The sequence below is a fragment of the Macaca mulatta genome, chromosome 12 (assembly GCF_049350105.2).
Source record: "Macaca mulatta isolate MMU2019108-1 chromosome 12, T2T-MMU8v2.0, whole genome shotgun sequence".
NCBI classification, from domain to species: domain Eukaryota; kingdom Metazoa; phylum Chordata; class Mammalia; order Primates; family Cercopithecidae; genus Macaca; species Macaca mulatta.
Window position 1 is genome coordinate 42,646,006 of NC_133417.1, and position 288,358 is coordinate 42,934,363.

General features: G+C 38.4%; 1 protein-coding gene and 2 long non-coding RNA genes across 3 annotated transcripts; 1 reads left to right on the top strand and 2 right to left on the bottom strand.

The window, feature by feature from the left end:
- Positions 1 to 30,441: 30,441 nt before the first annotated feature.
- On the bottom strand, positions 30,442 to 38,040 carry LOC114671321 (uncharacterized). The gene is made up of 2 exons (XR_003721239.2): positions 37,932 to 38,040; positions 30,442 to 32,282 (listed from the first exon to the last, which is right to left on the bottom strand). It is a non-coding gene; the product is annotated as an uncharacterized LOC114671321 (long non-coding RNA).
- Positions 38,041 to 63,188: 25,148 nt separating this feature from the next.
- On the bottom strand, positions 63,189 to 176,726 carry LOC114671322 (uncharacterized). Its single transcript, XR_013401849.1, has 2 exons — positions 176,195 to 176,726; positions 63,189 to 65,858 (listed from the first exon to the last, which is right to left on the bottom strand). It is a non-coding gene; the product is annotated as an uncharacterized LOC114671322 (long non-coding RNA).
- A 318-nt stretch (positions 176,727 to 177,044) lies between these two features.
- On the top strand, positions 177,045 to 226,596 carry LOC703857 (histamine N-methyltransferase-like). The gene is made up of 6 exons (XM_028830671.2): positions 177,045 to 177,221; positions 184,087 to 184,139; positions 213,501 to 213,608; positions 214,643 to 214,773; positions 217,431 to 217,524; positions 225,941 to 226,596. Exons 1-6 carry the CDS (start codon positions 177,085 to 177,087, stop codon positions 226,294 to 226,296), a joined length of 879 nt encoding a protein of 292 aa, XP_028686504.2. The 5' UTR covers positions 177,045 to 177,084; the 3' UTR covers positions 226,297 to 226,596.
- The last annotated feature ends 61,762 nt before the right edge of the window (positions 226,597 to 288,358 follow it).

Sequence of the window (288,358 nt, forward strand, 5' to 3'; positions counted from 1 at the left end):
ATTGAAGGACTGACAGCGATGACTATAAGTCCTGGGTGTCGGGACAAGGTGAGCTGGCTTTCAGGTTTCCTATTAGGGTACACAGATGGGGTGTAGGTAGCAAACTGTCCTTCTCCTCTACTGAAAGAAATGTGTTTTCCTCTTAAGATACATACTGCCTTAGGAATCCTAACCTTACATGAATAGGTTGTTCAAACTCAATGGAAAACTCTTTTTCTAGTTTTAGCTACAGAGGCAACTCTATTGCTCTCTGATTTTTGGTATACGTAGATTTGCTTAAATTTAAAAAGATCAATTGACTTAGTATTCATATAGACAGTTTTAAATTTATTCAGATTATTACTCTACAACCCTCCGTACCTTCCCTGCCTAATGATTCTGAGCCTTGGTTTTGCCAGGGTTTTGCCATTCTTTCCAGGGTTTTGCCAGGAAGCTCAGCATCTACTTTTTTTTTTTTTTTTTTTTTTTTTTTTTTTGAGACTGGTCATCCAGGCTGGAGTGGAGTGTGTGATCTCAGCTCACTGCAGCCTCAACCTCCCAGGCTCAATGGATCCTCCCACCTCAGCCTCCCAAGTAGCTGGGACTACAGACACATGCCACCATGCCCAGGTAATTTCTTGCATTTTTTTGTAGAGACAGGGTTTCATCATGTTGCCCAGACTCATACAGTTCCAGGGCTCAAGCAATCTGCCCACCTCAGCCTCCCGAAATGTAGCTTCAATGTAGCCTTCTTTGGGGTTTTTCTTTCTATTATGACTTGCATGTTAATGTGGTTCCATTCACTTTCCAAAATGTCCTGTTTCCTGAGATGCTTGGCCTATCCTTAGTATTATTAAGGATATATTTCATTTTGTACCTTCTTACTAGAATCTCAAACATATTTTGGCATGTATGTGTCTCAATCTCCCATCATGAACAGGAAGCTACCAAATTTATTTTCCCAAACATTGGGGAAAGCTATGCATTTATACATTACTAGATGAAAAATTAAATTGTACTAAGAAATTTATGCAAAAATGATATAGAAAAGGGAGGAAGGAAGACTAACATTTGCTGATGACATTCTGATAGCAAAGAATTGAATAAGAGACTTTCTTTTTTGCTTTCATTATCTAATTTGATCTACACAATAACCCTAAGTGGTGTCATTATCCAGTTTTTAAATGTATGTCAGGAAATTCAAATAAAACCAGGGAGCTCAAAGAGTTTAAATAAATTGTCCAGGTCGAGTCATAGGACTAATAAATTGTAGAACTGATCCTGGGCGTGTCTAGCTCTAAATCATCTGCTAGTTGCTTCACAGCATGCTAAATGACTTTGAGTGGTTTAGACTCACTGCTCGAACATTGTTAGTTGTTTCTAAGTTATTACTGTTGTTGTTGTTTTTAAACAGGAGAATAACACGTGAAATATTAGATTTTATTTGCAATCTTCAAACTCAGAGAAATTCTATATAAAGGGAAAATATATTATATTATTTTATTTTATTTTATTTTGAAACGGAGTCTCACTCTTTCGCCCAGGCTGGAGTGCAGTGGCCGGATCTCAGCTCACTGCAAGCTCCGCCTCCCGGGTTCACGCCATTCTCCTGCCTCAGCCTCCTGAGTAACTGGGACTACAGGTGCCCGCCACCTCGCCCGGCCAGTTTTTTGTATTTTTTAGTAGAGACGGGGTTTCACCATGTTAGCCAGGATGGTCTCGATCTCCTGACCTCGTGATCCACCCGTCTCGGCCTCCCAAAGTGCTGGGATTACAGGCTTGAGCCACCGCGCCTGGCCGGGAAAATGTATTTTAAAGTACATTTTCAGACTACCATAAACAGTAGACTATACTGCATCCCTTTCACTGAAATTCAACCAGTGACACATATTTTTCCTCCCCGTAATTGGATTACGCATAGATAGTAACAAACATGTAAATGTTAGTGTTCTTTAATGACAAATCAAGGCTAAAGCAAGAGATGTTGTGATCTGGTGCTCATAGACTATGAGACAAAGACAGTAAAGTGGGTAAATGTAGTTCAGTCTTCCCCCAAAATAGTCTACATGACAAAACAAGGTGACAAAGGCTAGCTCAAGTGTCATGGTCTTCATTCAGTCAAGAAATGCTGTGTTTCTTTCTTCCCCAGTGAATTAGGTATATATGACATTCTCAGTATATGTGGATCTATCAGTCTATCTTCATCCTATATGATTCTTCCCATAAGCAATGGGAGCTGAAAAATTGCAATCAGCAGTAGAAACACAGAAACAAACAAACCCTTTCTGTTAGATGGTTTGTGAGGCAGAATAACATTAGATTTTTCATAGAAAAAAATATACTGACCACATTACTGGTCAACTTATTATTAAAGACTTCTCACAAACAAAAACAAATCTTTGCTATTTTGATATGGCTGAGTTAAAACTTACCGTATTGCAGGGTCTTTTTCATTTATTCAATATCTTCTTGCTTAATTTTCACCATTTATTTGAAGAATACATGTTTATTCTAGTTTATCTCCTTTATTGACTTATTAGTTATGCACCTCTGTTTTGTTGTTAGTGGTTGCTTTATTTTTTGTCCAATAAAACTTTATATGATTATGAAAATGTTCTATTATCTGCATCGTCCAACCCTATTCTCTGGTTACATATGACTATTGTGTCTTTGAAAAGTATATTTAAATTTAATATCAAATAGATACATACAGCTATCAAATGCTATACCATGAAGCTTAAGGGATTACTATGTATAGTTTTAACTTATCCAGGTTTACCTTCAAATAATATTACTTTACCTACCTGGTGATGTGTGCCTGTAGTTCCAGCTACTTGGGGGTATTCTAATTCCAGCTGAGGCAGGAGGATTGCCTGAGTGCAAGAATTTGAGACTGCAGTGAGCTATGATCACACCACTGTGCTCCAGTATTGATGGCAAAGTGATACCCTGTCTCTAATAAGAAAGAAAATAAATTACTTTACCTAGACTATAAGAATCTTTTATCTATGCTGTAAGTTTAAGACTAGACTAGTCTAGTTCAATTGTCATTATGCATTTTATGTCATAAGCCCTATTGTCATAAGCCCCCATTATACATTGCTATCATTTTTGGTTTAAGCAATCATATTTTAAAAACACTTTTAAGTAAAAAGAAGTATCTTATATGTTCCCACATATTTAACTTTTTAAGTGTTCTTCATTCTTTTGTAAATTTCTACCCATCTAAAGGTCTTCTTTCTTTCTTTCTTTTTTTAGTGAAGATCTGCAGATAATGAATTGCCTCCGCTTTGTATGTCTTAAAAAGTATTTATTCCACTTTTGTTTTAAAAGTTGCTTTGGCCGGACACGGTGGCTCAGGCTCTACCTGTAATCCCAGCACTTTGGGAGGCCGAGATGAGGTCACAAGGTCAGGAAATCTAGACCATCCTGGCTAACAAGAGAAACCCCATCTCTGCTGAAAATGCAAAAAATTAACCAGGCGTGGTGGTGGGTGCCTGTAGTCCCAGCTACTCGGGTGGCTGAGGCAGGAGAATGGCATGAACCCAGGAGGTGGAGCTGGCAGTGAGCCAAGATTGCACCACTGCACTCCAGCCTGGGAGACAGAGCAAGACTCCATCTCAAAATAAAAATAAAATAAAATAAAATAAAAAAGTCTTTCTACTGTGTATAGAATTCTAGGTTGACACTTTTCATTCAACATTTTAAAGATGTTGCTCTACTCTTTTCTGGTTTGCATTATTTCTGACAAAATGCCTGCTGTCACTTACCTTTGTTCATTTGTACAAATGGTCTTTTTTTCCTGACTGCTTTTAAGATTTTCTCTTTATCACTGAGATTCAGCAATTTGATTACAATGTGCCTTGCTGTGTCTTTCTTCAGTTTCTTGTGTTGAGGTTGGTTGAGCTGTTCACATTTGTAGGGTTATAGTTTTCATTAAATTTTTAAAAATTGAACAGTATTTCTTCAAATATCTTTCTGTCTCTACCCTATTATTGTTTGTCTCCTTCAGGGATTCTAATTATAGATCTATTAGGCTACTTGATATTGTATTGTCCCACAGCATGTTCACTTTAGAAAAAACTTTTGTTCCCTGCATGTTTAATAAGTTTATCAATTATTTTTAGGCAGGGTCTAAAATGTTGCTAATATGATACAGTGTTTCTTTTTTTTTTTGTCTTAGCTGCTACATTTTTCATCCCTAGAAGTTAAATTTTTGTCTTTCTTTTATAAATTATATTTCTCTCTTCGACATATTTATGCTTTCCTTCATGTTAATTAGCATACAGAAGACATTTTTTGTCTAGAGAAAGGGATATCCAGATGGCTGTTAAACATTATGTATTACGTATTATGTATTGGACCATTCTCATGCTGCTAACAAAGACATACCTGAGGCTGGGTAATTTATACAGGAAAGAGATTTAATTGACTCAGTTCAGCATGGCTGGGGAGGCCTCAGGAAACTTAACAATCTTGGCAGAAAGGGAAACAAACATGTCCTTATTCACATGGCAATAGGAAGTAAAGAATGAGAGCCGAGTGAAGGGGGAAGCCCCTCATAAGACCATCAGATCTTGTGAGAACTTATTCACTATCATGAGAATAGTATGGGGGAGCCACCCCATGATTCAATTACCTCCCACTGGGTCCCTCCTACCTCACCTGGGAATAATGGGAACTGCAATTTAAGATGAGATTTATGTGGAAACAGAGAAAACCATATCACATTATTTCTGGGTGTGTCTGAGAAGTTGTTTCCAGAAGACATTAGCATTTGAATTGGTCAACTGAGTAAAGATCACCCTTACTAACATGGATCAACATCTTTCAATCCATTGAGAGCCCAACACAGCAAAAAGGTGGAGGAGAGCAGATTCACTCTCTCTTCTTGAGCTGGGACATCAATCTTGTCCTGACCTTAGATATCAGAGATCCTGGTTCTTAGGTCTTTAGCCTCCTATAACAACTCTTTAGACTTTATATCATCCCTTTAGATTATGACATCAAGATCCCCCTGATTACTAGGTCTCCAAATTTGGATTGTTTCCCAGCTTGCTGATGGCAGATGATGGAACTTCTCTGCCTCCATAATTACATGAGCCAATTTCCATAGTAAATTAAACCAATCATCTTCTCTCCCCATCCCCATCTGCCTGTTCCTCTTCTCACCCTTTTCTCTTTTATATATAGATAGATATAGGCATAAATATCTTTTACCAGTTCTGTTCCTTTGGAGAACCCTGGCTAATATACCTTTACTACCATTTTGCCTAATATCCTCTCCAGTCAATACCTCTCCAGTCAATAGGCTGTGGATGTCATTGGTCTCATCTTGCTTATTTTTGTTCTCTCAGTTGTCACTATTCCTTACTCTCTGCTGTACAATGTCTGAAAACCATTGCTTCACAAATTTTGTCTTGTTTCTTAGTTCAAGAAGGGGGATAAATTCAGTTCCTGTTATTCTTTTTTTTTTTTTAATTGTACTTTAAGTTCTAGGGTACATGTGCACAATGTGCAGGTTTGTTACGTAGGTATACATGTGCCATGTTGGTGTGCTGCACCTATTAACTCGTCATTTACATTAGGTATTTCTCCTAATGCTATCCCTCTCCCTGACCTCCACTCCATGACTGAGTGAAAATAGTCATGACTATTTTCATGACTGTGATTTTTTACTTACCTCATGCCTGCTTGCATTTGGTAAAAAACAAACAAAAAACAATCCTAGCTGTTAGAATATGTGTGTGGTTGGAATTCTTACACAAGAGCCGGGACCACGTCTTGTAGCCTTTCTGTCCAAACAATTTTACCTTACTGTTTTAGCCTAACCCTCATGTCTGCGTGCGGTTGCTGCTGCTGTTTTAATACTTTTAGAGGCGCTCAAAATCACAAACTATGCTCAACTCACTCTCTGCAGTTCTCATAACTTCCAAAATCTATTTTCTTCCTCCCACCTGACTCATGTACTTTCTGCTCCGCGGTTCCTTCAGCTATACTCACTCTTTGTTAAGTCTCCCACAATTACCATTGTTCCTGGCCCGGACTTCAATCCAGCCTCCCACATTATTCCTGATACCACATCTGAACCCCATGACTGTATTTCTCTGATCCACCAGACATTCACTCCATTTCCCCATATTTCCTTCTTTCCTGTTTCTCACCTTGAACACACTTGGTTTATTGATGGCAGTTCCACCAGGCCTAATCGCCACTCACCAGCAAAGGCAGACTATGCTATAATATCTTCCATACCTATCATTGACGCTACCACTCTGCCCCCTCCCCTACCTCTCAACAAACCAAACTCATTGCCTTAACTTGAGCTATCACTCTTGCAAAAGGACTACGCATCAATATTTATACTGACTCCTTTTTCAGACTCAGCCCGCCTACACCCAGGTGAAATAAACAGCCTTGTTGCTCACATAAAGCCTGATTGGTGGTCTCTTCACGCAGACACGTGAGACAGTATGGATATAGGCAGCTTTTCTTTTTAACGTTTCTAGTTTAGTCCACAATAAATCAATCCAATAATCATAAATTTTAAAATGAGATTATTTTAAAGGTACCATGCATCTTGGGAGAGCAAAAGGGTAAACCTTGGAGGATATATGGCTTATGTCTAATATCTACATTGTTTTGATGTTACATCCAGAACTTTACACCTATTGCGATAGCCTTATTTTACATAAGATGAAGGACATTTTATCAGGAAGACTTCTTCTAAATTAGTCACTCATATTTGAGATATATTTGAATACAAAAGACAGTAAAGCAGTGAAAGAGGGGCAGTGGTCCACATACAAGACTAAGTTGGTGTTTTTTATAAGCAGGCTGGCTAGGAAATGAGGCCCTCCGTGCAGCAAAAATTGCTTGAGAGTAATTTAATAACCAAATATGATCAATAAAAATATCAGGGCTATTTATAATGTGTCGCTAAGAAAGATCACAAACAAAAACTCATTTCAGAGTACTTGCCAGCCATTCATAGTGGGAAGACACATCTCCAATGAGTCAGAATGGCAAAAAATGCTGTAGTTGTCACTGGCATTCAGCAAATCATTGGCTTTTGCAGTCTTTAAGAACTAAGAAAAGCTTTGTGTTCACTTTTAAAGCCCCAAGCATTTAAATGGACCGTCTTTTTCTTTATATATGCTATGAAACATAAGTTCTATGTTATCACACATTTATCGACCACTTCAAGCTTAGTAGTGTGTGCTGACTATTTGGATGTATAATGATGGGTAACAGCAGTTTTATCCCTGAATAATTTTATAATAAAAAGGGGTTAAGAATTTATGTCCAAATATTCACAATCCAAGTCATGATATGCTAAGAGCCATAAGGATAGTCTGAGGAAGGATGTCCAGGGGCAGAGATCTCACCTGAATTGTCTCTAATGGATGCTTTCTTGGAGGAGGTAGTTTTAGAGTAGATGACAGAAGGTGGGCAGGATTTTCACAGGAAGACGTAGGAGTGGATGGTAACTTATTAAGAGCAGAGGCAACAAATTACCAGTTAGTGATTTAAAGGAATAAGTACATAGAAGGCTAAGGGAAGAGGGACTCACGGAAGAAGACACTGGAGAGAAAAGTTGGGCATAGGATTATAAAGAGCATTATATGGCAGGCTGAAAGGTTTTTGTGCAAGATAGGTAGGTCCCTTCTGAGTTCCCATGACAGTGCATTACAGAGCTAGGATTTGTTACTAGATTTACAGCTTTACATAGTATGGATTTAAAAAACAAAAACAACAAACAAAAAACAGGTTTTTGGAGAAACTTAAGTTCATATACAAGGAAAAAGATGTCATGTGAGTCCTGATGTTCCTTTCACCCCAAAGAGAGATGTATGGAGGCCAAGGCAATGCTGAGCCTGCAGCAGATCCAAGTGGTACCACTTTACCTTGTTACTCTCACTTTTTCCAGGAAAAGTATGATAAATTAGCCTATCAGTGGACGAATTCACAGATTAATTAGTCACGTGGTGTCTGAATTCATAGAAAGTGTCTGGAGAAGCCAGATAGCTGGAACTTAAAGACGGTGGGTCCCCTGGATGTTACTGTGTGACCCCGAGGATGCCACATGGGAAGCTGAATTTGGACCCAGCAACTCTCATTGCGACATAGTGGTCCTAAGTTCCAGCTAACTTTCAGGGTCACTTTTTGGACCATTATGCTCATTATACCATCAAAGGATTGGAATTAATAAGGTTAATGGAGGTTGCAAATTCAAAAAAATTTCTAAAGCCAAACAGAATTTTAAAGAAAAAGAAGGGCAGGGCTTACGGCATATTGAAAAGATTAACAACATTCAAAGTTAAATGTAGCAAGAACTTGCATAACAAAGGTCAAGATTATCCTGACCCATCTATTGTTCAGATGAGGAGTGAAAAGGATAATAGAGTCAGGATGACTCGGTCATGAAAACAGGTAACTAAAAATATGCCAATACCATCAGCAGTGCTAAGAAATTTAGAAGAGCTAGTTTGGGTGGAAAGAAGGCAGTAAGTCTGTATTTTAGATATTTTGGATTGGAGAGGTCAAGTAGAATCGCTAAACACATTTTGTGCTGTTTTTTTGCCTCAGGTGCACTTCTTTTCTTTTCTTTTCTTTTCTTTTCCTTTCTTTTCTTCTTTTCTTCTTTTCTTTTCTTTTCTTTTCTTTTCTTTTCTTTTCTTTTCTTTTCTTTTCTTTTCTGAGACAGACTCTCACTCTGTCACCCAGGCTGGAGTGCAGTGGCACGATCACAGCTCCCTGCAGCCTCCAACTCCTGGGCTCAAGCTATCTTCCTGCTACACCTTTCCAAGTAGATGGCACTACAGGCATGCACCACTCCCAGAGAATTTCTTTTGATTTTCTTTAGAGATGGAGTCTCACCGTGTTACCCAGGCTGGTCTCCAACTCCTGTACTCAAGCAATTTTTCTGCCTCGACCTCCCAAAGTGCTGGAATTACATGCATGAGCCATCGCACTCGGCCCATTTAAGTCTTACAATTACTCTTTGAAGTGGAAACTATTATTATTATCCCCATTTTACTGGGAGAACAACTAAGACTTAGAGATATTAAAAATGGCTAATTATACCATTCAGCTAGTAAGTGGCAAAATCCAAATGAAGACAGTCTTCTGATGCAAAACTGATCAACCACTGAGTCAGAGAGCAAATTCCAACCACAAAGTCTATCTGAGAGCAGCCAGAGGCTTTGGTTTATCCACCTAGTCATGGCAGAAGGAGCTACAGGAAGAAGACAAAATTGTTCAAAGGGAAATAGAGATATGAAAAGAAAGACAACCCTGAAGAAAATGTTGGGACAGACCAATTTGAGTGAGTAGTGGGAAACAGGAAGGAGTAAGAATATGGAGAATGTGAGAAATTAGAGAAGACAGGATGTGTGTTATGAAAAACAAGAAACAAAGTTTGGAGAAAAATCCATAATCCACAATGTAAACTGCTGCCAAAGGGGATAACAACTAGAAGGTTATGGGGAACTTTAGTATAATAATGACAAACAAGTAAAACACGCTTATTACATGTTGGGAACTGTTTTAAGTACTTTACACGTATTAATCCTATGGTCATCACAGCAAGTTTATTACCCCATTTCACAGATGGAAGCTGATACACAGAGAAGCAATGCCTTGCTAAAATAATTAAATGGGAGGAACTTTGACTGAGATGTCTCTGACACCCTGGGTTCTGGAGTAAGCAAGCCAAAACCCAATACAGAACTTAAAAGAAAACAAAACTTAACCTCAGCCAATCACAGGCACCCTCCTGGACATTAGGTAATGTTATCTTGAACTTTCTGTCAAGATATTCTAAATAAGGCATTGGCTCACACTTTAGCCAATCAAATAATTTATTTTATTTGCTCTTACATTCACTTTATAAAAGCTTCCCCTCATGTCCCTTTTTAGTGCTATGAACCATTTCTAGTTTTAAGCTGTCTGATTCATGAATTACTATCTGCTCAAATAAACTCTATCTTTTAAAAGCCAAAAGTCACTCAGCTCGTAAGTAGCAGAGATGTGATGCAACCCAGTGAGTCCAATCCAAGTATGTATGTCCTTCATTGTGCCACAGTTTCAGGAGAATGGCACCTGCACTGACCAGATGGTAGCATGTTAACAAATGACTAAATGATATTATTTTCCATCTTGCTATCCCGTGGTTAATGGGATAACCTGGCTTAGGGATCTTCCTTTCTTGACAACTCACTTTTTAAAAAGCCCAAGAGCTGGAGTCCAGCAAGGGTCAGTGTAGCTGTGCTGCAATGACCACACTGCAGCTTCTCTGGCTCTGGGGACTCCTGGACTCTTTTGACAAGTAAACCAAAGCCTTAAAGGCCAGAATCAGTATTTCTTTGGGAGTTGCTTAACTCCCTCGCCCCTTTTTTCCCGATGTATTTTCCTTCAAAATAGCAGAGAAGCCAAGTAGACCCACATATTTGGTAAGAAGTAGAAAAGAGGATGCTGGTGAAGAACAGGGGTCTGAGTCAGTGCTAAACAAAAGGAGGTCCCAGTATCAAACACAAGGGCCTTTTTCATTATGAGTCAGGCCTTTGCTACTTGATTTGAGGCACAGTACATAGAGGTTTAGGGTTAACCTTACCTAACCACAGAGAGGCAGCTGCTGGCACCAATGAAAAGGAATGACTGCAAACAACACTCACCAATTCTTTGTCTCCACAAGAAGACCCTCTTAGTCATTCCTTACTGTTCCTATTCATTAATTCCTTTGACAAGGGCCATTGATTGTGAGTTTTGGTTGAAAAGCTCAGCATTTTTCCTGAGAGGAATTCTACATTATCCCATTAGCTGGAGCAAAGTGGGAGTGAGGCCATTCTGCAGGCCCCAAAGGGGTCTGGTTCTGGGGAGGAACTGATCATGATTTGTATAACTTACCAGCTCAACCCCAAAGCCTCAAATTTCTCATCGCTTATGTTGCTGAATTTATGGCTTCTGCAGCCTCCCCAACTTGCTCTCTCTTTAAGAGCCCAATTTTTTTCTGCCTTCACCTTCTTATTGAAGAGCTGTTTGTCAAGATTCCCAATGACGGAGTCCAGGTACCAAGGGGAGGATGGAAGACCAGGCAGGGGAGCCTTGGTTACTGCCCTCCTTTTGTGGGGAGTGGAGTGTGTGTGGAGAGACACTGGTCCTACAAATAAAAGTTGGAAGAATTGAAAGCAACTTTTTCTGTATCAGTGGTTCCCAAACTTTGCTGCATATTGAAATCAACTGGGGACCTTTAAAAAATATGGCTGCCTCATTTCCACTCCCAGACATTCTGATTAAACTAGGATGGGATGGGCATTGGAAGTTTGGAAAGCTGTCCAGCTGATTCTAATATGCAGCAAAGTCTGGGAACCACCAGTCTACACTGCACTTGCCTCCCCTGTTCTAGATTCTTGAAGAATATCTTTGAATGTGTGGTCTTGAGTTGGCTTAAGGAAGTCTGGATCCAACAAACATATTTATTCAAGCTGGCCTGGTGGGCTTTTTCCGTTTGGATCTGGTATGGTGTCATACTTGTTGGAAGGGCCTTTCTGACACCTCAATCTCTTTGCAAAAGTGTACAACAGTTAGGCTTGGTCAGCTGGGAAGGGAGCTTAAAGGAGAGGCAGCAGGTGGCAGAGTCCAAATCTTTAAGTTCTAAAGGCTGACAGAAATCCCTGGAGGCAGGTGGTGAAGAATACCAGAAGAATGGAGGAGGCAGATAATATCTGTTAATCCGGCAAGTTTTGGTGAATGATAAATAGCAGCTTTGATAGGGATACAGCTTGATTCTAGAACAAAGAATGTTCAGGTGGAAGGGTAATCACAACCATTTGAACTGGCCTGGAAGCAGGAGGAGGGAATCTGGTAGCCATGGGAGATGCATTGACACCAATTTTCTGGTCTTCGTTGTACTCATTTTGTGTGAATGTGAGTAATCTGTGTACAGAGATAACAAAACTCTAATGAATATTATTATACAACAACATTGGAAATACGTATTTGGGTGGTGTCATCTACTGGGTGATACATAAGCACCTAGCACAGCTGGGAAGACTTTGCAAAAGAAGCTTGTTGTAGTGTTGTGTAAGCGAATGAACTCCCCAGTGAGACAGACCTGGGAGAACATGGCCTGAACACTTCTAGTTGTGTGATATTGGCCAAGTTACTAAGCTTTCTGAGCCTCATTTTCTTTATCTGTAAAGTGAGAATATGGTTTGCTCTCATAATTTTTTTTGTTGGATTAAGTAAGATAATGGCATAAACATCTTGTACATTTCTTGGCATATAACACGAGTTCAACAAATACCAGTTGCCTAGCCTTTGAAGGAAGCCAAAATAGTCCTCTCCAGAATACTGAGGATTGTTGAGCTGAAGAATGCATGGGGTATCCTGCCCCTCCCTCTGCCTGCATGATGTCAGGACAGCAATTTATAAAGACAAAAGTCGACCTTCCCTCCTCCGCCTTTCCCACCTAAAGATGGGCTGCTTTCCAATGCTTGCTTATCAGCTCAGAGACAGCAACACCAGAGCATCTAGGAGCAGACTTTACTCTTCCCATAAATTTACATTCCAAAGTTTTCCCGCCTTTAGGAAGCCTGAAGATATTCTCTTCTTTATCGTGTTACTATAGAGGATTTATGGCTCTTTGACAAAATACTATATAAGTAAATCCCCCAAGCCACTACCTTGAGAGAGAAATAATTTGAACTGAGGCCTCTTCTGTATGATGGGTACTGTACGCATTACTAAACTTCTCTTGGCTTTTCTCTTGTTAATCTGACTTTTGTTTTCAGGAAAATGTCTCAATTAAGAGCCTATGAGGGAAAGATAAGAAATAATATTCTCTCCTTTACACTTTTCTCTGTCATCTTGTTCTTTTATCTCTAGGATAGAAACATATTAAAACATTTTTATAATATGCAGCAGGTTTAGTGAAAGGACACAAAGATAGATGTGTACCCGCCCCCCACCCGCTACACCCTTGTTCTGCTCTCTAATCTTTGCACGTACCAGAGGTTTCGTAAGTTCTGTAAGTACATGTTTTTCTTTCTGAGGCCAGGTCACAAGGAATGTTTAAGTAAGATAGCCAGGTCACAAGGTGTGTTTAAGCAAGATAGCCATAAACTGGTCGTGCAACCTGATGCAATATAATTAACTGCCTTTGTGTAAAACTGCTCTTCCGCCTCAAGGGTTGTACTGAAATATCAGAAATGGCGGGAACCAATCATAGTTTGCCAAATCGCTTTGTTCAAACTCCAGCCAATCATACCTCTAATTTGTATAATGATTCTATGCCTACTTTCCTTAGACTATATAACATTGTTCGGAGCTCAGTAGGGGAGCTCTCCTGCCCGTCTCGTTTCACGAGCAAGTGAGAGCTCCAGGTTCGAACCTGTAATAAAGATCCTTGCTGCTTAGCTTTGACTCTGGACTCTGGTGGTCTTCTACGGGGAATAAACGGTCTGGGCATAACAAATGGGGGCTCATCTGGGATTTCCCCCAAGCCCACCAGACCCCCAAGTCAACGGATCTTAATCTGTAGGTAAGCCGGCTTTGTCACTGTCTCTGTTTTTGTCTCTGTCTGTCTCACTGAAATTTCGCGAAATCCGTAATCTGTAATCTGTATTGGTCTGTTCTGTAAGTGGCACGGTCTTGGCGGACGCGCTAGAAGACAGCCACTCGGGACTGGTGGGAGACGTTCCCCAGTGCCCATCTGGGGGCCTCCATCCTTGGTTGCCCCGTCTGACTCAGGTCGGAAGTCCGACACGCGCTCGCGAATGCTCATCGTTATTACTGTCTGTCCGTTATTGTTAAGTGTTAAGTGTAAGCCCAAAACGAAACATAAAACCTTTTCTTCCCCTTCCAGGACCGGACCTGTCGGATACTCCCCTCTGCTTCACACTCATTTTCGTCCCCCCTTCTCTTTGTAGGAGCAGTCCAAAGATGGGCAACAACCAGAGCACGCCGCTCTCACTCCTTGTTACCAATTTTAAGGATGTGAAGGCTCGGGGGCGTAACTTAAGCGTAGAACTAAAGAAGGGAAAGCTAGTTACTTTCTGCCATTCGGAGTGGCCCTCTTTCGGCGGAGGGTGGCCCTCCGAAGGAACTTTCTGTCTCTCTATTATTACTAAGGTAAAAACTAAGATTTTCCTGCCAGGGCAGTCAGGACATCCTGATCAAATTCCTTATATTCTAGTGTGGCAGGATCTTGTGGAAAACCCACCACCCTGGATAACTCCATTCATCCCTGAGCCCTGCAAAGTCCTAGTAATGCGACCTACAAGACAAAAGACTCCCTCTGCTCCCTCGGCCCCTGTGCTGCCGGACAGCCAGGACCCCCTAACGTTAGAACCCACATTTCCCCCACCATATCCGCACCTTATCCCGCAGGACCCAGTCCCCCAGGGTGGAGCTTCCGTAGAGGGAAACCGAGAAGCGGAAGCAGCCCAGAGCGAAAGTAACCTGGGGGGGCCGGCCGGCCGAACACGAGGCCGCGTACAGCGGGACCAAGCTTCCTGACTCCCTGACTCCACTGTAGCCCTGCCTCTCAGAGAAATAGGATCGCTCGATGATACCGGGCTCTCCCGTCTCATGTATTGGCCTTTTTCCACCAGTGATTTATACAATTGGAAGTCCCAAAATGCTTGGTTCTCAGATAATCCCAAAGATCTAACCTCGTTGTTAGACAGTGTCATGTTTACTCACCAGCCGAACTGGGATGACTGTCAACAGCTCCTCCGAATCCTGCTCACAACGGAGGAGCGGGAAAGAATCCAAGTTGAGGCCAGAAAACTGGTTCCAGGAGATGACGGCCAGCCAACTGCAAATCCTGACCTCATTAATGCAGCTTTCCCTTTGACCCGGCCCAGATGGGACTACAACACAGCAGAAGGTAGGGGACGACTGCTCATTTATCGCCAGACTCTAATGGCGGGTCTCCGGGCTGCAGCTCGCAAGCCCACCAATTTGGCTAAAGTATATTCTGTGTTACAAGGTAAGACAGAAAGCCCCGCTGTGTATTTAGAGAGATTAATGGAAGCCTTCAGACAGTTTACCCCTATGGACCCGGAAGCACCGGAAAATCAGGCAGCGGTAGTAATGTCCTTTGTAAACCAGGCAACACCAGATATTAAAAGAAAACTCCAGAAATTAGAAGGTTTAGAGGGAAAGCAGATTCAGGACCTCCTTCAGATGGCCCAGCGAGTTTATAATAATAGGGATACTCCAGAAGAAAAACAGTTCAAGGCAACCAAAGAAATGACCAAAGTCTTAGTAGCAGCTTTCCCCCAGGCAGGAAATGGCCAAAACAGAAAGCAGAAAAAGCAAGGCCCTAGGCAAGGATTAGAAAAAGATCAGTGTGCTTATTGCAAGGAACATGGCCACTGGATTAAAGACTGCCCAAAGAAACGGAGACCAGCTAACCCTACCTCCGTACTCGTTACCCAGGACTCTGACTAGGGAGGACGGGGTTCGGACCCCCTCCCCGAACCCAGGGTAACTTTGCAAGTGGAGGGGTCCCCAGTTCGCTTCTTGGTCGATACTGGGGCGGAACGCTCAGTCCTAACCAAACCAATTGGAAAAATGTCTAAGAAAACATCCTGAAAACAGGCCTCAAAAAATACCCCTGGACAACCCAGAGGACTGTAGACTTAGGAACGGGAAAAGTCTCCCATTCCTTCCTAGTCATCCCAGAGAGCCCCTGCCCTCTACTAGGGAGGGACTTGCTGACAAAGATGGGGGCCCAAATCCACTTTGAGCCAGAAGGGCCCAAGATAACTGATTCCCAAAACAGGCCAATATCTATCCTGACTGTCACCTTAGAAGATGAGTACCGACTCCATCAAGAGCAAAAGCCCCCCGATCAGGGAATTGACTCTTGGCTCCAGCGTTTCCCTGAAGCGTGGGCAGAAACTGGGGGCTTGGGGCTAGCTAAACATCGACCTGCCATATTTGTGGAAGTTAAGCCAGGGACGGACCCGGTTCGGGTTCGGCAATATCCTATGCCCCTGGAGGCAAGAGAAGGAATTACGCCCCATATCCGCCGACTCCTAGACCAGGGAGTCCTACGGGCTTGCCACTCATCCTGGAATACTCCACTGTTACCTGTTCGTAAACCCAACAGTATGGACTACAGGCCAGTACAGGATTTAAGAGAAGTTAATAAAAGGGTCAGGGACATACATCCCACTGTGCCCAATCCATACACCCTTCTGAGTGCCTTACATCCCAAAAAACAGTGGTATACCGTTCTTGATCTAAAAGACGCTTTCTTCAGCCTTCCTCTGGCTCCCCAAAGTCAAGAACTCTTTGCATTTCAATGGACGGATCCTGAGAGGGGCATCAACGGTCAGCTAACATGGACCAGACTGCCACAAGGGTTCAAGAACTTGCCAACCCTATTCGATGAAGCCCTTCATGAAGATCTGGGTGAGTACCAACGGCAACACCCTGAAATAACTCTTTTGCAATATGTTGATGATCTCTTAATAGCGGCCAGGTCCCCGGAAACTTGTGTTCGAGGGACTGAGGACCTCCTGAAGACTCTGGGGGAGCTAGGCTACCGAGCCTCAGCAACAAAGGCTCAGATCTGCAAGTCGGAGGTAACTTATCTGGGGTACCTATTAAAAGGGGGGCAACGCTGGCTAACCAAAGCCCGAAAGGAAACAGTCCTACGCATCCCTAGACCCCAGTCAACATGGCAAGTGAGAGAATTCCTGGGGTCGGCAGGGTTCTGTAGGTTGTGGATACCCGGATTTGCTGAGTTAGCCAAGTCCCTATACCAGGCAACAAAGGAACGGCAGCCCTTCAATTGGACGGAAGAGGCTGAGCTGGCCTTTCAGCAAATCAAAACTGCCTTGTTATCAGCCCCCGCGCTGGGGCTCCCTGATGTCTCCAAGCCCTTCCACTTATACGTAGATGAAAGTAAGGGTGTTGCAAAAGCCGTGTTAACACAGTACCTAGGCCCCTGGCAGAGGCCAGTTGCCTATTTGTCAAAAAAATTAGATTCAGTGGCTGCTGGCTGGCCACCCTGCCTCCGGATAATCGCGGCGACCGCCCTAATGGTCCGAGACGCTGATAAACTTATCATGGGGCAAGAGTTGCGCGTTATAACCCCGCATGCCATTGAAGGCGTCCTCCGGCAGCCGCCGGACCGATGGATGAGTAACGCCCGGCTCACCCACTATCAAGGACTGCTGTTAAACCCCCTCAGAATAACTTTTCTGCCCCCAACCTCTTTAAACCCTGCTTCACTGCTGCCAAATCCAGACTTGGACGCCCCGTCCCATGAGTGCACTGAGATACTGGCTCAGGTGCATGGGGTGCGGGAGGACCTGCAAGATCGTCCACTCCCCGACACAGAACTCACCTGGTTCACTGATGGCAGCAGCTATGTCCACCAAGGCCAGCGGTATGCAGGAGCAGCTGTAACGTCAGAGACTGAGGTAATCTGGGCGGAACCCTTGCCTCCAGGGACATCGGCCCAAAGAGCCGAACTGATAGCCCTCACACAGGCCCTCACCCTAGGGGCAGAGAAAAAACTAACAGTATACACGGATAGCCGCTATGCTTTCGCTACTGCGCACATACATGGGGCCATCTACAGAGAAAGGGGACTATTAACAGCTGAAGGCAAAGAAATAAAAAACAAGCAAGAGATCCTAGCTCTATTAACTGCTTTGTGGAAACCAAAGAAATTGGCTATTGTACATTGCCCTGGGCATCAGAAACCAACTACGCCAATTGCTTGAGGCAACTTCTTAGCTGACCAAACCGCAAGGAGCATAGCAAAAGCTCCCAGTCAGCTCCTTGCGCTCCAGCTCCCCGATCCTGGCCCGCGAAATTTGCCATGTTTTCCCGACTATACCGAACAGGATCGCGAATGGATGAACACGCTTCCCCTAAAACAGGTTAAAAATGGGTGGTGGACTGATATAAATGACCAAACCATCCTACCAGAAAAATTAGGACAGCAGGTGTTGGAACACATCCACCGGACAACCCACCTGGGTGCCCGGCGAATGATGGACTTAATCAGGCACGCCAAGTTTAGAATCAGGCGCATAGCTGAACTGGCCAGCGATGTCACAACAAATTGCAAAGCCTGCCAACTAAACAACGCTTGCCCCCAAACCCAGACCACCGCAGGAATTAGGTGTAGAGAAACTAGGCCTGGTATCTATTGGGAAATAGACTTTACTGAGATAAAGCCTGGAAAATATGGGTATCAGTACTTACTTGTCTTTGTAGATACTTTTTCAGGATGGACAGAAGCGTTCCCAACTAAGAGAGAAACTGCTCAGGTTGTAGCAAAGAAAATTTTGGAAGAAATCCTCCCCAGGTATGGCTTTCCCGTCCAAATAGGGTCAGACAATGGACCAGCCTTCGTTGCTAAGGTAAGTCAGGATTTGGCTTCCATTCTGGGGGCAAATTGGAAATTACATTGTGCTTATAGGCCCCAAAGCTCAGGACAGGTAGAAAGGATGAATCGGACTCTGAAGGAGACGTTAACTAAATTGACCATGGAGACTGGCACTAATTGGGTAGTACTTCTCCCCTACGCTCTGTTCCGGGCCCGAAATACCCCTTACAGACTGGGCCTCACACCATATGAAATCATGTATGGCAGACCCCCACCCCTGGTCCCCAGTCTAAAAGATGACTTACTCAAACCTGAAACTGAAAATGTCTCTGAGCTCCTGTTCTCCTTACAAGCCTTACAGAAAATTCACCAGGAAATTTGGCCCAGACTACGAGAACTGTACGAGGCAGGACCTCCGCCGACGCCTCATCCGTTCCAGCCGAGAGACTGGGTCCTAGTCAAGCGCCACCGGCAAGAAACTCTTCAACCCAGGTGGAAAGGACCACTGCAAGTACTCCTGACTACTCCCACCGCTCTCAAAGTAGAAGGCATCGCTTCGTGGATCCACTACACACACGTCAAATCAGTGGACCCAACATCCGACCTTCTCGAGCCATCTGGAGCACCGGTTACATGGACTGTAGACAAAGCTAAGAACAATCCCTTAAAGCTAACCCTGCGCCGTCATCCCCATAGCCGTAACCATGTCTAGCTTACCTATGCTTTTATGCCTTATGCATCTGACTCTCCTCACTGCTGCGCCGTCTAATCCCTATGTCTGGAGTTTCTGGCTCTATGAGAACAAAACTCACCCCGGGGAACCCCCCCAAGCAGGTAAACTGCTAGCTAGTGCAGACTGCCCCCCCCTCAGGGTGTAATACTATAGTTTACCTCAATTTCACTAGGTTCCAGATTGCCCAACCAGCAATACCCATGATCTGTTTTGAATATGATCAAACTAAATATAATTGTAAAAATTATTGGTGGCACCAGAGTGCAGGTTGCCCATATAGCTACTGTAAGACGCACTCTGTCTGATACTGGAGAGAACGACAAGGGTGGTATTTTTACAAAACTGAGTCTCCCGTCACTTACACTTGGATAATTAGAGACCCATGGGACTCTCGGTGGACAACCCCACAACATGGGGGAGTATATTACTCATCAACTAGTACCTGGCCCAGTAGCCATTTATATCTGTGGAGAAGTCTAGTCCAGATTCAACCCTTAATCCACACACAAATCCACAGGACCCATACCAAGAGAAATACCCCTATTGTTATTCGGCATTTAGCAACAGCCTCTGCAACCAATCGGCTACATACCCTAATAGTCCCATATATGCTCCCCCTGGTGTGTTCTTCTGGTGTAATATGACTCTGTTAAAAACTCTGTCCAAAAGCATCTCTGACGGACAGTTGTGTATCCCTGTTACCCTAGTTCCCCGACTGACACTGCTAACCCCGGCAGAGTTCATAGGCTGGGCAGGGACCACCCCAACTAAAACTGCGCGACATAGACGAGCAGTTTTTCTACCACTAATTGCCGGAATATCCTTAACCACCTCTGTCGTCGCAGCGGGGTTAGCAGGAGGGGCCCTACAACACTCCATGATAGAAAACGACAAGCTGTTACAACAATTCTCTGTTGCTATGGAAGACTCCGCCTATTCCCTAGCCTCCCTTCAGTGGCAGCTCACCTCCCTAGCACAGGTCACCCTTCAAAACCGCAGAGCCTTAGACTTACTCACGGCTGAGAAAGGAGGTACCTGTATGTTCCTCAAAGAAGAATGCTGTTTCTATATAAATGAGTCAGGGTTAGTTGAGGAAAGAGTCCAACGCCTACACGAACTAAGCTTAGAAATGAAAAAGCAACAATTCACTACAGCCGCTAACAATTGGTGGAGCTCTTCAATGTTTTCCCTTCTGGCACCCCTTTTAGGCCCCCTAATGTCTTTACTACTTCTATTCACTATAGGCCCCTGTGTGGTAAATAAAATTTTACAATTTGTCAGAGAAAGGTTTGATACCATCCAACTAATGGTCCTCCGTAGCCATCACCAGCCTCTCCTGCACCCAGAAAGTGAGGCTATATTATAAGACTCTGGAAATCCAAGATTGGACATCCAGTTACTTATGAGAAGGGAGAAATGAAAGGACACAAAGATAGATGTGTACCCGCCCCCCACCCGCTACACCCTTGTTCTGCTCTCTAATCTTTGCACGTACCAGAGGTTTCGTAAGTTCTGTAAGTACATGTTTTTCTTTCTGAGGCCAGGTCACAAGGAATGTTTAAGTAAGATAGCCAGGTCACAAGGTGTGTTTAAGCAAGATAGCCATAAACTGGTCGTGCAACCTGATGCAATATAATTAACTGCCTTTGTGTAAAACTGCTCTTCCGCCTCAAGGGTTGTACTGAAATATCAGAAATGGCGGGAACCAATCATAGTTTGCCAAATCGCTTTGTTCAAACTCCAGCCAATCATACCTCTAATTTGTATAATGATTCTATGCCTACTTTCCTTAGACTATATAACATTGTTCGGAGCTCAGTAGGGGAGCTCTCCTGCCCGTCTCGTTTCACGAGCAAGTGAGAGCTCCAGGTTCGAACCTGTATTAAAGATCCTTGCTGCTTAGCTTTGACTCTGGACTCTGGTGGTCTTCTACGGGGAATAAACGGTCTGGGCATAACATTAGTATCACTTAAATTTAAAAATATTATAGGTGATTAAATATAATAACATACATAAAAGTGTTTTGAAAATTATAAAGTAGTAAGTGACTCTAAGGTATCATTTTAATTACATAATTACACAGGAGCAGCTCCTATCTCATTGTTCTGCCTATTACCGCCTGCTGCTGACTCTCGAATCTGTATTTCTAGGACAAATCCCTGACGGCTTCTTCTCCTCAGGGGCATTCACAAGTCTCCACTTTGCATTTCCGTAAATGGACTCATTACCTTCCTTCCTATGTGTTTTCTTCTATTAGTTGGTGCGAAAGTAATTGCGGTTTTGTCCATTGCTTTTAATGACAATTAAATGGTGCAATTACTTTTCCATCAACCTGACACTTCCATTGGCACTTTGGATGAAGTGATCCTGTCTGTATTTGTGTGAAGAAGGATCTGTCTGTGAATTCAGCTTAGAGTGGTGGAGTGAGCCGAGGAGGATGACTGAATTAGACAGTCGTAATTTGAAATCTTGGAGGGGCAGAACAGTATATGGTGAAATAATATATTCTCGAACCTAATTACCTTGGTTCAAATCCCAGCCTCACCTCCTTCCTATAAGCTGTGTGACCTCAGACAAGCTTCCAGATTTCCCTGTGCCTCAGTTGCCTCAGCTGTGGAATGGAGACAATAATAACAACACTTACCTTACAGGGCTACAGTGATAATTAAATGGCCTAACACAGTTAATCTACTTACAGTACGTTCATTATTTATTTGCTTGGTGCTGCCTTTATAGCCACATAGTCTCTGCAAAAGTAGCTCAACTTGGAGCCTATTAGCTTGTCCATGAAGTAGAATAAAAATGCTTGCCTGTTAGAGACTGTGATGATTAAGTGAGAAAGTAAATTTGCTGCCAAAGAGTTGGAGTCATTCTCTAGTTTAGTTGACATCAAGGAAGATCGTGCCTGTTGCCCACTGAAGACAGAAAATATAGATGGGCACCCCCTTCCTGCTTCTCCTTTCTGCATCTAGACTGGTCATCTTACCTGGGATTGGCCAGTTACATTGAATTTGGAAGCCATTACCTTGGATTGGCCAGTTACCCTGGATTTAGCTTCTATTACCTGGGTTTGGCCAGTTCCCCCTGAAACTGTGCATCTCACATGGGAGCCAGTGAATCTAGTGTCCAGGTACCTGGGCAGGCTGGTTTGGCAGAGACACTGTGGACAACACTTTCTCACTTGCTGTCTGGCTACTTCCATTCCCCCATCATGGAGATTCAGAATTAGACTTAAGGAAAGGGCTTCTCACCTGAGCAAAATGAGTGCTGTACATGGTAGGCCTCAGATTACTACAGGACTTGCAGAGAACCCCCACAATAATCAAGAATAATTTCCCTTCTATTTGATATGACTGTATTTACCTAAAACCTGATCTGGGTTAACTTGGGTATCCCTAGACTCTGGCTATCTTGTTGCCATAGGAGGATCTCGATCTGTTTGTGTTTTCTGTCATAAGCACTGGGATTGGTATTCATTCTATTTCCACTTGTGATGTGGTCAGTCATGCTGGAAAGGGGCATTTTCCTCCTCCCTACCTGTTTGATGTGCTTACCTCCTGAAGTCCATGGCCAATATGATTTGTACACACTTTCTTCCAGACAGTAGCTGTTTTCTTGCCAAAGCCTCTGCTGTATATTCTCTCGGTCACATGAGCTCCACATCCCTGTGAATTTGGGCTGCTTCTTCTCTGTCATTGTCCATATTGTGTTGGTCATCTAATATGTGGTGATACTCCCTCCAATGGCTCTCTCTTCTATGGTGTTTAAATAGTGGTCTCTCCACATTCATTGGGTTTCTAGCCATTGCAAAACTAGATTCCATCTCCTTAAAGCAATAGTTCTGATGCCTCACTGCAATGATTCTCCCATCGTCCATGTGCAGAAGTGGATTTGCCATGAAGCTAATGAGGCATAAGGTTGAGGGCACCCACTGGCAGGGCCCCTGGCATTATGTTTGTATGGTCATATGTCATTGTAAAATAAATAAAAGTAAGACATTTAACCTAAATAATTTCATACCTCCATGCCTTTCTGCTTTGGTTCGCCCTTTGTACACACCCCCTCGTGTCAGAAGGTGATGTCATAGTGTGGATATTTTAGATTCGTGTAACAGGAATTTCAGCTGAGCGTATATTACAATCCAGTTTGGTGCCATATATCCTTTTTTGATTCACAGCCACATTGTGCCATTATGCTATTTTCCTGAATTTTGTGATGTTTTTGAAATCTGTCAGCTGTGAAAAAAAAAACTAGAGCATGTTGTGGCTTATTTCCTTACATAAAATAATGTGTTTATTTTTATTTTATTTTTATTTTTTGAGATGGAATTTTGCTTCTGTTGCCCAGGCTGGAGTGCAATGATGCCATCTTGGCTCACCGCAACCTCTACTTCCCAGGTTCAAATGATTCTCCCGCCTCAGTCTCCTGAGTAGCTGGGATTACAGGTACCTGCCATCATGCTCAGCTAATTTAGAGATAGGGTTTCCCCATGTTGGCTAGGCTAGTCTCAAACTCCTGACCTCAAGTGATCTACCCACCTCAGCCTCCCAAAGTGCTAAGATTACAGGCATGAACTACTGTGCCTTGCCCATGATGTTTATTTTTGTACCTAATTTTGTAACAGAAGTTTTATGATGGTGCCCCAAATTATACAAGCTGCAAGCTTGCAACAACAACAAGAAAGATTCACTGTTGCTCATATTTTTTAAAGAACACACTAGCTTGGGATTCTCATCTCACCCTTCTGGGCTGCTCATGTATTTTCCAAATTTTCCCAACCTCTACCACTGTCAGTGAGGAACTTCTACTCCTGCTATTTACTCCTTTTCCCCTCAACATGTCGTACATGGATTTCAAGTCCTGTGTGTCTCTAAATTCCACCCATCACTTTAGGCCCTTACCACATTGCATACCAAGGATAAACATGACAAAGTCACAGTTACTGACTATTTCCTATAGGACAGGTGGTCTGTATACTTTATCTTTAGTTCTTACAGCCACCTGGAGAGGGAGGCATCATTAGGATCATTCTGTAGTTGAAGAAAGATAATCTGCAGTTATTTTTCCCACTGTCATGGCACACAAAGGCCAAGAGCCAGCATTTGCTATTGCCTTGAAGCAGCAACTCTTTAGAATGAGAACTCACCTCCCACCATCAGTTCAGAGTTATCTGTGATCCCTAAAGTATGATGGTGCCTATCTTGTAAATGACCAATCAGAATCTTAACTGTTTCGTAGACACACTTAATTCCTCCTTCTTCCTCCACCCCAACTAGAGCACAATAACCTGGAAAACTTGGACAAAATTTATGCTTCCATTATATCTCCTGTAGGGCCCACGGCATGCAGACAGGTTAGGGTTTATTAAATCAAGGTACAAATGAAACACTTTATTAGAAAACTAAAATAAAAGCAGTTGGAGGAAGTGCTCAATTTTAATTTATAAGAGTTAGGAAACTTGAGAATAAGAGTCTCTGTTCTAACATTTTAATCCCAAAATAGAAGACAGAAGTTAAATGATGCACAGCAGCAGAAATATATTTGAATCCACAATGTCAAGAAATATTAACTAAAAATGTTTTTGGCACAAAAAGTAATTCACTTGTGTCTGGAGACTGACACTTCAGTGTAGGTGATTAGACTGAGAGGAATCCGTAATTTTTAGAATATAGCTGAAAAATTACGTAGAAAATTTGAAATCAACTTCTGTTCTTCTACCTGAAAATGCATATTTTCAAACCCCTATCAAATACAATGATAATGAAGATTAACAAATAAGTTGCATATCAGAAAGATGATAATGCCATTATGGTTTTCTTTTTTTTTCTCTCTCTCTCTCTTTTTTTTTAACCTAATTGTCCATAAGTTGTTTCATGGAATAGTTGGAGTGAAATATACAAGCTTCAAGTTTTCATTTTCTCTCTCTTTCTCTCTCTCTCTCTCTCTCTCTCTTACTCACTACTCTTCCCTGCCTCCTCTCTTACTCCTATTACATTTCCTTCCTCTCTATCCTTCTCTCTTTCAAAGCATTAATGTATTAAATTAAATGGAACATTTTTTTTCCATACACAAGCTATAGGTATCTGTCTCCAAAGACCATGCTGGGAAAATTTCTTGATAACCTGCTGTTGCTCAGTCATTGGATCACAGAATCTCAGGTTTATTCTTATAGTGTCTAATATCTTAGATATTACATAGCTCAAAGCATTTCATCAAATTAATAAACATAGTTTAGAATGTCAAGCACCATATTAAATACAATACAAATTTTATTTTTGTAAAGGAAATCCATAAGGCACATATTATCTTTACTGTAGAGGAAACATAGGTTGAGATAGTTGAATAATAATTAACATTTGACTGGGCATGGTGGCTCACGCCTGTAATTCCAATACTTTGGGAGACTGAGTTGGGCGGATCACCTGAGGTCAGGAGTTCGAGACCAGCCTGACCAACATGGTGAAACCTCATCTCTACTAAAAATACACAAATTAGCTGGACATGGTGGCATATGCCTGTAATTTCAGCTACTTAGGAGGCTGAGGCAGGAGAATCACTTCAACCCAGGAGGCGGAGGTTTCAGTGAGCTGAGATTACACCACTCCAGCCGGGGTAACAGGGCTGAACTCTGTCTCAAAAACAAATAAACAAATTTGTTAACGTTATTTAGGTGCTTACTATATGCCAGGTAATGTTCTGAGTTTTATGTTTGCTAACTTGTCTGATCCTCACACAATGCTCGTAATAGTACTTACAAGACAGAATGTATTGCTGTCCACATTTTGTAGATGAGGTCATTGAGGCCAGGAGACATTCAATGCCATGCCAAGGTCACACAGCTGGTAAGTGCAGACTAGATTGAAAACCAGGCTATCCAGCTTCAGAAACCACAACTCAGCTCAAAATAATGTATCTATTTAGAGAAAGTCTTTGAACTTGTCTTTTTTTCCCAAAGCCCATTTTCTTAGTTACATTGTTTCAATCTTCTTTCCAATTACCTTACAAAAGGTTATTAAGCCTTGTCTACAACCCCTGAATGGCTGGGGGAGATAGGCAGCTTCTGCTTCTGAAGAAAATTCATTCTATTTTCCGACAGCTCTGTTAGAAAATTCTTCCTTATACTGAGCTAAAATGTTCCTCCCCATTACCTGTGTGAAGGGAGCAGGTTAGCAGAAAATGTCACTAGATGTGAGGCTGGACAGGAAGGTAAAGGCTGGAGTGTGCAGTGCCTTGAGGCCATTCCAGCCTCTGAAGCTGCTGCGGGGAGTGATCCCTGAAATAAGTCCAGTGTTAGCACACATCTTCCCGTGCTGCACCTGGACAGCAGGTTTCCACCTTTGCAGAAGGAATCTACTTTCATCTATGCTCCATTTAACAGTGTTGGCTTCTGCTTATCATTCCAAGGTAAAGATGTTTTGTCTCCCAACTCTGACTTTCAGTATTTTACCTACCCTTTTCAGCTTTCTACATTCATCAGTACTTTTTTCAAGCTATTGATAAGCTTGAGAGCAAGCTTGATACCAAGAAAGATGTTACTGGATACTGCCTGAAAAAAATAGACTTGAATTTCTCAGTCACCATTAAGTTATAGTATTCTTGCCTTGTAATATATTGCCAGAGATTCTCTTCTCTTTTTCTCACCAGGCAGTGTCCTGGGTGCTTCACCAGCTAAGAGATCACTGGGTGAGAAATAGTAAAAATCATAAAACTTGGACCTCTGTAGCCAAGGAGGATGTTTAATGGTGTTACACAGGAAATAAAATGGTATTTATGCTTCTGCTTAATGGAGAATCAATATTTAGCTGTGACCTAATTGGAAACTTCTTTGAATGACAAAGGGGGAAAAAGGTATGGATCATAAAAGTCTACTCACTGCCACAGCTTTGAGAAGAACAAAAAGTTGACTGGGCAGAACACAGAGCAAGTACATGAGGCCAAGGCAAGACAAGGGTACTGACCCAAGAAAGCAGAGCCAGGTGCCTTTCCGGATCCATTCGTAACTCATAGCCAGCAGGCTGGGTGCTCGCAGGCTGCAGGTGAAAAAAAGCCCCTTCTTAGAAATACCTGGTAAGGACTTTATTAATTAACGTCTAAACTCTCAGTGGCTATAGCTATAGAGAGGGTAAATTCTCTGTAATTACAATGAAGATCATGATACCAGGAAGCAATCTTCCCAGCCACCTGGGAAGGGTCCAGAGAGGTATCTATCTCATAAGGAAATTAACAAGTTCTGTTCAGAGGAATAAATAAGACATTCTGAGTTAAAGAAAAACAAGACCATTCCCAACTGGCCAAGATATTAGTAAAGGTAGAATGAAATGTAACACAGAGTGGGCCATTTAGATCTTTCATTTTATTATGCAGTCATTCTCACATTGCTTTTTTAATAATCTGCATATAATTTTCATTTTGAAAAGGTTCATATGTTTTCTCGAAGTACTCTATTATGAAAAATTAATAGTAATAACTCTCCATGTACCATATTAGAGAGATGTCTGATTTGAGCAAACCCAAACTAAAAATCACATGTAAGACTCACATTTACAACTCTGGAGCTAATGGCAGAATCCTCTCTGTCACAAATCTCCCTATGCCTTTCTAAGGACACTGGCCATTGGATTTAGATCTCAATGGATAATACAGGATGAGCTCATCTCAGGATTCTTAACTTCATAACATCTTGAAAGACCTTTTTTTTTTTTTTTTCCTCCAAATAAGGTCACATTCATAGGTTCTATGTGGACATATTTTGGTAGGGCTTCCATTAACTCACTATGAAATTCTCACGCATTCACAAACTAAAGGCAGATGTAGGAAGAGGGAAATGGCGAGCACCGGCGTCCATACTGTGACCTCCTGCCTGTGCAAAGGCTGTGAACGTTAGTCCAACATTGCAGACCTCTCAAAAGTTGGCAATGCTCCTCACAGGAGAGGAACTTCATGTGTCAAGGAGAGATGGTAAGGGGAGCAACTGCATTTGAGAACGTGAAGAAAAGGTTATTGTGACACTTTGTGGGGAAGTTTTAGCCACATTGAAGCAGAGTAAAGAGTAAATCTTCTCTCTTTACTTTTCAAGACCCACAATTTCCTCACAACCATACCTGGAGATTAGATTAGTTTAGGACCTAAAATCTAAATTCTATTATTTTTTCCCTACCCAAAGGAGACACAGAGCTATTAATAATTGACTGCTTATTAAATCTTACATGTTTTAATAATATTACTCCGTTTTACTTCATTTTTCTTTCCCTTGTAAGAAAGATAACATTCCCACCCATTATATAAATGCGAACACTGAGGTCTTGTGATGTTAAGCAACTTGCCAGGATCTCATAGCTAAGAATTACAGGAGCTGAGACGCACAGAGTCCATGCTCTTTCTAGCCGTGGAGTCAATCTAGAAGAGCCCTGGCCCTCTAAGTTGACTGCCTTAACGTGACTGAATTTCCTCCTTTTCTCCTGAAACAGCGACAAAACATCCTTTACCAACAGCCAGAGAAGCTTGGGGCTGAGGGAATAGGTTTTTTCTTTTTGCTTACACTATACTGCCATCTAGTGGATATATAATTAATTACAAATAATACTCTTTCTGGTGTCTTCATTCTTCTGGGGGGGCGGGGGAGAGGGTATTGGTAATTAACTGATATTTAAATATTGCTTTTAAGCATTGTGATTCTATAAAATCTACATCAACTTCATGCCTTCGCTTCCATATATGCACGCAGGGCTTCTCCTGTACACCTGTCCTACATCTGTGTACCCCACTTGGTTATATTTTGTGTAGCAGAGAAGTGAGTTAGGCCTACCTTCGGTACTCAGAATATGACTTGAAACATCCAGAAATTAAAATCGGATGCAAACACACCACATGCTCCCCCTCCTCCCTCCTCATGGAACTGTGCTCCTTCGGCATGATCTAAATAAAGCTTGTCCAACCTGTGGCCTGCAGGACACATGGTGCTCAGGACAGTTTTGAATGTGGCCAAATTCATAAAGTTTCTTAAAATATTATAAGTATTTTTGCAATTTTTTTAAAGCTCATAAGCTATCGTTAGTGTTCATATATTTTATGTGTGGCCCAAGCCAATTCTTCCAATGTGACCCAGGGAAGTCAAAAGATTGGATACCCCTGGTAAATTGACAGAAATGTTAGGAATAGTTTAGATGAAAATGACCTATAGACTTGCTTTTGATTACCTTTTTAGATCTGAATACATGATTTTTGTCCTACCAAAAATGACATCTGCACTAAGCCGTGGCAGAACTGCCTCTGGTACTGACTGCCCAGCGCACATGCCGGAGTGAGATCACCCATTCAGGGATATGTGCTGAGTGTCTCTGTGTACATGTGGAGTGGAAGGAGGTCTCACCGCCCTGTTACAAAATATACATTCTGAGGCTGCAAGACACCAACTAGTGCTAGTATTAATCTCCTACTGTAGCTGTTGTAAAAAATTACCACAAATTTAGTGGCTTAAAACAATGCATTTTTATTATCTTACTCTTCTGGAGATCAGAAATTTAAAATAGGTTTCATGGGCCAAAAACCAAGGAGTAGGTGTTCTGGTGTCTTCTGGAGGCTTTAGGGGAGCATCTGTTCCCTGACCTCTTCCGACCTCTGGGGGTTGTCTGCATTCTTTGGCTTAGGGCCCCTTACTTCTGTCTTCAAAACCAGCAACATAGCTCCAGTCCTACTCACATTGCTCTCTTTCTGGTTTGCTCTCTTTTGTCGTCCTCTTCTCCACCGAAAAATCCTTGCTGGTTATATTGAGACCACTACAATAATCCAGGATAATGGCCTATCTCCCTATTTTATGGGTAGCTGATTAACCACCTTAATTCCATCTGCGACCTTAATTCCCCTTTGCCATGGAACATAACATATTCACAGGTGCCAGGGATTGAGGCTTGGACATCTTTGGTGGTGTGGGTGGGGCATTATTGTGCTTACTCAATGCTCAATAGAAGGGAAATCTGTACTGAAGTGTTTCTTGCTGGGCCATGGTAGCGACGGGAGAGGCAGGTTCCACTCAGAGATCATTATTTCCCTTCTCGCTGCCTGTCCATCTTCACAGACTGCAGAGAGGCTTGTAAGCATGAGGACACACCCACCCTTAGATTCTGCCCACACTGTTTTGGAAGCCACACTTGATAGTAGATGGGAGCATAGATTTAGACAGATTTCAATTTAAATCCCAGATTTATTCCTAGATGTAAGAACTTGAGCATATTACTAAGCTCAGTTTCTTCATTATTAAAATGGGTGTAATACCTTCCTCCTAGTATTGTTGTAAGGCTTAAGTAAAAGATGTTGGGATCCATGCTGGGGGTGGTGGAGAATGAAAGAACACACAAAAGACAAAGACACACAGAGAATATGGCGGCCGCGCTCAGAGCCTCCGCCTCACTTTATTTATACCTCATAAACCCCACGTCAGCAGAAAGAATGTAATGCAAAACAAACTTTTTTTTTCCAGATGTAACCTTCTACTCAGTTCTTTGTTTCTATGCTCTTCCTTATCTGTCCGCCTTCTTGGCGCCTACGGGAGTTCATTAAAAGTTCAATTGGAGATACTGTCCTTGAGCCCTATCTATTCTCAGCATACTGTTTTCAAAGGCCCCTGCATTTCCCCCTTTTTGTTTTTGTTTTGCCTCAATCCTAAAAAGGTAGCCCATATTTGTTCCTGTGTTTTCTTTTGTTTTTGGAGGCGACAGAGGGAGCATCGAATTACCAAAAGAAGTAGACCCAATCCAAGTGCCCAAAGTAATATACTTCCAGAGATTGTAGAAATCCATGTTTTTATTTGGGTCCATGGGTTAAAGGCAGCAAGGCGCTGACCCAGCTTCTGCAGGGTTACGGTTCCAGACAACACATGTAATTGTTGTCGAAATGCTTCGGAAATGTTTTGAGTGAGTTCTTGGATGTCCAAACTAATATTTTTATGGCCTACTAATAATTTTCAGATTACGGTCCAATTTTGAGAGATGTTAAAAGGCACAGGCGTTACACAAAATTGAGTGGAGTTCCAATCACATTGTAATGTTATCCAAGTACTGAGTACAGTGAGCTGATTTCCAAGCCATGTCAATGTTTGCTCCATGTTGTCCAATCTTTTAGCAAGTTGAGAGTCAATGTTTTGTTGTTGAAGTCATAACCAGTGAGATTGTTTGTGTCATTGTTGCACAAATTCAGCATTTTGTATACTTTGATGTAGAGTGAGCCGTAGTGGAGATGATGGTGACAAGGCTCATCACCGAGGCAATTATAAGTCCAAGGGCACGGCGGGTTTGCTGGAGAGAAGTTCAAGTATAAGTTTTAAGAGGTGATGCCCCCCACGGTCGTGTAAGGTTAACAGGTAGCCAAATTTCTTTATGAGCCCTGAGGATATAAATATCCCCAGTAAAGTTGTGACACCAAGAATGATTGAGGCAAGACAAAAATGTACCCATATCTGTACAATTAACAATTCCCGTATTATTATCACATGTCAAATTTCCCGCTAATAATAGGTAGGGCTTACGGACACAAGCAATAATATATCGGGAGGTATTCCGATATAACTGAATATGAAAGGAGTTATTTGGGTTAGAAAGATTAAGGGACATATTCCCCACAAAAATGTTAATGGCATCGCCTGTAGCTAACAACTTCCAAAGATGACTCTGTACTTTAGGCCTCCTTCACGCCATACCAAGGTTTCATTACTGTTAGCGGCAATACTTTTATTTACCCAGTGTTATTTCAAAGGTATGTGACTAAATTTTATTTGAAAATCACCGTGCACACTCCAATCAGTTATTTACATTTTATTGTATTTTAAAAAATCCAGGGTTTAGTTCCCCGACATTGTTGTCACTCCAGCACCTCAATATTAGGAGAAACCTCTAGAATAGGACAAAAAAGTAAAGAACTATGAATAGTTTCATTACTATATACAGTATGATTATATTAAAAGCTTTTAGTTACAATAATAACAATTTTAGCAGCCACATGACTATGATTATAGTGAACAGCCCAGGCTTCATGCGATTTTCGGAGACAATGAGGACTATTTCCCATACATATTGGAAGTCCTTCCACTCCAAACTGATATGTGCTGATTATAATTCCTGTTTTCCGTTTTATGTTGTCTTTGTCCATATAGGGGGACGGCATCCAAGTAATGTCATTGGTGAAAACCTTAATTTCCACCTCCTCCCAGGCGACTCCCTGATACAAGGGCGGAAAGGGAATATAAGTCCAATATTCATACAAAGCCTCACTAAGAGAAATAAGTCCCCTGTCGAGGCACATCTAACAAAGGAAGAAATGCATGCTGAATCCAGTTTTTTTTTTTCAACAGGATTTCAATTATCTTGTAGGAAACCACTTAGGTCCGCTCCCTGTAAGGACAAGAGCATAGCCCCGTCCCTGTTTTAGAACTTGCCCTTGAACATACTTACCTTCTTCATTAGGATACCAAACCTTTAAATTGTCAGCAGGGACTATCACCGAGGGAGGTGAGGAAAGATGGGTTACGGCAGCGGAATCTTGCAATTGTCTCCATTGATTTAAAAAAATTAAGGTAAAAAGAACCTTCAAAATCTGGTTTCTGGGGGGCTCATTTTCCCCTTTTTGTTTTAGTAGTTGAGTTTTTAAAGTTAAATTTGTGCGCTTAATGATGGCTTGACCTTGACTGTTGCCCGGGATACCGGTGATATGTTGAATATTGTATTGTTGTAAGAAAACTTGTAATTTATGAGAGACATGGGCAGGGGCATTATTAGTTTTAAGTATAAGAGGAATGCCCATGATGGCGAATCAAACCAAGAGATGTGTAATAACAGAATTAGCTTTTATAGATGGTAACGGAGTGGCCCATTGAAAATGAGAAAAGGTATTAATGGTATGATGAACATACTTTAATTGTCTAAAGAAGGGACATCTCATGGATTAACCCCAGGATGGAAGGATGGAATGCTCAAAGGAGTATAGGATAGACAAGCTCGAATAAGAGAACGAGCTTGTTTTTTTTTTTTTTTTGTAGTATGTAGGTGGCCGATTAAAAGTGAATTAATCTGAGTATTACCATGAACTAATGGTCCAGGAAATTGAGAATGAGAACGAAGATGAGTGGTGAATAAAGGAGCTCGACGTTGGCTTAAAGTAGAAGATAACAAGGAAAAGAGTTTTTGAAGAGAAGAAGTAGTACAAAGAGGTAAAGTGGCCTGAGAAATATAAGAAGTAACATAAATGGCGTATTGAGAATTACTAACAATGTTACAACCAGTAGTAGGGAAATTAAGTAAGACCATGAGAATAGTAAACAGTTTTTCCTGTTGTACCGAGGGATAAGGATAAACTGTAACTTGAGATTGATGAACACTTCAATATTTAGCCTTACCATTGTTATTAGCATTAGTAAAAAAGGTAGGACCTTGAATAGGAAATACAGAAATTGGTGGGAAAGGCAACACAGAATGTTACCTAAAAAATGAAAAGATTGGAGACTTAGGATATTGGGTAGAAAATTGTCCAACAAAAGAAGCGCAAGTAACTTGTTAAGAATTAGAAGTTGTAAGAAGATAAGTGATTTGATTATGAGTGAATTGAGGAATAATTAAGGAAGGATCTTTTCTCCAAAGTTGTCGACAGTGATGCCGTCCTTTGATGATTAGTTTAGCTAAATGATTGATATAAGTAGTCAAGCGTTTAGATATTTTATTGGACAAAAAGATCCATTTTAGTGGTTGACTAGTTTGATGAATCATTTTTGTGGGAGAAGGCAAAGTATGAAATAAACAAAAGGAAGGGCCTTTTGAAGTTGTTTTTCAACAAGTTGGAGTTCCTGTAAAGCCAAAGGAGTTAAATGGCGTGAGTTGTCTAAGTGACTGTCTCTTTTTAGAATAGAAAAAAGATGTTATAACTGATATGTTGGTATTTCTAAAGCAGGACGCATTCAATTAATGTTTTCTAGAAGTTTTTGAAAATCATTTAATGTTTTTAAATGATCACGTCAAATTTGAATTTTTGGGGGTCGAATATGTTTTTAAGGTATAACCTAAATATTGAATAGGAAAATTTAGTTAAATTTTTTTTGTGGCAATATTAAGGGAGTAGAAAGAAAGCTGAGTTTGTAATGATACAAAAGCATCTTGCTGCTTTTTTTTTGGTGGGTGTAGCAAGAAGAATGTCATCCATATAATGATATAAAAAAATAGAAGGATGACGCTTTTGAACAGGATCTAAGGCCCTATGGACAAATTTTTGACACAAGGTAGGGCTATTTAACGTAACTTGAGGTAAAACTTTCTATTGATATCGAGAAAGTGGCTGAAAATTATTAAAAACAGGGACAGAGAAGATCCATACAATGATAAATTAACACAGTTAGAAACTGATTGTTTACAGGATTTAAAGTTCTATGTACGAATTTTTGACATATAGTAGGGCTATTAAGTATACCCTGGGGAAGAAGTTTTTGTTGATATTTTTGAATAGGTTGTCTATTATTATATTTAGGAATAATAAAGGCAAACTTTTTACAATTTTGAGGTTGTAATGGAATAGAGAAAAAACAATTTTTGAGATCTATGACCATTAATTTTTAACTCTGTGGGATAAGGGCAGGATTAGGAAGACCGGGCTGTAAACTTTTCCTAGGTTGAATGTAAACACTTATAGTTTTAAGAACAAGACAAAGACGGGAATTTTATGCAGAAGTACGTGGCTTTAGATTTCTCTTGGCCATTTGTTTTTTGACTTACTTTTTTAAAATCCTAAGTATTTTTTTAGATAATGGCCACTGTTTTACCTAAAGAGGAGTGGTCGTTTTACACTTTAATTATAAAACTTGAGGCTGGTGAACAGTGGCTATGAGTTTAAAGGATTGTAGCCCATTTTGAACATTATATTTTTGACAGTTGAGGAAATATGAAGAATGTTTAAAAAAGCACCAAATTGTTATGAAAGATTTTGTCCCCAAAGATTAATATTGATAGGAATAATATAAAAAAACACTTGACCTTGTTGACCTTTAGGACCGACACAGGTTAAAGGTTTTACGTTTTGATAAACCACAGAAGTAGCACCCAAGTCAGTGAGTATAACTGAAACTTATCTTTTTTTCTATTGTATAGGCCACTAATTTAAACAAATAATAGACATATTTACCCCCATATCAATTAACCTTTTAAAAACTATTTTATTAATATGTAATGAACATAAGGGCTTTTGATTAGAAACTAAAGTTTTCCAAAAAACAGTTTTTTCTGTGTTACCAAACCCTTCCTATTGAGAATACATTCCCCGGCCTCTAGGCATATAAATTGTGAACTTATACCATAATAAGAATTTTATTAGTAACATCAAGATCAACGATTTTTGAAATCATCATTAACTTCCATATAGTACTGTTGTTTTGACCTAACAAAAGTCCTACATGTCCTTTTGGCAAAGGGCCACACACTCTAATAGTTAATTTATATACTTTTTTATTAGGAGACAAAGTATAAGGCTGAGTAATAGCTAAGTCAGCAGCGGCGCTCTGCTTAGTTGCCGCATAAAGCTGAGAAACTGGGGTAAGGTTTGGGATCCTTAAGGAGGACTTGAATTTATTTCTTAATGTTGTAGGCCATTGCTCACTGAATATTGTAGTAGACTTGTATTGTAATTGTTGGGGCCTTAAACCTGTGGGCCCTGACTCTCATTTTCCAGGAAAGGAGATAGTAAATTTCCACTTTTATCAGTTTTGGAATGACATTTATTTGTCCAATGTCGACCTTTATTACAACATTTGTACACCTCTGAAGGTAGCTTTTTGCCTTGAGGGATAAAAGTGTTCAATTTTTATGACATTTTTTTTTTTAAATGTCTAGGTTTACCACACTGAAAACAAATACCTTGTTTGTTATTTTCTTTTAAGGCTTTAGACAAAGCTCCAGCAAATAATTGAGCATTATAAATAGCCCCTCTAACACTAACACAAGTTTTATTATTTTTATCTAAATTGGCCCCATTGGCCTTTAACGATTTTAACAATTTTTGACAGTCAGTATAAGTATTTTTAAAAGACAATGTTTGCAACAAAATTTTTGAAGTAAAGCCAGCACTCAAAATTTTTAAGACAGTATCCTGAAGACGGGCTACGAAATTTGGATAGGGTTTATTTGTGCCCTGTAAAATCTTCACAGAGGAAAGGGAAGATTTTCCTGTTATCTTTACCTTATTTTAGGCCCTTAAAAACAAAGTTTTGATTTGAGTAAAGACAACATCATCTAGACCAGTCTAAGCATTAAGAGTAGCATATTGGCCCGTGCCTGTGAGTTGTTCCTCAGTGGGTCCTGGGGGATCACACATAACATTTTTTTTAGTCTGTACATGTGCCTTGTCCATTTACCAGCTGTGTAATTATAACCACTGAGAACGATCAAGAAAAGCCTTCCCCAAAGTCTTCCAGTCTATAGGAATCATTAAATTTTCTGATGAAAAAATATCAAGAAGACCAAGGATAGGGGTCCATAGTTAGAAATGGCAGCTTTTATTTTTTAAAAAAATTTAATTTGTAAGGCATTAAATTGGACATTATTGCCACCATTTGAAAACTGAGTATTAGGCGCAAAAGAAGCACAAATAATTAGAAACAGATCCAGCTCCTTAAATTTTTTTTTAATTAAAAGTATATATAATATATAATAATACTCATATCCCCAAATATAAAGAATCCCAACATATTAATAAGAAAAGGCAAATAACCCAACCAAAAGTAGTAGAACAAAGAAATGACAATAAACCTATATGTCTAACATCATTACTCACTAGGAAATATGTATATCAATACCAAATTGAGAATCATTATATACACAATACAATGGTTAAAATTTAAAAACACAGAAAATATCAAGAGGTAGTTAATGTGTTAAGCAACTCGAATACTCAACTTTTGTTTGGAGTGTAAATTGGTGGAACCTATGCACCCCTATAACATAACAATTCCCTAGCTGGGGTTATTAATACTATATTAATATTAATAGTTAATATTAATGTGCTTATTTATTGACTATTGAAATACTCATAATATTTTAACAAACAATAAGATATACATATACACTGGTTTTGACATATTAAACAGGTGTTTAGTATAAATTTAAAGTATGTCTGATGTGAACAGGGCTTCAACTTTGCCAAACAAAGGTAAAGATAAGGAAGCCGGGGGGTTGGAGGCTCTGGAAAATCCTTTTTTAACAGGGCAGAAGGAAAAGAAACAGGGAAAGCTCGCAAAGGTGAATTAGAAGAATATATCTGTAATATTTGTTGAAGCATTTCCATAATACACTGTATGTCAGAATTTCCCTTAGAAGAAGGAAAAGCTGGCTTTTTTTCTTCTCCCCCTTTTGCTACCCCCCCAACCTCTGTTATCCTGGCACAAATGGGCTCCATTTCAGATTTATTTTTTTCCCAAATCCTTAGATACCTTTTCTCCTGTGGCTACATTACCACACTCTGAATCAGTCTCAAGTAACTCTAATGTCTGAGTGATAGAGTTACACAAGGTCCACAATTTTAGAGGCATAATATACCCTAACTGGAGAGCTCTAAGCAGAGCTTTTACTACCTGTAACCATTCTCTGTGATTCAGCTGCACTTTAGTCTGATACTGAAACCAGTAACAATGTTGTTCAACATGGGCAAACAATCACTTCAAAGTCTTTTTCTTTCACTTCTACTCCTATAGACAGCAACAGTCCTTGAAACAGGCGTAAATATTCTGAGGCCAGAGAGATGGAATTCCCATAATGAAAGCTTAAGAAGGTTCCCCTTAACAATATCCAGGGCTTACCCGCCCCTAGGGGGTTCCCCTTCTTGTTCTCCCCTACTCACCCCTGCTGACCCTGCTCGCTGCGCCACTTGTTGGGGTCTGTGCCGGGGGTGGTGGAGAATGAAAGAACACACAAAAGACAAAGACACACAGAGAATATGGCGGCCGCGCTCAGAGCCTCTGCCTCACTTTATTTATACCTCATAAACCCCACGTCAGCAGAAAGAATGTAATGCAAAACAAACTTTTTTTTTCCAGATGTAACATTCTACTCAGTTCTTTGTTCCTATGCTCTTCCTTATCTGTCCGCCTTCTTGGCGCCTACGGGAGTTCATTAAAAGTTCAATTGGAGATACTGTCCTTGAGCCCTATCTATTCTCAGCATACTGTTTTCAAAGGCCCCTGCAAAAAGAGTCTCCAAAGAGCACACAGCAGAGCACATGGCATATATTAGGACTTCATAAAGAACAGTTTCTGCAAATGAAGGTTTTTCTATTCAATATTTAAGGAGAGATTAACTAAACACCCAACTAAACACTTTGCTGGTGCTTGGGGAACAAGGAAAGGACAGTGTATATCCTCACTGAATTAACTGCTAGTGGATGAAAAAAGATTTCATGTGTGAAATTAGAGACCAAGTTATAGCCTATGATAGGTATAGAACTTGCCCAATCATATACCTTTAGGTGCAGGTGCATTTGTAGAGAACATTGAAGAGAAAGACATAGCCATTAAAAGGAATGAAACAATGACATTTGCAGCAACCTAGATGGAGTTGGAGGCTATTATTATAAGTAAAGTAACTCAGGAATAGAAAACTAAATATTGTATATTCTCACTTATAAGTAGGAGCTAAGCTATGAGGATGCAAAGGCATAAGAATGATAATTTGAACTATGGGGTCTTGGGGGCAAAGGTGGGAGGGGGTGTACACTGCTCGGTGACAGGTGCACCCCATGATCACCACTAAATCACCACTAAATAACTTATCCATGTAATCAAAACCACCTGTTCCCCAAAAGCGATTGAAATAAAATTACAAAAGGAGGAAGATAATCTTTCCTTAATTCGTTCTATTCTTCATTTTCTAGAACATGCATACCAATGTACCCACCTGGGTGGCTATTTCCATACTGTATAAGAATACACATGGAAATATGGTCATTTTGACCTGTTTCCTAATGGTGTTTAGATACATATACATGTATTGCTACCACACACAAGCGCGCACACACACACACACTCATGCACACGCCATTAAGTTATATCAAGACCTGGGGCGGAGCAAGATGGGCGAATAGGAGCAGCTCCAGTCTCCAACTCCCAGCGCGAGCGACACAGAAGACCGGTGATTTCTGCATTTTCAACTGAGGTACTGGGTTCATCTCACTGGGGAGTGCCGGACGATCGGTGCTGGTCAGCTGCTGCAGCCCGACCAGCGAGAGCTGAAGCAGGGTGAGGCATTGCCTCACCTGGGAAGCGCAAGGGGGAAGGGAGTCCCTTTTCCTAGCCAGGGGAACTGAGACACACAACACCTGGAAAATCGGGTAACTCCCACCCCAATACTGCGCTTTAAGCAAACAGGCACACCAGGAGATCATATCCCACACCTGGCCGGGAGGGTCCCACACCCACGGAGCCTCCCTCATTGCTAGTGCAGCAGTCTGTGATCTACCGGCAAGGCAGCAGCGAGGCTGGGGGAGGGGCGCCCGCCATTGCTGAGGCTTAAGTAGATAAACAAAGCTGCTGGGAAGCTCGAACTGGGTGGAGCTCACAGCAGCTCAAGGAAACCTGCCTGTCTCTGTAGACTCCACCTCTGGGGACAGGGCACAGTAAACTAAACAAACGCAGCAGACACCTCTGCAGACGCAAACGACTCTGTCTGACAGCTTTGAAGAGAGCAGTGGATCTCCCAACACGGAGGTTGAGATCTGAGAAGGGACAGACTCCCTGCCGCAAGTGGGTCCCTGACCCCTGAGTAGCCTAACTGGGAGACATCCCCCACTAGGGGCAGTCTGACACCCCACACCTCACAGGGAGGAGTACACCCCTGAGAGGAAGCTTCCAAAGCAAGAATCAGACAGGTACACTCGCTGTTCAGAAATATTCTATCTTCTGCAGCCTCTGCTGCTGATACCCATGCAAACAGGGTCTGGAGTGGACCTCAAGCAATCTCCAACAGACCTACAGCTGAGGGTCCTGACTGTTAGAAGGAAAACTATCAAACAGGAAGGACACCTACACCAAAACCCCATCAGTACATCACCATCATCAAAGACCAGAGGCAGATAAAACCACAAAGATGGGGAAAAAGCAGGGCAGAAAAGCTGGAAATTCAAAAAATAAGAGCGCATCTCCCCCGGCAAAGGAGCGCAGCTCATCTCCAGCAACGGATCAAAGCTGGACGGAGAATGACTTTGACGAGATGAGAGAAGAAGGCTTCAGTCCATCAAATTTCTCGGAGCTAAAGGAGGAATTACGTACCCAACACAAAGAAACTAAAAATCTTGAAAAAAAAGTGGAAGAATTGATGGCTAGAGTAATTAATGCAGAGAAGGTCCTAAACGAAATGAAAGAGATGAAAACCATGACACGAGAAATACGTGACAAATGCACAAGCTTCAGTAACCGACTCGATCAACTGCAAGAAAGAGTATCAGTGATTGAGGATCAAATGAATGAAATGAAGCGAGAAGAGAAACCAAAAGAAAAAAGAAGAAAAAGAAATGAACAAAGCCTGCAAGAAGTATGGGATTATGTAAAAAGACCAAATCTACGTCTGATTGGGGTGCCTGAAAGTGAGGGGGAAAATGGAACCAAGTTGGAAAACACTCTTCAGGATATCATCCAGGAGAACTTCCCCAACCTAGTAGGGCAGGCCAACATTCAAATCCAGGAAATACAGAGAACGCCACAAAGATACTCCTCGAGAAGAGCAACTCCAAGACACATAATTGCCAGATTCACCAAAGTTGAAATGAAGGAAAAAATCTTAAGGGCAGCCAGAGAGAAAGGTCGGGTGACCCACAAAGGGAAGCCCATCAGACTAACAGCAGATCTCTCAGCAGAAAGTCTCCAAGCCAGAAGAGAGTGGGGGCCAATATTCAACATTCTTAAAGAAAAGAATTTTCAACCCAGAATTTCATATCCAGCCAAACTAAGTTTCATAAGTGAAGGAGAAATAAAATCATTTACAGATAAGCAAATGCTTAGAGATTTTGTCACCACTAGGCCTGCCTTACAAGGGAACCTGAAGGAAGCACTAAACATGGAAAGGGACAACCGGTACCAGCCATTGCAAAAACATGCCAAAATGTAAAGACCATTGAGGCTAGGAAGAAACTGCATCAACTAACGAGCAAAATAACCAGTTAATATCATAATGGCAGGATCAAGTTCACACATAACAATATTAATCTTAAATGTAAATGGACTAAATGCTCCAATTAAAAGACACAGACTGGCAAACTGGATAAAGAGTCAAGACCCATCAGTCTGCTGTATTCAGGAGACCCATCTCACATGCAGAGACATACATAGGCTCAAAATAAAGGCATGGAGGAAGATTTACCAAGCAAATGGAGAACAAAAAAAAAGCAGGGGTTGCAATACTAGTCTCTGATAAAACAGACTTTAAACCATCAAAGATCAAAAGAGACAAAGAAGGCCATTACATAATGGTAAAGGGATCAATTCAACAGGAAGAGCTAACTATCCTAAATATATATGCACCCAATACAGGAGCACCCAGATTCATCAAGCAAGTTCTTAGAGACTTACAAAGAGACTTAGACTCCCATACAATAATAATGGGAGACTTCAACACTCCACTGTCAACATTAGACAGATCAACGAGACAGAAAGTTAACAAGGATATCCAGGAATTGAACTCATCTCTGCAGCAAGCAGACCTAATAGACATCTATAGAACTCTCCACCCCAAATCAACAGAATATACATTCTTCTCAGCACCACATCGTACTTACTCCAAAATCGACCACGTAATTGGAAGTAAAGCACTCCTCAGCAAATGTACAAGAACAGAAATTATAACAAACTGTCTCTCAGACCACAGTGCAATCAAACTAGAACTCAGGACTAAGAAACTCAATCAAAACCGCTCAACTACATGGAAACTGAACAACCTGCTCCTGAATGACTACTGGGTACATAACGAAATGAAGGCAGAAATAAAGATGTTCTTTGAAACCAGTGAGAACAAAGATACAACATACCAGAATCTCTGGGACACATTTAAAGCAGTGTGTAGAGGGAAATTTATAGCACTAAATGCCCACAAGAGAAAACAGGAAAGATCTAAAACTGACACTCTAACATCGCAATTAAAAGAACGAGAGAAGCAAGAGCAAACATATTCGAAAGCTAGCAGAAGGCAAGAAATAACTAAGATCAGAGCAGAACTGAAGGAGATAGAGACACAAAAAACCCTCCAAAAAATCAATGAATCCAGGAGTTGGTTTTTTGAAAAGATCAAAAAAATTGACAGATCACTAGCAAGACTAATAAAGAAGAAAAGAGAGAAGAATCAAATCGACGCAATTAAAAATGATAAAGGGGATATCACCACCGACCCCACAGAAATACAAACTACCATCAGAGAATACTATAAACACCTCTACGCAAATAAACTGGAAAATCTAGAAGAAATGGATAATTTCCTGGACACTTACACTCTTCCAAGACTAAACCAGGAAGAAGTTGAATCCCTGAATAGACCAATAGCAGGCTCTGAAATTGAGGCAACAACTAATAGCCTACCAACCAAAAAAAGTCCAGGACCAGATGGATTCACAGCTGAATTCTACCAGAGGTACAAGGAGGAGTTGGTACCATTCCTTCTGAAACTATTCCAGTCAATAGAAAAAGAGGGAATCCTCCCTAACTCATTTTATGAGGTCAACATCATCCTGATACCAAAGCCTGGCAGAGACACAACAAAAAAAGAGAATTTTAGACCAATATCCCTGATGAACATCGATGCAAAAATCCTCAATAAAATACTGGCAAACCAGATTCAGCAACACATCAAAAAGCTTATCCACCATGATCAAGTGGGCTTCATCCCTGGGATGCAAGGCTGGTTCAACATTCGCAAATCAATAAACATAATCCAGTATATAAACAGAACCAAAGACAAGAACCACATGATTATCTCAATTGATGCAGAAAAGGCTTTTGACAAAATTCAACAGCCCTTCATGCTAAAAACCCTCAATAAATTCGGTATTGATGGAACGTACCTCAAAATAATAAGAGCTATTTATGACAAACCCACAGCCAATATCATACTGAATGGGCAAAAACTGGAAAAATTCCCTTTGAAAACTGGCACAAGACAGGGATGCCCTCTCTCACCACTCCTATTCAACATAGTGTTGGAAGTTCTGGCTAGGGCAATCAGGCAAGAGAAAGAAATCAAGGGTATTCAGTTAGGAAAAGAAGAAGTCAAATTGTCCCTCTTTGCAGATGACATGATTGTATATTTAGAAAACCCCATTGTCTCAGCCCAAAATCTCCTTAAGCTGATAAGCAACTTCAGCAAAGTCTCAGGATACAAAATTAATGTGAAAAATCACAAGCATTCTTATACACCAGTAACAGACAAACAGAGAGCCAAATCAGGAATGAACTTCCATTCACAATTGCTTCAAAGAGAATAAAATACCTAGGAATCCAACTTCCAAGGGATGTAAAGGACCTCTTCAAGGAGAACTACAAACCACTGCTCAGTGAAATCAAAGAGGACACAAACAAATGGAAGAACATACCATGCTCATGGATAGGAAGAATCAATATCGTGAAAATGGCCATACTGCCCAAGGTAATTTATAGATTCAATGCCATCCCCATCAAGCTACCAATGAGTTTCTTCACAGAATTGGAAAAAACTGCTTTAAAGTTCATATGGAACCAAAAAAGAGCCTGCATCTCCAAGACAATCCTAAGTCAAAAGAACAAAGCTGGAGGCATCACGCTACCTGACTTCAAACTATACTACAAGGCTACAGTAACCAAAACAGCATGGTACTGGTACCAAAACAGAGATATAGACCAATGGAACAGAACAGAGTCCTCAGAAATAATACCACACATCTACAGCCATTTGATCTTTGACAAACCTGAGAGAAACAAGAAATGGGGAAAAGATTCTCTATTTAATAAATGGTGCTGGGAAAATTGGCTAGCCATAAGTAGAAAGCTGAAACTGGATCCTTTCCTTACTCCTTATATGAAAATTAATTCAAGATGGATTAGAGACTTAAATGTTAGACCTAATACCATAAAAATCCTAGAGGAAAACCTAGGTAGTACCATTCAGGACATAGGCATGGGCAAAGACTTCATGTCTAAAACACCAAAAGCAACGGCAGCAAAAGCCAAAATTGACAAATGGGATCTCATTAAACTAAAGAGCTTCTGCACAGCAAAAGAAACTGCCATCAGAGTGAACAGGCAACCTACAGAATGGGAGAAAATTTTTGCAGTCTACTCATCTGACAAAGGGCTAATATCCAGAACCTACAAAGAACTCAAACAAATTTACAAGAAAAAAAAAACAACCCCATCAAAAAGTGGGCAAAGGATATGAACAGACATTTCTCAAAAGAAGACATTCATACAGCCAACAGACACATGAAAAAATGCTCATCATCACTGGCCATCAGAGAAATGCAAATCAAAACCACAATGAGATACCATCTCACACCAGTTAGAGTGGCGATCATTAAAAAGTCAGGAAACAACAGGTGCTGGAGAGGATGTGGAGAAATAGGAACACTTTTACACTGTTGGTGGGATTGTAAACTAGTTCAACCATTATGGAAAACAGTATGGCGATTCCTCAAGGATCTAGAACTAGATGTACCATATGACCCAGCCATCCCATTACTGGGTATACACCCAAAGGATTATAAATTATGCTGCTATAAAGACACATGCACACGTATATTTATTGCAGCACTATTCACAATAGCAAAGACTTGGAATCAACCCAAATGTCCATCAGTGACAGATTGGATTAAGAAAATGTGGCACATATACACCATGGAATACTATGCAGCCATAAAAAAGGATGAGTTTGAGTCCTTTGTAGGGACTTGGATGCAGCTGGAATCCATCATTCTTAGCAAACTATCACAAGAACAGAAAACCAAACACCGCATGTTCTCACTCATAGGTGGGAACTGAACAATGAGATCACTCGGACTCAGGAAGGGGAACATCACACACCGGGGCCTATCATGAGGAGGGGTGAGGGGGGAGGGATTGCACTGGGAGTTATACCTGATGTAAATGATGAGTTGATGGGTGCAGCACAGCAACATGGCACAAGTATACATATGTAACAAACCTGCACGTTATGCATATGTACCCTACAACTTAATGTATAATGATAATAAATAAACTAAAAAAATAATAAAATAAAAAATAAAAATAAAAAAAAAATTATATCAAGACCTATTTTATCCCTAAAAAGAAGTAAACATTTGGCGATAAAAATAAAAATGTCTTTAAAACCATTTTTTTTATACTAAAGATTATTGTCTGTGGAAGTCCTGAAATAATGAGTTTAAAAGTTCATTGGTTATGAGCTACCCCAAAACAATTTACTTAAATTATTTTTTTAAAATCTGTGCTTTTAGGTAGGCTAAATCTATGTGTTCCCTATAGTCTTGTTTCAATAACTTTATTTATGCATATGTTTCTTAGAGAAGGTAATTTTTACAACTATTGTAAAATTTTTTGAATTTGTGACATCTAATGATATGGTTTGGCTGTGTCCCCACCCAAATCTCATCTTGAGTTCCCACGTGTTGTGGGAGGGACCTGCTGGGAGGTAATTGAATCACGGGAGCAAGTCTTTCTCCTGCTGTTCTCATGATTGTGAATAAGTCTGATGAGATCTGATGGTTTTAAAAAGAGGCATTCCCCTGCACAAGCTCATTTTCTGTCTGCTGCCATCTACACAAGATGTGACTTGCTCCTCCTTGCCTTCCGCCATAGTTGTGAGGCTTCCCCAGCCACATGGAACTGTAAGTCCAATTAAACCTCTTTCCTTTGTAAATTGCTCTGTATTGGGTATGTCTTTATCAGTGAAAGTGGACTAATACATCTAATACGTTTGAAGATATAGTTCATTTTAGAATTTTATGTAACATTCATGGTTATAATGCATTAATTCCTTGAATATAGAAACTAAACAGTAAAATGCTATTTTGCACATTACAAATATTAAAAAGACATCAAATACAAAGTTTTACTTTGGCCCTGATGGTCTTTTTAATTGCCTCAATAGAATCAGAAAATAGAACCCTGTTTCCCAGGTCTATCAGACCTTCCTGGAACAAACAGAGAACATTTGGCCATGACCAGTTCTGCTTGGATCCGTGCCAACTCTCTCACTTAGATGGCAGCATTGAGAAAGGTCACCAGGTTTTTATTGTGGCCTCAGTTCCACTCCTGCTCGCTGGAAACCTTAGGACTTGGAGGACTAGATGAGGACTGGAAAACCTAGTACCAACAACAAGATCACAGTTCTCAGATTTGCATGAGCTTGACATTCATTACATACCACGGACTTTGGCATGAGGACATTAAAAGTAGATGGACAAACCCAATCTCCATTCTGAGTTACATAGCTGAGGCTGAAACTGATGTGGTAGGGAGGTGGTCATAGCTTGGGTAATGAGGCCTTTGCAGACTGCATGTGCAACTGTACTTTGAGGCACTGTTGTGAATACACCCAGTACCTCCTCAGAGAAAGCCATGGAGTTTTATCTTTGAGAATTGTTCAACGCTAAGCTCAGTGTGCATGCCAAGTCCAGCATGCTAATTCAGTGTGACAAGACTGTCAACCTGGTCCACTTAAGCAGTGGCTAACGCCACATTCCAGCATAACCTGAGTCAACCCTGCCAGAGGAAGACTGGAAAGGATACACTCAAGAATCCATCATATGTTGTTCCTCTGTGCCTCATTGGAATGTCTTAAAACTGCAGCTGTCCTGAATTTAGTTTTTAGAAAGTAATGGCTAGTTCTTTTCAGTATTTGATAGATAAATTGGACTAGTTGGTAACATTTATTTAGTACTTAATATATGGCAAGCACTTGACTAAGAAACATATGTGCATTATTTATGTAAAGTAGTCAACCACACTGTTAAGTGAGTAGAATTAGTGATTGATGAATTTGAGGCCTGAAGAAGTCAAATGACTTCCCCAAGTTCGCATAGGGATTAAAGAATTGTATTAATGTTCCCCTCACAGCTCTAACCCCTTTGAGTTCTACTGTTACTTAAGAACACAGAAGTTAAATATAAATAAATAAATAAATAAATAAATAAATAAATAAATAAATAAATAAATCTTAATCAAATTTCACTAGCCTTTCTATTTTTTATTCAACGGATTAGTTTTTCTCAGACATAGTCTATCTTTGTCCACTTCCCTACCAAATCAGTTTCCGTCTCAATCATGTAAACTCGGGATAGAGGTTGGGTTTGTCCATCTGCTTTTAATGTCCTCATGCCAAAGATAGACTATGTCTGGCACCTCCGTATCCTTCATGCTAGAATGTGTAGTATTGTGACTCTGAGAGGGGCCACATTTGACTACTTCATGGGATAGATTTTCATTAAGAGCATTCATTTTTTAAAAAAGAGTATTTACAATGGGTCAGGAACTATCATTTGTCCTTTGTTCTGGATTAGGTCATCCAGGAAATAACAGGTTTATTAAATAAAATAAGAAATGGGTAGATGAGGCAATGAGGGCAATAATTGTTAGAAAGAATGAATGGAAGAGATAGGGGGTCATTAGACTCTTTTATCCCATCCATGAGATCATGGAAGGGCAATGGTGTGATCATTTCTATTATATGTTATGTATCAATATAAACTTCTTAGTTTCCTCCATCAACTCACTGAATTAAAATTCTTTCTACTCCAATGACTGGCACATACTAGCCAACAAATCATTATTGTTATTGTTATCACTGTTCTTTTTGCTACGACCATCAATAGAACTCAAAATTTTGGCCAAAAAAACAAATTTCTTTCTACTCTATGATTATTTATTTCTACAATCAACAGAAAGGAATAAAGGAGTCTTTCTGTCAAGCCTCTGAGAATATGTTCAGTAAATGAAAAAGATTGTTTTGAAGTGGATTCTTAATGTTTTCTCCTTCATTGGCCTAGATTGGAGGTGAAACTCAATTGTCCATTAAGATGAACTTCTCTCTTCAATAATGAGGAGGTGATGATTAGGAGAAATACATTAGCACATAAGAAGGTCAAATATGTACCATAAAATATTAGCTAATGTTTTCCCTTTCCTGGTAATAGAGTTTGGGAGCGTTTCTCATCTATTTAAGAAATGGGCTACATTAGTCTTCAGGTTATGTGACTCAACGTTCTATCATTCTCATAGATCCAGTCCTAAGCTAAGGGGCTTGTTGCTGCCAAAGCTATTACATTTTTTGGATGATTAAAAACAAGAGCTAAGGATTAACAATAATTAAATGCCTCTTCAAAAAGGTCAGTGGTACAAAGAAATGGTTAATTACTGTGAGAGAATAATAAGGAAGTTGAAGAGGATGTATTTTTTTCACAACAAAATTGAGTAAAAGCTATCCAAGCAATGAGATTCACTAATTCATAGCAACTAAGTAGCTAATTAGAAGTCTGTAATTATCTTTGCCACTTAATTAAGAACTCTGTACAGATTTCTCAATATAACTTATTGGAAACTCTACTTATCTTGGTTATTGGGATTTCATGAGGAAACTGCTTTCAGTGTGTTAGATTGTCTCATTAAAACTTTGCTCAGCCATCCGTGGAAGCATGAGTTGATTCCTAAGAGTTTAATAGTTCAGGGTTTGCTGGTTAAGTGTGACTGAAAGGGCATAAGACAGCACAAATAAATTTTTAATGCTCAATCACTAAGGTGGATATTAACCCACTATGCACAACTATGGCATTATTACTTACTTATGTTGGCATTGATTCTTATTGACTGTAGGCATCCATTCTTACCGTTTACTGCCCAGGCTGTATTAGATCATTGTAAAGCTCACCTATTCTACAAACGGGTGACTACCTGGATGGAAAAACAGAACCTACAAGATACTGACTTCAGATTAGCTAATTTGACAATTACAAGAGAGCTCAAACTTATTTCCATCTATAATAGCCAAAACTCATAAAAACAAGTCTCCAGGAAAGAAATCAAAATGCAAAATTGTGGTAGCATCATTCGTGACTCTATTTTTCTGTATTTTTTTAATAGACAGATCCTGTGATTATTATCAACATTGTCAATAATCCTTCTTAGAGAACTTGCAAATGTAGTGGCTACAGTGCTGTAAACAGATGAATAATAAAATAGTAGAAATTCCATTGTCATCAGGTAATATAGAAAGAATGAAGTTAATGAATATGTGTAGCCTCTTAGCCCAACTCTGGAATAAAGTACTTTCTCAGTAAATAGTAAGAAATATAAGAAGAAGCATTTCTCCATGTTTTTAAGACTGATTACTACCTAATTTTTAATAACATATATTTCTTCACCAATTGAATGCATTGCGATTTTTTAACCACCTTATTATAGTTGGACGTTTAGGTCATTTCAAAATTTTTGTGACTGAAAACAGTAACAATCTCTTCATGGACATCTGTATGTATCATGAACATTGTTTTTGCATTTTGAATTATTTCTTATTCTATTCCAAGTGGATTGGCTGGGTCTAGTGTGCGAATTTGTTAAAGAGTCCATTGCAATTGGTCCTACTCTCCTTATTTATTGTCTACTTACTGATAATGGTGAACTGCATATGGTACCTAACTAAGTTTAAAGATTTGTCATGTTTGTAATAAAGATTAATAAAAATACAAAATAGTATGTCATAAATGTGGTAGAAAACAATGAAGTAGAAACTAAGGGCCACTGATTTTTAGACTTTAAGTAGAGATTGAAGCTGGAATTAAGAATTCAAGGAGAAATTTTTATCATTTCATCAGTAAAATGATAGGGACAGGATATATAACAGTGGACTCACAGACAATAAGAAGATGAATTTTGCTGACATGGTTTATTCATACACAGAAATAATAGGGCATCAATGGAGAATCAGGAGTAGGTAGAGGCCAGATAGGAAAGCACTTTCAACATAATTTAAGGCATTTATACTTAATTATTCAGTCAATTGGAAGAAATATGATTTCTCATTATGAGGTTGATACTCAAAAAGGCATTATAGGAATCTATACTTTTTAGGGGTGTGAATTGCAAGTGGTTAAAAGTAGAGAAAAATTTTTTTTCATATACTTGTTAGCTATTTGTATGTCTTCTTTCGAGAAAAGTCTATTTAACTCCTTTGCCCATTTTCAAAATCGAGTTACTTGTTTTCTTGCTATTGAGTTGAATTCCTTATGTATTTTGGACATGAATCCCTTATATGATGTATGGTTTGCAAAATTTTTTCTCTCAATCTGTAGGTTGTCTCTTCACTCTGTTAGCATTGTTTCCCTTGCTGTCCAGAAGCTTTTAGTGTGAAGAAATCTCATTTGTTTATTTTTTCTTTTATTGACTAAGCTTTTGGGATCAAATCTAAAATATCATTGCCCAGACAACTGGTGCAGAGCTTTTCCCTTATGTTTTATTCCAGTGGTATTACAGTTTCCATTATTATGTCTAGGTCTTTTAGCTATTTTGAGTTTATTTCTGTATGTGCTGTAAGATAAAGGTCTAAATTTATTCTTCTGCATGAGGATATCCAGTTTTCCCAGCACCACTTATTGAATTGAAGAGACCAAACTTTTCCATTGTGTGTTCTTGCCATCTTTGATAAAAATCAATTGATTGTAAATATGTAGGTTTATTTCGGGTTTTTCTATCCTGTTTTATTGTGGTATGTTTTTATGCCAATACTACACTGTTTTAATTACTATGACTTTGCAACATATTTTAAAATCAGGTAGTTTGATGCCTCCGGTTTTGTTCTCAAAATTGCCTTGGCTATTCAGGATAATTTCCAGTTCCATATGAATTTTAGAATTTTTTTTTCTATTTCTGTGAAAAAGGACTTGGAATTTTGATAGGGATTGATTGAGTCTATAGATTTTGGAAGGCGGTCTGGAGATTTTTAACAAAATTATTCCCAGCTATGAACACAGAATTTCCTTTCATTTATTTTCAATTTGCTTTATCCAAGGTTTACAGACCTTTTACCTCCTTGGCTAAGTTTAGTCCTAAGTGCTTTTTTTTCCGTAGCTACTCTCAATGGAATTTTTTTCTTGATTTCTTTTTTTGGATAGTTTATTGTTAGTGTATATAAATACTACTAATTTTTGTATACTAATTTTTGCATACTGCAACTTTCCTGAATTTATGTATCAATACTAACAGTCTTTGGTAGAGTCTTTAGATATTTTTTGTACAGAGTATCACTACTCACTAGGAAAATACAAATTAAAACCACAATGAGGTATCACTTTACTCCTTTTAGTATAGCTATTATTAAAAAGATGAAAGGTGAGTGTTGGTGAGGATGTGCAGAAAAGGGAAACTCTTGTACAGTGTTGTTGGAAATGTGAGTTAGTAACGTTATTAAGGAAAACTAAGGAGAGTTCTCAAGAAACTAAAAATAGAACTACCACATGACTCAGCAATCTTTTATCTAGCTATATATGCAAAGAAATTGAAATCAGCATGTCAAAGAGGTAGCTACATTCCCACGTTCATTGCAGCATTAGTCACAATAGTCAAGATATGGAATCAATAGATAAATCGATAAATAAAATGTAGTGTATTCACACACACACACACACACACACACACACACACACAGACGTGCATGTGCACATGAATATTATCCAGTCTTTAACAAACGGGCAAAATCATATCATTTGCAACAGCATAGATGAACCTGGAGGATATTGTGCTAAGTAAAATAACCAGGCACAAAAAGGCAAATACCACATGATTTCACTTACATGTTGAAATTAAAAAGTCAAACTCAAAGTAAAATAGTCATTATTAGAGGCTGGGTTGGGGAAAAAGGAATGGAAAGTTGTTATATAAAATTCCAGTCAAATTGGAGTTACAAGTTTTTGAGATTGATCGAACAACATGGTAACTACATAGTTAATAACAACATATTGCATATTTCAAATCTAAGAAAGTAAATTTCAAATGTCATTATGAAAAATGATAAGTATGTGAGGTGATGGATATGTTAATTTATCTTGAATTAATCATTGCACATTGTATACATATATCAAAAGATCACATTGCACTCCATAACTGTATACAATTATAATTTGTCTTTTAAAATTTTTGAAAAATAGGGATGGTAAAATGCTAGTAGCCATGGATTTGTCATTAAGAATCTAGAAGCGGCTTCTTGCTATGCAAAAGAGACACACTTGATATAAATAACTATAGCTTTTATTTTATGTGTTAAGAATGTTGGGTTAAATGTAATAATGTAAAAGTTGACAGGCAGTACAATTTTAACAGTAATAGTTAACATTTTTTACTATTTAGGACCTAGTATGTGGCAGGTACTGTGTGAAGCATTTTACATTTCTTTTTAAAATTCCTCCAAAGCATATATGGTAAGAACTATGATTATCTCAACTTTACAAAAGAAATAATAACTTAAAGAGGTTAAGTAAGTTCCTCATTTAATGTAGATATTTAGGGGCAAAGCCAGGATATGAAATTGCTTCTGCCTGACACCAGAATATTTGGACTATCTTCCTGCAGGCATGGGCACAGTCATGGCAAACATGATTCATTTACTAAAATAACATTATAGAAGTCCAGGAAAAGGGTGGCTCCAGCGTAAATGGAAAAGAGAAAAAGACGTAAGATAAATTACTAAATTGAATACAAGCGGAGAGATGAGGATCTGAGAATAATTTCAAGTGTTTAAACAAGAGATAAAAGGAGAGCCATAGTGCCACTAGTGGAAATAGTCAAACTAGAGCATAAACTTGTTTCCAGTAATAAAATATTTTGGCTTGACAATGGTAAAACAGTATGGGTTTATTTTAGACCAAAGTCCAAGTTTTATAATTGTATCCCTTGAGTCCAGCAATTCCCAAAATAATGTTATTAAGGATGAGGTGTTTCCAGGGAGCGACTTGACCACAGTGCCTATCTTCTCTTCTTCCTAAGATCAGCATACACAGCAATCACTCAACACAGTATTTGGTGAACTAGCTCTACTACCGTGGGCATTAGTATCCTGGATTAAGGATATTCAGTTTCAATCTTACTGAATTTCCTTAACTAAAGAGAAGTAATCTCTTGTTGATTATCAGTCCTCCTTCATGTAAACCAAAGTCCCCATCAAGTTTCAAATGCCTTGTTTTTAAACATGAACCAAAACAAAAAAAAACCCAAGAAGCTACAAGCACACAAGAAAATTAACATATACATGCAAAAGAAAAATTAAGTATAAAATAGAAAGAAAGAATGGAAGAAAGGAAAAAAGAAAGGAGGGAAGGAAGAGAGGTAGGAAGGAAGGACAAGAGAAAGTTGGTATTGAAAAGAATAGAAAATAGCTTAAAATAATAAAATAAAATATTGATTATTGTTCTCAGAGACAGTCCTGAAGATATTTAATTTATAAAACCCGTGTTGTGGCCCTTAGAAATCATTACGTCTAATGTCTTTTGTTGATAGTGTTTATTGAAAAGAAAAGTGTTTGGATGAATGCTAGTTTCTTAAGGGCTTTTGCTTGAAAATTGCAATATTAATTGTCAGTACTTTTATAGAAAATATCATTGAATGACTACATCTGTGACACAAAAATGAAGGGAATAGTTTTAATGTGAAGCATTTTCTTTATCACAAATTACATATCTAGCAGAATTCACAGCCCTTCAAATAAGGTTTGCATTTACAGGAAACTATCTCTAGAAGCCCCTTGAGAAGCCCTGGATTGGATTCCATGATTCCATCAGGTATCTCTTAGAGGTATCACCTCCTACAGAACTCAGCAAAGCTCTTGCTAGGTAATCCGTAGAAGTATAATAAAACTTTAAGTAATAGCCTCATGAAGCCATCACAGTTTACTGGAAGTCACTATTATGGGCAACTAATCTACAAATTTTCTTATATCGTCCAAACTTTGAAGCTTTGCTACAAAAATCTAGGTATAGAATTAGGAAACAAGCATTAAAATTACAGCTGTTTACCATTTGATTTTAAATAAGTCAATTACCATTCGAGTTGTGGTTTCTATGTAAACCATGAATATAGTAATATCCTTATAGTATAAATTGCTAAAAGAATATGTAAATTAAGAAATTTTAAAGCGCTATCTTGATAAATAGCATATAGAAACTCTATTATATTGAAGATAATTTGTTACATGGGCATTAACTAAAATTCCCCTATAAAATCAAGATCATTACACATTATCATAAAAATGGAATATATCTGTTATTTTATCCACCTCAAACAGGTCTAGCTTTATTTTTTAAAAAAATCTATGTATACCCCAAACCCTCTCTCTTCTATTAGAGAGATAGACATTAATTTTGAGAATTAATTTTGAGTATTTTTGAGCATTAATTTTGAGCATTAATATCTTAAATGTAAGATATAGACGTTTGAAATGATGATTTATAAGATCTATCTACAACACTTTGAAACTTAAGCTCTAAATATTTGTAATAATCATCCAACCTGGCCATAACTGTGAGTAAAATTGGTCTGAAACATAGATTTTATTTTTTCTAGATTTCTCTTTATATCTATAAATATTTTTAGAATAGTAAATTTACCTTTTCAGCAAAATTATATCTCTCAATTAATCATGTAGAGAAAATATTTATGATCTTCATAAAACTTTCTTTGCCTTATAAACTCCACAATACTACAGAAAATGTCACCAATAAATTACAGCCAATTGAATATTCTTGGAAAAGTTTCTCAAAATGTTAAACATTAGAGTTAGTACATGACCCAACAATTTCACTCCTATATATCCTAAAGAAGTGAAGATATATATTCACACAGAAACTTTTGCATAAGTTATAGCAGCATTATTCATAATAGCCAAAAAGTAGAAACTGTACAAATACACATGGACTGATGAATAGTTAAACAATATGTGGTATATCTATACAATAGAATATCACTTTGCAACAAAAAAGAATGAAGTACTGACACATGTTACAACATCATGAACCTTGAAAACATTAGGCTAAGTGAAAGAAGCTGGTCACAAAAGACCACATGTTGTATGATTCCATTCATATGAAATGTATGGACTAGACAAATCTATAGAGACAGAAATGGGAGGTAAGAAAGGGGACCTTTGAGCATTCTACTCTGTGTGCTTTATATCATTTGAATCTTAGGAAATAATAATATATTCCTATGCTACTCATGGCATTGGAAACGGAGACTTATGTTTTAAGTAACTATAAACTTGCCTATATTTTGATATGGAGTTTCACTCTGTCACCCAGGCTGGAGTGAAGTGGCATGATCTCCGCTCACTGCAAGCTCTGCCTCCCAGGTTCACACCATTCTCCTGCCTCAGCCTCCCGAGTAGCTGTGACTATGGGCGCCCACCACCACGCCCAGCTAATTTTTTTTTTTATTTTTAGTAGAGACGGGGTTTCACTGTGTTAGCCAGGATGGTCTCTATCTCCTGACCTTATGATCTGCTCGTCTTGACCTCCCAAAGTTCTGGTATTATAGGCGTGAGCCACAGTGCTGGGCCAGGATTTTTTTTTTTTTTTTTTTTAAGTAAATAGATGGTCCCAATATGCTTCAGAATCCAAGCAAGCAGAAAAGCTGCCTGGGTTCTCTCAACAGATAGCAGGTTCCACCAATATTGAGGAGAAAAGGGGGAGAAGGGTAGACTGAGGCTTGGCCAGACCATGGTCATCCCCTCAGCTCTCAGAAGAGCATGGGGGACAAGTCTACTGGAAAGAAAGGGTGAATGAGCTGAATCTTACCTTTATGATGTGAAATGACTGGCCAGTTGGAAAACTATCATTAACTGTCATCTTGACCATTTTTACTTTAAAACTTTTGTAGGACACAGCACATGATAGATGATATTATAAGCCATGGTATAAGCCATGGTCCTGGACAGTAAAGAAATGACATTGTCACAGGGTCATGGAATAAGTAATGAAAGGACTAGTTAGAAAGCTGGAGGCAGGGTTAAGGGCACCAACAAGAGAAGGTGAACCACAGAGGAGTAGGATGGTATGAAGCCTGACCATTTCAAGGCCTGACTGGAAGTAGAGTAAGTGGTTGCTAAAACCTGTGAGAACTGCCCCTATGAGTGAGGGTCCACCCCACAGGAGCTGTGGCTGTTGATGAAGTATCACTGCTACTATCAAACTGCTATCCAGCCAGAGAAGCAACTTGAGAAGTACAGAACTTTCTCTCCTCCTGCTCTCTACTACCAATGCCCTCTTCTAGCCAAATCTAAAGGTCACATGATACAACAGCAGGATTAAGGGCTGAGAGGGACTAATTAATTACCAAGGCTATTGCCCATTTCAAATGAACTGTGCCTTTAAAATGAACTGATATTTGGGACATTACTATGTTATTCTGGCTGTGTCTTATTTTGCCATTGTCATGTAAATATCAAGGGAAATAAAATGCAAAATGAGGTACACTTAACTACTCAAACATAATGGAAATGTGTTTAAAAGATGGAGGCGAGTCTCTGCAAAAATGAAAATATTTCAGGGAGAATTCACATGTCTGTTCTAGCTCGTATAATTAGAAACCATAAAGTGATTCTCCCGTCTTTGTCATGAGGCTGAAACAATTTTCAGCTGTCCCATTATTCACTGTGGTAAAGAAGATAATATGTAACCTATAAAGTTATTTTGCAAGGGTCTTTTTTTTTTATTTTTGTAGCAAGACATTGCCAGATTTGAAATTCAAGTGATTCAAATGATCAGAATAAGCCAACTGGCACTCTTCAGAACGCTAAATATCAGCCAGGATGATCCTATGTGGATGTAATTTTTTTGGATATCAGAAAAACAAAATTTTGAAAAACAATTCATTCTTTTGACTAATCTAAAAAAAGACTCAACTCATTCTATTATAAATTCAATTATCATCCTATATGACTTTAAAAAGCAAGTAAAACTTAATATGAATAATAAGATATGCATCGAATCATCTCTCGAGTTTCCTTTGCAAATAATGAATGAATGTCTCCAAGTAGAAGAAACAGCCATTTGAGAGTCACAGCAACATGGGCATACTCGGTGTGTTTGAAGAATAGCAACAGGCCAGCATGGCTGCAGCCAAGTGAGCAAGGGGAGATACAGAGATGAAAATGCAGGAGAGTAGCTGAACAAAGCATATAGGATCCTGGAGGCCAAAGACAGAACTTTGGTTTTTATCCTAGGTGAAAAGTAGCAGAGGCTTCAAGAAGCCTTGCCTGTTTCTGCCTGTTTTTTCTTAACTGTCTAATGTCTGTCATGAGTACAGCAGAACAGCTGCTGCCCTTTCACCCTGGCTCCCAGCAGATTGTTGAAACTGCTTCTTGTGGTGTGTCATGCATGTTTTGAAGTTGGTTTGTTGCTACAGCGTAAATTGAGTAATACTTTATTTTTGTGTGCATGTTTATGTCTGTTTTTGACCAACATGTGGATTCCCAGTGCTAGCATGGTTCCCATCAAATAGTAGGTGCTCAGCAAATGAATGAGGGTGGTGAAAATCCCAGGCTACTGCAACAAAATGCCACAGACTGTGTGGCTTAAACAACAGGGCAAGATAGAGGAGGTGATACTCTTGATTGGTTACTTTGCTTATCAAAACCATGCTCCCTCCTGAGCCATTTGTTATCTCTAAGAAATGACTAGACCAGGAGAGTCAGTCTGTCCCCAATCAGAAGAGTTTTTTTAATGTGTCGAAATACAATATACTGATAACAAAAATAAAAACAATATATTCCCTATTCTCTTACTAATGTTTGTATACTCCATATATTTTTATGTATATATAATGTACTCATACAGATAGGTGCATTTATACTTATAAGTATGTATGTATATTTACCCATACATATATTTCATAGTGATATTATAGCATATGTATTGATTTGCAATTTATCACATAAATTGAAAACATTTTTATGCTTTTTAAAATTTATTTTAAAAAGTTTCATGTTTTATTATACACACACACACACACACACACACACACACACACACATATACCAGTATGTGTTTAAGCAACATTCTATTGATATTTATGTTTTTCTGGACATTTTTCTAAGATATGCCTGTGCATTTCTACTTGAATATATGTAGTGCAAATTTGTAAAAGTAGAATTGCTGGATGCCATATACATGATTTATATTTAGATAGTGCCAGATTGTTCTCCAAAAGATTGTTCCAGTCTTTCATGTTTATTATTAAAATCTTCATTGATGATAAGAATGAACACTTGTGGTTATAAACCACTGGGTGAGATGAAGAAATACAGAGAAATCTTGACATAGGAAGAATAACTTTTCCAGTCATGTCACATGCTTATCCAGAAGTGAATAAAAGGACACTTTGCCATTTACCCGTTGGAATTGACTCTTTTTACATTTTTAAATTTATTTTGGTTACCTTCTTTTTTTTTTTTTTTTTTTTATACTCTTTTTATTCTTATCATCTTTTCTCCTAATGAACTTTCAGTAATACCTATTTTCTCTGGAGCTCCTTGTAACTTTTTATCTTCTCAGATGATTGTATTTATTTATTCATTTATTTATTTACCAGATCCTTTTTAGCATTTCAAAATTATTTGATTCTAAGGAAAACTCATCTGGACATCAGCTACCCCATTATCGTAAACCCAGAAAAAGTTATTTCCCAGGGCTGCCTCCTCTGGTAATTCACATATTCCAAACTGGTTTTTTTGTAAATTCCCAGTAGTAAGTCTTCTGATACTCCAGATTTCAAACATATTCTCCATATTGTGTTGTAGAGAATATGTTTGAAACCTGGCATATCAGAGGACTGACTACGGTTGTATATTTCAAACATATTCTTTGCCCAATCAGTGGGTCTCTTTTCTTAGAAGGGTCAATCCTAGTTGATGTAATCTGTGTTCTCCCATGGAACTCTCACATATCTCCTCTTTTCTGTGCAATCCACACATGACCAGCAACAAATGCATAAACTCTATACATAACTCTAATGTTCTGGCTTATTTATGTGCTTACTTAGATATAACTTGAAGTTTGTAATATTTTCAGTCTTTTAGTTATCTGTGGGTATGCATTCTGGGAGATTTTATTTATTTTCATTGGTAATTGGTATGATTTTTTGATGACATGGTAAGATTCAAAGTTAGGAAGCTATCACCTTTGCACAATTTTTCTTCATGAGAACTTTCCAAATAAACAAGTTTGTTCTATATTAATTAGGATAACTTCTGAATTGGTAGGAATTAAATAAATGCTAGTCTAATAGTAATAAAGATAATAAACAACAAGATAATATATAGAGCTTTATATTTAAATTATTCACAGTACTTTAAGAGTTTTCAAAATCCTATTAGAAAGGTATTCACAGGCTGGAATCTGATACTATTATTATTATTTGGCCAAACTTTAAGCCAATAAAAAGGATAATATGCTCTTTGAGCTAACTTGATAGGTTGTGTTAAACGGCACATTACAGCTTGTGAGAGAAAATAAAAAGAAGAAAAGGTAAGCCATGCCAGTCGGGGAAACATTCTCACTTTGCAATAATTTTTTGATATTGTAGTTGAATTGCCATTTTATATAACTTCAATCTATTTGCTTGAATAGATAATTCATTACATACTTTATCCCTCTTTGTCTACCCTTCAATACTATTATACAGGCTGCTCATATCTTGAAATATTGGCTAGTGAATCTTTAGCTATCACTCCAAGGTCATCGTGGCATTTAGATAATTAAGATTTAATACAATATATTACACTTTCAACAAAAATTAAACACCTCAGATTTAAGAAATATAGCCAAAGAGTGAATTCATCAATTATAATGTCTTGCCATCTTCCTTGGAGATTTCTGTTTCCAATAAAAGTGATCATGTAATTTCCCTTTGTCACTACATGGACATGTACTATTAATTTTAAATATTTTGTCTGAAAGAAGGTAGTAACCCAAAATTTGCAGGTATATAACACCTATTAAAAGGAAATGTTTTTAAAATCTATTTTCAGATTTTCTCTAAACGTAAAAAATATTAGACGTTGATCATATCACAGTTCAGTGAGGCTTAATGTAGTTTGAGTACATTGACACTTAGCTATAAAGGACATTATATCTGGACTATGTTTTAAAAGCTAAGAATTGAAGAAATCCAGTTAGATTGTTTGCATTTGATACCCTTAATGATCAAAGGTAAAAATTTTGCTGGTTATATGGAAAATTATAGCGCAAGTTTAGTAAATTTCTAAACTAGAATCTGTTCCTGAGAAAGCCGAAAGATGGCAAAGTGTCATTTTCTTCACTTCTGGCTAAGCATGTGGCATGAGTGGAAAAGTTATTCTTCCTACTTCAAGATTTCTTCGAATTTCTTTATCTCACCCAGTGGTTTATAACAACAAGGGTTCATTCTTATCATCAATGAAGATTTTAACAATAAACATGGAAAACTGGGAGAATCTTTTGGAGAACAATCTGTCACTATCTAAATACAAATCATGTGTACCCTGGGGTCCAGCAATTCTACTTTTACAAATTTGCACTACAGATATCCAAGTAGAAATGCACAAGCATACCTGTAGAAAAATACCTAGAAAAAAACATAAATATCAATAGGATGTTGGTTAAACACATACTGGTACAGATATGTAATAAAACATGCAGCTTTTTAAAAGACGTAGGAAAAACAGCATTAAAATATTTTCAGTTTGTTATGTGATAAAACAAGTTGCAAATCAATATATATGTTGTAATATCACTTATGAAATATATGTACGGGTAAATATACACACATACTGTAAGCATATATGCACATATATGTATAAGTACATACATATATGCATAAAATATATGGAGTGTACAAAAATTACTAGGAAGATAATACGGGATATATTGTTTATGTTTTTGTTTTCAGTATATTATGATATTTTGACATCTTAAAAAACTCTTCTGGTTGGGGACAGGCTGCCCCTCCCGGACTAGCCATTTCTTAGAGATGACAAACGGCTCAGCAGGGAGCATGTATTTGACAAGCAAAGTAACCAATCAAGAGTAACACCTCCTCTATCTTGCCCTGTTGTTTAAGCCACACAGTCTGTGGCATTTTGTTGCAGTAGCCTGGGATTTTCACCACCCTCATTCAATTCCTGAGCACCTACTATTTGATGGGAACCATGCTAGCACTGGGAATCCACATGTTGGTCAAAAACAGACATAAACATGCACACAAAAATAAAATATTACTCAATTTATGCTGTAGCAACAAACCAACTTCAAAACATGTATGACACACCACAAGAAGCAGTTTCAACAATCTGCTGGGAGCCAGGGTGAAAGGGCAGCAGCTATCTGAGTTCTGCTGTACTCATGACAGACATTAGACAGTTAAGAAAAAACAGGCAGAAACAGGCAAGGCTTCTTGAAGCCTCTGCTACTTTTCACCTAGAACAAAAACCAAAGTTCTGTCTTTGGCCTCCAGGATCCTATATGATTTGTTCAGCTCCCCTCCTGCATTTTCACTTCTGTATCTCCCCCTTGCTTCCTTGGCTGCAGTCATGCTGGCCTTTTGCTATTCTTCAAATACACCAAGCATGCCCATGTTGCTGTGACTCTCAAATGGCTGTTTCTTCTACTTGGAGACATTCATTCATTATTTGCAAAGGAAACTTGAGTTGAGAGAAGATTCGATGCATCTCTTATTATTCAATATTAAGCTTTACAAAGTTTGAAAAGGGACAAAATGAGTAGTGTCAAGGCAAAAAATCATTGAAACAGAAACGTTATAAAGAATCATAGGAAAGTCCAAAAACTTATTTGTAATGCTTTTTTCTCCTATCTTATATAAAACACAATCACATAAAGTGCTTAATATAAATGTGCTTGGATAGACATACAATGTGGAAGGATATAAATCATACAACAATAATAGCACAAAGATGAAAGAGGAAAGGTTGCTATATAGAAGCAATTTTTGTATGGTATTGAAATTAAGTTGCTATTAATCGAAACTATATGGTTAGAAATTAAGATGTTAATTAATCTCCAAGGCCAGAACTAAGAAAATACCTTTTATTCTGTTTATTATATTCATCATTTTTCTGTTTTTTAAATTTGTATATATGTAGGGGGTACAAGTTCAATTTTGTTACATGGATAGATTGCATAGTAGCCAAGTAAGGGTTTTAAGGGTATCTATCACTCTAATAATGTACATTGTACCCATTACGTGGTTTCTCATATCTACCCCCACTGCCACCCCCTCAATCTTCTGAGTCTTTTTTGTCTATCATTCCACTCTCTATGTCTATCTAAACACATATTTTAGCTCTACTTATGAGTGAGAAATGCAATATTTGTTTTATTGTGTCTGACTTGTGTCTATTTTTATACCAGTACCACACCATTTGGCATGGCTTATCAGTTCATCAAATGGTTAAACATATATTTACCATATGACCCAGAAATTTCATAATTAAGTATACATCCAAGGGAAATGAAAATATAAAACTACATAAAAACTTATACATGAATGCTTATGGCATCATTATTCATAATAGCCAAAAGGTGAAAATGAAACAAATTCACCTGTCAGTTGATGAATTAATAGAATGTGATATATCCAGACAATGGAATACTGTTTTGTAATTTAAAAAGAAGGAATCATTGATACCTGTCATAAAATAGTTGAACCCTGAAAACATTCTAAGTGAAAGAAGCCAGTCCCAAAAGACAATATATTATAGAATTCTGTAATACGATATGTTCAGAATAGGCAAATCTAGAGAGACAAAAATTACATGAATAGTTATCTAGGACTAGTGGAGAGGAGTAAGAGGGATGGAGGATTGTAGGATTAGGGTTAACAAGAGCAGTGTTTCTTTTGGGAACAATGAAAATGCTCTAAGGTTTATTTTGGTGATAGTCAACTTTGTGAATATACTAAAAGCCATTGAATTTTACACTTTAAATGTGTGCATTGCCTAGTATGTGAATTGTATCTCTATAGAACAGTTAAAAGTTTGGGGAAGGAGTACTCATACACGCTGCTGTGTGGATGAATCTTGAAACTATTATGCTAAATGAAGTAAGTCAGACACAGAAAGCCACATATTGTAAGATTCAATTTATGTGAAATATCCAAAATAGGCAAATCAGTAGAGGCTGAAAGTTGATCAACACTTGCAAGGGACTAGGGGAAGAAAGGCATGGGGAGTGATTATTATTATTATTTTTTTAAGTTCAAGGGTGTATGTGCAGGTTTGTTACACAGGTAATCTTGGGTCATGGGGTTTGTTGTACAGATTATTTCATCACCCAGATATTAAGCCTATCTGGAAGTGACTATGAATGGGCATGAAGTTTGTTTCAGGGTAGATGGAAATTTCCTGAAATTAGACAGTAAGGATTCTTGCAGAACCCTATGAACCCTGTGATTGTGGCAGAACTAAAAACCACTGAATTGTACATTTTCAAACAGAAAATAGGTACAGTCTTTTAGTTAAAAAATAAATAAATTATCTATTTTTAGTGTATACTGCTGAAGTTAATGGTAAGTGTAATTATCTGACTGTATTTACTTTTAGCCTCCTAAAGATATTTCAAGTTGTTTCTGAACCAATTAGGTGTTTCTTTCCAACTAAAGTGCATTAAGCTCTAAAGTAAATGTTTAATAATTAACATTTATAGATTTAAAAAATACTTTCTTAATTAACAGCATGTAGGATTAATGTAATACTATACCAACTCACACTGTAGTGTTTTTGCCCAAAACTATATTAGCTCCAGATTCAAATGTAGAACCTGGTTGAGTCATGAATGGACATTTATGGGCTCTGACTGCATCCAGTCAAGCCATTAGGAACTTGGTAAGGGCAACTCTGTACAAAGAATAATCAATTTACTTGTGTTCAGATAATAAATCTGATGACAAGAGTTCAACAGCCATGATTATGATTATATTAATTTTACCTGCTATCTGAAAATACAGATTATATTGACCCACTCAGAGTTGTTTCACATAAAATCTCCTAAGGAACAATTTAGGTGAATTTAATCAAATAATCTATATTTTTTTCTTAATCAAGTTCATAAAACAGTATTTGAATTTTTAACTTTTTCAACAACTTGTTGACATAGTAGACAATCAAGGACAGACAGGAAGATTGATTAAGTGGCACTTAAGAATGTTTGAAAGTTTTAAAAAATTCACTGAAGAAATAACATGAATTGAAATTGTGGAATCTCTGTTTTAGCCACAATACTGAAAAGGACAAGGATTTATTTTTCTACTGAGCTTATATTTTAAATGGGGAGTAAAATATAAACTTAAACAAACTAATGAATGGATGAACAAATAACTGAAATAGCATAGTATATTTGAGGTGAGAAACTGTATGGAGATAATGAGCACAGTAAGTAGAAAGAAGTGTGCAAGGGAAGGGATGGGGATATGCTGCAGTGTTAAGTAGTGTGATCAGAGAGGGCTTCATTATGAGATGAGAATTGTATGGAGATTTCTCCAAAAATTAAAAATAGAACTACAGTATGATGCAGCAATCCTACCACTGGATATGTATCCAAAGGAAATACAATCAGTGTTCCTATGTTCATTGCAACATTATTCACAAAAGCCCAGATATGAAAGTTACCTAAGCACCCACAAACGGATAAATGGATAAAGAAAATGTGGTATATATTATATATACAATAGATTATTATTCATTCTTGAAAGAAGGAAATCCTGTCATTTGTGATAACATGGATGAACATAGAGGATGTTATGCTAGGTGATATGAGCCAGGCACGGAAAGACAAGTCAGTACTGCATTATCTTACACATACTTGGAATCTAAAAATGACCAACTCATAGAAGTAGAAGGCAGAATAGTGGTTCCCAGGGGTTGGCAAAAAGGTGAAGGATGGGGGGGATTGGGAAGATGTTGATCAAAAGATACTATATTTCTGTTAGATAGAAGAAATAAGTTCAAGAGATCTGTTGTACCACATGGTGACTAGAGTTAGTAACAATATATTGTACACTTGAAAATGGCTCAGAAAGTAAATTTTAAGTGTTTTCATCACAAATAAATAAGTTCATGAGGTAATGTATATGTTAATTAGCTTTATTTAGCCATTCCACAATGTATACATATATAAAAACATGATAAATATTGTTATTTATCACGATTTTTGCTAATTATCAAAACTTATCACGATTTTTGCTAATATGATTTTTGTTAATTAAAAAATAAATTTTAAAAAAGCTAATGTCTATCAATGGGGTGGTTAATAAACAGTTAAAATGAGTAAAGAGGAGTTAAACAAGGTATTCAAAGGGTGGTAAGAGAATCGTTCTGAAAGAACTACCAGCAAGAGTGAAATCCCTAATGTGCAGTCATGTGGAAACTGGCTTGTAACTGTTCACAAACGCTCATTTTTAAATTATCAGAAATTGTTTGAGCCAGTTGTTAAATATGGTCATTATTAAACATTATATTACATACACGTAAAATAAAATAAAATACATGAGAAACAAAGATATTCATTACTTCTTAATCACTTTACTACATTTTATTGATGATCTTGAAATTATTTACTCTTGTTCTTTCTGTATTGTGAATACAATATAATGATGTACTTCTGTGCATTTCTTCTCAATTCTGTGTTCAAAGATGTCACAATGCTCATTTGAAATCTCCAATGGTGGAAGTACTTACATCACAGAAGTTGGCAAACACTACAAATCAGGGCTTTCTTTCGTGTTGTATTGATTATCTAGACACAAGAAAGAGAAGAATGTTAATATTGCATATTGAACTTAAAGTGTGCTGTATCCTATTATTTCAAGATCTTAGTCAACTTCATATATAAAGCATGCTGTGCTTCTGGGTTAATTTTTCTAGGAAATTGCTGTGGTTTCTTCTTCTTTTGTATATGTGAGTGTCTTAGTCTGTTTTGTGTTGCTATAAAAGAATACCCAAGACTGAGTAACTTATTAATTAAAGAGTTTTATTTAGCTCTTGTTTCTGCAGGCTGGACAAGAGGCATGACACCAGCATCTGCTTTTGGTGAGAGCCTCAGACTGCTTCCAATCATGACAGAAGGCAAAAAGGAGCCAGTCTGAACAGAGATCACATGGTGAGAGAGGATGCATAAGAAAGAGAGAGGTACCAGACTCTTTTTAACAACCAGCTCTCACAGAAACTAATAGTGAGAACGCACTCATTCCTGTAAGGGTGACACCAAACCTTTCATGACTAGGCCCCACATCCAACATTGAGCATTGTGAGGGACAGACATCCAAACTACAGCAGTGAGTCTCACTTGACTAAGGAGTTTTACCTATACACTGAAGGAAGATCAGAGAGGCTAAATAGATAAAACATGCTTAACTTTAGGGTGACAGGATGGAGATAGAACTCTAAGCTGAGTGGAATGCATATGCCAGAAAGAGTAGAATGCCAACATCTATCCTAGGAATCATAATTCCCAAACAGATAATTTTTACCTCTGTCAAAAAGAACCCTGTTAATTTTTCCTGGGAGTAAATGCTGCATTACAAGCATTTGTAAAGGGGATGTGGAGAGAAAACTGGGGTATTTGACCTATAGGTAGACTTTTAATTAATTACCCTGATTACCCTGCTTTGATTTCCCTTTGATATGGTTGAGCTGTGTCTCCACCCAAATCTCACCTCGAATTGTGATCTCTATTATCTCCATGCATTGAGGGAGTGATCAGGTGGGAGGTGATTGGATCATGGGATGATTTCCCCCATGCTGTTCTTATGATAGTGAATGAGTTCTCGTGAGATCTGATGGTTTTATAAGGCAGTTTTCCCTGCTCTTGCTAGCTCCCTCTTTCCTGCCACCATGTGAAGGTCTTTGCTTTCTCTTTGCCTTCTGCCATGATTGTAAGTTTCCTGAGGCCTCCCCAGCCATGTGGAACTGGGAGTCAATTAAACCTCTCTATGTAGAAAAGGTGCCCATATAAGCCTACACCAAATGGTTAATAGGAGTTCTTTCTGTGCAATAGTACTAACTTAAATTTTTTTCTTTTCTATATTTCCCAATTTTGCAAATAAACGTATTTACTTGCTTAATACAATGGTTTTTAAGGACATGTTACTTTCTGATTTTAAGTTTGCAACTGGTAACATTATTGCTGCCTTCACCAGTTGTCTAGAACTGGCTGATTGGTTATTTTTAATAATAAGATTAACCAGTACTGTCTCAGAAGATTAATTTGTCTTTCAAAACTGGAGTAATTTTTCTTCGTTCATGTTAGTTTAGCTGCAATCAATGAAAGGGAATTTTTACAAAGATAATCAGAGCGTAGATAAGCTTTCAGAGGATATTCTTATTTTCTACTTTCATGTTTTTCCTCAATAGTACCTTAAAAGGCAGCATACATATGAATGAAGATCTGTTAATGTCAGCATTGATTTTATAATCCCTAAGCACAAACTCAAATGGGATCTGATGTCTGCCATGACTTTTTTATTCTTATGGAAAAAGTACGGTTTAAGAAACTATGGCTTCGTTGTTTGTGAGGCAAATATTTCCAACTTTGCTGCATTCCTTGACAATTTGCCTTAAGGAAGAATATATGACTTACTTTTTGCCTAAAAATTTTGTGTGGTGGATTTTTTGATGTAGGTATATATACATATATATTTATAAAATGTATATTAACAAATATTTCTTTATATCCCAAACAATTAAAAATATACTGTCATAGACACCATTATTATGCAATTCCTTCTGGGGGAGATAAGAGGTGTTAGAACATCGATCTCACTTCTTTGGAGGAACAACAACCTGGTTATACCAATAGCTTGGCTGTAGGGTGTAAGAAAGTAATACGTTCCTCACTAGGAAATACATAACTGCCTTTGTGACATTGCAATTAACTCTCAAGTTGGAGACATCTGGTTGTGTGGGGTGTGAGAGTGAGGAGAGATGTCTTTTCTAGTTTCTTCATAACATTTTGCATTCAGGGGTCTCAACCAACAACAATTTATTGATGTTCATATGTATTATTAGATACATTTGGATATATGGGAATAACTGCTTTAGTCTCAAAGTGAATCATGTTGAAGCAAAACACTAAATAAATGTATTTTGAACTATCTGTATCAAATAGGTGATATGTCCTCCTTAGATTAATTCAAAAGTCATTCTTTAAATATGCATTCAGTGAAGTTGTCAGTCCCTCACATTTGTGGCCAGTGAAAGAGCAAAACTATGAAAAGGTTGCCAGAGTCCATAGCATATCACTTGCATGACAATACAGCTGCTGCTAGCGAGACAGATATTAGTGGAAAATTCAAGAACCTAGGGTTGAGGGCATAATTGCATTTGCCAAATCATGCTTAAAACTTAAAAGAGGCTACAGAGCATTGGATGGGGAGAGAGAATGCAAAGCCAAATTCTAGGTGAAAGGCATAGAGGCATAGGGATTGTAAGAAAGACTTTGTGAAAATCATTCTGGTGGAATTTCTGTCCCTAATTCAAACTCAGACTGATAAGCGCCATACTCATCCCCCATATTCTAAACTAGTCACATCAGTCAGTCAAGCCATTGTTGAGAAGACTTAAATGATTACTTCATGGATAACTCTCTGGAGCAGTGGACTGGCAAAGAAATATGTGTAGATATAATGGTTAATCAGACTTAATATTTTATGTTAAATTTGGAATCTGTGTATATTATTTAAAATATTTGTAATAAAAATAATTGATATATTAGATTTGTGGGTTTAAGCTGAGAGAAAATAGGATGTTTTTGTAAACTGAATTGTGATATTTATAGGAACTCAGTTCCTGGCTTGTGTTAATTTATTTATTAGATTGATAACTTGTAATATCATGTCTAAATATATATATATATTTAATTCATAAAATTTAGTTTAGTATGCTTAAGATAATATACTTCACTAAGTTTGTAGACAAGAACTACTGGTTAGGAAACATTAACTGCTTACCTTGGGTTAACCATTAATTTTAAATAAGATGAAATAGACTACTCTCATTTTTATCTAAATATTGCTTATAAGTTAATAAAACATAGATGAACTAAAAGGTCTAAGGAAAACTAATCTTTTAGTAAAATTGAATATTAATTTGAAACTCACATATATTAAAACTCATGTCAGCCTGCCACGATTGATAACATAAATTTGTATATAATACAATTGATAATGACATCCTATTCCTCATCAAGTGTCAGAGAAAGTTTATAGTTCTAGGTACTTATGGAAGTGGGAAAGAGTGGAGAGACGGTCCAAAGAAATGAGGTCAGGTATGGAAACATTGAGGTCAAGGTCTACCCATCCACAAGACCTCAAATCATCCTCATCAGTATTTAACTCAAAGTGGCCAACAGCCACTAGGTGGTGCCAAACTACAGCCCAAACCAGTTATGGATTTAGCTCACACAGACAAACCGCTGGGCCTCATTCTGACTAAATACATGAACTTGAACCAATTAATTCATTAACCTCACATTAATTGAATTGCATTTTCATAAAATTCAATTTTTGCCCTTCAATCACAGTGTAATGTTGGGATTTTACTGTGACTATAAATATATTTTTGATTCTCAAGGTTTCACCTAACACATTTTAAAAATTTGCATTCATAGACATAGTTGCCTTAGAGAAGATGGGAATTGTACAATGCTCCAACTTTTCTCTGTCTGAAGTTATTTGAACTCAGTACAATTTGTCTGGTGTTATTAAGAATATTAACTTGGTCTACATAATCAATGGTACCTAGAGAATATTCCACAAAAGTATTCTGTTTTTAAAGTTAGTAAAATAATTTGTTAATACTTTACCCCAAATATCAAATATACTATACATAATTTGTTACATATTTACATGAAGATAAATATGTTTAACAAATTGTGTATGATATTTACAAGTAACTAATGAAATTGAAACTCTAATTGGTATTCAATGTCAGTCCATTTGTAGTGTACTCATGATTATGATGGGAGTAAACAGGCAAAAGTCTTTATAGCCTTCCTCTTCCTGGACATCAGGCTTCATCATATGTTAACGGAGAGTAAATGAGTTGTCTCCTGGAAGTATAGCTGATATGCAAATTGTAAGAGGTTCCTTTATCTCTGTATAATTATCCAATGTTCAGATCTGTGCATGTCTATGTACTCTAAGTATACATAATCAACTTAATTTTTATGTTCTGATATTATCTTTATTTTACTAATTGGTGCTAACCCATGAATTACAGAAACACTTTCTTATATGCCATGAATACCTGCAAATGTGTGTATCTGTGCTATATATATCTATGAGAAAGGTTTATCACCTAGGCTGAACACTTGAGTTTCTCCCGTGAGTTTTTTTTCTGTTTGTAAAGATGACCTGTCTTCAAAAGAATCTCTTGCTCTTGGGGGTGAGACTAATCTAACTGACTGAACTAAAGCTTCACTAGAAAGAGATTTTTTGTTCTTTACATGCTAATTACAGTAGTGCTGTGAAAAACCACCCAGAAACATAGGTCCAACACAAGCATGAAGCTATGAAATACATGCCAATTTATGTGAACCTGTACAATACTAGTTCATCCAACCACCCAACACTCTCCAAAAGGATCTCTTAATATATTAGAATATAGACTGATTCACAATTAAAATTTACCATTTGCTTTTAAAAAATATTTTTAAAATTTTTTTGACTTAATTGTATTTTTAATTGACAAATAATAATTGCCATATTCATACATATTCATGGAGTACATAGTAATGTTTGGATACCTATAATGTATGGTGATTAGATGAAGGTAATTAGCATATGTATTATCTCAAAGCTTTAGCATTTATTTGTGTTGGGAGCATTCAATATTCTCTTCCTAGCAATTTGAAACTACATCATACATTGTGGTTAACTATAGTCATCCTACAATGGTATAGATTTCATTATGATATAAATTTAGTTGGTGGCAGCCTACCAGGTACATAGGTCAGAGGGGAGACAATCCTGTAATCAATTATATGACCCAGAGAGCAGACTGTGATCATTGAAACAAATCTATAAAATAAGCATAGACCTGACCTTGGAGGCCCTTGTTTGAACATATCTTTATAATCGTTTCCATGGCATGCCTCCAAAAAATTCAGCAATACCCCATTGGTTTTCTTCCCAAGATGTTAAGAGCAGTAAGCAGTTAGTATTTAAGATAACTGATAGGATCATGAAGAAGCTTCATGGAATTTTAATGATAAAATCTGAGTTGAGGGGAAGCACATTTTAAAGTGCTTGCATTTCTTTCTATGGGACAGTAATTCAAACTATTTTTTTTTAAATATACAAGGCTAAAGTGTTAACATCAAGTATGTTAGCAAAATGAGTAAAATTTTAGAGTTATGAAAGCAATATCAGCCAAGCAGAAAGTAAAAGTATTTCTACTCAAGGCGTATAAATTTCTGTATTAGAAAATAGACCCCTGACTTTGTTGAGGGGTGTTCCATTTGTTAAGTTATAAGTAGTCAATAACTGTCTATCTCTTGAAGACATAGAGAATACCTAATGTCTAAATTATATCCCAAGTACCTAATAATGTGCTAAGACCTTTTGGATCTTCAATAAAATCTAGTGATTAACAATGAAAATAGATTATACTTTTCACAGCCTCCGTATCAAGAGCTTTAATTTGGTAGGTTTGTTTGGCTTCCTTACCGTCAAGTTTGCACATAACGAAATGGGATAAGAGAAACAGGTGTCTTTTGATCTTTAAAACTATACAGATCTGCCCCACCAATTCCAAGTCCAATAAATAATCAATTAACAGCCTCTTTCTGGATATATACATATATGTAAGTGTATATTTTGACAAAGTGAATGTTTTAACTAAATGGCATAAAAATGAAAAAGACGCAATTCCTACCTTCAAGGCACTACAGTCCCTAAGGGAGACAGGTTCATAGTGGTGTAACAGAGGAATAGACATGTGCTTAGTCATATGCAAGTTATAGAAATAAGATGAGGTAACAGTTTTCAAGGGCTTTGAAAAGTTAAGTACATGCACAATAAACCTATTGTTATTAGTATGAGGAATTGCCTTAATTTGAAGGTAAATAAATTGAAAAGAATTTTAATTTTTCTTACACTATATTCCACATTCTTGATGAATTGTGTATTGTACATCCTTCTTGGTATCTCTGGATCTATACAACTTTGTTCCAATTGTCTTTGTATCCAGACAGGCTATGTTCACTGAGCAGAAAAAATGAAACTTGTTTTTTCAGAATGATGGAGTCCAATGGTAATTTGCGATAACATTGATTGGAAAAACAAATATACCTGTATTCAACATGGTCAATCGATATTCTCTGGAACACAGGTAGATCTCAAATTATGTGTTTAATTTGATCAATATTATGCTGCAGTGTCAAGAAATGCATAATTTTATTTCATCTCAACAATGTGAGTAGAATCAAAGTCCTAGTTTAAATGAATCTATTGGGTAATTAGACAGTTCTCTCTGAACTCAGTAGTGACATTCATTCATTGGCTTCTGCAACATGTTTTTATTGAATCCTTACAATGCAACAAGCACTGTACCAGGTGAAGAGTATACAGACATGGAGCAAACTGATAAATGTCTGCCTTGGTCAAAATCTTTTCTACTGTGAGAGGAAAACCCAAACAGGATAAATATAGAAAATACATAGCATTAAGTGCTACAAAAAAAAAAAAAATCAATCAATCAATAAAGAACATTGGCAAAGTTTTTGGTGAAAGGATGTTTGTTATACTTTTAGACAGCCTAGCCATAGAAAGTCTCACTGAGAAGGTGATGTTTGATTAAAGACCTGGAGGGGAGAAATTATGTAAATATGTAGATAATGTCATGAATTCAACCAGTATATGTGGTAGAAGCAGAACCAATTACAACACCCTATCTGCTCAGTAACGAGAAATTACAAATTCAAACTATCGTTCCTCTGAATTGGCAGTCTATAGAGTCGTTTTAGCAGGTAGTTACTCTGTGGCTTTTTGTTCCGAAAAGATTGACTATCAACAGTTATGGTAGGCACCATGGGTTCAAAAATCCAAAATGTATTCTCAATTCTTCTCTCTTTTGCTCACCTCTGCATTTAGATGCTAGAAAATCTCCATACATTTCTGCCCGCTAAAGTAGCCGTACAGGACAGTGGCAGTTAAAAGAGAAACATATTTAATTTCTTGAAAGACAACGGGCTCAGTGTCTTGGTACCCTGTCCTTTTGTTATGGCTTTGAATGCAAATAACATAACTCCACATGGGTAGATACCCTGGACCACAGGGTAGCGAGGATGAAGGAAAGGCCCAAAGAATCTCAGAGACGTTAACCCTACAGTCAAGCTGTTAAACCAACACTAAAGCTGCTTTACTCAAGGCTTAAAAAATATATACTTGAGAAAAATACACCCTGATTCATTTGAACTTCTGTAACTCAAGTTTTCATTTATTTGTGGCTAAAACCTTTTCTAATGTTTACAGACAGAAAGAGCTAAACCCATGCAATTGTGAGATTAAACAAAAGCCCGTTCCTGTGCCTAAGACTAACAAAACCTCCATGAGTTCTTGAACTCATTCACCTCTTTGTTTTTTTGTGACTTATCTTACGGAAAATGAGACCTTAATAACAAATAAGTGTAAAAAATTTTCACATTGAAATGATACAAACATTTGATGTAATAAAACCTTGTTGACTTGATAAAGACATCACATTCATTATCTCTTTCATTTAGTAACTGTTTTTTATTTAAAAACACTCTAGAGATAATTTTGATCTCACAAAGGAAGAATAAAGTTAGATACAAATTCAGGAAATATAATCAAATTCTGATATTAGGAGCTAAAAGACTTGACTTGATATAAGTTGTTCTTTTAGTCACAAAAAAAGGGTTTCTATGTTTTGAGAAAATGATATTGATCAAAGTCCAATGACACCAAATAAATATATCATTATGGAATAAGAATGCCATTTCTATTTGGATTTGGTCTTTTGTTGCCAACAGGAGTGTAAACTGTCATTCAACTGCAAAGTGTTATTTAGTAGCTCATGCTTAAAGAACACAAATCATAACCACAGGTTATTTGCTGACTCTTACTAGGAAAAATAATAAGGCTTATTCTTTTGGTAAAATTAAACCATGCATGGTATGAGATAGTGTGACTTGCATTAGGTATCCTATGATAGGAAATTATATCACATTTTCTCATATATTTTTTTATTATTTATTTATGAGGGCTCAAAAGTCCTTTGCTCTGCCACCATAACAAGTTCCACCTTCCCCCTCTACACAGTTTTATAGTCAGAAATACAGAAGAAGTAAATGTAATTAGATAAATTTTATTTAATATTTGTTTTATCCACCGAATGATATTGCTGCTCTCAAGTTTTCTAAAATTGCTTTACGTTATCATACTTACATCAATTTTATAGCCATCTGCAAATTGAAATGTACATGAAACATAATCTTTAAAGAATCAATACAGCCATGGACATGTTAAAAGAGTTCTGTGATTTGTTTCCACTATTGGAATTGGCAAGTCTTTTAAAATTTGTGTGTGTGTGTGTGTGTGTGTATGCACGCATGGCTGTGTATTTTATAAATTTAATTTAAAGGTAACTAGAAATGACAACAATTAAGCCCTCACAATTAAATATGAATTCTGCCTGTTGTTATTAAGGCCTATTTAAGAAAGAAAAGCTTAAATTCCCTAATTTCTGAGGTTCTAAGCAGATGTTTCCACAACAGGAGAGCAGTCTATGTAACTATATAAAATTTTTAAAAATCTTCTTGATGAATTATATTCATTAGCAGCAAAAGTTTGATGTAGAGCTCTGTACAGAAGAATTCCCCAGGACTCAGAGACTTACTTCTGCCTCTTCTGTCATTGGTTAACAAAGTTTCAGGATGGTGTATATTTACTAGATACAACTCTCTCTCAATATGAGTCAAGATAACATTCTGAGATTTATGAAGCCTAACGTGTCTGATGTTTCTTGGTATTTACTTTACAGCTGTCTTTGTAGTTTATTTACTTTAGGCTCAACTGACTGGGTGCAATCTGAAGTCCTCTGGAATAGTAAAAGTAGAAATCCTCAATACTTCCTCCCAGGGCTATTTATAAAAGTGTCTTTGTTTATTACAAACATATTTGAAATTATTCAGATCAAAAATTGCAGTGCTGTGTTTCTAATCACTATATCACTATTATTTGAGCATCAAATAAAATCAATTTTCTATGATAATTCATATTTTAAACATGCAAATAGAGAAAGTTCTTTCTAAATGTCTACTCTATTGTTGTAGCTGCTTGCCATTTGTGCTGTTTAGTATCACTTTATAGGATTGATTGAAAAGTATAGAATACCTTTTCTCCATGCCAAACCAAAGGTTCCTTTCCCATGGCTAATACTCAGCAGAGGGCAAAGGATTGGAGTACAGCGTCTTAGTTCTAAGTCTTGCACTTACTAATTCTATGACTTTGAGTGAGTCACTTGGGTAAATCTCAGCCTCTTCATACTTAAAAAATGAGATCAAGGAAGTAGTATACATTGGTGTACTATTAACATGGCATGCTTATTATAAATGAGGTTTATAATTGTTCTATTCTATTGTTCTATTCTAATTGTTAATTCTATTAAGCACCGCATAGTTGCAATGAAATATTATATTTTAAATACTGTACAAATATAAAATTAAAATGATTAATTTGAGGCATGGGGAAAGTTGAACATACATAAGGTTATTAGATGCAAAATTAATCTCCAAACCTTGAATTCAAAGATTGGAAACACTGACTATCTATTGGAATGGACAGTTTATTTGTCCATGGTATTCTTGCCTAGTAAACTCTGTGAGGGCTGCCACCATATTTATACAAATCCCTATTTTATTCTAGTGACTAGCATGCTGCCTAATATGTAGTGTGATTAAACACATACATACATATACTTTATATATACAATAATCAACTTGTTGGATGACTACATGCATAAAAAAGAAAAAAAAATATTTCGTTTCTCTATGCAGGTATAGGGATGAACAGGGAGGCTGTGAATGAGGATATGGGTGAAAAATTAGGACACATTGGTAGACACAAGAAGACATTAGTAAACCTAACCTTTAAAAGAGTTGTTCAAAAAGAGAAACACCTATGTTGGTAATAGAGCTTTCTCTGTAACAAGATATGTTCAACTGAGTCTAGATTGTTCCTGGACCAAACCAAGGGTTGGGCTGCTTGTTCTTGTGGCCCAATAACGAGATGCAGATGAATTGGGAGAGAAGGTAGTTTACTTCAACAATTGGGTGCAGGGATAAAGCCTGGAAATTATCACCAGACCAACTGAAAATTGCAAAGTTTCCGGAGCTTATATACCTTCTAAGCTATATTTCTACGTATAAGTGTGCATTCATCTAAAGACATAAGTGATTAACTTCTAAGTATAATGAAAGTCTGAGTTTTGAACACCTTCCTCTGGAGACTTAGCCATAGTAAATTTACTTAATCTAAATGGGTCCAGGTGCTGGAGTGACTACCCTTATCTTGTCTCCTGCTAAATCTTGGAGGTTTGGGGAATTCCTTCAGGGCCACAATAAACTTCTCTGTGAAGTTCTGGGGAGTTTCTTCAGACCCACAGGAAAACTTGTTTAATCCTAAACAGGTCCTGTTAAGAATTCCTTCAATACCTTGTCATAGTTCGAGGCCCAGGAAAGGCCCAGGCAAAACTCTTGGTGGGCTTTTGCTATATTCCAGCCTTTGTATAAGGGCACTGGCTCTATCAGCTTTTAATATTTAACTTAACCACTCAGTCAGTGCTGAAACAGTTGTTATGGAAGCCTGTATTCGTGAGACCTGGCCTGCCACAAGGAGACCCCCTATACTGGATATTCTAGAATTCACTGCACTGGCCGAGTGATTAAGGTAACACCTCAGATCTCTTTTAGTAGTCGAATGTATTTCAAACCAAAATAAAAACAACAAACTTCTTGGATACCAAATTACTAAGACATTTGAATAAATTAGCTGGTCAATTTAATTAATATAATTGATCCCATTATCTTAGAAACAAATCCAAGGATTGCTTTCTGCATCTGATAATTTTGCATGACTTATAATGGCATGAGGCAATTAATGAACTAGTAAGTGTTGGGAAAGTGTTAGTACTACTAGTATGGTTTGACTCTGCCACAACCCAAATCTCACCTTGAATTATAATAATCCCCACATGTCATGGGAGGCACCTGGTAGGAGGTAATTGAATCATGGGGGCACGTTTTCTCATGCTGTTCTTGTGATAGTGAACAAGTCTCACAAGATCTGATAGTTTTATAAAGGGGAGTTCCCCCACACAAGCTCTCTTGCCTGTCACCACATAAGATGTGACTTTGCTCCTCATTCACCTTCTGCCATGATTGTGAGGCTTCCCTAACCATGTGGAACTGTGAGTAAATTAAACCTCTTTCCTTTATAAACTACCCAGTCTCAGCTATGTCTTTGTAAGCAGCGTGAGAACAGACTAATACAACTACCTCCCTTTTATAGGCAGTAGTGTTGTTTGCTATTTCCTTAGTGCAAATAGAGCTTCTCAAAAAACATTTGCCTTCTTATCAGATGGAATTTGACTAAATTTTTTTAAAGAATTAACAGGGACAAAGGACTTTATGAATGTGACCTGTCTTGTTCTTTAATATCTTTCAAAAGATCTCAAAAGATGCCCCTTGCCATTGTCATTGTTCTGGAAGTAAAAGTGGCAACTGGCTGGCACCAAGCACAGAGTAAGTCATTAGTTCTAAATGCTGAGTAATGGAGCATGACATTTTTCATCAAGAACATCAAAGAGAAATGGTTTTTAAAATATCCACAGCATCAAGTACTGTACATGGACAATTACCATGTGATAGTTAAGTAAAGTGGGTACGCATAGGTTGTTATCACTGCAGTTCTCTCAGAATCCAGAGAGAATGACACTCCCTTTTTACTTAGGAGCAGTTTTATATGTGAAGCTTAACTCATCAAACAACAGTGCAACATAGTCTTAGTGAACTGCTTCAGTTAAATGCACTGTTAAAAACCACAGTCGTGAAATTAGAGAAGTGATAAGAACTTTAGAAATCAACCCTTTTTATCTCATATTTCATGTGAGAAACCTGAAGCCCAGATTGATTGTCTTCTACAAGATCATGTAGAAAGTTATTAGTAAGTCTGTTTGCCTTTGTCTTAGGCCCATACACTTAATGATTACATTGCCAATTCATTGAAAGATTAATGTGGTTAATTAAACCGTCTAAATTAACTAAATGACATATGTCAATATTACAGGGCTAGTTGAACTTGCACATTTAACCTCTTTCCTCACCACCTTTCCAACTCCCTGAAATCCATAGCAAAATATTTATACCACATTGGAAACTGAGGAGGAGTGCTGGTTACATGCCAGAAATTTTATGGAATCTTTGCAAGATATAGGATAAGTGAGATCAGAATGAGAGGTAGGCTAGGACATCAAGGGCAAAGTTAAAATCTGATAAATATCTGGCAGAATCTAGCACCAATGTCAAGTTCAGAAGGAAGGTGTCGGGCACAAGGCCAGTAGATAAGAAGTAAACATTAGTCTTTTCAGTTCTTCTTAGAGTAGTATTTATGTGCTAGTACACATAATGTCATCCAGGGTACTCATTTTTAGCTTGTGCTTACTGTGGAATAAAGGATTCTATGTGTGTATATTTGGTGGGCAGCAGAGGGTCAGCCACTGCCATCCGAAGTCTTACAGAAATAAAGCAGCACTCCAGCTAGCCTGGTTTGTAACAACCAACATGAATATAACTTCAGCACAGTGCAAATACTTTCCCTGACCAAGTCTTATCTTTTCTGGATCGCAAAAACAATGGACTTGTATTATGTGTATTATGTATTATGTACTTGTATTATGTGTAGCTATAATCTGTTTTAGAATAATTATAAAATAATTATTATTATTAGGTTGGTGCAAAAGTAATTGTAGTTTTGCCATTACTTTCAGTGGCAAAACCACAATTACTTTTTCACAAACCTAATAAAATAAATCTCAAGAAAAGTCTGTATTCCAAGAAAAAGAACATAAATTACACAGGTTGGAGCAAGTGTTAAAGCAGCCATGGTTAATGGAAATAGAAGATTTGCAGTTCAGACCATCCGTTTTCATAAAGAATAAGGTTTGCAGCCCATCTCAAGTGTCTATTTTGTTTTGGGGTCAGAAACTTACAGCATGTTATTGATATGACTCAAATCTTTAACACAAAAGAGAAAATTAAATGCAAAGTATTAAAAAAGAACTTCAGACTATAAAGCCTAGAACATTAAATATTCTTTCTTTTTTACTCATTTGATATAAAACTTATGTTGCCTCTCTTAACAAAATATTGTTAAGTGTCTTCTCATCCAATTACCTCCTTTTACTTGATTCTTTATTCATAATCAAACGTCTCATTATTATAGTAAAGCTCTGCCTGTAGTGAGGAAAATATCCTATGGACATCCATGCAAGTGTTTCATTTTACATATTATTTAAAGCAGTTAATCGATCGATCCTCTGATTTTATGGGCTGGTGTGGAGGAGGAGGAGGCATGGGCATTAATAGAGCGAAGGAACGACGATATTAATGTTTGATGAAGAGAACTTAAGGCCAAACAATAAAGTTGATACGAGGTGTTCCATGGATAATTGTATTGTTTGTAAACACTTAACCATATAATAACATAACATTGCAATATGTAAAATAAAACGAAATTTTTAGGAAATTATTTTAACATACATTCTTAAGTCATTTGCAAACAATTTAAACCAAAGGAAATCATGGATATAGCATATTTAAATAATATAATCAGTAACATACATCTTACGTGAAATCTTATAAAAGATGTACAAATATTCTTTTGTAATGGAGCTTTTCTACAAATTGACATACTAAAACATACAGAAAAAAATCAGTCATGAAATTTTAGTGCCAATGTTGCCAGGCCACATTGGAATAAATTGAGAGATAACCAAAAATAGAAAAATAAAAATAAAAAATATTTTAGCTCCAAAATATTTGAGTAAAATATTTTGTAAAATTTCAACACATCAAGTAAGAAATAAGAGCTGCAATGGCATATTACTCTAAAAATAAAAACAGTCAAAGAATTATTTTTTCCAAAACTTGTAAATAGCCAAATTTTATTCAGAACAATATAACTTTAAATGTCTCTATTATTTGATGAAATACATAAAAATTTATTTCTCTTAGCTGCACAAGACCCAGAATGCTCTACCAAGAGTACATTTAAATATTGAAACAACAGATTCTAGGCTATTTAAACTCTACCAGGATATAAAAACAAGTAAATAAATAAAAATATTAAAAATAGCTTAAAATTCCTTTTGAGAAGTTCATGTTAACAAAAAGAAACATTAAAAATAAATTATTGAAAAACAAAATGAAAAACTGTAACTATTAAAAATTCAATTTACTAAATTTAAAAAGGAGTATAAAATAGGGTCAGGCAGAGATTACTCAAGAACTTAAAGAATAATTCAATATTAAGTCACTATATTTTTCATCATATCAGTAAATCAGATGAAAAACGTTGACGTTATGAATAGAGGCCAAAATGGTGTTTGATTAAATATTAAATTCATTCTTGATGTAAAACAATATAAAAATAAACATTTAAAATGTGAACGTAAAAATAACAAAGAACATATAACTTGACCCAGCCAATATTATGCAATATTGGAAGAAAACAAAAGCTTTTCATAAACGTGCTGTTACTTCTCTAAGAAAAAAAAATGGAAGGAGGAGCATAAAAGAAGGAAGAGTGGTAATTTGACGGTGTCTTAGATTTGATGAAGTACTCTTCACAGCTGTTAAAATCTTGTCCATAAATAGATCATTTTCTCAGCTAATCACATGAAAATCAAATTTATAACCAATTACAAAAGGAGTACATGCAATCAGGGCCTATGCATACATCGTCTCTGAACTTTCGTCAGTGTTTAATACAAGACTAGATGAAAGAGGTAGAAATTACTGAAAGTAGAATTTCCCTCCGTACATTTTCTTCTTAACAAGAAAGAAGATCCCTTACCAAATTGTTTAGCTGAGAAAAAAATCAGTATTTCCAAGAAATGTATATGTTTGTGTTAATTAAACTGATTTTTTCTTAATACATATTATGAAATGTAATAATCACTGATCTACCTATAAGAGTAAATTACAACATTCTATAGCCCCTGTCTAATTACAAATTCTCTTAAAACTTTGGAAGCCTTTGGAAATTAAAACCTTTGGAAATTCTCTTAAAACCTTTGGATTCAGAGAAATCTGACGAATTTTGACTCCAGCATAAAATATATTGTTTAACATGTGTGACAGCAACAAATTAAAATCAGATTATAAAAATAGGAAACTTAAAGCGGTCAAATCTCAATATGTTTCCTAAAACCAAATGTTTCTGCTTAAAGAAGAAAACTTTTACTTCTGAATTTAAAAAGAAAACATAAATCTTAAAATAGTTACAGTAGTCTCCCAAAATTTTATTGTATGATTATAGGCGTTCATTTTTGACTGCGCCTTTGAAAGTTTATTTTGATAATATATTTCAAACAGAAATGCTTTGTACTAGTGCTTTGTTGCAAGTACTAGTGACTATTTCAGACTCAAAGCTGTGTTGAAGTAATGAAAAAGATAATTATATTTTTGAACCCTTGATATTCTTGTTTACAGAATTGGCATCGCTATTGCCTTAGTCCGTTTAATACTGATACAAAAGAATACCTGAGGCTGGGTAATTTATAAGGAAAAAAGACCTATTTGGTTCACTCTTTTTATGGTGGGAAAGTTCAAGATCGGGCATCTGCATCTGGTGAGGGCCTTAGGCTGCTTCCACTCATGGCGAAAGGCATCAGCCAGTACAGAGATTACCTGACGAGAGAGGAGGCAAGAGGGCGAGGGGGAGGTGCCCGGTTCTTTCAACAACCAGCTCTTGCAGAAATTAAGAGTGGGAACTCATTCACACTGAGGGAGGGCATTGGTCTATTCACGAGAGATCTGCTCCTATAACCCAAACACTTCTCAATAGACCCCACCTCCAACACTGGGGATCCAAATGAAATATGAGGCAAAGGACAGATATCCAAACCATAGCAGCTAGTTATATCATCTAGAACATCCAGAAGATATCTGATAACTTATGAGTACACTGGTTTCTAGTCTTTGAAGCCATGTATTGGGACATATTGTAATATGTGGTATCTTCCAGTTGCTGGGTTTTTTGTGATATGCAGAGCTTTTCAACTTTTTTCAGGATTAGAATAAATAATTGTGCATCAACTTTGTAACTTAACGTGGTGCCCTCCTGCTCTGACTGAAAGTCTCTCTTCCCGATTACATCATTGACAAAACTGAAAAAAGCCACAGAACACATTTGCTTTGGCATTTGTCGAGATTTCCTAATTTTTTTTTAAGAAAAGAAACCTTAAAGCAGAATAAAAAAGTCTTTGACTCATGGACTCTTGATAAATCAAGTATATGATCCAGTGTCTTTGCAGTGTGACTATAAAATAATATCAATTAAACTTAAGAAGAATTAACAATATCTGTAGTTAATTTAAAAATGTAATGTGGAGTAAAAGAAGCAAGTGACAAAATATTTTATTTAAATATGAAGCACAATATATTTTTATTAATATCTTTACTATGAAAATGTGCAGATTGAAAGAACGAGCACCAAGTTTGTAATATTAGGACAAAAGGGGGTCTAGATGTGGACAGAAATCTAGAAAAGGTTTTACATTTTGGAATACTCTAAAAAGGAATATACATCTATTTATGTATTTGTGTGAGTATGTATATGTTTGCATGTGTTCAGAGACAGCATATATAGTTATGTATAGTAATTACACAGTATGTTTCAGATAGATTGATAGGATTAAGAGTATAGGCTTTCAGCTTGATTTATTGAATTTGAAGCCTTTTCTTCTAGTTTTGGGGAAAATATTTGGGAGCAATATTCATTATCTCTTTAGGAAAGGATTAGAATTCTCTACCTCATGCATATCTATCTTCTCCTTTCAACTTGCTTTGATCAATGAACTGTGAGGGAAATTGACATGTGTCTCCTGAGCAAAATCTTGTGAAACCAGCATGTCCTTCACATTTCCCTCCCTTTCCACCTGTGTTTGTGGTCATAGAAACGGGTGGAGATGGACCCTCAGTCAGCCTGGATCCCTGAGTCATTATGATGCACAAAACTCCATTGCAATGCACATGTAGCATGCATGAGAAATGAGGCTTTTGTGTTTTAAGTCACTGAGGCTATTGTTTTATATACAATTGTAGCATAAGCTAGCTTATTCTGACAGATACAGATGCATTGCTGTTGTACTTTTATACATGTCTAAATTAGAATAAGTTTAGAAGACTGGTGTGTTGTTCCTAAATGAATATAAACTCTCAAGAATTGTTTTTGAGCAATCAGTCCATATCAGATACTAAGCATGTAGGATACAAATACATGCATCTCAGTCTGTTCTCCATGTGTGAATAAAGTAGGGGGTGGAGAGAAAAGTAGTCATGTGAAAAAATAATTAAAAATACGTTTTTTGTTTTATAACAGGATGTTAAGTGCATTTTCTCCAGTGATGTCCGTTATTCTTTTGATACTCCACAGTAACGACAATGGGCATTAGTTGAAGAGGACAGACCATCTCATCTGACTTCCCAGTCAGGGTGGTCTCGGAGCTGATTCTGCAAACCTTAGCCTATAGCCACCTCCAAACAAGAGCATCTGCAAAGAGGAGGCCAGGATATTGAGAAAATGAAATTGGTGGGGTTTTCCTTGAAGAGAATTGTGGGCAAATTGTGCTCTTCCCCTTTCCTTGGACCTTGCTCCCTCATCACCTCAAGAAGAGTGAAAGTGCATCCAAAGAATGGCTTAATGAACAGAAGCGGAGGCCGCGGGGTGGCTCATGCCTGTAATCCCAGCACTGGGAGGCCGAGGTGGGTGGATCACAAGGTCAGGAGATCGAGACCATCCTGGCTAACACGGTGAAAACCCGGCTCTACTAAAAATACAAAAAGTAAAAAAATAAGCTGGGCGTGGTGGTGGGCGCCTGTATTCCCAGCTACTTGGGAGGCTGAGGCAGGAGAATGGCGTGAACCCGGGAGGCGGAGCTTGCAGTGAGCTGAGCTCCAGCCACTGCACTCCAGCCTGGGCAACAGAGCAAGACTTTGTCTCAAAAACAAAACAAAACAAAACCAGAAGCCCTGGAGTTGAGGAGTCAGGAACAGGGCGTGACTCTTGTTGACAGGAGTCCTCTCTGTGAAAGAAGCTGAAGTGTTTTGTGTGATGGAGCGCAGGCAGAACGACATGATAAGAAGAGTTCGTAATTCTATAGAGACAGAGGTAGCGGGATTTTTGTGTAGGAAGAGTTTAGTGCATGGGAGGTAGCAGAACTGTAGTCATCTTAAGAGACTTGGCCCCAGAGAGCTGGCTCAGGGTAAGGTGACTGAGAGACGCCTGGAAGGGGCACCACACCGCCGGGAAGAGTCCGCCCTGGAGAGCTCTGCTCCTGCAAAGGCTCAGTGCCCTGGGAGGCTGTCCAGTACACAGTCACCACTCAAGGATTAAAGGGGCAGAATTTCGGAATTTGTCACACAAGCCCCAGTCCAGAAACATCTGGCCTTTTCTTCAAATCCTCTTTCACTGCTGTGCCTGACCTGAAGGTCAGCTAGAAAGCAGGTAAGGCTGGAATAAAGGAAGAAAGAAGAAAAGTGCACGTGCTCCTCCCTACCCCTCTGCAAGCCTGGAGAACCTCACATCAAGCCTGGGAGTGGGACCGGGAGCTGGAAATGAAGTTTTAGACTAGGCTGCACTTTTTTCTTTTTTGCAAACATGCAATGCATAAGTCAATAATTCTAAATGTACAGCTGGATGACTTTTTTCTTATCTCTACCCATGTAAACCCTAGCCAGAACTTCTCAGGAAACAAACAATATCCTGACTTCTATCACTTTAGATGGCTAACTCTTCTTGAACTCTCCATAAACGGAATTATCCATTACGAAATCTTTTGTGTCTGGCTTCTTTCCCCTACATTATGTCTGTAGGTGTCACACTGAGGGTTGGGTGGTCAGTAGTGTGTTTTTACTGCTGTATAGATTCCCGTGGTGGGAATGTATCACCACTGGTTTATCCATTCCACTAGCGATGGAAGGGTTGTTTTCAGGCTTTGACTATTAGGGGTTAAACTACTATGAACATATTTGTACATGTGTTTCTCACAGGTAAAGTGCATAAGAGTGGACTTGCTGGGTCACAGAAGACCACATTAAACACTAGTAATATAGGGAAAGGCAGTCTCAAACTCACCCCCACTCAGCTACATAAGATTGGGCTTGGGCCTGGAACACTTCCTTATCAAGAGATAGAGTCCTCGCACCTTGAACTGGGCTTGTCACCTTGTGTGGGTCTATCTTTCCCTGCCTCCAACTCAATGTGTGCACTCCTTTGTTCTGATTAAGTGAGTGTATCATTGGTTCTCCCCGGCTTTTCGTATTTCAGATCCCACAGTTGGGGGAGGGAATGGGAAGGGTGGGTGTTGGGGGGAGGTCTTCTACTGCAGCATAAAGTGGGATGCCTGCAGCCATACTGCCCTCCTTGGCTTTGGAGTGGATCTGCTGTCTATGGGGGACTGGCACATTTCAAGGGACTGGATCTTGTACACACTCTCTCTCTCATTTTGGTGTAAGTAAACACTGTATCATTTAAGCCTGCTAAGCAGCTTGTCTGCTCTCAGTGACCTCAAATCATGCACTGGTCTCTCCGCTGGGTGGCACTTCTTTGCCTGTTAACCTTGACCACATTTCATCACATTCATGTGATAGTCTATCCTGCAGCACAACCTGACCACCAGTGAACACTGAAACAAGTAGATCCTGCTAAACAAGTTTCCTAAGTGTATGTAAAATTTTATACTGTAGTCAGCAGTGTACGAGAGTTCTAGTTGCTCCATTTCCTCACTTATTAAATTTTACATTGAATAGTCTTTTAAGTTTGAGTCATTGTGTAGTGGTGTCTCATTGCATTTCCCCAATAAGTAATGATGTCGTATTGACTCTGTGTGTGTGTGTGTGTGTGTGTGTGTGTCTGCCTGTGTGTGTGAAGTTCCTGTTCTAGTCTTTTGACCACTTTGACCATTTTTATTGAGTAGCTTCTTTTTATATATTCAGGATACAAATCCTTAGTTTTATATATAAATTTTCCCCAGTGTGTGGCTAAGCTTTTCACTCTCTAAATGCTGTGTTTTGATAAGCAGAAATTAATTTTATGAAAATTTAATTTATCAATTACAGTTAGTTATAGTTGTGTGCAGTTTGGAAAATCGTTGCCTATCCCAACGTTACAAAAATAATGTCCTATGTTCTCTTTTAAGAGGCTACATTATTTTACATTTCTCACCAAGGTCTCAGATATAGTTGATGTGATTTTTGCAAATCACAAACTTGCTTTTTTATGGGGTAGGAGGAGGGGTAAAAATAAATTTTTCCTCATAGATATCCAGTTGATGAAGCAACTTTTATTGAAAAGGCCATTCTACACATTAAATTGTAGTAGGACTTTTGTCAAAAATCAGGAGACTATACATAGAAATGTCTGTTTCTGATCTATTTTCTGTTTTATTATTCTATGTGTCCATGCTTGTTCTAATACTTTACTGTTTGATTTACTTTAGCTTTATAGTAAGTTTTGATATTTAATCATGTAAATCCTCAAACTTTGTTCTTTTTCAAAGTTATCTTGGCTATTAAATTCTTGGTATTTCCAAATACAGTTTTAAAACAGTGTCAGATAATCCTTTTTTTTACTTGAAGGTGAGATCCTCAGTACCTGAACACAATGGCAAATTCTATGATCTTCTGAAACTAACCTCTGGGTGTGGGAATTTGAAAGTTAGTGGATAAAGTGAGTAGCTATGTTTTCTGCTTTCATCTCACGAAATCTAGTTTATTTAATAATCAGATTGCAATAACATAATAAATTCTATAGTAAGATTGTATATAATTAGCTATATATTGGAAGAGGAAGAAAAAGTTGTAACAGTGATTGCTGATGAAGCTAACATCTTCCCTGCATTTTGAAGTGTGAATAAACATTCAGCAGGAAGAAAAGGCAGAAAAAAATGTACTTATTTCATGGAATAAGATGTAAGAGATATGAAAGAAAAATATGCGTAATGTAATCAGTAATACTTTTAAAAATAAAAAGTAGGGAAGCCATTAATCTACCGTGGCTGTTACACTGATGTTCAAAATGAGAACTAAAGCCATATTCAACTGCAGCCTCCCATACTTTTATCGTACCATTCTTATATCTGTTCTTTCTTTCTCTTTCTTTTCTTTCTTTCTCTCTTTCTTTCTTTCTTTCTTTCCTTCTTTCTTTCTTTTCCTTTCTTCCCTCTTTCTTTCTTTCTTTCCTTCTTTCTTTTTTTTTTTTTTTTTGACAGAGTCTCGCTCTGTCACCCAGGCTGGAGTGCAGTGGCATGATCTTGGCTCACTACAACCTCCACCTCCTGGGGCTAAGCAATTCTCCTGCCTCAGCCTCCTGCGTAGCTGGGATTACAGGCATATGCCACCGTATCCAGCTGATTTTTGTATTTTTAGTAGAGGTGGGGTTTCACCATGCTGCCCAGGCTGGTCTCAAATTCCTGACCTCATGATCCCGCCGACTCGATCTTCCAAAGTTCTGGGATTACAGGCGTGGGCCACCGTGCCCAGCCTTAGATCTGTACTTTCTAACAGAGCACCACAAGTAGCATTTCTAACAAATGCTGCAAATCTTAAAGACAATTGTGTTCAGCATAATCTAAGAATACAGAGCATAAAAGCCTATTTTAGAAAAAATATTAAAGGCATAATGTTAAAATTCAACACTTATTTTTAGAACCTACTGTGTGCCAGGCACTTTAAAAAATGTTTTTAATACAAGGATGAGCAAAATTGGCAAAATCTCTGCTCCTGTGGAGTGTCCATTCTAATGAAGAAAACAATAAGCAAGTTAAGAAGCAAATGCATAACATAGTGTTAGGTTGTGATAAGGGCTATGTGGAAAAAATAAAGTGTGATTGAATATGGAATGACACAATGTGTGTGTAGAGAGAGTATTGTTGGAGAGAAGGTTCAGAAGTGAAAGAAATGATGAAAGAACCACAGCAATATCTGGGGCAAGAGGGAATAGCCAAGCAGAAGCCTTAAGGCCGCAAGAGCTGGGAGGTTTAATAAACGGCAAGAAAAATAGTGCAAAAGTGATATAGAGTGGCAGAGGGAAAAGTAGTAAGTAACAGACACAAAAGATAAGCAGGGCCTAGATTCCCTGTGGCCTGGGAGATAATGGTAAAAACTTACGGATTTGTTTCATGTGATGAAAATCTGTTATAGAATTTGAGCAGGAAATGATGTGATCTGATCTATGTTTTTGAAAGAATCATTCTGGCTCTTGTTTGGAAAATAGCCAGGGATTGAGGTGGTGAAAAAAATAGTAATGGAAGTAGAGGGAACAGTCAGAAGTGACTGCAGTAATTTAGAAGAGAGATAATGGAAGCATGGCCTGGGGTAGTAGCTACAAAAAAGGTGAGGACTCGATTTAGGATGTGTTGTGAAGAAAAAGTTGACAGGCTTTGCCAATGGAATGGACGTGGAGTGTGTTAGAAATAGGGAATCCAGGCTGATTTTTAAATTGAGGGCCTGCGTCACTGCATAGTTAGAGATGATATTTCCACTAAGATTGGAAGTGAGAGGAAGTATCATATTTGGGGCAGGGAGGAATCAAAGTTTCTGTTTGGAGTGGTTGAATTCAGAATGCTTCTCAGATATCCCAGGAGAGGTGTTAATTTGGCAGTCAGGTATCTGAATCTGCACACAGAGGGGAGGTCAAAGCTGGATGTGTTAGTTTAGAAATAACCAGCATTTGGGTAAGATTTAAACCTATGACATAGGATAAAATTATCTAGAGATAGCATTTACTCAAAGAACTCTCAGTATTCAGGAACACAAGCCTATCCGGACTGGCTCGGGATAAATACAGTTTTATGTAGAAGACCAATAGGTGTCCATGTAGAACCAAAGAAAAGGCACAAATAAATAGAAGTCTATCATCTCTCTTGGTTATACAGAATACATGAGGCAGTAAAGGATAAAGGATTAAGCTCTCAACATGTGAATGTCTTGAATTCAGACGTCAAACAGAACTCAATTTGAATCTGTTTCCCACCAGCCAAATGAGTGTTTGGTGAAGATGACCGTGATGATGACGATGACTTACATTTCTTAATGTTTCCCCTATGTGTGTTGGACTTTTAAACTTGTTCCAGTACAGGTAGGGAAAGGAAATTCACATTAGTTTTTATGTTTTTTTTAATATATATGTGACACACACACATATATACACCACACACACACACACACGCACACACACATATATATACACCACACACACACACACACGCACACGCACACACACATATATATACACCACACACACACACACACACGCACACGCACACACACATAGAGATGGGGTCTCTGTGTGCTGCCCAGGCTGGTCTCAAACTCCTGGGCTCAAGTAATCCTCCTGCCTAGGCCTCCCAAAGTGCTGGGATTACAGGCATGATCCACTGTGCCCTGCCCTAAATATATTTTTTATATAGCAGGAAATCAAAAAAGAACATGAAGATGACAAGTTTTAATCACAGAGGAAAGATTTTGTGAGATAGCATAATTTCATATTCAGGCAGCAAGTCTTTAGCTAATTCTTTAATTAAAGCCGTGACAAAACCATTTTGAAAAAAATGTTTTTGTGATACTTTACCTGTGAAGTGTTGAAAGATCTGCACTTGGTAAATTTAGCATTATGTAATTTTTCTTTTCCCTACAGTAATTACAAAATTCTGGAGGGAGGAAAAAATGTAATATTCTCCAGGAATGAGAAGGGAAGATAATACTCTGAGCTATACTAAACATGATCATTTTTGTACATGCACTTTCAGAAGAGGTCCCATGCTGTGGACTGAAGTTGAAATGAAATACAGTAATTGTCTCCAGCACTAAATACCCATAGGCATATTTTTACAAGAACATACATTAGTATATGCCTGCTACATACATAACAATATGTGTGTATATTTTAAGAGAATCTTAATGTGACCAACAAATAGCAATCAAATTGTTCAAAATTTCAAGCTCAAAATTGAAGAGAAAATTTTTTTACTAAAAAATTATATACACAGAGACAGTGATGCAATGTTGAGCACTAATGTAAATTAGGATGAAATATGAGAAGTAATCAGTGCCAACCATCTGCCTAGCTTCTTCTCACTTCTGCCCTTCCTTAGCAGGGGTGAGCTAAAGTTTTTACCTCCTGGGGAGATGGGAAATGACAGTGAGTGAGAGGCTAGTGGGAAAGTTGCAGGCACCCTCTTCTCTAAAAGCAGGAGGCTGTGGGTGAGTACTGCAATTTTTAAAAAAAAATTTTTTTTGAGGTTTCTCTCTGGAAAATGGCTATAAATTCTAACCCTACATTGACAGGGCTCCAGTGATTTGGTCATGGATGTCTACAGTGACTTCTTTATCCTAGTGGATGGCCTAATGCCTAAGTGTTGCCTAATGCCTAAGAGTTCAACCCATGACCAGGTGTCCCACTCACAGGAAATATGCTTATACCAGCAGCCCCCCTTGTGGCTCTTGTCTGACCTATGTCCAGTTTATTTCTACCAAGATATCCATTGTCTAGGAGAGCTTTACCTTGGAAAGAAGTTAGGTTCAGGTGTGTCAGTCAAGTGAGATGCAGAGGAGGCAATGCAACTAAAACCATATAATAGTAGAAGGAGTGTATTACTTACAGATTAAGAGAAAAGGGCAGCACTCCTTGTAGGGCCAATGGGTAGGGGGAGCCATTCTAGACGTACATGCTCAACCAGAACCGGAAAGTGGAGAGCAAAAGAGAGAGTGAGGGGCCTGTGTGCTAAAGCTTTTATTGAACTCCAAGGTATTACCTAAGTGGGTTTCCATGGGAGTTCTAATTTTAGAGTTCAAAGCAGCAAGCTGTTGCAAGTTCTATGTGGCCACACTGTTACCGAGAGGTTGTCGCTGCAGCATATTGGTGCAGTCTGTGGGGGATGGAGGAGTCAGTGGGGTAAGCCAATAGGTGATATCTAGCTATCCCATAGGGAAGGTGGTCAACAGGGGGCAATTGTATAAGGCAGATATCTGGATTGACCACATTAAGGAACTCGGATGAAATAGAGAACTGGAAATTGTGCCAAGGGTGACTAAGCCCCGTTTCTTGTATGAGAAAGTCCAACTTATATTCAAAATGAATGCCAAGGCAATATAACATTATAGGAATTCACCACCATGCATCCCCATGCTACTGAATTTTCAAGTCCAAACTCCCTATATCTAGTTGATAATATGGGTGCCAAGTAATCTGGAAATTCCTGGAATTTCTGCTGCTAATTGGAAGTCCCAGCCCATCTCATTCAAGGTAATTTGTCTTCGGGTCCAAAGTCAGCATTTTATGACACTTAGGTGCTCTCATCAAAGATGTGTGTATGAAAAGGCTTAAGGAGAAAATAGACACAGAACAGCCTGCCTTCGCCCTGTAGGGCTCTCAGGTGGGTCCAACCCACCCTAGGGCTTGGAGTGATTTCAGATACTCTGAATGCCTCTGGTTCCCAAACTGCCATGGCTTGCTGGTGGAGTAAAACAGACCTTGATACCCTTACTATGAATTATATATATGATTGGCTAACTGAAAGCAAAACCATAATGGAACATGACTGCAGACAGGTATACATTCTCCAGGGGGTCCGTGTTTCATTAGGGCAAACACATCTCACCAGGTGAATGGTCTCAATGGCTGGAGGCAGCATGAACCCTAGACTCTTGGATACTTGGATAATTCATTAGGAACAACAGCAGACAGAGTTGAAGCTAGTCTTTGAGAATATTCCTTACAAACCAGTACAGACCAAAATCTTTCAGGTATAAAATTCTCTTCTTTCTTACTGTAGTGTATCTTTGGCAACAGGGGTATACAGATTATGGAAAACTGAAGAATGTAAGTTACATTTTAGTAGCTCCATTCGCTTCCAGGAGTAAGGTGGAATATATATGCGTCCAGAGAGCTTTCTTAATTGGATATGAGCTTACTCTGATCTACTTTAGTACAGATTCCTTGTTTTAATAACAATAAATCTTGTTATTGTTATTGTTATTTAATAACAATATGCTGCAGCATATTCTCTAAATATAATTTACTCATAATAATTAATCAACATTACAGAAGAAAACTATAAATGTAAGGTGATAATATAACATAAAATAAATATTTATATGTCATGTATTACATAGTAAATAAAATAGATACTAAATCAGAAGTAATATAATACAATAAAAATAGGTATTATAGGCTAAAATATATATGTACACATAAACATTTAGTGTAAATGTGCATATAAAATGAGAAAAAGAAAATACATTAAAATGATAGTACTGTAGGTAGGTAGGGGGATTGTGGTGGTTTAATTTTTCACATATTCCAAAATCTTTAATTACTATTTTATAAGATACATAAATTGTAGAATAACTTTTCTTGTTTAGTAACAGCATAGAGGAGAGTAAAACTGGCAGAAATGGGTATGTTTGATCAATGTTGATCCTTCAAACTATAGTGATCCACTTCTGAGAACGAGGAGCTCACGTTTGAGCAAGCCAGGTTCCTACAGAGCGTGAGATTCAGCTTCTCCTGTCATGAAGCGGGGTCAGGTTCTGGGCCAGGAGAGCACTGGCCAGCTTTGGAAGCCATATCTCAGGTCACCTTCAAAAGCACACGTTTCCAAGTCTTTTCCAAACACTGCTTTTCTCACATTAGAATGAAATTTGCCCTCTGAGTTGAAATATTCTATAAAAAACACAAACCTCCTTAAGTTAAAATTTAAAGTTAGCTTCTCTGACAGCCAGGATGTGAAGAGACAGTGAAGAGATTCTGACTTTTGGCATTGTCAGCAGTTTTCCCTGACAGTGGAGCTCTGTCTTACTGCAACCTGCAACTCTCGCTTTCCTGCTGTGACTGAGCCAGTGGGATCGTTGGCCAGGAGAGGGCGGCCTCACCCAGTGAGACATAAATCCAGAAGCGCCCTATGAAAGCACTAGGAAGGTGAAATGCAATCATCACCTACACTTGCTCTGCTTTCTGCGGTTTCAGCATTCCACCTTAGAACGTCAGGCTTAACTTTGGAGGTGTTAAATTTCCATGTGTCCGTGAAACACAGCAAGTACTATTTCAGCAGCTTGGAGAGATCCCAAACACAAGTCAGAGAGTTACCTCCGTCAGAGGCTTGCCGCCTTACCCCTGCATGGGTATCAGAAAAAGCTTCCTTTCTGCAACACACATTCCAATCATCACACCGTGGCTAAAAGGCCAAATAGAGGAGAGACATTTGCCCAGATATAGCAAAGCTGATGTTGGTTTGCCTAGGCAATTTTATAAATGATGATTGTGTGCAGGTGTTGGCTAAATAGCCGTAGACTACATATTAAGATAACTTCTGAGGTCTGTTGGAGAGAACGGAAAAGTGGGTGTGTGTGGATGCCTGGCACAGCTTGGGGCTATGGCTATAAGAACCTGAGTCTCGAATTTGCCACAGAATATTCTGTGAGCAAAAAAGACACCTACTTCTCAGTTATAATTCTCATTAGGATTTTTGTAACTTTTTTTTAAGCTGTGAAATCCACAGCTGTGTAACTCTGAGAAAAATCAGTTAACCTGTCTGAACCTAGGTTTCCTCAAATATATTCAGTCTGCACTCCCAGGACCTCACTTTAAGAGAAACCTGAATCTCTTGAGCACAAGCATTTGGATGGGTGTTATTCCCTTCCTGCACACCTGCTGTGCTTCAAGTAGAGAACTGATGTAACCTTTTTCCTCATGTATCCCTGCTTTGAAATCTGTAAATTTCTATCTTGCTCTACCCCTTTCTGATTTATTTTTATTATTATTTTCAACTTCATCGATTCCTTCGAACTACTTTCCATCCACTAAATATTTCTAATGAGCCCTGTAAATTTTTCTTTACCACTTGGAAAAATGTAAAATATTTTTTTGTTCTCAACAAAGGATTGCCAACCCCATCTAGCATTAAAAGGAATAAGAAAAAGCATGACACATTAAAAACAATAAGCATTGATTTCTCTGGCTCTACCTACAGATCTATTTTTGTGAGGCCTTTTGTCCATCTTCACCGCCGCTTCTCTTGCATTTGTCCTTTAAAGTTTCAGCGGACTCTCACAAATAGGGTCTTACTCAGAGCCTCCTGCTGCTGCTGTTTGGCATTGCTGAGCCCGTGGGGCTGGTTCCTGTGGCTCCTCCTGGCCAGTTGTCCACTGCAGGTGCCATGGATCCAAGAATTACCTCTGCCGGGCACCTCCGTCCCACACAATGGCACCCTGCTTCCAGGACATGCTGAGTCCTATCTCAAGGCATTCTTGGTCTTCCCTCAGTATTCGAGAGTAATATTGTTTTATCTAAAACATTCCTGTGTTGACGCTCAGTAACTGTCAGCACAAGTGGGCAGAAGTGTATTGCTTTGGGTAGTGAACTCTCTCCATGCTCTCCCCGGGCCCCTTCTTATCAACTTTACCAGCCATGGGCATGCATCCTGTAGCTTCTCTGTGCTTTGTTCCAAATGGCCTGCCCCTGTGACCTTCTTCAGAGGCTGACCTTGGGCCAGTCCAACCCTCCCAAAGAGAGAGCCTGGAATGCCTGGTACTGTAGATCTGTCTAGGGAAGCATATAGCCAATGACTACGCAAGATTCTGAAAGTCTGATTCCCTTTCCTCAAAATGGGGCAAATTCTGACATAATTTATGGTCTAGAGCTCCCCAAAAGATCTGGCTAAGGCCAGGGAGTTGGCTAAAATTGTGCCTTTCTCTGTTCTTCATATTCTTTTCTCTTGCATTCTTCTCTTGGCCCTTAATAAATACCTTGTTCATGATCTGTGTCTCAGAGTCGGCTTCTGGAAGTCCAGCCTGAGGTATTTGGTCAGGAGGGCAGGGATGATTTTTGAAGGCAGATTCTGAGGATGGGATTCTAGAGTTAAGTCACCAGCTAAGTGGCAATAGATACCCCATCAGAGTGGTATCTGGAGCCCAGAGGGTCCCTGACACACTAGAGCATTGCAGTTGTTAAAACTTTCACCTGGAGCGAATTAAGATGATGTTACGGGTTGAATTAAGTAACCTCAAAAGATGTTGAATTTCACCCCCAGTACCTGGGAATGTGATATTACTGGGAAATAATATATTTGCAGATAATCAAGTTAAAATGATATCATTAGGGTGTGCCATAATTCAATATCACTATTGCCCTCACAAAAAAAGTGAAATTTGAACACGGAGACATACATGCTTAGAGGAAAGATGGTGTGAAGACACAGGGCATCCACAAGAACAATTTGAGGCCAACGGGGAGGTCATGGAACAGTTTCTTCCCTACAGTTCTCAGAACCAACCTTGCCGACACTTTGATTTTGGACTTCTAGTCTCCAAAACAGCAATGCAATAAATTCCTCATGTTCTATGCCACCCAGTTTACTGTATTTTGTTATAGAAGCTCTAGGAAACTAATACAGATGGGATTCTGACAGAAGGGGTATGCTAGATTGTGCAATTTTCTTTGGCTTTTGAAGGTACAAGGTAAACGGTCATTACAAAGGCTGTGGATGGGTTCCATGATAAATGGAAAGGAGAAAAGGGCAGACTCCAGTTGGTCAGCATAAGGCAAAGTGAGAAAGTCAGAAAGTCCCTTGGCAGCTCTCAAACAAACCACCCTTTCCTACAGCCAAGGAAGACCATGCTGAAGACCAGGCCAGGACCAACTATAAGAACAGTGAACCTTTGGTGTCTCATGCCTGTAATCCCGGCACTTTGGGAGGCCGAGGCGGACGGGTCACCTGAGGACAGGAGTTCAAGACCAGCCTGACCAACATGGAGAAACCCCATCTCTACTAAAAATACAAAATTAGCCAGGCGTGGTGGCACATGCCTGTAATCCCAGTTACTCAAGAGGCTGAGGTAGGAGAATCCCTTGAACCTGGGAGGCAGAGTTTGCAGTGAGCTGCGATCATGCCATTGCACTCCAGCCTGGGCAATAAGAGTGAGACTCCATCTCAAAAACAAAAACAAAACAGTGGACCTTAAAGGAAGCCTAATTTACATCCTCAGCAATCCCATGCAACAGCCAGGACCTTGGTAAGGAAGAAATGGCATCTTGAGACTTGGAATCAGAAAATGTGAATAGATGCCATTGAGAAATGTGAACCTGCAGCAGTCCCTGCATTCTCTGGGCCTGCAGAATGGGCCCACACCTTCTTTCTAGAGGCAGAGCTCTCTTGCTTGAAGATGGTAAGCAAGTATACAAATGTAAGCATAGAAGCCTAACAAGAGATTAATTTTATGGTTTATATCCTTTATTATGCCTTAAGTCCAATATGTTTATTCGACCTTGCAAGTCTGTCTTTGAGAGAAAAGAGGGATATGTTTAAGTCCTCACTCCGCAAGATTTGTAACCATAGGCAATCTACTTAATGGATTTGAGTCTCAATTTTCTTATCTGACAAAAAGTGGTTAATGACATCATAATGTAAGCAGTGTAAAACGACTTCTCAAAGATGGTGCTTGGTAATTCTAATCTATTAAATTTTTCCTAACTTCAAATGTCCCTGATTCTAATAATGGATAAGATGTCTACCACCTAGCAAAGACCCCTGCTGAAAGGTAGCCAGGCAGGGGATATGGAAGGAAGCTTTTCTTTTTATCTTTTTCTTTTTTATCCATTGAGAGGGAGATGAAGTCAACAGCTGTTGAAACAAACAAGCTCATTTAGTGAGTTGAATAATATCAAACTATCGCTCAAATGAAAAGAGCAGCTGGCTTTTTACCAAGGCATCATTGTCAAACACACCCTCACGTTTGGGATCATTAGAAATTTACATGGGGTGAATAGCCTTGGAAAACTATATTTACTTTTTCATAAATCATCAGAAAAATGCTAGCATACTCTCAGTGAGATAAGAGATGAAAAAAGAAACACACACACAGTAGCAGCAGTGGCAGCAGATGTGTATTTTTCATGTGAATGTGAAGAAAAGTGCTGGAAATAAATTTAAGCTTTCTTGAGACAAAGAAGTGGCAGGCATTCAAAGGAAGATAGATGCTTGAAGGAAAATGGAGAAGTGAAGCAGAGAAAAATGCGATCTATTTAAAAGCATAAATTAGTTCCAATGTTTTAGATAGAACTAATTATTCCTAGGCCTGCTAAGAAGTACGACCTCGGGATTTCAGACCTAAGGGTATCTAAGTATTTGCCTTCAAATTGTATTAAGTTTACCTTTGCCTGATTGTAAAAATTCAGTACAGAATGTACATAAGATATAAATAACAAGAAAAATTCATAGTCTCACAGTCTAGTGAAAATTAAGTAACAGTTATAACAGTGTAATAATTCCTTTTTGTATTTTCTGTACATTTTGATATAGTGGATATCAAATAGGAAATAAAGTTTTGAACCCTGCCTTTGTTATTTGATATATTTTTCAATGTCATACAAAACACTTCGTAGACATTATTTCTTTTCTTTTTTTTTTGAGACAGAGTCTCGCTCTGTTGCCCAGGCTGCAGTGCAGTGGCTCGATCTTGGCTTACTGCAAGCTCCGCCTCCTGGGTTCACGCCATTCTCCTGCCTCAGCCTCCCAAGTAGCTGGGACTACAGGCGCCTGCCACCACGCCCGGCTAATTTTTTGTATTTTCAGTAGAGACAAGGTTTCACTGTGTTAGCCAGGATGGTCTTGATCTCCTGACCTCGTGATCCGCCTGCCTTGGCCTCCCAAAGTGCTGGGATTATAGGCCTGAGCCACTGCGCCCGGCTCATAGACATTATTTCTAATGACTGCACAATATTCCCTGGCATGATTGTTCATAGTCTCTAAATTCCCTAAAAGTGGAAATTTTGTTTTAAGTGTACAGTATTATAACTATAAAGTTTTGCAGTAACCAAAATTTAGTTTACTTTTTTAGATTATAAAACTAATACGTGTTATGGAAAATATGGAGAAGAAAGAAAATTACAGTAAATCAAAAACAAATTTATCTCCATTTCTTTCCTACCTAGGTTAATCACTTGTAACACTTTATTTTATTTTTTCCAGGTTCCAGAAGTCTTTCTGCCATCTTTGGCTCTTTGCAGATCTCTTTCCTATGCTTCATTGCCTCAGTTCTCCTAGACAAAACTGCATCTGAAATTCAATAAATTTCTATAATTATATTTCAGGCTTTGCATAAAACCTGTAAAGGATATACTTCATGGCACTGCGTTCCAAATTTATACATAAAACAGATTTCTGCTATTGCATTCCAAATTCAGACATAAAACAGACTTCCAACTTCTTTCACCTGTTGGGCTGGTCCCATGTCACATACTCAATGTGCAGTACTCACTTCTTTGGGCCTCAGTAACCCGTGAGTAGAAATGGGATCATTGTAATAAATCTACTTGCATCAATTTATGTTCCTTGTTTTATAACAGCCATTTCTCCCCAACCTTACTTAAATATTTCTGAGAGTAACTAAAGAATATTGGATTGCTTTTGGTTTGAGATGAAATCTGTGCAGAGTCTGTGCCATGAAGGGCTCTGCCTATATTTTGGTTACAGAAGTTATCTTATTTTGGCAGGGTGCAGTGGCTTACGCTTGTGATTCCAGCACTTTGGGAGGTGGAGGTAGGAGAACTGCTTGAGCCTAAGAGTTTGAGACCAGCCTGGGTAACATAGCGAGATCCCATCTCTACTAAAAAAAAATTAATTTTAAAAATGTTAGTGTAAAGCTCTTTGTGCGTATATTGTCTTATGTCATGTTCTCCTCAAGCAGCCCCTGAGATGAGGAGTCATGTGGGAGTAATTTATTAAGAAGGTGATCTCAAAGGAAGATAGGGAAGGAGAAGGGAAAGAAGGATATGTAAGAGAGAGAAACCAATAAAGTGTGTGATTTTTTCAAAGTCCAGTTTCAGCCTCATTCAACTTGAGGCCAGGGAATCAGACTTTCAGACACTTGGACTAGTCAGTCACTGCCTAAGAACTGCACAGAGGGTTAAAACGCCCCATTCTTCCAGCTCTGTGCAGATATACTTAAAGACAGTCCCAGTTGTGGCCAGGTGTGGTGGCTCACTCCTGTAATCCCAGAACTTTGGGAGGCCGAGGCAGGTAGATCAAGAAGTCAGAAGTTCGAGACCAACCTGGCCAATATAGTGAAACCCCGTCTCTACGAAAAATACAAACATTAGCCAAGTTTGGTGGCAGTTGCCTGTAATCTCAGCTACTCAGGAGGATCGTTTGAACCCAGGAGGTGGAGGTTGCAGGGAGCTGAGATCTCGCCACTGCACTCGCCACAGCATGGGTGATGGAGCAAGACTCGGACTCAAAAAAAAAAAAAAAAGACAGTCTCAGTTGCAGGCCTTCAGAAGCAAAGCAGAAAGCAGCTGGAAGAGGCTTACAGAAAGAGCAAAAGGAATGCAGGGTATCTGTGTGGTGTCAACAGTGCTCACTATTACTGTGAATGAATATCTGAGTCCCCCCAAAATTCATATATTGAAGCCTAAGTCCCAAGTCGTTGATATTTGGAGGTGGGGCCTTGGGGAGGTGACTAGGTCATGAACATGGAGCCCTCATAGATGTGATTTCTGCCTTCATAAGAAAAGATGATCTCCCTCTCTCCACCATCTAAAGAAGAAGACAGCTGTCTGCAAATCAGGAGGTGGGTCTTCGCCAGTCACGAAGTCTGCTGACACCTGATCCTGGACTTCCTAGGCTCCAGAACTCCAGAAATCAATCTCTGTTGTTTAAATCACTCAGTCTATGGTATCTCGTTATAGCAGCCCAAACTGACTAAGACAATTATACGTGTCAAAATCCTTTCTAATCTGTGGATCTCGGCTTTGTGACTTTGCATGTCTCACAGCCAGCAGAGGATTGTATTATTAATGGTAATCCATGTTGAATTTAATACTAATACTACAAGAATTTTTCATAAAATCAATTTGTTTTTAATCATTTGACTATTGAACTAGTTGTGATTTGAAATCCAAGACAATTAAATCTTTGTAAAATTTGGGTCTTTTTGTAAGATGACTTTAACGACAGAGAAAATGTAAAATTTTAGAAAGTGTAAGACTGTAGTTAGCACTGAGATTAGTATGTAAGGTCTAATGTCATCTATGTGTAGGGCAATCATCAGTGTTACACTTCATTAGAAAGATTGCTTTTAAAAAACAACCAGCGCCTAGGCAGATGGATCACGTGAGGTCAGGAGTTCGAGATCAGCCTAACCAACATGGGGAAACCCTGTCTCTACTAAAAATACAAAAAACTAGCTGGGTGTGGTGGCAGACACCTGCAATCCCAGCTACGTGGGAGGCTGAGGCAGGAAAATCCCTTGAACCTGGGAGGGTCAGAGGTTGCAGTGAGCTGAGCTCACACAACTGCACTCCAGCCTGGGCGACAAGAGTAAAACTCTGTCAAAAACAAACAAACAAACAAACAAAAAATAAGCCAGCTTCACAATGGAAGCAGTTCTATAATTTGTTGGGATTTTGGAATGGCAGTGAGCTACATATCTTTTCTTTCATGTTCTAACATATAGAAGACAAACTAAGTCTTTGTATGTTGGCTAACTCAGCAGGACAGTCTGTGGGAGATTATATCGATCTTTAATACACAATGTACCCATATTGGATATTGATGCATAATTTGGGTCTAATTTCTTCTCTTATCTAAATACCTGTAAACATTTAGAATGAGTTAAATGTATAGGCTCAGAATGACTTTAATAGGCCCTTTTAAATTTATATTTATATACTTAAGTAAGTGCTGATGGCATTGTTGTTTATAATATTAGGTTTCTTTCTGACATCTCAGAATTTTCCTTAGGGCCTGAGACAGGCAGACTGGTTGGTTCCCTGTCTTAAGAATGTCTGAAGGAAAAGGATAAAAACACTTCAACTCAAGCTCTAACTTATCTAACTCTCAGCCAATCAGCAATAAAAGACCCAGGAAGCTATTAACTGCAAATTTCTATTTCAGGGGGCTGGAGACTTTCCCAGAGTCCCACATGCAGAGTCAGACTCAAACTCCAATCTGAAGTCACCTTTTCCTCCTTTTAACACTAAAGTTCACGCCCAGGGGTGGAGATTTAAAATGCTAATGCTACATGCAATGTATGAAGAAACATGTTGAGCCATTATGCAGGTGCTAGCAAAACTCCCCCTATACATTCCCTGATGTAACCCTTCCCTATGGAAAGATCCTATACCTAACTGAACCACACAGTAGCTTCGGGGAGCAGTCCATTCCTTTTTCCTCTCTCATGGCTGGCTCCCTGAGAGGTAATAAACTCTCCTTCATTACTGCATCTGGTGATCTCTCTTGATTTCTGTCCTGGGAGATCACAAGATCCCAGGGCACTGGTAACAAGCTTATCACAGATTCTTTGACTTTCTTCAGTGGTTCTGAAATGGGAGAGTTCCCTTGACCCCTTTGCTGGACTTGTGACATGGGTGGCTTGTTTACTTGGTTACCATGCTGAATCCCTTATGGAAGGAAGCACATGAGTGGGTGGGTGTGGGAACCAGAGCAAATGAATGCTGGAACTGGCCTGTTGCTCCTCTCCAGTGGGAGCAAGCTTTGTGTGGGTTCTGCAGCAGTGTCAAAGTGTGTTACAATGGTGTTTTACCTCTGCTGTCTGGGAGGGGCTGTCTGCAAACCCCAGAGCCCCAGAGGGTATGTGTTACAATCAGCGCTCCTTGAACATTTGCTGTCTGTGGATGGCTAAGTGTTAACCAGCTCAGTGGAGGGTCAGGGTGACAACCTTTTACACTTTGCTCTCTTGGTACCTGAGTCCAGGTACCAGGAAGAATCAGGTCACATGAACAAATTGAAGGCGGTGAATGTGGAGGATTTTATTGAGTGGTAAAAGTGGCCCTCAGTAGGAAGGGGAGCTGAAATAGGGGTGGAGCAGGAAGATAATCTTCCCTTGGAGCCTGCTGTGTCCAGCTGAACTCTTCTCTGACCATAGTAGTCCCTGACCTCCAGCTGCTGCTTCTCATTTCAACATCTAGACACTTCTCTCTTCTGTGTGTGTGTCCACTGAGTCTGGTGCTTGGGGTTCTTATGGGCACAGGATAGAGGGTGGGGTGGGGTGGGCCAAAAGGCAATATTCAGGCGGGAAAACAGGGATAGTTCTCACTTTGGGCTGTAGGTCCAGGCTTGTGAGTGGAGCCCTTGCCAAAGACCCTGCCATCTTCTACTAGTATTTGCCTGCCTTCTGTCCATATCAGTCCAAGACAGTCTGTGCAATTTGGAAGCAGCCAAATCTAAACAGTGTAAAATCTGGATAGTCAGGCAGAATAAGGTTGGAAAAAAATACATAGTTACATAGAATAAAGCTGAAAAAATTAGCTGAGTAATACTCTGTGTGCGCACCTATGTGCACATATAACAAAGTAATAAGTTCTATTTCCTTAGATGTCTCAAAATGTATCTTGAACATATGACAAATAGTTAATGTTCTCTGGGTGACTGCACTGAAGCCCACCACTCACATGGCACACAAATGTCATTTTTTGGTGTGTGATTAAACTTGCCATATTATAATCACAACTTTTAAATACTATATAGAAGCATTAATGTTTTTATTTTTCCTTTTAGATCCTTCACTGAAATCAACCCAATCTGCGCAACAATTCACCAAGGGTGTTGCTATCTCCAATTTCAGGATACATTTTTCATCACCAATATTCAGGTTAACGGGCACTCCTCAACCCTTTGTCAGTCCCTGCCCAGCGTCGCTTTTGAGACTGAACTCTGGACTGCCCTTCCATGTTCTCTTTTCTGTAAAAAGGAGATTTTTCATTTCTGGAAGCACCTAGGAGACAGCAAAGTTAAACGTTGTGTTTCATCACAATCAGTCTTAACTAGCTAAAACTAATTAAACACTAGGAATTTTGAGTAACCCACCTACCCTCACTAGAACCTTTCTGCATCTAACTGAAGATGTTCATGATCAAGAAGCAAGAGGCTGTTTCAGCTCTCATGTACAGATCTCAGCCTTGTATGAAAGCTAGTTCTCAGTGCTTAATTAGCACCAGCAGCATGGCCCTACACTTCGTAGCATTTAAAACCTTGAGTTTTGTCCTTCGGTCCACATATGCAGTTGTTCCGTAATAAGCTCATCTCACCTCCAGGCCCCCCCTGACTCTGTGGCCCATCGTTTTTGTATTTGTCTTTGTCATCTCTAATTACCCTCTTCTGCCTCACCACTACTTAATTATTTATCCTTCTCAGAACCTCTGGAGTGTATTGTACTATATTTTCCTTTTAAAATATGTTGCCAGTGTTCTTAGTTTATCATTTATATGACATTTTCTATGGCAAAGTACATCCCTAATACAAAACCTTAAGCAATCTCATTAAGGGCAGATTGCTGATATGTAATTTATTTTCCCATTCCTAGAGGTGGTGGTCTTCAAAGTGTGGCCTCCAGACAGCAATATCAATATCATCTGGGAATTTGCTAGAAATGTAAATTCTCAAGCCCCAGCTCAAACTCAATGGATCAGAAACTCGGGGTGTGGGGCTCAGCAGTCCTTCAGGTGTTTCTAACCACATATTCAAATTTGGCAATCATTTACTCAGGATATTACTCCTGGTAGTGTCTTAATAAATGCCTATTGGGTTGACTCTGATAATCCTTTCTCTCAGGCTGTCTTAAAAAGAGGGGAATCCAAAAATTCCAGAAAGAAATGAGGAAAAAAGTTACAAAGAATGAAGTAGGGATTTTAGGTTTATGAGCCATTAGAGGGAACTGAGTCTTCACAAAGAAACACAGTACCCTGATTTCCTATCTCATGCTTAATTTTCCTACATTGTCTCACCTCAGCTGCGTGATTCCATGTATCTTGCTAACCCTTCTGTTTGCCTTCTGTAAGGTTACATGTGAATTCTGAGAAAATTCTTTTTCAACTTTCTATCCCTTATTCCCATTTCAGTCTATGTCTTCACAGAAAATTATCACCACAAAGCTGAGCAGTTTCTGTAGAATCTTGGTTCATTCACCAAATTTTTCAGCAAGGGCTTGTTCCCTTTGCACATCTTCACTAAACTTGGAGCTTTTTGATGACTCTCATTTTCTATCACCACCATAGTCTTTAGATGTTCAGTGGAACAGGGAACCATTAGGTTCCCTGCACAGGTTGCTTGGGGCAAAGATGGAAGTTGGAAGTAGGAAAAGCGTGGAGTTAGAATTGGATGATGAATGCTGAAGCAAAAGAGGACTTAAAGTCTCTATGGTTTTGCTTTGTGCTGGGCCTTCCTAAGTCTATGTGAGCACCTGATAATTGTTCATTTGATTATATCAAGCTCTTTGGAGCAGTGGCTCTCAACCCTGATTAGGATGTTGGAATCCTTTGGAAGAATTTTTTTTTTTTTAAATCTATGGGCATGGAACCCAGTCATCAGTATTTTAAAAAAATTCCCAGATGGTTTCCATGAGTAGCCAAGTTTGAGAACCATGGTTTTGGATTTCTCAATTGAAGATTGTAAACCATGACATCACTTTGCCTATTTTTCTAAATATTCCTCTTTCTATAGTTAGCTTTCAAAAGTGAGACTACAACTGGATCAAAGAATTACACAAGAAAAGGGAAACTGAGCCATCCTTCAGCAACTCCAGGAGCAAAATCAAGGTCCATACAATGATGGGGTAGTAAATGCTAATACCGTCTATCTCCTTCCCTTGTATTTATCCTTTGTATTTATGCCCTTGTGTTCCCTGGTTTCCCCGCCCCCCCCCTTTCCTCTCTGGCTTCCTATTCTCCCTTTGTGGCAAAATATCCACTATTCTTGAAGAAAGCTAACCAGCAAACCTGCTAATATTTAAGCTTCAGGGACCCAAAAGGTAACTAAACTTTGATGAACATTTGCATTTCTAAAGAAATTATCTGAAGACAAAAATGTCTAATTCAAAGGACTGAAATGCAAATTGTTATATTTCAGGCTAGAAAGGTATCTAATCCAAGGAACTTCCTTATCACGCTCTGGAAGACAGTGTGCTGCCTCATGGAAGGCCATTGTAGATGTCCAACTCAACATTGCAGAAAAACAAACAAACAACAGTATAGAAGCATTGGCTTGGGATTGAGAAATGATATTAGTATGGTGCAAAAGTAATTGCAGTTTTTGCGCTTGAAAGTGGTTATTAAAACCGCAATGACTTTTGCACCAACCTATGGATTAGTAATTGATTCACAAAGACATGACACATAAGAAAACCAAGTGCACTGCTTGGCACATAGTAGACATTCAACAAATGCTTTCACTGACAACTTTTTCTTTCCTCCTCAACCATTCACTTTTTAGAATCCTTGAAAAACATTTTACAAATTTTCCAAATATTCAGGAAACGTAAAATAACACCAGATTTAGAGAAGAATTATCGACTGTAGCCAATTTTTGGACCTATACATTTTTTAAACTATGTGATGGGAATCTCTTCATTTTTTAGAGCAATATGGATGCATATCAATTACAAACCTTGCTAAATATCCTTTCTATCTCTGAGGCAATAAAATTCATTATCCTGGTTAGTTTGAGGATATACTTAACCCATAAACACCAACAGCAAGTATAGATTCAGACATTTGTATCTATAACTTAGACAATTTAAAATGCAATATTAAATAATCCAAAATTGTTCAAAGCTCAGTACCTTTTCACACATTAGTACTTTAATTATCAACTTTCTTTTAAAGAGTAAGTGATTAGAAAAGAGTTAGTAAGTAGAAAAGAGTAAAAGAGGTCTTTCTTTCACAATTTGCCAAGACATGCATCACTTATTTAAAATCAAACAAAATGCTGTTTGAAAAACAAGAAGGATGGCAAGAATGAAGCTCCTTCATGCAAGATACCTCTGACTACTCTCTAAAGACAGATACTATGGCATGGTCATAGAATTATTGCAGAAAAAAATGTGTCCACTGAGGCCACTTCCTCCAGAGGTAAGGTTTAACTTATGGTAACGTGCTATGGGTCAACAGCTCAAGATGAGGTGTGTGGCTGGCAATTTAAGTGTAAAATTAGATTTAGGCATAATCAATCATCTGATAGCACATCCAAATGTATTCTGCATTTGCACATTTAATTAATTACGTCTTAATTGAAAACATTTTGCTCATAATGATCAGTTCTAATTTTATTCCAAATTAAATTAGTAGGGGAAAAATTTAGTTTGAGAATTTATTTATTTATATATATAAAGAAAAAGTAAAAATAATGGATTTTCTCTTTTCTTCTTAAAAGGAAGTGTCTTTCTGCTCATTTAGAGGTACAAAGGAAAACATTTAAAACATTCCAGATAAATAAATTGCATTTCATCTGAATGAACATCTAACTTTGGAGACGGAGAAAACCTTCTTTTGTATTGTTGCAGATATGCCTATTATAATATTGGTATAATTACTTTTTCAGCTACAACTCAGATTTCCTGGGTCAGTGCAAAAGACCTTGTTTATTTAGAAGAAGAGATTCTCTGAGAAAGTGGCTCATTAGTCTTAGATTCCTGGACTACACGGTCTGATCTACAAATTAAAATAGCTACTTAAATTCCCTTTATGAAAATTGTGCCTGATAGGGCACTTCCATATGCAATGAGGTTTGTATTTGCACATCTAGAGCATCCAGGAAATCAGAGAAGGTGGGTTTTGTGTCTTTAGATATGCTACAGTTGATAAACCCTAAGATTCAGATATTAACTATTGGATAAGCTCTTGCATTTCCCATAACTGTAGCTTTGAAGTCATTCATTACCTTAATACTAAGGAAAGAAAGTCAGAAAATCCAAAGAGAGAGAATTCTTAGTTATGATTTTTAGACATATAATTAGAAAGAAGTCAGATTTGGCTTTTACATATAATGTCACACAAAGTGTTTCCTGCAGTGTGCTCAAAGAGGTCAATTTGTGATTTATTTGCGAGTCATAGATCTGAAATTACTGACTTGTGTGTGTAACAATTTAGCTCTAACTTGGGCATTTAATTTAGCATTACACATAGCTCCTCTTCAATACTGATCCTTGCCCTGAACAAGATGTCATTTCATAAACCCAATTAAACATGGTACTTACTGTGGTTTAAATACTAAGACAGATTAAATGTATTGTCCAGTTTCACAGATCAGCAATGCTTCTCTTCCTGTATCACTAGCTCATGATGGTAACATAAGGGACCAGTCTGTGCCAGTGGATGGGCCAGAATTAAAGAAGATAAATGTTGCTGTCCTGCCTGAAATAAAACTGGGCACCCAAGGTGTCAGAGAGTTGTCTGATATGCTGTGAACTGAATGTCCCATATATATACATTTCAGCCTTTGTTAAATAAGGTAGAATTTTTTCTGGAAGATTAAAAACCCTCTTTCCAAATCTTTGAATTAAAATATTTAGTCAATAAGTAAATCACTGCTATTTTCATCAATATTGGAGTTGTTTCTTCAAGTTTGTGCATTTTCTCAATTAGAAAAAAAAGTCTAATTTGTTTAAATAATGAGAAGTCAACATTGAACTGTTGTCTACTCAATAGCCACAATTCCTTATTTCTTTTTTTACAGTGATCATAGATTGTTTATATTTGTATTGTTGCAACAATTTCACAGAATATGGATTCCTCTCCCAATCTGAGAGGATGAGCCATGACTGGTCTAGGCCGTGAATATTGTGGTAGATTGTATTGTGTGTTCACAATTCTTTGTTCCCTGGCCAGGTGCAGTGTCTCACACCTGTACTCCTAGCACTTCGGGAAACTGAGGCAGACAGATTGCCAGAGCTCAGGAGTTCAAGAATGGCCTGGGCAACGTGACAAAACCCCTCTCTACTAAAAATACAAAGAATTAGCTGGGTATACTGGTGTGCACCTGTAATCCCAGCTACTTGGGAGGCTGGGGTGTGAGAATCGCTTGAATCCGGGAGGTGAATGATGCAGTGAGCCAAGATTGTGCCACTGCACTCCAGCCTGGATGACAGAGCAAGACTCTGTCTCGGGAAAAAAAAAATTTAAAAAGAGGATTCTTGTTCCCTCCCTGTCCTTACCATGCTTTAATGAGGAAAGATAATATTTCCCTGTATCATTGACTTTAGGCTTGACTATGGGATTGCTCTACCCAGTAGAATTTGGGTAGGTTAATAGTAATAGAAGTAACTGAGCAGAACTTTAAAGAAGCTTCTCCTCTTCAACTCTTGCTCAGCATAAAAATCAAATGCCCTAAGTAGTCGGTGTCTTTCAACATGGGTCCAGGAATGAGAGTCTCCTGGAGCACACCTGAATCTCATCTGTAGTCTAAGGTAGAACTGCTGCAACCAATTCACAAAACTAATGAGCAAGGAGTAAACGCTTGCTGTTATAGGTCATTAGCTTCTTGTCATGTTTCTTAAGCATCATGGGAGCAAAAGCGAACTAATAGAAATGTTAATGTAATTCCCTTTGCTTGTGATTGATTTAGAGATGAACATTTGTCCTGTTTCCAGCTAATAGAATGTATTTAGGAAGAATGCCAAAGGAGGGAGCTAATTAGTAGGATTTTGACCTCTAATGAAAATGATGGCCAAATATATGAAATTTTTTCTTTCTTTGGTTTTATTGTTTAAAGACATAATTATTTAAGTTGTGTTAGTTGTGTGTGATCTTATAACTGTAAGGAATTACATAGAATGAAAATGGAATGTGCTGTGGTGGCAGAACAGAAAGAAGTTGGGTGATTAACATTGTTGAGCTGCTGCAGGAAATCTGGTAGTCTCCATTTCCAGAGGTAGTGTAATGTAGAAAAATTGAATAACTTTATTGCTTAAGTCACTATAAGAATGTCTTCTGTTACTTGCAACCCAATGCACTCAACTAATAAAATATGTTTCTAGAAATACACTTGCCTGCACTCTTTTTAAGACACGCAGACCACATACACACAGATATTTTTAAAGGTCTCGTACTACATAAATTATACTATTTTTTAATTTAAAAAGATAACATGGGCCAGGCACAGTGGCTCACACCTGTAATCCCAGCACTTTGGGAGGCCAAGGCAGGTGGATAATGAGGTCAGGACATCAACACCATCCTGGCTAACATGGTGAAACCCCATCTCTACTAAAATACAAAAAACTAGCTGGACATGGTGGCACACACCTGTAGTCCCAGCTACTTGAGAAGCTGAGGCAGGGGAATTGCTTGAACCCAGGAGGCAGAGGTTGCAGTGAGCCGAGATCACACCACTACACTCCAGCCTGGTGACAGAGCAAGACTCCGTTTCAAAATAATAAAATAAAATAAAAAATAAATAAATAAATAGAATATGATATTTTTTACATTATAGCACCTGTACATTATAAGACTAAAATCTGTCTCATTTTTTAAAGTAACTGCCTAGTACTTTGTGCATGAACACCCTATGCCTTCAAATTGAATTTGAGGATCAACCTCAGTTAGCTATTTTCATAAAATAAATTTAAAAATACATAAAAAGATGAAAAATGTGAGAGAAACATTAAGTAAAAGGGAACTTGAATTCATAAGTTGTGATATCCACCTAAATGAGTCACCAAGAGAGAAAACATGAAAAATGAAAAACAAATACAGAAATAATAGAAGAAAACTTTAAAAGGTGAAGAATAAAGAAACACATAGTATAATGTCACTACCCACTCAGTGCTAAGTTAAATGGATTTCTTGAGAAGACTCCAAAAGCAGGTACAAATTTTGAGTATGTGTGTGCACGTGTGTATGTATGCATGCACACACATGTTAAATGTGTACAAAATGTTTTAAAAATCACTTTTATTGAAATATTGCATAAGCACATCTAAGAACAAATTTTAAGCTTGATGAATTTTTACATTTTTAACACAGCCATTTAACTATCAGCTAAGACAGGAAATAAAACATAACCAGCAACTGTCACCTTGTTTTATATTCACTATCAATCCTTACTCTTTTTTTAATTTGAGATAGAGTCTCATTCTGTTGCTCAGGCTGGAGTGCAGTGGCATGATCTTGGCTCATTGCAACATCCACCCCCTGGGTTCAAGCAATTCTCATGCCTCAGCCTCCCAAGTAGCTAGGATTACAGGCACCCACCACAATGCCCAGCTAATTTTTTAAAATTCAGTAGAGACAGGGTTTTGCCATATGGTCCAGGCTGACCTCTAACTCCTGGCCTCAAGCAATTTGCCCACCTCAGCCTCCTAAAGTGCTGGGATTACAGGCATGAGTTAACCATGCCTGGCCCATTACTCTCTTTTTAATACCCCAAAGGCGACTAATATCCTAATTTCTCACACAAGAGATTGGTTTTGCCTGGGTGTTGAACTTTCTGTAAAGGGAATATCAGTACATTGTTTGCCATATTGATCTATGTTGTTTTATGTAACAATAATGCATATTTATTCATTGTTCTGCAGTATTCAATGTAGAAATAGATCACAATTTATTTCCTATTTCTTCTCCTAATGGATATATTTGGGTTGGTTTCAGTTATTGTTATTATGAACATGATGCTTTATTCTTGTTTTTTTAAGTAAAAATATGTGCAGATTTATAGCTCAACAGAAAAAGCTCTTTTTACCTGGATATCTGGATTTTTTACTCTTGGTGAAGATAACTGCAATGAGATTTATCATGTATGATTTAAAATCAGGAAATGCCTCCTGGTAACCTGCAGGGTCAGTTTTTCACTGATGGTTTACAACTGGCCTAATTGGTTTGACAAACCTAGCTTGATTACATGGACAAGGAGACACAGAAGGCTTGTTGAGAATTTCTCTTCCAAGCCCTCCTGAAAGCAAGATTGCTAGCACACTCTGTGTCTGTGAATACTTGTACCCCTGGGTAGCTTTCAACATGGGATGTCTTTCAGACTCCCAGTCCATGCCTGCACTCTCTTTCACTTGCTGCACCATATCTTTGCCTTTAAATAAAAGCCCCATGTAAATATGTTCTGTGGAATGTGGTGGTTCCTTTCAAATATCCAAACAAGAAGCTTTTCAGTATGTATACATTTCTATTGAGAATATACCTAAGAATGAATTTGCTATTTGCTGGTTCATAAATATATATATATATAGATATATTGATATTTAGACAAAATTTAGAAGTAAAATACACACAAAAATTTCTTGAACCGTTAGAGAATAAGTTACTGACCTGATTCCCAATTATCACCAAATATTTTGGTATTTATTCCTTACAAACAGGATTTCTCCTACATATTCACAACACAACTATCAGCATTGGTTGTATTCCCGCTAATACCCTGTTACTGTCTAATCCCAAGACCCCATTCAAGACCCTGGCACTCTACATTAAGCTAACCCCTGTGTGTAGTTACCCTCTTCACTCTACTCTGGCTCCAACACCTCATACTTGGCCACCCTCATTCTTGGATGCCATCCTTGGACTCCAACCTACCCCTAGATTATTATCCATTTCACATAGATACTCTTCTCATCCTTCCTCAGCTAAACCCATGTGGGTGCTCACCCGACCCTGCTCAGTTAGGCTCTGACACACCAAACATGCTACATCACTGTGATGATGCCCTTTTCATCTTGCCTGGATTCTGCCACCACTTCTGCACGGACTCTTTCTCTTGTTCTTTGGCTTTGATACCTGGCAACTTGGAGCCCTCTTATACAGATGCCCCTTTCATTCTATTTAGACCACAAAAATCCCACAATGATCTACCTCTTCTACATGCAAATCCTTTTTATCCCATTCTGTGCCATTGCCTTACATAGGTACTAACAGCCTGTTGGGTTTAGACACCAGGTGATGGATAATACATCTATCTGGATGCTCCCTCACTTTGTTTTGATTCTGACACCCCACGTGGGTCACCTACATGCATTGAAGCCCTTACTCAGTTGTGGCTTCAATCCATGTGAGGCAGCCTTCTTCTGTAGACAGAGGAATTAACCATTTTTCCCTATTCCAAAAATTAACCATTTCCCCAAAGAGCATGGGTTTCTGTCATGGAGAAATAGTGTTTGGATACAAAGGTCTAGAGGCTAGGTGTTCTAGGTTTTCTCACTTCACAAAGCTAAGAAATACATATGCATATGCCAACCAAAGCATACCATAAGGGTAAAATGATGACCTTTTTGAGGTTGGAGGTCACTATCTTTCCATCCTCTCTTCCTTAGAGTATTTCCTTGAAATCTTAATAGATCCAAATAATAAGTTTACCCTTTTGATTTTGCAATGGAAGAATGCGAACTTTCTGATCCTTGGAATTGTAAACAAATGCCTTCAAAACTTACTTGGGAGTTTTTCCCAAGAGGACTATCTTAGGAAGTAGCCCTTTGTCTCTTGAGGAGATGAGAAGTTATTCTCACTTCTGCTTTGCTAAATAAATTATGTGAAAGTCTCTCTAGATGTTTTAGTCACTTTTGTAGTACCTACGAGCATAGAAATCTGACCATGTTCATGTAGTAATAAACTGTGTTCTCTTTTCTATGTTGGTTCAGAGAGGTCTTTGTTAGTATTATTTTATTTCCAACAAACACACACCCTATATTTCTGTATTGTTACTTTCTAGAGATGGATGACTTTGGATGGTCAAATATTGATAGAAAGGCGCTAATGAAAAGTAATTCAGAAAAAAATGCATTTACAGATTTGGTGACAGGAAATAAAGAAATTTTTCCTGTTGAGCTCCAATTATCTCTGAAAGGTAGAAGGGAAGTCATTAGTTGAGAGTATACATGGAATTGGAGGTGGAAGTTTTGAGAAAAATGGAGGCTTATAAAATTAAAATAAGTGTTTCCAATAATGTGAAACAGAACTGATTAAAGAACAAAGCAGACATGATTGCCAAGGAGTCTCTCAGATGAGTTCACGTTGATCACTGTAGTCTATTGTTTCACAATAACTCATTCCAAAGCAAGTTGCATATTGGATTCACCTGGGATCTTTTAAGTTATACTGATTCCTGGGTCCCACCTGCAGAGATTCTGTTGTAATCACTCAGGAGTCTGACATCAGCATGCAGATTTCAAAAGCTCCCCAAGTGATTTTAAAGAGTCTTGAAGATGAAGAACCATTGACCCAGACAGAATGTTCATCACCTTTATTGTTTTCCACAAAAACCTACCATGTAACGAATTTGTGAAGATAGAAAAGTGTATTGCAAATTAGAAATTGAGAGTTGAATTGGCAAACAAATTGAGTCAAATTAAATTCTGAGTTTTAAAACTTTCCTATGGCCACCCCAAGAATGTGGAACCTTCCCTGGGCCTTCACCCCATTGTCTCCAAAGTTAAATCATTTCACTAACTCTTCTCTACTTCCCCAGTCTCTGCTTTCTGCCTGCCTTTTCCTAGTCTACCTGACTCTGTGAACTATAGGTTGGTGCAAAGATAATTGCAGTTTTTGCCATTAAAATTGATGTAAAAAACCGCAAATTACTTTTGCACCAACCTAATAAAACTTCTCACTCCGTCACTCAGAGTGATTCAGCTCTCACTAACAACTTGGTGTTCTCCATTTTCCTTTAGCATGGACTACAGCTATTCATCACTTTTGAGAATTTTTAAGAAGCAACATTCTTGCATGTGATCTGGTTTATAGAACCAGGATAAAAGGTCAGTGCTGACTCCAAAGTTTCCCAGACCCAGGAGCTCCTCTGAAATATGTGGCAGAGACAGACCTGCAGGATAAAGACAAGATATGCATTATTTTCTCATTCATTCCATAGATAGCTAGTCCCAGCCTACCGTATCTCAGTATAGAGAGCTGGTCCCAGCCTACCGTTATCTATCTCAGTATAGAGAGCTGCTCCCAGCCTACTGTATCTATCTCAGTATAGAGAGCTCGTCTCAGCCCACTGTATATATCTCAGTATAGAGAGCTCATCCCAGCCTACCATATCTCAGTTCAATGAAAGAAAAAAGATAGACAAATAGATACAGTAGACTGTAGTCCATATAATGGTTTAGTGTACATAGGAAGTACACAAGTACAGTAACATATGGACAAACCAGAGGATGGGAGAAGAAGGGAATTGAGAGAGCATTGCAAGAAGTGAAGAACCCAGGGTCTGAGCTAGCCTCCTGAATCCACATGTATAGAGTTGTAGAATTGGAGTACTACAAAGGATGTTAGAAATCGTCTAATGTAATCACCCTTTGTTATAGATTAGAAAATAGAAGTTTCATAACCTAGGAGTTGAACTGCATTGCAGAAAGTCCCATAACAAGTCAGGGGCAATGCCAGGATTAAATTAGAATCTGGGTTCATTGACAACTGGCCCAGTGATACTCCCTCAACAGGTGAATTTCTAAGGTTCTATGAGCTCTGCTACAGGAGGGAATAGGCCATCAATAGGGTCGCTGGTGGCAGTAGAGGCCTAAACTTGCATGGCTTACACCTGTGTCTGCAAAGTGACTGACTCATTCCAGTCCCATCTGTCCACTCTGCAGTACTTCTTCTCAGAAGTTACCAATGGGGGACATGCTGGATAGATAATTTGGCTTGAGCATAGGGTGTGAGGGAAGGGCACATACTGAAAATAGGAAGGAGAATGAGAAACCTGAAACAAGAACCAGCCTAACAAATACTATACCTTTGAATGGTAAAGCAGGCATATGGTATGGCTTTAGAAAATGACAAGATAACAAAGAAGAGCAAGTAAGACTAGAAAATTGTGACTTTGGGATCTTGTGTCTGAAATAAATGGAGAGACACTTTGGGGAGTGGCAGGCAATGAAGACACATCTACCGTCTGAGGAGGTGACTCAGAGAAATTCAAAACAGGTTTTTGTTTTGTTTTTTTGTTTTGTTTTTTTTTAAAGTCCAATTCAAATATAGTGAAGTGAAGGAGGGTAGATCATTCATTCTCAACTCACTGTGCTTAGTTTCTTAAACGCTGGCCGAATTGTAAAAAACATTTTTGAATGGGACAGTTCTGGTGTCAGCTGTTCTTTCTTTTCTTTTTATTTACCCACTGCTAAAGACTACCATAGAGACATTCTCTACATTCAGTTAGTTAGTTTGACATTTCCCAATTTCCACATTTTAAATTATAGCCTAGGAAATTTCTTTACTTGGAAAAAGATATTCTTATATTAAAACATAAAACTTTTCCCAAGCATCCACTAGTTCATCCAGTAAGCAATTTCTTCATTACACACCAGGGGTCAGTATTGGATTATTAATTTACATGAGCTATTAATTTTTACTTTCCCAGTAATAAAAATGAGAAACAAAATACCAAAAATTGTTATTGTATTAGAGCTTTGGTGTTAGTTCCTTAAGCAAGTATCATCTGTGCAGACATGCATAGATCATGAATGGCTTAAGAAAAATACAAAAGAAAAAGAAAAAAAGCCATCACAACGAAGGTGGTCTTTGTTCTTGAGAAAGGTGGCCTTTGTTCTTTAGGAAGACATCCATGACTCATTCCAGGCACATTAATTATGCCGCTTTTACACAAAAGTTAGTTACTTTTATATGTGAGAATTGTTCACAACTAGTAGTATTAACAGACATGCTGGCAGTGAATTGGAAAGATAATGATAGTTTTTAGAGCCTCATTCAAATCTGCATATCTAAAATAGTGTATCAATTTGGGATGGCCAAAGTTACAGATAATTTGGAGAAATAAAATAGGGGCCCAGCAGTAAAATAATGACTGTATCTCCAGAAGCTTTAAAATTAAATGGAAAGAAGAAAAGACTAAAGGCAGATCAAGCTATTATACTGACTACAGACATATTAAAGGCTTTCCACAGAAAGAGAAAATAGATTAGTCTTGTTTTACTCTAGTCAACAGAGGGTAGAATTATAGAACTGGAGATTGCAGCTGCATATAAGATAGAATTTTTTTTTTTTTTTTTTTTTTTTTCTGAGACAGTCTCGCTCTGTCACGAGGCTGGAGTGCAGTGGTGCGATCTTGGCTCACTGCAAGCTCCGCCTCCCAGGTTCATACCATTCTCCTGCCTCAGCCTCCCAAGTAGCTGGGACTACAGGCACCCGTCACCATGCCTGGCTAATTTTTTTAAAATTTATTTTTAGTAGAGATGGGGTTTCATAAGATAGAATTTGTAAGACTCATAGCAATTCCAACATTTTTGCTTAAGTTGCTATAGGGAGTGCCAACATCTAGTATCAGAACAAACTAGATGAATGCCAAAATCTCTTCTATTTTAAGGTTATATGAGAAGGTGATTATGATGCCAAATCCAAATTCCAAACCTCCTTCCAGGTATATATATTTGGGTGGCACCTGCTTTAAGAAGTTTCCCTTAACCTGCCAGAATACAGTTTGCTCATGCTTCTAATACTATGACCATAAATTGTCTTTTGTCACCTTTTGAACCATATTGTACATTTAGTATTATTTAACTTTGTGTTGTTATGTCTTATCTAAAACCAAGATTCTTCTTTTAGGAATACATGTTATTTTATCCTCTGTGACACCTTGCACAATATGATGGAGTTAGTAGATACTCGGATAATATTTGTAGTCTGAACCTATTTCCTTATCTAAAAAGAAATGAATAAAAACACCTACTTTACCTGCCTCACTGAGCTGTTTTGAAGATCAAATGAAATAATGTGCCTGAAAGCACTTTGAAAAGTATAAAATATTATACAAACGTAAGGCATTATTATTTCAGAGGGGGGTTCTCTCAGTTATAACCTCCATGTCAGCTTGAACATAACAGCAATAAAGGAACATTTTTTAAAACTTAATCTGAAAAGAAATTTGTCCCTTCTGGGCACAAATTATAAAACTCCCCCCAAAAAATGTTTGTATGCATTTTTGTTTGTTTGTTTCTAAATAGCATAATGAGCTATGATCTTTCACGGAAAATGTTGCTCTGATAGAAGTAATTCACAATGTAGAAAATTGCCCTTGTGTACTTTCAGGAAAGAATTGCAAACAAATGAGCTATTTTGTCTTCTCAAGCAAAGGGACTTCCCAAGCATGGGTGGCAGCTGTTCAAGTCCATCTGGTCAAGAATTCACTAAGATCATAATGTGAAAGTTGCTCAAATGCAGATTTGCACGACAGCCTGCAAATGTTCCTTTGGAGATGAAATGGTTTCTCAGGCCAATAATCTGCATATTTAAAAGTCTCTAAATACAGGTTTATGGAATAATTCATAACAGCTTAAAGGAACTATCATGGTACACAGGGAAAGTCATCTACATTGCAGGATAGATTTCTTCTGTTGGTTGGTGAGCATTTGTTTATAGTCTGTCTTGACTGTACCATGATTTTATAAGCAGTTCTTTTATTTTTTTTAAAGCATCATTTTGGGACAAAATATTGTGAACAAATAGGGAATATGACTATATTTGTGAAACCCCTTGTTAATTTCAAAGTGATATTTTAAACCTTGAATAAGACATGTGTGCTCATAAATAAGGAGGGAAAAGAAATAATTAACTCAATGTTCATAAGAGCTTCTCTTATGAATAAGAAAGAGATAAGTGATAGAACTATAATCTACAATCTACTCTGATAGTATATTTGCATCACGTCTTAAGCTTTGCTTAGTATTTTAACATGCTGTTTCTTATTATATGTGAAGAATGCTGTGAAGTAGCATGTCAATGTTTTGCAGATGAATAAACTGATGTTAAAAGAGGTTAAGTGACGGATTTTGTACTTCCATTATCTCAAAAGTGCAACTAAAACTGCACTTAGGATTGCCACTCCTGTCTGGGGCCATGGCTTTGGTCCTATTTTCTGTAAGTCTCTGGATGACCTCTGTCCACCCGCTGCCTCTGAGTGCTCTCCTCTCCTTGGCCTTCCTCCCTGGTTTTAGTCCAACACAAGTTACCGCTCTTCAGAATCCTCATGAAACTTCAGGAAAATTGACTGGGTAGGGCTTGTTTCAGAATTATCCTCCAGCGATCTAGGGCTGATTTAGAATTCAGAGAAAGAAGCAAAAGTGCTTATCAAAATGTCTGTTCTAGAGGTAAGCTCAGAGGCACCATGGCAATCCCCACATTTCCCTAGGATGTCTTCAGAAATACCTGATATTGCCATCTCAGGCCCAGATATCATCCATCAGCTGAAGGTCATGGGCAACATTCACATTTTCAGAGTAAAGACGGTTTTAGAAGTCCGTGGGCAATCACCAGTCATGTAGGGAGTTCCAGGGACCAGCCAGTTGTTCCTTTCATGAGTTAGGAGGCAGTAAGGACATCACTGTGATCATTTCCACTGAAAACACAAATTTAAGTCCACTCTGCTACTCAGCAGTTAATGTTGACTTTTGAAAATTATGAAGCAATTATTACCATGGTCTCCTTCTAGGTTTATCAGTGCAGTCAACTCAGAAAATTTTCATTCCTTCAGTATATCCAGCTCCAGCTGATCAGAAAGGGAACAATGAAAAAAGGCTGACATTTGATTCAGAGGTTCTGGAAAGAAAGTGGACGTGGCAACAAAGTGACTGCACTTACAATCGTCCAACCTAACGTCATCAGGGTCCAGGGTAGACCATCTGGGGCTACAGGGGAGAGAAGCCAGTTTCAGAAGCTGTCTATTATAAGCAGCTCTGATTAACGTCTTAGGACCACAAGACAAATTATCATTGGTATTTGGAGGCGAAAGGTCTTGGATGCTCTGGGCCTGGGCGAATATCTGGGTCTAACTCACAATTCTCAGAAAGGCCTTCTGGGTCCATTCCCGATGTATTAACAAAATGCCTGAAACACAGTGGGGTTTGAGCAAATGATAGAATGAATGTTTATGGAAGGACAATTCTCTGACCTCTTCTACTACGTCCTTTAAAGAAAGGTTCTCAGAATTTATGGTTAAAGTATTGTGTAGGAGGGCCGGGCGCGGTGGCTCACGCCTGTAATCCCTGCACTTTGGGAGGCCGAGATGGGCGGATCACGAGGTCAGGAGATCGAGACCATCCTGGCTAACACGGTGAAACCCCGTCTCTACTAAAATACAAAAAAAAAAAAAAAAAAAAAAAATTAGCCGGGCGCGGCGGCGGGCGCCTGTAGTCCCAGCTACTCGGGAGGCTGAGGCAGGAGAATGGTGCGAACCCGGGAGGCGGAGCTTGCAGTGAGCCGAGATGGTGCCACTGCACTCCAGCCTGGGCGACAGAGTGAAGACTCCGCCTCAAAAAAAAAAAAAAAAAAAAAAAAAAAAAAAAAAAGTATTGTGTAGGTTGAGCATTCTTAATCCAAAAATCTGAAATTCACATTTTTTGAATGCTGACACAATGCTCAAAAGGAAATGCTCATTAAAGCTTTTCAGATTTCAGATTTTTGAATTTGGGATGTCAACCAGTAAGTTTAATGAAAATATTGAAAATTTTTAAAAAATTCCAAAACACATCTTATCCCAAGAGTTTTGGATAAAGAATACTCAACCTGTATTTCAATTGTTTGCTTGTTTGCCCAGTCATCAAAAATGAGCCAGGTACAGTGGCTCATACCTGTAATCCCAGCACTTTGGGAGGCTGAGGCGGGCAGATCACTTGAGGTCAGGAGTTAGAGACCCACCCGGACAATATGGCAAAACTCTGTCTCTACTAAATATTAAAAAAAAAAAATTAGTCTGGCATGATGGCAGACTGATTTTGTAATCCCAGCTCCTCAGGAGGCTGAAGTAGGAGAATCGCTTGAGCTCAGGAGGCGGAGGTTGCAGTGAGCCAAGATTATGCACTGCACTCCAGCCTGGGTGGGAGAGTGAGACTCTGTCAAAAAAAAAAAAGACAGAAGGAAGGAAGGAAGGAAGGAAGGAAGGAAGGAAGGAAGGAAGGAAGGAAGGAAGGAAGGAAGGAAGGAAGGAAGGAAAGAAAGAAAGAAAGAAAGAAAGAAAGAAAGAAAGAAAGAAAGAAAGAAAGAGAAAGAGAGAGAGAGAAGGAAGGAAGGAAGGAAGGAAGGAAGGAAGGAAAGAAAGAGAAAGAAAGGAAGAAAGGAAGAAAGGAAGGAAGGAAGAAAGAAAGAAAGAAAGAAAGAAAGAAGAAAGAAAGAAAGAAAGAAAGAAAGAAAGAAAGAAAGAAAGAAAGAAAGAAAGAAAGAAAGGAAGAAAGAAAGAAAGAAAGAAAGAAAAAATTTCTTCAAGAGAGAAATTGTACCTCGTTCATGTCCATCACTCCCATGTATAATATGGCTCCATAAGAACTCAGTCCTTATGAAACTCCATTCAGTAAGGGCTCAGTTTTTTCAGAATGAACAGACCAAGTAAGACCAATTAATTACTTATTGTCATGTAGCTCAGATGAGGAAGGGCTGGGATTTGAGAAAAGGCTCTATTACTAAATAGGATCTGGGTGGATAGATTCCATCACAGATGTAAAGCGAGACTACACTAGCCTGTCCGATAAGATGAAGCGATAGCAGGTTGTAGTTCAGTTAAGTAGATACCCATGAAGGGTTACAAATTAAGTGTTGGCCTGTCCAAACAGATGGATGCAGTATGAGACAATTCATCCTTAAAAGAAGGATAGCAAATTGAAATTAGAAATATTTGGCATTTCAGACGAGGGTCCAAGACAGTGGTCCAGGATCCAGGACTGGGGTACCCCTTCCTGAGGGCAATGACACGTAACAAAAAAGAATCAAGCTGAGGAATCAGACTTGGGTGCTCAGGAATCAGACTTGGGTGACTGGAGAGCAGGAGACTAAGTAACAGACTGAGATCCACTTAGCAGAACCAGGGTGTTTTCTCGGCATTAGCTCAGAGACAAAGAAAAAAATGATGAAACCACAGCTTGTAGACATGTAGTCATGTATATCTCCTTAGCATCATTTCAGGATTCGTGCTGAAAGTTAAGGCAATGGTGAAGCTGCAGCAGGATTTTAGGTGGTCATAGCTCAGGAAGGAAGGGTCTTTCAGAGACTTGAAATTAGGCCTGAGCTAAATTTGCAATCTTGGATTTGCTTGCGGATGTTCATTCTACTAACAAACAAACACCAATTTAATTTCCTGATGTTTATTTCAGGAGATTTACAAGAACTAATTGCCTTGAAAGTGATTTTTTTTAAACATCCATTATAGAAAATTCTTTTTCTCACTTGTGAACCCCTCTGAGAAAGAAGTATTATTTATGCAAGTTGATACCTGTTGAACTATTAGAGAGTTGCGGGGAAAAGCCTTCACAGTGTTCACAAGAAAAAGCCTTCTCCAACTATGTCTTACAGATGTATTCTTAAACTAATAACATATTTATATGTACATCTTTAGTTTAATATCTTACCTAATTGTCCAACAAACTAATTCAGTGTTGTTTGCGATGCATTAAATGAACAAAAGATAAACTGGGTAATAGAGAATCCAGAGAGCCTAGTGGCCCATGAAATCACTGGATTTGCAAAGTGATTTTCTCTTCAGTGCTGTGCACTATCTGAGAACAAAATCTGTTGGCAAAGCACTTTAGTGGCAACCAATGGATTAGAATACAGAGATATTAGGAATGCCACATGGGGTCCAACCAATGGTCCATCCAGGCCAGCCTAGTGCAAAGGCAACATGAGAGGATTTTGGAGAGTGAGGTTGCCTGATGTGGTATCAGTTTATAATGTTGGGATTATTTAATGTATCTTCCAGAAATCATTTTGTGAACTAACACGTAACTGTAATCTATCATTTTATATAACTCCCTTGACTTTGTCCCACAGCGCTCCCTCTTCGTGTTCTATAAATGTAATGCCCAACATGTGAAGAGAAAATTAACATTCTCCTTTTTCTACTTGCAGACTTCCAAGCATTTCCTGAAACCTTAAACTCTTACTGATTCTTTAAACTATCCCCGTTCCACTTTTCTCTGTAGCAAGTAGCTCTCAATGTGTAGTCCTCAGATGGGCAGCATCCACTGGAAAAGTGCTAGAAATGCACATTCTTGGGCCTCACCCCAGATCTGCTGAAACAGCTCTGGGGTGGGACCCGACAACCTGCATTTTAACAAGCCCTCCAGATGACTCTGAAGCATGCTCAAGACTGAGAAGACTGCATTATGCTAAATTTACCCACCCACCCTTGGGCAAAAATAATGTGGAATTGCATTTACTTTTTAGTTTGATGAGTACTTATCTTGGTGTCTTTTAATTCACCTGATGTTTCTGTTGGTAACAAAACCAACAAAAACATTGTAAATTTGGTATACTGAAATACAAAATAAGAGTGAAGGAGAGAACACAGGTGGTAAAATCAACTACTATAAAGTAGTTTGGGGGCAATTCAGTTTAGAGACAAGCATTATACCTCAAAAACCCAATGAGCATCACGTTATAAAAGCAAAGCTCCAAGGCTGATAATTTTGAGTGAGAACCCTTAAGTCACAAAGAGATTAGTTCACATTCATTATTTCTAAATTTCCCTCACCAAAGCGCAAATTACTAAGGCATTTTTGAGACATTTTTATCAAAATGAAAATAAATGTGTTTGACAAATAATGGAGCAAACTGAGATATATGAGATATTTACTTGTTGGAATATCTGAACATACTAGAAATGTGTCCTTAATTTACTCTATTTGTCTTATATGAAATGTAAAACAATGTTATCCATTAGATTTTAAACATGTTCCAACTGACGCATGTTCCAACTGCTCCAGCCCTGTTGCATAGGACAAGACTCAGTTTTTTCAGAATGAGCAGACCAAATAAAAACAATTACTTATTGTCATTAAAGTTTGTGGGTTTTGATCACATTTTATAAGGGCACAATATAATGTGTTTAATCATCATGGCGGCCTCTCTTTATACATGACTTTCTAAAAACTTAAATGCAAACTTCAAAACCTTTGCCTCATCCTGAATGAGGCCTCATAACAAGCTCTCCAGATGACTCTGTACCAGTGGAAGTACCGGTACCTGAAATCTGATTTCATATTCGATGAGTATTTGTTGAAGGAGAATATTTGTGCCTGTGTTCTGCTGGGCATTTCTGAAGGATATTGACCAGCACAGCATATAAATATTACACTAGCTGTGTCATAGATTGGCACAATGGCAGAAAGAGTATCTCTGAGAATTTACATCCTGGCAGAGGCAAATTATTCAATCAGTCAACTAAGGAGCAAAACATTGTTAAATTCAATTGGAAAAAAAGTTGAAATTTTCTCATATTCTCTGTCATCTAATATTTGATATGTTTTTAATCCATTCAGTTACTCTTCTCTGGATTTCAAATAGAATTTCTAATAAAATGTGTACCAATTCTATCATCAAGCTATTTATGTTCTTTACATTTCTGTTCTTGATAATTATATGCTAGTCTTTGAATATGAAGATAATGCTTCTGACCCAATATTCACAATGCATGTGCCTCAAGTTGCTATGCTTTGCAAGAGAAATAAGTTTATATTGATCTGATGCACTCTCTTTCCCAGTCTTCATGTGACCAATAGCAGCAACTGCAAGACTGTCTGTCACCTGAGTGTGGCTTGCAACCAAGCACATGTGGGAATTCAGTGAAGGCCCTGATCTTGGCCTCACCTCATTATCAACAAAAACCAGCCAAAGACAGTGGTCACTCTTTATCCATGTAAATAGACACTGTAATTTATTTTCAAAAAATCCAAAGGACAAAATTTAAAACCATTGTAATACCAGAAATCTGCACTGTGGGTACTTGGATGATGACAATTAATAAACCTGGGAGGTTTACAATGGTTAGATTGTCAGAAGGCATTAAATGTATGTTCTAATAATAAGAGAACAAGAAAAAAGAATGCCCTGGTGATGTGTAAATTTAAAATACAGTGGTACATGTTAGGAAAACCAAAAATCATTCCATGAACTTTGAAATGAAGGGAGATAGTTCTGAGAGAACTAAAGAAACTGGACTTGAGATCCAAGTTCACAATTTACTCAATTTTTTTTGATACTTTAAGTATGGAAAATTTAATTTTATTATTATAGATAGTAAGGTATAATAGAGAATATAAAGTCCCTTAAATTAAAGTGGTTATAGATCCTGGTTTTCTTGACACTCCTATATCATGCTGATGGTTCCTATGTCAATATTAACATTACCCCCTTCAATTTACAAGTGTCTTGCAGTGAGTATGCATGCATGTGTGTAGCTTTCATTTTTATTCTTGTTTGTTTTGCAAAAATGAAATGATAGCAAACTTGTGATTCTTTCTTCACTGAATATGTACCTTAGAATCTTTATTTTTCTTATTATTCAAAATACTTCCTTTTTTAACCTACTACTTACTCATCATTAAAAATAGTTACTTAATCTTCTTTTAAAACCATTTGCATTGTTTTAAATTTTGCCCTACTGCAGATATTTTCACCACATTCTTTTTTTTTTTTTTTTTTTGAGACGGAGTCTTGCTCTGTTGCCCAGGCTGGACTGCAGTGGCCGGATCTCAGCTCACTGCAAGCTCCGCCTCCCGGGTTTACGCCATTCTCCTGCCTCAGCCTCCCGAGCAGCTGGGACTACAGGCGCCCGCCACCTCACCCGGCTAGATTTTTGTATTTTTTAGTAGAGATGGGGTTTCACCTTGTTAGCCAGGATGGTCTCGATCTCCTGACCTCATGATTCGCCCGTCTCGGCCTCCCAAAGTGCTGGGATTACAGGCTTGAGCCACTGCGCCCGGCCAGACCACATTCTTTTAAGTTATAACTGCACATGTTTTGGTATTTCTGCAGTTTAAGTTTTTGGAAATGGTATTGGCTCAAAAAAATTAACATTAAAATAACAATGAATATTCCCAAATATAGACACATTTTTGAATCTTCAATTTAATCACTATCAGAAAATTTCAACTTTCCTTAATAATACTTCGAGTTTAAACTAAGGAGTTTTAATTGTTTAAGACCACAAAGATTTGTATCAGAGGGAGGACAAAATGTGAAATATTTTGTCTTGTAATTCATCTGTTGCAGAAAACATCGCTGCTGTTTGGAAATTGAGAAATTGTCCAAACAAGTACACTATGGACAACAAATATCATGAATTGCCTTTCCACACTGAAGTTTCAGAGCCATGGGAGACTTGAGACATCTTCTAAGACAGTTTAAAGAAGTCTCATTTATTTGTCTTTTTATACAATGTAGCAAATCAATATATTAAATAATATAAGAACATCAAGTTTTCTTACATATAAAACTAGAATAACCTATCAAACAAAGCTGTTCCATGTAACTAAGAACTCATTAACCCTGAGGTTCTAGGACTTAATGAAGTCAGTGAAATAGCAGATGATAGTCTCTCATGTGCAACTAGGGCTGCTGATGGGAAAAATATAACAATATCACAGATTCATCAGCGATGTGGCTGGATCGTTGGGTGTGTGAAATGCATCAGCCCTGACTCAGAGATGCCCTCTTTTGCTCATCTTCCTGTCGTTCTGGTGCTGAACACCTGTGCCCACCCATAGCGATCGGTGACTGAGGGCATGGGCACAAACACCTTCCCTTCTCCCTTTTTTCTTTCCCTCTTTTCCTTTTATTCATTTCTCTATCCTTCTTCCTTCCCTTCACAACCCCAACTCTTTTCATATCATCAACAAATGGTAAGTACAGGCCCTGAGGAAGACACAGATGACTAAGAAGAAACTTCTGCCCTTAAGAAGCCCATGATCTAGTCTGGGAGACTGACATAATCTGAGGATCAGACAGCCTGATGAACACCATGATCATGTGCCTGACACCTTAGAATAAAGAAAATGTGGCAACTCATGTTGCTAGGAGGAATCAGGAGAGCTTTGCAGAGCATCTGGCATTTGTGACGTGTCTGGAAGTTCATTGTCTTTGAGTGTAGGAGACCACCATTGGGGCACGTAGGCTGGACCCAGGAACCTTGGACCCTGCATCAAACACAGGCTGCTGAATGGAAGACAGGTGACATTGTCTCTGCCCTCAGTCACTGGCCTGGCTTGCCCAGAAGGCAAGAAATTAAATTGTTATAGGTGGTGTGTACTTGTACCTAAAGATGTCACAGCTAGCTGAGGGGAAATAAGGCCCAGAAGACGGTTAGGGCAGTGAAACTATTCTTTATGATACTGTAATGGGAAATATATGACATATTACATTTAGCAAATCCCATAGAACTGTACAACACAGAGACTAAACCCTAAAATAAACTATGTTTGCTAGTTAATTATAATGCATGAATATTGGTTCATCAATTGTACCAAATGTGCCACACCAACACAAAATGTTAATAGTAGGAAAAACCAGAGGCCAGTGGGGGGACAGAGTGTACAGGAACCCAATATATTTGGCTCACATTTTCTGTAAACCTAAAACTGGTCTAAAAGTCAAAGTCTATTAATTTTTTAAACACTCTGATGTCTACGTTCTCTTAGCTCCTTGTCTTTGTGAAAATAAGAGCAAAATTTTGGTTTTCCTTCTTTAGGACAAGAATTACATTTTAAAAAGCTCCTCCATTACTTTTGATATATCTAATTTTTTTTAATAACTGGATCAAACACTTTAATATTTATGAATGTAGAGCCAATAGGATATCCTGTAGATTGGAAATGGGAGAAACAGAGGCATAAAGGATGATGCTGAACTTTTTGGCTTGAGCAAGAAGAAGCAGGGATGGTTCTAGGGTGAGCCAAGTGAGATGTTGAGGGCATAAAATTTAAGGAGGACCTTGCGTAGCCATACAAAAGTAAGGTCAGCACTTTCCTGATGCTCTGAATGCCTTAAATGTTGTGCCCAACTGGCTGGCTTGCTTCACCCTTTTCCTAGTCCTGACTGGAACAATGGTGTCACCATCCACTGAGTTGGGGCAGGCTGAGCAGAAGCATGTTTGGGGAGGTTGGATTGAATATAGAAGCCTTGTTCTGGATATGTTGACTCTGAGATGGCCATTGAACATTTAAGTGGAGACATCAGGTAGTCAGTTGGATCTCTGAGTCTATACCTCAGGAAAGAGGCTGAGACTAAAATTATGTATTTAGAAGTTATCACAAAACTAGATGAACTCATGAAGAAAGTGAATACGGATAGATAGATAGATAGATAAGGGAAGAGTTTCAAGGCCTGAGCCATGAAATACTTCTATTTGTCAGAAAGAAAAAGAGGAACCAGCAAGGAACCTTGAAAAAAAGCAAGCAATAAGAGAAGGAACACTGGCAGTGTATATTCCTGGAAGATAAGACAATGCTTCAAGGAGCAGAGTAATAAATTCCGTTTCATGCTGCTACAGTTGAATTACACAAAGCTTGAAACTAGAACTTTGGTGTTAGTAGCATTGAGATCATCAACAATGTTGACTAAAACAGTTTTAATGGAGAGATAACAACAAAAGGCTGAACAGTGTGCCCTGAAGAGAGGAGAGAGGAGAGAAATTTGATTCTGCAAATACATAAAACTCTTCCAAAGGCTTCTTTTAGAAAGAAGAAGGAAGAGAGAGAGAGAATGAGAGGTGAGAGAGAAGCCAGGGGGAAAGAGAGGTCCAGAATTTAGTACTTTCCCACTTTTTCCAACTTGCATCCCAACCCCTTATCTCTGGGTTTAGCAATGAATACTTCGAGATTCTAATATTTCTCTCCTCAGAAGGTGAGATGCAGAAGAGGAGATAGGAAATTGAAATAACAACCACTTTATCCTGATGGATGGGACAAATTCTTTATGAGAGTTTTTCTACCAAGACACTTGTGAAAGGAAGTGGCAACATGTGGCAATTCATCTAAGATCAGCAACTTTTTTTCTCTGTTTGAATTTGTTGATTTGGAAATTATTTGTCTGGCTCTGCAACTGAATCATCATTTGCTCTACCAGTTTTTCTAAAGTTTCACATGCTGATGCTAGTTAAGAAAGAATACATTTTAGTCTGTCAACTTCTGCTTACCAATGAGGATCTAAAAGTGTGTTCAAAGGTAATTTGAACAGAGTCTTTCAAGATAGTGCATCTTTTACTAGATCCGCAGAACAGTAAATATAACTTGATAATCACGCCAAACATTTCTTTGCATTGTAAAATTGAATTGGCAGCTTTGCATAATAAAGGGCTAAAATTACGAACCACACAAGATTTGCCTGAAACTTGATTGTTCAGGCTCAAAATTCTCTACTGAATACTCTTGTGCTTGCTTTTGTATTTATCCATTTTCATGTAACTGCTTCCAGCAGACATTTCTTTTTTTAATATTTTTTCATAAAAATAAATTTTAATAAATATGCCAAACCCACTCCAATAGCATCCATCATATTATATGTATTATATAAATACATATTTTACCATTATAATTGACAAACCAACATTTATGAACTAGGTTCTTTGTGGATGCATTAGGAGCAGTGTTTCTTCATAATATATAATATTTTATAATTTCTTATTCTTTACTGCTTGCTGTGCTGTACAAACATTTATAAAATGAGTTGCTTTTGGGGTATGAAATGAGTAATCATCAGAGGAAAAGCATTAGGGACAAGAAAGTGGAGTGAGGATCATGAAGCATTTGCATGTCTTTCTCAAGGTCATGGATACATTTCAGCCCCATGGAAAATCTTGAGAAACAATCCAGCAAGAATGAAATCATGAAATGTTAGCTTCCCCCAAGTAGAAATTCCATAATAGAACTATAAAATTGCTGCTTACAAATTTTATCTTCCAACTTGTACATGAAATTAGGAAATTGAAAGGGCCAGGAGCGACCTTGGAGCTCATCTAGTCTGAACTTATTGTGCATAGGGAAAGCAAAGCTGAGCCATTCTGCAAGTCACACTAATGTGACATAGAAAATACTAGAACCTAAGGTTCAGCATTACTGTTTCAGGTGTTCATCTGCTACAACAAACATTTATCAAACAACTAGTGGGTATAAGAGATCATTTAAACCCACCCCAAAGGAAACAAAGTTGAGGAAAGTACTCTTTGCCTTTGCAGAAATCACCATCTATTATCAAAGCATATGATAGAAATTTCAATATCTAAAACACAAGATCTAATTTGTTAAGTGCCATGAAAATGATATAAGAATTTAAGAAGGGAGAGATACAATGAAGTTTGGGCAAGCCAGTATGTTTCTTGAAGGAATAATTGCGAAGGTAAAATCTCAGTAAAGAAAAATGGGGAAGAAGACGTTAAGCCTGGCAGAAGGAATATTATTAGCAAGTGCAGAAAAATATGCTGTAATAAAAAAGAGCAAGTAGTCTAATGTGACTGGATTTCAATTTACCTTTACATTTTTCTGTCATGTTATTCCATGCTCATAAATTATGGCAATAGTCTAAAGGAACTTGAATATCAGACCAAATTGCCTTGTCTTATATTGCAACCCACTCAAGTCTTTAAGGAGGAAATAACCTGACCCCTGTTCTCTGAGATTTGACAAAAAAAAAAAAAAAAAAAATTGTGTAGCCTTCCTAAAGTTTGTAATGCATTTCGGAAGGAAAGAGGAAAAAAGAACGAGTGTGTCCTATGTCCTGACCACGTGTTTTACTTGTTTGCTCTGAAAGCCATATCCTGCCCCATTTCCTCCTCAGCTCTGAACGTTGGTCTCACAGTTAGGTTTAGCTAAGTGAAGGCGGAGAAGCGGGCATCCAAAGGGTGGAAGGCAAGGAGAAGCCAGACTATTTCTTCTCACTCTCTGTACTTGAGGTCGTATTTCTTCTCTGGTTTCGGTTCCTGTTGTGCAATCTTTGCCATGGTCCCAGCCTGGCAGCTTCAGCATTTCCTAAGCAGTTCCTTCTCCATGATTTCAGGTCCTGCTGAGGCCCCAACTCAGAGAATTCCGTAGTGCCATAGCCTCTCTTTGACCTCCATTTCTGGTATGATAGAGACTTTCTGCTGTTGCTGAGTACTTCATATTTCCTTATTAACCTTTGCGACTCTTCCAATATAGGATATTAAAGAATCATATTACTGAAATGTTAAAAAGCATAACTGCCTTTAGATATAATTAAACAAACGGCTTCAAACAAAGTCATCATGGGCCTCCCTCTTTCTCCCTATTCCCGGACTCTTCTTTGCTCTTTTTGCATTGTCTTTGCTGTCAGGTCAGTTCTTTCTACATAGTTGGAAAGGTGACTTGTTTGGCCCAAGTCTACATCCTTATGGCTCATAATCCAAATGAAAAAGAGATTATCTATTTTCCAGAGACCCTGTATTAAATCTCAAAGTTGAATTTGATTGATTGGCTAGAGGGTAGGGAGATGAAATTCTCTGGTCTTGGTCATTGGAGGAGGGTAACATGTTATTTCAGCCTCATTCAAGTTTTATACTCAAAAGAAGAGATACTGGGCAAACAACAGCCATCTAAGACAGAGAGATGCTGAAAATTTTCCGTTTCCTCCTCCATATCCACTCTTGATCCTTTTCTAACCTGATTTTGTGCAAAGGAAGCTCACTTCCTTAGCCACTCTCTTCCTTTGTCTTCTGACTTTATGTCAAGGGCAGCCAATGAAGCACACTGCTGTGGGATTGGAAAGCAAGAGGAAAGAGCCTTAGTGGGGTTTATTCCACCCCCATCTGGCCAGACAGTGATGTGGCAGTGGTAGTGGCAGTATCCCTCACTGAAGCAGCTCTTGCTGGGTGGTCTCTCCCATGTGCAAGTTCCCCAATGCTCTGATAAGAGCTCTCACCTCCCCTATCCCCACAGGCCTGATGGTGGGAATAGCCTTCACTACCACTAGTCTCTGGGCGCCTCCCTACTCCTAGTGGGTTCCTTAACTTTGTCCACACTCTGAATGAACTCTTGATAAAACCCCCTTCAGGTATCCTTTTTTTAGCATGCCAATTGACCCAGCCAGGACTTGGTACTTATGGCTTCAATGATTATTTCCGCTTTCTAGCTGACAAAGCCAAAGCTTAAACACTTTCAGAAACTTACTAAAGACCACACAATGAGGAGGATGTGGGGTTAGGACTGAAATTTTGGTTTATTTGCCTTCAAAGTCTGGATCCTAAAAGAACAATTTCTCCCCTTTTGACAGGCATAAACCCAAGAGGATCTATGCCATTGTCATGTGCCTTGTCTGTCTATATTCTACTGAGTGTGATGGGCCAAGCAGATGGGGATTTTTGCTTCCTTAGTAAAATTGTCTCTTAAGTTAAAAAGAAAATCAAAATAAGATGGAGAATCCCCTCTCTTACATTCACAACTTCATGGCTGACTCCAGTTTGCTTTTTGATAATGTACATATTTCATTTCTTTTCTTTCTTTTTTTTTTTTTTTTTTTTGAGACGGAGTCACGCTTTGTCACCCAGGCTGGAGTGCAGTGGCCGGATCTCAGCTCACTGCAAGCTCCGCCACCCGGGTTTACGCCATTCTCCTGCCTCAGCCTCCGGAATACCTGGGACTACAGGCGCCCGCCACCTCGCCCGGCTAGTTTTTTGTATTTTTTTTTTTTAGTAGAGACAGGGTTTCACGGTGTTAGCCAGGATGGTCTTGATCTCCTGACCTCGTGATCCGCCCGTCTCGGCCTCCCAAAGTGCTGGGATTACAGGCTTGAGCCACCGCGCCCGGCCCATATTCCATTTCTTATACTCTGTGAGTAAATGGGCCCTTCATAAGCCCATCCAAAGGGGAACTTATAATTTTCATTCTATCCCCTCTCCTTGTACTTTTCTTAAAGTGAATTGCTAGTTAATGCCTGAGAGAGTAAAATTCCTGATCCAATTTTTTAACAAAACGTATAGTTTTATGTGGAGGAAAATAGGAGTCTAGAGGATACTGGGTCTCAATGAACTTTACTCTTCTGAGGAAGGTTAGCAACGGGGATAGGAGTCAGTAGAGGCACTCTCATTAGTCACCAGCTCTGACTGTAAACAGTGGAATAATTGGTTATCATTCTTTACCATAGAACTTTCTCTGGCACCAGATTCATGTAGGTATAATTCAGAAATATAAAGTGGATAACAGCTTATTGTCCAAGGCTCCCAGGGACCAAAAAAGAAGATGCAAAAACAAATGCTTAAAAGTAGCCAAATAACTCTGACCTGGAGTGCTGAAGTTCATTCCAACATCATTTCCATAATATCTCCATACCCAAATGGTATCCCAAAATACATTAAGGAATTAACTAAGAAGTTAAATGGAAAATAATAGCAGGGGTAAAGTGCAATTAATGCCATAGGAAGGAAAGGCAAATACACTGATTTAGCTGAGATTTGACACAACTTTGGAATTCAACTTGGCAAAGTAAGAGGGGACATTGGAAAAGCCACACCTTGCTAAGAGAGAAAGTAGCTTTCTATTCTGAAGTCATAGAAGGCCCAATCTGTGAGAGAAATGAGCAGTGCAGTTTATGGGAAGAATCCAATGCAAGAAGGCATTTACATGAAGCTAAAGCACGGACCTTGAGGGGTCAAGGAAGACAGAAACCTTATTTAATGACAAGGTAACAGAAGCAGAACTAGCACTTTTAAAATTATTTTTAGAATCTTACTTGTGATGCATGCTAATGTCCCAGAGTTGTGTGGGCTTTCCTCCAGAAGTACAGATTCACAAAGGGTTATTTATTTTATTATGCTTTAAGTTCTGGGATGCATGTGCAGAATGTGCAGGTTTGTTACATAGGTATACATGTGCCATGGTGGTTTGCTGCACCCATCAACCTGTCATCTACATTAGGTATTTCTCCTAATGCTATCCCTCCCCTTGCCCCCCATCCCGACAGGCCCTGATGTGTGATGTTTCTCTCCCTGTGTCCATGTGTTCTCACTGTTCAACTCCCACTTATGAGTGAGTTTGGTTTTCTGTTCCTTTGTTAGTTAGCTAAGAATGATGGTTTCCAGCTTCATCCATGGTTATTTTGAGAAAAGTTTAGAGTAAAACAAAAGACAAAAGCCCTCTGTGGTCAGAGTTTGTGCTCTGAGAGGGGGTCCCTTTCTCCATGGTGCTAGATAGTCATGGTGATGCACAGACAAAACAGAAATGACCTCCTTGTTTTCTTCAACAAAGTTCCAATTATTCCCAGATCCTCACCACGGGTGAGAATGAACCTCTGTTGAGTGCAGCATGCTCCATGGTTTGTGTTTATTTACTTTATTTTTGCTGCAAGGTCACAGGCTCCTTTGTAGTCTACAAACACCTTGAGAACAGGGATGGTCTTTACTCATCATTGTTCTTATTCCTCAGCTCAAGGCCTGGACACATAGCAGGCATTTAATAAAGTGAGTTCTGTTAACCTACTCTTTAAATGTTGATGTTGCTTTCTTTTCAAGACATAAACTTATTTAGGTCACACACATACACACACGCCACACACATTCACACTCCAGAAAACTAAATCCGACACATACATACACACAAAGAACAACTGATGTAAAAAATAATAATGGTAAATTGAAGGCAATAAAACATTCATTTTTATACTAAAATAAGATATGAAGAAAGCTGAGCATAAAAGATGGACATGTTCAGAAGCTACAGGAAAACAGACCCACAAAGCATTATTTCATATCTCCATGTACTGATTTTTTTTCTCTAACTTGGGGAATGAGGTAGGATTTCTATTGCCCACCCCCCCCCCCACTTTCTGCTGGCTGCTGATGGCTACATTTCCTTTTCTGAGAATCTCACATATTGACCATAGATGTTGTCACTAAACAAACTGTAGGAATCATTAATCAAATAGGAATCAGTAAAAAAGGAAAGAGGTATAAGTGCGTTGAAAAATTTTTCCCTAAATTTCTGCACATTTGTGTCTTAGTTCATTTGAGGGGCTATAACAAAAATACCATAGACTAAGTAATTTATAAACAAAAGAAACTTTGTTGCTCATAATTTCTGGAGGCTGCAAGATCAAGATGACTTCCTATTCAGTGTTTGGCAAGGGTCTACTCACTGCTTCATAGATGGTACCTTCTTGCTGTGCCCTCACATGGAAGAAAGGTTGACCAAGGTTCCTGAAGCCTCTTTATAGGGCATTAATCCAATTCATGAGGAATCTGTCCTCATGGCTTAATTACCCCCTCTGCCCAAAAAGCCACATCTCTTAATACTCTCATATTGGGAATCAAGTTTGATTATATGGGCTGGGCGTGGTGGCTTATGCCTGTAATCCCAGCACTCTGGTTGTGCTGAGGTGGGAGGATCACCTGAGGTCAAGATTTTCAGACCAGCCTGGCCAACATGGTGAAACCCCTCTCTACTAAAAACACAAAAATTAGCTGGGCGTGGTGGCATGTGCCTGTAATCTCAGCTACCAAGGAGGCTGAGACAGGAGAACCACTTGAACCCGGGAGGCAGAGGTTGCAGTGAGCCGAGATGGTGCCACTGCACTCCATTCTGGGTAATGGAGCAAGACTCTGCCAAAAAAAAAAAAAAAAAAAAAAAGTTTGAACATATGAATTTTGGGGGTATACAAACATTCCAACCTGGAACATCAGAATGTGACCTTATTTGAAAATAGAATCTTTGTAGATATATTTGGGATACAAAAAGGATTCTGGGATAAAACCACCCTGGATTTATGGTGCATACAAAAATCTAATGACTGGTGTCTGTATGAGAAGAGGGGAAAATACAGAGACACTGGGGATAAGACCGTTTGTAAACCCTAGCAGAGATTGTAGTCATGCTGCCACAGACCAAGAAATGTAAAGACCCACCAGAAGCTGAAAGAGGCAAGGAAAGATTGCAGCTTTCCAAGGAAGGGTGTCCCTGCTAACACACCTCAATTTTGGACTTCTGACCTTCACAACAGTGAGAGAATACATTCCTGTTGTTTAAGCCACCCAGTTTGTGGTACTTTGTTACAGTGGCCTCAGGAAACTAATATAGGAGGGTTTTTGTGTTACAGGATATTGACTTGAGTAGGAGCTCAGATTCCACAGAGAGATAGTTGGATGGGGTCTATGTATTAACACCATATTGAATATAAACCCTGTAAATGGGAAGCATTGTTTCCAGGAAGAGAAAATACCACATTCTAACCATATTTATGGTTGCTGAGTCAGGGAGATTCCTGTCAAAACTACCTTATCAGCAACTGTCTGGCTGAGAGAAAGAACAACCTTTTGCCTCTTTTATCTACAGATTTTATGTAGTTAATTAAATAAGTGTTAACTTAATAAAAACCATACTAAAGCAATTTCTAAAAATATCTTTATTAGCCACTTTTTTTAAGGTCTTCAATAGAATAATCAAATCCATGAAAAATCCTAGGCCTTCAGGGTTTCATCTTGATATCATTTTGTCAAACTATAGGCTGAGGGAGAAACATTTTCCCTTAGAAGACCTGCTTTCGATCCATCTTTCCACAGAGGCATTTTTCAGGATTCCTGTGTCTAGATTTCACCCTGGGAAACCACGGATAAAACCATCAGTCACATTAATTGCAGGCAGCCCAGGGAATGTTTAGCTGGCACACATGACTAGACCAGTGGTAGAAGCCAAGCAGGACTTAGGATTTTACATTTCTTTACATTTGACCTTTACATTTCTTGTTACAGACATTGTTTATTAATGTCATCATTTTACACTGGAAAAAAATGAAGATCAGGATATTTAAGTGAATTGCTCAAGATTACACAGCTAGTAAATGGCAGACTCAAGTCCTGAGCCCAACATAGCCTTGCCCCAGGGCTGTGCGCCATGTTGCTTTTCTCAAAATGTGCTTAAGCCTATTTGCTGGATCGCTCTCCTTCTTGAGCTGTAGAAGGGCAAATACCATCTGTCTACTGAAAACAAAATGAGAGCGCCTATTTTTTGCTGGACACTGTGAGAGTAAACAGTGGTTTATAATCCAAGCTCAAACAGTGTATTGGCTGAGTAAAATTTAATAATTACTTTACATCATTTAGATAGTCTGGTTGGATGACTGGCAGTAATTTTCCTACGTTTTTCACTCTTTTGAGGAACAGCCTGGCCCTGGGAGATGGGATGGAGTGAGAAGGAAGAAAAGGCCACATAGTTTTTATAAATCTCATCAAAGTCAAAGGTCTTATGGACATACCTTTGCAATACCTCCCCTGGAACTGACTTAAGTGTTATATGTTTTCACGTGCTCTTGTTTTAGTAATTTCTCCTTGGGAAAACAAACTCATGATTCAGTAAAATTTAAGGAAGTAAATCACCTAAAATTTCACAACAGAATTTCCCCCAAAATGGTGGTGGGAAGCCACCGTTAGAAATAAATTTTTGTCTACTATTTTTCAACTAATTTTTTAAATAGTTGTAAAATACACATAACATAAAATTTACCATCTTAACCATTTTTAAGTGTGCAGTTCAATCGTGTTAAGTGAATTTACATTGTTGTGTAATCAATATCCAGAACTTTTCCATCTGTCACAACTGAAACTCTATCTCTATTAAACAACTCCTTATTTTCCCCTCTCCTTAGCTCCTGGCAAACATAATTCTACTTTTCATTTCTATGAATTTTATTACTTATAGTATTTGTATTTTTGTGGCTTGCTTATTTCACTTAGCATGTCTGCAAGATGCATCCACGTTGTAGCATTGTGTCAGAGTCTCATTCCCATTTAAGGCTAAATAATATTCCACTGTGTGTATATACATATATATATACACAAATTATTTTTCCATTCACCTATAGATGAACACTTGGGTAGTTTCTAATCTTGACTATTGACTATTGTAAGTAATGCTGCTATGCACTCTACCTACTACTTTTAATCACAATTTAAACCCTTACATTTTGAGAAAAGTTGTAAATTAACAGAATATGTTTTATTTAGAAATTTAATCATCATTTTTATCCTCAGATATAATGAGAACAACATAAAGTATTTTTTCTTTGAAGTTCATAAAGTGCCATTGCATAATTTATTTTTACATAAAAATACTTTCTGGGTTGAGCATGGTGGCTCATACCTACAATCTCAACACTTTGGGAGGCTAAGGTAGGAAGATCACTTGAGGCCAAGAGTTCAAGACCAACCTGGGCAAGAGAGTGAGACCCTGTCTCTACAAAAACTTTAAAAAATTAACCAGGCATGGTGGTGGATGCCTGTGGACCCAACTACTCAGGAGGCAGAGGTGGGAGGATAGTTTGAGGCCAGGATTTCAAGGCTGTAGTAAGGTGTAATCATACCATTGCACTCCAGCCTGGGCAACAGAGTAAGACCCTGTCTCAGGAAGAAGAAAAATGAAGGAAGGAAGGAAGGAAGGAAGGAAGGAAGGAAGGAAGGAAGGAAGGAAGGAAGGAAGGAAAAAGAAGAAAGAAAGAAAGAGAGAGAGAAAGAAAGGAAGGAAGGAAAGACAGAAGGGAGGGAGGGAGGGAGGGAAGGAAGGAAGGAAGGAAGGAAGGAAGGAAGGAAGGAAGGAAGGAAGGAAGGAAGGAAGGAAGGAAGGTGAAATTTCAGAGTACATTGTTGCTTTGAATTGAGTTGTGCATTGGGAAGCATCAGTCTCCCAGGGAGGAACAGCAAGCTGACAAGGTAGCATGCATTCTTCAAAATTTGTCCCACCCAGAGAATAATGTTCTAGATTTTTCTGACATGTTTCTGGAGGGTGATAATGCTGAAAGTCCCTCGCAGAATCATTTCCAATTACTAAATTCACCTGCTTTATTACATCTCAGGAATGAAATCAATTAGGTCTTGCCATTGTTTTTGTTGGGTTGTAACTACTTCAGGATGACTGCCCTACTTAGGGATGGTATCTTAGTCCATTTGCGCTGTTACAAAAATTTTTGTTACAAAAATACCATAGCAGAGTAGTTTATATGGAACATAAATTTATTTCTTACAGTACTAGAGGCTCAGAAAGTTGAGATTAAGTCACTATCAGCATCGTTATCTGGTGAGCCTCAGTTTTCTGGTTCACAGACAATGACTGTCTTCTCACTGTGTCTTCTCTTACAATGGATTTCTCTTGCAATGAATCTCTCTTGCATCTCTTTAATAAGAGCACTAATCTCATTCACCGATTCATGAATCACTAATCACTTATGAAAGACCCCATTTCCTAATACCATCATATTCGGAATTAGAATTTCAATACAGAAATTTGGGGGGAATATTAGTCTATTGTTGATGGTTTAATGACCTAATTCTCATGGTGGTTTTAACACCTGCTCTCTTTTAATAAAAATAAAATGTTGTAAAATTATATATTTTTTTCTGACCGACAACTCCCTCCCTTCCTCATACTTTAGCCTCTAAAATCACTGATATATTTAGAAGATGGTTTATTTTCTAGGCATTTCTGCAAATTGATTAGGTCGAACTTTTATTTTTCTTTGGCCACTTTTTTTTTTTTTTTTTTTTTTTTTTTTTTTTTTTTTTTTGAGAGGGAGTCTAGCTCTGTCGCCCAGGCTGGAGTGCGGTGACGCGATCTGGACTCACTGCAAGCTCCACCTCCCGGGTTCACGCCATTTTCCTGCCTCAGCCTCCGGAGTAGCTGGGACTGCAGGCGCCTGCCACCGCGCCCAGCTAATTTTTTGTATTTTTTAAAATTAGAGATGGCGTTTCACCGTGTCAGCCAGGATGGTCTCAATCTCCTGACCTCGTGATCCACCGGCCTCGGCCTTCCAAAGTGCTGGGATTACAGGCGTGAGCCACCGCGCCTGGCCATCTTTGGCCAAATATTATATTTATTTTCGAATATATGCATTCTATTTTGATCCTCCTGATCCTACCTCCATTACCCCCAAAAAACTTTTTAAGGATCATACCATTTTAATTAGGAATTTCTTTGGCAACATTCAAAACATGATTTTTCTTTATAAAATTGGACTCCAGTTTGTGCAGACCACATCTGAAGAATGCTACAAATATGTGTGAACTCTGTAAGGCTCCCAGTCCAACTTTCTTTGTGTGTGTGTGTGTTTTGAGTCGGAGTTTCACTCTTGTCACCCAGGCTGGAGTGCAGTGGTGTGATCTTGGCTCATTGCAACCTCTGCCTCCTGGGTTCAAGTGATTCTCCTACCTCTGCCTCCCAAGTAGCTGGGATTACAGGCACACACCACCACGCTCAGCTCATTTTTGTATTTTTAGTAGAGATGGAGTTTCACCTTGTTGGCCAGGATGGTCTCAATCTCTTGACCTCATGATCTGCCTGCCTTGGCCTCCCAAAGTACTGGGATTACTGGCGTGAGCCACTGCGCCTGGCCCCAGTCCAGCTTTTATTTCTTCATTTTCATCTTTCCTAATTCAGCCTTGCGTTGGAAGCTTCTTCGGATTAAGCCAAGTACACCTTATGTCTTCATGTTCATAGGGGGGACCTTAATATTGATATGGTGCTTGTACACTTTAAAATATTTCCATATGTGTTAACCTTGTGGTGATTCTCTGAGGCATGACAGATACTATTTTCCTTGTTTCATAGAAGAGAAAACTTGAATTACAGCGAGGTGAAGTGACTGCCCTGAGGGCTTCCTCAGCTAGCAAGTTCAGGATAGGCTGAACTGGATCCCAGATTCCCTGGCTTCCAGTCTGGTACTCTTCCTGCTATTCCATGCTGTGTTCTCTGATTGAAAAATAATAAGTCTTTGGTATTCCTCAGCTTGGTCATATCTGTTTAAAAATCACTTAGCCCACTTTTGTCTGAGTCCTTTAGAACCAAGTGATCCTTTAATCTGTCTTACTAAGTAAATGCTCCCTTCCTGAAGTAAGTGAGTGGCCTACAGAGTTAGATGCCAAACTGAGTTGCAGTCATGGGTTATTTATTGCCAATTTGGCATCACCAACACTCCCTTCTAAGGGTTCCTCTGTCTTTCAGAGAAGTTGGGAGCTGTATTTGTAGAATTCCCTTCCCCGTATGCTTACAAGTTGATTGACCAAGAAGTCCCTTCCCTTGCTGAAGATTTGGAAGGCTGAAATGAACGACAGGCTAGAGGTGGTTATAGGCAGAAATGTGGACAGCTGTGAGATTCTAAGAGGCTCCACCAGAAAACAATGCCCTTCATCACTGCAGATTGTGATGACTGAAGAGAAATGTCTAGAAGTTCATGGAAAATGGACAATGAACAATGAACAGGGAACTGTTCAGCTGGGAGCCGAGGCTGAGGTTGTCTACCATGGCTTCGTTGACCTCAGCTTCCTCCAGTTTTCCAATGATTGTGTAGGCTTCTCGATATCTGCATTAAATCTTTTTAATTTGGACTATTTAGAGCAACCAGTTTTTCTTGAGTAAACCCTGACTGATAGAATCATTCCCATGCTAAGTGCTAACATTTCGATTATGACTTTTATTCTTATTGCTAAAGTATAATTTCAAAAGATATAATTAGGACACTGATGTAAATATAATATGAATACATGGTAAGGATTTTGTTCAACTCATTATTAGGTGGAGAAACAATTAGATATTAAGAATAGTTCAAACAATACTTGAGGAGGTAGGTATTTATAGAACATTTAATTTTAAAATGTTAAGATATTTGGGTTATATATAAAACTTCTTAATATCTTACAGAGCAATACATAACCTTTGGGTTTATATTTTCCGTGAAATCATATGCCTTTCATGGGCCAAAAATCAACACGTTAAAGTAAAACTTCTGGGACCTTCAATAGATATATGTATTTTTATTATTATACTTTAAGTTCTAGCGTACATGTGCACAACGTGCAGGTTTGTTACATATGTATACATGTGCCACGTTGGTGTGCTGCACCCATTAACTCGTCATTTACATTAGATATATCTCCTAATGCTATCCCTCCCCCAACCCCACAACAGGCCTGGGGTGTGATGTTCCCCACCCTGTGTCCAGGTGTTCTCATTGTTCAATTCCCACCTATGAGTGAGAACATGTGGTGTTTGGTTTTCTGTTCTTGCAATAGTTTGCTGAGAGTGATGGTTTCCAGCTGCATCCATGTCCCTACAAAGCACATGAACTCATCCTTTTTATGGGTGCATAGTATTCCATGGTGTATATGTGCCACATTTTCTTAATCCAGTCTGTCATTGATGGACATTTGGATTGGTTCCAAGTCTTTGCTATTGTGAATAGTGCAGCAATAAACATACGTGTGCATGTGTCTTTATAGCAGCATCATTTATAATCCTTTGGGCGTATACTCAGTAATGGGATGGCTGGGTCAAATGGTATTTCTAGTTCTAGATCCTTGAGGAATCGCCACACTGTTTTCCACAATGGTTGAACTAGTTTACAATCCCACCAACAGTGTAAAAGTGTTCCTATTTCTCCACATCCTCTCCAGCACCTGTTGTTTCCTGACTTTTTAATGATCACCATTCTAACTGGTGTGAGATGGTATCTCATTGTGGTTTTGATTTGCATTCCTCGATGGCTAGTGATGATGAGCATTTTTTCATGTGTCTGTTGGCTACATAAATGTCTTCTTTTGAGAAGTGTCTGTTCATATCCTTTGCCCACTTTTTGATGGAGTTGTTTGTTTTTTTCTCGTAAATTTGTTTGAGTTATTTGTAGGTTTTGGATATTAGCCTTTTGTCAGATGAGTAGATTGCAAAATTTTTCTCCCATTCTTTAGGTTGCCTGTTCACTCTGATGGTAGTTTCTTTTTCCATGCAGAAGCTCTTTAGTTTAATTAGATCCCATTTGTCAATTTTGGCTTTCATTGCCATTGCTTTTGGTGTTTTTCACATGAAGTCCTCGCCCATGCCTATGTCCTGAATGGTATTGCCTAGGTTTTCTTCTAGGGTTTTTATGATTTTAGGTCTAACATTTAAGTCTCTAATCCATCTTGAATTAATCTTTGTATAAGGTGTAATGAAGGGATTCACTTTCAGCTTTCTACTTATGGCTAGCCAGTTTCCCCAGCACCATTTATCAAATAGGGAATCCTCCTCCCATTTCTTGTTTTTGTCAGGTTTGTCAAAGATCAGATGGTTGTAGAGGTGTGGTATTATTTCTAAGGGCTCTGTTCTGTTCCATTGGTGGTATATATGCCTGTTTGGTACCTGTACCATGCTGTTTTGGTTACTGTAGACTTGTAGTATAGTTTGAAGTCAGGTAGCGTGATGCCTCCCGCTTTGTTCTTTTGTCTTAGGACTGTCTTGGCAATGCGGGCTCTTTTTTGGTTTCATATGAACTTTAAAGTAGTTTTCTCCAGTTTTGTGAAGAAAGTCATTGGTAGCTTAATGGGGATGGCATTGAATCTATAAATTACCTTGGGCAGTATGGCCATTTTCATGATATTGATTCTTCTTATCCATAAGCATGGAATGTTCTTCCATTTGTTTGTGTCCTCTTTTATTTCATTGAGCAGCGGTTTGTAGTTCTCCTTGAAGAGGTCCTTCACATCGCTTGTAAGTTAGATTCCTAGGTATTTTATTCTCTTTGAAGCAATTGTGAATGGGAGTTCATTCATGATTTGGTTCTCTGTTTCTCTGCTATTGGTGTATAAGCATGCTAGTGACTTTTGCACATTGATTTTGTATCCTGAGACTTTGCTGAAGTTGCTTATCAGCTTGAGATTTTGGGCTGAGATGATGGGGTTTTCTAAATATACAATCATGTCATCTGCAAACGGGGACAATTTGACTTCCTCTTTTCCTAATTGAATACCCTTTATTTGTTTCTTTTGCCTGATTTCCCTGGCCAGAACTTCCAACACTATGTTGAATAGGAGTGGTGAGAGAGGGCATCCCTGTCTTGTGCCAGTTTTCAAGGGGAATGCTTCCAGTTTTTGCCCATTCTGTATGATATTGGCTGTGGGTTTATCATAAAGAACTCTTATTATTTTGAGATACGTTCCATCAATACCAAGTTATTGAGAGTTTTTATCATGAAGGGCTGTTGAATTTTGTCTAAGGCTTTTTCTGCATCTATTGAGATAATCATGTGGTTTTTGTCTTTGGTTCTGTTTATATGCTGGATTACGTTTATTGATTTGCATATGTTGAACCAGCCTTGCATCCCAGGAATGAAGTCTGCTTGATCATGGTGGATAAGCTTTTTGATGTGCTGCTGGAGTCAGTTTGCCAGTATTTTATTGAGGATTTTTGCATCGATGTTCATCAGGTATATTGGTCTAAAATTCTCTTTTTTTGTTGTATATCTGTCAGGCTTTGGTATCAGGATGATACTGGCCTCATAAAATGAGTTAGGGGGGATTCTCTGTTTTTCTGTTGATTGGAATAATTTCAGAAGGAACGGTACCAGCTCCTCCTTGTACCTCTGGTAGAATTTGGCTGTCCTGGACTTTTTTTTGGTTGGTAGGGTATTAATTATTGCTGCAATTTCAAAGCCTGTTATTGGTCTATTCAGGGATTCAACTTCTTCCCGTTTTAGTCTTGGGAGAGTGTATGTGTCCAGGAATTTATCCATTTCTTCTAGGTTTTCTAGTTTATTTGTGTAGAGGTGTTTATAGCATTCTCTAGTGGTAGTTTGTATTTCTGTGGGGTCGGTGATGATATCCCCTTTATCATTTTTTATTGCATCTATTTGATTCTTCTCTGTTTTCTTCTCTATTAGTCTTGCTAACAGTCTATCAATTTTGTTGATCTTTTCAAAAAACCAGCTCCTGGATTCATTGATTTTTTGAAGTGTTTTTTTGTGTCTCTATCTCCTTCCATTCTGCTCTGATCTTAGTTATTTCTTGCTTTCTGCTAGTTTTTGAATTTGTTTGCTCTTGCTTCTCTAGTTCTTTTAATTGTGATATTAAGGTGTCAATTTTAGAACTTTCCTCTTTCTCTTGTGGGCATTTAGTGCTATAAATTTCCCTCTACACACTGCTTTAAATGTGTCCCAGAGATTCTGGCATGTTGTATCTTTGTTCTCATTGGTTTCAAAGAACATCTTTATTTCTGCCTTCATTTTGTTATGTACCCAGTAGTCATTCAGGAGCAGATTGTTCAGTTTCCACATAGTTGAGCGGTTTTGAGTGAGTTTCTTAATCCTGAGTTCTAGTTTGATTGCACTGTGGTCTGAGAGACAGTTTGTTATAATTTCTGTTCTTTTACATTTGCTGAGGAGTGCTTTACTTCCAACTATGTGGTCAGTTTTGGAAGAAGTGCGATGTGGTGCTGAGAAGAATGTATATTCTGTTGATTTGGGGTGGAGAGTTCTGTAGATGTCTATTAGGTCCGCTTGGTGCAGAGTTGAGTTCAATTCCTGGATATCCTTGTTAACTTTCTGTCTCATTGATCTGTCTAATGTTGACAGTGGAGTGTTAAAGTCTGATTTTCTTTTAATTAGCACCATCATCATCATCATCATTTGCTATACGCTTGATAGGTTATAAACACTACAGTAACATGTTCTCAAACAAGTAATTGTCCTTTCAACAATTTTGTGAGGTACATTTGATCACTTACATTTTAGAGATTTGGAAATTGAGCCCAGTGAACCTAACTGACCTCCTCAAGGTCATGGACTGCATTAGAGCTAGGATTTAAATCCAGATTTGTCTCACACTGAGGCCTGTGATTTCCTCCTGGTTCACTATCACCTAATTAATTCAGATACTCCTGGCCCTCTCTGCATTAATTAATAAAATCAGCTTGGAGAATAACAAAGCTGAAAACTAAGCAAAAGAATATAACTGAATACAAAATGTTATTACAAAAGATTAACTGCCTTGAAAAGTAAAAGCAGTATGAAGTAAGCCAGGTAAACCTTAGGGGGATAAAGGCCTTAGATTATTCAAAAGATAAATATATTTGGAAAAATTTTAACAACTCAGATTAAAAATCCAAAGTTGCCATTTTCACCAGATTATTTTTTCATGGTCTGTGATGTGCCAAGTATAAAGCATAGGAGTAACATAAATGCAGGCTCATGTCCTTGAGCAGGCCCCAACCAAGCAGAGTCTCTCAAACTTGAATAGAATGTGGAATCTTCTTAGCAGAGGGAGTGAGGAAGAGAGATTTCTCAGACTCTGAGCCCATACCCTCTCATCCCAAGGTCTAGAGAGCACAGTTTGCGAGATTCATGGTGAAAACAGGCCTGATCATTTCTGGTTGTAGAATAAGTTAAATTTTGTCTTTCAATTAACATTTTTCTATTTGCAATATTCTTAAGTCATCCTCCACCAGTGTAAAAATCAAAGTTTTATTGTAGGTTAAAGAAAATAAATGAAAGCATGGACCACAAAAACCATAAATGAATTAGTATGAGTAGTGGTTAAGGGGATAGACTCTAGAGTCAGAATATCTGTGTTCAAATCCTGACTCTACTGTGTCCTGTGAAACTTTGGGTTGGTCACTCAGCCTCTCTGTGCCTCAGGGTTGTAACCATCCAGTGGGTTTACCTCGCCCACTGCCTAGACAGAGCCAATTAATCAAGACAGGGGAATTGCAATAAAGAAAGAGAAAATTCACACACAGCCGGCTGTGCAGGAGACTGGAGTTTTATTATTTCTCAAATCTATCTCCCAGAGCATTCAGAGTTTTTAAGGATAATTTAGTGGGTGGAGGAAGGCCAGTGAGTCTAGAGTGCTGATTGGTCAGATTCGAGATAAAATCATAGGGAATTGAAGCTGTCCTTTCTCACTGAGTCTGTTCCTGGGTGGGGGCCACAAGATCTCACTGAGTCTGTTCCTGGGTGGGGGCCACAAGATCAGATGAGTCAGTTTATTGATCTGAGTGTTTCAATAAACTGCGTGCCAGCTGATCCCTCAAGTGCAGGGTCTGCAAAATCTCAAGCACTGATCTTAGGAGCAGTTTAGGGAGGATCAGATCTTGTAGCTTCCAGCTGCATGACTCCTAAACCATGACTTCCAATCTTGTGGCTAATTTGTTAGTCTTACAAAAGCAGTCTAGTCCCCAGGCAAGAAGGACGTTTGTTTTGAGAAAGGGCTCTAACATCTTTGTTTTACACTATAAAGTAAGTTCCTCCCAAAGTTAGTTCTACACCCTACACCCCGGAATGAACCAGGACAGCTTGGAGGTTAGAAGCAAGATGGAACTGGTTAGGTCAGATCTCTTTCTCAGTTATGATTTTGCAATAGCTATTTCAGTGTCTTAATCTATAAAACAGTGATAATAAGAATTATACCTCATAGATTTCTATGAGAATGAAATGAGCTAAGAGTCATAAAATGTTTGAAAAATTAGCTGACCTAAATAAGTACTCTTATTTTTAAATATCTGTTAATGAAGTATTAGTTAGCTTTTTTTTTTTTTTTTTGGAATAATCTTGGGTGCTGACCCTAAGGAATCTTTTGCACTAAGGCAGAGCTTGCATATAAAAATCCAGCTTGGGCCAGGCGCAGTGGCTCATGCTTGTAATCCCAGCACTTTGGGAGGCCAAGGTGGGCAGATCACGAGGTCAGGAGATTGAGACCATCCTGGCTAACAAGGTGAAACCCCATCTCTACTAAAAATACAAAAAATTAGCCTGGTGTGGTAGCGGGTGCCTGTAGTCCCAGCTACTCAGGAGGCTGAGGCAGGAGAATGACATGAACCTGGGAGGTGGAGCTTGCAGTAAGCCCAGATAGCGCCACTGCACTCCAGCCTGGGCAACAGAGCAAGACTCCATTTCAAAGAAAAAAAAAATCCAGCCTGCACATTTTGAGAAAAGGGATATCACACACTTGATTAGCTCTGCACGGTCTTTGTATCAGAAATGTAAACACTAACTGTTGTAAGAGATAAAGCCTGACATCTCAGTGGCTTAACAAAATGAAGACATTTATTTTTCATCATGTAAAACAAGGATTGGGGCGAGAGTGGAATCTATGGTTGTATTAGTCTGCTCAGGCTGCCATCACAAAATAACCATAGACTGTTTGGCTTAAACAATACATTTTAAAATCACAGTTCTGGAGGCTAGAAAGCCAAGATTAAGATGCTGTCAGGGTTGTTGTCTAGCAAGGACTGGCCTCCTTCTCACCATGCTCTCACATCTTCTTTCCTCTTTGCTCTCAATGCTAGGCACGGGGAGAGACAGCATGCTGTGGTCTTTCTTCTACTAATAAGGAGAAGAGGAGAGAAGGGTTTAGAGAGTCTTTCAGAGATCCAGGCTGAAAGAGGATCCGCCATTTTCAGCATGGAGCTTCTGGGATCTCCCTGAGTGTCAATAATCAGCAGCAAGTGAAGAGAAAGAATTGTACACAGGAGGGTAAGTGGCCAAGGTCAATAATCACTTCTGCCCACTTCCCACTGGCTGAATGCAGTTGTATGCCACTTAACTGCAAGGGAGATTGGGAAACGCTATCTACAGTGTGGAAGGAAATAAATTTTGTGAATAACTAGCTATTGAATAGTCCTATTGAATCTTCCTCACAGTCCTTGGACCTCCTAGACATAAGGGGGAAAAAAGTGCACCTTTTCTTAACTTTTCCAGAGTGTTCTCTAGTTCATGCTACTTTCAAGTTCTTTCCCCAAGCTTTTCTCACCTATGTTTGCCTATGGGGCTATGTGACTCGAAAGTTCATGGGCAATGTGTTCCTATGAAGGAGTATAGGGCCACTTTTGGTTTATGTTTTAGCTCTAGAGGATGAGGGAAGAGCCAACATGTATCAGTTTGAGGATGGATGTACAGGAGTCATGAGGGGCTTTTTCCACCTTGAACTCATGAGCGCTCTTCAGGCCCTCTTGCTGCACATTCAGAGTTACCAGATTTGTGCATGATATCTCTGCACATACAAGAAAAGAGTTCCTTTGATTGCTCCATATTTTCTGTCATGGTAAAAATGAAGAGCAAGAGAGCTAACACCCTAGAAAAAGGCAATGGCAAAGCACAGATACGTGCCTTTCACCCCCGCCACTATCTTTCCAGAAAATCCCATGTAAACCTTGAGCACAGTGCAAAGTCATGGTTTGGAAGGTTTCTTTCTTTCTCAACGAGAAATCCCCATGCCACCCTGCCAGTTCACTGGGGCCTCTCAGGCACCATTCTCAGCATGAGCTATTGGTTGGGTCAGGTATGTAGGGGAGCTGCCAGTGCCACTGATGTCACGGGATAATTGTGGGCTCCTGGCCAGGAAGCAGCTCATCTAGTTTGGGGACAGGGTGGGCAGGATGTGCCATTGATTCCCTTATGAGAAATTCCTAAGAATCTACTCTCCATCTGCAGTTAATTCTCCCAGGAGAATTAAGGGATTTTTTCTCTCTCTCTTCTCTAAAGGGAACAAATAAAGGCCCAATTATTTTTCCAGCATTCTGAGTTTAAGAGTCTACAAACTCTAACTTTTTGTTTCCTGGAAACAGTAAAATTCAATTGCCATTTGTTTTCTTCTTTAAAATCCCCTTTACTGCACTTTCAAAGTAAGCTTTTCTCATGGCCCTGAAAAGCCTTTGTCTTTAGGTTGTTAGTAAAAACAAGTTGGCCCCTTTGACTCAGTTGGTTGAGATATGAGTGCACTGAAATGTGTCCAACAGGCCATTGCCAAAGTTGTGGTTTTTCAATTTATGTTCGAGACGAAAGAGTCCAAGGAGAATTCCACTTGTGTAGGTTGCATAAGAGCCGACAAACAAAGCTGAACTGGATAAGAGTATAAAGAAAATAAGAGAAGCAAAATGTGTGATAGAGGCCACAGATACTGCCGTAGAGAGCGAGATGGTGACAAGGTGAAAAGGGGCTGCAAATTTATTAACTGGCTCAGTCCTTCCTGAGAGCTCTGCACCGTATCTCCTCCACACAGGTACAGATTTTGCTTTTAGTCTGACAGAGATTAGAGCAAGAAAGAAGCTGCTTTGAAAACAAGAAGAAAAAAATCAGTTTCAGTGCACCGTCTTGTGTAATATTACATCCTATTGTACCCTGTTGTGGTTTAGGTATCACTGTATTCTCTCATTGTGTCATGTATATATTGAGCTAAATAAATGTCTGTTTCATTGAATAGTTCAGCTCTGCTCTCACCTCTCCTAATTAAACCAACACCACATGCCACTTGCTACCTCCTGAACAATCATTATTTTTGTGTTTCTTCATTTCTCCAACAAACAGCTCCAAAGTTGTAATGTTCAGCTCTAACATTAACCCTGTTGCTTCTAGAGGCTCTGCACCCATCTCTCTGTTATGTCACACTAACCTTTAGACCTACTAGATGACAATCCTTTGTCCTTCCTTTTTGTCTCCTTATAGGTCCCAATAAGAGTCCCTGAAGACAAAAGGCACATTGCATACCCAACATCGATTACATTTATCTTCCTTCATACACAAAGCGTCATATGTTTCCACATTCAAGAAACAAAGAAACTCATGAGTCATCATGGGAAGAACATGATATTTAGATTCAGACTGATCTATATGCAAATGTGGAACTAATTTCACATTACATGTCCATCTGTAACACTGGGAGTAAAGTATATGACCTCTTTGGATCTGTTTTTTTTATCGGAGTAATAGCAATACTTACCTCGCAGGTTTGTTCTGGGAATTCAATGAAATGACACACGTGCAGTGGGGCTGCAAATGTACTCATGTTAGAGCCAAATGTGGGAAAAACAGGGGCCTTTTGGAGTTCTATATGTAGACTAGTCTTTGTAAACTTGCACCCCCATTGATAGTGGAGGCAGTCGTGTGATCTTGGTTTGATGTAGTAATTGATATGTCATTTAATTAACAGAATCTGTTTTAGATGCTTTTCAGACTTTCAGATTCTCTCTCCTACCCTTGAACTTCCCTGGAATGACACCAAGGTGTATGAAGGGTTTACTCTGTCCTTGTGATAGTGGAGAGAAAAAAATTCAGATTAAGTGGAGTTCTCAGATGCCCTCTATGCCCAGCTGTGGACAGGCCAGTCGACCTCTCCTTGTCTGAGGACTGCTGAGCTCTGTCTGGCTCTGCCTATCCTTTTGGAGTGAAGCTTTGGCTTCTTGGAATCCAAAGTTTCAGACATTTGTGTGTATTCAAGTCCACCCTCACTTTATCCTATCCACTCTGACCCCAGGCCTCTGACAGGTTGCCTACTCCTTTCTCAACATTTCCACATCCCTTCTGGAGCATTTGGGAAATCTTAAATCCCTGTCATAACAACTGCAGACAATGGAGAGCCAGAGCTTCATTGTGGACTCATCACCTGAACCCATTCTGCAGTCTTCCCACAGAATTGCTCTGGAGCCACAATGGATCTGGCACCTGACTGAAGGCACAAGTTGTTCTAGGTGCCTGCCGGCTCTGCCTTGGAAAATAATCTATTCCTCTGATATTTGTGTATTTCTCCGTGCTTACTTCTATGTTTGTAAAAGACATTTTTGCATTTGATGTATGATTCTTATGTGGGGCAGTGGGAATAAGAACCTTTTTGTTCTACTTTTTTTTTCTACCTCCATTATCTGACAGGATGGGAAAGTGTAAGCTTTTCTGTTCCTGTCTGAATGTAACTGTCCTATATCATTTTGTCCTCATTTCTTTAAGATTTCAGTCTCAAAGTTCAGCCCAAATGATGAAATTGGCTGTATCTTAGTTTATTCCAGCTACTACAGCAAAATACCATAGAATGGGTAGCTTATAAAAAACAAAAATTTATTTCTCACCATTCTGAAGTCTGGGAAGTCCAAGATAAAGGCACCAGCAAATTCCATGTCTGCTGAGGGCCTGTTTTCTGTTTCATAGTTGGTGCCTTCTCACTGTGTCCTCACATGGCAGAAGAGGTGAGGGCTTTCTCTTGAGTAACTTATAAGGGCACTAATCCCATTCATGTGGATCTGCACCCATGACCTAATCAGCTCCCTAAATCTTCACCTTCCGATACCATCACCTTAGGAGTTAAAATTTCAACATAAAAAATTCTTAGGAGGCAGAAACAGTCAGACCCTAGTAGGGTGCAAGGAAAGAAATCAGTCCAACCATAAGAAAACTTAGTGAGAAAATACTTCTACAACTTTATCCCTGTTATAGATGCAAAACACTTGGTGCAGAGCCTGGAATCTTCTATGAACTTGGATGGGTGAATAACACTGTACTACATGGTGATATATGTGAAAGATTGAAGTGTTACACTTAGAACTGACAAATTCAAAACATTTTATAAGACAAGCATCGGGCTCATTCTATTCATTCCACAATCTATAGGCTGAACTCTGCTAAACCTAGCTGATTAAATAAAGACATCCGTAAAAGTCTTAATGATGGTTACACTACAAAGCTCTTTGAGTAACTAATCCCAGTGTTAGCCAGCAATGTGTCTTAGGGAAGTTCTTCACATTGACCTGGAATCCAAATACCTAATGAAAAAGAGCAAGTGTCAAACTCAGAATATGTGTCTCTCTCTTCCTGTTTATTTGTAATGGCTTTTAGTGATTAGGAAAACAACAAAAACTATAAATGCAGCTTGTCAACCACAACAATGTACCTTTTCAACTTTTGGCTGATCAAGACATGAAAAGACTATAATTTCACTACTTTTTATATAAATATAACTGCATATTTTCACAGCTTTGCTTTAAGACTTAAGCTCCTCCAGCTGATCATAAATTGCCAGGAAATGTCTGCCCAGTCTATCACAGTGTCTTAATTAAGCAAAGGCATAGAAATTATATGGGGGTCTTGGCCCATGGGACTCACCAGGTGTAATGAATTCTGAAGAAGCAGTAGTTACAGATTTCCCAGGGCATGCTAATAATAAATACCAGTTAAAGGACAACAGAAATAAAGAAATTTTTTCTCTTTTCTACCAATATCTTCCTTTTTAAAAAGATAGCAACTATTAGATCTTTAAGTCTCAATTTTGATGCCATTTCTTTCCAGAGAATTTCTTGGTTTCTCCTTTCCACACTCCATTATGGGCTGTGCTAAGGCACCCTCCTCTGCACTCCTATTGGTAAACAACATTTTTATGGCAGTATTCACACTTGCTATAATTGTCTTGTTACATATTTGTCTCCCCCAGTAAGTCTGTGGCCTTGCCTTGCAGTTATTTTATTCATCAAAATATCACTAGAATTATAGAAAATATGTGGTCCCTAGTTATTTCTCAAAAAAAGATCAAATAAAACATACAAAAATTACCTTTTTAAGCTCCCAGAGCACTTTAGTAACCATAGATGTAGGGAAATTACTTATTTTTTGTTTTTATTTTTGGCTATGAACGAGCCTTCAGTGAGTAAACCTTCAGTTAGTTCACTACCTGTTTCTGCCAAGCTGGGAACTAAAAGATTTGCATTGTATTTTCTGTGGACGCTTGTGTTTCCAATAATTCACTCCTCAGAGGGCTTTCCCAGGGGGCTGGGGGTGGAGAGGGGCCCACTGATAAACAGCAGATGTCCAGCAGGCCTGAGGCATGTCTGACACATGGATGATGAAGGAGATGGGAAAAAGGAGCAGCAGCTTCTGGGATGACATATTTAAGAGCCCGAGGAGGTGCGTTGCTTTAAAATTACTGATCATAAGAAATAGCTCCTGCAAATGGTGTGGGGTATGCGCCCTTCTGTGCATGCCAATTCAGTTGGTAAACACACAGAAACAGAATTCTCATGGAGTACTTGAAGCTCATAGAAATGTCAAGAGTAAAAGGAATGGGGCAGTTGGAATTCCTGTGCAATTTGAAGCTCTCACTTGAAAATGAGAGAGGTACAAGGAGCCAGAAGTGAACAAACTAGGGGATCAAGCAGGAATAATATATGGTTCAATACTTGTCCGAAGTAAGAGAGATGAAATATTCACTACCTTAGAAAAAGTAAAGTGCTTGCCTTTCTGAGGTCATGGCCTTCCAAGAAGAGATATTTTAGTTTCAATAAATGAGCTCTTTCCACATGAGGCTGAGGGTTTGGCTTTCTTAATCCTGCTTAAAAAATAAAAAATAAATAAATAAATAAAAAAGAGACAGAGAGGGAGAGAAATAAAATGCACCCACTGATGTTCAAAGAGGAATAGCAAAAGCCTGAACCTGTCATATCAATGACTAACTATAGAGTTATTCACTGAGATAAGATACATAGGATTTGCATCCCAAGAGAGGGCACTGACCCGGTTTGAGAAAGATCATTTGGTTAAGAATTGTTTAATTTCCTTCCTTTTAGAATTTGAAACAACAGAATCTATTAAGCAAAAAGTGGTAAGGGAGCACAAGATGCAGGAGACTTTCTTTGTCCCGAAGTACCTTACAGACTTGTTGAGAAGATTGTATGAATAGGTGAAAGTCACCAAACAATGGCATATGTGCTTGGCATAGAGTGAGCAATTGTTTAATATCTATATAGATTGCTGCTTAGCTAATGGAGTCTATGGTGTATTTACTAGCCTTAAGTACATAATGTTGACTAAACTGTGCTCTGCCCAGACAGACAATGAGGGCTGGTCTTCCAGCTGACCCAACCTTGGGCCTTTACAATGAGTCTCTGAGCTCCCTGTCCTCAGGAGCCACTGCCCTTTGGTCTTGTGAAAACTTTCAGACCATGACCCTTTTGCCCTAACCTTCTCACTTAATTGCCACAATTCTAGTTTATTTGCCAAAGGAAACTAATCTGTGTGATTATGAAAGTAACAAGTAATATGAAGTAATATAAACAAGTGGGATAAAATGTGATGATTTTGTGTTTAGATGAGAAGTTGATCAGTTTGAATTACAGAGGGAAGGTAGTACCCTTGGAGTCTGAAGTATAAATTGATGATCTAAGTGTGCACCCTTGAGCAACTCACCGATTCACAAAACCCGAGTTTCCTCATGTTAGCAGAGAAGGGATCCCAACTGTAGCACAGGCTTTGTTGGGCCAGTGGGGTGAGCCCAGCTGGAGTGAACAGCCTTAAATCATTTTGCATGAACAATGGCTTGTTTGAATAGAAATGCTGGTAGGTCCTTTACTGGTGGTGAGAGAGGGCAATAACAAGTAGAATATAGGTGATAGTCAATCAATTATTTCAACTTATTGGTGATGGTCATTTGGGAAATGCAGGTTACATACAACTGGGAGGTAATGTAATTTTCCTCATAAGGTTATTATGAGGATTAACCAGCAACCACAGTATCCAACAGAGGCTAACGATCTTGTTTGTACATTATTGAATCTTCTATTTTGCAACTAAAATTATTAAGGAAAAACTTCTGTTGATAGTAAAAATACAAGGCTTAGAGTGAAGCGAAGTAATTTGGAGTTTGTATTCTTAACTCCATGATGGTGACTGCACACACTACATTCTCTGGAGGTCACCCTGGCTGCCAGCTTCCAGTACCTTGAGGCATAGACTCCATCTTATTTATCTATATGTATGCTACAGCATCTAATAATGCAGCTTATTGCACTAGAAGCTCACTATGGATATGAAAAGTGAATAAAATTATAATTGGAAGTACATACCAGAAAGGAGCAGCAGTACTGTGTTCACTGAAGTCTTATTTAGTAACCCACAGTTTGGAAATGCTATGCTCATGGGGTGCAACGTTAATTAACGAACAATCATGTGCTGACTTCAGGAACAGCAGAAGACAATTATACCTCTGCTGGTGCAGCAGCTCTTTCATCCACATGTGAGCTCTGCATAAAGCCTTGGAAATTTCCATTATAATAAAAACAACCTTGGAGGATCACTGGAGACAGGAGAATCTGTTCTTTATCCCCGACAGTATGGTTGCCTCCTAAAACGAGGTTTTGCCAGCCTGATGCAAAATCCTTGTTGCAAGTCTTGTTTTACATTTACAGGCCACCTCCCAGTGTTCCGTAAAAGAGATCAGACAGAGGTTATGGATATTAAACTCCCACCAAGCCTCCTTTCATGCTGATCTGAGCATAATTTGATTTTAGTCTTAGATCAGAGGAAAATGGGTAATTGGGGCAAATTGGTATTGATCCAGGGACTTTGTTATATCACTTAGATTCTGAACTCAGGTGAACTTGACCTTGCCCACAGATTCCCCGTCTCTTCCAGATCTCTGCTATCACTCATGTTGTCTCCCCCATTACTAATGGCTCTGGGCACTCAGGAGCCCAGTCTGGGATCCCTTAGTCATTATGTACTTCTTGATAAATCCACTTACGCTTTTCCCCTTAAATATCTCACTGAAGATCGCAGTTTTCAGCAGTCTCTGCAATCCTTTGCAACTCTGAAAGAAAGGATCCTTACTCAATAATTATTTGTGCATTGGTGGGAACTGAATGCCAGTGGTATAGTCTTTGTGACTGACATCAAGGATTTAGCCAGAGATGAGCTGGCTAATTGACAGCATTTTTGTTGTTACTGTTTAAAAACTGTGCATAAAGAATTGAATCAACATAATTAAGATTCATGTGTTGAAAAGTCACAGAAGTGCATTGAGTCCCAAGGGGGCAGAGTGGGAGGGAGACATAGTACAGGTCCTCTTTGTCTGTATAATAATGCCAAAGAAGCTCTTGGGGGTCAGCGGAGTGTTAGTGTTCTTGTCAATGCTGTCATTATTAGGGGCTAAGGGCGGGACAACTCCCACCTTTAGGACAGCCTGTGTCTGGGATAACTCTGACACTCTGGCATCCAGAGAATCAGGAGCCAGCAAGGAGTTAGGACTGCAGTGAGCAGAGATGGCTGGGTGCAGAACAGAGACTATGGGAAGGATAAACTCCTGGGGATCAAGGATTAAGGATGAAGGGCACAGGACTAGAGTAAATGTCCTGAAACCACCACTGAAGATAATAAGTGACAAGTGCAATACGATCCTTTTTAGTTTTCTATGGCTGCTGTAATAAATTACTACAAACTTAGGAGCTTAAAACAACCTAACTTTATAATCTTATAGTTCTAGGATCAGAAGTCTAAAATGCATCTCACTAGGCTCATATCAAGGTGTGGGTAGGGCTGCATTTCTTTCTGGAGGCTCTAGAAGAGAACTGACTTTCTGTTTTTTTCTATCTTCTTTCCATCTGTTTTTTTTCTATCTAGAGGCTGCCCACATCTTTCAGCATGGCTCCTTCATCAAGTTTTTCTCATGATGTCATTTTTCTGGTTGTACCCCTTCTGAACCCCTCTTCTACTGTTTTTTTTTTTTTTTTTTTGCTATAATTTTAACAGATAGCCTTAATTTTATCTCCTAACCCTTTTACTGAATCTATCTTGGCTATTGTATTTTAAATTTTAAATTTTAAATTTTCTTTTTCATAGAACTCTTGTCCTCCGGACAATTTCTTATCAATTTGAGATTGCTCTTGGTAGTATTATTTTGGTTTTCGATCTTTATTTCTCGGACTGCCTCTGTTTCCTCCACGTTCTGAATGCTTAACTTCAGGCTTCTTGGACATCCTCTTTTACCTTGTATCCAGAACATGGATAGGTGGTCGGGAGCTAAACCCCTGGTAAAGATGGAGGCATTCTCTCTAGAGAAATGGAGGAGCCCCAAAAACTATGTCTACATGTTGTCAATGAATGGATCCTCAATAAAAGAGCCAAGCCTTTTGTTATCTTTTATGAAACTCACTTGTTAGTTTTCTGAGCTCTAATACCACCTATGTTTTCTGAGCCCTAAGAAACTGATTAAAAGCTCAGGGTTCATGAATGTTACAAGTATGCAAACTCTTACAGAAATACTGCATTCACTTCCTACCCTTCATAAAATTATATGTTTTCAAGGTCTGTCAAATGCTTATTCAGTTTCTCCCTAGAATTGTCATCCTGGAGGGTGGGATAGAGGCATTGTCTATTCTAGTAGCCAACAATCAAAAAAATATCTGGAATACAGATTTGAAAGACACAATGTTTGTTCCTGAGAAGGCTAAAGTGCAGTGATACTGATACACATTTAAGTAGATGTTGTACATGCTATGACTCAAATGTTTGTGTCACCCTAAAATTCACATGTTGAAACCCTAGCCCCAGGGTGATATTATTAGGAGGTGGTGGCCTTTAAGAGATGATTAGATCACATGGGAGAAACCTCATGAATGAGATTAGTGTTTTTATAAAAGAGACTTCCCTTGTGCCTTCCACAATGAGAATACATTTTTAAAAGGCTCCGTCTATGAAAAAGCAAACTGTTACTGGACATGGAACCTGCCAATGTCTTGATCTTGGACTCCCTAGCCTTTAGAACTATAAGAAATACATTTCTATTGTTTATAAGATACCTCGTTTATAGTATTTTATTATAGGGACCCAAACAGACTAAGACAGTACATGTTGTTTATATAGGAGTATAATGAGGGTTTAGTAAGAATACACTAAGGTGAAAACAAAATGCAATCAATTGTGGAACAGAAGGGAGAAATGTTGCCTCTGCTTGGAGAGAGTGTTGGAAGCCTTTATAGCAGGGGTAACGTTTGAACTAGGGATTTCTGAAATAAATGTGTACAGAGTAGAATTTCCAGGCCGCAGAACGCATTAAGAAACGCATCAAGAAGCTGTAAAATAGCTTGTTCTTGGCAAATGATATAAAGTTATAGGTGAGGGAATGTTGGTCGTGAGAGGGAGTTTCATTCTCAGAATCAAAATCAGTAGCAGCTATGTGTACTCATCCCACAATGTTGCTTCATAAAAATACAATTGTAAACTTATTCCTTGAAATATTGCAGGCTGCTCATTTTTCCTGGCTTTCTCACTGTGACTGTCTCTCCACCTATCACTTCCTCTTTCTTTAGCTACTGTGCTTGCCATGTCTTCTATTACTCAGTAACTCAGGAGAGAGATATGGGCTTAAACTACCAAGGTCTAACAGGATGGGAGACATGAGGCTTGTCGAATCAAAAAAAAAGGAGTAATTCAACATACATGATGGGATTTGAAGATTTTAATTCATGTCAGAATTCTTTCTGGATTCCAGCTTTGGCTGCAATTTCATAAGAAATCATTAAAGTATAGGTATTTTTAGTTAAAGGATCTAGATGGACAAGACATATTATGGTCTTTAACCCCTGTGCTCCAGAAACTTAGATCCCTGGTGTTCCAGGCCAGTGTTCTTTTTATCCTGTTTTATCCCCGGTTAGGTCTGCAAAATCAAGAATAAACAGGGTTTCTCTCTTCAGTGGAAACAGGGTCACAAGCCACCAGGTGGCGGTGGTCGTTAAAAGTAGATACAAGTTACAGCACAAGAATATTCTGTACTCCTTCCTCTTTTCATTCTGTCTATACTGGAAAAGTTTTTCATGTTCTAAAATTTCATTGAGTGTCTCCAGCTGGATCCTACTTTTCTATGGGCAAAGCCATTCTTTCAGTTTCTCAAGTTCATGTATTTTTTACCTTTCTAATTACTTATTTTTTAATCCAATTACTCTGCTTCTTACTAACACATTGTTTTTCATCACATGAATTTTCTCAAATACTTGCAATGGCTTCTCAGCAACTACTTTGTTCTTGTGAAGTTGCTGTGAAGTTGTTAACAATTACTTTGTAGTTAAGTAGTTTTCAAGCTCTTCAGGCTAATAACCAAAACTCATAAAACCTAGACCAATCCACCTTTACATAAAATAAGCATAGAATCACATAGTGTTGTACATTGAAAGTACTTAATAAAATTCATAGAAATTATAAATGTACAAATTAGTAAAATAATCACTACACATAAAAATATATAAATATTATTCAAATCTATCAAAATATGTATTTAAAATACCAATCATTGAAATGGCATATAATTGATATTTATATATAATTATAAATATACACATGTATACAAATGAAAATATAAGGGTTTTGGCCCTTACATCTTTTGTCACCAGTAAGTCGTTTAAAGCTGTCAACTGAAAAGTGAAATAACAGGCACTAAAACTTAGAGAAATTATGGTTAGGTTTATTTTGAGCCAGGTTTGAGGTCTTAAGCCTGGAAACACAGACTCAGTGCAGACTGAGAATGAGTCTCCAAAGTAGGTTCCATGAGGCACAGTACATAATTTCCTAATAGAAGGATGCAGGTGGTACAGAAGGTGGGAGAAGCAGGGCCAAGAAGCAGCAGTTACATTCCTATGATTCTGACTGGTGTTCAGTGACACTGAGGGAAGAGAGAGACCCTCTCATATTGTTTTATACTCAGAAAAGGAAAGAGAAGCAGAACTAAAGGCAGGTAGCCCGGTGCCTAGGAACCAGACCCGAAACCAAGGAACCAGACCTGAAACCAGGCCTGGGCCTGCCAGACCTAAGCCTGGTAGTTAAAATTCGACCCCTGACCTAGCAACTCATGTTATCTATCGATTCCAGACATTGTATGGAAGGACATTGTGAAACCTCCTGATCTGTTCTGTTTCACTCTGACCACCAGTGCTTACAGTCCCTGTCACGTACCCCATGGCTTGCTCAATCAATCACGACCCTCTCACGCGGACCCCCTTAGAGTTGTGAGCCCTTAAAAGGGACAGAAGTTGAGCGCCTGATGAGCTCGGATTTTCACATGCTAGCCTGCTGATGCTCCCAGCTGATTAAAGCCGCTCCCTTCACTATCTCGGTGTCTGAGAGGTTTTGTCCACAGCTCGTCCTGCTACAACAGTATCCATAGAAGACATATATATATGAGATGTACATGCAGTTGGGCAGGTGGAGACTAAGGTTAGTCATCTGAGGATCTGGTACAGGGTGACTGATTCCATTTTGTCTTTGTTCTACCTCCGATACACATGTTTATAACCTGTACCTGTCAGTGAAATACTTAACAAACTCCAGTTACACAGGTAAGAGGTCAAATTTACTTTATAGGCCTAGGATTTATTACCTATGTGCCTGGCTGCAACCATCGTGGCCACTGTCAAAATTTTCTTTTCTTTTTTTTTTTTCTGACAAAGCCTATAGGCCCTTGAGGTTTAAAGATTACACGTTATAAAATCTCAGCAGGGTACAGTGGCTCATGCCTGTAATCCCATTGCTTTGGGAGGCTGAGGTGGAGGGATAGTGGGAGGCGAGGAGTTCAAGACTAGCCTGGGCAACACTGAAAGATCCCGTGTCTAAGAAAATAAAACAAAACAAAATAAAACGTCAGTGTCATATCAGATTTAACCACAGACCTGTGGTATAAGTCAATGCATCCTCCTATGAAAAGAGCTAACTGTTTTTACATAGAATAGACTAGCTTAATTCATTCACATCCAGGAAACAAGCTCACCAACTGATTTAAGATTTTATGCTGACTGTAATAGTTATAATAGTTTCATCTTGTATGTATCGAATAATTTATAAATGCATAAGGTGATACTTATTAGATCATTTGAGCCTCACAGGTGTCATATGAGGTTGACAGAATAGTATTATTCATGTTCTATTTTACAGAGAGAAGAATTTAAGTTCAGAGAGAAGAATTTAAGTTCAGGAGAAGTAAGGTATTTGTCCAAGATGAGACGGCTAAGAAGTGGCAGAAATCAGCCCCAGTCTCCAGGACCCAGGTAACAAAGAGAAGCAGGACCAGCTCTGGCTGCTGAGGAGATAGCAGGCAGCTGCTTGGACTCTTTACTACTAGATCTTCCATGGGAACCTGGAGGACTTGGGTCTGGAAGGCTCTGTGTTGGTATCCAGAGAAAGTCTAGAAAAATTCAAGAAAGATAAAAGAACTTCTTTCCTGTCATCCACGTGTAGTTTCCAGACTTTTTTTGTGTGTGTAGCAGAAATTCTTTTTCATAAGAAAACTAAGTTGATCTGCTCTGGTTGAAGGAGAACCCAGGAAGCTGCTGGCTTGGGTTAACGCTACCCTCTCCATATGGCTCCTGAGAGACCTGCAGAATGGAAAGGTCCCAAGAAATACGGTCAGAAAAAAATTGTTTAAAAACACTTGTGGTATTCAGGACCCCCCTTTATAAGCAATAGAAACAGACGTTAGCCCACCTAGGCAGAGAAGGCATTTATTTGAATCCTCTGAATGACTTTGTTTCACTCTCAGCATCAGGGGTCGACCTGGAGAAGTGGACCTAGTAGCTGCTTGCCGAACAGAAGCCTGAAACAGCACCTGGAATAGGTGTGGTGAGGAGACCTCTGCTTCATGTCTTGTTCTCTATTGGGCTTTGGTGCTTTGAGCCCATTCATATCTCTCCCCTGAGTTACTGAGTAATAGAAGACATGGTAAGCACAGTAGCTAAGAAAAGAGGAAGTAATAGGTAGGCAGAGTCACTATGAGAAAGATAGGAAAAATGAGCAGCCTGAAATATTTCAAGGAATAACTTTAAAAATTGTATTTTTCTGAAGCAACATAGTGACATAGATACCCAGTGGCTATTGACTTTGATTCTGAGAATGAACGTTTCCTCTCACAGTCAACATTCCATCATCTATAACTTCTTATCATTTCCCAAGAGCAACAGGCCATTTTTCTTTCTTTCTTTCTTTCTTTTTTTTTTTTTTGACAGTCTTGCTCTGTTGCCGGGGCTGGAGTGCAGTGGAGCAATCTCGGCTTGCTGCAACCTCCACCTCCTGGGTTCAAGCGATTCTCCTGCCTCTGCCTCACAAGTAGCTGGGATTACAGGTGCATGCCACCACACCCAGCTAATTTTTGTATTTTCAGGAGAGATGCGGTTTCACCATATTGGCCAGGCTGGTCTTCAACTCCTGACCACAAGTGATCCACCTGCCTCGGCCTCCCGAACTGTTGAGATTACAGGCATGAGCCACTGCACCCGGCCTAAAATTTCTTGATGTCTTTATTTTTTAAATGTTTTTAAAATTTCAATAGCTTCTGGGATACAAGAGGGCTTTGGTTACATGGATGAATTGTATAGTGGTGAAGTCTGAGATTGTAGCACGCCTGTCGCCTGAGTAGTGTGCACTGTACGCAGTATGTAGTTTTTTAATCTCTTACCCCCCACCGACCCTCCTACTTCTGAGTCTCCAATGTCCATGATACTACTGCATGCCTTTGTGTACCTATAGCTCAGCTCCAACTTATAAGTGAGAACATGTAGTATTTGGTTTTCCATTCCTGAGTTACTTCACTTAGGATAATGACCTCCAGCTCCATCCAAGTTGCTGCAGGACATTACTTTGTTTTTTTTTCTTATGGCTGAGTAGTATTCCACAGTGTATATATACCACATTTTCTTTACCTAATCGTTGGGAGATAGGCACCTAGGTTGGTTCCATAACTTTGCAATTGTGAATTGTGCTTAAAAAACGTATGTGTGCAGGTGTCTTTTTGCTATAATGACTTCTTTTCCTTTGAGTAGATGCCCAGTAGTGGGATTGCTGGATCACATGGTATGGCTACTTTTAGTTCTTTAAGAAATCTCCACACTGTTTTCCATAGAGGTTGTACTAAATTACATTCCCACCAGCAGTGTATTAGCATTCGTTTTTCACCACTTCCACACTAACGTCTGTGCAGGAGTAAGATAGTATCTCTTGATGCCTTTCTTAATGCCTCCTGTTACTTGGAAGTTCGACACTGCCACCTACACATTTCTTTCAGAAACTCTTAGCTCAGAGGTTACACATGGTGAAAAGCATAGTTCATACCTCAAGCCAAACTTTCACATCCTAGTCCCGCGACCATTGGCAATTCACTGTTCTGGGCAATTCACTTCATCTGGAAAATGCGGGCAATGCAGGTTGATGGAGTATTAAAGAAGTTAATTGAAGATGACTATAAACTATAACACGGTTTACAAATACAAGATATGATTATTATAATATCCTCCTCTTCTTTCCTCTGTTTATACTCACAGGGAAAATAAAAAAATAATAAAATAAAATAAAAGAATAATAAAAATAAAAGAGTGAAAGCATGCCCCTCTCCCACCCACACACACTTTCCCTATGATCCTTTTCCATCAGCACATTTTCCTGACTTTTGGAACTTTCCTTCTCAGGTGTGAATTCTTTAATCACCATGATTAATCTGAGGCCTTGGCTCTCAAAGTTGGTGTTTTTCTGTTTGTTTTGTTTGTTTGTTTGTTTGTTTGTTTTGGTGTGTGTGCAAAGGAAGAGAAGTGAGGAAATCCTAGAAAAATTTAAGGAAGTGAGAAACTGAGGAGAGGTGGGAAGAAGGAATTAGGGAGGTGGAGGGGACAGGTTAAACATCAAGCCTCCTGATGAGCCTGTCTAACCTAAAGCAAAACTGACACACTTTTTCAAAGTTTCCAAGTTGACAATGTTAATTTGTTTATTTTTTAAAATTTACATACATATAATCCATTCTTTTTGGTGTACAGTTCTAGGAGTTTTGACAAATGCCACTGAGACGAGAAGTCTTCTCCCGATTGAAGGTCTTTTCTAGATCCAAGGGTTCGTGGTCTCACCGGCTTCAAGGAATGAAGCCGACTGCAGCAGCGAATGTTATAGCTCCATGAGAGAAACAAGCGGATCCAAAGAGTATGCAGGGCGGCAAGATTTATCAAAGTGAAAACGAAGGTAAAACGAAAGCGAAAGCAGTTTCCATGTGTTCCCTGGAAGGCTAGCCCTTTCTGGGTTGGGTGTCTTATGCTTATATCCGCTTAGGACCCCTCCTTTTTTCCTTTTTTTGTCCTATAGAATTAGCTTATTTTCTATCCACTTGTGGATTGGCGGGCCTGATTGGTTAAAAACATCAGGCTGCATCCCAGAGCTTAAACTCCCTATATGATTGGTTGAAGTTTCAATCCCCTAGCTTGCAGCTGTGACTCATTTTGGCTTAGGGGAAAGTCTTCTTTGATTGGTTGAAGTTTCAATCCCTTAGCTGGCAGCTATGACTCAATTTGGCTTAGAGGAAAGTCCCCTTAGGGAGGTCCCTATTGACCCAGGAAGTCCAGCCAACTTAGCCAATTAGTCCCTCACCACAATCATGTTCAGAATGTAGAATGGTGCCATCTCTCCATACAGACTCCCTCTTGCTGTTCTTTTGTAGCTCACCCTCCCACAGCCTTTAACCCTGGAAAGCCACTGATCTGCTCTGGTTCTCTCTCGGAATTTAAAAATTGGAAATGAAAATGTTTTATCTGAGCAGCAGATGTGATTTGCCTCTTACCTCAGTATTGCCTGTGGTCTGGATTTTTGCCGTACTGTACTTATAGTAATAAAATTTAGAGAAGAGCTATTGTCTTCAGAGCATTCCTATCATTATTTTGGCAAATGCTGTCCTGTCTGGGTGCTAAAGGAAGGTCCTGAGGGCAGGGAGGATATATTGTGTTTGCAAAAATGAACAAGATCTCATAGAAAGGTCATTTTCAGCACAGAATTGCAACCCTGGTCAAAAATTAAAATTGCTTCTCCATGAGAAACAACTTTTATTAAAGTAAGAACAAATTCTTTCAGGAGAATCCCAGGTTTGATATAATTTTTAATTAAATTTCTCAAAAGCTGGAGCTCATTTATTCTTCCCTCTGTCTGCCACCTAGCAGCAGGTGCAACACCCTGTATTCATGGAGATCTTGCTTTGAATTCTAATTCCAAGTTGAATTTTCATACATGATTTTGGCTCATTTGAAATTTACTGAAATTATTTTCTTGAATATCATCAATATCTACTTTCGGCTCACATTTTCACTATGGAAGTCTCCCTGGATATGGCTATTAAGAAGTTTGAGCTATATCTCCTTTCAATACCGATTGCAGTTAGTATTTTAAAACAAATTAAATGAAATGAATTAATTCCCCAAACAAATTAAATTCCAATATGCATTAATTTCCTATCCTGACTAGAGATAAAATGGTGATAAAAATGAAACTTAGAAAAATGATTCTAGCAGCAATATTATGAAAAACATGAGCTTTTCACTGTTTATCTGACTAGTAAAAGACCAAATATGTACTGTGAAAAGTTGTAATCAACTTTGACATTTTGTTCCTGGTCCAAACTCAGGGTAGGGCAGCTATTTCTTGCGGACCAATAACAAGATGCAGATGAATTGGGGAGAAAATAAAAAGAGTTTTTATTTCCGTAACCAGTTACAGGGAGAAGGCCTGGATCACCAGACCAACTCAAAATGACAAAGTTTTCCAAAGCTTATATACCTTCTGAGCTGTATGTCTACATGTAAGTGTGCATTCATCTAATGATGTAAGTGATTACCTTCTTTTAATCTGTACCTAAGGCCTGAGTCCTAAAAACCTTTCTCTGGAGCCTCGGTAAATTTACTTTATGTAAATGAGTTCAGGTACTGGTGTGATTACCCTTATCTTGTCTCCTGCTAAATCATGTAGGTTCCCGGAGTTCCCACAGACCTCCAATAAACTTGTTTGTGGAGGCCTGGGGAGTTGCTTCAGACCCACAGTAAAACTTGTTTAATCCTAAGTAGATTCTGTTAAGAGTTCCTTTGTTATTTTGTCATGTTTTAAGGCCCAGGAAAGGCCTAAGCAAAACTCCTGGTGGGTGTTTGTTACATTCCAGCAGTTATGTAAGGGTACCGGCTTTTAATATTTAACTTAACCACTCAGCCAGTACTGAAACAGTTGCTATGGAGGCCTGTGTTAGTGAGACCTGGCCTGCCAACATTTCAACTAATTTCATTAGGCACCATAACTAGAAACACAATATAAAACAGAGCATACATTTGTGAGAGACAGAAATCACTTTAAACAATTGTCTTTTCTTCCTTTTTTTTGTTTTTGTTTTGTTTTGTTTTGTTTTAGTAGTATGGAGTTTTGGAGACAAGATAATCCACAAATCAATTCAGAATTATCGAAAAGCAAATTTTCAAAAATTATTGAGTTAACCTCCATAAACTCTCACCATCTCTGACCCAATCTGCGTTTCACTACTGCTAGAACTGCACCAGTGGAAGTATTAATTTGGAGTAGTAGAGCAGAAAGGCTTTAAATACACTTTTGGGAACATTACGCCTCTGTTTTTAACCATAAATTTGTGTTTATTAACTGCAAATTTCACTCGACGGCACAAAATATGTGCCAAATTGATAACTCTGAAATGTATTTTGCCAGAGATGATCTTTGAGCTACTTGAAGAGACTGACACCCCATGCATCCTGGTAGAAGAGCTACTACTTTTATTGGCATTGATTACATTTAAAAACAACTGCTTTGGGAGGCCAATGCAGCAGGATTGCTTGAGGCCAGGAGTTCAAGACCAGACTGGGCAACACAGTGAGACTTCCCAACTCTACAAAAAAAAAAAAAAAAAAGCCAGGCATAGTGGCTTGTGCCTGTAGTCCTAGCTACTTAAGAGGCTTAGGCAAGGGGATTGCTTGAGCCCAGGAGTTCAAGGCTGCAGTGTGTGAGGACTGTGCCACTGTCCTCCAGCCTGGAGACCCTGTCTCTAAAGGCAACAACAGTAACAACAACAGCTCTTAGAGTCCTAAGTAGGAAATAATAAAATAAACATTGAATACATATGCCTTTTGTTTTTAGCCATGTTGATAAACAGACTTTAATTATTTTCTACTGCCTGAGAACATATGGGTAATTACTTTGATCCCCTTATGTTTTCCAAATTGTTAGTGCATCACAATAGTATAATCTATGCTTAGAAATGCAAAGTAGCTTTGAATTTGTATTAGGGAAGGAGGGGCACCAAAGAGTCAGAGAATGAGATATATCGAGTGCCAAATGTCTTATAAATGACATCCATAATTCCAGCCTGAAATATGAGCCGTGTCTCTGATTAACAGGTGTAAACTCAAGTAATCTTGGAATTTTAGAACTGGAAGTGAATGATGGCATCTAGTTCCCTACAATTGAAGAAATTCAAGGCAACTGAATTAAGTGCTTGCTCAAAGTCACACAGGGAGTCAGTAAGCAGAGTAACATGGAGAAACAGGAGTGGGAGTCGCTCGTTAATCTATCTCCTGATCCCCTGGGAGTGCAGGAGGAGAAAGGGACAGACAGCTCTGAAATTCTCAGATCTGAAAAGGAATCCCATCATCATGGGACTCCTAATGACCTCCCATTATCGGGTGCCCACTGATGAGTTTCCCAAAACCCTGATAGATTCCCAAGAAATAGTTTTCGGTCAAATACCCTCATCAAACAAAGGCAGTCTTCTTAAAGAATTCATGAGTACTAGTCCTCATTGACCTGTAGCTATCATAATAGCCACCTTTTGTTTTCACTATTTTATCTGGCATTCAGTGAGTACTTAATATAGTCTTGGTATTTTGCTTTATGCTTTTTTTTTTCCTTTTTCTTTTTCCACTCTCACAACAAATTAATTTACTATAGTAGCCACTTGTTCTGGTTATTGCCTGTTTGATGCTAGATACCATTCTGGTCCTTTCCATCCTCTACTAAGTACTTCAAAAAGTTGAATCCTGCAAGTTATATCACTCATGCTTTTTTGCCAATTGGTTTTCAGCTAGTTTTAGGAAAGTGGAAAAATTGGTAGAGATGAGGGGTCAGGAAGAGGAGACACTGAGTACTTCTGCCCATGTCCTGGTGTTTCAGGCAGCATCCTCAAGAGTGCTTGTGTCCCCTCCATTGTTCTACCTCCCACTAGGCAGCTTGAGCTCCAGATAACACCTGCTCCTACAGGTGGTACAGGTGGCAAGGGCATGCTGTCCTGAGGGCTTGCTCACCTTCCTTGTTTGCTTTTCAGTTCCAACACCTTTATCATGAGCTACCCGTATTAAAAATTATCTCTGGAACCCTGGACAGAGATTTTGCCATTTGTATTGAAATCTGACTAATACAGCATTACTGTGTTCATCCCATAAATGAAGGAACTGAAAGTTAAAGAAGTCAACCTCACACCAGAGAGTTTATTATATGCCAGGCATTAGGTTGAAAACTTGATACACATTATTTCTTTTAATCCTCGCAAATTTTTATGAGGTAGGAATTATTATCTCTATTTCACATGTAAGAAAATAAAGCTCAGGGAACATAAATAACCTGCCCAATGCCATACTAGTAACTGGTAGACATAGGAACAATGATATCTCTGTCTCTAGATCATAGCAAGGGTACAACCAATTAATTAAGAGATGCTGGAAGATGGCACCACCCCTTTCGGTGGTTCCCACATATAGTCATTAGCCACACACTTCAGGAAGTTCATGCTAGAGACAGGAGAAAGGTAGCCTGTATGGTATTACCACAACTCAGCCAGTTTAAAAGAAGGTTCAAGTTCTCCAAAGCCACTTTGCAAATAATCACAGGGCTAAAAACAATAGTACACTGCTAATTGTTTAACAATCTGCTCTCCAAGGAGATTTTTTTTAAAGACCTGATTCATAGAGTTTTCCAGTCTTCATGGTGTAAATGTAACTGGGCAGCTTAACTTCAAAATGCATTTTAAACTTTTTTTTTTCCTTTCTCTTGGGTTTTAAGATATAACCTTGCAGCAAACTGCAGAAGCCTTTTTCCTTAGTCTTAAAATATACTTCATGTCCTGTTTTTTCTCACCATATACTCCCTTCACATTTATCTAAACTGGATGCTAGTATCCAAGTATGTGCCTTCTTAGAAGTCTCAGGGGTTAATCATGAGATAGACAGACCAAGTCTGAAGACCCAGTTGCAAAATTCTAGAGATATGTCAAGGCCGCTAGTTAACAACTGGCCATTGTTGAGAACACATCTGCCAGAGATCAAGGTGGACCAGGACTCAAGATAGCCACCAGAACAAGACACACAGACACTGTACTCAGGCCAATTCTTGCCTGCCTTCCTTAGTAAGTTTTCCTTCTTTAAATTCCTGCCTTCCCACAAAAAATCAAAGTGGTTGCTTTATATGGGAATCTGGCCACTTCCACTTTACTCGTATTGGTTAACAAAGTCTCTATTTCTTTCTACCAGACATTGCTCCTGTTACTTGGACTCTGCAAGCAGTGAGCATCCAGACCTGTGTTCAGTTACATAAATACTCCCACCATGGCTCATTTCTAGCTACTCATGTGATATCAACCAGCTCACAAAGTTCCTGAAATTCTAACAATCAGCTCCACCATACGAGTGGTTAAAGATCTAAAAGGCAGTCAGTATTTGTTGACTAAAATATAGACACTGCTACATACTCCCAGAAGGGTAAAGCAAATGTGACTGGCAATACAAAAAATGTCCTATGACACAGCAATTTCACTCATGATAATAGAAATGAGTGCATATATCCATGAAAGACAGGTGCAGAAATGTTTCTGCCAGCATTGCTCCTAATAGCCCAAACTGGAAGAAAGAGTGCAAATGCCCAATTAAGTAAAAGAAAATGGTTTTAAAAATTATGGAATATTTATATAATGGAATGTGTATTGACACGAATGAACTGCCGATGCACAAAATGTGGGTGTATTTCAAACATATTATGTAGAGCTAAAGAAGGCAGACACAAAAGACTAGAGTATGCATAGTACTCTGTATGACCCTTTCATATGATGGTCAAGACAAGCAAAACGTATCTGGGAAAGTTAAAGTCCAAATGGTGTTTGTCTCAGGGTGGAGAGAGTATTGTTGATTGCAGACATGAGCTAATCCTCTAGGAGACTAGAAATGTAAATATTATAGAAAGGAGACTTGATCTAGGCAATGGTTATATGGATATATACATATATGAAATTTCCTCCACCTGTATCCTTGAGATTTGTATAGTTTATCATATGAAAATTATGCTTAAAAGTTTTAAAAAGTAGTCTTTGGGCCCCACTGGCATATGTTCTCAGATCATGCCCAAGCAAGGTGTATTAATCCGTTTTCATGCTGCTGATAAAGACATACCCAAGACCGGGAAATTTACAAAAGACAGAGGTTTAGTTGGACTCATGGTTCCACGTGGCTGGGGAGGCCTCACCATCATGGCAGAAGGCAAAGAGGAACAAATCACATCTTACGTGGATGACAGCAGGCAGAGAGAGAACTTGTGCAGGGCAACTCCCATTTTTAAAACCATCAGATCTAGAGAGATCCATTCACTATCATGAGAAGATCATGGGAAAGACCTGCCCCTATAATTCAGTCACCTCCCACTGGGCTCCTCCCATGACATGTGGATAGTACGAGTTATAATCAAAGATGAGATTTGGGTGGGGACTCAGCCAAATCATATTACAAGGCATCTCAGATAAGAATGTTCTAGCCCAGGAGAATGTTCTAGTGCTGAGGTTTCATAGACTATATTTTTTTGGTATATTGAGCACATACTTCTTCACCAGATGCCAGAGAAGTTTGCTTACCACAATCCCTCTATAAGGGCAGTGAGGCAAAATCTCATTTCACAAATTGTATTATTGTAGTTTTGTTTGCTTTTTTGTTTTGATAGCTGTCCAGTTCTTGCTAATTTTCCAGGTTCTAAATACTTACTGACCTTTACCTTTGAGAGGAGATCTAGTACTTTCAAGGTGACTTAAAAATTTTTTTTATTATTAAATGGAAAGTTAGTTCACAGACTCTTTTTTGTTGTGCCTTATTCTTTGTTCACATCCTAAATATTTCATATGAGCTTTATATCTCTAGAGTTTCACGGGATTACTCTGTCTTTTAACAGGATTTGTCTGTCCATCTTCTCTCTTCCTTCTCAATTAATTATCATCCAAGTATTTCATCTGCATCATAAGACAGTTTGGTTTGTCCCTGATTGGGTATTTTGGGCCTTTCTTGTTTTAAGTTAATTAAAACAAAACTATCATAAACTCCACATTAATAAAGTGTAATTGAAACAACTAAGTCATTAATAGTAACAAGATATATGGCATTATTACCAACTGTGTGACCTTAAGCAACTCACATTGGTAAATTTGCCTAATACCATAAAGTGAAGGGGCTTCTTACCCAGAGACCATCTTTAGGTTATCATTTATGATTTTTATGATTTATTGACAATCTTTAGATACAGTGGCTCTACTAGCTATGAATATATATACAACTACTTTTAGTTTCACAAGCCCACAAAAACTTATCTTTTTAAAAGATGGAAGGCATTTAACTAAAACTTCAAGAAAGCTTAAAGATCATCTCACCTCTCGTCTTTCCACATTTTTTTTATATATGGAAAAAAAAGTTTAGAGCAGATTTACCTAGTAAGAGGCAAGGCTTGTATAGCATTCAATTTTCTTGCTTCTTATTTCCATGTTTATGAGAAACTTACCTAAGTCTCCTGCGGAATGTAAGATTCCTGATGCCTATTATATTTGACTGAAGTTCCCAGTCTAATCAAGCTCTAAAATTTTATGTGCTATAATTCCAATCCTCCTTTTGAGACCACAGTTGGATCAATCTTCCTGATAAATTTCAAATAAGCTAGCAGATCAAGTAAATCAATCAATTTGTATAAAATACTGTCTTCCTCCATTCTTGTCAAGTGAAAAGAAAATGGGATTCTTTGACCTATTTGACTAACATATTTTAGCAATATTGCTGTTAACATATACCTACTATGTATTGTGCTATTTAGATGATCGGACATAAGAATAAGAAGCTAGACCAATGAGTATGGTGTTCGGAAGACTAAAGACCAGGATGAACAGAAATATCTGAACAATGCTGTGTAAAAGAAAATGGGTCCTGAAGACTTTGCTATTGTTTTTTCTCCTCTTTTGTTCATTTGTTTATTTTTTGGTGTACCACATACAGAGGAAGAAGAATGAACAAGGGAAAGCCTTTGTTTTTTGACCTAGCAAAGATGGTGTTCTATTAAAAGGTGATAGAAAGAACACAGAATTATTCCACTTTTTCTTTGCTCCTATCTTCTGTAACATGGAAAATAATCTTCATGGTGGAAAGACACAGAAAGGTGAGAGGTAATATGGCATAATTTTTTTAAATGAGCCTTGGAATCAAACATTAATTTGAACCCAGGCTCTTCTCTTAGGAGTTATGCGGTCTTATACTATTTATCTGCTCTGAGTCTCACTTGATGGTATCAATAGTTCCATCCCCCAGAGTGTTAGAAGTATATAAGGCACTTTGACACAGTAACAGCTTAATAATTGATATGTAATAGGGTATGGATGCCCAAAATAGGTAAGAAAATAAATAAGAATTTTAAATTAGGCAATAATTTAAAGTCTAAAAAAATTACATTTCAGTGTGCTGAAAGAACTTATAAAAGCAATACTGATGTCACTGCTGGTAACTTTTGAAAAGTCATGGCAAATGATAGATGTGCTAGATTGTTGCTTCAATTTTCCAAAAAAAAAAAAAAGGGAAAAAAAGATTTTCAAGATTCGGTAATTCTAACCAGCCAGCTAGAAGGAAATTCCAGATGCAGTATGGATTATGAAACAGATATTCTATATGCAATTTTAAAAGGAAGTTGTGATTGCTGAAACCAGCACTTAATCAAACACAAATCATGCTGAAAGCAACAAGATTTCCTCTTTTTTTTTTGTCTTTTGAGGGACTGCAAGACTAATCAGAGAAATGTCGTAGCCATGATATATTTGCATCTGAAGAGGACATGTGACAAAGGTTTTATGAATCTTTAATATACTAATGTGCATTATAAATATCCAGAGGAAGCTACTCAGTTCAGCACTTTTTAAATTATTTGACTGTGGAACCCTTTTTTTTGCAGAGTAAAATCTGAAAGAAGTTGAGTTGGGCGGAACTTTGGGAAACACTAGTGTAAGCCTGGAAAATAAATCTCCACTTTTTAGGTAGCTTTGGGTATATTGTGTTTATTTTCAAACATCACCTTTTAAAGAAACCCAGACAAACTAGAGTATTTCCAAAGGAGGGGCTAGAGTAACAAATTATATAACGCTATATTGCAGAAGAAATAATTAGGAGCTATGAAAGAGACACCTTGGGGAGTAAGGTTGTCCTGATGGTTGATTTCAAGTTTTTTAATGGTTGTTATACGGAGACAGAACTGGATTACTTCTGTTTAGTTTAAGCAACCAGAAATAGGAGTACTATCTAAGAATTACAGGGCAGCAGGTTTTGGCTGAATATAAAGATTTTTGTGAGAGCGCTAGTCCTGGGATTTGACAGACCTACAATTCAACACCAGTCCTGCAGTTTTTGGTCAGGTAGCTTAATCTCTCAGAAACTAGGTTTTCTCATTTGTAATAGGGGGAAGTTGATGGAGGTACTACAAAGAGTAAATACTACATTAAATTTTATAAGGTCCATACAATTTCTGGCACATAGTAAGTGTTCAAGGAATGGAATTCTGGTGTTATTGGTAACATATAGAGCTACTCAATAATGAAAAGGATGGAGGACATCTGATAGCAGAGAACATCTCAAGAGTGTAAATGTTCAAGCACATTCTTAATTATTTAAAAAAGAACTGAAAGTCTACTTTGGGCAACACATCGGGGAAGTAGCTGTGACTCAGTTCCTGTCTTTATGAGCTAAGTCACATGGGGACAAGCAGGGGAGTTAAGGCAAATATATTAAACAACAGTAACACAAGGATGAATGCTTGCAAGAATATCAGAAATTATGAGCATGAGTGCTGATTATTTTGAGGGAAATATGGAAGGATATATGAAAGTGGTAGCATATGAAGAATAGAAAATTTTTCAATGGATGTGGTAAGAAAGGAAGCAGCATGTTACAGAAGGAACTATTATGAAGAGAGGCTGTAGGCAAAAAAGCATAGGAACGTATCCAGAGAAGCAGCACAATTTGAAGGGGATATAAATGCAAAACTAGAGATAAAATGAGACACAATTCTGGATAATTATTGGGGGAACTGCAGAGTGGATCTTGTACTTGACTTGGGGGTCAGTGGGGAGACTAAATATTATGAGAGAAAGAAAAGACTGTCTTTATCCAAACTTAAAAAAAAAAAAATCATGAAGTTGACAGTGGCAATAAAATTGGTTAGGATCTGTGTGATTCCTAAAGCAGGAAACCCAATTAAAAAAATAGCACAGTATAGGATAACTGGCCAGCCAAATGCAGAAGGTTGAAACTGCACCCCTTCATTATACCATATATAAAAATTAACTTAAGATGGATTAAAGACTTAAATATAAAACGCAAAACTATAGAAACCCTGTAAGACAACCTAGGCAATACCATGCAGGATATACACATGGACAAAGATTTCATGATGAAGACACCAAAAGCAAAAGTTGACAAATGAGAACTAATTACACTAAGGATCGTCTCTACAGCAAAAGAAAACTATGAACAGGAATAAACAACTGATAGAATGGGAGAAAATTTTTGCAAACTATGCACCTGACAAAGGTCTAGTATCCATCATCTATAAGGAAGTTAAGTAAATTTACAAGAAAAAAAAAACATTAAAAGTGGATAGAGGACATGAATAGATACTTTTCAAAAGAAGACATATATGCAGCCAACAATCATATGAACAAAAAGTTCAACATCACTTATCATTAGAGAAATGCAAATAAAAACTACAATGAGATACCACCTCACACCGGTCACAGTGGCTATTATGAAAAAGTAAAAAAATAACAGGTGCTGGCAAAGTTGTTGAGAAAAGGAAACACTTATACCCCGTTGGTGGGAGTGTTAGTTCAACCATTGTGGAAGACAGTGTGGCGATTCTTCAAAGACCTAAAGACAGAAATCCCATTCAACCCAGCAATCCCATTACTGGGTATATTATACCCAAAGGAATATAAATTGTTCTGTTATAAACACACATGTATGTGAATGTTTATTGCAACACTATATGCAATAACAAATACATGGAATCAACCTAAATGCTCATCAATGACAGACTGGACAAAGAAAATGTGATGTATGTATATCATGGAATACTAAGCAGCCATAAAAAAGGATGAGATCATGTCCTTTGTGGGGACATGGATGGAACTGGAGGCCATTATCCTTAGCAAACTAATGCAGGAACAGAAAACCAAATACTGCATATTCTCACTTATAAGTGGGAGCTAAATAATGAGAAAATATGGAAACATTAGATGGGAAAAACACACACTGGGCCTATTGGAGGTGGAGTGTGGGAAGAGGGAGAGAATCAGGAAAAATAACTAATGGGTACTAGGCTTAATACCTGAGTGGTGAAATAATCTGTAAAACAAGCCCCCATGAAACATATTTACCTATGCAACAAATCTGCACATGTACCCTTGAACTTACAAGTTTTTTTTTTTTTTTTTTTTAGTTAGCACAATAAGTGAAAAATAAAGAGAATCTCAAGTAGGGTGGAAACAGTGGGAATAGAAAGGAAGTCCTCAATGGGATCCACATGAAGAGCAGGCTCTGTTGGAGAATATCTGACAGCAGACAAGGGAGGTGATAGTCTCAGAAGACCAAGTTTCAGTTAAGGGAGGTCTTAGCAGCAGTTTTCCAAGAGAAAGTCATGTCAGGAGTATTCCTCAGCAGAATAGCCAACAGCAACTCTTACTGAACATTTATTCAATAGATGAATACATTATTGGCCATTTTTGGTTTGGGTTAAAATGAAACAAAAACAGATAGATGTAAACATGAATGAATGAATGATTTGGGTTGAGCTCTAAAGAGAAAAATGGAAGATGGTAATACAAGCAAAAGTTTGTCAGAGTCAATCTGAGGAAACGGAAGGCTGGCTGGATAGAGATGTGAGTAGAGAACTAGCAAAGACCTTTTCCAAGGATGAGTGAAGGGCAGAGGAGCTAAATCAGGGCTTGACCAAATAGGGCCTCTGGCCGAACCCAGCCCTACCCACCTGTTTTGTGCAGCCCATGAGCTACCAATAAATTTTATGTTTTTAGATGGTTAAATTCAAAGAATGATAGCATTTCATGACATGTGAAAATGATATGAAACTCAAATTTCAACTTCCATGAATAAAGTGACGATGGTTTTTGTTATTTTATTATTATTATTATTATTATTTTTGCAGAAAGGACTGGCTTGCACTTTTTAAACATTAGTTATATTATTCTCACTACAACCCTATGAGATAAAATTCGTTGTTCCCATTTTACTGATGAGCAAACTGCAGCTTATATTTCAGCCAAAGTCACACAGTTCATTAAGGACAGAGTCATCCACGGCAATCTGCCTATCCAGATGTTCCATTTTCCCCTAGGGTAAAAGCACTGGCTCTAAGAATAGTGAGAACAAAACATACTTATAAAAGAGAGTTGGGGGAGGGGATTGGGGGCTGGGCATGGTGGCTCATGCCTGTAATCCCAGCACTTTGGGAGGCCAAGGTGAGTGGATCATTTGAGGTCAAGAGTTCAAGCCTGGCCAACATGGTGAAACCCCGTCTCTACTAAAAATATAAAAATTAGCGAGGCGTGGTGGCGGGCGCCTATAATCCCAGTTATTCGGGAGGCTGAGACAGGAGAATCACTTCAGCCCAGGAGGCAGAGGTTGCAGTCAGCGGAGATCGCACCATTGCACTCCAGGTTGGGCGACAGAGCGAGACTCCGTCTCAAAAAACAAAAACAAACAAACAAACAGAAAACAAAGGGAGTTGGGGAGTGTTTTGAATGCTTAGAGGACAGTTTGGGAACTCAATTAGAAGGGGACAGTTTAAGCAGACATATTTCTAAGAGACTTATAATGAGTTAACTCATTTGATCCTCACAACTCCTCCATGAGTTGGATGCTATTATTAACAACTCAGTATTAGATAAAGAATTAGATACCTTCTTAAAGACCACTTCCCAGGAGAAAGACTGTGTGTGAGTACTCTGAAGCTTTGGGTCTTCTGGTGGGTGATACCACTGGGTTTCCAAAGGCTCAACCAGCCAAGCGAAGTGTCTTTGACCTCGTCGTGTTCAAAGTGCTTAGGGAAGGATTCTACGGACTGGGCTTTTACCCTGGTGTCCTGCACTCTTGCTCCAAGACTTCTCTCACCACTCTCAATCCCCTAAATGCAGCTTCTGACAGCTTCTAGCTACGAGTTCTTGGGCTCCTCCTTGGTGACTTCCTCTTAAGATAATTTGAGTTACCACAAATCAGCATTTGAAGAAATGCAGCAGATAAGTTGAAAATTTAAGTGCTGAGGGATGTCAAGGCCAAAACAATCCTGTAGAAAGCCCAGAGGCAGATGACAGTCTTTCGTCAAAGATTTCACTGCTGTAGATTTCTGAGAGTGCTGTGTAGCTGTCCTTTTCATCCTGCGTTTGCCACTTTGAACAGTCACTTTCACACTTGGAACTTACTTGCGGCTCTGCTGACAAAACAGGAAGTGATTTGAATACAGTCTGTTTTTATGACCTTTCAACATCAGGAGTTTGAAAAGTTTTAGCAGTGTATTTACAGCCTTGCTTTAGTACTTCTATTTCTTATAAAACAACCGTGTAGGGGTTAAAGTATCAGTGCAAAGTGCTGTTCAAACATTGAGTCAGCAATGAGCTCTGCACGCCAGCCTTTGGTGCATGTTAAATTCAAAACAAGCCTAGCGTTTTTTTTTTTTTTTTTTTTTTTTTTTGGATAGAAACTGGTGGGGGTGGGGAAAGAATGAAGGAACTGGGAAGAGAAGGAGGGGAAGTTAAACCTTGCTTCCCACTCTGTCTTTCTCAGAAAACCAAACATGGCATCTTCCATGAGGAGCTTGTTTTCTGACCACGGGAGATATGTTGAATCTTTCCGGAGGTTTCTCAGCCATTCCACGGAACACCAGTGCATGCAGGAATTCATGGACAAGAAGCTGCCTGGCATAATAGCAAGGTAACAAAAGGGACGTTGTTGTCAAAGGGACAAGCCTGAGACTCGCTGTGCGTCAGTGATAGATGGGTCTAGCTCAGCCTCGCAGGCTGGGCACGGGGATAAGGGCGAGTTACTGATAGCAACTCCCCCTCGTCCCCCTCCTCGCTGCCCTGCCCTGTCTTTCTCCTGCAGTGCTTTGGTTCCACGTTTGCTTTAAACACTCAAAGGCTCCCATTTGTGCTGTATTTCCAGCTGCATAGAGATAAGTGTTAACCATTTGAAGGCATAAATCCATGTTCATTTGGAAAAAGATAAGATGCTAATCTTCGAACTCAGACTTTTCAGCCCTTCTCCAAATTTTACATCCCCAAAAAGGCCCAAAGGGAGTCTGGTATGCTTTTCATCAGAATCAAATATAAATAGTTGCCAAAGTACGATTTGCCCTGAGGATTGAGTCCCTCAGTTCTCATAATATCCATTTAAATTCATTTTCCTTGTCCATTGTTGTAGTTATCACTCTCTTCCCCAAAATTGTCTTTTTCTTTCAACTTAATATTAGCAATGTGTTCCTTAAAAAAAGAACCATTTTCTCATTATCAGTGAAACTCACTGGTTCCTATCCTTCTTGCAGAGTTCTTTTTTGGGGTGATTAATGTGTTCAATTTGTGCCAGAGCTGATAAGCATTATGAGAGTAACAGATTCCACATGCTAAAGATAATCAAATCACCTATCTAGGGGTGATTTGCTGTAACTCACTCTGCTTCAGGAAATAATAATGGAAAACTGGGAAGAAATGACTATGGATCCAATTTGCAAACAGCAAAGGAAAGTGGTATTTTATCTTTTGCTGAATTTCTCTATTGTAGGCCTGAAATTCTTTCACCTATGTCTGACCAGAGCAGGCATTATTAGATGTATATAAAATTTTATTTCCCTTTCTATTTAACATGATTCAGATTTTAAATGTTAGCTTTCAAAAAATAGGATACTATATATTAAAAATTAATATATAATAGGATAAGGATGCCAAACATCAAAGCAGATGGCAAATACAGATAACTTCTTATCTAGGAACTAATTATAGTTAACCTCTTTGGGTTTCTTTGCTCACTTCTAAAGTTAAAGGTAATGAGTTAATTTCTCAATTCTTTTCCAGTACGAAAAGTATTGCTCATGTCTGTAGCTTACCAGATTTTTGGTTTTCTTCAGCCATACAGAGTTTGGTTTGAAGAGGTGCTGTGGATGGAGATAACGTAATAAAAGATGAATGACCCCTTCCTTATCTTCAAAGTTTAAATCTAACTGGAAATATTATAAAATCTGTGAAAGACTGAAGAATTTTTAAGGGCACACTGTGTGTCTTTTAACAATAGTATATAGTTAGGAAGGATCAAACTCAGTGTCATTTATTTAAAAAGTAATTTTTTCCTGAAGGTAGTGTTTGAAATAAGATTTAGCTGAAGAACCTTTAAAATTGTTGCTTATAGTTGTCTATGAGTTATGAAGTACCAAAACGTGATTAGGATATGCTTTGTGTATGTTAGGGCAGGGTTTGTTGAGTTGGTGGCTCACTGTGCTAATTGAGTGTGGAGCGAGCATATTAACATTTTATTAAAGCAAGACATGCTCATATTTTAAAACATCAAATGGTTCTAAAAACAATCAAATGGTTCTAAAGTGGGTGGGGCCTATAACAAATCCCACCCACTCCATTCTTGATTCTCACTCTCCAGAAGCAACCACTTTCAGCACTTTGAAATCTTTTAGTTATTTATGGAATTTTCTTTCATAATTCAAAATAACATGTTATTTTTCTATTTCTTCATTTTGCTGTATTAAAATAGCTAATTAGCATGCATATTTCCCACCCTTTCATGTCACCATATTTAGTCAAAATTTTGGTTAAATAATTTGAGTGTTTATGTTATTTTGCCTATGTACATATTATTAATAATTGAGCAATATATTAGACTATGCTTACATTTCCTTTTATGTACAACTTTTTGTTTTCCCTAGAGTTGACTATTGCCTTAATTTTGGTTTCTTTTCTTAGTTCTCTATGTACCTATTACTACTTTGATTCCGAAGCAGATATACTAATCTCGTCTCAATATATGCAAACATATCAAGGAATCTGTTTATTTTACCCCAAGGGAACAACTTTTCTGAAGCCCTCTGTTCTTTTTTTCAGTTTAGGAAGATCTGCTTTGGCCTGTTATACAACTGTTAAGGAGGGAGTTTATTTCACTTTCTGAGAATCATTTTCTTTCTGAAGTATTTAACTCCCTGATTCTGTATCTCATGCCTTTCATTTGTTTCCTCAGTCCTTTGTTTCCTGAACTAATTCTTTAAAAGCTTTAATAGTGAATGAGAGGTAAACTTTTTGAGACTTTGTATGTTTAAAAATCCCTTGGTTCTATGTTCATCGTTAGACAGTTTGACTGGATATAGAACTGTATACTGAAAACAGTTTTGTATCATAGATCTAAAGGTACTTTTACGGCGGGGCGCGGTGGCTCAAGCCTGTAATCCCAGCACTTTGGGAGGCCGAGACGGGCGGATCACGAGGTCAGGAGATCGAGACCATCCTGGCTAACATGGTGAAACCCCGTCTCTACTAAAAAATACAAAAAACTAGCCGGGTGAGGTGGCGGGCGCCTGTAGTCCCAGCTACTCGGAGGCTGAGGCAGGAGAATGGCGTAAACCCGAGAGGCGGAGCTTGCAGTGAGCTGAGATCCGGCCACTGCACTCCAGCCTGGGCGGCAGAGCGAGACTCCGTCTCAAAAAAAAAAATAAATAAAATAAAATAAAATAAAATAAAATAAAATAAAGGTACTTTTACATTGTCTCTTAGATACCAGAATTGCTGTTAACAAATAAAATACTGGCCAGGTGTGTTGGTTCGTGCATGTAATCTCAGCACTTTGGGAGGCTGAGGCGGGAGGATTACTTGAGCCCAGGAGTTTGAGACAAGCCTAGGCAACACAGCAAGATCCCATCTCTACAGAAAAAGTAAAAAAATTAGCTGAACAAGGTGGCGTGCACCTGTAGCACTGGCTACTCCAGAGGCTGAAGTGGGAAGATTGCTTAAGTCCGGGAGATCAAGGCTTCAGTGAGACATGATTGTGACATTGCACTCAGTCTAGATGACAGAGTGAGACCCTGTCTCATACAAGAGAAAAAAAGAAATCAAATGCTACTCAAAATTCTCATCCTTGGCTTGTGGAATAACTTTTACATTATGTGTTTTGTTTTCACTATTTTGAACTTTTTAGAATCTGATCTCTAGTACTCTGAAATTTTAAAATAGTGAGTTGTGAAATGGTTCCTTTTCACCCATTTTGTGGGTACTCCCTGGGCGAATTCAGTTGAGATTCAGACCCTTCAGTTATGAGGAACTTTGGTAATCATTCCTCCCCTCTGTTTTATTTTTCTGAAACTTTTACTCATCAAATACTTCCTGGATTGATTACCTAATTTTCTTGTATTTCCAGTTTGCTACGACTTTCTCTTTCAGCCTATCTATTAATTTTTTACTATTATATTTTTAATTTCCAAGAATGTTTTCTATAGCATTCTTTTCATCATTATCAGATGTAATACCTTCTTATTCATTACAAAATGTTCCTCTGCTCTCTCTGCCTCTTTCAGTCTCTGTTTCTTATGTTCGACAGCCTAATAAGCCTTGGTTTTCTGTTCAATCAAATAATGAGGCGCTAAAAGGTAGTCAGTTTCTCTTTGTGTAAGTCAGGGCAGGGTTTGTTGAGTGAGTAGCTCACTGAATAATTGAGTGTGGCCTCAGCTCTTTCCTGGGTGATCCTCAGATATAAAATCATGTTAACTTTATTACTGAGATGATTTGTTTCCCTATGGAGGAATTCTTCAATTCCCTATTTGGGGGTAGATGGTGGGGCAGGGCTTGGTGGCAGGAAAAATTATAGTATATAACTATAAATAGTAAACTTGGTTATTGGTGTTGCATATAAAACTTTTAAATCCTTGGCTAGAAAATAGTAAGTTTTCAATAATTATTTGCTGTCATTATAATATGTGAAATGGGATGAATGATAGTATCTAACTCATAGAGGAATTTTAAGGATTCAAAGAGGTGATTCACATAAGTCACTTACATGTGCCTAGAATCATAATAATTGCTAATATATGTGGAGTGCTTGTCATGTGCAGTTACATTTCTAAGAGCTTTACATGAATTAAATAATTGAATCCTCACAATTTCTCCATGAATTAGAAACAGTTACTAATAATCCTACAAGAGAGGTGATATTATTATCTTATCTCACTGAAATGTCAAATAACTTGCTCAAGGTAACGTATCAATAACCTGGGATTTCAACTTGGGTCCTCTGCTTCATAGCCTCCCTATGCTGTCATAGATGTAAGCATTTTAAAGAATGAACAAAAGGTTAAGATAGAAATGGATATGTTAGGATGTAGGATTATGAACTGGAGGATAATTAGAACTGAAAAAGGCAACTCATTTATAGGTGTTCTTGACCCTAGACTTTGCAAGATTCCTTTAGAACCTTACTTCAACCTTTGTTCCCATCCTGTGACTGTGCAAGCTTTTGCAATGAAGACAAAACACAGGTTTGTTTACCATCCCACAGTCCAAAGAAACAAACACCATCCTTTTCCCTTCATGGTTCCCCTGTAGCAGTCATCTCTTATCCTTCTCTCTTTCATCCTTTTTCAACAGACTCCAGATCTGCTTCCTCATTTTTGAGCTCACTTTTAATCCCATTGCCATCTGACTGCAGTCCTCAGTCTTCTTTTTCTCAAAAGAGGACATTCATACAGCCAACAGACACATGAAAAAATGCTCATCATCACTGGCCATCAGAGAAATGCAAATCAAAACCACAATGAGATACCATCTCACACCAGTTAGAATGGCAATCATTAAAAAGTAAGGAAACAACAGGTGGTGGAGAGGATGTGGAGAAATAGGAACACTTTTACACTGTTGGTGGGATTGTAAACTAGTTCAACCATTATGGAAAACAGTATGGCGATTCCTCAAGGATCTAGAACTAGATGTACCATATGACCCAGCCATCCCATTACTGGGGATATACCCAAAGGATGATAAATCATGCTGCTATAAAGTCACATGCACACGTATGTTTATTGCGGCACTATTCACAACAGCAAAGACTTGGAATCAACCCAAATGTCCATCAGTGACAGACTGGATTAAGAAAATGTGGCACATATACACCACGGAATACTATGCAGCCATAAAAAAGGATGAGTTTGTGTCCTTTGTAGGGACATGGATGCAACTGGAAACCATCATTCTCAGCAAACTATCGCAAGAACAGAAAACCAAACACCGCATGTTCTCACTCATAGGTGGGAACTGAACAATGAGATCACTTGGACTCGGGAAGGGGAACATCACACACCGGGGCCTATCACGGGGAGGGGGGAGGGGGGAGGGATTGCATTGGGAGTTATACCTGATGTAAATGACGAGTTGATGGGTGCTGACGAGTTGATGGGTGCAGCACACCAGCATGGCACATGTATACATATGTAACAAACCTGCATGTTATGCACATGTACCCTAGAACTTAAAGTATAATTAAAAAAAAGAAAGAAAGAAAGAAAGAAAAACCAGAAAACAAAAAAGAAAAAAAATCACTATCTAAACCCCATAGCACCTAACAATGTTCTAGGAATTATTAACATTATTACTTCAAACTTTATATTAAAAGCATGAATGAACTTAAAAAAAACTGCTATTATTAAAGACACTCATATTGCCAAATTCGATGTAGATTTTTCCTTTTTTAAGTAGTACACTCTGCTGCTTTTGCTACGACTAAGGGCTTTCTCTGCCTTCAGTTACTCTAGTACTTCTCTGTGCTTTCTTTTCTTCTCTGTCTTTTTTGTGTATTCTTCACAATCCAGTTATCTTTAGAAGTTGATATTGGATCACCATCCACTACTACTCTAACTCTGCAGTAACTTTGGGTGATGGAATCTACTCTTCTAGAATTGACTATTACTTTATGATGATGATTCTCCAGAATACATCCCTGGCCCCGATTTCTCTTCTCCTAGCTTAAATCTTGCAAATTCAAATGTTTGCCGAATTCTTATTTATTTTTTTAAAAAGCCCTGACAAAAACATAAGCTTGTTACCAAACTATATTTCTCAGCTTCCTTTTTGGCATCACCCTTTTCCCAGTCATCCAAGCCTGAAACAGGGAAGTCATTGCGCACCCATATTTTTTTTTTTCTTACGTCTTCACATCAGTCTAACAGCAAGTCCTACTGGCTTATTTCCCAATCTATCTACTTCATTCTATTTCTAGTACCTGAGTCATAATTCAGGGCTTTATTGTCTCACATTTCATTTTGAGAGCAAAGTGATATCTATTTTTTTAATGCCTAGGATAGAATACACATAATACATGTTTAATAAACATTTGTTCATTAAAAGTAAGGTAAAAAAAAAAAGGGGTAGGGGAGGAAAGAAGGCAGACATTATAGATAGTGGGAACCACCTGAGCCTTTCCCCTATCTACGATGGGTGGCTTATTATATTACCAGACTCGAAATTCCACTTTTTCTATTCTTATTCTCCAAACAATATTCAAACAAATGGCATTTTCTACCTCTGAGATGTACATAATGCCATTTCCAAGTCTCCCAGTTCAAGATTGTTAATGAATAAAACCTGTATTTTGAAATATACTCTAAAGATGGCAATATAACTGGTATAATTGGGAACTTTCATGTTGGCCTAGTTTTCGTTCATTGTATTTTTAGTCTGTTCTCTTCAACTAGACTAGATAATCAGATTTCACAAAGCACCTAACACATTTTTCTAAAACTACATAATTTTTTTTCTTTCAGGATTGGAGACACAAAATCAGAAATTAAGATTCTAAGCATAGGCGGAGGTGCAGGTACGAATAATATATTTTTAAAGTTTATATTTCACTTCAAACATTATGCTGTGTGATGACAATATTGTTCATTTTTTAAGAAAGGTTTCTTTTTCTTTTTTTTTTTTTTTGCTGTTGGAAGAGATCAGCTTATTAAAACTAGCAATATTACTTCAACTAACATTAATGCCCCCAGAGATTTACAGGGTATAGGACACTAGCCTTCATTACTATCTCTATTGTGAATAAGGGATGTGACTTATTCTTTTGATAAATGAAAAATCAAATAATCAAATAGGATAACTTTAAGGGTAACTCTTATCCAAAATGATTAAAATACTCACAGAAAAGGAAAATCTCATAAGAAGCTTCTTAAGCTTGTGCCACTTAAAGCCTTGTTCATGGACTGGTTACTGCTTTTCAAACTGTTATTTGCCCATGTGAAGATTAGAAATATGCACTGGAATATAAACTGATGCATAGCTTTTTTCATTGAGAAAGTCTTACCATGGGGAAAAATTGTGCTCAATGACAGAGTTAATTTACACTCTTGTGGACACATTCTTTGAGTGGCATGGGCCTAATCTGTTCCCTTCCTCTTAGTTCCAAAACTGAATGCTTAGAATTACCTCTAGCATTCAGAACACTCCTAAGCACCCCCTGGTTTTTTGTTGTTGTTGTTGTTTTTTTGACGGAGTCTCAGTCTGTCGCCCAGGCTGGAGTGTGCAGTGGTGCAATCTTGGCTCAGTGCAACCTCCACCTCCCGAGTTCAAGCAATTGTCCTGTCTCAGCATCCTGAGTAGCTGGGATTACAGGCGCCAACCACCACACCTGGCTAAATTTTGTGTTTTTAATAGAGATGGGGGTTTCACCATCTTGGCCAAGCTGGTCTTGAACTCCTGACCTCATAATCCACTCACCTTGGCCTCCCAAAGTGCTGGGATTATAAGCGTGAGCCACCACACCCAGCCCTAAGCACCCTTTTACAGGCATTTTATAGTCTCATTACTTTTAGATCCAGCATTTTCATTCTAGGGGAAAATTGAAAGTCTGGAAAGGTAGATGAACACAGATAACTCGGCCCCCAATGAACTGTATGATCTTGGCTGAAACATCAGTAAAATGAGAACAATTAATGTTATCTCATAAGGTTGTAGTGAGAGTGATATAGGTAGCATTTACAAAGTGCTTAGGACATCTTATTGCTCCTGGAGGGTGAAGGTTATTCTCTTCTGCAAAAGTGAAATAAGTTTCATCTCAAGACTTTTCCTCATATCAACTCCTGAACAGTGTTTGCTTCATTTTTAAGTTGCTACTCATCTGGAAGTTTGGGTTAATGCATTATTATGTTTGAAATATGTAGATATATTATTGATATATTTATCTTTAGTTATTTTATTTTGCCTGAGTGATAGTTCAATAATGGTTACAATTTGATATCAAGTGGACCCTATTGTCACTTGTAACTTAATGCCAACTGGTAATCCCTTGAACCTCTTAAGTATAAGTGTTCTAGTGCCTCATGAATGAGTTGAATTGTGGCTCATATTAACACAAAGATAACTCTAATGAAATGAGATCACTAATTTTTTGTTTTTTTGTTTGTTTGTTTTTTGAGATGAAGTCTCACTCTCTTGCCCAGGCTAGAGTGCAGTGGCACGATCTTGGCTCACTGCAACCTCTGACTCCCAGGTTCAAGCAATTCTCCCTGCTTCAGCCTCCCAAGTAGCTGGGATTATAGGAACCCGCCACCACACCAGGCTAATTTTTGTATTTTTTAGTAGAGATGGGGTTTCGCCGTGTTGGTCAGGCTGGTCTCGAACTCCTAACCTTGAGTGATTTGCCTGCCTCAGCCTCCCAAAGTGCTGAGATTACAGGCATAAGCCACCATGCCTGACAGAGATCGTTGATTGTAATGTCATTATTTGTTAATTTTTCTTGAAATACACTGTGATATAGTGTAATAAGAAGTAATCCTTAAAATCATTTTACTTTATTATCATCTTGCACCAAGAAAATAGAAACCAACAAAGACAGACAATGAAGGGGATTGTCATGAACAATACCATGGAGGGTATTTAAGCTAAAATACTTTGTTATTGGTTATGGATACTTTAAGTCCCCAAAATTATAATACTTATGAATTGTCTAAAGAATGTCTTATTAATTCATTTAACCAAGACAATTATTTCCTGTGTGTTTTGGATATGAGTTTCAGGCAACCAACAGGCAATGAGACTATCATTTGATAGTGTCACTTGTGCTTGGACAAGAAGAGAAGCCCTACAAGAAAAAGTAATTAAAAACAATCTCTATCATGGCCAAGTTAATTGACCTTTTAATATAAAGTTAATTGAATTTCTAATGCAAATTTATCCAGATGCTTATAATCTATCTAGAGAAAGGAACATTTGGCCTGCACGGTGAGTCCTTACATAAAGGTGCGCATAGAAGCTGATATAGAGAACTTAACAAAATAGAGGGAGCAACTCTTGGAGTTCTTCTGACTGAGCCCCAATAATGTATTAATAACAAGCTCTGCCTTGGGGAGAATGTGGGTGCCCTTTAAGGTCACTTTTCATAAGAAATCAATCAGAAATATAAGAAAAACTCCAAGAAAAATTCAAGTTATATATACTTAGTTTTCACTACCCAACCAAGTTATATGAAATCAAAAGCAATGCATTTAAAATCCCTAGGTCTAGGTGTCTGTTGCTTGAAAAACCAGTGTTTTGAGGGGAGAGGACACTGTACTTCAGTTAGTTTGAGTGCTGACGTAGCAACTGAGAGATGGTTATCTAATCACCTATTATTGGCCTGACTGCAGAACAATGCATTACTATACAGCAAGGAACTTTCTATCCTTGCCTTACAGAAATGGTCTTCGCACATATTCTATGATCTACAGGGTGCCTGAAAGTTTTGTATTGTCCCATGGCTTGAGTATCCTTCCAAATCATTCATTAAACTCCAGTGCCTAGCAAATGAAGCTGTTGATCCTGTTCAGTCCTTTGTGCTCAGCTCCTGTAATGTATCTCATAGGGTCCCATTTCTGTCTTAGTTTACAGGTTTTACTACCTCAATTTTCTTTCCTTGTTTGCACAGATAGGTAGGCACATGGCTTTGGTGCAAATATTCTCTAAGCATTCATAATGGTGCTACCACTTCTCCCACCGTGCTTCAAAAACACGCAAAAGCAAACCAGCTAAAAGCCTTCCTAGATGAAATTGCTACTTTTATACCACTTAATTATCGTGTTTTGAGGTGGGGGGGTCTATCTGATTTTTTTCAGAGACATGAGCAGGGAGAGGATGCACATGTGCCCTATCGATTGGCTTCTCCTCTTGAGTCTGGTGTTTGTGTGGAAAGAGTTTTCATAGTTTAAGAGAGACTGTAAGGTTTTTGCAAAAGGTGCTTGGCACTTCAGTTTAGAAGCCAAGCAATTATTAGGGCTCTGAAAAATTCGAAAGAAAGGAAATAGATGGCAAACTCTTTGAGTCATCTTCCATATCAATAAAGTATAACTGATAAATAACACTGTTATCCATAGATTTGCATTCTAATGTTAGGAAAATGTATGAAATAAATATTATATGAACCCAATAGGAATAAAGAGAGGAAAACAAACCATGAACTGAAACACAGACCATGTAACTTTTACAGAGAACAAACTGGGAAGTGTAAAGTTATGCATGTATGTTCATGTATATGAGCTTGTGTGCTTTAATGAGACACAATGAGTAGCCAGAATTGCTTTATTCAGGGTCTTGAAGTATTCTTGTTGTCATTTTCTGCAATTGTTTTTAGGTTTTGAGAGTAATGCATATATTTTAAATCTCATAGAACATACTTTTGGATCCATCAGCATTGGTGCTTCCATAAATTAAACTTCTCAATGGGTGTTCATTGTTTTTCAACTTCTAATGAGTGTTGCCTTCATGCTAGACGGTACATGGGAAAAAAGAATCCCATATTCTTTTTGGTAAGAGAGAATGCTATTAATTTACAGTGCATATATTTATACCTGAAAAAATGTTCCGGAAAGCAGTCATGGCCAATGTGTTCTCCTTGCTCTAGGCTCTGCTTAAAGGATAATCATTTTATCTTTCCCACTATTTGGTTCTTATGTTCAAATGCCAGAAAATTTTTTAAGAGTTAGAAAGAACTACAACTCAAATAATCACATTTAATCCAGCTTTCCTGCTTCTATTTTCATTAACCTATTGTATACTAACTCAGCCACTATATCATTGCTATACCAATAATTGTATTTACATTTATAATTTTTTAATCCACTCAAGCAACTCACATATGAAATACAGGTGTTATCCACCCTAATAATATTTTCTGTCATAATTTTTCTGACATATGTTGAGAGCAGTTTGATGGTTCTCTTGTTCTGCAACATATAGACACCAGCATTTCTACAGACGTTAAAACCTAAAAGAAACTTAAGAGACCATCAACACTCTCACTTCACAAATAAGAAACCTGGGGACCAACAAGGCAGAACAAAACCCAGATCTCTTGACTTTAGTCCAGTCCAACAAATTGCACTGAACAGATTTAATAATTAATTCTTAACTTGCTAAGGGAGAAAGTGTCTGAGACAGCTCTCTATCAATTTAGAGGTTTATTTTACCAAGATTGAGGATGCAACTGAGAAAAAGAGACACAGGTTGCAGTAGCATCTGTGATCTGTGCTTTTTCCAAAGAGGTGTTTGAGGGCTTCAATATTTAGAGGGGGAAAAGAAGCAGGAGAGAAGGAGGAAAGAAAGTAATAGGGAGGGTAGGTAGTGAGGTAAGTGGTCACTTTCTTGTGAGGGTTTGATTAGTACTCACTGAATCCACATGTTATATGTAAAAGGAGGGGGGCCACCTGGAGAAACAGTGGCCTTCTATCATTGCACCTATCTGTTTACATACGAAAAGGAAGACAGATTTTGTGTGACCCAGTTCTCAAGTGTAACTCTTCCTTTTAACATAGTGAGTTTGGAGTCCCAAGATTTTATTTTCCTTTCACAAGAGAAATTAGGTACTTAGCAATGACTAGCTATTTGGCAATCTAACCTTATCAGATTATTAATCTTGTCTCCTTTCATAAATGACATGTTAAGGTAACACAGAAGCTTAATACTTTAAGCTGATTGGATAGCAATAGAATGAATGTAATTCAAGTAGGAACTGGAAGATCCAGTGTGTCAGGTTTAGAAACTAGGAGGTGGCAGGAAGCAAAGGTTAATATTTACCAATGATCCATAGTAAGCCAACAGTACAGATCAACAAATTTAAAATGTGTGAGGAAATGTAGGGAACTGAGGTATTTTTTGCTTGGAAAAAAGAATTTGATTGTGCTAATTGCCATTTTTGTATATTTTCTGATGGGCAAACAATAGAATATTTGCCCTCAAAGTGCCAATGGTTGAAAGCTTCAGAGAGTGATTTCTTGGCTCAGTGTAAGAGCATGTTGGCCGGGCCTGATGGCTCATGCCTGTAATCCCAGCACTTTGGAAGGCCGAGGTAGGTGGATCACCTGCTAGGTCAGGAGTTCGAGACTAGCCTGGCCAACATAGTGAAACCCCGGCTCTTCTAGAAATACAAAAATTAGCTGGGCATGGTGGCACATGCCTGTAATCCTAGCTAATCGGGAGGCTGAGGCAGGAGAATTGCTTGAACTCGGGAGGAGGAGGTTGCAGTGAGCCAAGATCAGGCCATTGCCCTCCAGCATGGGCGACAGAGCAAGACTCCATCTAAAAAAAATAAAAAAAAAAAAAGTAAAAGAGCATGTTAATGATGAAACTTGTCCATAAATAGAAAATAACTTCCACTCCTTGGGAGATAAAAAGTTATCTGTCATTCTAGTGGTGTTAGCATAGGTTGGAGAAATACTTTACAGATATATTATGGAAGGGACTCAGGCGCTGATTTCTTGTGTGTTTGGGCCATTAAACATGCTTTGAGTCTTGAAATCTTCTTTTATGAGTCACCTTCTAGAGAAGAGGTAGGATTTTTTTTTTTTCAGAATAGTGTGGCTATTACCATGTTTGTTGTATTGAGGAAGTAGTATTCTAATGGGGTTTCTAGACCTGCAGACAATTTTGGGAATGGATTTTAATTGCTTGTAATGAAAAATAAGTAAAAACTAATGTACTTATATGCAGCATCATAGCAGTTACTCCTTTATCAGAAGGTTATAGATTATAATCATAAACTAATCTACAAGATTTAGAACTACTTTAGATAAACGCAGTTATAGTTTGGGGCATCATTTTATTAAAGGCATTTATTAAAATATATGATTAAAAATAAAATATTCTTCATAATTTTACCCAAATAATTTACCCCATTGTATTGTATTTAAAACTTTCAGTGAACATTGAGGTATTGTTAAAGACAGATAAGTTACAGATTTGAGAGAATGGAACATAGTGTTAGAACACCGGAATGATTGTCATTAAAAGTAGAGTAAACAAGATTGTTTTTGGCTAATTCAATAAGGTTTGAAACAGCAAAACAAGGGATAATGAACCAAGTGAGGACAAAACTATCATTGCAGATTAAATGATTGTATACTTACAAAAGCAAATAAACTTAGTTCTAAAGCCTTAGAATTAATGAGAATGCAGCAATGGGCTTATATGGTAAAAAAAAAAAGCAATATGGTAGGTTCTCATTTTGTTTTGTTGTTGTTAATGTTAGAGTGTTTTCCGTTCCCAATTTTGATTATTTACAATCTACATAAAAGTCCATGGCATGTGTTTATCTGTAATTTTGCTGAAGGACAAATTTGTATCTTGCCAGTTTTTGTGCCATTTTGGTCTGCGGTGTCTTAATTAGTGAGTAAGTTTCCTCTTGACAGTCACACTGAATAAAACTTTGCAATTTAATATACACAGTCATGTAACTCTGGTGTAGGCGACCTGTTGTTATCTTCATTTTATAGATGGTGAACCTAATAATATATGCCTGAAGGGAACTAGGGAGGTTACAGGGCTTGAGATCAATTCCCTGGGTCTCCTTCAGCTTGATCTCTATTAACAATAACAATCTGAGAGAAATAATGAAAAAATATTTGGTTAATTAGCTAATAATATATTTTATTCAAAATATAAAAAAAGGAAAGTTCAAATGTTTACTAAGAATAATTCAAGAAGGCTTAAAAACCAATAACATATAATACTGATGAGGTTACAATGATACGGAAGCTTTCATGTGTAAAAGGTAAGGGTATGAAATTAAAATTTCCCTGAAAGTAATTCGGCATTCTATAGCAAGAACAGTTCTGATTTTTATCTAATATGCCCTGGCCTGGCCCTGCTGGTTGTTAAAAATATTGAAATTCTTGATAAACAGCTACTTTTCTTCCATATTACCACAGTCCCAGATATTGCCTGAGTGCTTTCTCCTGGACATCCTGCCTTGCCTCCCCACCCCCCATCTCCAGGGCTCCAGCAATTGGCCTGGCCTTGCCAGTCCAGGAGGGCTGCTAGGACTATGCTACAGTTCCTCAGCCTGCATCCTTTCTGAGCACCTGCCACCGTTGTAGTTGGGCTTTTTGTTGTTGTTGTTGTTTATCACTCTTTTTAAAAATATCATCACAGATCAAGAGTCTTATTCCAATCATTAATTCCCATTATGGGAATTAACTTAAAAAAATTAATATTTTTGCACAAAAATTTATGGCTCATTTTCAGTCTCCTCACAGTAGCAAAACATCTAAAACTATATATGAGACTGAAGATAGTCAATTTTAAGTATATTTATATGTGTTTATATTAACTATACTATAGTTATATGTGTATATATTAACTATGCTATTTATAATATAATTATAAAATATAGCATTATATAATTATAATTATATAATATATAATATAGTATTTTATATTATAACTATATTATATAGCATATATCATATATAATATATAATACCATATATACTATTTTATATAGCATAACTATATTATGTATGTTATATAGTATATATGGTATATAATATATACCTAATTATAACAATACTATATAGTATACATAATACCATATATAATATGAATAGTATTATATATAATATATAGTATATATTATACTATATTATAATATATATTATATATACTATATGTTGTATATAATGTTATATATAATACTATATAGTATATATAATACTATATATACTATATATTATATAATATATACTATACTATATTATATTATATACTATTATATAATATAGTATATAATATATAATATATAATAGTATTATATAATACTTTATGACTATGTAATATAATATAATTATATAATATATAATATAGTCTTATATAATATATAGTATAAAGTATACTCCATATTACATAATAGGTAATATACACAAAATAGGTAATCATATTATATATAAGTAATATATTATATAATATATAATTGGTAATACATTATATAATATATAGTATACTACATAAGCATACTATATTATATAATATAGTATATTGTATAATATATAGTATAGTTTATATATGTTATATAGTATAGTTAGTATATGTGTTATTTATAGTATATAATATATAAAGTATAGTTTATGTATATATAAGACAAATTAAATGTAAAATTATATTTTCACATATAAACATATATCCATATATATTTCCATGTATAAAGTATATACAAATACAAATATAAATGTATTTTACATAAATGTATACTTTTATTTATATTATATATGAAAGGTTAATGATTAAATGAATTATTTCACATGTCCATTTAAGAGAATATAGTATAGCCACTACAAATAACACATTAAAATAAATTTTGATATATTCATAGTTTAACACTCAAGAGAAAGGCAAAATAATTTATATACATCATAATAATCTCACCTAGATAGACTAAGAAAAACCTTGATTTGATCAATGGAGAAAAATAAAAGTTTAGGGAGCAGTGAGATGTTTCTTTTCTACTTTTTTACCTTTTTCTATGTCCCGAGTTTTCTGCATTATTAATTTTTAGCCAGAGAGAAAAAAACAAAACTATAGTTTTATATATGAGAGATGATGGTAGGGACTAGACCCCCTGGCCTCTCCTTCATCTCCTTCAGCTAATTAGCTGAAGCCCAAAGCACTGCTCCAATAAGTGTGTTTTCCTGACAGCTTTTCTTCAGAAGATTTTGATTCACCTGTAACGGTTTTTTTTTTTTTGGTGACGTAGTCTACCTCTGTCGCCCAGGCTGGAGTGCAGTGGCGCGATCTCGGCTCACGGCAAGCTCCGCCTCCCAGGTTCACGCCATTCTCCTGCCTCAACCTCCCCAGTAGCTGGGACTACAGGCTCCCGCCACCACGCCCGGCTAATTTTTAAATATTTTTTAGTAGAGACGGGGTTTCACCGTGTTAGCCAGGATGGTCTCCATCTCCTGACCTCGTGATCCTCCTGCCTCGGCCTCCCAAAGTGCTGAGATTACAGGCGTGAGCCACCGCGCCCGGCCCTGTAAAGGTTTTATACCTGTGCAGATACTTAAAGAGCGATCTCAGCTATGTTGTAGATTAGCAGAGCTTTTCTTCAGAGCCCGTAGATTGTCAGTGCCTAGAACCGAGTATTCAGCTCTGAGGATGGTGAGGATGATACTCATCAAGAGAATGGTGGCTATCCTCTGTTTCTTGAGGTATTTGACGTATCTTTTCTGAGTTTTCCATCAAATATCTGTACATTTCAATCTTCAGCACCCTTTGAAGCATTTTCTCTAAGTTTGTGTTTTGTAGAACATTTTTTCCTGCAGTTGCAAAACCCTTAGGCAGTAGATTTCCTGGGCCAAGGGCCAGAAGACACGTGAAAACAAATGGCAACAGCCTTTTGACGAAGAATTTATATTTATAATCTCCTTCTTGAAACTCTATAGTTATTTTAATATTTTACACTCATATTTTCCTACAGACAGACTGCTTCAATACTGAGGTACCAGGGGATTGGAGGGAGAGAGAGAGAGAGAAAGAGAGAAGTAAAGAAAAGAAAAGATCTTGTCAGGAATCTTCTATCTTTCACATTGCAGTTCACAACCAGATTGTTCTTGGACTGGCTGCAAACCCACAGCTGAAATTATCTTTCATCTCCAAGCACGGAGTTACATGAGCAATCGCTCTTCCTAGAAACCATTTTTTTTACTGCCTGATATTCTAGTAGAGGGAACAAAAATGATAATAATCTTAATGCAACATGTAATAGAATTAAATTTTTCCTGCTGATAATATATATTTGGATATGAGAAATGAAGTAGGGATAGGCTGAAATAGAATGGCAGGAGATATGGCCACAGTCTTTAATCCCCTATTTTCTTGACCTGCAGATTTTCTCATTCGGGGAAGCTCCAGGGTTCTCAAGCAGAATTCGTGTTTCATTTTGTGTAGGAACTGTCAGAAAGACAAGCCAGGCATGAGGATACATGATGAGCACTCTTCTGAGTTGCCATTTGGAGCTGCCCGTTTAATAAGGCACATCTTCCTTTCCCTCATTCCTAGTTTCCTTTAGCCTCTTTTAAGTGTCACCTTTTCCTTGAAGCCTACTTGACCACACAGTTGAAAATTGCAAAGCCTTCACACTGCAGCTTCCCTTTTCTTTGTTGCTTTGGTTTTCTCCGTGGGACTTCTCACCATCCATAAAAAATAGAGTATTTTTGCCTGTTTTATTCACTGCTACGTCTCCAGTGGTTAGAACCTGACATTTAGTAGGTGCTCAAAAAATTGGTTGAATTAATGTATAATAGCTTCACTTTCTTGAGTAATTACTATATATCATGAACTGTGTGGTAAATTATCTCCATATAATGCCTGTAATCTTTACAATGCCTCTAACCCTATAACATAAACCGTTTTATATCCATTTTACACATATGCAATTTAAAGGACAGAGAGGCCCACACATTTGCATAGGATAATTCTGGTGAATAAGAAATTTGAGTTGTTTTGTCTTTCTGTAGGCTGCTTCTTATTATTACTACTATTACTATTTTGAAATGGAGTCTTTCTGGGTCACCCAGGTTGGAGTGGAGTGGCGCGATCTAGGCTCACTGCAACCTCTGTCTCGCAGGCTCAAGTGATTCTCGTGCCTCAGTCACCTGAGTAGTTGAGATTACAGGCTCATGCCACCACGCCCAGATAATTTTTGTATTTTTAGTAGAGATTTCACCATGTTGGCCAGGCTGCTCATGAACTCCTTGCCTCAAGTGATCCACCAGCCTAGGCCTCCCAAAGTGCTGGGATTACAGGCAGGAGCCACTGTACCCAGCCTTAATTTTTTCTTTTCACCAATTTTTTCCATTTTAAATTAAATGTCTTTGGATTTTAAAAAATGTAGCATTTCTCTTCTATCTTATTAAACGTATCCTTGAACTTCAGGGAGTGGAGAATAGTTGTCTGGAAAATGAGACACTTCCTTTTCTTTGTTTTTGAACTTATAAGTTCCACATTCAGAGATCTCCATTATCTGCTCTTCATTGAATGTAAGTGTGATGCATTTATAATACGGCTTGTGTGAAAGCAGGATATTATAACCACAAAAATATCTGACTTTAAAATTAAGTAAAATACTCAATATAGCCCAGAATGGAGACACGAGAATTAATTCTATGGCTGTGGCAGATTTGAGGGACAGGGTGGTACCAAAAATTGAGATTTACAGAGAAGGAGATTTTTAATAAATCAGTTTTCATTAACCTCCCAAATCAAAAAGCCAGCATATTTTGTTTAGCAGGAAATTACACAGGAGTGAAAAAAAAAATCCACAATTCAGCTGATTAGAAAACAAGTTTTCATAAAACTAAAATTTATTACATTTTTAAGAAATTTATAACCAGCTAGCTTCCAAAAATTTGCTCCTCAATGTTGCCTAGTAAAAAGTTTTCTTTCCCTTTATATGCTATAATAACATAAACTGCCTACGTGCTATCTATTTTGGAAGCGGAATCACAGAGGGGCTAAGAGTTACTGAAGGCTTATTATTTTCCAGACACTTTGCTAGTCACTTGACATATGTGATCGCATTTTATTCTCATGGAGACTCTGTGGGGACTTCCTTTAAAAATGAAAGAGCTGAAGTTCAGATATTTTGAGGCTCAGATGGTTTAAGATGCATTTCATCATGTAATAGACGGTGGAGCCGATCTCCAAGCCCAGGTCGGATTTTTCCTGAAGCACATGATTTTTTCCTATTATCCCAAAACCTCATCCATAAATATCATGCAGAACCTATGTAGTTGCTCATGATTATTATACAGAAAGTTCTAGAGCCTAAAGTAGTCTAAAGTAAGACACCCAAAACCAGGAAGAAAGCTAACAGTAGAATACACAGACTTGCCCAAGGGGTATATCCTCCACATCCTCCACGAAGTATTTCCTGCTCTTCTCCTTGGACTCAGCCTCCCTTGTCCTCACTACAGTCACTAACTCTGGCTTTGTATTTTCACTCTTTGCCCTGAAGAATTCCATTATACCATTGTTATAATTTATTGCACTTAATGTGTTTTATGTTTCCCATTACCAATCTGTACATTTTTATTCTCCTATTGTATATTTTTATACAATATACATGTAGTGTATACAATATGTATTGTAGGGAACAAAAAAATTTCCCCCTCAACCCTCATGAATTCTTCGTTGGGATGGATCCCTATAACAAAAGATAGATTAATAAGACGAAAACAAACATGTTTATTAAGAGCAGTGCTCATCATATGGGATAAACCCCATAGAAGTGTAACTCGAAGTGGTGGTTTGGAACTCTGGCTTGTAGAGCACCTTCAACAAAAAATAAATTTGTGGGGAAATGACAGGGCAAAGGAAAATTATTTTAGGCTTCCAAAGCTGGGAAACTGTGGGAAGGTAAATATATGGGTGGAAAATAGAGTAAGTTTGTTTGCGGATTCCTCTGGTGCTGTCTCTGGGCCGGTAAGAGTTTAGACTTGTCTCCAGTAAAGGAGAATTTATATCCTGCTCTTAGGCAGAAAAGCAGGAGGATAGGGAAAATTTTCCCTCCATTTGCTGCTTCTTAATTGCCTTTAGCTCAAAAATAATTTTCTTGTCAAAGAGGCAGATGTTGAGGTCACCTATTCTAGTTTCCCTCAATAGATTACTCTTTCTTGCATAGTCACTGAGTACTATACCCTGAAGATTACCTGTATTGCTAAGTATTGATCTGATCTATGCATTCTGACTGTTGCAGAATATTGAATGTTGTGCATCCACCACAATTTTTCTGCCTTATAACTTTTCGTCTAACCCCCTTCTATCCCAAGCAATGCTGTGGTGAACGTGGTTCAATATCTCCTTATCCGCCTATGTGAGAATTTCTTTGGCTTACGCATTTTTATTACATGCTCAATTCAGAACTCCTGGATCGTAGGTTATGCATATATTTAATTTGAATAAGTATTACCAAATTAGTCCCCATTGTGGCTGCTCCAGTCTATATTCTCAGTGGCCTGGATGAAATTTCTCTGTCTGAATATCCATCATTACTTAGCATTCTTTAGCGTTCTGATGTTTTACAAGTCCAACAAGCATCAGATGATATTGTATTGCCATTTTAATTTTCATGTCTGATTATTAACGAGTTTGAGCAATGTCAATGTGCCTATTAACTTTTTAAGAAATTATCTCTGTAAGCCCAACAGTGGGCATTTCCTGGCATATAATGGATCCTTAGTGTATGATTGAAAGAAAGACAGTATAGCACACAAAATTCCCAAATTAGTCTCAGGCTTTGATTTTTGGTTCTTGTTGGTTATCTCAAAATCTGAACAATAAGTAAATATCGGAATTAAATTTTTGAGGTAATTAACTATATTAATCAGTTGTCCTGATTTTACAGTAGAAGATTGTCGATAAGGTTGGCATAGAGAAATTAAACTTAAAAAATTTATAAAAATAGCATTTTTAAAAAGTTACCATATGATATAAGGAGTGACTGTGAGTTATATTTTCCCATTTTGTAGATGAGCAAATGAGTTCAAGAGAGATTTAAATACTCTATGAAAAGCATGCAGAATTCTGGTAGCACTATAAAGATAAAGAAAAAAGATTGGGCCATTTAGCTAGGGCTGGCATGAGTTAATTATAATCATTATGTGATTAATAAAACATTTGATATACCACCAATCATGTCATGAAGTTCTGTTCTCTGCCTTTGAATAGTAGTAAACTGGGATTATAATTTTATAATGACAGACAAGTTTAAGACAGTAGACATGACACATAAGACTCTCAACTTCTCACTATCTGCCTACAATGTGCATGGACAAAATTGGTGTGTGCTAAAGGCAGTGCCACAGGAACCGAAACTAAAAGAAAAAAAAAGAATTAAGAATGTGTAAAACTGCTCTAACTCCATCCCTTGACTGCCTTGGGATCTCAAATAGCAGAAATGTATGTCCATCAACAATGCAAGTGGAAGTGTATGTTCAATTTAAAGCCGTGTCCTAAGAATAGGATTTCACATAATGTGCTAGCTAAACAGTAGGGGATTGGTAGAGCTTTTGTTAGGGATTTCCTTTCAGCCTGTCTTCACATCCTACCCTTTAAACATGCTTTTTTAAATGTCACAGCAGAGCACCTAGAAAACCTATTTTTCCAACTTGTGACTTCTCTCTTTCCTACATACTTTTATTCTTCTAGTCATCCAAGTAACTATCTTACTAGTAGCAGTCTGTGAGTCTGTCTGTGCATTCATGCATCCATCTAATCAGCTGTCTACCTACTTATCTATATATTTTAAGCAATACAAATTTCATTTTGTAGCCTCTTTTACTAGTGCACTTACCCAGAACAGAAAGTCTCCCACTCAGAAGACCAGTTCTTGGAGTCACCAGATAAAGTTCATATATGATATAAGGTATAATCACATCTTCAGTATACTAACATTTACTATAATATAGCCATGCCTTTTAAAATCAAATACATGTGATTTTATAAAACCAAATGTAAGCCTCCAGAATGTGAGAGAACAACTTGCATTACAGAGTATCCTTGAACCCAGGATGTGGAGCTTGCAGAGAACCAAGATCATGCCACTGCACTCCAGCCTGGGTGACAGAGCAAGACTCCATCTCAAACAAAAAAAAATTAATTAAACTAAAATAAAGATGTTTAATTAGATATTTAGTGGTAAATGTGGTACTAGTGTTAGTGGTAAATATGGTAATTAGTGTAGAGAGGTTAAATGATTACAGTAAGCTAAAGACCAAATTGTTGCTAATGTGAGTTGTTTCATATATGTTGATAAATGCCTTGGGATAGTCATTTGCATATAAAATAATAACAGAATAAATTTAGACCTGTAATAATTAGTCAGGGTTCTCTGGAGAAACAGAACCAACAAGATTATATATATATACACACTATATATACTATAGTATATACTATGTATGTATACACTATATATATATACACTATATACATACACTATATATACTATAGTATATATAGTGTGTGTATATATATACACACACACACATACACACACACACACACACATATATATCTTAATATGTAAAATAAGGAATTAGCTCATGTGATGATGAAGGCTGACAAGTCCCAAGATCTGCAGTTGGTAGGCTGGAGACCCAGGAGAGCCCATGGTGTAAGTTCTAGTCTCAAAGCCAGCAGGCCTGAAGGCTTGAGACTCAACAAGGGCTGATATTTCAGTCTGAGTCTGAAGGTCAGAAATGACCAGTTCCAGCTCAAGCTGTTCTCTTCTGGTCTTGGATTGATTGCATGAGGAAGGGCTATCTGCTTTACTCAGTCTACCAATTCAAACATTAATCTCATCCAAAAACACCCTCACAGACACATCCAGAATCATGTTTAAGCAAATATCTGAGCACCCCACGGCCCAGTAGAGATGACACATAAAAGTAGGCATCCCAGTTAGGTTTTCTAACTGGGAGATGAACACTTCAAGAATAATTAATTTGAATAAATTTTTATAGAAACATTTCAAATTATAAACAAAAAAAGAGAACTAAAAATAACCTATAATTCTGTCACTGTTAGATAACTCTTGATTTTAATTTGGTGCATATCTTTCTAAACATTGCATATTGAAATGAAGTGCTCTGTATCCCATTGATTTATGCTAATACATATTTGGATTTTCCAACTTTGCTAAAATTACACACATGGGATCAACTGAGAAAATCAGTTACATCATCATCACAAGCACAGACTGAAAAATCATTAATTTGCCTTGCTATTCACAAAAGGGGAGAAAAGGAAAAAAGAAAATACTATGATATGTTTGAATAGAGTTTGTTTAATCATCAAAATTATTTCTCTATTTGTCACAGAAAATGCTGTAGACTTTGTTTCTTTAGGGGGAAACATTTAATGTCACTTCTTAATAGGGCTTTTGTTAACCCAAACAGCTGTTGGTGTGTTTGTATCTAAAGGCCTTAGGAGGTCAAAACTAAGTAGTCCTCAATCATCAGAGTTATGACCAAGCAATGACCATGAGAGGTCACATGTGGGAAGAGACTGACTATAAACTGAGCATGTATTGCCCTATTCTCCTTAAATGCCATTTTCTGGATCTCAAGTTTAAGATTCCTAGAAAGTTTTGCAATGTACAATAAAAGTAGATTGTTGCCTTCCACATTTTTTTCACTTACTCCTGAATTTGTTGAGAATTTCTGAATGATTTTACTCAATTCTAGTTTACTTTCTGCCATTATTTTGAAACGTTAGTTTGGCTTGTGTTCTCTCTGAAAGCATTTGTAGAGCACTTCATACCTGATACTGGAACATATTCATAACATTGTGGGTCCTGCTCTGAAGGATTCAGTTAGAAAGGACAAATGGCCACTGTTTTTTTTGTTTTTGTTTTTTTGTTTTGTTTTGTTTTTTTAACTTTGAATCTCTTATTCTGATGGCTCATGGTTCTATAGGGTATAATAACCTCTCAGATGCTTGCAATGATTAATGATCAAACCAGCTCAGTTATTCAATCCAGCATTTAAGTATCCTTAGTTATTTTTAACAAACTTATTGGAACCAAGCCTTTGCTAGTATATCATATAAATGAAGAAAAGCGGTAATTTAGATCAGTAAAGACAAGTGTGTTTTATCTGTGTTACCAGCTCCAGTCAACTGATGGGTAGTGTCGGGAGGATACTCATGCTGCTTCTGGGCTCTGTGGGAAAGACCACTAAGATTATCAGCTATGAGTGGTAGAGTTTTAGATGTGTAGGAGTTAGCCAGTTGAAGTGAATAAGTGAGGGAGAGCTTTTTAGGCAGAGGAGAAAGCATGGGAGAGGATGGTACATAAAGGAAAGAGGGTAGAATGCAAGCAATTCAGGGCTTCTGGAGCCACAAATTTCAGAATATAAAACTGTGAAAGATGAGACTAAAGGCCAGGCAGATAGTCTATGTTTAGTGGAGCAGCTTGACCTGCATGCATTTTATAGTCACTAGAAGATTTTAAGCAGGGAAGTGATGGGTTTGCTTAGCAGTGTTTAAAATGGTTGTCATGGTAAGGGCTTTGAGGAATACAAGACCAGAGGTAGGCTGACCTTTTAGAATATTATTGCAGTATTCCAAAGATGAATAATCTTGGCCTGCATTAGGGCATTGCCAGTAGGGACAGGAGAGACAAAGTAAACTTCTTGATGGCCAGGAAAGGAAGATAAAGGAAGAAGAAACTTGGAGTGATGATGGATAACAAACAGCATGGGTGAATGTTTCAAGAAAAGATAATACTTAAAACCAAATGAACTAAATGTTAAATGGTTAAACAAGACTGTAGTATGACAGATCTGAACTATTGACCCCCCCCTTTTCTTTTTATAGACAAGATGATTATATAAATCTTTTGGTTGGCAAGGCATGATTACTCACGCCTGTAATCCCAGCACTTTGGGAGGCCAACATAGGCAGATCACCAGAGGTCGAGAGTTCGAGACCAGCCTGGCCGTTATGGTGAAACCCTGTCTCTACTAAAAATATGAAAATTAGCCTGGCATGGTGGTACGTGTCTGTAATCCCAGCTACTTGGGAGGCTGAGGCAGGAGAATCACTTGAACCTGGGAGGCAGAGGTTGTAGTGAGATGAGATCGCACCACTGCACTCCAGCCTGGGCAACAGGGCAAGGCTGTCTCAAAAAAATAAAAATAAATATTTTTGTCCTTGTTGTTTTATTTTAAAGAAAGGTTTTTTAAAGAGAAGTTTAGGGTTTGCAGATAAATTGACAGCAAGGTACAGAGATTTCCCATACAACCCCTGCTCTCAAGCATGGATAGTCTCCCCATTATATATATATTCCCTCCCAGAATTACAGTCTGCTACAATTGATAAACATTCATTGACACATAATTACTAGAAGCTCATAGTTTACTTTAGGGTTTACTTTTGGTGTTGTATTCCATGGGTTTAAACAAATGTATAATGGCATGTATCCACCATTATAGTATTATACAGAGTAGTTTTACTGCCCCCAAAATCATCTATGCTCCATCCCTTCACCTCCACCCCTCAGCCCCTGGCAACCACTGATCTTTTCACTGTTTCCATAATGTTGTCTTTTCCACAATATCATCTAGTTGAAATCACACGGCATGTAAGCTTTTCAGATTGGCTCCCTCCAGTTAATAATATGCATTTAAGTTTCTTCCATGTCTTTTCATGGCTTAGTAACTCATTTCTTTCTTGCGCTGAATGATGTTCTATTTTCTGCATGTACCACAGATTTTTTGTTTGTTTGTTCTTTTACTTATCAGTTTATATGCTGAATGACACATCTTGGTTACTTCCAAGCTTTGGCAATTATGAATAAAGCTAATAAACATCTATGTGCAGATTTTTGTGTGACTATAAGTTTTCAACTCCTTTGGGTAGAAACCAAGGAGCTTGATTACTGAATCCTATGGTAAGATTATGCTTAGTTTTTTAAGAAACTGCCAAACTGTATTCCAAAGTGGCCCCAGATTTACCTTTCCCACCAGCAGCGAATGAGGGTTCCTGTTGCTCCACATCTTTCCCAGCATTTGTTGTCATTAGTGCTCTGGATTTTGGCCCTTCCAGGTGTGTGATGGTATTTCGTTAATGTTTTAATTTGCATTTCATTGATAGCATATGATATGAAATATATTTTTATATATTTATTTGTCATCTATATATCTTCTTTGGTGAGGTGTTTAGGTCTTTGACCCAATTGTTAATTGTGCTGGTTGTTTTCTTGTTGTTGAGATTTAAGAGTTCTTTGTTAACTTTGGATAATAGTCCTTTTTCAGATGTGCTCTTTTCAATTATTTTCTTTCACGCTTGTCATCTCATTCTCTTGACATTTTCTTTTGTAGAGCAGAAGTTTTTAATTTTAATAAAGTTCAGCTTATTAATTATTTCATAGATGATGCCTTTGGTTTCTATCTAAAAAGTCATCGCCATACCCAAGGTCATCTAGGTTTTCCTCTATGTTATATTTTAGGAATTTTACAGTTTTATGTTTTACACATAGTTCTATGATTCATTTTGAGTTAATTTTTGTGAAGGATGTAAGGTCCGTGTCTAGATTCATTTTTTTGCAGGTGGGTATCCAGTTGTTGCAGCACCATTTGTTGAAAAGACTATCTTTGCTCCATTGTATTGCCTTTGCTCCTTTGTCAAAGATCAGTTGACTATATTTATGTGGGTCTATTTCTGGTCCCTCTATTCTGTTCCACTGATCTATTTGTCTATTCTTTTGCCAATACCAGGCTGTTTTGATTAATATGGCTTTATAGTAAGTCTTGAAGTCAGGTAGTGTCAGTTCTCCAACTTTGTTCTTCTCTTTCAATATTATGTTGGAGATTATGGGTATAAATTAGTTTTTAAAAATACATGTCTCCTATTTCTGAGGGATACTGAAAAGCAAATCATATAGAATACAATGTCAAGGAATATTTTATTTTATGATCTTATATCTTACGGATATGTATATATACACACATATATTTATATGTACATATGTATATATTCTGAGGGAAAAACTCAAACTTTTTCCTCTGCTGTCTCACCACAACATTCTACACTGAAGACTTCTATGACCAAATGCATGAGGTTTTTTTCCTCCCAACACCAAGCAGCAGATACCATTAGGTATCTTCCAATTCAATTCAATTCTGATGCCGTCTTCCTGAAAATAATGTCAGATCCCACAGGTTGAGGGCCCAGTTCCACAAGGACTGTCCCCTTTTCAGACACCAGTTGCAAGTTTGGGCCTCCAGAACTTCTGAGCAGCCAGCTTCAAGTTGAGGTTTCCACAACTCCTCTTTGGGTTTGATTAATTTACTAAAGTGGCTCACAGAACTCAGGGAAACTGGCTTACATTTGCTGGTTTATTATATAGGATGTTACAAAGGCTACAGATGAAGAGATGCGTAGGGTAAGGTATGAGAGAAGGTACACAGACCTTTCATGCTCTGCCTGGCTATGCCACCCTTCAGGAGCCTACACATGTTCATTATCTGGAAGCTCTTCAAATCCTGTTCTCTTGGGCCTTTTATGAAGACTTCATTGGATAGGCATGACTGAAGCATGGACAACCATGCAGTAATGTGATTGGACAAAAAGGTTGTAATCTAATACTGATAGACTGAGTGGGGAAACCCAGTGAGGCCTATCTGTTCAGATTCTTCTTGGCCTCTCTGTGCAGCATTAATTTCTCTAGAATATGGGACAGGACCTCCTCTGAAACGAGGTCTTATGACCCTCAATCAGAAAGGTGGAAAAATGTTTTAGTCCTGTCTTGTGTAGGTGAAAGGTTTTCTGAGGTCTGCTCCTGATGCCAAAAGCACCATAACATTATAATAAAAGACTATTAGTAAGGGCTATGGGAATCATAAGCCAGGAGCCATAGATAAAAACTAATATATATAGATATAAAATAATATCACACATACTGATATATGCATATACATGCATTTCTATAGATACATATATGTATGTAAATAGAAGTAGATATTTATATAGCTAGCTATAGATATAGATGATTGTATTATTTCTTACATATATATAACAGTAAGAAATACTAATGCCTATTATAAAAGTAACACAGGGCAGGGCCAAGATGGCCAACTAGAAACAGCAGTGTTTGGAGGCTGCCATCGAAAAAAACCATAATAAGCTTGTGAATACTTCACCAGCAACCGAGGCATCCAGATTCTCTCATCAGAACTGACTAGGAGGCTGGCGTGAACCACGAAGAGAAAGAAGAACAGTGTGGTGTGGCGGCCCACACGACAGCCCCATGGGATGGGGGAGTCCTCTCCCACCAGCCAAGAGAGGCAATGGGTGAGCGTGCTTTTTCCACAGAACTGTGCAACCCACCGATTGGAAGATCCCACTCGCGAACCCACACCACCAGGGACTAGCGTCCCAACCCAAGAATGCACAGACTCTTAGCCTCTCAATTGGAGGGAATCTGCTTAAGCCTACCGAACTCCTGGAGGGAGGGGTGACCAGCACTGGCTGTGGCTGCCTGCTGTCAAAGCTATTTGAGCTCCTTGGGGGAGGAGCAGGAGACAGCACTGGGATTCGCATCTGCCTAACACAAAGCTCCCTGGGCAGGAGAAGGGAGCTTAGCCCCAGGCTGTGCTTTTCTCCTGCTGGAGAAAGGGAGGCTGGACAGCTTGGTCCCAAGACTTGTCCCTCCCAGTCCAACACACTGGCTGTGGCAGTCTGTGGCCAGAGTGCCTCTTCAGACCCTGACCCATCCTTCCTCACTGGGTAAGTCTTCCCCACCCGAACTCCAGTAACGCCAGCCAGAGGCTCAGGGACTGAACCCGAATCTCCCTGGGCCTGAGTCCCTATGGGGAGGGATGGCTGCAGTCTCTGTGGACCAGCAGACTTAGCCTTTCCTCTTGGTAGTTCTGAGGAATCCAGGCAGCCCAGACAAGTGGGTTCCCCCCAAGTGAGGCACTGTGTTCAACAGGTCCTGTTCCCCATGCCACCCAACTGGGTGAGACTCTTCAATTAGAGGTTGTCAGACACCCTATACAGGAGTGTTCCTACTGGCATCAGGCTGGTGCCCCTCAAGGTCAGAAGTCCCCGAAGAAGCAGGCACTCAACTTTGCTGTTCTCCAGCCTCTTTGAGTAACATCTCCAGGCACAAGAGTGAACCAGATAAATAGGTCCTGAAGTGAACCCCCAGCAAATGGCAGCAGCCCTACAGAAGAGGTACCTAAACACTGAAAGAAAAACAAACAACAGAAAGCAACAACAACAGCGTCAACAACAACAACAAGTCTCCACAAAAACCCTGTCCAAGGGCTAGCAGCCTCAAAGACCAAAACTAGACAAATTCAAGAAGTTGAGAAAATATCAATGAAACAATGCTAAAAATCCAAAAGGTCAGACTGTCTTTTCTCCTCCAAATGATTTCAATGTTTCTCCATCAAGGTCACAGAACTGGAGGGAGGATCAGATGGACAAATTGACAGAAGTAGGTTTCAAAAGATGGGTAATAAAAAACTACACAGATCTAAAGGAGCATGTTCTATCCCAATACAAAGAAGCTAAGAACCTTGATAAAATGTTAGAGGAATTGCTAACTAGAATAACCAGTTTAGAGAGGAGCATAAACAATGTGAGGGAGCTGAAAAACACAGCCCAAGAACTTCCTGAAGCATACACACGTATCAATCGCTGAATCAAACAAGTGGAAGAAAGGATGTCAGAGTCTGAAGACCACCTTCCTGGAATAAGGCATGCAGATAAGATTAGAGAAAAAAGAATGAAAAGGAATGAACAAAGCTTCCAAGAAATATGGGACTTCATAAGCAGACCAAACCTGCAATTGATTGGAGTACAAGAAGGAGATGGAGAGAATGGAAACAAGCTGGAAAACACACTTCAGGATATTATCCAGGAGAATTTCCTCAACCTAGCAAGACTGCCAACATGCAAATTCAGGAAATACAGGCAACATCATTAAGATACTCCATAAGAAAATCATAATAAGATACTCCCCAAGACACATATTCATCAGATTGAAGATTAAAATGAAGGAAAATTGTTAAGGGCAGCCAGAGAGAAAGGCCAGGTCACCTACAAAGGGAAGCCCATCAGACTAACAGCAGACCTCTCAGCAGAAACTCTACATGTCAGAAAAGATTGCGGGTCAATATTCAACATTCTTAAAGAAAAAAAAATTCAACCTAGAATTTCATATCCAGCCAAACTCGCTTCATAAGTGAAGGAGAAATAAAATCCTTTCCAGACAAGCAAATGCTGAGGAATTTTGTTGTCACCAGGCCTGCCCTGCAAGAGCTCCTGAAGGAAGCACTAAACATGGAAAGGAAAAGCCAGTAGCAGCCACTGCAAAAACACATCAAAATATAAAGATCAATGACATTATGAAGAAACTGCAACAACTAGTATACAAAATAACCAAACAGCAGCATGATGATAGGGTCAAATTCACACATTATGATACTAACCTTAAATGTAAATGAGCTAAATGTTCCAATTAAAAAGACACAGACTGGCAAATTGGATAGAGTCAAGACCCATCAGTGTGCTGTATTCAGGAGACCCATCTCATGTGCAAAGACACACATAGGCTCAAAATAAAGGGATGGAGGAAAATTTATCAAGCAAATGGAAAGCAAAAAATAAGCAGGGGTTGCAATCCTAGTCTCTGACAAAACAGACTTTAAACCAACAAAGATCAAAAAAGACAAGGGCATTACATAATGGTAAAGGGAACAATTCAACAAGAAGAGCTAACTATTCTAAATATATATGCACCCAATACAAGAGCACTCAGATTCATAAAACAAGTTTTTAGAGACCTACAAAGAGAGCTATACTCCCAGACAATAACAGTGGAAGACTTTAACACCCCACTGTCAGTATTAGATCAATGAGACAGAAAATTAATAAGGATATTCAGCTCTGGATCAACTGGACCTAGTAGACATCTGCAAAATCAACAGAATATACATTCTTTGCAATGCCACTTGGCACTTATTCTAAAATCGACCACATAATTGGAAATAAAACACTCCTTAGCAAATGCAAAATAACTGGAATCATAACAGCATCTCAGACTACAGTGCAATGAAATTAGAACGCAGGATTAAGAAACTCACTCAAAACCACACAATTACATGGAAATTAAACAACCTGCTCCTGAATAACTCCTGGGTAAATAATGAAATTAATGCAGAAACCAAGAAGTTCTTTGAAACCAACAAGAACAAAGAGACAACCTACCAGAATCTCTGGGACACAACTAAAGCAGTGTTAAGAGGGAAGTTTATAGCACTAAATGGCCCTATCAGAAAGCTTGAAGATCTCAAGTTGACACCCTAACATCACAATTAAAAGAGTTACAGAGGCAAGAACAAACTAATCCAAAAGCTGGCAGAAGACTAGAAATAACTAAGATCAGAGAAGAATTAAAGGAGATAGAGACTCTAAAAAACCTCGAAAAAAAAAATCAATGAGGTCAGGAGCTAGTTTTTTGAAAAAATTAACAAAATAGACAGACTGCTAGCTAGACTAATAAAGAAGAAAAGAGAGAAGAATCAAATAGACACAATAAAAAATGATAAAGGGGATATCCCTACTGACCCCACAGAAATACAAACTACCATCAGAGAATACTATAAACACCTCTACATAATAAACTAGAAACTCTAGAAGAAATGGTTAAATTCCTGGGCACTTCCCCTCCCACCGCCCCCCCCCCCCACTCAATTAAGACTAGACCAAGAAGAAGTGGAATCCCTGAATAGACCAATAACAAGTTCTGAAATTGAGGCTGTAATTAATAGCCTACCAACCAAAGAAAGTCCAGGACCAGATGGATTCACAGCTGAGTCCTACCAGAAATACAAAGAGGAGCTGGTACCATTTCTTCAGATACTATTACAAGCGATTGAAAAGGAGGGATGCCTCCCTAACTCATTTTATGAAGCCAGCATCATCCTGATAACAAAATCAGGAAGAGACACAACAAAAAAAGGACACTTCAGGCCAGTATCTCCGATGAGTATCAATGGGAAAATCCTCAATAAAATACTGGCAAACCGAATTCAGCAGCACAGCAAAAAACTTATCCACCAGGATCAAGTTGGCTTCATCCCTGGGATGCAAGGCTCGTTCAACATACACAAATCAAAAAACATATTCTATCACATAAGCAGAATGAAGGACAAAAACCACATGATTATCTCAATAGATGCAGAAAAAGGCCTTTGATAAAATTAAACATCTTTTCTTGTTAAAAACTCTCAATAAACTAGGTATTAATGGAACATATCTCAAAATAATAAAAACTATTTATGACAAACTTATCCAACCAATATCATATTGACTGGGCAAAAGCTGGAAGCATTCCTGTTGAAAACTGGTACAAGACAAGGATGTCCTCTCTCACCACTCCTATTCAACATAGTATTGGAAGTTGTTGCCAGGGCAATCAGGCAATAGAAAGAAATAAAAGGTATTCAAATAGGAAGAGAGGAAGTCAAATTGTCTCTGTTTGCAGACAACATGATTGCATATTTAGAAAACCCCATTGTTTCGGCCTAAAAACTTCTGAAACTGATAAGCAGCTTCAGCAAAGTCTCAGGATACAAAATCAATGTGCAGAAATCACAAGCATTCCTTTACGCCAACAATAGACAAACACAGAGCCAAATCATGAATAAACTCCCAATCACAATTGCTACAAAGAGAATAAAATACCTAGGAATACAGCAAAAAGTGATGTGAAGAACCTCTTCAAGGAGAACTACAAAGCATTGTTCAAGGATGTAAGAGAGGATACAATCAAATGGGAAAACATTCCATCCTCCTGGATAAGAAGAATCAATTTTATGAAAATGGCCGTACTGCCCAAATTGATTTGTAGATTCAATGCTATTCCCATCAAAATGCCATTGACATTCTTCACAGAATTAGAAAAAGCTATTTTAAGTTTCATATCTAATCAAAGAAGATCACATATAGCCAGGACAATCCTAAGCAAAAGGAACGAAGCTGGAGGCATCATGCTACCTGACTTCAAACTATACTACAAGTCTACAGTAACCAAAACAGCATGGTACTGGTACCAAAACAGACATAGAGACCGATGAAACAGAGACCTCAGAAATAACACCACACATCTACAACCATCTGATCTTCAACAAACCTGACAAAAACAAGCAACAGGGAAAGGATCTCCTATCCAGTAAATGGTGCTGGGAAAACTGGCTAGCCACATGCAGAAAACTGAAACTGGACCCCTTCCTTACACCTTACACAAAAATTAACTCAAGATGGATTAAAGACTTAAATGTAAAACCCAAAACCATAAAAACCTAGAAGAAAATCTAGGCAATACCATTCAGGACATAGGCATGGACAAAGACTTCATGACAAAAATGCCAAAGGCAATTGCAACAAAAGCCAAAATTTACAAATGGGATATAATTAAACTAAAAAGCTTCTGCACAGCAAAAGAAACTATTATCAGAGTGAACAGGCAACCTAGAGAATGGGATAAAATTTCTGCACTCTACCCATCTGATGAAGGTCCAATATCCAGAATTAACAAGGAACTTAAATGAGTTTATAGGAAAAAAACAAACCACCCCATCAAAAAGGGGGCAAAGGATATGAACAGACACTTCTCAAAAGAAGACATTTATGTGGCCAACAAACATATGAACAAGTTAGGACCAAAAAACAAAAGCAGATGGACACTAAAACAACAGGTATAAAATGGAAATGTCCCTGACAAACATGTATGGTCACCCTACTTATGAGGTCAGAAATAGATTTTATGTTCTAATTGACTCTTAAGGAAATAGTTGCATTATCGCCTCTTCTTAAACTTAATTTATTTTTGCTAGGAATCCAGCACACATGGGCTTACACTCTACAGGCTGTTATGCAAACCAATGGTTTCTGTATGTCAATTGTGATTCTAGCATTGTGTCCTCTATCAGTGCCCCAGGAAGAGGGACTGCCTGGCTGTGAACATGTTCCAGATTGTGCTAGATATATTTTGCCAACCAGGCCAACCTGAAATGTCTAAGTCCATCTTGATGGGGGAGAGCTCATCAAGCCCTGAGGGAATATAATTGCACTTCAGTTATCTTTTTCAAAATGTCAAATTTGAGATCCTCAAATTTTTCATTTAAAATGTGTGACTAGGTTAATATGAGGCAAGAACAGAAAATTTTGGTCTCTAGTCTTTTGGGGGCAAACTAGAATCTATTTCCCATTAGCCCACAGCTATTCTTATCAGGCTTTTGTCTTAGTTATCTTTTTTTCCCTTCAAAATGGTTGCTGAACAGAAGAATTAAAGGTTTTTCATGTCTTTTTAGTATTTGTTATCTTTGTACTTCTTATATGAAGTAGTTAGAAGAACAAATATTGTAGATTTAGACCAATGTGACTTAAACTTCAGGTATATCAATATCCCTTGAATGTCAACATACTCAAATCACCTAATCCAGTTGGGATTATTAATAATATCATGGAACTTGCTGTCAGGATTAATGAGATGTTCCAGGTGAAGAGCCTAGCACAGTGTTTAGCAATTAGTAGGTGGCCAATAATAAATGGCAGCTATAGTTATCAATGAAGAAATACATGATTTTAAGTAGGTAGGGCTGGCTGTGAAGAAAATGGTCACATAAGTGACTTCATACTCTATTTCAGCTTCCTTCCCACTCTTCCTCCTTCCCTCCACACGCACCATGTATGCCATCTCCTATTGGCAGTACTTGGGACTCTCATATGCTCCTGGACCACTGTCTTTTCCTAGTCTAGCATCTTCTGTTCCTGGTTTATTTTCCTCATCTGTTTCCTTCCAGACCTCCCAGTCCTATGACCTCTGCTTTTGCTTCCTGCCATGTGCAACCTTGGAAAGTTTCTGTTAATGTCATTTATGCCAAATGTTAAAGACTAACATCATTTTCCTATGCTAATCTTGCCAGGAGGTATTTCCATTTTAATGAAGGTCAACATCATAACGTAATTGAATAAAAGTGCAAAACATAAGTTGGAGGTATCAGCAATAGAGAGAGAAGAAGTATTTTCAAGAGATGGACTCAAGATAACAATAAAAATAATGAACAGCTAACATTTATTCAGTGCCAACTTTATTTTGCACTGTGCATTATATGCATTACTTCATTTAACCCTCACAACTAATAAATTAGTTACTATTATTATTTTTATTTTTCTAATTAAAAAAATGAAGCTTGGAGAGGTAAAGCAAATTGCCCAAAGTCGTATACACCGAGTAAGTGAAGAAGACAGGTTTAAAACTCAAGTCCATCTGATTATTGTCATCTCTCTTACACTATCCCTTACAGGCTGAATTTTCACCAGGGCACGTATCTACTGACCCTTCTTATAATCATTCTGTAGAGCCTAGTGCAGTGCCTGAAACATGGTATAATATGAATAATATATATGAATAATATAATTATTATATTATATTCATATAATAATATGAATAATATAAGTATGAATAAATATCTGCCTTGCTCATAGTCACCTCACCATACCTTTCTGGAATCACCTCTTGCTTGGAGGCCCTGCCTTGCTCCATATTCTAAGAAATCCAGACTGCTAGTAGTTCCAAATACACTCTTTTATTTTCTGCGTGTGTGTCTGTCATCTTGTCCCCTGTATCTGCAATCCCTCACTTCCCCCCAGTTTCTGGGCTAACTCCCATTTACCCTGAGAGTGACAGAGTTCACGAGTGATCTTTCCCCATGAAGCACCATCACGCTGGCCTCATCTCTCATCCTCTCCCCACATGTTCTCTTCCCCTTTCCTACCTTGATTCAACTGAGCCAGGGCTATTTCTGTGTCTGTGTCACAGATAACAGTGTTTATAAGGGCAGATATCTGACATGTTTTTCTTCTTTATTTTACCTGACTTATTTGTACCCCTTTTTAATCTGACTTTTTTTCTTGTACTCTTCTGGCCTAGCCTACTCTACCAATTCTGAGGTGCATTTTTTTTTCATATTTTAATACCTCTGATATTGTTATGCTGTCCAGTTGATAAACTCTTAAAATTATAATTGACAGTGGCTTTTTTTATAACTTGGTGAAACAAAAATAAGGGTTAATTTCCTTCTACAATCAACAGCACCTTTGATTTGATGAAATATAGTGATAGATGTTAAAGATCATATGAACGAATGAATGGCACTCACAGCCCTCCTTGAGTCACATTACTATGCCTACTTAAAACCTAGCTGTTCAGCATCACAGGCCTCATGGCGGGGCAGCAGTTGAACATTATTCTTTATTTATGCTAGGCTTTCCTAGTAAAGGTAGGGCAAATAATAAATCAGCTAAAATTGTTTTTAATCATTTCTTGCTGGAATGATGTGACCTGTTCCATATGTTTATCTTCCAGGTGAAATTGATCTTCAAATTGTCTCCAAAGTTCAGGCTCAATACCCAAGGGTTTGTATCAACAATGAAGTTGTTGAGCCAAGTGCTGAACAAATTGCGAAATACAAAGGTACCTGTAACTCCTGGTCCTCTACCCCAGATCCTATCCCAAAAGACTTAACTCAAATTGTTCCCTTGAATGATTAATAATATAGTTACTGTGGTATGCTTTTCGCAAGCTTAGTGGGAGAAGAACTGAATTAGTTCTTGGCAGGCATGACTAAACATCTCAAAATGTGAACAGTGAATAATAAACTCCCTTTTCTATTGACACTTAATCCATTCCCCAGTTGTCATCAATGATTACCTTTTGATGTTTATGCTTAGATAGAGATTCATTCATTGATCCAGAATTATTTAAACCAACCTTAAAGAGCTTATGTTTAGTGGATTACAGCAAAAGTTCACAAACTTTTCCTGGCAAAGACCAAATAGTAAATATTTTAGACTCAGAAGGTCAGTCCAGTCTCTGTCACAACTAATCAACCTGCCATGTACCACAAAGGCAGCCAAAAAAAGGTAAACTAATGAGCGTGGCTGTATTTGAATAAAACTTTATTTGTAAACACTAAAATTTGAATTTCATATCATTTTCACATATGAAATAGCATCCTTCTTTTGTTTTTCTAAATCATTCAAAAATATAATGACGTGAAACATGAATGGCAGTGACACAAAGTCAGGAAGTAGAACAATATAAGTTTTTAGCTTGCAGTTCATACAAAAATAAGTAGCAGGCTAGATATAGTCCCTGGACAGTGGTTTGCCTACTCCTGAATTATACAAACATATCATCTCTTTCCAATTCACTTTCCATTGATAAAATTCACCAGTTGATTCTTCATTAATACTAAGACAATATAGCCTGTGTCTGCCCAGGGTTCTTGTAATTATTTCTTACTGACTCTTTCTTTCACCTCTAATTTCATTAAATACTAGAAAAAAAAAAACAGTATGAACTCTCTGGTCTCCCAGACATAAGAAAGAAAAATGTTCTTTCTATCTGTTTGTATATAACATTGATTACATTAAAATTATATATGGAAATGGGTTCCACATTTGCAATTAAAATTGATGGTGTGTCACCTCTTCTCTGTATTTTAGAGCTTGTAGCCAAGACATCAAACCTTGAGAATGTAAAGTTTGCTTGGCATAACGAGACATCATCTGAATATCAAAGAAGAATGTTGGAGAAAAAGGAGGTTCAAAAGTGGGACTTTATTCATATGATTCAGGTAAGAATATGTATTATAAAAAGAAGACTTTTCATATATATATATATGTGTGTGTGTATATAATGAATACCTACTATTCTAACTTTTAAAAGGAAAATGAAAATCTTCTGATTTCTAATTTTACAAGTGACTATGATCTGCCCAAATAAAGGATAAAGATGTTTATAATACTAAAATTCTCTTTAACATTCAAAAAACCAGTTTTCTCTAATCAAAATACATCTACAGTTATCCATTGTTAAAAATGTTGGCTTAATTCTTATTTCTTTTTCTGAGATGGGAGTCTCACTGTGTCACCCAGGCTGGAGCATGGTGGCATGATCTTAGCTCACTGTAGCCTTAACCTCCTGAGCTTAAGCAATCCTCCCACTCCAACTTCCTGGTTAGTTGAGACCACAGGTGTGCACCGCCACACCCAACTAATTTTTTTATTTTTTGTAGAGCTGCGGCCATACTATGTTGCCCAGACTGGTCTTGAAATCCTGGGCTCAAGTGATCTTCCCACCTCAACCTCCAACAGTGTTGGAATTATAGGTGTGAGCCACTGCACCCAGTCTTTAATTTCTTTTTATATCATTGAATGTTTATATAGAGATTTGAGAATGATAACATCATAACATATTCTCTAGTGACTCTAAAGGTTTGGGTGGACCAATGTCCCAGAGTGTTTCTGTAGTGGACATATTGTCTAAGGGGCAGATTAAATGATGCCTCAGTTCAATAAATTTGTACTTCCATCATCCAGATCCAACAAACTGACTCACACATGTTATAGAAAAGGAGTGACTATTAAGTAGATAACATGGGGCTGGATTTCCAGAGATAACTAATATTTCTGAATAGCATAAGGGATGTATGGGTTTTGGAAGCTGGTTACCATCGGGAAATGTACATATTTTGGCAATACCACTTGATTAACAACAAAACACTATTTTTCTTCCTGGTCTACGATAGTCACCCCAAAAGAATAAACTTACTACAAGTCAAAGGAAGAAATACTCCGATTTTGTCATATACAGGCAATTCTATGTCTCTGCTTCTTTAGCTGATGAAATCTTTTGCCTGTCAGGTAGTACTTTTCACTGTCCAGGATGCCAAGATATTTCTCTACCAGATTTGCTTTTGTTCCCACTTCCTCACATAACTGTTTTATAACTCCCCTCTCTCCTTACTACTCCTGCAGTCTCTCCCAGATCATTCGTTCTGAACCGATGACCTCACTTCACAATGTATAGAGAAAATAGAAACTACGAGATAGAAACTCATTTTTCACCTACTAACTTTGCAAACATAACTGCATTTGTGCACCATCTCCTTCTTCCATCTTACTGCAAAAACCTCCTTTTATCAAAAAACACTCCCTCTGCTTAACCCTGGATCCTATTCTTTTCTCTGTTATAAATGTTTTGATTTCGGGAATCAACTTCTCTTTCCTATTTCTCTTAAAACTTCCATGTTTGTTCCTTCTTTCTCACAGCAATTCTGTTTCCCTCTGCATCTCTATCCTGTTCTTCTCTCTCCATCTCTGTCTACGCCCCATTTTTCTGTGCAGCATCTGTGCCTCTCTATTACTCACTATAGTCCTCACACACTCATGATACTTTTACAACCTCAATGTCAATTCAGAAAATTTCACTGTCTTTGAGAAAAATTTAAGGGATCTTCTATGGGCCACCTCTACATTTCTAGCCAGGTCATATTGCAGATTATTAGTCATCATATTGATTTGCTATATTTGGGTACCTGCCTATGGTCCCTGTGGTGGAAAATGTGGAGTGTGGTCCCTAAGATACCATGAGCCATGCACAGGTCAGGTCCATTTTATTTCATTCATTCATATGAAAGAAGCATAGCTAAAGTACTTTTCTTTTGTGCAATGAGTTCTCTAAGGACAGGCTATTTGGAACATTGAATTCTTGTCCAACAAAGATGAAGATGAGATATAAGAAGTGTCTATGGGGGTGGGGTCCAAAGATGCCAGCCATGGGGAACAATTTCCCACTGTCAATACCTAAGTCCAAGCTCTGTGTTGGGTGGAAAGGCCTGTACTTCACTAGAGATTGGTCCATAATTATTAAAAATGGGTGGCCTGACCCCTAAACACCCTGTGGCCAAGCAGATAACCTCATGCTTTATTTAGTCCAACTTCTTACAGAATCTGTCATCATCAGAGCCTGTCACATTTTCTGTGATTTTAAAAAAGCATCTGTGAGCATATGGAGAAGCTAGTGCAAAGGGCTTAATTGTAAAGCAACGGTCCATGAAATGGGATCTGTTTTTATGGTGCCGAAACCATTTTCTCCCAGAAGAACTGCAATTCACGAATTATAGAATAGGCATAGGATTCATGTCCCCATGTGGAATGGTGACTAAGTGTCTCCAGCTATAAATGTCTATGCTATGGAAGCCAGAAAGAGTAAATTTAAAATCATTTGACTCTAGTCGAACAAATACCATACTTTTCCATTTCCCCAAATATTTTCTCACATTATTGTTCTATGTCTTCATGCAACGTCTTTTATTTTTAAATTTCTTAAGTGTTTTCTTCAATAAAAATTAACTCAACTAGAAAATCAAACTTTCTAGGAGCATCTAGCCCAAGCAATAAAGACTTCAACATAAAGAAGCATCTCATTTCTCTTTTTCCTCATTTCTAGATGCTGTATTATGTAAAAGACATCCCAGCTACCCTGAAATTCTTCCATAGTCTCTTAGGTACCAATGCTAAGATTCTCATTATTGTTGTGTCAGGTAAGTTATTTTCATTCAGCCTGAATTTAAAAACAGCAATAGTACATGTATGCATGGACCCCTGTGTTTGAAAGAAGCTTATGTATTTTGTCTTCATTATGAAATTCTTGCCTTGGCCTCTAATCATCACCAGCTAATTTTCACAGTATTAGGGAAGTTATTCACAACAGTTCTCAATTTAGAAGGTATAATGGAATTAAACATTTGTTTACTTCTTTCTTTTGGTAAAATATGTCTTTCTCTTCTATATAAGAATCCTTTTTATAAAGCTTAGAGTAAATTCAACTGACAAAAGATTTTAAATGAGACCAAAAATAGTAAACGTTTATTTTACCTACTTTGTGCCATTTGAATGTTTCTTTTCCCTCTGTGATGTTTATTAATAAATAAAGGTTTAAGTATTTCAGATATCATCAAATTTAATTAACTTGCATTCTTAGAGCCATGATCAACACTGCTTGCTATAGGTTTTTTCAAATGCCTATCAAAAACAGTTCATTTGTTGTGTTTTGTGTTGGTGTTTTATTTCTAGCGAGGCATGTGAGCATGACCAGTTGCTGGCAGGGATCTAGTATCACACAGAGAACACAAGTAAACATTTTTAGATAATGAAACATTGACATTGTTGAGGACAGTATTTATGACTTCTTTCATTCAGCAATCTTTATCGATTGTCCACCAGTACTTATGGGTTGATTTTAGATACACAACAGACTCTGTCTCCCTAAAGTTATACCAGACCCCATACTTGGGCACTGTATGTTAAAAAATTGATTTGTTCTTAAATATGAAGAATTGCTTTAAAGATGGCAAACATGGTTATAGCTTGTAATCCTGGGTTTGACCTTATGTGAAAGTTTGGCAATAGAGAGCTCCTATACACAACCTCTCCGCCAAGGGAACATTTAGATACACTATTTTTATCTCTAATTCATTAAAAATACTCATTCATGTGGGAGAGGTCTCACTTCCCATTTAGAAGGGCTTATGGAAACTGGATTCATCTTACTAACCTCTCTCTGAACTAATAAAGTGCTATGAACTGCATTTAGAATTGCAAAGTAAACTTAGTTATCAACATTGTAGGCAGCCTATTCTTGATGATATTCATCAATCATATAGAAAAAGTATTGTAGACAGAAATAACAATTCATTGAGAAGTCATATATTTTTTATCTTAGAATATGTTTCATCTCAATGGTAGATCTAATCTTTTATTTATACTTGGTTTATTCCAACATATTTTCAGAAGTTAAGTATCTGAGCACCCAAAAGTTAGCTATCTATGAGTGTATATTACCAATAAGACAAAGCCAGCCTGAAGTTTAGAAGGGAGCATGAATAGTCCGCATGTAACTGAGAAGTGACTAAGTGCCCTTATGGCTACAGTATTCTGCTGGCTGTATCATGAATGAATTAATTGATGATTATTGGCATCAAGAAGCTTGAAGACCAAAATGAACTCAATGAAATGTGTTGTATGTTAATACATGGAGCAAGAATACTGAGGCACTTCTAGCTATGTGAATTTGGTCTCTGCATCTCAGTTTATTCAAGGGCTATTTCTGGATAACCATATCTGCATTATGTTACATCTTTTCATATATGTGGTTCATGAGTACCATCTGTAAATAAACATTCATAATTTAAAAAATCAAAAGAAAGGGAGTAAAGACTCAAAAATCAGTTAGCTTTTTTTGAAAAGTATTTTGAGTCAAAAATTATTTAATCAATGTATTTGATGATGGAAATGTTTTATTCACTTTCTCAATATGCAGTTAACAATTCTTCATTACTGCTTATAGCACAGGAGACAGCTATTCCAAAGAGGAAAACATTGTTAATAGACATAAGAATGCAATGAATAACATTTGACAGATTATTAAAGAGATTTTGATGATCTCCTTCCTTTACCATATGCACTTCTTAGAAGAGATTTACACAGCTATAGCCATCCATTTTTTCCTAAAAGAAAAACCACTTAGCAAAAGTAGAAGAAAGATTTAGATATTTTATTTGGGGTTTTCTGCTTCTCTTTCTCCTAAAGCTAAGAATGTCTTGGCTTTTTTTGCCTCTATTTGTCAGAATGCTAAGTAAATAAATTAATTAAATATAAGTTAATTTTTTAAAAAAACCCGCTTTTCACATTAATGATTACTTTGCAGTGAAAAATAATTCTACCTGAAAAGAGAAATAGAATTATGAACTATGTTGATCATTGTCATCAATTTAGTATAACTGGAATGTCCCCAGATTCTCCAGTCCTATGGGCACGTCATACTTAACTCTTAAACATCCAGAGTAAATGATGGAGCTCTCATTTCAAGTAACTTGGGTAATCCATCCCCTCATCACCATTCCTTTACTCCTGAGGATTCCTGAGGTCAGACTTAAATGCTCCTGATGATTGCCATCCACTGCCTGCTCCAAGTTCAACTTTTGATTTCTTCTCTCTAAATCTTTCATGTACTGCAACTGCCCTTTCTCATCTTATTTCACATTGCCCTAAACATGACATAGTCCTACCTCCTTCCTTCTCCAAAACACCGTTCTTGCTTTTGACAGATGTTGAGACCTGTGGGGGAGAAAGAGGAACAAAGAACAGAATTCAGCATTAAGGTCCCACCGTGACTCTTTCTCACCTTTCTCTTGCTCAGTCTGGACTCCCTTCCATTGAACCTGCTCTCATAACTTCTCTCAGCCTTCCCTCATATCCTCTTAGTTCAGTGCTGAGATGCCACCTCCTCACTTTCTATTGCAACCCTCTTTTTTAAGTTTTATTTTAAGTTCGGGGGTACATCTGAAGGTTGGTCACATGGATAAACGTGTCCAGTGGCAGGGGGGTTGTTAAACAGATTATTTCATCACCCAGGTATTAATCCCACTACCCAATCATAATCTTTTCTGCTCCTCTTCCTCCTCCCACCCTCCTTCCTCAAGTAGACCTCAATGTCTGTTGTTTCCTTCTTTGTGTTCATCAGTTCTCATCATTAAGCTCCCACTTATAATTGAGAACACGCAGTATTTTGTTTTCTGTTTCTGCGTTAGTTTTCTAAGGCCAATAGTTTCTGGCTCCATCCATGTCCCCGGAAAAGATATGATCTCATTTTATTTTTTTATGACTGCATAGTGTTCCATAGTGTATATGTATCACATTTTCTTTAACCAGTCTGTCACTGATGAGTATTTAGGTTGATTCCATGTCTTTGCTATTGTGAATAATCTTGCAATGAACATTTATGTGCATGTGTCTTTATGATAGAATGATTAATATTCCTCTGGGTATATACCCAGTAATGGGATTCCAAACTATACTATAGGGGGGTACAGTAACCAAACAGCATGGTACTGGTACAAAAACAGGCACATAGACCAATGGAACAGAACAGAGAAACCAGAAATAAGGCCACACACCTACAACCATCTGATCTTTGACAAAGCTGACAAAAACAAGCAATGGGGAAAAGACTTCTTATTCAATAAATCGGGCTGGGATAACTGGCTAGCCATATGCAGAAGATTGAGGCTGGACTCCTTCCTTATACTCTATATAAAAATCAACTCACTATGGCTTAAAGACTACCCAAAACTATAAAAACCCAGAAGACAACCTAGGCAATACCATCCTGCACATAGGAACAGGCAAAGATTCCATGACAAAGACACCAAAAGCAATAAAAACATTGGCAAATGGCATCTAATTAAACTTAAGAGCTTCTGTACAGCAAAAGAAACTATCAACAGAATAAACAGACAACCTACAGAAAGGGAGAAAATATTTGCAAACTATGAATTTGACAAAGGTCTAATATCCATCATCTATAATGAACTTAAATTTACAAGAGAAAAACAACCCCATTAAAACGTGGGCAAAGGACGTGAATAAACACTTCTCAAAAGAAGACAGAGATGTGGCCAACAAACATTTGAAAAAAAGTTCAGCATCACTGATCATTAGCAAAATGAAAATCAAAACCACAATGAGATACCATCTCATACCAGTCAGAATGACTGTGTATTAAAAAGACAAAAAATAACAGATGCTGATGAGGTTGTGGAGTAAAAGGAACACTTATACATTGTTGGTGAGAGTGTAAAGTGGTTCAACCACTGTAGAAAGCAGTATGGCAATTTCTCAGAGAGTTAAAAGAAGAACTACCAGTTGACCCAGCAACCCTCTTATAGAGTAGTTTAATTCCCTTTTATTCTATTTCTGTCACCTAGATAAACCTGTGCATACATGAACTTGGCTTAACAACAATACATTTCCCTGAGATAAATTATTTTGCTCCCCTCCCTGAGATGAACCTCATCTCATTCACAAAGCATCAGAAGAAGAGTTCAGTTCATGTCTGTCTCCCTCAGATAAGGTATATGATGAAGGTGACTGTAGTTTCCTATTTTTAAAAAATAGCAATAGTTGCTTTGTTATATTAACATACCCAATACAAATATATTGGTTAGCTTTTGGAAAAATAGATAAAATCTAGTTTCCAACATTGGGAACAAATTTGATCCCAAGAAATTTCCAATCAGACATTTTCATATCGATGTCAGTGAACAAAATAATTATTTAAACCCCATTTTTCATTCACTCGACAGATTGAAACATTTCCTAAAGTTGAATATTGACCTAGAACTTGGAATATCTATACCACATTGGTTTACACTAGGTTCTGTTTTTATCAAGATTCTTTGGGTCACTTTCTCAGTGGAATTTGCCTCATAATTACCTAAAAGGGAAGATGCTTCTGTGTATGTTCATTTGTTGCAGGGTAATATTGTCATCCATAGCTGCTCTGCAATGCACAAAACTGAGTACTCATGGTATACAGGGAGGCATATAGGGAGATTCATCTCTGTTCCTAGATCTTTGTAAAAACTTTGGCACAGAGACAATACTCAGTATACATGTTTTAATTGAACTAATTGTTTATTATTTCTGCCCTATGATATCAGAACTACAATAAGCTCTGAACATACATCCAAGGAAAAAGAGTATATTTCAGCTAAAACTGACTTGATGAAATCAGAGAACACAGGAATCTCTGGATATTTGCAGATGGAGTTTAATAAATAAGAATCAAAGACTCAATAAAAAAGACACACACACACACACACACACACACACACACACACACACACACACAGCAAATGGAAGCAGCCAGACAAAAGCAATGAAGAACAACTAAAACTAATTAGGGAAAGAAAAATAAATTGAAATCAGAATTAAATGACAACATTTACTGGTCAGCTTATTGAAATTTATGTTGCTTGATGGAAATCAACCTTTCCTCTGTGTTTGTAAATATCTATTACAGAATTACCCCAACTCAAGAGATAGTCATTTAGTGATAACTAGTAGAAGTTCCTGATAATGGAGATGAAAGAAATTTGATCTGGGGATAAAAAAGAAGAGACATAAGAACAAGAGAGTTGGATTTCTTTAAAAAAATGTGGAGTATCCCACACTAAAATTGTATCAAAGAAATGTTTTTTCTGCAAATGTTATAGCCAAACATCAATTGGGAGGGTTGCTATTTAAAAGGCAGCCTGTCTGGTTAAGGGAGATGAGCCAGAAGGAGATCACTGAAGCTTTCTGTGTGTCCTCTCCTTACCTGAGTAAGGAAGGAGGCAAATCATTGTGTGTTATTTTTAATGCAGTGAAAAAAAAATCTGGTTTATATCATGTTGAAAACAAAAGTAACACCATATGTTGTGCCCACCGAGAGCCATTATAATGCATCAGTCTGGAAGTGCATAATTGCTCAGCTCAGAAATGGCACCAAGTCACATCACTGACACCAGCACATTTTCTGCAGTTAGTGTTTGGTTCTTTTTTCTCTGCCAGGTTAAAAATATAATAATGATGTTAACAGGCCTCTCTTCAGCCACTGAAATGCTGATTTTCTTGTAATATCTTGTTTGCCGGCAAACTCTTATTTAGGAAGACAATTCACTGTCTTTGGAATAAAAGATTTTTTAATAAATACTCACAACCCTCATTTATTTTCATTGAATGGAAGTTTTATTCTTCTACTTCATTACAATTCCACCTTCTCCTAGAGCATATCCTACAGTTACCTCCCCCTCTTCTGAAATATAAGTAGAACATCAATTATCCTAGGCTATTTATTATTTAGCCTATTCTTTGTCTTGGTTCATCTCTTGGGTTGAATTAAATCTGGGAACTTTAGCTTAATCCGTGCATGAGAGTCAAGGGTCTTTGAGCATTCTATAATCATATGCAGAACTGTGTGGGTATGTATTGTTTGTGTATTTTTCTGGAGAGTCAGTTACTCTCACTAAATCATAAAGGGGACTTGGGAACCAAAAGTAGCTCAAGACATTTAATCCTAGAAGCACAAAGAAAGTATAAGTTGTCTCTTATACTGCTTTTGCCAAATCCAGTTTAACACTTCAGTAATGTTAACTAATGTGTCATGGTTCTAAGGGCCTTTACTTTATTAGCTCAGTGAATCCTTGTAGCAGTCTATGAATGAATTATATTATCACCCCTGTTTTACAGATGATAAAACTGAGACACAGGTTCATAAAGTTGGTAAGAGGGAAAGCCAGGCTTCATACTCAGGCAATTGGGTTTTAGAGACCATGCTCTTTATTACTGCCTGTACTGACTGTGTATGTAATATGCATGTATTAGAAGGCCTATAAATAGAAATTCATTATTATTGTAGATTTCTGAATAGCAGGTTTGCTTTTTTAGTCTCAAGATTACGATCAGTGGAAATACACTAGCAGACTAATTCATGTATTTTATAAGCACTTATTACACACCTTTCATCTGCTTACCATTGTGCAATAATTCACTTAAATTATCTCATGTAATGCTTGTAGTTGTATTCAAGGTAAGTAAGATAATCCGCATTTTACAGATGAGGAAATTTAAGTTCTGAGAGGCTCATCTCACAAGCCTCATCTCATTCATAAAGCATCAGAAGAAGAGTTCAGTTCATGCCTGTCTCCCTCAGATAAGGTATTCCGTAGCTTCTCTGCAGGGTTAGAATTTCAATTAAATACTACAAACATTGCTAAAGGGTATTCTGAACTTGGGGACAAGATTTATAGAAATCCACCTAGTTATTGTCAGTCCAAGGCAGCATCATTTTTTATATAGAGAAGAGAGTAAAAAATCATTTATTTGAGTAAATCATCATTACTGTGCTCTTTTTTTCCATTTTAATTTTTACTATTAAAGACTCTTGTCTGAATTCCAGATTAACAACCACCTTTCTCATGTCACCGCCTGAATGTCCACTAGGTATCTCAAATCTATATTCCTGAAACCAGAGGCCTGATGATACAAAATTGCTCATCCCTCATTCTTCTCCTCTCCAATAATGGCAATTCTATCTTCTCAGGCCCCCACGCAGAAATCACTGGGGTCATCACTGATTCTTCCCATTTACCCATATCCTACATCCAAACTGTTGGCAAGCCTTGTTGGATCTAGGAGTATAATACATAAAAACTCCCACCACTTCTCTTCACCTCCCAGCTCGCTGGTCCGTGGGACCTGCCGCCACCTATCCCCAGGTGATTATAGTAGCCTTCTCACTGTTCTCCCCACCTCTGCCCTTATGCTCCAGTACTCTCTTCTCATCTGTGTGGCCAGAGTGACCTTATTAAATGTATATTGAGTCATCCTCATGTGCTGTTCCATACAGAAACCATGTTTTGGTAGTGAAGTTGAAACTGAAATTAATTTAGATGAATGCAACTTAAAATTCAGATCTTCAGTCACACTTGAAACTCAAGTCCTAAGCCACCTTTCAAGTGCTCCACAGCAACAAGTGGTGAGTGGCAATCCTGCTGGACAATGCAGATATAGAACGTGTCCATTGGTTCAGAAAGTTCTATCAGACAGCATTATGGTGGTTTCCCATTGGGCCCCAAGTGATCTGGTGCCTTCATCCACTCCCCACCCCTAATCCCTCCAACCTAATCTCCTTCTCCTCTGCCCTCACTCATTCAGCTCCAATTTCACTGGCTTCCCGGCTAGTTCTTTAATGGGCCAAGTATCATCCTGCTTCAGGTCCTTTGCAGCTGCTCATCTGTCTCCTGGAGTCATCTTCCCCCTGATATCTTCATGGCTTGCTGTCAGGTCTCTGCTCAAATGTCAGGTTATTAGAGAGATTCTGTGACCACCCTAGTTAAAACAGCAACCCATCAAAGTCTTTAACTCTCTTAGCACTTATTCAGATTACTTTTTCATTTAGCATTTATCACCATATATTTACTTATTTTTCTCTCTCCTCCCGTACTCCTTGAAATATGAACTGCACAAAGGACAAGATTATTATTTTGTTCTATTCTAAGCATCTAGTGTACTTTCTGGCAGACTGCAAATGAAAGAAAGAATAAATGAAAGCATGAATTGTGTTTTATTGCACAGGAAGCAGTGGCTGGGACAAGCTGTGGAGAAAGTACGGATCACGCTTACCCCAGGATGACCTTTGCCTATATGTCACATCAGATGACCTCACTCAGATGCTGGACAACCTAGGGCTTAAGTATGAGTGCTATGACTTTTTGTCCACCTTGGACATATCTGATTGCTTTACTGATGGTAATGAAACTGCAGACCTGCTTTGGGATTTTTTGACTGAAACCTGCAACTTTAATGCCACAGCACCACCTGATCTCAAAGCAGAGCTTGTGAAAGATCTACAAGAGCCTGAATTTAGTACTAAGAAAGAGGGGAAGGTTCTTTTTAATAATAATCTGAGTTTCATAGTGATTGGGGCATAACTATCAATCACAAAAGTATATTCAAAAATTATATTTTGAACAACTCTGATTGCTCATTGATATCCATATTAAAATTACAAACACCTACATTAATGTAGATAAAGCACTGTTTGGATATGAGAAGTAGTGAACTCCAAGACATTATTGGACTTCCATTTGGAATCATATGGGACACTGCTGGTCTTATCCTGTCCCTCCTCCAGGAAGAGAGACCACATGCAGGCTCAACATAACATAAGCTAGAAAAATTAGATGACCGAATTTCTATGGCATATTGATAATAAAATTCATTCCATTTGCTGATTGTCTGAAATTTTTCTAGAATAATAATAAAATATATACTATAGATTCTTTATTAGTGACGTATGCACTTATCAACACTTTGAACACAAAGCCTGTGTTACTGATTTGGCCATTTTATGAAGAAATATTTCTCTTTGTACATTCTTCTATTGTACTTTTTATCTCATTTTTATTAATTTTTAAGAGTAAGCACCTTTAGAATATTAAAAATTAATTCTTTATCATGTGTTGTCATTTCTTCCCATTATGTTTCTCTTGTAATTTTATCTGTGAATTAATAGCTTTTTGTTTGTATTTTTGATATACTGAAGTTTTCTATTATATTCAGCCAAATTTTTTAAAGTCTGGGCTTTGACACATTTTAAAAGACCTTCTAAAGCCAAGGTTTTAAAATACTAACATTTTATCAAAATAATATTATAGTTTTGCTTTTTTTAAAAAATGTAATCTTTAATATGTTTGAAATTTAGGTAAGTATAACAGTGAGAACAAACTGTTTCCCCTCAAAATAATAGCCAGATATATAAACAAAATTTATTGAAGAACAAAAAAACACAAAACTAAAACCTGTTCTAGCTTAAAATGCACCTTTTACCAGATTTCTAGGAATTGCGTAAATGCAAGGTTCTAGAAAACCTTCAATGCATTTTGATACTTTGTAGTTTCTTATGTCACTCTTAAGACCTCCTGTGAGACCAAGAGTCATTTGGACTGTAGGATTTCAGGGGGGTTTTGAAAACATATTTGATGTTTCTTATTTTTAATAATAACCCTCTATCATTTTTTACATAAATAGTACATAAATTTCGATAAGTAAATAGCTAATTTAATAATTAATAAATAAATATTTTAAGTATGTAAATAATTAGTACTCCCTGTCAGAAACAAAATAAAAGTAAGGTTTTACTAAACAGCTCATGAGCCCTCATTCTGCCAATGAGGAAGCCTTCAACCTGGTGTGATACTCACTCTTTCATGTAATAGGGCTTCCATGTAATGCTGATGTATAATCACTCTAAAAACTTAAACGACCCCTCTCAATCACTTAGTTTATCCCCAGGGAATATACTGGCATAGAGAGCCTATTTACACTAATAAGCTACCAAGCTTTGTTGTTCATAATAAGTAAGACAGACTTGCATTGCTCTCTCTTTTTTTTGGACAACTTCATCAATGCTTTTTGAATTATACGTTCCAACAAATGAAACGACAGTTCTCCAATCAGATTCCTGAGTATGAACACTGAATCATTAATCATACTGATATGTACTACTGACAAAGGAAATCTGTGAGGCACATATGATTGATGGGTATGGGGCCATGAAGACCTGGAAGAGCTTCACCAGAAATATGGAAATCAAGACTTTACAGAGTCTTTTGTATAAAGCACACGTGCAAAAACAAACAAAAATAGAACTAACAATCCTATTGAAAGATGCAAAACAATTGCAGTCCATAGATTGGTGTTTGTAAATATGGCCTTTTTCTCGTCCTTGTTAAACCTTTAGTATATAAGGATAAATAAATTCTCACCTGCTTAATTTTAATGCAATTGAAACACACAGCCGTTTTAAAGAGAGAAATTCCATGAAAACCTACTAGTTAGCAATGGGAAGCTAGATAAGTTCAAGGGATAAACCTATCCCTGATTTCTTCTTGCACTGTATGATATTACCAAAATTTGGGGCAGTCACATGCTGGCTTTTCAGGTTTGTTCTCGTGTTTCAGAAAAAAGTGCTCGGGGTGAATTTGGAATGTTGTTTTATGTATCATGGATCTCTCAGTGTTTAACGTGGTGCCTTGCATATGGTAAATGCTAAGTAAAGGGGCATCAATGAATTCTTTCCTTCTCAAACATTTATTTTGTACCTTGTGTGTTCATATTATTATTATAAACAGAGCTCAAGAAAGCCAACAAAGTTATGTGTTGCCATTAGTATGAGTGTAAACCTTAACTTATTTAGGACTCTTTTAGACACTTTTTTTGCACGTATTGTTAGGGCATATTGCCAAAACCCAAAGTGAAAGCATGATATGGAGCGCAGCATTTTAGGGCTTGATATTTGCTTATTATAAAAATTGGTGACTTTCTTAATTAAAAACCCTGCCATTCTGGGCCATAAAAATTAAGTAATTTCTAATGCACATCCATAAAAAGAGATGCAAAGGCCATAGAGAATACTAGATCTTAAGTCTGTGGAACTGCACAGACCCTAATGTATATTTAATGTATTTTAAATGTTTGTTTAATGAGAATAGCTTGCACATAATACTTTATTATTGAAATCATATTTGTATGTGTCACCTCATCAGAATGTTACTTCTAAGAAAATGTGAACTTCTTGGGAAGTCCCACAGTGGAGTGAGTGGATTAAAATAACCTTGTTAAATAAGGCTGAAAAGTCGGACTTAACTGGGTACAAATTCTGTTTGTATTAATTACTCACCAAGTGACATTAGGCACTTTATTTTCTCTCTATTCTCATATTTCTTCATCTGCAAAATGAAGTGAATCATAGTATCTACCTCAGAAGATGGTTATGAGAAGCCCAGGAGTTAAGCTTCATAAATATGCACATAAAGTGTTAGACTCATCAGGAATACTCAAAAATATTAACCACTGCTGTTATTAGTTACTCATGGAAACTCAATACAAAATGCAGAGTAAATAAAAAGTTTAAGGACAATTACAACTAAGGCCAGAGAGCTAGTACTTGTAGGATCTGGCCTAGTCTCTGACCTTGAGATTCTTAGCCACAGGAAGATGGCCTCTGTGTCTTTCAGAGCTAAGCTGGTCGTCCAAGAGACCCAAGGTGCCTTCAGGATTGTACCATCCAAGCCCCAACTTAAGGGATCTGCCTCCCTTAGCTATCCATGCTCTAAGTGCCTGTGCTCAGCACCATGTGAAATGGCCCCATCTCAACCCTGCCTGATGAGACTATCCAGCTGGCACATGGATAGAAATCTATAAGCAGAAATTGATGAAATGGTCTTTCTGAAAATTATGAAATGCATCCATTAAAAATTCTCTTAAAAATTTGAAACTACAAATCTGGGGCAATGAGACATTCATTCACTTATTCGTGATATATACAGTTAATCAGTATCTATTGAGTTCCTCTTAGGTGTGAGGGAGTTTTCAAAGCAAAGGACATATCACAGCAAAACAACAACAACAGCAACTCATTGACCTGATTTCTAGTGGGTGAAATAGACAAAAAATAAATATATGCCAGATAATGATAGGTGATATTAAGAAAATAAAAGTAAATAAGGGGAAAAGAGTACCAGATGGTGTAATACTAAGTGGAGTGATCAGGGAAGCTATCTTTAAAAGAATGAGATTTGAACAGAGATTGAAATGCAGTGAAGGAGCAAACCATGCATAGAGTTGGGAGAAGAGCATTTGAAGAAGTGCGAATACAAAGGCCCTGATGTGGAAATGAGCTTGACATATCTAAAGGACAATAAGGAGGCGAGTTGGCTTTCTATAGTAGCTGAGCTGAAGGGTCCTAAGATAGATTCAAGTCTAGAGTCACCACTGTGGGCCACATGTGGGAGGACCTCACTGGGTTGCCATGGTTTGAAGGTGAGGCATGGAACCAACTTGTAGAGAGAATGAGAGATGCCAGGAGTGTAAGACCACATGGGCTTGGAATGGGAGATAAGCTTTGGCTGTCTCAAGGAAGGGTCCTTGCAATTTCTATTCCCGTCTGTGTCTGACCTGAAAACAAATAACATTTTACTCCAGGTGTTCTTGTGGGTGTCTGCTTCTTGCCTCCCAGATGTCTTAGGTAGAGCAAAATAGAAGATCTTATTTGGTTCTTACCTCATGAATTAGAAAGATTATTTATTATTATCCTATTTCATAGGTGAGGAAACTGAGATACTAATACATTGAACAATTTAATCCAGCTCCCAAAGCAAGTTGATAACAGGAAATTAGTTAAACCCTATATCTACCGACTCACACTGTATGTCTACATATTGGACAAGTTAAATATGTGATCTTCATTCATCTTAGATGCAGAGTATGACTTCATAGAACTAAATCACCATTGCCCCCAGATATCCACTTGCACATTGAAGGGGATCTGATCATAAAAGGGAAGAAGAAGCAATCAGAGGATCAGAGTACTATGAAAAAAAAAATCACCTCCTTGAATAACGAGATAGGACTCTTTCTAAATACTACACTTCACTAACAAGTTCATTTTAAGCTTGTCATAAATATCTGATTTTTCCATCCCATTGCCTTGACTTTTGCCTGTATTTCGCTGCCTCCTACCAGGTCCCAGACATCACCAATTTCATGTTTAAATTATCATCCATACCCTAGCTCCCCTATGATTCATAAACTGTGCAATACACATCCATAGTACGCGATCAACTAATGCAGGATAGTTAAAGCTAAGGATCCTGTAATCCATTTCTCAATGTGATATACACCATAAAAAGGCAACTGCAGTAAAAGGGGGGTTGATTTAAGAGGCTCCCTGGGTAACGACAGTCACAATTTCTAAATGTGCCAAAAATTAATTAGGACTCTGAGTCAGATTGTAGTAATCTCTGTGGCAATGGATTAATAAATACAAGACACTGTTCTGGAGGCTACACTGACACACGGGGATACTCTGTACAAGCAGTGTCTTTCCATGATCATATTCTTCTCTTGAAGAATTATCTGTGTTTCCCGATTTGTCTTAATGATACTTGAAGGACTTTGCAAACAACCTGCTTAGGATAGAAAATGTTGAAATAAATCACAGGAGCCATCAGGTATAGTCCAAGTTTGGTGAGTTCTCCAAAGACATTTGCTATAGAAGATGCAGAAAAGTGTCAGTACCTTTATTTATGTTCTACAGCTAACTAATTTCATGCTAATTTCATTTCTGTACTGTGATTCCTTTTTCTGCATGTGTTGATATATGAGTTTCATGAGTTAATTCTCTGGTTTTCAATGCAGGCAGACTGGACATAAATCCCAGGGTTTTGTAGAAGAGGCAGTTGTTCCATGCTGCTTGTTATCAGCATGAGCACACTGCAGCCTTAGCTTATTTATCAAGATATTGCTGCCATGCTGCACATTTCCCAACAGACTTCATCTACCCCACAATAGCCTTTAATGGAAGGTGCATTACCCTCCTTGTGGTTTGTTTATAATTATTTTTATTAGGGTTTTTATTTCTCCAGGACTGACTGGGAGAAGAGTTTGGACTTATTCCTCATTGTATAAGTTACCCAGGCAAGGAAATTAGCCAGGGCTTACTAATCCAGGAGAAGCCTCATGGCATGAATTTGTTTGGGCAAGGTTGGCAACTTTTGAGTTTCCCATCTGTGTGTCCTAGGAATGGTGGAGCAAAAACTGGCTCTTCAGGTTGGCTGCTTCCTTCTGTTTTCTTTGGCCAATCTAATTCATAGTTTCCAGCTTGAAAAAGAGTTAATCATGGAGGAAGATTATTTGCTAAATAAAACAGACCATAGGGGATTTAAAAGACCCCATTTTAATAATAGTTAACATTTATTGAGGGCTTATGATGTGTCGTACTAATGTTAAGTGTTTATAGGCATTATACAATCTAATCCTCATAACAAGCTTATGAGTGAGTTAGTTACAATTTCTATTCCAGTTTCACAAAGAAGGAAACTGAGGTAAAATTATATATTAAATTATATAATGTGTGCCACATTCTCACATCTGGAGGAGCCAGAATTCTGATACACACGAATTAACCCCAGGGCCATGTTCATAACCACTACATCTTGCTGCCTTTAATGTTGACCTTCATTGACTCTCTGTCCCTTTTCCTCCTCTTTAAGTTTCATATAGGAATTATCTCCTAGCTTCTTAATTTGTATTCTGTTTCCCAGCATGGATCTCACCTGGTGACTCTAGTATAAAAATAGCACCTGTTTGACTTGATCTACTTTGTCCCAAAATATATTATCTTCAAGAGACAAAATACATTATCTTCAAGAGGCAACTCCTGTATGGCTGTGGCTTGGTCTCTTGGGCAAGAGAGAACAATCCCAGCGAACTGATCCATTATTTTGAGCTTGTATAAACGTATCCTCAGTTACTGAGTATCTGATAACAAGAGCCTATTTTATTTTATTTTTATTTTTATTTATTTTTTATTTTTTGAGACGGAGTCTTTCTCTGTTGGCCAGGCTGGAGTGCAGTGGTGCAATCTCGGTTCACTGCAAGCTCCACCTCCTGGGTTCACGTCATTCTCCTGCCTCAGTCTCCCAAGTAGCTGGGACTACAGGTGCCCGCCACCATGCCCAGCTAATTTTTTTTTGTATTTTTAGTAGAGACAGAGTTTCACCTTGTTAGCCAGGATGGTCTCAATCTCCTGACCTTGTGATCCACCCGCCTCAGCCTCCCAAAGTGCCACGCCCGACTACAAGAGGCTTTTTAACAGCAAATATTGAGCCCAGTGTAGCTCCAGCTGGACAGAGTCGTGAAGTGAGGTGGCAGAGACTAGCCTCCTCTCCCTTCCTTCTATGGTAGTAGAATGTCTAATTTTTAACTAGCTACAAGCCTACCCAGATAAGACTACATTTGTTATGCACCCTTGGAGTTTGATATAGCCATATGACTAAGTTCTAGACAACAGAATGTGAGAAGAAATAACACAATTTGTGGATCATGATGACAAAGGAAGAGATATCTTCTCCTCTTCTACTTTCTTTCCTTCTGGATGGCTGGAACGTTACTGTCGTAGTCAGCTATGTCAGACCATGCAGACAAGGACAGCAACACCCTTGGAAATGTGGAGGAACAAGGTACAAGGAGCCGCATCCCTGGACCTGACGGAGCAGAGTTGCCATTTTGGGGTGGACTGCCTGCCCTCTGAGTGTTACTTGAGAGAGAAAGGGCATTCTACCTTGTACGTACGATGTTAACTTTCTTAGAGTAACAGCAGCTTAAACCACGCCCAAACTACCATAGGTAGCTTAATCTGACCCACGTATTTCCCATCTGTTTCAGAATCTTTTTTTTTTAATCTGCAAAGGAAGCCAAAAGAAATATTATGAAAATGGTAAAAAAAAAAAAAAAAAAAAAAAGGAAAACATAACATAAGTTATATTGAGGGTAGCAAAGTGGATGACTGCACTAGAAGAAAAACGTTTTTTCAAAAGGGGCCAAAATATCAAGATGAGAAGTGCACTCATCTTATTCATCACCTGAGTCCTAGACATTTAATCTGCATTATGTCAAATACCCAAAAGATGAACAGATGACTTAGTCATTAATCACGGTATTTAGTTAGATTTCAACAAAACATAAAAATACGAACATTAACAGATTCTATGCATGGTGCCCATGCACTGCTTTTAAAATTTCTGTGGACTGAAGAAAGACCTAGGAGGCTTTTTAGATTAGATACGTAAATTTCTTTGTTCCATCCCAAATCTGAACCATGTGTGCAGTTCAGGAATCTGTCTTTGTGAACTAACCAGGTGATTTTCTGGCTCACCAAAACACCTCAACCTGCAATATATTGAGGTTTGCAAACAATATTATAACAATAAAAAATAGTAATAATTATAGAAACATTAAAATCATACGCTTACCTATCTCGACAAGTATTTATCGAATTGCTGCAATTAATAATAATATTATCTACAGTGAATTGAGTATTTATATTTTCCGGGGACTATATAAAATTCTTGACATATTATTTCATTTTGTTTTCACAATAAAAAGTCAGTCTTTAAAATTATCATCATTTTTCAGATGAAGACTCTGAGGTTTGATAGGTTTAGATAGACTTGCCCACAGTCTAAGCTAAAAAGTGATAGCATGGGGCCATTTCTGGATTTTTCTCCCTTCACAGTCCAGGTGTTTGACTCTTAGACAGGAAGGTCTTTCACGGAATCTTGGAGCCGTCATCATTCAGAGAGAAAAATCATGGCTCAAAGGTTATTCAAGTAAGCAGTAGTGAGCACATAGGTGTTCAGCATGTCTGTACCTGCCATTTGCAAGATATCATATAGGATTTGTGAAAAGACGTGAGTTCAGAGATAAGAAGAAAAGAGAGAACATAAAAACACATTTTCTGAGTTAAAAGGCTACGCTTTGTATAAATCATTTTAGCGATTTTAAACACACACACACACACACACACACACACACATACACACACACAGAGAGACTTTAGAGATGTAAAAATGCTTTCAGTGGGTTCCCAAGATTGTGACAACTCTAGTTTCAGAATTTTAAATTCATAGTGATTTAACAAAATCTTGTTGTGAATTGTTTCTAATTTATAGTTTAATTTTCTTGAATTTTTTGTCTGCGTTTGGCTAAGTTATGGTCGCATTTTTCAATTTTTTTCTCTCTTTTTTTTTTTGAAGATGAAGTCTTGCTCTGTCTCCCAGACTGGAGTACAGTGGTGCTATCTCAGCTCACTGCAACCTTTGCCTCGTGGGTTCAAGGGATTCTCATGCTTCAGCCTCCCTAGTATCTGGGACTACAGGTGCACACCACCACTCCCAGTAAATATTTTGTCTTTTTTGTGGAGATGAGGTTTTACCATGTTGGCCAGGCCAGTCTCAAAATCTTGACCTCCAGTGATCAGCCGGCCTCAGCCTCCCAAAGTACTGGGATTACAGATGTGAGCCACCACACCTGGCCTACATGTAATATCTGTGGGTGTGTGTCATACATACCCAGACATAAAGACACACACAAATCATTTGTATATGCACTTCCACCTTTGTATCCCAGCTGTTGATCTCTATAGTGACAGAAAGCATGACGTGGATTACAAATTCATTTTAATTTAAGATGAATACTTGTGTATTTTCTTAATTTAAAATAATACTTGCATAAGCAGGACACCAGTATACATCAAATTTTAATGGGATTCTTAATTACAGAAGGAAGTTAAACAACGAAATTAACATAGAAGATGTTACATTTAACTCAAAGACCTCAATGTATTTTATGCTTTTGTTTTATAGTAAGAATTTTTAACCAACGGTACTACCAGATAGAGGAAAAAAGTCTTCACTTTCAATAAAAATAAAAATGCTAGAATTAAATAGATTAATATCTAATATTATACCTTCATTTATTTTATGTGCAAAATTATCTTAAATATTTGTTATGGATGAAGTGGCTTTCTACCAAATTGGGCCTTTTCATAGTAGAAAATGTTAACATAAATTGTAGCATAAATCATTGCCTCATAGAATACCAGAAGGCGCATATAAAAACCCATATCTTTACTGCACATATTTCCCATTAACCATAATCTATTAGTAATTGAAGTTCATTACAAATTCTTGTAGACTTTATTGCTATCATGCGGCATGACATACCGGACCTGGCTTGCATAACAAGAAGTCCTTGCTGGGAAATATCCTATTAACAATGACAGTGCATTTGTCATTGTGATAATAAACCTGAGAGCTGTCTGTAGACTATAAATTATCAAGGCGCCATTTGTGCTGCCCTGGCTTGAAGGTTTGTCAGTGTTTCCATTTTAAACCCTTGATTTTCAGTGAGTTGTAACTCAACTATCAGAATCTGCAGTGAGCTGCAACTTTACATCCAAGGACTCAGCTCATGACTTTTTTTGAAACAATTCTTAAATATGACTTACATTTTCCTATCAGGAAGAACAGAGGTCTGCTGGCTTGAGCACAATAGTATCAAAGAGATCTGCAAAACATACTCACTTCCGGCCAAAAAAAAAAAAAAAAAGTTAGAGTTTGTAATGGTCCCTTTTTTATGCCTTAAAAGGACATTATTTATTTTTTAGAAGGGTAACAACTAAAAGCAAATGTCAGACTTTCAAGGTAACTACATATGTCAGGGGATTTTTCCTTTCATGCAAGAGCCTCCATTTCCATCCCTTTCAGATTAATAATTTGAAAAATAGAAGAATTTTCATGGAGCAGTGAGACACACTGCTGTCAAGGGAGGGGAACATTTGAGAAGCAGATGTATATTTGAAACAGAAATAGTAATGATTATGTAAATAGATGTGCCTTTGGCTTAGAGGTGAGCTTTACCAGTCTGTGACATTTCTCAGCCAAGGAGCTGGAAGCCTGCAGAACCAGAAAATGCTTTCTGCATTACATGAAGGACTGGTTCCACAACCTGCAATCTTTCTTACCTCAAACTGGGCTGGTAGACAATTACAATTACTTGAAAAATGTTCCCAATTCCCAAATTAAGGGCATTGACTTCTATGGATACACTGACAGCAACTAAAACTCTCAAGTCTCAAGGTTCTATAGAGAGTGATTAATTCATCTGAGTATTTGGACACCAGTTGCATAGAAGCCTGGATGCTGGGTACCACATGAAAGGAAAAAGTGAAGAAAAAGACTGGCTTCAGCTCTCAGAGAGGTTGCTAATTCCTAAGGAAGACTGACAAGTAAGAATACAAATATTATACAAGACAGAGTGAGATGTAAATGGAAAATTGAGCTGTAAAAACTAGTTGAGGAAAGGTAAAGCGATTAATTTTTACCAGAGGCCTAAAGCAACAGACTTCATGGACAGGACACATTTAAGCAGTATCTTCAAGAATTTCATCATTTTAGAGACCACCATACTCCCCGTTTCCACCCCTCACCCCACCATGTAACACAATGCCCTTTCCTGGGATGCGTTACAATGTGAGGAGAATAACACATTCCTACTATAAGAATGACCTAGACTAGCTTGGATGCGGTGGACTAGCAGATATTTGCCCAACTTCTAACAATTACAAATACAAAATAATTTTCACAGTATACCAATTGCTTAGAGTGATTGGGAACAACCAAAGTGTAGCCAGCTAGAATAAACCTTCTTTTATTTTAGGAAAATCCTAATGTCTGGGTCCTTCTAGATCCCTTTTAATGAGACACTGGGCCTTCAATTTTACTCAGTCATTAAGTGAGAGAAAACACAGCATATATTCATTATATTGAATTTATTCTCAAATGTGTTAAAGAAAAATCAAATAGTTCAGACAATATCAAATCAGTGCTTTGGGTAGATAATTTACCGAGACTACATACAAAATCCCAAATCTGTGTCCCAGACACTATGCTAAATGACTGCAAATCATGAAGTAGGTTTTAACATTTCCATTTTATAGAATAGGAAACTGATACTTAGGCAAATGGCAAGTTTTGAGACAGATTAAGGTTTGCCTAATACTAAAGAGCTATTTGAAGGTACCACAGAAATTCAAGCTTTGGCTTCCTGACTGCATGGGCAGTCAGACCATGACCTCTAGCCTCCATACACTTCCACTGTTGTCTTTTAGTCTCAAATAATAAATTGGAGAGAGCATTAAGAATGTTAGTTCTCACCCTCCAAAACTTAGTTCCTATTACCAATTAAATATCTTTCAAGTTTTTTCTTTTCTTTCTGAAATAATTTGATTGATGCTCTTCAGATATGTACCATTCTGCTTCAATTTTGTCCTCAAGAGCTATTTCAAAACAGTGGTTTCATGTCAAAATAAAAGCAAAATAGGCTGGGCGTGGTGGCTCATGCCTGTAATCTGAGCACTTTGGGAGGCCGAGGTGGGCAGATCACGATGTCAGGAGTTCAAGACCAGCCTGACCAACATGGTAAAACCTCAACTCACCCAAAAATACAAAAATCAGCCAGGCATGGTGGCACGTGCCTGTAATCACAGCTACTCAGGAGGCTGAGGCAGGAGAATCACGTGAACTCAGGAGGCGGAGGTTGCAGTGAACTGAGATCACGCCACTGCACTCCAGCCTGGGTGACACAGCAAGACTTCACCTCAAAAACAAAACAAAACAAAACAAAACAAAAACAGGCAAAATAAGTAAAATGTTATTTTCTCATAAAGGTTATTGATTATATCAAAATAATATAATATTCTCTGACTTGTTTAGAACAAAATTCATAATTCAAGATCCAATTCTCATTTGAAAATAGCTCTGGTCTTTGGGACAATCATGCATATAAAATTTGCTCACATCTAGATAAAAGTTCCTCCACTTTAATTTCAAATTCCACAATGTTCTTGGGCTCCTTGCATCCCATGTTAGCATCTTTGCCATTTGGATATGGCTATCTGTTAGTTCACTTGCTTTCTTTTCAAACTCCTTCCTAGTGCTCTAATAAATTACATATTTTTTTCTATCAAGTTTAATGTCCTTTCAGAGTGGTAAACATGACTTGCAGAGTACACAATGCACTGAAAGATTCTCAGCAAACAGAGTATGGTCATTTTGATTCCAAATGTTTGCCCAGGCAATAGTTTGCCATTTGGAACCAACCCAAAAGCCAGCAAAAGCATGATGGGCCATCTGCTCATTCTTCCTTTCTCATTCTCAAGAATTTAAAACAATTATTTCCATTCATATAGCTTTTTACTTTCAAAGCATTTACCAATTCCTGTGCATATAATTCCATTTATCAACTTAAGCTTTCCACTAAAATAAAAATAGATAATTCAGGGGAAAGTGAAAATCTAACATTTGTCTTATCCAGTGATATCATCAGGTTTTTTTTGTTTGTTTGTTTTGTTTTCTTTCTTTCGTGGAGAACCAAAGAACAGGGGCATCAAATACCCCTCAGGTATAAAGCACATGACTTCAGTAAGTAATGTTTTGCTCTCCCTGCCTGGCCAAGTTCCTATGCCCTCATGAGCCAAAGATGGTTCAAACTCAGAATAGGGAGGAGAGGAGTTGGCAAAACAAGAATGTTAGATATAAGAGAGAACTATTGCTTGTTGTTGAGGGTTGGGAGAGAACATATGCTCAACTTAAAGTTGTCTAAAACACCAAAAACAATGACAACAAAAGCCCAAATTGACAAATGGGATCTAATTAAACTAGAGAGCTTCTGCACAGCGAAAGAAACTACCATCAGAGTGAACAGGCAACCTACAGAATGGGAGAAAATTTTTGCAATCTACTCATCTGACAAAGGGCTAATATCTAGAACCTATAAAGAACTCAATCAAATTTACAAGAGAAAAACAACCAACCCCATCAAAAAGTGGGCAAAGGATATGAACAGACACTTCTCAAAAGAAGACATTCATACAGCCAACAGACACATGAAAAAATGCTCATCATCACTCGCCATCAGAGAAATGCAAATCAAAACCACAATGAGATACCATCTCATACCAGTTAGAATGGCAATCATTAAAAAATCAGGAAACAACAGGTGCTGGAGAGGATGTGGAGAAATAGGAACACTTTTACACTGTTGGTGGGACTGTAAACTAGTTCAACCATTGTGGAAAACAGTATGGCGATTCCTCAAGGATCTAGAACTAGAAATACCATTTGACCCAGCCATCCCATTACTAGGGATATACCCAAAGGATTATAAGTCATGCTGCTATAAAGACACATGCACACGTATGTTTATTGCAGCACTATTCACAATAGCAAAGACTTGGAATCAACCCAAATGTCCATCAGTGACAGATTGGATTAAGAAAATGTGGCACATATACACCATGGAATACTATACAGCCATAAAAAAGGATGAGTTTGTGTCCTTTGTAGGGACATGGATGCAGCTGGAAACCATCATTCTCAGCAAACTATCGCAAGAACAGAAAACCAAATACCGCATGTTCTCACTCATAGGTGGGAATTGAACAATGAGATCACTGGGACACAGGAAGGGGAGCATCACACACCAGGTCCTATTGTGGGGAGGGGGTAGTGGGGAGGGATAGCATTAGGAGATATACCTAATGTAAATGACGAGTTAATGGGTGCAGCACACCAACATGGCACATGTATACGTCTGTAACAAACCTGCACGTTGTGCACATGTACCCTAGAACTTAAAGTATAATAATAATAAAAAAGTTTAACAAAAAAAAACTTTATGCCAAGTATGTGCAGTAACACAAAAGTTCATTTTAAATTTAGAGATATGATAGTACAGCATATCTGGGTTCCATGCTGTGTGAAGCCCAAGAAGATAGCAAACTTCACGAAGAAATTTTTCTCTCATCATGGGCAGCTACTGTAGAGTAAAACTGTCACTTCCAATATGGCATAGCCAAGCCTGAAGGGGAAGGGAGGGGCCACAGAGGACACTACACTCCAAGGTGTGTATTTCTACAGGCTCAAATGTGTCTGAGACAGCATTCCAAAGATTCCTCCCACTGTACCTACTGCCACCCAAATGGGTGCTGTGAAAGGTCTGAGAGGCAACTGTTCCTCAATGAATCTTATGTTTATGATGAGGAGATGCAGCCCTAGAGGGCAGAACTGCTGGGGTACTCTAAACCCTCTAAAGTCCTTTTCAGATCACATCTTCTAACTATCCTCACTTCCTAAAACTCTTGCACTGTGAATTTTAGAAGTTCTTGTCTCTTATCATTAAAAGAATTTGTATTCTCGATCCCCTGTGTTCCAGCACCTGTTCCTGTCTTGAGGATACCATTTTCCCCATAGCCCTTTCAAATGATAGCTCTTACCCCATTGCATTGTTGTAAGCCTCGCTTGAAGGAAGGATGGTGTCCTCTTATCTCCTCATTGTCACTTCCTTCCTATCTTCTCTTCTTTCTCCATGAAAACAATCGACTTTGAATCTCAGGTCATCAGCCTATTCCAAATACCAGTCCTCCTTGTTTCTGTTATTAACTCATACTTGGAGACCATTTTCTCTTAATTTTTGAGGATTTTTGATCCTAGCTCATTGTCCCTCTTTTTCACACCACTCCTGCTTTTTGGTGATTTCAATTTCCCTCCAACCTAATGTTACCCTGCTAATATCCCGGCTTCTAAGTCACTGACCTCCTCTCTTCCTATGTTCCTCTCAGCTATGTTTCTCAGCCATTCGCTCACATTTGCTCTCTTGTCTTACCCTAACCGCGTGCCCTCCATATTTTCCATTTCCAGCATCACATTCTTCTATGTTTCCAGCCCACTCCCTCCAGGAACTCCTCTCCAACCTCCCTTTGACCCCATCGGAATCTATAATTTCTCAGTGATATCAATTTACACTTTTCCTGGCTTGCCTTCAATTCAATCCTTTTGTAATCCAGCTTAAATTCTGGTGACCAATAATTATAATCCCTCCCTTGCATGTATGCACAAATTTTTGGTCACTCTCTCACTTCATCATAGGCAAAAACACAGCCCTACTTAAATCTAACTCTTTGTCTACTCCATGCCTGCAACTGTGCAACTGAATACGACTGAAGAAAAGCATAAAATCATGATGAATGGCCTCACTTTAAATTCATGATCACTAATCTCAAGTGGGCTCTTAGTGTTAACTGGAAAATATATTTCCATATCCATTTCTCTCTCACTGTACCAGTGGAGTATGTCATATTTTTAGTTCTTTCCTTAAACCTTCAATACCTCTTCCCCCATCCTTATTAGTTGATGACTTGGTTCCTTCTTCTCAGCAACTTATTTTACTGATAAAATAAAAGCAACCAGAAAAGAACTTCTGCAAACTCCAACCCCATCTACTCGCTTGCCTGCACCTGTGCCTGTTATACTCTACTTTTCCTTCTGGTGCTGATATGATTCCGATAACTGGAGGAACACCTGGGTTCTTAGTCTGGCGCCAATTTTGATAGTGGCACAGATCCTGTGGAGTGGTTTTATGGAGCAGAGAGTTTAATAAGAAAGAAAGAAGAAGCTCCCCCATACAGAGACAGAGGGAGGGGAACTCCAAAGCTGCATGAGGAAACCCTGTGTGCTGTGGAAAAGTGACTGCTTATATAAGGAGGCTGGAGGAGGCAGTGTCTGATTTGTGTAGGACTCAGGGTATTGGTTTGACTAGGTATGGCCCTCCCACTCTAGCCTTTTAATATGCAAATGCAGGCCACCATGATGTTCTATACACCTGGGGATATGTGGGGGAGGCATGTTGTCAGGCATATGTTGGGCCAAGGGCCCAAGAAGACTGCAGAAATCGCCTTGTTTGGGTGGACCCAGTTTCTAATGGCCAGCATGGCCCATCTAAGAGCTGGGGTTTTCCTGCTAGACAAGAAACATTTCTGGAGTTGCTTTAAAAGAAACAAAAGCTTCCCAAGGAACGCTTTTCCTCTCTATCTGCCAAAAATAACTTCTTAATCACTCCTATAACAGTACCATATATGCACTATCCATGCTTCTAGCTGATATGAGTGTCTCTACTTGTGCACCAAGTCTCATCTCCTCTGCACTGTCTGAAGACATCATGGCAGCAATTATACCCTCTTTTTACAAACCATGATTTTCTTTTCTCTATTAAGTCTTTCTCTCCAACATAATAACTTGCTTTTTATTCTTCTACCTTCTTTTTACCTCTACTTCATTCTTGAGCCACTATTTATTTCTGCCTTTCCCTTTACAGAAACTTTCCTGGAAAGTGTTTTCTGTCCTTGCTGGGATTCATTTTCTTTCTTAATTCTTCCTTGATTCCACCCCATGTTTTCTCCACACCACTCCATTAATGTTGCTCTTGGCAGCCCCATCAATGACCTCAGATCCAGTGGTAAGTCCTTGGTGCTCACCTTATTCCATCTACTAGCAGTATGTTACATGTTCTATCTTGGAACACATTCTTTAATTGACTTTCCTGACACCCCCCACCCAATGTTTTGCCTCACACCTCATTTGCCACTACCTCTAAAGCTTCTTTTCAAGTTTCTCCTCATCTCCCTGACCTCTTAATATTGGAGTGCCAAGGACTTCATTTTGGAATTTTTATTTTCCTGTTTATGCTCACTTTCATTCTCTTGGGGCTTTACATACTGCTTAAGTACTCGTGATATGCTGACAACTCTAGGATCTCTCTCTCTCTCTATGAATTCTAGATTCATAGAAGCAGCTACCTATGTCACACCCCCTGTTAAATGTCTAATAGGCTTACCAAGTTTAATGTGTCTAAATATTAAGCTTCTAATCTTCCTGACCCCAACCCCAAGCAAATATCCTCTATCTCATCTTTGCCCCATTTCAACTAATGCCATTCTTCCAGAAGCTCTGGCCAGAGACCTTGAATTCTTCTTGGAGTCCTTTCTATTTGTCACATCCTATCCCAAAATGATGCTAAATCTTTTCCACCTCTTTTCCTGAATGTCCTTTACCCAGAAAACTCATGACTCTCTTCTTCACCTCCATTGGCTCTTTACTTAAATGCCACTCTGAGGCCCTCCCTGACCTTGAATTTAAAACTTCAACACCCTATTCTCAACACTTACTATGCACTTCCCTGCATTATTTTTCTCTGTAGCATATATCTCCATTTTAAAAAATGCTATTTATTTATTTTGTTTATTGTCTTTTTGTCTCTCCCATCCTTCCACTGTCATATGATACACTCTTTGAAGACAGGGCTTTGTTTTATTTGCTCACTGCTCTATCCCCAGTACCTAAAACAACACAACACATGGTAGGAACTCACTAATAGTTATAGAATATGTTAGGAATACCACTTTCAAGTAACCATTTTGAAGTTTGCATCCCCAGCACCCATCCTGAATATCACAAGGTCTCTTGTCTACTCCCTGAGCGACAGGATCCCTTTGCTTTCCTGCTGAGAGTGAAGCAGTTCTGGAAGGGGAAGCCCAGTAATGTATTCTTGCATGAAAGAAAGCCTGTGGTTTTGATGTGTTAAGGCCTTGGGTATGATGGTTCTCTAGCATTAAAGTGGTGGTGAATAATTCTCTTCCTCCCTGCAATGCAGCATTTTGGTAGATAACGACATCTTATTTTCAGTCTGAATCATTTCTGATGTCCTGTTCATTTCTAACAGCATTCTCATTCTTCTGCATACCACAGTCAAAGGTTTTTGTTCATCTCTGCACTGCTCTGCCCCATCCCACTCACCTTTTCTAAAGTCAGCCTCGATCAGCCAGCGTCCCACTAGAAGTACAGAACCCACCCTGAGGAGTTAAAACAAACACAGAGAATTGTTTCCACAGTTATATAGAATGCAGGGAGGATGCTGAGAAAGCATCCAGTACAGAGGGAGGCAAACCAGAAATGAATGATGGTAGGAAGCTCTTACCCTAAGTCTGAAGGGACCAGAGGGGAGTGTTGTTACTGGAGCACTGGGGTGACAGTCACCTGGTGAAAAAATGGAATCAGGGCAGGTCATCACAGGGTTTTCTGGAGACCAAGAAGAGAAACAGTGGCTTCTGGGAATCACACCATAAACATAGAAGTGGGAATTTCTCCCTCCTTCCCACTAATGGAACATCCAATCTTCCATTAGTGCCTTTCTTGGCATAGGATCCTGAAAAACACAGTCTGCAGGGGTCAGCTAGTCTTCTCCCTTCACTGCTTCCCCACCCTTTGTGATACATAGCAGAACAGGGGGAAATTCGAGAAACAGATATTAAGGTAAACAGCTCCATGAACAGGCACGCAAGTTGGGATTTTGGTCATTTCTAGCAGTCAGAAGTTAATTTCCCAGATGATCTGAAGATGCCTATAAGAATCTTCAAGATATGAAGTACAACCAAGCTTACTCTTAACGGCTTGGGGTAAGGTGGTGAGGTTTTGTTGTGGGGTGCTGACAGAAACTTAGGATAGTGCAGAAGGGGAGGAGAGGAGGGCCTCCAGCTTAGAGGCTGTTTCAGTTCCCACTAGGGTCATCCCTCTCTCACTAAGGAGCCCATTCTGTGGGAGGTCATGTCTGGGACTTGGACACCAACACTCAGTTTCCCACTCACTTCCCATGTTCACAGTTGTTGGCAAACTTCCTTCACATTAGTAGGGCTCTGATTTTCAAGAATCCAGAAATTGTCAAAAGGGCTATTAAGCTATTAACCATAGTTCTAAAGGATCATATTGTGAAAGCTATAATTGCCTACAGTAGGTCCCAAATAGAAAAGTAAATATGGAACTTTCTTTTACAAAAAGTTAAATGATGGGAAAGAACTAATTTTGATTAGTTCTCTGATTAACCTTTATCTCTTGACTTATTATCTGAGTAGAATGACAAACTGAATCGCAAACTGAGGAGAATCACATGACTTTCTGGATGGAACTGTACATATATTTTCATCTACCTGCAAAAATAGCATGTATGCTTATTACATCTCCCACCTAATAACAGATTATTTTATAGCTACTTTTTATTTAGTTAAATCTCAGCATTGACAGCTGGGTGCGGCCAGGAGAGGAACACAAGCTTAGGGGAATCCTAAAGAAGTTGATCATTCCCAAAGAAGTTGATCATTCCCTACCTGTTCAATGCTGTGTTACCAGCCCAAGGCAGATCCAAGCTGGGGTAGATAAAAAGCTTTAAACAGTATAAGTCAAAGATATTAAAAGTGTGGATGTTTCACTGGATTGGAATTTTTAATATCTGAGAGAAGCTGAAGAAGCAATGGGATTATCCAGTGTGGAGGATAATAAGTCAAAAGATCAAGGTTAATAGAAAATTGTTTTCTGCTTTCATACACCAAATCCAGCTCATTCAATAGTTAGGTTTTTCGGAGAACAAATAACCTTGTAGATTGTGATTACTGCTGTGAACAAGGTGAGATCAGAAGAGGTCTCCTTCAGGCAATTGTCCTTGAACCTGAGACCTGAGTGATGAGAACAAACAAAATAAACAGAGACTTAGAAAAAAACATACTTAGCAGAACACAGTGGCTCATGCCTGTAATCTCAGTGCTTTGGGAGGCCAAGGTGGGTGGATCACTTGAGGTCAGCAGTTTGAGACCAGCCTGGCCAACATAGCGAAACCTTATCTCTACTAAAAATACCAAAATCAGCTGGGTGTGGTGGCATGCACTTGTGATTCCAGCTACTTGAGAGGCTGAGGCAGAAGAATCACTTAAACCCAGGAGGCAAAGCTTGCAATGAGCTGAGATCGCACCACTGCACTCCAGTCTGGGTGACAGAGTAAGACTCTATCTCAAAAAAAAAAAAAAAAAAAAAAATTAGTATTCTCGTTTCATTAGTGGAAATAACATGAGTGAAGGTCACAAGGCAGAAACTTCTAGTGATATAGGTATGGACCAAAGTACTAGAAGCATCAGATGCATAGTATATCAGAGGGAGAGGTCATTGGAGAGTGCACTGGAGTCAGGGGCCTAATGCCACAGTGGCTCTGAGATCTGGGCCTTGATTTTGAAATTAGTTATAAAGGCAATAAGAAGACATTAAAGCATTTGGAGCCACCAGATTTGTGTTTAAAAAATAATAATCCTGGCTTTTCTGAGGTCAGTGTATTGCTGATGAGTAAGGTGGACATAAAGGCATGTGTTGGAAGCATTTTACTAGTTGAAATAAGACGTGGTAGTAGCTTGGCCTAGTGATAGTGGCAGAAGGCAGACAGGAGCGGGTCCCCCGTGAAACTCTACCTTCAAGCTGAGACAGTTTAAAGCCTGGAAGCCAAGCTACAAGTCAAATCCATGGACTGGATTGAGAGTCTCCTTTCCCATTTGGTGACTTTCTTCTGATTGATCCTCACCCTTCACCTATTTTACATATACCTACCCTTCCCTAACTGGTTTTCTACACTGTCATGCCCAACTTTGAGTGGTGCTTTTGTTTTAACCTTTTTTACGTATGCATATTCAAAAACCAGTCAGCATGTACTACCCATTCTGAGCTCATAAAAGCCCTGGACCCAGCTACACTAGGAGGGAGACCACCCAACTTAGGGTGGGGTTTCAGGGATGGTGGATATCAGGGAGATTTGGTAGGTAGAACTTTGACCACATAGTGTGGGATTAATTAAGAAGTTATACACTTGCAGACGTTGGCAGGTCTGTGCTCCCTCTGAAGGCTCCAATGGAGAGCCTTTTCTTGTTCTTCCAGCTTCTGGTCACTCCATACATTCCTCAGCTTGTGAGGAACTGAGAGCTGTTCTGTCACTCAGTAGAATTCTTCTCTGCCCTCCTCACCCATTGATTGTCAACATAACCTTATTATTCTTGGATGCAGGACAAGGACGTGAGAACCACCAAACATGGGTACGAGCCGTAACACAGGCGGGCTGGGGCATGCCCAGCCAAGCTGCAGGCTGAGCATGGAACCTGCAGTGAGTGCAGGATCCAGGCCGGTGTGTAAGCCAGGTATGGCCCAGCAGGCCAAGTGAATGGGGTACCTCCTGTGTCAGGCCCAGGACTGAGCAAGGTCCAGGTGGGGACATCACTGACTGTGGAGGTCCCTGGCTGGCAAAGTGACTGAGAAAAATCCTATACACTAGGTTACTGGGAGAAGAAATAGAGAGATGGTGGATATCAGGGAGAATTGGTAGGTAGAACTTTGACCACGTAGTGTGGGATTAATTAAGAAGCTATAGTGGATGTTATTGATGCCCTGTTCTTGCCTTTTCTCTTGGCAGATTTCCCCTTTTTCCAGCTGCTGTGAGTGCCGGATGCTAGTTGCTCATAGCTGCCACCTTCTCTGGAGCTTTTCCCCAGCAAGACACTAGCTGCATTGTTGGCGAGGTTAGGTCCTACAACCTCTCACTCCTGAGGAAGCTGGAAACCTGACATGTGGTAACAAAAGGTCAGTCTCCTTGCCTCAAGGTGGGATCAGCTGAGTGCACAATTTGCATTCCAGAGCTTCCTTATGGGATCATGTTGAAGCTAGACTCACTCACATTTTTTGCCCAGCCCTCTCCTGTTTTTCTCACTTCCCTTCTGAGAACACTAATTAAATAAATCACTTGACTATCACTAAATCAATTTCAATATTATAAGTTACTTGAGAATTCTTGTCTGGACTTCTGCTTTTAGGGAACCCAACCTAAAAGAGAATTAATTTTCAGCAGATTACTTTTGACATGACTATGAGGTATCCAAGTAATGACATTAAATAGGTAGATTGATATGGGACTCAACCTCAGTGAGATAGAGTATTTGGGCATTAGTAGCATGTGAATAGTATTAGCAGCCAGAGGAATGGATGGAATTTCCAAGGAGGTATGTAACTAGATAGGAGGATTTAGGGCTGAGCCATGAGATCTCTGACATTTAGAGGTAGAAGTTAAGGATTCAGCAAAAGAGAGAGTGTCGTGTCTTGGGAACTGAAGAAACTCTATGTCTAGATTTTGAGGTTGTAATAGGGTTCTATCAAATGAAATTATATAAAGTGTTAGACTTACTAGTGGTCACTATCTTCTTTAATATACAATATGCAGAAAATTCAAGAAATGTGATGTTCTGTTGAAGAATCTTTTAATCATTGATACCTGCGAACTGATACTTTCAGAGTCTTTATAATTCTAGGTAGGGTTATTTTATGTTAACTGCACAATTAACTCATGTCATCAGTGAAGGTTTTTTCATTTGAATTAAGTCCCTAGTCCCTATAAAATGAGAATTTTCCTCATTTGCTGAAGTCTTTCAATTACTTTCTAAGTTGAATTAGTAGTGCACTAAACTTTTATTTCCAGAGAAATGAGTTCAAGTAGAGGTCATCCATGCAAATGAGTTGAGTGATCTCAAACTAGCTTTTATGGGTGTCAGAAAGTTCTATCTATATTGGTTTATTTTTAAAGGCAAAGGAAAGATTAAAATATGGATTTGATGTATTTATTTAAAGTGAGGTTTGAAAATGACTGTACTTTTGTGAGGTGAGTATCAAAGATCCCCTGAGTTAAAGATACTATGGACAGTGGGGCTACAAATTATGTAAGTTTATACCAAGATATAAGGTTTTTATTACAACAAAACCCAGAGCTCTCAATTCTTGTTTAGTCTCTGCAATATTTTGAATTAGATGGTATTTTTTTCAGCTTAATAATGCTGCAAATGATTTTTTTTAAAAAGCTAAACAACTGGAATAAATCATCTTGCGAAAGTTGGCTCATGGTAGTTTCCAATATACTAGTGTGGTGGACTAAATGGTGTTTCTCAAAAAAATATGTCCATGTCTTAATCTCCAGAACTTGTGAATGTGCCCTTATTTGGAAAAAGAATCTTTGAGGATGTCATTAAGTAAAGAATTTCAAGATGATATCAGCCTGGGTTATCTGGGTGTGCCTTAAATTCAGTGACCAGTGTCCCTATAACAGGCAAAACAGGAGAAGACAAACAGAAGAAAGCCACATGAAGACAAAGACAGAGATTAGAGTTTTGCAGCCACAAGCTGAGGAACATATAGAGTGACCAGAAGCTGGAAGAGCCAGAAAAGGCTCTCCACTAGAGCCTTCAGAGGGAGCACAGACCTGCCAACATCTTAATCTCAGATATCTGTCCTCCAGAGCTCTAAGAGAAAAAACTTTTGTTACTGTAAGCCACCAAGTGTGTGGTGATTTGTCGCAGCAGCCACAGAAAACAAATATAAGTAACGGCATTTAAACTGTACGATAAGTATAACACAAATAATAGTAAAACATGGAACACGTACTCTGTGAGAGAGGTTACTGAGCACCTATGCACATTCTACCGGCACTATGTACTCGGAGCTACAGGTTTTTTTTGTCAGCTCAAGCTTATGAAACCCTAGGCAAGATTATCCTCATTTTACAGCTCATGAAATGGGGGCTCGAAAAGGTTAAAATATTTTCCAGAAGGCCACGACAAGTAAGTGAGACAGTGGGGATTTGTGTCCAAGTCTGTCTAACCTCAAAACCTTTGCTCTTTCTAATATACCATTTAGCTTCTTCCACCTGGGGCTCATTTATTTTAGGCCATTTTAAAATTACAGTAAACTGTTCTCATAGCTAGAATAGTCTTATACAAATATTGGCTGCCAGACAGAGATTTAGTGTCATTAAAGACACTGTAGTCATCTTTCCACTTGAAAACATTTTTTTTTTTTCTGACATCCTCATTCTCTTTCTAGAGAAAGGTTACATGTTAACTATTGCCGAGTCAGACTTGCAACCTTCCTTACTTAACATGGTCAGAAAGATTTTTAGAAAGCTGAAAACAAGTCCTGAGACTGACAAGTCAATCATAAGTAGTTATCAAAAAAAATAGGCAAAAGTTATATTTGTTGGGTATGAATTCCTCATATAACCTGTTAGACTAAGTTTGTCAAAGTCTGACCTAAACGATCGGCGCATTTTGGGGAGGATTGAAAAAGTTTCCCTGTTTATCATTGTCAGAAGATGGACATTCCTTGCATTAGAAATTGCACCAAAAAATACCCTCTTGAAATGATAACTTCAAGGAAAATAAGATAATGGTGTAACCACCCCTCAAAAGCCCTTCCTAAATTGTTAATGCACTCCTGGTTTTCCTCAAACAAAGTGGGCAAATTGCTGAGACTGTGAACATTTGTTATTGTCATAGCAGAAGGTAAACTATTTTCATAAATATGCAAAAATCTCCTACTGGGCTTCTATAATACTTCCAGCAACTCTGCTGCTGTGTATGTCTATTTCAAATTTGATGATATTAAAAAGGAGGAGAAAGTGCAGAGCATGCAGCTTGGAATTATTTCTGCCCAGGAAAGCTGGCAATTAGAGCCGGGATAGGCAAGCAGGCCTGGGGTAATGGACAGTACCAAGATAACCTGCTTAATTTGATCTTCCTCAGAGCCTGAAGATGTTGCAAAGTAATTAGCTTTGTTTCTGTATGAAAAAAAAGCAAAACAATAACAATCTTTTTATGATTTCACTGCTGATATACTGAGAGGTTTGCAGTCTGTAAAAGAACAGTGCTATGGAGATCGAAGACAAGAGTCCCTTATCATTACTGGATTGTATTTGTCTATTTATTTTTTGCAGTATTGGGGCCTTTCTCTTTACCCTTCTGTGAGCTTGTGGAAGTCAGAAATCCCTGAAGGGTATTCCCTCAGGATGTCCACATGCCTAGCCACACTGTGGAAGCAGTAAGGACAAGGCTCTCCTTAAGTGACTTAAGTGTAGGTTAAATGAATGAATGAATGAATAAGAGAGGGAGACAGAGATAATGGCAAGAATAATTTTCTCATTATATGACAAACTACTGGGGTTAAGACTGGGATTCAGCCCTGGGATTCAGTCCTGGCTCCACCACTCACCAGCTATGCAACCTTGGACTAGCGACAAACTGTGCCTCAATTTCCTCACCTAGGATAATGTCTGTAACTCACCAGGCACTGTGTCTGGTTTATGTCAGGTATTGGATTCATGGTAGCTGTTATTAACTTCTCAAGATGGTGAGCTCCCTGACGGACTTTGGAAGAGTACGCTTAGAAATAATTTTTTTTGTTGTTGAAAAGATATTTTTGAGCACCTCTGATGTGACAGCTGCTGCATCTGTCTCTTGAAATAACACAGAAGGTCCCTACTCTACCTAGTGGAGAGATGTGTCCCAAAATAGATAATAATAAGTATAAAGTGTATTATCTATTATTATACAAATTATTCTTAGTGTTGAATTATTCTTAATATTGATGTGATAAATATTACATTTATCACATGTGAAAAGAACCTGAGTTAAGATTGCGGAGCATTCAGGAATTATAACTATGACTAAGCATTGCAAAGATGCAGAAGCAGTTCCTAGTGTTCCTAGAATGGCTGTAAATTTAGCTTGCCCCCAAATCTTTCTCCTGCAGATGATCCCTTTTCTGTTGAACACAGTTTTGTCCCCTGAAAACCATCCTAGGAAGTTAGAACGCCAAAGCTCTGAGGCCTCAGAGGACATAGGTATAATAGATACAATTCTCTTTGGAAAAGACCGAGTTCCCCCAGGGAAGGGTAGCTGAGCATGCAGCAAAGAGAGTGCCAGGTTCCATAACACGTGCAGTTCTTCATGCATTTGCCATGAAGTAGCCCATTGGAATTCCCCGTGTTTGAGGGGAATATATTAATAACTAGCTTGCTACACCATTCCTAGACATCAAAGCTTCAGATCTTGAGCTCCCTTAAAGAGTTGCTGCCTCTTCCCTGTCTACATCCACATTTGGATTTAGAGGAGGGCTGGGACAGGCCCTGAGATTTCCCAAGGCGGATCTCCATTCGTGTGCATTCCCCAACCCCACTACCCACTTCTGATTCTGCAAATATTCAAAAGTCCCCTTTTTATGTGGAGATCAGTAAACATCTCACCCTAAAATCGAGCTTCAGGAATTATAGAAAATTTGAGCAGAAATGGTGGAGGGGAAATGTCTTCCTGTGATGAGGATTCAAGTCTTGCAAAAACATTGATCTAGAACAGAGGTTCTCAAACTTCAGCAGGCATTAGAGTCAACTGAAGAACTTATCAGAACACAGATTGCTAGTCCTACTTCCAGAGATTCTGATTCAGTAGGTTTTGGATGGGGCTTTGAGAGTGTGCATTTCTAGCAGGTTGCAAATGATGCTGCTGCTGCTGGTCTGGTGATTGGACTTAGAGAATCAATGGCCTAGTAGGTTATGGTAAAGGAAACAAAACTGGATGGAGAGGAAGGAGTTCTAGATTCTTAGCTTAAATATGTCACAAATTCGTAGTAAAAATTTTAAGAAATTCTGCTCTTCCTCTCTGAGTTTCAGGCTCTACAACTGCAAAATTGGTGAGATTGGGAGCCATACTTTTCCAGATGCTTGTGACAGAAAACTGATTCCTATTAGCTTAAAAACAAAATGGAGCTGATTGGGTCATGAACTAGAAAAGGCCATGTGCAGATATTTGACTTCACGTGTGCCTGGGTTCAGCTCTCAAACAATGTCACTGGGCTTCTGTACCTTTCCGTCTCTCAGTTGGGCTTCATTCTCAGGCAAGTTCTCACTTTGCCTGAGAGTGGTGCCAAGAGGACCACTAAGAGAGTGTAGCCTATCTCCTTAGCAGCTATAGGGAGGATCTCTATCTCTCAGTAGCTCCAGACAAAAGTACTGGGGCTGGCATTCATTTCTTGGAGTGGGACTTGTGACCACTTTGGGACATGTTGTCCAGGCCAGGAGCATGTGCAAACTCATGAAACTAAAGGGTAAGGTAAATACAGCTTAGGCCACATGGACCAAAAGTAGGGGAGAGCTGACTCCACAGTAACACCAAGATGTTGCTCTCAGAAGAAAGAGGAATGGAGGGGCCACAGCAGAAGATTGTAACTTGGGGATGGATAAATCAGATCAACTATGTTTCAACTTGTTTTTCTTTACCCTGTGGACCAGCAGCCAAGAAGATTACTTTAAAAGGGTTCATGCTTTGAAAGTCAGTGTAAGTTTTTCTTCTCCTCTTTTGTGATACAAAATTATGTTGACTATTTTATATGCTTTTAAAATACCACCCCCTCCCGGGGGATGTGACTCCCTGAATGGGATCAGGGCAGATATCGTTGCCAGTGAGGGAGCAGGGAGCTTGTCAGACCTGAGTTTAAGTCCCAGCAACACCACTGGCTGTCTGGGTAACCCTGAGCAAATGGAATGGGGTATCAATACCTATCTTCCCGGGTGACGGTGGGAATCAAATTAGGTGATGTCTATAAAGCACCTGTCCCATACAAATACTCAACAGATGGAAACTACTTTTATTATTATTGCTAAACTCAGTGAGGTCCATTTGTCAAAATAGTCTTGATTCCAGCTAGAAGCTGAGGATTATTTCAGTCTGTGGACACTGAGACCCAGAGAGCCAATTTGAATAAAGTCACCAATTTGGCAGACTTGGGGTTATTTTCTTCTCTTCTCAACTCACAGTGAGCACTGATATCTTTTTAATAAGGAATCTGGAGCATTTCTGGGAGTTTACAAAATAAGGTAGAAAGTAGCCTGGGTGCGATGAACATAAAAAATAGAGGGAACACAAAGGGAACCTGGAATCAGTGGGAAACTTCATTTTCTTTAATTAGCATATTTAAGTGAAGCTTAGAAGCTGCTCCTTCCCTGAAACATTGCATTTTATTAAAAGCTGTTTAGAGCTCATAACCATTCTGCTGATTTTCTCAAAACACGTTCTCCTTATAGGCCGGTGCTAAACTGTGCATATGAAATGAGCTCAGTTTAATGTTGTGTTAAAAGAATTTGGTCTCCAGAGCTGTCTCTCTTCTTAATAATATGTAATCATACTCCATCTATTTAGTTTTCATTTAACTTGCCCCATGCAGGCAATGAATCCAGTTTAATTAAATGTGCCTTTAAATAGTCGAACGGCACTCATCTGCACCTAGCAAGCCTCCCTTTCATCCTATTAAGACCCCCTCAAGATATAAAAACCCAATAAAGAGGCCATGTAAAATGTGTGTCTGATAATGCGAGAGAAGTCTGACATTTGCTCCATAGTTTAGTGAAACCTGCAGTAGCTTTTGGGCACATTGTCACAGCTGAATGGAGCTGGTGTGGGGCCTCAGGTTCTGGAGGGCTGTATCTAGATGAATCGTCATAAATAGCACATTTGAAGATGAGCCGGTGATCTTCTGGGTTGGAGCCAGCAGCAAAGTAAGTGAGGCAACTGAGACACCAGACAGTTACCCAGGGGAGCTCTCAGAGGGTCTTTAAAGAGGGCCTGGCCTGTGCCTCTGGTCATACTCTCTGGGGACAATGGGTGGATGAGGCCGCAGCTTTCCCTATTATAAGATGTGCTAAGAGGGAAGGGAAACCCATCCTGAAAACTGAGAGCAGAAAATTAGGCAGTATTTTGCAGTCAAGAAGGGGTAACAGTAGAATACATAATTGTTACAGTGACCATCCTAATCTGAGTCCCTCAGTTAAGGACTGGATTCAGTTCAATCTAGCGCTTCATGATTCACCGCAAGTAACACATTATTTCTCCAGCAACTGCCAAGTGCTAGCCCGTGTTACAGACCAGAGACACAACAAGCAGATGACAAGCAGATAATTAGATGGTGTCAGGTGGTGAGAAGAAAGAGAAGAAAAAGAATACATCTCAGGTGGTGAGAAGAAAGAGAATACATTAACCATGGAGGTTAATGGAGTGGGCAATTATAGGAGTGGGGTGGACATATTGTCAGCGGAGACCTCATTTGTTAGGTACAATTTGGTAAGCTCAGATTTGACACACTCCTGTTGGTTATGTGCTCAGGGCTAAGTTCTAGGGGCTTTTACATTGTATGTCAGAGACTGTCTACAATGTGTTACTCCATTGGTTGACTTAATTGATCGTGTTGATCGGTTGGGGCCCCCTTTCTTTATTTCTTTATGTTGTGTCCTTCTTCAACAGCATGCAAAACAAGACTTTTTCCAGCTGTTCGCTCAGGAATTTTTAAATGCTACGTTTTATTGTTCTTTGTGAGTTCTAATGTATGTAAGCCCTACCTGCCTAGTGAGAAAATCAACTCTTTAATGTTGATAACTCAGCCTTTTAGTTGTCTACTTCCCACCCAGCAGGAATGCCTTTGTAATATAGGGTAACACAAACTTCAAACTGTAATATGATTTTAAAATTTATATTTTGGTACTTTATGCTTTGAAAAACTGACCTCTGTATCATCCCAATAAACCTGTGTGGTGAACAAAATCTGTAACATCCAGCTGTGTGGTCTTAGTCAAATTCATTCACTCATTTATTCATCCATTTAATAAATGTGATTTCAGGTTCATGATTACTTTCCTTGGAATTCAGCTTTCTCATTTATAATTTAGGGACATTAATGCTCATTTTGCATAATGTGAAAATGATATGGTAAATAGGTTAAATAACTACCACAATGTACATAATAGGTGCACAGTAAATAAGAGCTATTTGTGAGTCCAAACATGTGTAGGATGATGAGTGGAAGCAGGAGATATGAGACGTCATGCAAAAGAAATAGCTAGAGGCCAGATCATGATGGACTTAAAAACCTAATTGCAATGTGGGTCACTTGAAGTATTTTAAGCAAGGAAGTGGCATGATCATATGATTATACTGGTGACTGCATAGAGAATGGATTAAAAGAAGACAAAAGTAGAAGCAGAAACACCATTTAGATGGGTATTGCATTGGTCCACGCAGGGAATGATGGTGGTTTGAGTGTGATAAAGGAGATGAAGGGAAGGCAGCAGACACACAAGGTACAGTTCAACAATGGAATGGACAGGACTTGCTAGTGAATTGAATCTGGGAAGTAAGGGAAAGGGAAGAGACTCCCAGCTTTCCAAGTTAAGCAATCAAATGTTTTCTGAGGGAAGTAACACTCAAGGACAAATAGGTTTGCCACTTAGTTTCCACATATCACACCTAGATTCCTAATGACAGCATCCGCCTAAAGCTCAGAAGATAATGCTGGATGAGAAAATAAGTTCCCTGACTTTAACATCCCATGGTATTTAAAGCCATGGGAGGCGATGAGATCACCTGGAGAGAAACTGAAGTGTGAGAAGAGAGGAGGACTCTGGTGAGATCTCTGAAGAACTACACAGCTTCAAGGTTGCATAAAGGAGGAGAAAGTGAGGAGTGGCCAGTGGCACAGCAGAAAAATCACAGATGCTAGGAAGAGAGAGTGATTCAAAAGGAGGGTGGTTTTTAATTCTCTCAAAACTATCTGAGAGGTAAAGTTAGTTGAGGGTTTAGCAGAACAGAGGTCATTGAAGACCCTGATATGAGAAAATTCAGAAGACAAGAGGAAAAACCAGTTTGGAATAAATATGAGAATAAAGGGCAAAAAACAAGTGGAACTATTTTTTAGGAAAGAGTTATCGAGACCTACTACATTCCAGGCACTGCTACAGATGCAGGGACTGAGCAGTCAATTGACAGTGTCTTAAGTTACTTCTGTTGTAGAGGGAAGACAGACAATAAACATACAAATAAATATGCGATATGTCAGCTGGAAAGAATAATGCAGCATTAAGCAAGACTTAAAGGGACGTAAAGGAGTGTTGAGTGGATATGGCTGTTGTCTTATCTAGGGAGATCAGAGAAGTTGGCCAGGGAAGTCCTCTCTTATGCTGAGGTGTTAGAGCACGGACCTATAGAAAATGAGAGACAGCATGCACCATGAAATATCTGTGAAGACAATAGCAAAGACTTGGAACCAACCCAAATGTTTATCAATGATAGGGTAGATTAAGAAAATGTGGCACATGTACACCATGGAATACTCTGCAGCCATAAAAAAGGATGAGTTCATGTCCTTTGTAGGGACATGGATGAAGCTGGAAACCATCATTCTGAGCAAACTATCGCAAAGACAGAAAACCAAACACCGCATGTTCTCACTCTTAGGTGGGAATTGAACAATGAGAACATCTGGACACAGGGCAGGGAACATCATACACTGGGGCCTATTGAGGGGTGGGAGCATGGGGGAGGGAAAGCATTGGCAGAAATACCTAATGTAAATGACGAGTTGACGGGTGCAGCAAACCAACATGGCACATGTATACGTCTGTAACAAACCTGCACGTTGTGCACATTTACCCTAGAACTTAAAGTGTGTGTGTGTGTGTGTGTGTATATGTATATATGTATCTGTGAAGAGCACATTCCAGGCAGAAGAAGCAGTACATACAAGGGACCTGAAGCAGCTTCATGAATAGCATTGATAAGAAACATCAATGAACACTCAGCATGGCTTGAGTGGAGTGCATGAAGTAAAACAGGGTAGTAGGTGAGGTCAGAGTGGTGAAGAGGGGTGGTAGGGTAGATCATGTCAGGCTTTAGAAATCTTTTTTCAAAGACAGTCTTTTCCTCTAAGTTGCAAGGTATTTGGGAGGTTTCTATCAGAAGCTGCTGCAAGGTGGACCGGGTAGAAGCAGAGAAATCCATTGGGGGCTATCGTTGTCATCCAGGTAAGAGATAATAGCAGCTTGCACCAGATGGTAGTAGTCAAATGGTGGGAAAAAATCAAATGCTGAAAATATTTTAAAGCTAAAGGTAATGTAATTTACTAATAAACTGGATGTTAAGTATAAGTGATGGAAAAAAGTCAAGGATGACTACATAAATGATTTGGGAAGTTGACTGTGAAGAAGGGTTCAAAATATTAGACAATGGCTGGAAGGGACAGGGAAAAAGGTGAGCAGTTTAAGAATATGATTGCCTGAAAATGAGAAGAAACCTGTATTACCTCAGCTAAGACTGCTGTAACATAATACCACAGACAGGGTGGTTTAAGAACAGAAATTTGGCCTGGTGGTGTGGCTCACGCCTGTAGTCCCAGCACTTTGGGAGGCCGAGGCGAGGGGATCACGAGGTCAGGAGTTCAAGACCAGCCTGGCCAAGGTGACGAAACCCCATCTCTACTAAAAACACAAAAATTAGCCAGGTGCAGTGGCAGGTGCCTGTAATCCCAGTTACTTGGGAGGCTGAAGCAGGAGAGTTACTTGAACACAGGGGGCAGAGGTTGCAGTGAGCTGACAGTACCACTGTACTCCAGCCTGGGTGACAGAGTGAGACTCCGTCTCAAAAAAAAAAAAAAAAAAAAGAAATTTATTTTCTAACAGTTCTGGAGGCTGCAAGTTCAAGACCAAGAGGCAGCAGGGTAGGTCTCCTCTGAGGCCCCTCTCCTTGGCATCCAGATGGCTATCCCTTTGCTGTCTTTTCACACGGTCGCCCTCTGTGCACGCACATCCCTGGTGTGTCTGTGTGCCGAATCTCCTCTTTTTCTAAAAACACCAGTCCTATTGGAATAAGGCACAACCTAATGCTGTCATTTTAACATAATTACCTTTTTAAAGGCCCTATATCCAAATGTGGTCACATTCTGACTTACTGTGGGTTAGAGCTTTAATACATGGATTTTGGGGAAAACACTATAAAATGCGTATCATTGTGATTTTGACTTAGTAGCCATAGAAGAAGAGGAATCACATGAAAGTGTACTGCTCTCCCTCTTTTCAGACTGAAATATCATCTAAGATCAGTATTTGCAATGACCCACGTGGTAGTCGAGGGGGAGCGTGTCTTGCAGCAAGGCTTTTGGATTGTCCTTGGACATAAAGGGTGAATTATATAAAGAAGAGTTTTTGGAAAATATTTGCAGGATTGGTATGGAAGCCACATGTCCTTTTATGGAATCAGGTTCTAGAAATTGAAACCTACAGATTTTGAACTTGCCACCTGTACCACACACATTTTTCTAAACCTAGTCTCAGATTGAGAAAGAGAGACAGAAAATGAGATCATGAAATAAAAATAATAAAAAAGGAATGAAAGTGTAGTTTTGACCTAAGGACCTTAAACAGAACAACGGGTTACTCAGATACTCCTTTTTTAAATAATGAAAATGAAATGAGAGAAAGTAGATGGTCGTTGTTATCACTATTATCACAGCTGTCATTCCCTCATTGATGCCTTATTAAGATGGATTTTAGTTAGATCGCAATCTAATATGGTGTTTGGCATAGAAGAAGTGCTAAATAAATATTTTTAAATAACTGCCAGTGAAGGAGAGAAAAAGAGAACCTGAGTCATTGAGGTGATGCGCGAGTAGGATGCAAGCCAGGACAGAAGTTTACAGGGCCATATGTGGATAAAAATGGCCATACTGAAGTAGGGACTCTGTGATATATACCTCATTCTTACTCGGGGCAGTGATAAAAAAGGGAGAGCCTTGTTCAAAAAAACTGGACAACAGTGTCATTATAAGGGAAAGCATTTACCTTTTTTTCCATAGACATCCTTTGTTCAACCCCATGCTTCAAGGTTGCACATTCAAAACATACCTTCAAAGATTACAGCTTTTAGAGTTTCAAGACAGCAACAGAAGAGTGTTCAACCATGTGAGAGCTCTTCATAGGCCCTGTTCTCCCTGTTCCACTATAATTCATAAATGGTTGGAAATGCAGACCACTGAAGAGAATTAATTAGGACTTTTCAGATTAAATGGGAACAATTCAAAGAGTCAAAAGTTTATTTTCCATCCAGTGTGAGTTTCCTATTTAGTTCAGTAAAGCTCAACTTTTATCAATAGTTTCATTCTCTTGTGGTACGTAAAACCTACACATAGGCAGAGGCACCCAGAGGGAACTACATTCTGAGTTATTAGTAAATTCTCTCCAAGTGAAGCTGCCAAACACAGCTGCTTAAAACTAGATATAGCTTCTCAGGAAGCAGCCCAAGCTCAGGCTCTGCCACTGAGATTGGATTAACAGGAGCTCACAGGGCTCCCTTGGATAAGCTGCATGGACCCAGGGTTGTTAATTTGAGAACTTTATTAAATAGTGGATTAGGATTGAAAGGGAAGGCATCCAAATGTAAGAAGTCCTAGTTTGTTGAAATGAGAAAATTGATACTGAATGAGGTTATCTTTTGAATCTGGGCAGACTTGTTTTGGCTACCCTACTGCTCAACTCCTAATTAGGAGGGCAGAGAAACAAGTCCACGTAGGCTAAATGGCCAAGAACAGATGAAAATCAGCTAATAATATAGTAATTAGGAACAAAGCCAAAGCAGGACCTGCAGATGCCCAAAGTTAAAGAGATGCAAAGAAAAGTGTTGCTATCTTTAAAAAACAAAAACAAAAACAAAATAAAACAAAACAACAAAACAGGACTGGTCAGAACAAGTTTTTCAACAGCATATACTTTTAGACTAAGATTGAGGATGAAGGTAACAGGAAAATGATTAGCCCCATAGTTAGGATTACTTATATTTAGAAAAATATTTGCAAAACTTTCCTTCTTTCATATCATAATGAACACTGAAATTGTGTTGTTTTCCAACATAGCTGCTAATATTTGCAAAGTAATAATTTTGCAAAGGAAATGGCTTGAAATAAAGCATGCCTGATGCTTAAGAGAAAGCAAAGAATGCTATCTTTGAGTAGTTACTTAGGTAGCTTTTGATCAGAAGGAAGTGACGTAGAAACATCCGATTCCAGTCTCACTGGTGCTGTTTACTCCATGTGACCATTATCTTTTCTTACTTCTGCACTGGCTTTAGGGTACTTCTACATCATATGAAAGTACTGTACAATTTCCAAGTTCCTTCTAAGTCAAACATTCTGTTACTCTTCCCTCCAAAAGATCCTTCAAGACAATGGAAGACTAAATAGCAACTAGAACTTGCTTTGAAGTAAGGCTGACATTGTCTGCAAACAGGTTAAATAATTATGCTTATATTTTATACTGTTATATATTTTCCCATTGCATCTTCACAGTTTTCCCCAGACCTTATCTGTGTATATAGGTACACATGCATAACTGCTTTAACAGTAAAAACATGGTCAGAAATGTAAAAGTTCAAGATGCAAGTTTGATGACATACTCTATTTCTCCAAATTAAAATAAAACTAGATCAATCCCTTACAGGAATTTTAGAAAAGTGTTAGCCATCTCTTCCTCTTTGATTTCCATGTAAAAAGATGGAGAAGCACACTTTCTAATCCTTCTGTTTCAGTTTCTTTAGCCAATGGGTTTTTATTAGCAAAAAGTGTCACTGAAGAATCTGGCTGATAATGTCCAGCACTGCAGTTTTTCACTAGACCAATAATATGGTTTGGCTTTGTCCTCACCCAAATCTCACCTTGAATTGTAACTCGCATAATCCCTACATGTCCTGGGAAGGACCTGGTGGGAGGTAATTGAATCATGGGGGCAGATTTTTCTCATGCTGTTCTCGTGATAGTAAGTCTCACGAGATCTGATGGTTTTATAAAGGGGAGTTCCCCTACACAAGCCTTCTTGCCTGCCACCAAGTAACAAGTGACTTTGCTCCTCATTTGTCTTCAGCTATGATTGTGAGGCCACGCCAGCCATGAGGAACTGTGAGTCAATTAAACCTCTTTCCTTTTTAAATTACCCAGTCTCAGGTATGTCTTTATTAGCAGTGTGAGAACAGACTAATACCACCAGCATCCATCAGTGATATTTCAAGAGAAGAAGAGATTGAAAGTGCTTTTCGGTGCTGCATTCAACTCAAGTGTAGCCTACACCTAAGAAGTTTCCAATGTGGTTCCAGAAACCCTTTATAAAAATAAATAAGTTATATGATGAAATAACTCCGTATGCCATTAAAATCCTTTAACTCTCTATGCTTAATTAACAAAGGGTAGGAGTATGGGACAAAATAATAATCACCGTTTAGCTCAAGCCAACAAATATTTGCTGAAATTCTTCTCCATATAAGCAACTTATTTTTATGTGGGTAACACAAAGATGAAACCAACTCTGACTTCTATAGAGAAAGAAGGCCACAATGGAGATGACAACAGTGTATAACTGTTATTGGTGCAATAAGTGGAAAACAAAGCATCATGGTGTTGAGGGTGGAAGGTGGTAGTGGGGAATTCATTTGTTGGGAGCATTCGTAATTCATTTTGACTTGGAGGTTTAGTAGAACTTCAACAGTGAGAGAAGTAAAGGCAAAAACAAATATAATAATAATGGCGAATATTTTCTGCATAATTACTTGATAATATTACTGATTTTTATTTTAGGGAGGAAATCTTGACCAATATATCTTATGTGTGACATTGCACAGCCAGAACTTGAAAGCATATTTGGCATCAAGGCCTGAATTTATAAAACTGAGAGGGACAAATAGAATACTATATTTGGGCAAAGCCTGTAGTGTCCAGTATGGTTGTGGTATCTGGTGAGGGAGAAAATGTAGCAGAAGACAAAGTGGTAATTTAGTCCAGATTTTAGAAGTCTTTGACTATCAGACAATATCGGACACCATTTATTGAACAAGAGTCCCTGATACTGTCCATTCTGGAAAAGGAGGGAACCTTTACTATGACACATAGTTAAATGTTAATACCACAGGTGCCCCCCAGGTAGGCTAATAACTAGATGCATCTTCAAAATAATTTACTTTTCGGGCTGGGCATGGAGGCTCACACCTGTAATCCCAGCACTCTGAGAGACCAAGGCAGGCAGATCACTTGGGGTCAGGAGTTGGAGACCAGCTCAGCCAACATGGTGAAACTCCACCTCTACTAAAATACAAAAATTAGCCAAGCATGTTGGCATGTGCCTATAGTCCCACCTACTAGGGAGGCTGAGGAAGGGAAATTGCTTGAACCCAGGAGGCAGAGGTTGCGTTGAGCCGAGATGGTGCCACTGCACTCCATCCTGGGTGACAAAGCAAGACTCCATCTCAAGAAAACAAACAAACAAAAAACAAATTGCTTTACTCAGCATTGAAAAGAGAAGCAGAGCACTGTTTGGGGAATGTTGAATAAAAGAAGCTCATAGTGGAAATACTTGGACTTGTATATATTTTTTCTGAGTTCTGGCTCCAAACTTTCATGTAAAATAGAAAAGAAAAACTGTTTTATGCCTCAGTTCATTTGAGCTGCTATTTTAAAAGGCCATAAACTGGGTGTTTTATGAAAAACAAAAATATTATTTTTCACAGTTCTGGAGACTGGGAAGTCCAAGATCAAGGAGACAGCAGATGCAGTGTCTGGTGAAGGTTTGCTTTCTGGTTCACAGATGGCACCTTCTTGCTGTGTTCTCACATTGTGAAAGGGGAAAGGATGCTCTCTGGAGCCTCTTGTGTAAAAGCATTAAGCCCATCACCTAATCTAATCATCTCTCAAGGGCTTTACTTCCTAATACATCATATTGGTGATCAGGTTTCAGTGTATGAATTTAGGGGGAACACTAGCATTCAGACTATAGCAAAACCTCTCCATTAATTTGAAACAGAAGCACCTTATAAGATATTTTGTGATATCAATCATTATTTAATCAAGTTTTTTAAAGAGTTTCACTCCTCCTCCAAAGTTATCATTAGTATATAGACATTTGCCATGTTTTCTGATTGACTAAGACTTTCCCAACACCACTCCAACAAAGAAGCCATAGAAATGGCTTTGCCAGCTTCATTGCAGCTTGAATTCAGGCATGTTACCTAGACAACATCAAGTGAATGCACTTTGCAAAATATGATAGAAAGCAAGCAGTGTGAGGAAGAAAGAATTGCACATAATCCATTTTGTTTTTGTTGCCAAGATTAGTGAAGTATCCAGCATCTGAAGTTTGTAGTGGCTGCAGAAGTTGCAAAGGTGCTTTTCTTACGTCAAAGGGGCATTGTGAAGGAATCAATAGTGCTTTCAGAAGCAGTGAGTTCTTGATGCACAAGCGGTGTTGGTACAAATTGTATTATCTAGTGAGTGTGCAGTTTTCTTACCAGACCAGTTTCACAGTGTGGTTTAAAGGCATTGCCCTGAACACTTAGCCTCCAATTTTCTTTTAATAATTCTGTGACTTGTTAAATTCTTTTAATAATTCTGTGACTTTTCTTTTAATAATTCTGTGACTTGTGTAATACATTCGTTTTCTGTTTAATTGTCCTAAGCTAGCTTCTGTTGCCTGGATCTGCAAATCTCATCTAGTACACAATGTCCTTTCTTTTCTGAGAATCTTAATTTTCTCTACCTTATTCCATATTCAGTGATGTTTTCAATCCTCAACTGATGGTTTGGCAGCTCATATGGATGGGTGCTTCAGGCAACTGTTGTACCAACCTGTTATTGAATCTGGAACTAAATATTGGATAGAGCAACTCTAGGAAGGCAGCCAGTGAAAGGACATGGGTCACTATGTGGCAGAAAAATGGTGGGGAGCAGTAACAGGAAGGCTTAGCTGTAGCGCTGAAAAATATTAGGCTCAGATTCATAATTTATCTTGGACTAGCCTTGTGTACAACTGTAGTAACATTTTCATTGTCAGTTGCTCCCATCTCTAAGTTTCCACAGCATATCACAGCTTGGTTATATCACATAATGTACTACAATTATCAGTTTATTCATCTGCCTCTACCATTAGACTGAAGCCAGAACCGAAATACTCTTGTGTGTCTGTAACTAGTACTGATTGTTGGACTTCATGGAAGACCCAACAGCTTCTCTCATCACCACCCCACAAATTTTGAACAAATTGATAGATAAGATAAAAGATTAATAGAAAACACTGATTTTTCTAAGCATTTTCCATTAACTCATTTGGTCTATAACAATCTTGTAAAAGTAGGTACCTGTAGTACCTACCTATTTTCTCAGCACATTGCCAAATATAAATCAACAGGAAATGTAAAATCAACACAATAATAAAACTCCAAATAGCTGAATATAAACTTCTTTCCAGGATCAAATTCCTTGAGAGAAAATAAGTTCCATAGATTAGATCCCCTTGAAAATTCAAATTTAGATACAACAAAATTCAAAGTAATTAAGTCCAAAATCTAGTATTATTGTCCTTGGCCATGTAAGGCCAAAGAAAAGTGAAGCCCTTTTTGTATTCTACTCAGTCTTAGCTCAAGAGATTTTCAATGCCTGGCTTCCTTTAGAAGCCGCAGCCAGTGTTATCCATCGCTAGAATACAGGCCATTTTTCTGAACCTCAGGAACTGAATTAGTTCAACATCAAGTCTGTCATGTACCTCACTTTTTAATGAGTCCAAAGATATTTTAAAACACAAGAGTTTATTCCAGTACTACTGCAAACCTTAAACATGTAGAAACAAAGGGAATTCCTACTCCTCAAGACCTCATTTTAGATAAAGAATTTAGGGCTTCCAAAGACTATAGCAAAGATTTGATGGTATCTGAAAAAAAGTGAGTAGATAAAGAAAATTCTAATTTCAGCTCCAAATGTACCAATCAGGACTTTCCTGTTTAAGAAGATGATCAACTGTAAATTTAAACTCAATTTGGAGATCTTTTTAAACAATAGTTAACTTGGGCACTGTACATTTGTCTTATCTGAGATGGAGTTTCACTCAGGGATTCTGTCTCCCATTGCAGAAAGGGCTATTTGACATCACATTGTGTCTTCTAGAGTTTACAAATATGCAATGGTGGCGGTCCAATCATCAAGCCTTTCTTGAAGTAACATTATTTCCCATTAAGTGCATTTAAACCTCCCTAATTTCCATGTTTCCTTTGATCCCTGTGTCCCTGGCATCCTTGTCCCCTACGGAGCATGGGTTTTTCTAGAAGCATATTTGCTCTCTCCCATGCCGGCAGGCATTCTTATTCCCTGATGTCTATTAACAAAACTCCTTGACAGGGAATTGATGAGGCCTAAAACACCTGCCTCCTAGAGGAAGTTTCTCCCTTGTCGTATCTGACTTTCAGTTGAACCAATACCTGGAAACTGAGATGGTTTTTGCTGCTTCTGAAACTTGTAATGAGGGGCCCTGAGGACCAAAATTTCTAACATGTGCTCTTCAAATAGAATAAAATACAAAAAAAGTTTAGTAATTAATCCAGGACAAATGTGAGGTCAATTTGTGTGTGTGTGTGTGTGTGTGTGTGTGTGTGTGTGTGTGTGTAAGAGAAGGGTGATTCTTGAGGCACCTAATAAGCCCCAGGGCTATGGAATTTTCTCCACATTCCCAATATTGAATTGAATTTGCAGTAACAGATCCAATACAATCCAGCATATTTTAATACTAGAACCTTACCAGAGCTCTATGTATAGATCTCAGCCACCTTAGGGCTTAAAAGTGATAAATATTCCACCTATTATATCTAAAATGATCTTCCAATACCTGTTCAAGCTGAACTTGAGTAGTTTAAGATTTAGCCATGCAGCTGGTACCATAAGTAAGTACCCTCCATTGGGCTAAAAACTTTGGCAAGATCCATGACATAATTTGTGGGGATTAGTGCAAAATGGAAATGTGGGCTCCTTCAAGTCAGAGGCCCTGTGTGACTGACTGCACTGCTCCTACACCCATGACAAGCGCCTGCACTGTGATGGCCCATAGGTTGTTTGTAGACTTAGCATCCCTTTGTCTAACTTCAGCCCACTTCATTACCAGTATAACTGATAGGAAACTTCACATAGATGTGAGACAAATTTGGTTTCACGATGTAGAGCCTTCATATTAGACAGATTGACAGTTCTGGTCACAAACAGTGAGGGGAAACCACACGCTAACCCCCATTAGAATAGAAACTTTACTGCTCAGCTTAACACATGACTAAGAGCTGTGCAGGCAGGTTTCAAAAATAAGGAAAAGAACAAGGGGAAGAGTTATGCCAAATTTCTATTTGAAACTTCCTCGTGGTAAGTCACTCTCACCTCAACTCCCAGCCTGGGAAACTGTGAGTGTGGAGATTTAGAGATGCCAAGTGTGATATATTTGCTGATGTTCTCCTTCTTGTAGGAACAGTGAGCCAGGGAAGGGAGGTCCCCACCCCAGTTTCCCATATCCCTAGACAACACTGATGATAATGTCTAGCATGCGATAAGTGTTTAATAAATATTTTCCTAAAGAATAAATGTCCCAAAGTTAGTACACATGTAACTTGGTCTGTGTTAGGATTTCAGGTAGAACTCCTTATTCTCCACAGAATCAAATAATTAACTTCCTGGCAGCACAGTATTAGACAACATCATTCACTATATATGTCATGAATTTCTTCCTCAATTCTTTTCCGATCTTGGTTTGCTGAACAACAGCTGCTTCTAAACCCTGCTCTTAGTCAATGTGCAGCATAGAGTACCGGACAGAGGATCAAGAAAATTCAGTTTGAGTCTAAGTTTTGTCTCTGATTTGCCCTAGAATTTAAGACAATCAACTCATCTCTTAGCCTTAGCTTTCTACTTCAACATGAAGAGGTCAAATTATAAACAAAGCTTTCAACATTTCACATTGCCCAGCCATCTCTCAATCTAAAGCCCAGAACGTCCAAGGCAAAAGAAAGGCAGCTCACTTCACCTGCAAAAGATATGTGTATACAGACATTCTATATTAGGTTGAATATTTAAAGTAGATCCTCACAGGCATATTAAAAATGTCTGCCATTAAACAAAAGAGAGAGATGATTTAGTATGATAATATATGACAAGATAATTCTTCATATTTCAAAAGGTCATGGATAAATTATTCAGTGGTAAGTAATATTTTTAATATATAGCTCATCATACTTCATGGAGGTTGACTGAAAACTAATTTTTTTGTCATTGTTATGAAATCCTGCTTATGCCCATAGAGAACCTCTGCATCCTGCCAGTAGCCATTCACTCCGCTGGTGGTGAGTCCATGAATCGGGTGATGATGGTGCTATGCTTCTATAGTGCTGACTAGTGGAGCTGTGATGGCAACAGAGCCACCACCACACTGTCGTTAGGACTTTTCCTTAGACTCAGGGCTGACTCAGGGCAAAACTGTGAAATAGATGAGGTTTTATCTTGGGAACCATGTCACATGTCCCATGAACAATTCTACTTGACCACTGCCTCTGTGTCAGTATAAGGGACTGAGAGTACTGTCCCTACAACAGCATGCGACACGCCAGTGCACGATTTATAGCAAGGAACAGGAAGGCAAATGTAACATGTTCTCTGGGTTTTATATCTTATAGTGTGTCCTGTGAACTTTGCCTGCTTTTTACTTTGTAAAACCTGTGTAATGGAAAGGAGAGAGCCTGCCTCTTACTCTCAAATGAGAAATGAAATGATGTATAGTTATTATTCCTGCTAACAGTCTTGAGTATAACAGAGAATGAGTCCCCTCAAGAAGGAGGAAGCATAAGCAACAGTTTAACAACAGAAAATTTTTTTTGTTTCCTTCTTCTAAAAAAGAACAGATCTTGAATCTTTACTCCAATTAAAAAAAAAAAAAAAAAAGAATAAGGCCTAAAAGACTCACTCAGTGCATGCTGAGAAATCAATGTGGGTAATGTCTGATTATTAACATCATTTTGAGTAGAAAATAAAAGGACTTTGATGAAAACTTGTCTAAAATGTCTCTTAAATTTTCTGAATCATCCCCATTGTTTTATAAAATGAATGAATAAATTTAAACTCTGAGAAAGAGTGTGAGTCTTCCAAAATATTTTGATAACTCTCCTAAAATAAATACATACCCCCTAGTTCTCTCGGGGTGGAGGGGTGGTGTTGTTGGACTTATCTCCCACCATCCCACCACTCCCATGTCAGGGCCACACAATAGGCCAAAAGTTTCAACACCCTGAACACCAAACTTGCTAGAATTTGCCACATTGATCATATTCTTTTACACCAGTTGATGGGAGCAAAGCTACATTCCAGGTAGCTAGATTCAAGCACTATACGTTCCTCTCTTCAATGCATCTTTCCCTGTCACCAGGCTATGCCCTGCCCTCTGGTTACAAATTCCACTCCCTCACTTTTTCTGTTCCCCATCTCAACTTAGGCATTAGACTTATTTATTTATTCTTTTTGGCATATCTTTATTTAAAAAAAAATAAATTCCTTTTTTTTTTTGGTTGAAAAGTCTCTTTTTTACTCCCTTCAAGATCTTTTTCAAGGATTCTTTCCTACTTTTTGTCACCCAAGACCAAGATTACTCCTTACCTACTCTAATGTTTAAGGCAATGGATAACGCTGTACCTGATGGATCTGACAATCTTACACATGATATGATGAAGTAGGGCAGGAGACACTGGAAAAAATCAAGTACTCTGCTAATACCTGGAGGCCTGGAATCTTGGAAGGCAAAGATCTCCACTATGTATATTTTTTGCACTGGATCCTATGCCACAATTCCACTGAAGGTGTCCAGCATATTCAGACTTTCCACCTGTTTACTCAAGGAAAATGGATCTAATAACATTGAACACACAGACACAGTGGTGGCCTAATGTAGCCTTCCTATCAGGAGTCTTTGCTTTATTAGAAAAGATATTGTGGGGCCAGGCACGGTGGCTCATGCCTGTAATTCCAGCACTTTGGGAGGCTGAGGCAGGAGGATCACTTGAGGTCAGGAATTTGAGACCAGCCCAGCCAACGTGGTAAAACCCTGCCTTTACCAAAAATACAAAAATTAGTTGGGCATGGTGGTGCACACCTAATCCCAGCTACTCGGGAGGCTGAGCAGGTCAATTACTTGTATCTGGGAGGTGGAGGTTTCAGTGAGCCAAGATTGCACCACTGCACTCCAGCCTGGGCAACAGAGGAAGACTCTGTCCCCCTTCTACCTCCCCCGCAAAAAAAAAAAAGGAAGAAAAATGTTTAGGAAGAACAGGAAGATATGCTTAATTAAAAGGCATGGCATAAATCCCTAGCATAAAAATCCAGATGGAAAATCACTAGGGAAGGCAACTTCTTATTTCCTCTACTTATAAAATCAAAACAATTTACTATGAAGCCACCTGATAGTCACCTGAGCTCCATTTTCAGGGAGGCATTTGAGAAAGTAGTAGAGAGTGCAGGATGGAGAAAGATACATTTGCCAGCCTTCTTATTGTAACTGAAGGCCTTTCCACTTCTGTGTCTTTTAAAATAGAAGCTCCAGAGTAAATCACAACACAGGAAAACTAAGCAACCCCAAGTGGAAGCACAAGTTGTTGAATTTTGCAGTGAGTAATAAAACATCAAAGTAGTGGCAAATCCAAAGAAGTGAACTGATGGAGGATGTGAGATTTTTTTCTTTTTTGAGGTTCAAGAAATTTTTTTTGACAATCTTTTTCTTCCCTTTCTTTCTTTCTCTATCTTTCCTTCCTTCCTTCCTTCCTTCCTTCCTTCCTTCCTTCCTTCCTTCCTTCCTTCCTTCCTTCCTTCCTTCCTTCCTTCCTTCCTTTCTTCTCTACCTTTCCTTTCTTCCTTTCTTCTCTACCTCTCTTTTCTTTCTCTTTCCTCTTCTTTCTTTCCGTTTTTCCTTTGTTTCTTTCCTTCCTTCCTTCCTTCCTTCTCTCTTCCTTTCTTTCTTCTTTTCTCCCCTTCCTTTCTTTTCTTTCTCTCTTTATTTTATTTTGAGATAATGTCACCCTCTATGGCCCCTGCTGGAATGCAGTGGTGTGATCCCAGCTTGCTGCAGCCTCTGCCTCCCAGGTTCCAGTGATTCTCCTGTTTCAGCCTCCCAGCTAGCTGGGATTACAGGCACGCACCACCATGCCTGGCTAATTTTTTTTTTTTTTTAATAGAGACAGGGCTTCACCATGTTGGCCAGGCTGGTCTTGAACTCCTGACCTCAGGTGATCCACCTACCTCGGCCTCCCAAAGTGATAGGATTACAGGTGTGAGCCACTACGCCTGGCCTCTTTTCTCTCTTTCTTTCTCTTGCTCTCCTTTTCTGTCTCTCTCTTTCTTTATCTCTTTCAATTTTACCCTTGACTAAAAACTTACTTGATTCTCAGCCCTAGCTGTCTTGATAAGCTAGATGGATTGGCAACTTTGGCACAGAAAAAGAGTGAAAATTCTTTGTCTCTGTTTCTTGATGCCTACATGGAGCATGTTTTGGGGAAGGAAAAAAATGCGTTGTCTAGTCGTATGATCCACTGAAAGAAATTTGACTTGTTCTTGTGAGGCATAGGTGCTCTCCAGGAAATAACACCAAATTTCAGGCTAAAAGTCAGGAAAGAGTGCATAAAAGGTAGAGAATGAGTAAATTCATAATCAGGGTAAAATGGACAACAATGTAGACCACACACGTGGGTATACGGGTGGTAGATATGAAAAATAGCCTTGGAAACATTCACATATAACATAGGCCTAGGAAACACTCATATTTAATTTTAATTATATTGCATGGGAATGATGATTAATCTTTGAAAAGACTGTTGTGGAAGTCTGTCATTCTATGTCACCCACTTTGTGACTATCCTGGTACAAACCTTTAACATCTCTCCCTGAGCCTATAGCTACTTGAGTGTTCACAACTCCACTGTTGCTGTCTTCTTGTCCACACTGTCAATAAAGGTTGTTCATAAACCACAAATGTCATTATGGTGCTCTGCTGCTGAACTGCCTCAATAGCCTGTTGTTATCTAGAAGATTAAGCCCAAAGTCCTTAGGAAGGGCTTGGCTTACCTCATTTCCTAGAAATATCCAACACTTAGACTCTATCAATGTACTTATCTGCCAAATGTACACCTCATTATCTTAAATTTGCGTTTCCTTTTTTTTCAACTTTCAAATTTTGAACCAATTTTAAACTTACAGAAAAGTTGAAAAAATATTACAGAGACTTTTTGTATATTCCTCACTCCTCTTCCCCTCCCATCTTGCATAACAATAGTTCATTTATCAAGTAAAAGGAATTGACATGAGGAAATACTATTAACTAAAGACCTTATTCAAATTCCACCCTTTTTACCACTAACTTTTTTCTGTTTCCATACCATATTCAGAATCCCACCTTGCATTTTAGTTGTTTTTTCCTCCTAGTCTCCGACAGTCTGTAATAGTTCCTTAGTCTTTCCTCGTCTTCCCTGACGTTGACACTCTTGAAGAGCAATGATCAGTTGTTTTGCTAAATGTTCCTCAGGTGTGGTGTGTCTCATGTGTTTTCTTGGGATCAGAGTAATGTTATTTTATTTATTTAATTTTTTTTTTGGCAAGAACACCACAAAATGATATTGTGTTTTTCTCAGTGCATCATATCACGGAGCTCATAATGTTGATATGTCTTGTTATTGGCATAGCTATATTCTATCCATTAGAAGGTTGTTTCTGCCAGATTTTACTCTGTAAAATTATCCTTGCTTTCATAGTCAATCATACCTTGGAGGATATGCTTTGAGGATATGTAAATTTTGTTTTTTCTTAAGCTTTTACCCAATAAATTTAAGACTCATCAGTGAATTTTACCTGCAATAATTATTACTGATACATGACCAGTTTCTCATTGTTTTCCTCTTTGCCTTAAATGCCTAGTTCCATTTTTTTTCTTCTATCTAATTACTCCTTATATGGCTTATCCCAGTTGAAGATTTTTCTTCTCTGAGAAACCTTTTCACACAGTCCCAGGCAGACCAAGGTTTCATCTCTCCATACTTTCTTAGCATCCTCACACATAGCTCCACAATACTCACCACCGTGGTTACTGGTTGTTTTTATTACCCTGGGAGTCACTCTGTATGACTACAAACTCCTTGAGGGAGACAACATTCTCTTAACATTTTTTCTACCAATACCTAGTATGGGATCTGGTCTAAAAGAGACTATCAGTATGTGCTTAGAGAAGAAATGAATGCATCTATTATATTATTTCCAAAATTTAGAGTTTTTTTGTTACAGTTAGAAGAATAATGTTCAGTTCTAAAACCGTGATTCTGATTTTCTGCCAAAATTTTCCCCCTTTGGGAAATTTACAATGTGTCTGGAATCAGCCCTATTTAATCTAAAAACAAGTCAAAATCTTGTTTTCTACTTTTTTTCCCTACCTTCCCTCCTTATACAATGGTCTACTCTTTTCTCCTCCACTTGTGATTCTGTTTGTACATATATTTTCAGGAGCAAAAGTAAATAAACTACTCATTCATTCATTTTGCTAAGCTTCTGGGTATCTCCTGCCCTGGTCCTGACATGATCTTCTTTAATCCTTGGTGGTATATTTCCTCCTGTGTATTTTCTTTATTCTGTAAATTTAAGGGAGGTTTTGTAAAACTGCCTTTAATCCCCTGAAGATACAAAACAAACAGTGGAAATTGACTCTTTGCCTAATAGTTATTATCATTATTATTACATAATCAGTGGTTTGAGTCATTAATGCAGGAAACTAGGCATGAATGTGGATGAATGGCCTGCCTGGCCATGTGCCCACAGACGTCAGCAGTAGCTGATAAAACTGTAAATGCTAAAAGGAACTTGTCCTCCTTTTCCATCACCATCGTCATCATCATCATCATTACCACAGTCATGTCATCATCACTGTCTTCATCATGAAAACCTATACCACGTTGTCTGTGGTCTGCACAGAACCATGACTAATACCAACCATGCCTAATCCTTTAACATCACTCTTTTGAACCCTGTTAGCACTTTGAACCCTCATACCACCTGATTTTGACAGTTCCTTTAGACTGCATTGTAGCCATTTGGTGCTGCGATCTTGTCCTTCTTGACCTACTTTTCTCTACCTTTATTAGGCCAGGAATATCATAAAGACTGAGATAAAAGATTATACTCCTCTTTATCATTAGCATTTATTGCTGTATGAAAACATAATAGTGGCTCAATAACTGTTCGTGGAATTAAACTATTTGTCTTCCATATAGATAAAGAAACGATAAATTGGGGAAAGGCATGTAAAAAATTAATCATTCCAGAATCAAAGCTCAGCTTTTTCATTGATAAAATGTTATTGATAAGCACATTTTGTGTACAGACAAGACTTCCACATGTTCTGAGAAGTTGGAAGCATGGATTCTAGAATGAGACCTGCAAATACCAAAGATTCATTCAAACGTGATTTATGTAATACTTTTTTAATAGTGGGAGACATTCAACAAAAGGAATAATCTAAATGTTATTCTTTTTGCATCCACAACAGTACTAATTTTAAGATTCTACCACCTCTTAATTCATATTTACGGTGTCCTAGTTCTGATCTTCATTATTTTTCACCTGGATAATTGTAATACCTTCAAATGATTTTCCACCTTCTAATTTCTTCTCCCTACAGTTCATAAGAGATGACTCCCCATTGATCATAAGACCAAGTTCTAATTCCTTTTAATAGCATATTCAATTTCAACTACCAGTCTATTTTATCGGGCTTCTCTGTTACCATGCTCTGAGAGCTGCACTGCAGCTACCTAGAACTTCACAAATCTCCAGAGAAAGTGCACCATGCTCTTTATTATTCCATGCATTTCTTCATAGAGTTTCTATAACTTGAAAAGCCCATCAATTTGATTTGATCTTTCAGGATCGACATAAAAATATTATCCTCTCAATGAGGTATTCTATAAGTTTATAAGACAGAATTGTTCTGCCTCCATCATTTGCCATAGAACTCCATTTGTCATATTGTGTTAAAGTTACAGTTTATCCTTGAACAGCACAGATTTGGACAGTACAGATCACTTATATGTGGATTTTTTTTCAATAGAATGTACACTCAGTGTTCCTGCCTTTTCTGCTTCACCTTCTACCTCCTCGATCACTTCTGCCTCTGCTACCCCTGAATCAGCAAGACCAATCCCTCCTCTTTCCCTCCTCAGTCCACTCAACATGAAGATGATGAGGATGAAGATCTTTATGAAGATCTACTTCCACTTAATAAATAATAAAAATATTTTATCTTCCTTGCAATTTTCTTAATAAAACTATCTTTTTTCTAGCATACGTTATTGTAAGAATATAGTATATATTACAGATAGCATACAAATTATGTATTAACTGACTGTTTATGTTATCAGTAAAGGTTCTGGCCAACATTAGGCTGCTGCTAGTTAAGTTTTTTGGGAGTCAAGAGTTATACTCAGATTTTTAATTGTGCAGGGAATCAGCACCACAAAGCCTCTCATTGTTCAAGGATCAACTGCATTTGTTTATCAAACTGAAGTTCCCTAAGGCTAATAGCTGTTCATCTCTGCACCAACACCTAGAGAAAAATTGTAGTAGGCTGAGGTGCTCTAACAAACCCTGAAATCTCTGTTGTCTATCACAATGAGAACTTAATGTTTACTCGTGAAAGACCATTGTGATAGCAGGGGGTGTGTGTGGGGGTGGGGTGAGATTTTCTGTTCCATACAGTCACTCAGGGACCCAGGCTTCTTATGTATTATGACAACTCTATGTTCAATATGTAGACTCCAAATGTTCCACAGGAGCAGTAAGTAGAAGGTTGCATGTGGGAGATTTTTATAGGTGAGACCTGGAAATGGCATACAATTTTATATCACATTCCAGTGTCATAATAGATGCTATCTAACTTAAAGCATTCTGGGAAATGTAGTTTAGCTGCATGCCCAGAGAACAGAAGAGAGACACGGATATTTGAAGGGACAGCATCCTCTGCCATTCTGCTGAGTAAATGGGTGCAGAATGAGTACAATGGAAGGCTCTTTTTAATCTGAAGTCATTGTGGTGAATGGAGGAACAAAGAAAATAGTTTTTGAATCCAACAATCTTGGTTTCAGACTATAGCAATGCAAGCCAATTAGAAGCTCTGTGACCATGGTAGGTACCTAAAACTCTCTAAACCTCAAGTTATTCATCTGTAAATGAAGTTGGTATGGGGATTACTGAGAAATACATGAAAAGCACCTGGAACATAGGAGGAACTATTTAATAATTATTCTAATTTCATTCAAATCAATATTTTTAAGAATATGCAATGTGCTAGAGCAATGTGCTAAGCATTAGGAATAGAAAAATCTATTCAAAGCATCCCTCACCTTTAGGAAATCAGAGACCAATTGTTAGGACATAATTGTAGATAAGAAAACGAACATTTAAAACACACAGTGATCAACAGGCTTTTTATTATAGAGGGTAGCAAAATACCCAATGAACATGAAAAATGACTCAAATCATGAATCATCTTTACATATGTATAGGAACCCATCATGGTTGTACGTTGGGTAAAATTAAAGATACGAACAATACAAAGTGTTGGCAAGTTTATGAAGCAACTGTGACTCTCTTGCCTAGCTGGAGGAGTGGAAATTGGTCCAATTACACTGAAAAAATATTTTAAAGTACTTACTAAATCTTAACATACATATATCCTGCAACCTAGCAATCGCACTTCTAGACATATGCCCAACAGAAATGAGTGCTTATGTTCACCATAATATACAAGAACAGCCTCTTTATGCATAGAAGTGTTAAACTGGAAAGAAACCAAATTAGCTGGGAAGAAGCCTGAATGAATTTTCTGGGGTGATGAAAATGTTCCATATCTTCATATGGATGCCAGTTACACCTAAACAGTTAAGATCTGTATGTTTTAATGTATATAAATGATGGTTTAATAATAACAGTAATAACAATAATGTCAACAATATTAAAAAACACATTTTAAAACAGGTGCTTCCAAATTGGCAGATGCAAGGGTCTGTTATCACATTTCAGTTGTAGTTTTTGATGATGACTCCTATATCCTAGGATATGCCACAGCTCCCCCTGCACCCAAAGAAATTTCACCAATGACACAGACCATCTCAATAATTCTCTCCACATTATCAGAGTTATTTGTATTAAAAACTCATCCTCAGTTGTGGCATTAAGGCAATCTAGCTATTTCATGGCTGTTCTTCATACTAACCAGGTTACAGTTCAAAACAGACCCAAACATACCCTCCATTTTGGACAAGAATTCAGATAGTTATTTTGTTTCTCTGCTTGCCAAACAAAATTCACTGTATAAATTAACCTTCTTCATTAAAAAAGGGATAATCTTCACGTCAGTGACAAAACACAGCAAGTAGGGAAGAAAATATTTTATTGCAAATTTGACTTAAAATAAGAGGTAATAAAACCAATTTCTTCTAAGTCCTCTAAAGCACTGTCTTTTAAAGACTATATCTTGTTCCCTAATTACATGGCAATACATGAATACAGTAAAAATATTTGGAAATATAAAATATACTATATATAACATACATAAAATATACGTTCTCTTTTAAAAGCTATTTAGACTAAAAAATTACAAAGTAAAGAATAAAAATTAGAAAAAATATCAAAATCACTCACAATTTCCCCATGCAAATAAAGTAAACATTATAAATATAATGCCATAGAAGAATTGCTTATTGCTTTGGCTGTCCAGGTGTTAGGTCTTTGCGTCTGTGAATAGAATGATGGAATGGGGAGTGTCTTCCCATCTGGCTCCATTGGCAATATAAATATTATAATTTTTCTTTGATCACATTATTTTCCAATTTTTGTTTATCCTAAATTTACGTATTTTGCTATTTCCATATTTTCACTTGCATATACTTACAATTGTATTTTAATGATAGTTGGAAAAGGCTACCCACCCCTTTAAATCAGAAATCTGTTATTTTTAGGATGGGGAATACCAATGAATTGATAGTAAGATCTACTGCCAAACAGTATAAGAGTTTCCATAAAGTATGGGTTGTTAAGGATGCTAGATGCAATTTTTGGCAGAAAAAGCCAAAGTAAAAAATTTCTAAAGGCAAAGAAAAACATGGAGAAAATTGTCCTATAATCATTATACAATAACAGATTCCTCTGTTGGCCACCTCGCAGATTCCTATGTGAAAAGATGTGGTAGAGTTGACTTGCCCATTTAGTCTCATTGGAATCATTCCTCTTTTCTACTTAGTGACATTTGCTTCAGATCATTAGCAACCAAGAAAGCAGTATATAAGGTGACAGAAAAATTGAAATGGACACTCTGGTGTATTGTTTCCCACTAAAGATCAAGGTTCAGATACTCAGGGATGTAAAATAGACAAAAAAGCAGTCACCTATGGCAAATATGATGTGAACTTTATGCCAATAATGTAACATTATTTGGTATAGAAATCATTTCCTTCACCTTCAAAAGGAAAGCTTTGAATATAATTTACCTGACTTCTGTAGTTCTTGGTGGTGGTTTCTCATGGAGAGACTTGTCAGTTGGTCTCTGCCAAATGTGCCACTTTTATGGAATCATAAACGGTGCTTTCCTTGGAGAAGAGGACTAATTTAATCAGAAATGGAATTCTAAACCTCTTAATATCCCGTAGGGCTCTTATAAAGTTTGACATTGTAAAATCTGAAATAGCTCACAGAAAATTAAAAAAAAAATACTTTGGATTTGAGATAAGAAATGCAACATATTTATACTTGGGAGAGGGAGAAACCTAGAAGTAGAGCATTGGCCAAAATACCCTATCTCACACACATCTCGTCTAACCCTGGTTACATTGAAATCTCTACCTACTCTACACTTGCTTCCTAGCAAGATGAGCAGTGGAACTTCCTAAGCAGTTGAACATGGCTAGAGGAAAAACACACAGCCATATTAACTGGCATCATTTCATCTCTAGGACAGTAAATGTAAAATTGTCCCATTGTTAGGCTATCCTCATGATACCAACTGAAACTTCAAAGTACCAGGCTCTGTTTTGAACTCCCAAGCAACTCTATGGCATAACTACCATTACTATCTCAGTTTTACAGATCAGAGAACTAAGGTACTTAGCTGGTAAGTATGTTACTTGAGGCCATGATCATAAGTGAACCAGCCAGACTGGATCACAGACAGTCTGGCTCCACAGTCAGTAACTAGTAACCAGCCCACTATACTGCCTCTGCCATCTTCTCTCATGTGTCTAGTAAACTTGGTTCTCCACTGTTAAAAACCAATATTTACACACATACTTTCTCTTAAAACCTACAAGAATCATTCCCTTTTCTTCATTCTTGATTGATGACCTTGGTTTTATTTCCCTGAGAAAATAAATTATTCAGAAAAGGACACATTCATCTTTCCATCTCCCAGGTTCAATGAATTTCTGTCCATATATCCCACTCTGTTTCCTGACACAGTGGGTAGGGTAAAACATCTTTATTCAGTTAAGGCTGCTGGAAACTGTTCCTCCAAAGAGTACTGATTTCCATTCCCTCTTGCTTGCTCTGGAATTTGGCTCTTACATCAAATTTATTCTTTCTATTGGATAATCCCCATCAACTTAGGTAGTAGAGGCAGTGATGCCACAAAAGATTTCCTTTGCTATCCTATATTTACCATGGGCCTTTGCAGTTAGGCAGGTCATGTGATTAGTTGTGACCAATCAGATGTGCATCACTTGCAGGCTGACAGTGAAAACCCCACTCATCCTTTTCTAGTGTTTATCTTCTGTTGCAGCAATGAGTTGGCTCCATATTTGAGATACGGAGTAGATATAGAGTATAAAACAACAGAGCCTCAATCAGACTATGACCCTGAGAAACTAGGGAGCATAGCCTTCAGCCAACCCTCCTTGAACATATAGCATAAGTGAAAAATAAACCTTTGTTGTAGATCACTGAGATTTAGGGTCCAATTTGTTACTGAAGCATACTTTAGCCTATCCTGACCACTGGAGCATGTAAACACATTGTGAAAAAAAATCTTGATCCTACATCTCCTTCTAGCTATCTTCAATTTTTTCTGCCATGTTTAGAAAAAAAAGCAATGAGTGCATTTTCTATAGTCAATCTTCACTTCCTCACCTTCTGTTTTCTTTTAAATCTATAATCAGGCTTTTATCCTCACTCATCACTCTTATCGGTGTTGCCAATGCTTTTGTTGCCATAAATTCATCAGTCAGTTCTATGTCCTTGTATTACTCAAACATTCAGAAAACTCAGAATACTCTCTTTACTTTATTCTCTGTGAAGTTTATTTTTTTTCACAGATGGCTCCTCTTCAGTTCAGTTTGCTGGTTTCTTTTTCTATATCCTTCTTTGAATGTTGTCCTGCCCCCATTCTTGGTCCTTCGCCCTGTTCTCTCTCTGCCTCCCTCTGCAATCTGCCATTTCCGTGATCTTATATAGAATCTACATGTTGATAATGTCCCAATTTGTATTCCCCATCCAGACCTCTTCCAGATTCCAGACTCATCTCTGACTTACTGTTAGTAGCACTAGCAGTAGTTCACAGGTGCTTAAAATCTAACGTGTTCATATCCACATTTTTTTCCACCTCAAATCCCCAAAAGGTCTCCTCTCTCGCTATCTTCTTCATCTTAGCCACCAACATTCTTCTACTTGCTGAAGCTCAATCACAGCCTGTGCTTAAAGGAAGGTAGTATGCTCCTCCATTCTAGATGCCTAGATATTCATCCCATAATCTCAAATCTTTCTCTCACCTCAACAGCCCCACATCCAGGCCACCAGAAAGCCCTATTGGGTGTACTTTCAAAAATATATCCAAGTCCCATTACTTTTGTTCACTTTTTCAAATATCACACTTCTCTGAGATACCATCTCCTTCACAGACTTTAGATATTATCTCAAAACTGACTGTGTTGTTTCTACTCTTGCCATTCAATAGTCTATTCTCCACACAGTCACCAGAGAGCTCCTTCAAACTACACCTCAGGTTCTATCCCTTCTCCTGCAACACTCTACCACAGCTTCTCATCATGTGGGGGAGGACAGCCCAGCTCATTACCGTGGGCTCCCTTGGTCTCTGTGGCTCTCCAACCTAACTCCTGCTTTACTTATCCTCATTCCCTCCACTTCAACCGTACTAGCTCCTTAAAGTTTATACAATACCATGAGCTCATTTTCTGTTCCCAGACCCTTATATCTGCCATCCCCTCCCTTTTGAATACTACTTTGTCAGAACTTTATACAGCTTGCTCTTTCATATCTTCAGGTCTCTGCTCAAATATCACCTCCTCAGGTGCCTCTCAGAGCCTCTCCTGACATCGAAAGTAGTCTTACCACTGCCTACACTACACCTCTTTTAATTTCTTGGTAACATCATAATATGAAAGTATATTTTGGGTTTTTTTCTGAGACAGAGTTTCACTCTGTTGCCCAAGCTTGAGTGCAGTGGTGCAATCTCGACTCACTGCAACCTCCATCTCCTGGGTTCAAGTGATTATCATCCCTCAGCCTCCTAAGTAGCTAGGATTATAGGTGTGTGCCACCACACCCAGCCAATTTTTGTATTTTTATTAGAGATGGAGTTTTGCCATGTTGGCCAGGCTGTCCTTGAACCTCTGACCCCAAGTGATCTGCCCACCTTGGCCTCACAAAGTCCTGGGATTACAGGCATAAGCCACAATACCCAGCCCCAAAGTATATTTTTGCATATCCTTCTTTGCCTGACTATTCGGTTTTTGTCTTCCCTACAGTAACTTAAATATAAGGAGTTGTCTTGTTTGTCCCTGGATTTCTAGTGCTCTGAACAGAACTTAGCGTCTAGTACATGTTCCATGCCTCTCTGTTGTATTAATGAACGATCAACCATACATCTAACTTTGCATATAGTACATTTGAAATTGTATCATTTTTCTTCAGATTTTAATTCCCAAAGAAAGGGAAAGATTCAATGAAGCAGAAAATCTCCCTGATATAGAAAAGATCACCAACCATCCCTATCTGAGCAGAGACCAAGTCTACAAATAGTTGACAAATTGTCTGAGTTTTGGTCAATTAATTTTTTTAAAATTATACTTTATGTTCTGGGATACTTGTGCAGAAAGTGCAGGTTTGTTACATAGGTATTCACATACCATGGTGGTTTGCTGCACCTATCAACCCGTCATCTACATGAGGTATTTCTCCTAATGCTATCCCTTTCCTGTTCTCCTACCCCCTACAGGCCCCGGTGTGTGATGTTGTCCTCCCTGTGACCAGTGGAGTGTTAAAGTCTCCCAATATTATTTTGTGGGAGCCTAAGTCGCTTTGTAGGTCTCTAAGAATTTTCTTTATGAATCTGGGTGCTCCTGTATTGGGTGCATATATATTCAGGATAGTTAGCTCTTCCTGTTGTGTTAATCCCTTTACCATTAGGTAATGCCCTTCTTTGTCTCTTTTGATCTTTGTTGGTTTAAAGTCTGTTTTATCAGAGACAAGGATTGCAACCCTGCTCTTTTTTTTTCTTTCCATTTGCTTGGTAAATAGTCCTCCATCCCTTTATTTTGAGCCTATGTGTGTCTTTGCATGTGAGATGGGTCTCCTGAATACAGGACACAGATGGGTCTTGAATCGTTATCCAATTTGCCAGTCTGTGTCTTTTAATTGGAAAATTTAGCCTGTTTATAGTTAAGGTTAATATTGTTATGTGTGAATTTGGTCCTGTCATTATGATGCTAGCTGGTTATTTTGCCTGTTAGTTGATGCAGATTCTTCATAGTGTCAACTGTCTTTACAATTTGGTATGTTTTTGTCATGGCTGGTACCAGTTTTTCCTTTCCATATTTAGTGCTTCCTTCAGGAGCGTTTGTAAGGCAGGCCTGGTGGTGACAAAATCCTCAGCATTTGATTGTCTGTAAAGGATTTCATTTCTCCTTAGCTTATGAAGCTAAATTTGACTGGATATGGAATTCTGGGTTGAAAATTCTTTTCTTACACGGCGAAACCCCGTCTCTACTAAAATACAAAAAATTAGCCGGGCGTGGTGGCGGGCGCCTGTAGTCCCAGCTACTCCGGAGGCTGAGGCAGGAGAATGGCGCGAACCCGGGAGGCGGAGCTTGCAGTGAGCCGAGATGGTGCCACTGCACTCCAGCCTGGGCGACAGAGTGAAGACTCCGCCTCAAAAAAAAAAAAAAAAAAAAAAAAAAAAAAAAGAATGTTGAATATTGGTTAAAAATTCTTTTCTTTAAGAATGTTGAATATTGGCACCCACTCTTTTCTGGCTTGTAGGGTTTCTGCTGAGAGATCCTCTGTTAGTCTGATGGGCTTCCCTTTGTAGGTAACCTGACCTTTCTTTCTGGCTGCCCTTAATATTATTTCGTTCATTTCAACCTTGGTGAATCTGATGATTATGTGTCTTGGGGTTGCTCTTCTCAAGGAGTATCTTTGTGGTGTTCTCTGTATTTCCTGAATTTCAATCTTGGCCTATCTTGCTAGGTTGGGGAAGTTCTCCTGGATAATATCCTGAAGAGTGTTTTCCAACTTGGTTCCATTCTCCCTGTGACTTTTAGGTACACCAATCAAACGTAGGTTTGGTCTTTTCACACAGTCCCAAGTTTCTTGGAGGCTTTGTTCATTCTTTTTCATTCTTTTTTCTCTTGTCTGCATACTTTATTTCATTAAGTTGATCTTCAGTCTTTGATATCCTTTCTTCTACTTGAATGATTTGACTATTGATACTCGTGTGTGCTTTACGAAATTTTTATGCTGTGTTTTTTAGCTCCATCAGGTCATCTATGTTCTTCTCTAAAGTGGTTGTTCTAGTTAGCAATTCCTCTAACCTTTTTTCAAGGTTCTTAGCTTCTTTGCATTGGGTTAGAACATGTTCCTTTTGCTTGGAGTAGTTTGTTATTACCCACCTTCTGAAGCCTACTTCTGTCAATTTATCAAACTCATTCGCCATCCAGTTGTGTTCCCCTGCTGGTAAGGAGTTGTGATCCTTTGGAGAATAGGTGTCCTGGTTTTTGGAATTTTCAGCCTTTTGACGTTGTTTTTTACCTCATCTTCGTGGATTTATCTACCTTTGGTCTTTGATTTTGGTGACCTTCGAATAGGGTTTTGGTATGGACATCATTTTGGTTGATGTTGATGCTCTTCCTTCCCATTTGCTAGTTTCCCTCCTAACAGGCCCCTCTGCTGCAGGTCTGCTGAAATTTTTCTGGAGGTCAACTCCAGACCCTATTTGCCTGGGTGTCACCAGCAGAGGCTGCAGAACAGCAAAGATTGCTGCCTGTTCCTTCCTCTGTAAGCTTCATCCCAGAGGGGCACCCGCCAGATGCCGGCCAGACCTCTCCTGTATGAGGTATGTCTTGACCTCTGCTGGGAGGTGTCTCCCAGTCAGGAGGCATGGGGGTCAGGGACCCACTTGAGGAGGCAGTCTGTCCCTTAGCAAAGCTTGAGCGCTATGCTGGGAGATCCTCTGCTCTCTTCAGAGCTGGTAGGCAAGGACGTGTAAGTTGCTGAAGCTGCGCCCACGGCTGCCTCTTCCTCCAGGTGCTTTGTCCCAGGGAGATGGGTGTTTTATCTGTAAGCTCCTGACTGGGGTTGCTGCCTTTCTTTCAGAGATGCCCTGCCCAGAGAGGAGGAATCTAGAGAGGCAGTCTGGCTACAGCAACTTTGTGGTGCTCTGGTGGCCTCCACCCAGTCCAAACTTCCTGGTGGCTTTGTTTACACTGTCAGTGGAAAACCGCCTACTCAAGCCTCAGTAATGGCGGATGCCCCTCCCTACAACAAGTTCGATGGTCCCAGATAGACATCAGACTGTCTGCTGGCAGCAACAATTCCAAGCCAGTGGATCTTAGCTTGCTGGGCTCTGTGGGGGTGGGATCCACTGAGCAAGACCACTTGGCTTGCTGATTTCAGCTCCCTTTCCAGGGAGTGAATTGTTCTGTCTAGCTGCCATTCCAGGTGCCACTAGGGTATGAGAAAAACATCCTGCAGCTGACTAGGTATCTGCCCAAATGGCCACCCAGTTTTGCGCTTGAAACTCAGGGCCCTGGTGGTGTAGACACCCGAGGGAATCTCCTGGTCTATGGATTGTGAAGACCATGGGAAAAGTGTAGTATCTGGGCCAGAGTGCACCATTCCTCATGGCACAGTCCCTCAAGGCTTCCCTTGGCCAAGGCAGGGAGTTCCCAACCACTTGCACTTCCCTGGGTGAAGCGATGCCCCACCCTGCTTTGGCTCACCCTCCATGGGCTGCACCCACTGTCTAACCAGTCCCAGTGAGATGAACCGGGTACTTCAGTTGGAAATGCAGAAGTCACCTGCCTTCTAGATTGATCTCTCTGGGAGCTGCAGACTGGAGCTGTTCCTGTTCTGCCATCTTGCCAGCCACACTGTCAATTCATTTTGTAAGAGTCACCTCCTGAATGTGTAGGTTTTTGCAGTCACTGGATCAGCCATGCAGTCAATTCAATTCAGTCTCAGAAGGCATAGAGATTGAGTGTTTTAAAACTTTTTTTTTTAACCTTCCCAACATGGGCAGTCTTTACTTTGAACAATTTCCAACACAGAAACCACAATTTATGAAAAGCTCTGCAGGCATTAACCTTGTTGCATCCCCTTTCTTGCTGTATGATTTCCTTTTCACCTTCAAGTACTTAAAAAGCACATTTGCCCTTGTTACTAGAAAAACTAATGTTGGGCAATTGATTAGAATCTTTACTAATCTTCATGTTTCCTGAATTCATATTAACAGAAGAGTGAAAAACCAATGGCCTCATTTGAGGTCATTCCAAATAAAGCCTCATCTTCATCTTACCATTTGAGCACTCAGTTTAAGAGCAAAACTCATCACAGAGCAGAAAAAAGGGCAAGTTTTAGCTGTTAAGCTTCAGGCTGACTTGATCCGAAATAAATGCTTTGTAATCTCTCTTTAAACAAAAGCTTTAGTTTCTGTAATCCTCTTCTTTATCTATTCCTATGAAACCTCCTGAGGCTGAAGCTGCTGTTCACGTCATTTTTATAAACAGCCTAGATCTCTGCCCACAAATTGCATTCCAAGGGTGATGGCAGTGGTGTCGATTTAGCTCAAGGCTCAAGTGTCATGAGTCATGTTTCCCTCCCTTTAGAGACACTTGCCCAAGCAATCCCAAGCATCCTCTGCTTGTTTTCTCATTGCACAGACGTCCTGTTACTGAGCATCCATTCAGCCAAGAACCCTGGCTCATTAAAGCATGACTAAGAGACTATTGTGTCTGTCTGCACCTTCTGTTCTTGAAAAGCCTTCCATTTGGTGTGTAAATACTCACTGTGCCACATTGCATTCAGGGCTCCATCCAAAGCCTGATGCATTTGACAGGGTCCTTCAGTGCCTGTAAATTTCCACTGCCTTTCCTAAAGGAAACAGCAAGGAGACTTAGGGCCCATGACATCAAACTGATGGTCTTAGGAATGATGATCTAACCAGAATTGAAATGGCTTACACTGGCTGAGTCACCATGGACTTTCAAACAGGTATCTGAAGATACATGTTGTTAAAAACCTTCATGTGGAGGCAATGAAAACTATACTTCAAATAAATGGCAAAAAATAAAAATAAAAACATAGCTCTGTGCATAAATGTTAGAAAAAATATCCACCATTTGCTGTACTTCTTATAGCAGAGCCATGTGTGCTCCTGCCTGAGTGCAACACACATGCACCCTACACACAAGGACCCTTCCCCAATAACTACCCTTCTACCTTCTCAGGAGCTCAACTTCTAGCTATGTGCATGAGAAAAACAATTTCTGGGTAAATCCTCACAAGACTGACTTGGACTTAGAACCTGGGTCAGACTCGTTGCTAAAATAGAAGCCATAGCTGGGAATAAAGAGATCTGGATTCTTAAGTAGTGCCTAGTTAATTAAAGGGGCATGAGACTATTGAATTAAACAGATCTTGATTTAAATCCCCCGTATGTTATTTATTAATTGTGTTAATAAGCAAGTACTTAAAGTTTGAGTCTCACTTTCCTCTTATATATAAGGCTTCCTGAAAGCATTAACAGTGATTTATATGAAGTGGCCAATACAAAGTAAGACCTCAATAAATGGTGAGCACCTTCTTTTATGTGCTACTCTTATTTTTATTGGACAAGGTATGCAACCTCTTTGGGCCCCAATTTCTTTCTCAAAGAATCAATTCTAGTGCTCAAAGATTCAGAACTCAGTGCTTACACTTTGGGAAGGAGGACTGATGTAAAGAATCAGGATTTTCTGGACAAGTTGATGAATCTCCTCCCTCTCTTTGGTGTCCTTGAATGAGTGGTAGATGGATAAAAGTCCGGTGTCCACATATGAACAGATGCTAATAAAGTGAGGTGGGATGATGGTAAGGCCTTAAAGTAGACAGTATAAAACCTCCACTTTTGTCTTGGCCTTCTCTATTTCCCTCGCTTACTCACTCTATCTCCTTCTCTCTCTCCCTTTCTCCAAATGCCAAATGTAATCTCAGCCTTAAATTTCATAAAACCATTAATGCCCTTGTAAAACGACATACAAACCTAAGTTATTATTGTTAACTATGTAATCATTCTTGCAGACATACTTTTAAGTCAGTGTCTCCGATCTTCCTTGGTTGTAAACTACATTCAACTCTGTATTTTCCTGGAAAGCAGTAATTGAAGAAAAGTTAATGCTCTTAGAGGGCTTTATTTAGCAAATACAGGGTAAAGGAATCATGTCTTTTTGCATCTGGGGAGTTTTCTGAAAGTTCTCTTTTCCATATCCATACTTGATTTGTATTAGACAATTTCATCTCTTACTCAGAAAAATGGCAGGGTTTTCACACTCTGCCTTAATTTGTAAAAGTTTCAAAAAAACTTTAAAAATGAGAGTAATTTTGTGAAGATTTTCTTGACTGCCATTAGAAAAATTAACTTCCTACAAAAGAAACAAATGCAGCTGTACCCAAAATGGCATCGTTTTAAAAACTGTGCATATACAGGGACTCTCTTGGTCCTTTATTATAGATAAAGGATAATAGAATTGAAATGGGATTAATCAGTGTGTATATGTGTATTCTGTTTTGAGTTTATCAACTATCAACTGGCATCTTTCTTTTTGTAAGGTGATCAATCTATACTAAAATTGCCTTCAAAAGACATGAATTTGTCTGGCTCAAACATTGGAATTTTCGTTCTTTCTCCTACTGATTTTAGTAACTACGGTAACAAACTGGTATCTTAGGCTGCCTGCAGTTCCTCACCTTATGGATATTTCCAAAAAGGGTGCTAACTTTGAGTTAGCAAGGTGCATCTCTAGAGCAAGTCTAATAGTAAGTAATCATAGAGTAATATCCATTAACATTCCATATTCTATTGGTTAGAAGCAAGTCCCAG

Bases quoted from the DNA above. Each gene is read 5' to 3' on its own strand.
- LOC703857 (XM_028830671.2), top strand. From the start codon at position 177,085: ATGGCATCTTCCATGAGGAGCTTGTTTTCTGACCACGGGAGATATGTT. The intron at 213,609-214,642 runs GTACCTGTAACT...TCTGTATTTTAG, and splicing joins ACAAATTGCGAAATACAAAG to AGCTTGTAGCCAAGACATCA. The intron at 217,525-225,940 runs GTAAGTTATTTT...TTTATTGCACAG, and splicing joins TCTCATTATTGTTGTGTCAG to GAAGCAGTGGCTGGGACAAG.